The 271,527-nt window shown below is 46.2% G+C and overlaps 3 protein-coding genes across 4 annotated transcripts; 2 read left to right on the top strand and 1 right to left on the bottom strand.

Moving 5' to 3' along the window:
• Positions 1-96,210: 96,210 nt before the first annotated feature.
• Positions 96,211-107,153, top strand: ALDOC (aldolase, fructose-bisphosphate C). 2 transcript variants are annotated; one of them, XM_044286683.1, is made up of 9 exons: positions 96,211-96,351; positions 99,610-99,731; positions 100,171-100,382; positions 102,066-102,120; positions 103,117-103,277; positions 103,394-103,477; positions 104,202-104,376; positions 104,850-105,049; positions 106,347-107,153. In XM_044286683.1, exons 2-9 carry the CDS (start codon positions 99,620-99,622, stop codon positions 106,440-106,442), a joined length of 1,095 nt encoding a protein of 364 aa, XP_044142618.1. In that variant the 5' UTR covers positions 96,211-96,351; positions 99,610-99,619; the 3' UTR covers positions 106,443-107,153. The 2 variants fall into 2 exon arrangements, with proteins under 2 accessions (XP_044142618.1, XP_044142617.1); XM_044286682.1 differs by having other exon boundaries at positions 96,333-96,468.
• Positions 107,154-109,677: 2,524 nt separating this feature from the next.
• On the bottom strand, positions 109,678-158,640 carry LOC122931674. Its single transcript, XM_044285742.1, has 8 exons — positions 158,636-158,640; positions 157,274-157,327; positions 157,126-157,194; positions 155,903-155,972; positions 155,598-155,814; positions 155,356-155,515; positions 153,584-154,165; positions 109,678-109,729 (listed from the first exon to the last, which is right to left on the bottom strand). The coding sequence occupies exons 1-8, from the start codon at positions 158,638-158,640 to the stop codon at positions 109,678-109,680; spliced, it is 1,209 nt and encodes a 402-aa protein (XP_044141677.1).
• A 23,879-nt stretch (positions 158,641-182,519) lies between these two features.
• PIGS (phosphatidylinositol glycan anchor biosynthesis class S) lies at positions 182,520-235,822 on the top strand. Its single transcript, XM_044283638.1, has 12 exons — positions 182,520-182,590; positions 182,670-182,809; positions 188,268-188,379; positions 190,346-190,435; positions 199,574-199,665; positions 213,467-213,701; positions 213,794-213,936; positions 215,530-215,644; positions 216,284-216,429; positions 226,787-226,887; positions 227,598-227,808; positions 234,536-235,822. Exons 1-12 carry the CDS (start codon positions 182,560-182,562, stop codon positions 234,809-234,811), a joined length of 1,692 nt encoding a protein of 563 aa, XP_044139573.1. The 5' UTR covers positions 182,520-182,559; the 3' UTR covers positions 234,812-235,822.
• The last annotated feature ends 35,705 nt before the right edge of the window (positions 235,823-271,527 follow it).

Below are 271,527 nucleotides of genomic sequence, written 5' to 3'. Positions count from 1 at the left end.
GGTGCGTCCCTTGACTGACCCCTACCACCCCTGCGAAAGGGCCTGTCATTTTTTAAATGACACTGTGACAAAAGTCTCTATAGAAGCGCAGTGTTTGTGGAAGAAGGTATATAACACCCCGCTTCAATCTGTCGTTTTGAGGGGCGACTGGTATATCACACCAGTTATAATAATTTTTTCCAGTACCGTTTGTCACTGTGTGTAGCAAAGGGAACGCAGCAAAACAGCAAACAAATGCTGCACTACCCAAATGCACTATAATGAAAGTATATTGGTATATAACACCCCTCTTCAATCTGTCGTTTTGGGGGCGACTGGTATATCACACCAGTTATAATAATTTTTTCTAATTGCGTTTGTCACTCTTTGAAGTTGTAATATCGCTGCACAATACAAATCCACTATAATATGCTTTCTATGTTAGAAAGTATATTATAAGTGTATTACACCCCTCTGTACTGCACACCTATCAATAGTACACCTATACCAGTCCTTAAAAGGACTTTTGTGGTTATTAGCTAGCGATTTGTGTCCCTAACAGTCTGTCCCTGCTCCACACAGCAACCTCTCCCTACACTGGCAAAAGACTGAATGTAAAATGGCAGCCAGATCAGGTCTATTTATAAGGTAGGGGGTATGTCCATGTGCTGAAACTTTTCAATTGGCTGTCCTGTACCATCTGATAGATGTGTCATGGGTCAAAGTTCTTCACAATGTAAAAGAATTGGCGGGCGCGAATATCGTTATATGTTCGCGAGTTCTGCGAATCGCGAACCAACCGCCAGGCGAACCGCAAGGCCATCTCTACAAACCAGGACCTGGATCTGAATACTTTTTTTTTTTTTTACTCGCTTTATTGGAGAATAGCAAGCAAGAAATAAAAGTTCAGTCAAAGAACAGTACAGTATACAATGTCTCACATTACATAATAAAAGAAACATATTTCCCGCAACATCATGAAGAGTAATAATCAAAACACTTCATGGGTACATCATGACAATAAACATCAATTTTAGTACCAATAGTGCAATACAATTTGTTTCCACTAATTAAGTCACATCCTGGAATCCTGAGATCACGTAGTGACTGAGGTAGGGTGATCAAGCCATAGAGTGCAGATGGGCCGCTGTGGTAGTCAGAGAAGCGCACCACGGGCCCCATATCTTTTGGAATTTCTCGGGGCATCCCCTGCGGGAGTATATAATTCTCTCAAAAGGAATGATGTTGTTGACAAGGGCTTTCCACTGGCTAACTGTAGGGGTCTATCCGCCATCCACCTAAGGGCAATGGCTTTCCTGGCTATAAATAGGGCCTCCCTGATGAAAGTGAGTGTATAACGTGAGCGTGACTCATCTTCTACAACTCCCAGAAGGCAAGATTTGGTGAGGAAACTACTGCCACCACCTCTTTCCAGTACGACTGTATGAACCTGCAGTCCCACATTAGGTGCCTTCACCTGTGAGCATCTATGGCATTCCGTGTGGGGCCGCCTACCCACTTTAAAAAGCCTGGTTGGGGTGAGGTAACACCTGTGCAATATGAAGAGTTGTATCAATTATTATATTACTATTAGTGAGAGATGGAGATACAGCTATTGGGGCTTCTAGGGCCTCCCCCATTCCTCATCCGTTAAAGTGAGTATATTTCCTCTCCATTTACGTTCCGCACCCAATGGCAAAGCTGAGATTTTGAGATTGAGCAGATGTGTGTAAATAGCAGATATCATTCCCCTTGGTCCTTGGGTCCTGAAAACCCCAATTAGTGGATACGCGGACACAGGTCCTTTGAGGGCCCGTATCTGGGCTTGGAGGGCATGTTAAATTGCAGGTATCTGAAGAAGTGTGGCCTCAAAACTCCCACTTTAGTCTGCAGCTGGGAGAAGGAGAACAGAATGCCATTTTCATACAAATCTCTCAAATAACATATACCATATCCTTTCCATACCGACTCCCCTTCACAGTGCAATAAATGTGGAAACAATGGATTATACCACAGCAGAATATTATCCGGCAAATCCTTAAACTGCTGCAACTTTGCAGCCCTCCACACCTGATGCGCCAGTTTATGAATCGGTAGGAGCGAGCCTGATATGGATGACAGGCCCTCCAGAACAGGCCATAGGGTGGAAAGCTGCAAGTATTCCCGTAGGTAATATTCAGGATCTGAATACTTTTGTAATTGCATGTAATCAAAGATTTTCCATAGCCACCAAATTATTCAATAAAATCTATCTGCATAGCACCACCTGCTGTTTACTTTTCTCTTATTTCTTTGACCTGCTCACTGAGAAGGCCGCACATGCTCAGTTTCATCCTCCAACTGCCTCCTGAGCTCTGATAGGGAGATCATGGACACGCCCCCTGAGCTGCAGCAGAAGAGACACTCCCCTAGAGCTGTCAGATTGATATAAGTCTAGCAGAGCAATGAATGGGAATCTCTGGATCCATGTGAGGTACAGGGCTGGTTATGGCTTTCTTAGAAAGAGTGTCATTTTCTATATGATGTCTAATTTAAATTTTTTACATTAGTTATGGGATAACCCCTTTAAACAATAGGTAATTTTGCTGATGACACTTATTTTAAGGTAGTTGTCTCAAACTTTTTATGTCCTACTAGGGGATATAGACATTGTGGAGAAGGGTACACCATTTGGAATCCCTTCTATCAAAAACTAAAAGTTAAGTCATTGTAGTGTATTCAGCCACCTACAGAATGGTCAGTAGTAGTAACTTACAATATCAGCTGCAGGATTGTAACAAGTAACTATGGGGCCCCATAGCAAAACTTGGAATGGGACCAAGTTTAGACCAGCCACATATTTACAAATGGCCCATAATGATGTCTTAGTACGGAGACAATGTACACAATGATGGAATAATGTACAAACCGGATTCCAAAAAAGTTGGGACACTATACAAATCGTGAATAAAAACTGAATGCAATGATGTGGAGGTGCCAACTTCTAATATTTTATTCAGAATAGAACATAATTCACGGAACAAAAGTTTAAATTGAGAAAATGTACCATTTTAATGGAAAAATGTTGAATCAGAATTTCATGGTGTCAACAAATCCCCAAAAAGTTGGGATAAGGCCATTTTCACCACTGTGTGGCATCTCCCCTTCTTCTTACAACACTCAACAGACGTCTGGGGACCGAGGAGACCAGTTTCTCAAGTTTAGAAATAGGAATGCTCTCCCATTCTTGTCTAATACAGGCCTCTAACTGTTCAATCGTCTTGGGCCTCCTTTGTTGCACCTTCCTCTTTATGATGTGCCAAATGTTCTCTATAGGTGAAAGATCTGGACTGCAGACTGGCCACTTCAGTACCCGGATCCTTCTCTTACGCAGCCATGATGTTGTGATTGATGCAGAATGTGGTCTGGCATTATCTTGTTGAAAAATGCAGGGTCTTCCCTGAAAGAGATGACGTCTGGGTGGGCGCATATGTTGTTCTAGAACCTGAATATATTTTTCTGCATTGATGGTGCCTTTTCAGACATGCAAGCTGCCCATGCCACACGCACTCATGCAACCCCATACCATCAGAGATGCAGGCTTCTGAACTGAGCGTTGATAACAACTTGGGTTGTCCTTGTCCTCTTTGGTCCGGATGACTTGGCGTCCCAGATTTCCAAAAAGAACTTTGAATCGTGACAACAGAACAGTCTTCCATTTTGCCACACTCCATTTTAAATGATCCCTTGCCCAATGAAAATGCCTGAGCTTGTGGATCTTGCTTACAAATGGCTTCTTCTTTGCACTGTAGAGTTTCAGCTGGCAATGGCGGATGGCACGGTGGATTGTGTTCACTGACAATGGTTTCTGGAAGTATTCCTGAGCCCATTCTGTGATTTCCTTTACAGTAGCATTCCTGTTTGTGGTGCAGTGTCGTTTAAGGGCCCGGAGATCACAGGCATCCAGTATGGTTTTACCGCCTTGACCCTTACGCACAGAGATTGTTCCAGATTCTCAGAATCTTCGGATGATGTTATGCACAGTTGATGATGATAGATGCAAAGTCTTTGCAATTTTTCACTGGGTAACACCTTTCTGATATTGCTCCACTATCATTCTGCGCAATATTGTGGGAATTGGTGATCCTCTACCCATCTTGGCTTCTGAGAGACACTGCCACTCTGAGAAGCTCTTTTTATGCCCAATCATGTTGCGAATTGACCTAATTAGTGTTAATTGTTCTTCCAGCTCTTCGTTATGCTCAAATTTACTTTTTCCAGCCTCTTATTGCTACTTGTCCCAACTTTTTGGGGATTTGTGGACACTGTGAAAATTTGAATCAACGTATTTTTCCTTTAAAATGATACATTTACTCGGATTAAACGTTTGATCTGTCATCTACGTTCTATTACAAATAAAATATTGACATTTGCCATCTCCACATCATTGCATTCAGTTTTTATTCACAATTTGTTTAGTGTCCCAACTTTTTGGGAATCCGGTTTGTACATGATGTCACAGTATTTGCATATACACACATTGATGTCACAGTACAGAGATAATTAGTGACACAAATTATATGAACTGTGATGTCACACGCAAGAATAAAGCACATATGCTGGCACAGAGCAAAAATATGCAAAAAGTAAAGCTGAACAGAAGGGATATTGCAAACAGCAGAAGTAACCATGATGCTCCATTGAAACACTGAAAGAGCATTCACACGACCGTATTTTCGGTCCACATTGGATCAGCATTTTTTGCAGATCAGATGGGGACCCATTCATTACAGTGGGGCCTGCAAAATAAATAAAAAATAGAGCATGTCCTAATCTTATCCGTTTAGCAGACAGGAATAAGCATTTCTAACAAAGGGCAAGACGTGCTGATTCACAAATGCAGAATGCACAAGGCTGGTATTCATGACCGTATCCGTTTTTAAGGTCTTCAAAACGGATACAGTCGTGTGAATGCTCCCTCAGAATAGGTCATATTAAATTATCCATGTATATGTTTTTACTAGAGATGAGTGAAGTTTTAAAAAATTAGATTCGGACTCTTCGCCGAATTTTACCAACAAATTCGATTCAAGTTAATTAGTGATGAAGATCGTTAAAAATCTGACATTTGCCAGCTGCAGGGTGCATGTACATTGGTGTAGTACATTGCATAAATATTCATGGCTAGTCCGCTGTGGTAGTGAAACAATTATTGTGCATTCGTATGACAGGCAGTTGACAGGCGTCACTCTTTGGCTCCATTCACACGTCCGCAGAATGGGTCCGCATTCATTACGCAATTTTGCGGAACGGGTGCGGACCCATTCATTCTCTATGGGGATGGAATGGATGCGGACAGCACACAGTGTGCTGTCTGCATCCGCAATTGCTCCACAGAAGATAGAACATGTCCTATTCTTGTCCGCAGCTTGCGGGGGTGCTGGGCTGGTGTGTTGCGGACCCGCAATTTGAGGGTCCGCAACACATCACGGACGTGTGAATGGAGCTTTAGAATCAGTTCACACTTAGAATCAGCCTTACATGTCAAGGACTTAACCTACAGTGGCCCAAGATTCTATTATAGGGTGAAAGAGCCCTATCTTTTTACACCGTCTGCTGATTCCATATAGATTGCTAGAGAACCAGTTCTGTTACACGCTGATACAAGTATGGCCCCCATGAGTGGAGAGGGTGTCACCAGTAAGTTTGTCTTGACGTCACAGTTTATTTTTACAGCATTTGGTCAGTAATTGATCAGTATATTGCTAAGGCCAAAAGAAAACAGGAGTGGGTCCAAAACAGAGATGAATTGTGATTGAAATATTTGCATGACTTCTGTGTTTTGTACCCACTTCTGCTTTTAGCTTTCAAATCATGAGCAAATCCTGATGCAAAATACTGACCATGTGATAGAGGCCTTATGGATGCTCCAAAGACAGAATCTGTTGTGTTTTTCATTTTTCAGTTCTTCTGACAGATCAGATCACCACCAAGAAGTTTCCCATCCTCTATTATCTAATATTAGTTATAATAAGTTGCCTACAATGAATGATAAAGAGACACGGACACATTGTTTGCTACCTCATCTGATGACTTTTATTTATTAAAAGGGCAGTAATTTTGAAATAGCCCTGTTGATGGAAAACCCCTAACTCACAAAGAGTCGTCCTTCAACACTCAGGAGAGGAAAAACCCCCAGTGGAGGAAACCTCTAGGGAGCCATGGCTGAAGGACTGCCCCTCCCCTGGGCAAAGGGGTAAAAAGTCAACATTTTATGTGAAGTAGCTCTGGACAATCAGGTAAATGGCATGTCCAGAATTGAGAACAGAGACCGAGCCCGGAATCTGTCTCTTGATGCAGCAGATTAAATATACATCTGACTGCGGAAAGTCCGGTAAGTGTCATATCCAGTAGCGAGAACAGAGACCAAGCCTGGAATCTGTCTCTTGATGCAGCAGATAAAATATATATCTAACTGCGGAAAGTCTGGTAAATGCCATGTTCGGTATTAAATCCAGCAATGTCCAGATGGTTTTAGTTGTCTTCCTGGCACTCCGCCCCTGGTTCTTAACCTTAGATTTTATTGGGGGTTTTCAGGGTCCTGGGTCTTTTTCCTCAGAACGATGGAGATGCCTTCTCGGGACAACTCTAATGACAAACACTGAGAATAAAAGAAAAGGGACATTTATCATGAAATGGCTTTCTTCAAAATATTATCATTAAAAAGCTTACTGGGTGCACGAGAGCTTCATGTATAATCTACTCACCTGGAAATCTGTATAATTCATGACAGGGTAAACTGTCAAGCCAAAGAATCCCGTCCACTCACCCACCAGGCCTGTTATAGAGAAGATCTGCAGAAGAGAGAGGGATGGAATAGAAGATATTAGTGCCCAGCAGTACTCACCAATGGTTCTGGTATGGAGTTGGGTGGGAGGATCACATATCCACCAAGAGTTTCTATATCAATATTACATAGGACACATGTGGTTACTTAAGATGGCGAATAAAGACATAAACTCACCTCTTTACAGCTATCAGTGGTACATAGAAGGAAGAAGCTGCCCAAACCTACAGCAACTGGAAGGAGATGTTTAGGAGAAGTAACAGAAGTCTACTAATATTGTGTTTTCTATACTGTCATGTCTCATCTATGATGCAATGAAGTCACTGGAAGCAGATAATCACCAGTGTATCCAGCACACAACATTAAGACATATATTGTTATCCACTTGGAGGGTCTTAGGGAAATTAATATAAATATACTAAGGCCAAAACGCCAAAAAACTCACACTTAGGACCAACCAAAATGCTATTAAAATGTAACTTGCATTTCTTAACTTAAAATGCAAATATAGCTACACAAATAATTGTACCAGCCGGCTATAAAAGGATACAGATTAGCAGTGCCACAATGGTCACCAAGGTTGATGCCAGTCTAATGTGGCACATGCAACGACTGCTGAGGGATCTCTTGTACAGGCATATAGATTGACACAGGTTGTAAATGGCAAAAGTGAAAAATGCCACTCCTGCGCTGATCCTGTGGACGAGGGGATTGGTCTTCAACTAGAATGTAGAGAGAGATATAAATTTCACAATGAGCTCGTTATGGAGATCTTAGAATGCAGAAGAGCAGAGTCCGCAGGTGGAGTGCAATTACACAGGGGCAGTAATACCTAAGGATAGTTACCAGGGGGTATCATGGTAATGTATGCTTCATTCGGCACTATGCCACTGAGCATCAGACACTATGGGGGAGATTTACTAATAGTGTCACAATTTACACTAAGAATACGAATTACAGTCGTGTTATTAGACAAATTTACTATTCTGGTGTATGGACCGAGATTCAGGACAGAAATGTGTCATACTTTACAGTTTAAAGGAAAAAAAAATTCAAAATTTTGGTGCGTTTTGTGGCACATGAAAATGCATTTCGGCCACACCCCTTTCCTTTAGGCGACACTCCTCCTTATGGGATAAGGCATAAAAAGCTTAGCAAAGTGTGTAAAACACTTGGCAAATGTGATGCTACACATGGACACCAGTTTTTTGGTGCAGAATGCACATTTTCAAATAGAAATTCCGCCCCTATGTTTTCTATGGAACAAACACTAAATGGGGCCCCAGCCCAGTATATATGTAACACCGGGCCCAAGCATTGACCCCTCTACATGTAATTGTTCTGATTCCTCTGTGTATTTATACTTTATATAAAATCTGACTAACCGAAAATGCGCCGGTCAAGGCTGTCCCAATACATGCCAGCCATCCCATGGCATAGAGGATTCTGTGGCCGATGATATGTCGCTTCTCTGATGGCTCAGAATGAATGATCATGAACCTGTATTTGACGGAAGCGATGCCAGCTCCTGAAATAGACAATAAATGTTACCAGCCAGAGATTTCCATAGGTCCTTTCTATAAACACTTGCAATAACCTTCAGGATCCAATGGTGATTACAATCTCTAGTGATGGTCACCGCTCAGTGCTGGATAGTGATCATAGATCTGGAGTCACTGAGATCTTCATCATGTAGTCTCCCTATAGGAAGCTGCATCCACTTACCTACAATGGATATAACCATGAAGACGACTGTGAAGACCACCGATTCGGGGAACTCTTCTCCCGTGTTACTGTGAAATAAAGCAAAATATTGGAAGTTACTAGAACATGAGTCGAAAAATGTCTCATCAAGAGCAGAGGAGAATTTATGCACTTTTACCTTCCCTGCTATATATCTATTACTTCCCCAGTACACCCAGTGATATGGTCCCTGCGGAGTAGCAGAGGAACTGGGTAAAATTCGTTAAGAAATGATTAATTATTACTATCATCACCACCATTATTATTATTATTATGACATTTATAGTGGACACATTGATGTTCTATAGACTTATAGTCATTGTGATATTTCCAACATGAACAATAAGATGGAGCTTATTAATAATCCAAATCACTGCAAAAAATGCACCAAAATGAACACGCAACTGACAATACTAGCCAATTCCTCAAGCCGATGTTAAAAGCTGAGACCTTTGCCAATATCTTCCAGTCAGGAACATATCGGAGCCCCTCATGCACTAATAATAATAGTACTTCTAATGTAATAATACCCTCCCAGGAATTATACCGCAGTAATACTAATAATTATACTTTACAGTCAGGAATCTGGCCCCCCTCCCCTCTTACCTGATGTATGGATATTTTGAATGGCCTAAGATGACAGTAATGGTGGTCGTGGAACAGAGACCTAATAGCATCCATATGGACAAGAGGATAGGCAAGAATGCCAAACCCTGGATCTCCATGATGCAAAGAAAAGACTTTCTCAGCAAAAGCAAAAGCCAATCTGTCTCTCTGTGTATTCACAGTTAATTTGGCCAAGGTAAAGTCAGACAGTGTTTTTTCTAGCCTCAGAACTTGGTGATGTCACAAGCTTCTGTGATGTCATCACATATGCCTGAATCTGATTGGTCCTCAGGCTCACTAGTTTCTGTGATGTCATACATGCCTGAATATGATTGGTCCTCAGTATTATATACTTTATAAATGGCAGAATCTCTTAGTTATACAATGACAGATCACACACTACCATATCACTAGGTGACCAACCCTGCTTCCATACCTGCCCCTCTGCCTCTTCCATTTAGTAAATTATGGCACCATGAAGGTATCTGGGTTCTGGAGATGGCACTGGGGGTGAACCTGTTACCTGTCTCATCTCAGCTCTCCAGAGGCAGACTGGGAACTTAAAGTGGCCCTGGAAAAAAAAAAATGAAATTTGGCCCCGTTTTGTAACTGGGTCCAAATTGATGGAAGGCAGGGCCAGCAATACTGTATTGTGGCACATTATACCATCCCAACAGAGCCAAATGCCTCAGTCCATCACAAAATACTGCCAGAAGCATAAAATACATCCCCAAAAACTTCCACTGGCTGGCCCTCTGGGCATCGGTCCACCAGGAAATTTCCCTGTAAAGTCTATGGTCAATCCATCCCTGACGCTCTCCTATCCAAATTACTCCTTATATAAAGCCAGAGATTGAGGTTGTAGGCATTTATTTTTACACTATATCTTGGGGGAGGGGGACAAGGGCTGGTGGGTTTTTAATTTGTGCCAGAGTTGATTTTTTAATGCAAATCCAGCCCTGCCCTTCAAATTACTCCATATCCTCACTGGTTCAGTATGCTCCTCAGTCTTCCACTAAGTTTTGAACTCATTTGAGTGGAGCAGAATCATTGACCACCCGCCTGTTTTACATGATATTTTTTCACACTTGAAAGTATATCAAAGGAGAGTGCGGGACATAAGATGTTCAGTAGAAGAATGGTTTCCTGATCAGGATGGAGCCGACAAATGCCATTTCATTTGGCGGTAGGAACAGATTAAGGGTTCCAGAAGTACGAAGTACTCCATTTATTTGGGGCCCACTAAAGCAAAGCTTTCCTCCACCACACACTGGGTGACATATGGACTCATACACTGCTTTAAAATAATTCAGGAGGATTTGTTGCACCATACACTAGCATATCTGCCAGTATTAATAAGTTGTTGCACCCTGAAATTTTAGAAAATTTTGGACACACTCCTTTTCCTAAGACTCCGCCACCTTCCATGTATGCTCCCACCCCTTTCATGATGTGTCTTTTATGCCCTGTGTGGGGATTTACAAAGCCCTCTGGGAATTCAGGAGGTCTTCCCTTTTTGGGAGCCTCCTGTATGTTTCAGGAGAGTTGCCAACTCTTCTATATACATACCTACTCACAAACACTCACTAAACGTATAACTTAATTCCAGACCTATATGTGCAATAAATGAATGGACAGGGTGTTAACTAAGCACTGAGAGAAGGGTAAAAGATATACAGAGGGCACAGCACTATTATTTCATCTTCTAAACATAGGCTATACTGTTAGGTTGGGTTCACAAGAGCGTTATCACACTCTGGTCTTCTGCTTTCACCGGAGCAGAAGAACAAATGTAATGGAAGTGCTAAATTGAGCACTGTAAAGGGAGAATATTAATCACCAATATTATGCGAATATCGATAATTAATATTCATAAATAGGAGGAGCCATCTAGTGATGACTCCGCCTATTTATACCTTTATATAATAATTACACAATACTTTCGCAATACTTTACACTAATCACTACGCTAGCTGCATGCACCTTACTAACTCGCTACCGCTAACAAGTACACGCTACACAAAGGGTACAAATATAACAGCATTTATTAAAACCTAATACACTAAGCACGCAATACACTAACAATACAGCACTAAATATACAGTAAATACACAGCCTAAACTACACTACATGTTCCCAAATTCCACCCATAAACTAACTATACAGTTCACACTACAAGTATATAACAACCCACCCGTCTGACTACTTCCTGTCCCTATGGGGTACAATAAGGGTTAACAGTGGCGCTGCAGGGGCGAGTGAAGGCCACAGACACTATAGAATCAGCGCTGCAAGGGTTACTTGCAAGTGAGTGCTGATGTTAAACCAGGGGGGCTAACTGCAAGGGTTAACCAGGGAACAGGAGGGGATCAGGAGTAAACCAGGGGTTATGGGGTAGGCAAGGGTACCAGGGGGATGCAGGGGTTAACCAGGGGGATGCAGGGGTTAACCAGGGCGATGCAGGGGTTAACCAAGGCAGGGACCGGGGTAACTCAAGGGTATCAGGGCAGGGAAATCAGGTAAAGGGTAAAACGTTGGTGGGATAGTGGTAGGGAATAAGGGGGTGATACTTAGGGTTTTGTTGCTCGTTCGTCCAGGGGTTAACTCCGCTCCTCCTGAGCGCCGATCGCGCTCTCCTTCAGAGAGGCCGGACAGGGTCCTTCAGGAGGGGGGGGGACCGGTCACGGCCTGAGTGCAGGATGCGCTCTCTTCTCCAGGTCCGTGAGGGTCCCGACCCTCTCTCTCCTTCTGGGGGGCAGCTTTGGGGGGTCCGGTCGGGCACTTCAGCCGTAGGGGGGGGCGCGCTGTCCTCCAGTTGGGGGGGCCCAGACCCTAACTAACGAGTGCCGGGGCCGTCGGATATTTATCCCCGGCGGCCCGCACTCCCTTGTCCGGTCATTCTGATGCAATTATCCAGATTGCATCGGTGTGAATGCTTGGGGCACATTCACACTGATGCACCTGGTTTCAGGTGTAGGGGGGGGGGGAATATTGTATAATATACATGCGTATGGATGCTTGGGGCACATCCATACACGTGTATACATTAATATTAGGGACATCTAAAGGGGACACAGATGATAAGGGGGTACAAGCCCCTACATTATAAGGGGGCACAAGCCCCTACATATATTAAAAGGGGTCACATGTATCCCACAGGGGCCTCCATGAGCCCCTGTGGGCCACTAAGGGCAGATGTGCGCAGATGCTGGGAACATCTGCGCACATCCTCCTATAACCTGATTAATGCATGCATATATATCATACATGCATGCACGTGTTTGCATGCATATATGCATGTGTCTCAACCCTTCCTCAACAATCCCCCTGTTGTCGGACTATATAATACGACAATATATTGGGGGAATGGGTTGAGATATATTTGCCCCCCCCCCTCAACCCCCTCCTAGGTGGAAGTTCAGGAAGAACTGTAGTGTACACTGTTCTTTAGGTACTTAGACATCCCTCATCCAGTTTCCTCCGACCTGCCCTTCGCCGTAACCTACTCCTCCGTCCACAGGAGACACAGTCTCTCGCAGGAACTTCTTCCAGTGTCGGCGACTCCCCACGTTTGGAGTGACCACACACCCACAGTCTGATCTTCAGATGTTGTGGTCCCCCCCCAATCTGGAGCGGGTTCACCCTCGCAGTCTTTCCTTTCTTTCACAGTCTTTTAGTGTCGGCCACCCCCACTTTGGAGTGGCCCCACCCCCACAGTCTCTCGGTAGTTCTGCCGATCTTCAGGTATGGTCCGCCTCCAAGGATCTGGAGCGGGTTCACCCTCGCAGTCTTTAACTGGCCTTTCTTTAACAGTCCTTTAGTGTCGGCCACCCCCACTTTGGAGTGACCACACCCCCACAGTCTCTCGGTAGTTCTGCCGATCTTCAGGTATGGCCCGCCTCCAAGGATCTGGAGCGGGTTCACCCTCGCAGTCTTTAACTGCCCTTTCTTTAACAGTCTTTTAGTGTCGGTCACCCCCACTTTGGAGTGACCACACCCCCACAGTCTCGGTAGCTCTGCCGATCTTCAGGTATGGCCCGCCTCCAAGGAATCTGGAGCGGGTTCACCCTCACAACCTCAGTCCCAACTTTCTTTCACAACTTTCGTCCAACATCTGTCTCCATCTTGACTGGTGCGGTTCTCCCGTGGACAGATTAATAGGTCTTTACAAGGCAGGTCAGACTCTTAAGTGGTGATGTCATAGTACCTAAACTCTACTGCGGAGAACACCTTCGCCACACTACACATCCAGCCTTTCCCTTAAGAACTTCACCGTTCCAGGGTTCAAGGTGGCAAATGGCAACAAAGGATGCCTGTCCCTATCGTGACCTAATCTTATCCCCATTCACACAAAATACATGTCACATCCCTCCCAACACCACCAAATTCCATTAAATGTGTGTACCCATAGAGACTCAGGCAACCTGGCATATCTCTACACCTCCAAAGACACCGGTAGGCCGCAGACCCCCGTATCAATAAGAAACGACTATAGGATGCAAATGTGTACAGCCAAATCATAACTCACCGCAGTGTGTTGGGCGAGTTTTCCTGGTGTGGGCTGTCACACATTTGTACCTAGAGTGTCTATGGGTACACCATCGACCGACAAACAAAATCAATAATTGCAATGTGCTATGGGGTTTCAGGGTAGTACAAGTTATACGTCCCGAACCCTCATAGAAAACAAAGTGTGTCCATACAATATTTGGCTACAGGAACAATGTTTGAGTTATGTCCTGATCCTCCTCCTCCGGATAGTTCTGTAAAGTTCTGTCTGGTTCTGGTGTATTTGGTCAATAAGTCCCTTGACCCTCCGAATGTAGATGACGATGACCCGAACGTCTCCAAGTCTTCCTCCAGAGTCTGAGATAATGCTCCCGCTGGATTGTGGCACAGTCCTCCATCTCTAGAACACCTCTAGACAGAGGTCGCTTGGTTGCCAAAATCCAGTGGGATCCCCTGGAGCTTCACAAGAGTGTCAGGGGCAGTGGCGTAGCGTAGGTTACCAGCACCCGGGGCAAGCCAAGTATTGCGCCCCCAACCTGTGACCATGCCCCTTTTTACAAATAATGCAGTAGATGTCATCTGCAGTCCTATGTAACACCACAGATAACACAGGGATAACTCTGAGTACAGATAATGTAGTAGATGGGTGTGAGACCCCAGCATTCAGAACACACGCAGTGTGACCTGAAGTCTGGGGCCGGGCTGAGGCAGTGTGGCCCAAATTCTATATCCACCCCCCACCCCCCCCAAACAGATATTTGTATGGACATAACATACATTGCTATGAAAAATACAGGAGAAGACCGCACCATACCTCTTACATCCAGTGACCTCTCCTGTGATGTAGACTTTCCTCAGCATCTTCATTCGGAGATAGGACCGTCATGATAGCTTCTTTCAGCCGCGTCTCGTCTCTGTAGAGTTTTCACAGAAAATGTTTGGGATTTCTCACTTTACTATCATCCTCAGATAACAGACCCCCCCCCCCCCCCCCGTAGTGCCCATAACTATAATGCCCTCTGTATAATTATAATATATATATGGCCCCTCTATATTATTATTATTTAGGCTACTTTCACCCTTGCGTTCGGGGCTCCGCTTGTGAGTTCCGTTTGAAGGCCCGCAGATCCGCTCAGAATGCCTCAGTCTGGCACCGTCTGTCCTCCGTTCAGCAGGCGGACAACCCGAACGCAGCTTGCAGCGTTCGGGTGTCCGCCTGGCCGTGCGGAGGCAAACGGATCCGTCCAGACTTACAATGTAAGTCAACAGGGACAGATCCGTTTGAAGTTGACACAATATGGTTCAATTTTCAAACGGATCCGCCCCCCATTGACTTTCAATGTAAAGTCTGGACGGATCCGTCTGAGCAACTTTCACACTTAGAATTTATTCTAAACTATAATGCAGACGGATCCGCTCTGAACGGATCCATCGTCTGCATTATATGAGTGGATCCGTCTGGGCGGACCCCAGACGGATCCGCTCTGAACGCAAGTGTGAAAGTAGCCTAAAATGCATCACTCCCCCTGCCTTCAGCCCCTCCAGCATACAGTCCTATGTAAAATACATCACTCCCCCTGCCTTCAGCCCCTCCAGCATACAGTCCCATGTAAGATACAACCCCCCCTCTGCCTTCAGCCCCTCCAGCATACAGTCCCATGTAAGAGACATCACTTCCCTGCCTTAGCCCCTCCAGCATACAGTCCCATGTAAATAATATCACCCCCCCACCTTCTCTTCAGACCCCACTAACATACAGTCTCCAATACAAAGAGGATCCCTTCTCCCTTCAGCCCCTGCAAAAAGCCCCCCAAGTAAAAATAACAGTCACTATTCTCCTCCACATACTTACCTTCACACTCTGCTCCTGCTCTGTAGAATCTCCAGCACATCGTTAGGCCATGCCCCCTGGATGACGAGACTCCGCCTCTTCCCTTGACATCATACCTTCCAGGATCAACTACATTCTTGACACTACGCTGGCTCTACTGCCTCATAGGCTTCAGGCCACTAGCCTGAAACCTATGAGAAAGAATGGAGGGGACGGGAGCCATAGGCTCCCATGACCCTCATTGAAGTGTTTGCCGCCTGGCGCCCCCAACACAGTCCACACTCTGCTGCCAAACACTCTGCGTCCAATCCCTATCAGAGCTGTGCCACCTGCTCGGACTAGAATTAAGTGCGCAGCACAACATTACACCAATGTTGTCTGTCCGCCCCAGTCCCCAGTGCAACACAGCCCTACCGAAAACCTTGAGCACAACAGTGTTATCTGTATCGATCTGAGACCCTGGTTGCCCAGAATAATATCACATCATCCTTTGTGTGCTGCATGGAGAAGGTCCTTATGCCTTCTCCCGACCAGCAGGATTTCCCGTGTGAAATTATCTGCTTGCGAACCTATACGTTCTCAATCCACAGTATAACACTGTCCCACTCCAAGGGGACACAGAATGAAACAAAAACAGCAGACGGGACTTACAACAAACTACATAAATCAGCATGGTGGAACACATTCGTAAACAAGGACTACCACCATCAACATCAAGAAGAACGTACAAACAGATAACAAAAACACACAACATGGACATACACAGGGAACACGCTGTGTAACAAATAGTACAGGGGTGTCAAATGTTGTAAAGCTCTAATTATAGATAAAGCGGGTAGTCGTAGAATTGTTCAATCGAAATCACTGAGGTACGACTACCTAAAATTTAACCTTTATCATGGTCAATTAAAATTCCCTGGAAGAGGAACAGCTAGTGCAACAAAACGCAAAACAAAAACAGTACAACAAACACACGAACGAGCAGGATCAGACAAGCGGATCAATCTGAGAGGGAGAAAGGGGAGGAACGCATCAGGGCATCCGTGCCAAGACTTTTTCTGTCCCTACGATATCCCTTTAAGACTCCTCCTCAGCCCGGAAATGTGTCTTGATGGTAGGCACACTCCGTCCACGTACCTATGCTGTCTATCCTTATGGTGCCCTTTATATAGCTCCCTACATCACATCTTGCCCCCTGGAGGCCCTGACAACATGTTCACCTAGAACCGCTGACGTGGATATCCTCCCAATGGACCAGCTAAGTATATTCTTTACTGGGTTGAAGTCCGTTTATCTTTACATAACTGCGTGCGGACTTTTGTTATAGTCAGTGATTTGTTTTTGTTTGTGGCCTCCAGTCTCATGATCCATCTTCATTGATATCTTTTGAACACTTTATGTGTTCGATTGACATTGGTTTTTTGTCCCCTGATGAACCCCTTCAATGAGAGGAAGGGGGGAAACGCGTCGGGACACGTGATTATATAACCGATATCTTTTTCTATATTTACTATTACCCAGATATCCATATGGGATAGTATATAAAGGGCACCATAAGGATAGACAGCATAGGTACGTGGACGGAGTGTGCCTACCATCAAGACACATCTCCGGGCTGAGGAGGAGTCTTAAAGGGATATCGTAGGGACAGAAAAAGTCTTGGCACGGATGCCCTGATGCGTTCCTCCCCTTTCTCCCTCTCAGATTGATCCGCTTGTCTGATCCTGCTCGTTCGTGTGTTTGTTGTACTGTTTTTGTTTTGCGTTTTGTTGCACTAGCTGTTCCTCTTCCAGGGAATTTTAATTGACCATAATAAAGGTTAAATTTTAGGTAGTCGTACCTCAGTGATTTCGAGTGTCAAATGTTGCCTGGCCTAGCTTGGCCACTCTGACCCCTCAGCGCCTGATGCATGTGTCGCTGAGAGGTAACGCCTTTATGGCCAAACTGACTAGACCCCGCTGCACGATTTGTTACCTGAATCCCATCACTGGACACATTGCAATTACTTGCACAAGGGCAATTTCTTGCAATGTGTCCTTTGTTCCCACACCTGAAGCACCTGATTTGGTTTTCTGTCTTGTGTGTTTTGCAGTGCTTCGCTATATGACCCAAGCCACCACACGCAAAGCATTTGATGTTTGCCCGGCGTGGCCTAGGTCCGTCCACACTGCAACCGCACTCCCTGAATTGTTCCATCCTCAGGGAGGCACTCTTCACGATGGTTCTTTTTCCCAAAGTCAGGGAAAAATCTCTGTTAGTCTGGACAGGCTTGGTCAGGTGATTTGGCCTGTCACAGACTACTCTCCCCCCTTTTTGCCCTGCATAGGGCAAAGTTTTGGGAGATTCCAACCCTGACTTTACGGGAAAAGAAAGGGCCGGCACCAACTTGGTGATGACCTGTTGCATGCCAGTCATTATCTGGGAGCTTACAGCAACCTGAGCCTTCAATTTGGCTACCAGTCCGCTCCTTGAAGGCCTTGACCTCAGTATAAGACTGAGTCAACTTAGCCTCAATTTCCTCCTTCTGCCTCTGCAGCTCTACTAACTGTGACTCTAACCTAGCCACCTGCGCATCTCGGTCAACAGTAGACTGCACATTCTCCGCCAGCTGTGCCCGTAATGCCAAAACCTGGTCCGAATTACTAGCACAGCACTGGCAGTAAAATGCCGGAGGAATTGTCTCCGTTGACTGAGACACCAGCGCCACTTCCTTTGGCTTACAGATGCTAGCCTCAAACGTATGAACGAGTTTGGCTAGCATTTGAAGCCGTTTGGTGGCCTTGTTCAACACCATCCGTTTGTTCACACAAAGCTTGTCATAACTACAAGCCTGTGCCAACAAATCGGACCACAGCATTTCTGATGACTTGTATGTGGTGGGGAGGATGGGGTTAAATGTGCTGTGTCTGCTCAAGTGTTGCAGTGTGGGGAAGTCCATACTCACCGTTTGATGAGCGTCCATCTTCTCCTTGGGGCCGTACCTCTTCGTCCTAGCAGCTGCTTGGAAGAAGTCCATTTTCCCGGATCGCTTCTTCCCGGCCAGCCAGACTTGTACGCCGCTCCCACGAAGATGGATCTCCTTCAGTGACGTGTCCTCTTCTCCCTCGCAATCACTTGAGCGATGCAGTGACCGTGTAAAGCAAATACAAAAATATTAATTCACAGATAGAACATAGATTCTCTGCTAAAGATTTTGATCTGCGCTTGGTGCTGTGAGGAAGAGTCGCGTTACCTGTCCGAATTATCAGGTCCTAGACGCTCAGACCGCTGACCACGTCTCTCCTAGACGCTCAGACCACTGACCACGTCTCTCTTGCCTGACAATTCACAGGACAACCGCCCTCTAGCCTCAAACACCGAATTATCAGGTCCTAGACGCTCAGACCGCTGACCGCGTCTCTCTTGCCTGATAATTCACAGTATAACCGACCTCTAACCTCAAAACCAAACACAGATTTCAAAATCTAAGCAGTGGGCCTGGCTCGCCAATGTAAAGGGGGAATATTAATCACCAATATTTTGCAAATATCGATAATTAAAGGGGTTGTCCAGGTTCAGAGCTGAACCTGGACATCCCTCCATTTTCACCCCGGCAGCCCCCCTGACATGAGCATCGGAGCAGTTCATGCTCCGATGCTCTCCTTTGCCCTGCGCTAAATCGCGCAGGGCAAAGGCATTTTTCAGAGTTCCGGTGACGTACCGGGGCTCTCTATGGGGCTGACAGGAACCCCGGTGACGTCACCGGCACTGATGGGCGGGATTTGGCTCTGCCCTAGCCAGTAAAACGGCTAGGGCAGAGCTAAAGCCCGCCCCTCAGAGCCGGTGACGTCACCGAACACACTGCTGGGCGGAAGTTACCGCCCGGCAGTGTGTTATTGTAAACACAAGAGCCTGTGCCCTGCGCGATCTAGCGCAGGGCACGGGAGCGCATCGGAGCATGAGATGCTCCGATGCCAGGCTCAGGAGGGCTGCCGGGGTGAAAATAAGGGTATGTCCGGGTTCAGCTCTGAACCTGGACAACCCCTTTAATATTCATATATAGGAGGAGCTGTCTAGTGATGACTCACTATTGATGACCTATTTATGCCTTTATATAATAATTACACAATACTTTCGCTATGCTTTACACTAATCACTATGCTAGCTGCATGCGCCTAACTAACTCACTACCGCTAACAAGTACACGCTACACAAAGGGTACAAATATAACGGTATTTATTAACACCTGACGCACACAATATACTAACAATACAGCACTAAATATACAATCCTAAACTACACTACACGTTCCCAAATTCCACCCATAAACTATCTATACAATTCATACATACAAGTAATATTAACAACCCACCCATCTGGTTCTATACTATCCCTATGGGGTACGCCGAGGGTTAACGGTGGTCTTACAGGGGGGTAAGCAGACCACAAACACAAAGGGTTAACAATGGGGACAATTTCAGAGTTGTACAGCAATGCAGGGGTTTAATACCCTGCAAGTGTACAGTGAGGGGGGGGGGGGGGGTGGCAGGGTTTAAGCAGGGGTTACCACCAGGGGTTAATCAGGGTAGGGAAAGGGTATATCAGGGGTTTCAGGGGCAAGGGTCAGATCATGGGCCAGGGTGCACAGTAGGCAGGGACCAGGGTCCATCAGGGGTTCACAGCACACAGGGACCAGGGTCCATCAGGGGTTACCAGCACACAGGGACCAGGGTAAACCAGAGGTTACCAGCACACAGGGACCAGGGGTTATAGGGTTCAGGGATTTAAAGGATAGTGGGATAGTGGTAGGGATCAGGGGTATTTCAGGGGTATGGAACCAGAGGGGACTCAGGGGTGTAACTTTGGTGGGGTAAGGGTTAAAACGGGGTGATACTTAGTCCAGCCAGGGGGGGGTGCTCCGTCTTGAGCGCCGATCGCACTCTCCTCCTTCTGGGAATGCGGCAGGGGTCCTCTTCCTGAGCGCGATGCGCTCTCCTCTTAGGTGGGGGCAGTAGGGCTCCAGTTGGGGTCCGGTCAGGCTGAGCGCAGGATGCGCTGCCCTTACAGGTGGGGGGGTCCCGATCCTAACTGCCGAGTGCCGGGGCCGCCGGATATTTATCCCCGGCGGCCCGCACTCCCGCGCCGCCCACCAGGGGGCGCGCACGCGCCCATCATCCACGTGGGCCGGCGCAGTGATATGATGTCACTGCGCCGGCCCGCACATCGGGGACGCGCTGCAGGCGGGAGAAGCCTTTGATCTCCCACCTGTGGCACTCTGCATTCCGGCCAGCGAAATGCGCATAATAGAAGGAGGGGAGGCTTCTCCCCATCTTCTATCATGCGTAATTATCTCCAGCGGCGCTGGAGATAATTACAACAAAGGGCTCAGATTCTGTTGAATCTGAGCTCTTTGTATCCATCAGGATGACTGGACCCTTGTCCGGTCATTCTGATGCAATTAGCCAGATTGCATCGGTGTGAATGCTTGGGGCACATTCACACCGATGCACCTGGTTTCAGGTGTAGGGGGGGGAATATTGTATAATATACATGCGTATGGATGCTTGGGGCACATCTATACACATGTATACATTAATATTAGGGACATCAAAAGGGGACACAGATGATAAGAGGGCACAGATTATATAAGGGGGCACAAGCCCCTACATTATAAGGGGGCACAAGCCCCTACATATATTAAAAGGGGTCACATGTATCCCACAGGGGCCTCCATGAGCCCCTGTGGGCCACTAAGGGCAGATGTGCGCAGATGCTAGGAACATCTGCGCACATCCTCCTATAATGTGATTAATGCATGCATATATATCATACATGCATGCACGTGTTTGCATGCATATATGTATATATATGCATGCGTCTCAACCCTTCCTCAACAAGCACAAATCTAAAAGTAAAAGAACGGAGCAGGCGCCATTAACTATAACGGGGTGTGTTCAGGATGCTGCTTCTTTACTAAGAACATATAGCCCCTTCCCTACTTTTGTTAAGGGTAAGATAGCTATTGCTTGCAGCATTCTCAAAGTGCAGCATTTATAAGTGCATTGGAGATATTCAGGAGGTAATCTGGAGGAGGATACAATCTAAGGCTACTTTCACACTAGCGTTCGGGGCTCCGCTTGTGAGTTCCGTTCAAAGGCTCTCACAAGCGGCCCCGAACGCTTCCGCCCAGCCCTAATGCATTCTGAGTGGATGCGGATCCGCTCAGAATGCATCAGTCTGGCAGCGTTTGGCCTCCACTCCACTCAGCAGGCGGACACCTGAACGCTGCTTGCAGCGTTCGGGTGTCCGTCTGCCCGTGTGGAGGCAAACGGATCCGTCCAGACTTACAAACGTCCCCCATTGACTTTCAATGTAAAGTCTGGACGGATCCGTCTGAGGCTACTTTGACACTTAGAAATTTTTTTACAATATAATGCAGACGGATCCGTTCTGAACGGATCCACCGTCTGCATTATATGAGCGGATCCGTCTCAGACGGATACGCTCTGAACGCAAGTGTGAAAGTAGCCTAAAAAAGTATGTTTTGTTGTTCAAAATATTTCCCCTCTTTAAAATGGCAGACCTGCTTCTGTGCAGGAATTGCTGTGCTTTTATTTCAGGCTCCACTCTTCGGAGGTTTGGATGCTGTCTGTTCTGTAGACAGCTCTCCGTAATGCAGCAAGAAATTGCATTTTTGAAATCTGAAATTTGTAAATTAACTGTTAAACAAACTCAGGCTGGGAATGTTGCGATGCCACTGCCACAGAGGCCCCCTAGAAATGGAAGATGGGTTACTGCAGGTTCTGGTAGACTTAGAGTTGTGGATAGAAAACATGTCCCACAGCCTGTGGCTCTCCATAATTCATTTGCAGCACTTTCAGAGCGCAAGAGCAACATGGAGGATGGCTCAGGCACTGTGGGTGAGGAACAATCATCTCCTATGCCTAAAGTATGCAAGACTGCAGCCAAAGACAAAAAGGATAAGGTGAGGACTGATAGTAAGTAGCTGTTGGTGGGCGATTCTATCATAAGATATGTGAAGTTTAAGGAAAATGGTTTTGTGAGATGTCTTCCTGGTGCTACCACTAGCAGGGACAGACAACGTATCTTTAATTTTGTTAGGCAAGCAAAGCTGTAAAGGGAGGTGCATGTTATTGTCCATCTTGGGACGAATCATCTGGCTTGCAATGAGGTTTTAAAGGTGAAGGAAGCTTTTCACAGACTTGCTAATGATATACGGGAGGTTGCATCGACTGTTTCATTCTCTGCAGTTTTGCCTGTGCATAACCTTCAGCATGACAAGCAGATGCGCATTAAGGAATTCAATGTATGGCTTGGTGAATGGTGTCTGAACCAAGGGTTTGGCTTTGTGTCTCATGTTAGCTCTTGTTGGAATGGAAAAGAACTGTACAAGAAAGATGGTTGGCATCTTTCTCTCAAGGGAGCAAATGTCCTCAGTGAACAAATCAAAGTACTTGCTAAGGAGCATTTAAACTAAGAAAGGGGGGCAAAAGAGTGATAATCCAGCAGTCCGACTGCCCCCCGGAACAATGCCAGTAGATGCCAGTAGCACATAGGTTAAGAAATTACAAGCTTAGAGTCTTGTCTACAAATGCTCGCAGTTTAGGGAATAGGATCGATGAACTTGAGTCTATAATGGCATCTGAGAATATAGATTTAGTATCTGTTACTGAGACATGGTTCAATGGGAGTAATGACTGGGATATAACAATACCAGGGTTCTCTCTATATAGGAAAGACACGGAAGGCAAGAAAGGAGGAGGGGTGGCCCTGTATGTGAAAGATAGCATAAAATCTAATTTAATACAAGTTAGCGAGACCAATTTAGAGTCAGTTTGGGTTACGTTGCAGCTTGATAATAATAAGGTAACTCGTGTAGGTGTGATATATAGACCACCTGGCCAAGTCAAAGAATTAGATGATCTATTAGTTGAGGAAATAGCTAAAATGACATTGAAAGGGAAGTTATCATTATGGGAGACTTTAATCTTCCTGATGTTAACTGGAAAACCAAAATAGCTAGTTCTGCCAGGAGTACAGATATTCTAAATTCCCTACTGGGATTATCTCTACAGCAAGTAGTTGAGGAGCCAACCCGGAAGGAGGCCATTTTAGATTTAGTATTCACAAATGGGAATTTGATATCTGATATTACTGTGGGGGAAAGCTTGGGATCTAGTGTTCACCAGTCAGTGTGGTTTACTATAAGTACAGTGACGGAGTCACACCACACAAAAACAAAAGTTTAAAATTTTAGAAAAACGGTTTTTCCTAAAATTAGATTAGAGGAATACGAGTCCCTAGCAGATTGGAACAATTTCAATGGAGTCCAGGAGAAATGGGACTAAAAAGTGGCACTATTGAAGGCAACAGATAATTGCATTAGGCTAGTCAGTAAAAGCAAGAAAAGGAAGAGACCACTGTGGTACTCAGCAGAAGTGGCCAAAATCATTAAAAACAAAAAGATAGCATTTATTTATTATTTTAAAAAAAGAAACGTGGATGACAGGGAAATTTATAAGATTAGGCAGAGAGAGGTCAAGCAAGTTATAAGAGCTTCTAAATCATAGGGCAGAAGAGAAATTAGCTCAGTCAGTGAAAAAAGGTGATAAGACATTCTTCAGATACATAAATGAAAAAAGGAAATAAAAACAAGGAATTACCAAATTAAAAACAAAATAAGGAAGGTATATGGAAGAAGATAAAGAACTAGCTGACTGCCTTAATGAATACTTCTGTTCAGTTTTTACAAAGGAAAATGAAGGAAAAGGACCTCAGTTAGGGAGTAAGACTAATGAATCTTTTGATGCATGTGTCTTTACAGAGAAAGAGTCTTAAAGTCAGCTGTCTAAAATTAATACGAATAAGTCACAGGGGCCTGATGGGATACACCCAAAGCTATTAAAAGAGCTTAGCGGTGTACTAGCAAAACCATTAACAGATGTATTTACCCAATCACTGGTAACAGGAGTCGTCCCAAAAGATTGGAAATCAGCAAATGTTGTGCCCATTCACAAGAAAGGTAGTTGAAGGGTTAAACAGAATTAGCTGTGTGATCTGTTTGAAGGACAAGAGGTTGGGTGACTTCATATTGAAGGGTGACTATGTAAACATTTACCTTCTGTCTTTATAAGGAGAAGTTTCTCGTCAGCATTTATTATAATGAGAGATGCCTCTCTCTCTATAAGGAACTGCTATTATTGTAATGAGAGCTCAGCTATTCTTGTATGTATGTTTGAAAGTATATAAGGCCCTGTACGACGAACAATAAATAGAACTGTTATTGACATCATATTATATCTGTCATTGACACGTTCTCCAGACGTCTGTCTTCGGGACACAGAAAGGAATCACGGTGCATAGGGAGAAGGATAATATTCTTTCAGCTGGGGGCTCGTCTTCGGGATAGAAAACACAGGAATTTGGTAAGTATTGGAACATTCCTGTCTAACGACTGGGGACATTCCGATGCTTTCCGTAAAATTTTCTGTTACTTCTATTTTGAATCCGCTTTAGACACTCTGAAAGAAATAGGCAAGATAGAATATTGATTTCACTGATATAACTGGTATAGAGTATACGTTCCACCTATCAAAATTAAATCACTGTCGTTTGGAACGCTATATTACTGTTAAAACTAAAGTTTTATTAAACAGAACAAAAAGGGGGGAAGGGTAAACTAACCTATATTAAAATTCTAGGGCGCCATCCAACCAGTGTGAGGTCGATGGATAGGACCTATGACACCGCAAGATGCGGTATTTGCAACTGTGGATGACGTCACTAGAAAAGCCGCAAATAGTGTATTACTGCAGGCTAGATCATAAGGCCGTGGTGCCGTGCTAGATCAAACCACCAAAGGTATACACTGTGACGCGGTCTGAGTGCTCTGAACCATTGCCAGCTATAGGAGCCCTAGACTAAAATTACGATAGACTAATCCATTGATAAACATCTGTCTGCATATGCCGACCTCAATTGAAACCATCCGTTCAGTGTGAATCGGATGTCTGAGGGTCGGCTCTGCAGGCACGAATCAATGGACCTAGGCTAAGCTGGATGGAACAGAAGGGCTGAATTGCATCTGTTTCGCCATAATCGGCTCGTCAGGAGCGTGAATCTGTGGGTATTAGGATAAATGATCAGAGCTGCAGAGCCTCCGTGGCAGAGGCTGCAGCTATTAATACGAGGTGGCCGAACGCGGCCGCTCAGGTGCACGAGATATAAGGAGAGTCCTCCTCCCCCTGTGCTGAGCCACGCCTCTAGGGCGGCCAATGGGGATACAGGAGGCGCGGCTGTCGCCGCATCATCCATCCCGCCCCCATTGTGCCGCCCCCTCTCTGAGACAGGCCCAGATGAATGTCACAACATTCACACATGTAAGAATAGAGTTAGATCTTCGGCGACTTACTGGAATGGCAGCCTGGTACACCATCAGTCGGGACGAGGACCGCCGAGCGATCCCTAATATATATTGTATTGTATTTGTGGAGGACACCAATCGATACGGTCAGAGTAGCACCACAGGTTCACAGAAGATCACAACGGACCCTGCAGCATTATTCCCTCGGTGGTAACAAACAGATCAAGCAGATCAAGCAGATATCTAGATCCTTTCTAAGTAGCACAGAGGGGGTGTGAGGAATGACGTGGTATACACAACACAGACTAGTGGTTACGCTTCCCTACCCCTGCTATCTTGTGACCCTACCCAGGGCCCACATGTCAACACTTCTGCCGACCTACTGACATAGAGTCACTGATTGATAAATACTAGTGGGACACAGGGATCCCGGGCATTGAATCATCACCCCTAATCACCCCTCTGTTGCACTCACAAACTGAAGATTTAGAGAAAACACACAAAGGAGTTATACTCGTTCAATCCGTGAGGTTGAAGTGCATACAGGCGGTAAATCCACTGTGTCTCCTTTTGTAGTAGACGCCTATCGAAGTCGCCTCCTCTTGGCGATCTTCTAACCACCTCCACCGCCTGAAATTTAATGACATCCGCATCACCATTATGTGTAGTTGATATATGTCTGGCAATAGGGGTGTCAGCCCCTTTGCGGATGTCATTTAAATGTTCTGCTACTCTTCTGCGGAATTCCCTTGTGGTTTTACCCACATATTGTTTACCGCAAACACAGGTGGCCAGGTATACCAGGCCTCTCGTTTTGCAATTCACAAATGATCTGATGGTGAATCTCTGTTCAGTGACGCTACAAATAAATGCAGCGCCCGTCTGGATTGCAGGGCACGCTACACAGCCGCCGCAGCAAAAGGTCCCTTTAAGGCTAGTGCTCAGCCATGTAGATGTAGTAGGGGCCTGATAGAAACTGTGGACCAGGCGATCGCTAAAACTACGCCCACGTCTGTACGTAATTAGAGGTACGTCGCCTATGATATCACCAATATCTGGGTCTGATTTTAAAATGCCCCAATAGGTCGTCAGCAGGTCTCTCACTGTATTATGCGCTTCATCATACGTGGCTATGATGCGCAACTGTTCCCCTCCCACCGATCTTGGCTTAGGAGTAAGGAGGGCATCCCGATTTTGAGCCAGCGAGTGATGATACGCCTTGGCTAGTACATGTTGTGGGTACCCCCTATTCCTAAACCTCGTCTGTCGATCACTGGACGCCGTTCTAAAGTCCGACATGCTGGAACAGTTGCGCCTTACCCGAAGGTATTGCCCTTTTGGAATTCCCCTCTTCAGGGGCAAGGGGTGGCAACTGTCCCATCTAAGGAGGCTATTGGTTGCAGTCTCCTTGCGGAACAGTCGTGTGCCAATATTACCCATTTTGTCCCTGAAGATGGTCAAATCCAGAAAATTAATTTGAGATTCTTGGATCTCCGATGTGAAAAATAATCCCATGGTGTTTATATTCAGATCTGACACAAACCGACTGAAGTCCTCCACACTCCCCGACCATAAAATCAGCACATCATCGATGAAGCGTAACCACAAATTAATGTGGTCAGCCCATCTCTGGTTTTCCGCGAACACAACTTCACGTTCCCACCAGCCCAGGTAGAGATTGGCAAAGGTCGGGGCACAAGGGCTCCCCATCGCCACTCCCCTGAGCTGGTGGTACATACGATGATCAAAAATAAAACAGTTGTGCTCAAGGTGGTTAGAAGATCGCCAAGAGGAGGCGACTTCGATAGGCGTCTACTACAAAAGGAGACACAGTGGATTTACCGCCTGTATGCACTCCAACCTCACGGATTGAACGAGTATAACTCCTTTGTGTGTTTTCTCTAAATCTTCAGTTTGTGAGTGCAACAGAGGGGTGATTAGGGGTGATGATTCAATGCCCGGGATCCCTGTGTCTCACTAGTATTTATCAATCAGTGACTCTATGTCAGTAGGTCGGCAGAAGTGTTGACATGTGGGCCCTGGGTAGGGTCACAAGATAGCAGGGGTAGGGAAGCGTAACCACTAGTCTGTGTTGTGTATACCACGTCATTCCTCACACCCCCTCTGTGCTACTTAGAAAGGATCTAGATATCTGCTTGATCTGCTTGATCTGTTTGTTACCACAGAGGGAATAATGCTGCAGGGTCCGTTGTGATCTTCTGTGAACCTGTGGTGCTACTCTGACCGTATCGATTGGTGTCCTCCACAAATACAATACAATATATATTAGGGATCGCTCGGCGGTCCTCGTCCCGATTGATGGTGTACCAGGCTGCCATTCCAGTAAGTCGCCGAAGATCTAACTCTATTCTTACATGTGTGAATGTTGTGACATTCATCTGGGCCTGTCTCAGAGAGGGGGCGGCACAATGGGGGCGGGATGGATGATGCGGCGACAGCCGCGCCTCCTGTATCCCCATTGGCCGCCCTAGAGGCGTGGCTCAGCACAGGGGGAGGAGGACTCTCCTTATATCTCGTGCACCTGAGCGGCCGCGTTCGGCCACCTCGTATTAATAGCTGCAGCCTCTGCCACGGAGGCTCTGCAGCTCTGATCATTTATCCTAATACCCACAGATTCACGCTCCTGACGAGCCGATTATGGCGAAATGCGTCGAGTGTGGTGTGGGGATAAATTAATGGTTATACTGTCTGTATTGCGCCCACACTGCAGTTGAGGTCTGTAGGTCTCAGCCCTCTGCAGTCAGTGAGCAGATGCAATTCAGCCCTTCTGTTCCATCCAGCTTAGCCTAGGTCCATTGATTCGTGCCTGCAGAGCCGACCCTCAGACATCCGATTCACACTGAACGGATGGTTTCAATTGAGGTCGGCATATGCAGACAGATGTTTATCAATGGATTAGTCTATCGTAATTTTAGTCTAGGGCTCCTATAGCTGGCAATGGTTCAGAGCACTCAGACCGCGTCACAGTGTATACCTTTGGTGGTTTGATCTAGCACGGCACCACGGCCTTATGATCTAGCCTGCAGTAATACACTATTTGCGGCTTTTCTAGTGACGTCATCCACAGTTGCAAATACCGCATCTTGCGGTGTCATAGGTCCTATCCATCGACCTCACACTGGTTGGATGGCGCCCTAGAATTTTAATATAGGTTAGTTTACCCTTCCCCCCTTTTTGTTCTGTTTAATAAAACTTTAGTTTTAACAGTAATATAGCGTTCCAAACGACAGTGATTTAATTTTGATAGGTGGAACGTATACTCTATACCAGTTATATCAGTGAAATTATTCTTGTAATAGATTATTATATAGAGTGATGGCAGGCTTCTTGGCGGCGGGTATTTGCTGTGATAAATGGGATGAGGAAGCCAAAGTGTTTTTTTCTGAAGCAGATCTACCCCCTACCAACCGCGCTTTAAGTATCACTGGTTCATTTAAACTGCTCACCAAAATCTATAAAGACCAAGTCAGAGGGTGGTGGGAAATTCAAACCCTTGAAACCTATATTCAACATCAAATAGTTCCCAGGGGCATGCGTATCCCCTTCCTCCCATCCAATAGAATTCAGTCATCAGAGTTCCGCAAGAAATGGGAAAAAGAGGCCGTTGAAAGTTCCCTTAGACTTATGGGATTGTTGCTGGATGAGGAAAAGGCCCTGTACACTAAGAACACCGCAGCGTTGCAGGAGCAAATTGCGGAAGTGAGCAAATTCTCCAGCAACTCCGAATTCACACGTAAGGAGGGGTTTTCACAACAGACGGTCGAACGATTCACAGCCCAGCTCAAAGAGCGTAAACATTCCCAGTTTTTGAGGGACAAGGCGGATTTTAAAGAAGGACGCATTCTTGAGTTTGCAACCAAAACCGCAAGGACCCTCGAGGTTGAGACAGAACCCTCATCCTCAGAGGGGGAAACTAAATTGGAAGGCACCTCTTACCAAAATAGTCAATATCCTATTTTCAAGCCATCTAATAAGGGACCCAGAGGGAGAGGAGGTAGAGGTAGAAACTCCCGTTCACGGGGGTTTTTTTTAGGGAACCAAACCACGAGATCCTACAGTCTAAGAAACACGAAAAACCAATAGCACGCCATCGTAGGATGGGTGCAACTGGTTATCAGACTGTGGGCCCCGTAGTGGAAGACAGGTCTAGGGACAAGTTACAAATTATTAACTTGTCTGATAGACCCCTTGCGGATGCAGAATTGGAACTGCTCAGCAAGGGCCTATCATTTGTTCCCACCTGTTCCTTTAACTCTTTCGAATGGGTCAAGGATTTGACCTTATTAGTAAGGAGATTAAAATGGAAAAAGTTCTTTGCAACACATAAGCAACAACAATGCAATGAATTAGGTGTCGACGTAGATGACCTGCCAGATATCCAACTACTGGCTTCCCTTATGGAGGAGGGGGAAAGGGATGTTGGTGAGGGTCCATTTACGGACCTCAAACTGCCATCTACAAAAAACCCACCCCTAAGTGATGGTACACCACCTGACATTTTTCTTAAGGTCGTGACGGATCAACTGAGAATGCTTGACACATCCAAGGGGTTTGGACTCAACCTCCAGAAAAAGGAGATTGATGCCCTAATCTCATTGGAATGCGACAACTCCCTTGTCATTAAACCATCGGACAAGGGAGGGAATATTGTCGTAATGAATTGTGACCAGTATAAGACCATGTGTCTTAATATTCTCAGTGATGGTTCGTGTTACCGTGTGTTGGAAACGAATCCAACTGAGATGTTCAGGAGGCAATTGAAGGACCTCTTGGACACAGCACACGATCATGCCCTTATTAGTAGGTCTGAATTTGATTTTTTGTTCCCCAAACATCCCCAGATCCCTTGCTTTTATGGGTTACCCAAGGTACACAAGGGGCTCTCCCCATTAAAGGGACGTCCCATTGTATCAGGGACTGGGAGTTTGACACATCCAATCAGTACATACGTGGACAGGATTTTACGACCCTTTGCGGTGTCCCTGTCCTCGTATGTACGTGATTCTATGGATGTGATCAAAAAATTGGAGGGAATTCATCTTGGTGAGAACGTTATGCTGGCCAGCTTGGATGTTGAGGCCTTGTACAGCTCCATACCTCACGACAGGGGGTGTGGAGTTGTGGCCTCATTTCTTAGTCAACGTGGCACCCATTGCTGGCAGCATAACGAGTTCATTCTTGAACTAATGAGGTTTATCCTTGAGCACAACTGTTTCATTTTTGATCATCGTATGTACCACCAGCTCAGGGGAGTGGCGATGGGGAGCCCTTGTGCCCCGACCTTTGCCAATCTCTACCTGGGCTGGTGGGAACGTGAAGTTGTGTTCGCGGAAAACCAGAGATGGGCTGACCACATTAATTTGTGGTTACGCTTCATCGATGATGTGCTGATTTTATGGTCGGGGAGTGTGGAGGACTTCAGTCGGTTTGTGTCAGATCTGAAGATAAACACCATGGGATTATTTTTCACATCGGAGATCCAAGAATCTCAAATTAATTTTCTGGATTTGACCATCTTCAGGGACAAAATGGGTAATATTGGCACACGACTGTTCCGCAAGGAGACTGCAACCAATAGCCTCCTTAGATGGGACAGTTGCCACCCCTTGCCCCTGAAGAGGGGAATTCCAAAAGGGCAATACCTTCGGGTAAGGCGCAACTGTTCCAGCATGTCGGACTTTAGAACGGCGTCCAGTGATCGACAGACGAGGTTTAGGAATAGGGGGTACCCACAACATGTACTAGCCAAGGCGTATCATCACTCGCTGGCTCAAAATCGGGATGCCCTCCTTACTCCTAAGCCAAGATCGGTGGGAGGGGAACAGTTGCGCATCATAGCCACGTATGATGAAGCGCATAATACAGTGAGAGACCTGCTGACGACCTATTGGGGCATTTTAAAATCAGACCCAGATATTGGTGATATCATAGGCGACGTACCTCTAATTACGTACAGACGTGGGCGTAGTTTTAGCGATCGCCTGGTCCACAGTTTCTATCAGGCCCCTACTACATCTACATGGCTGAGCACTAGCCTTAAAGGGACCTTTTGCTGCGGCGGCTGTGTAGCGTGCCCTGCAATCCAGACGGGCGCTGCATTTATTTGTAGCGTCACTGAACAGAGATTCACCATCAGATCATTTGTGAATTGCAAAACGAGAGGCCTGGTATACCTGGCCACCTGTGTTTGCGGTAAACAATATGTGGGTAAAACCACAAGGGAATTCCGCAGAAGAGTAGCAGAACATTTAAATGACATCCGCAAAGGGGCTGACACCCCTATTGCCAGACATATATCAACTACACATAATGGTGATGCGGATGTCATTAAATTTCAGGCGGTGGAGGTGGTTAGAAGATCGCCAAGAGGAGGCGACTTCGATAGGCGTCTACTACAAAAGGAGACACAGTGGATTTACCGCCTGTATGCACTTCAACCTCACGGATTGAACGAGTATAACTCCTTTGTGTGTTTTCTCTAAATCTTCAGTTTGTGAGTGCAACAGAGGGGTGATTAGGGGTGATGATTCAATGCCCGGGATCCCTGTGTCCCACTAGTATTTATCAATCAGTGACTCTATGTCAGTAGGTCGGCAGAAGTGTTGACATGTGGGCCCTGGGTAGGGTCACAAGATAGCAGGGGTAGGGAAGCGTAACCACTAGTCTGTGTTGTGTATACCACGTCATTCCTCACACCCCCTCTGTGCTACTTAGAAAGGATCTAGATATCTGCTTGATCTGCTTGATCTGTTTGTTACCACCGAGGGAATAATGCTGCAGGGTCCGTTGTGATCTTCTGTGAACCTGTGGTGCTACTCTGACCGTATCGATTGGTGTCCTCCACAAATACAATACAATATATATTAGGGATCGCTCGGCGGTCCTCGTCCCGACTGATGGTGTACCAGGCTGCCATTCCAGTAAGTCGCCGAAGATCTAACTCTATTCTTACATGTGTGAATGTTGTGACATTCATCTGGGCCTGTCTCAGAGAGGGGGCGGCACAATGGGGGCGGGATGGATGATGCGGCGACAGCCGCGCCTCCTGTATCCCCATTGGCCGCCCTAGAGGTGTGGCTCAGCACAGGGGGAGGAGGACTCTCCTTATATCTCGTGCACCTGAGCGGCCGCGTTCGGCCACCTCGTATTAATAGCTGCAGCCTCTGCCACGGAGGCTCTGCAGCTCTGATCATTTATCCTAATACCCACAGATTCACGCTCCTGACGAGCCGATTATGGCGAAACGCGTCGAGTGTGGTGTGGGGATAAATTAATGGTTATACTGTCTGTATTGCGCCCACACTGCAGTTGAGGTCTGTAGGTCTCAGCCCTCTGCAGTCAGTGAGCAGATGCAATTCAGCCCTTCTGTTCCATCCAGCTTAGCCTAGGTCCATTGATTCGTGCATGCAGAGCCGACCCTCAGACATCCGATTCACACTGAACGGATGGTTTCAATTGAGGTCGGCATATGCAGACAGATGTTTATCAATGGATTAGTCTATCGTAATTTTAGTCTAGGGCTCCTATAGCTGGCAATGGTTCAGAGCACTCAGACCGCGTCACAGTGTATACCTTTGGTGGTTTGATCTAGCACGGCACCACGGCCTTATGATCTAGCCTGCAGTAATACACTATTTGCGGCTTTTCTAGTGACGTCATCCACAGTTGCAAATACCGCATCTTGCGGTGTCATAGGTCCTATCCATCGACCTCACACTGGTTGGATGGCGCCCTAGAATTTTAATATAGGTTAGTTTACCCTTCCCCCCTTTTTGTTCTGTTTAATAAAACTTTAGTTTTAACAGTAATATAGCGTTCCAAACGACAGTGATTTAAGATAGAATATTGGCAGCTACCTTTACGGAAAATAGAATATTGCAAGCTACCTTTAGGGAAGGTAGAATGAATGGAATCTGTCTTTAGGCAAGATAGAATGAAAAAAGATAGTGTCTGTCTTTAGGGAAGATAGACTGTAAATAGACTCCTGGCCAGGTCACACAGATACTTTAGGGAAGTATTTTATAGCTATATCTTTTAGGGAAGGATATACCAGAGGTAGTCTTTTGGGAAGACTTCATATAGTGTCTGCACCTTGATTTCTTTTGTCACACCCTGTCTGTTGCTTCTTTTCTGTCGCTTTCTTATGCTTTCTGTTATGTTCTGATGTTATAAAGCATTAAGTAATTTTTTTATGCTGAAGGTAAGCAGCAATTGATACTGTGACAAATGTACTAACTTTATTGTGTGTGTCCTGGATGACCTTCTAACCCCGCAACTGGTGAACGCAAGTAACTATTTTAAGGGATTATACTACCTGACAATTGTGAAGGACGTTGTGCATAGATTCTGTACGGCCAGCCCTGGGGTCAATTTTGTTCTTCCTCCATCTCAATTAAGTTATATGACATGGGTGCACAGCAAGGAAAGGTCTCTCCACCCCCTCCGAATGTAGGTGAAACGTGTAGGGAATATGTAGCCCGGGTCTGTGGGACTGATTATTGTTTAGTTACTCCCTGGGTTGATAATCTGGCAGTATGGACAGAGTGAATGAGGAGTATGAATTTGTTCCCTCGGGAAGGGGCTGATGACACCTTCCATATGGATATGGTGATAAGGATTATGTTTGGATGACACTGAAGCTTACCCATATTATGGTCCAGACCTCCAGTGGGACATGCAGTGTATGAAGTCAAGTAGGGAAAATTGCCTTACTTAAGCACCATAATGGTATGATAGACCAAATAAAGGTTCACAAGCAGTAGGCAGGGAACCAGGAGGGATATATATATAATGAAACATGAGTTAGATAAAGAATTGACAAGGAGTTCACTCCAGAAGCCCCTCCTCTCTATTTAGGAAATATCCCACAGATATCCGTCCCTTCTAACGGATGACTTAGATTTAAAAGTACTTTGAGGCCCAGGCATTATTAAATTGGCTCAAAAGGGAAGAAGATAGGAGGAGAAGAGCTGACACTCTAGAGTCCTTTTACAGTACACACTTCTTCTTCACAGCATCTGTTGGGAGATAGTTTGGACGATGCCCGCAGCTCCCTGCCCCCCTTCTCCTCATGTCCATTACATACACAAGGCTTCGAGTGACAGCAGTAAAGGGAGGGGGGGAGGGCTCCTGAGCTAAAAATGTAGTTTCTGACAGTTTGGGATAGACCAGTTGTTGTCCTGGAAATATGAGAACATGTAGAATACAATTCACACATTTCTAACACTAGAGATGTCATTTCTCCCATGCGCCTTAGATCACAAAAGATGTTTTCCTAAACCTGAACATATACCTCCTCATGATGAGGACAGTGACCTTGAGGAACAGTTCACTTTTATGACTATAGGGGTCACCTTGTTAAAGGGACCTATTGAAGTAGTTGATATTAATAAGGTTGTTATTATACCCATAGCCCCTGAGGTTCCTGACGTACCATCTCTGCTATCAGCTATTCCTGCCCATGCAGAGTTTTTCTCTGTTATTGATTTGATGAATGCATTTTTTTTCTGTCCCAGTTGACAGGGAGACACGGCCACTTTTTGCTTTCACATTTAGATTTCGCCAGTATACTTGGTGTAGAGTGCCTCAGGGTTATGTAGGCTCCCCAATAGTCTTCTCCATTGTCCTCCAAGTTACACTGCGCCCTGCGCCCTTGGACTGCCCCTCAATGGTGTATGGAAAGAGTTGAGTATTTGGACTTTGTTCTCAGTAAAGGTGAGCGGAGAATCAGCCATGCCAGAATTACCGCCATACTGGGTCTGCCCCGCCCACAAACCAAGAAAGACATGTTGACCTTTCTTGGCATGATTGGTTACTGCCGCCAATGGATTGCTGATTGTTCCTACTATGATAATATTCTGAGACAAGCCACTAATACTGAGATGCCTGACTCCATTAAATGGTCTGATGACATGTTACAAGCTTTTAGTCATTTGAAATGTGCAATGGTTTCAAGTAGGGATGAGCGAACCCGAACTGTATAGTTCGGGTTCGTACCGAATTTTGGGGTGTCCGTGACACGGACCCGAACCCGGACATTTTCGTAAAAGTCCGGGTTCGGGTTCGGTGTTCGTCGCTTTCTTCGCGCTTTTGTGACGCTTTCTTGGCGCTTTTTGAAAGGCTGCAAAGCAGCCAATCAACAAGCGTCATACTACTTGCCCCAAGAGGCCATCACAGCCATGCCTACTATTGGCATGGCTGTGATTGGCCAGAGCACCATGTGACCCAGCCTCTATTTAAGCTGGAGTCACATAGCGCCGCCCGTCACTCTGCTCTGATTAGCGTAGGGAGAGGTTGCGGCTGCGACAGTAGGGCGAGATTAGGCAGATTAACTCCTCCAAAGGACTTGATTAACTGATCGATCTGCAGCTGTGGATCATTGAGCTGCTGATCCTCAATTGCTCACTGTTTTTAGGCTGCACAGACCGTTTGTCAGTCTCATTTTTCTGGGGTGATCGGCGGCCATTTTGTGTCTTGTGGTGCGCCAGCACAAGCTGCGACCAAGTGCATTTAACCCTCAATGGTGTGGTTGTTTTTTGGCTAAAGCCTACATCAGGGTGAAGCTGTCACACCAAGTGCATTTAACCAGCAATAGTCTGTTCATTTTTTGGCCATATCCCAGTCTAATTCTGTCACTAAATCCATACCGGTCACCCAGCGCCTAAATACTAGGCCTCAAATTTATATCCAGCTAAATCTGTCCCTAGTGCTGTAGCTGGGCGAGTTATTTAGTGTCCGTTCAAGCACATTTCTTGTTCTGGGTTGAAATACAATTCCCAATTTAGCAATTTCATAATTTAGTGGTTCCTGCTATATCAGAGCTCTTTGAAATCTATCCCAAAAAGGGTATATAATATTGAAGGTGCACATAGGGTCATTCAGAGTAACTTCACACACACCCGCTACTGTGTATTTCCAAGTCTAATTCTGTCACTAAATCCATACCGGTGACCCAGCGCCTAAATACTAGGCCTCAAATTTAATTCCCTCTAAATCTCTCGTTACCCACCGCTGTACTGTTGTTGCTGGGCAAGATATTTAGTGTCCGTCAAAGCACATTTTTTGTTCTGGGTTGAAGTACAATTCCCAATTTAGCAATTTCATAATTTAGTGGTTTCTGCTATATCAGAGCTATTTGAAATCTATCCCAAAAAGGGTATATAATATTGAAGGTGCACATAGGGTCATTCAGAATAACTTCACACACACCCGCTACTGTGTATTTCCAAGTCTAATTCTGTCACTAAACCCATACCTGTCACCCAGCGCCTAAATACTAGGCCTCAAATTTAAATCCCTCTAAATCTCTCGTTACCGTTGTCCTGTTGTAGCTGGGAAAGTTATTTAGTGCCCGTCAAAGCACATTTTTTGTTCTGGGTTGAAGTACAATTCCCAATTTAGCAATTTCATAATTTAGTGGTTCCTGCTATATCAGAGCTATTTGAAATCTATCCCAAAAAGGGTATATAATATTGAAGGTGCACATAGGGTCATTCAGAATAACTTCACACACACCCGCTACTGTGTATTTCCAAGTCTAATTCTGTCACTAAATCCATACCGGTGACCCAGCGCCTAAATACTAGGCCTCAAATTTAATTCCCTCTAAATCTCTCGTTACCCACCGCTGTACTGTTGTTGCTGGGCAAGATATTTAGTGTCCGTCAAAGCACATTTTTTGTTCTGGGTTGAAGTACAATTCCCAATTTAGCAATTTCATAATTTAGTGGTTTCTGCTATATCAGAGCTATTTGAAATCTATCCCTAAAAGGGTATATAATATTGAAGGTGCACATAGGGTCATTCAGAATAACTTCACACACACCCGCTACTGTGTATTTCCAAGTCTAATTCTGTCACTAAACCCATACCTGTCACCCAGCGCCTAAATACTAGGCCTCAAATTTATATCCAGCTAAATCTGTCCCTAGTGCTGTAGCTGGGCGAGTTATTTAGTGTCCGTTCAAGCACATTTCTTGTTCTGGGTTGAAATACAATTCCCAATTTAGCAATTTCATAATTTAGTGGTTCCTGCTATATCAGAGCTCTTTGAAATCTATCCCAAAAAGGGTATATAATATTGAAGGTGCACATAGGGTCATTCAGAGTAACTTCACACACACCCGCTACTGTGTATTTCCAAGTCTAATTCTGTCACTAAATCCATACCGGTGACCCAGCGCCTAAATACTAGGCCTCAAATTTAATTCCCTCTAAATCTCTCGTTACCCACCGCTGTACTGTTGTTGCTGGGCAAGATATTTAGTGTCCGTCAAAGCACATTTTTTGTTCTGGGTTGAAGTACAATTCCCAATTTAGCAATTTCATAATTTAGTGGTTTCTGCTATATCAGAGCTATTTGAAATCTATCCCAAAAAGGGTATATAATATTGAAGGTGCACATAGGGTCATTCAGAATAACTTCACACACACCCGCTACTGTGTATTTCCAAGTCTAATTCTGTCACTAAACCCATACCTGTCACCCAGCGCCTAAATACTAGGCCTCAAATTTAAATCCCTCTAAATCTCTCGTTACCGTTGTCCTGTTGTAGCTGGGAAAGTTATTTAGTGCCCGTCAAAGCACATTTTTTGTTCTGGGTTGAAGTACAATTCCCAATTTAGCAATTTCATAATTTAGTGGTTCCTGCTATATCAGAGCTATTTGAAATCTATCCCAAAAAGGGTATATAATATTGAAGGTGCACATAGGGTCATTCAGAATAACTTCACACACACCCGCTACTGTGTATTTCCAAGTCTAATTCTGTCACTAAATCCATACCGGTGACCCAGCGCCTAAATACTAGGCCTCAAATTTAATTCCCTCTAAATCTCTCGTTACCCACCGCTGTACTGTTGTTGCTGGGCAAGATATTTAGTGTCCGTCAAAGCACATTTTTTGTTCTGGGTTGAAGTACAATTCCCAATTTAGCAATTTCATAATTTAGTGGTTTCTGCTATATCAGAGCTATTTGAAATCTATCCCTAAAAGGGTATATAATATTGAAGGTGCACATAGGGTCATTCAGAATAACTTCACACACACCCGCTACTGTGTATTTCCAAGTCTAATTCTGTCACTAAACCCATACCTGTCACCCAGCGCCTAAATACTAGGCCTCAAATTTATATCCAGCTAAATCTGTCCCTAGTGCTGTAGCTGGGCGAGTTATTTAGTGTCCGTTCAAGCACATTTCTTGTTCTGGGTTGAAATACAATTCCCAATTTAGCAATTTCATAATTTAGTGGTTCCTGCTATATCAGAGCTCTTTGAAATCTATCCCAAAAAGGGTATATAATATTGAAGGTGCACATAGGGTCATTCAGAGTAACTTCACACACACCCGCTACTGTGTATTTCCAAGTCTAATTCTGTCACTAAATCCATACCGGTGACCCAGCGCCTAAATACTAGGCCTCAAATTTAATTCCCTCTAAATCTCTCGTTACCCACCGCTGTACTGTTGTTGCTGGGCAAGATATTTAGTGTCCGTCAAAGCACATTTTTTGTTCTGGGTTGAAGTACAATTCCCAATTTAGCAATTTCATAATTTAGTGGTTTCTGCTATATCAGAGCTATTTGAAATCTATCCCAAAAAGGGTATATAATATTGAAGGTGCACATAGGGTCATTCAGAATAACTTCACACACACCCGCTACTGTGTATTTCCAAGTCTAATTCTGTCACTAAACCCATACCTGTCACCCAGCGCCTAAATACTAGGCCTCAAATTTAAATCCCTCTAAATCTCTCGTTACCGTTGTCCTGTTGTAGCTGGGAAAGTTATTTAGTGCCCGTCAAAGCACATTTTTTGTTCTGGGTTGAAGTACAATTCCCAATTTAGCAATTTCATAATTTAGTGGTTCCTGCTATATCAGAGCTATTTGAAATCTATCCCAAAAAGGGTATATAATATTGAAGGTGCACATAGGGTCATTCAGAATAACTTCACACACACCCGCTACTGTGTATTTCCAAGTCTAATTCTGTCACTAAATCCATACCGGTGACCCAGCGCCTAAATACTAGGCCTCAAATTTAATTCCCTCTAAATCTCTCGTTACCCACCGGTGTACTGTTGTTGCTGGGCAAGATATTTAGTGTCCGTCAAAGCACATTTTTTGTTCTGGGTTGAAGTACAATTCCCAATTTAGCAATTTCATAATTTAGTGGTTTCTGCTATATCAGAGCTATTTGAAATCTATCCCTAAAAGGGTATATAATATTGAAGGTGCACATAGGGTCATTCAGAATAACTTCACACACACCCGCTACTGTGTATTTCCAAGTCTAATTCTGTCACTAAACCCATACCTGTCACCCAGCGCCTAAATACTAGGCCTCAAATTTAAATCCCTCTAAATCTCTCGTTACCGTTGTCCTGTTGTAGCTGGGAAAGTTATTTAGTGCCCGTCAAAGCACATTTTTTGTTCTGGGTTGAAGTACAATTCCCAATTTAGCAATTTCATAATTTAGTGGTTCCTGCTATATCAGAGCTATTTGAAATCTATCCCAAAAAGGGTATATAATATTGAAGGTGCACATTGGGTCATTCAGAATAACTTCACACACACGCTTCTGTGCATTTCCAAGTCTAATTCTGTCACTAAATCCATACCGGTGACCCAGCGCCTAAATACTAGGCCTCAAATTTAATTCCCTCTAAATCTCTCGTTACCCACCGCTGTACTGTTGTTGCTGGGCAAGATATTTAGTGTCCGTCAAAGCACATTTTTTGTTCTGGGTTGAAGTACAATTCCCAATTTAGCAATTTCATAATTTAGTGGTTTCTGCTATATCAGAGCTATTTGAAATCTATCCCTAAAAGGGTATATAATATTGAAGGTGCACATAGGGTCATTCAGAATAACTTCACACACACCCGCTACTGTGTATTTCCAAGTCTAATTCTGTCACTAAATCCATACCGGTGACCCAGCGCCTAAATACTAGGCCTCAAATTTAATTCCCTCTAAATCTCTCGTTACCCACCGTTGTACTGTTGTTGCTGGGCAAGATATTTAGTGTCCGTCAAAGCACATTTTTTGTTCTGGGTTGAAGTACAATTCCCAATTTAGCAATTTCATAATTTAGTGGTTTCTGCTATATCAGAGCTATTTGAAATCTATCCCTAAAAGGGTATATAATATTCAAGGTGCACATTGGGTCATTCAGAATAACTTCACACACACACGCTTCTGTGCATTTCCAAGTCTAATTCTGTCACTAAATCCATACCGGTCACCCAGCGCCTAAATACTAGGCCTCAAATTTATATCCCGCTGAATTTGAATACAATACATTGGGCCAAATAATATATTTGTTGTTGTGGTGAACCATAACAATGAGAAAAACATCTAGTAAGGGACGCGGACGTGGACATGGTCGTGGTGGTGTTAGTGGACCCTCTGGTGCTGGGAGAGGACGTGGCCGTTCTGCCACATCCACACGTCCTAGTGTACCAACTACCTCAGGTCCCAGTAGCCGCCAGAATTTACAGCGATATATGGTGGGGCCCAATGCCGTTCTAAGGATGGTAAGGCCTGAGCAGGTACAGGCATTAGTCAATTGGGTGGCCGACAGTGGATCCAGCACGTTCACATTATCTCCCACCCAGTCTTCTGCAGAAAGCGCACAGATGGCGCCTGAAAACCAACCCCATCAGTCTGTCACATCACCCCCATGCATACCAGGGAAACTGTCTCAGCCTCAAGTTATGCAGCAGTCTCTTATGCTGTTTGAAGACTCCGCTGGCAGGGTTTCCCAAGGGCATCCACCTAGCCCTTCCCCAGCGGTGAAAGACATAGAATGCACTGACGCACAACCACTTATGTTTCCTGATGATGAGGACATGGGAATACCACCTCAGCATGTCTCTGATGATGACGAAACACAGGTGCCAACTGCTGCGTCTTTCTGCAGTGTGCAGACTGAACAGGAGGTCAGGGATCAAGACTGGGTGGAAGACGATGCAGGGGACGATGAGGTCCTAGACCCCACATGGAATGAAGGTCGTGCCACTGACTTTCACAGTTCGGAGGAAGAGGCAGTGGTGAGACCGAGCCAACAGCGTAGCAAAAGAGGGAGCAGTGGGCAAAAGCAGAACACCCGCCGCCAAGAGACTCCGCCTGCTACTGACCGCCGCCATCTGGGACCGAGCACCCCAAAGGCAGCTTCAAGGAGTTCCCTGGCATGGCACTTCTTCAAACAATGTGCTGACGACAAGACCCGAGTGGTTTGCACGCTGTGCCATCAGAGCCTGAAGCGAGGCATTAACGTTCTGAACCTGAGCACAACCTGCATGACCAGGCACCTGCATGCAAAGCATGAACTGCAGTGGAGTAAACACCTTAAAACCAAGGAAGTCACTCAGGCTCCCCCTGCTACCTCTTCTGCTGCTGCCGCCTCGGCCTATTCTGCTGCTGCCGCCTCGGCCTCTTCCTCCGCCTCTGGAGGAACGTTGGCACCTGCCGCCCAGCAAACAGGGGATGTACCACCAACACCACCACCACCACCTCCGTCACCAAGCGTCTCAACCATGTCACACGCCAGCGTTCAGCTCTCCATCTCACAAACATTTGATAGAAAGCGTAAATTCCCACCTAGCCACCCTCGATCCCTGGCCCTGAATGCCAGCATTTCTAAACTACTGGCCTATGAAATGCTGTCATTTAGGCTGGTGGACACAGACAGCTTCAAACAGCTCATGTCGCTTGCTGTCCCACAGTATGTTGTTCCCAGCCGGCACTACTTCTCCAAGAGAGCCGTGCCTTCCCTGCACAACCAAGTATCCGATAAAATCAAGTGTGCACTGCGCAACGCCATCTGTAGCAAGGTCCACCTAACCACAGATACGTGGACCAGTAAGCACGGCCAGGGACGCTATATCTCCCTAACTGCACACTGGGTAAATGTAGTGGCAGCTGGGCCCCAGGCGGAGAGCTGTTTGGCGCACGTCCTTCCGCCGCCAAATATCGCAGGGCAACATTCTTTGCCTCCTGTTGCCACCTCCTCCTTCTCGGCTTCCTCCTCCTCTTCTTCCACCTGCTCATCCAGTCAGCCACACACCTTCACCACCAACTTCAGCACAGCCCGGGGTAAACGTCAGCAGGCCATTCTGAAACTCATATGTTTGGGGGACAGGCCCCACACCGCACAGGAGTTGTGGCGGGGTATAGAACAACAGACCGACGAGTGGTTGCTGCCGGTGAGCCTCAAGCCCGGCCTGGTGGTGTGTGATAATGGGCGAAATCTCGTTGCAGCTCTGGGACTAGCCAATTTGACGCACATCCCTTGCTTGGCGCATGTGCTGAATTTGGTGGTGCAGAAGTTCATTCACAACTACCCCGACATGTCAGAGCTGCTGCATAAAGTGCGGGCCGTCTGTTCGCGCTTCCGGCGTTCACATCCTGCTGCTGCTCGCCTGTCTGCGCTACAGCGTAACTTCGGCCTTCCCGCTCACCGCCTCATATGCGACGTGCCCACCAGGTGGAACTCCACCTTGCACATGCTGGACAGACTGTGCGAGCAGCAGCAGGCCATAGTGGAGTTTCAGCTGCAGCACGCACGGGTCAGTCGCACTACAGAACAGCACCACTTCACCACCAATGACTGGGCCTCCATGCGAGACCTGTGTGCCCTGTTGCGCTGTTTCGAGTACTCCACCAACATGGCCAGTGGCGATGACACCGTTATCAGCGTTACAATACCACTTCTATGTCTCCTTGAGAAAACACTTAGGGCGATGATGGAAGAGGAGGTGGCCCAGGAGGAGGAGGAGGAGGAGGAGGAAGAGGGGTCATTTTTAGCACTTTCAGGCCAGTCTCTTCGAAGTGACTCAGAGGGAGGTTTTTGGCAACAGCAGAGGCCAGGTACAAATGTGGCCAGCCAGGGCCCACTACTGGAGGACGAGGAGGACGAGGATGAGGAGGAGGTGGAGGAGGATGAGGATGAAGCATGGTCACAGCGGGGTGGCACCCAACGCAGCTCGGGTCCATCACTGGTGCGTGGCTGGGGGGAAAGGCAGGACGATGACGATACGCCTCCCACAGAGGACAGCTTGTCCTTATCCCTGGGCAGCCTGGCACACATGAGCGACTACATGCTGCAGTGCCTGCGCAACGACAGCAGAGTTGCCCACATTTTAACCTGTGCGGACTACTGGGTTGCCACCCTGCTGGATCCACGCTACAAAGACAATGTGCCCACCTTACTTCCTGCACTGGAGCGTGATAGGAAGATGCGCGAGTACAAGCGCACGTTGGTAGACACGCTACTGAGAGCATTCCCAAATGTCACAGGGGAACAAGTGGAAGCCCAAGGCCAAGGCAGAGGAGGAGCAAGAGGTCGCCAAGGCAGCTGTGTCACGGCCAGCTCCTCTGAGGGCAGGGTTAGCATGGCAGAGATGTGGAAAACTTTTGTCAACACGCCACAGCTAACTGCACCACCACCTGATACGCAACGTGTTAGCAGGAGGCAACATTTCACTAACATGGTGGAACAGTACGTGTGCACACCCCTCCACGTACTGACTGATGGTTCGGCCCCATTCAACTTCTGGGTCTCTAAATTGTCCACGTGGCCAGAGCTAGCCTTTTATGCCTTGGAGGTGCTGGCCTGCCCGGCAGCCAGCGTTTTGTCTGAACGTGTATTCAGCACGGCAGGGGGCGTCATTACAGACAAACGCAGCCGCCTGTCTACAGCCAATGTGGACAAGCTGACGTTCATAAAAATGAACCAGGCATGGATCCCACAGGACCTGTCCGTCCCTTGTCCAGATTAGACATTAACTACCTCCCCATAACCATATATTATTGGACTCCAGGGCACTTCCTCATTCAATCCTATTTTTATTTTCATTTTACCATTATATTGCGAGGCTACCCAAAGTTGAATGAACCTCTCCTCTGCCTGTGTGCTAGGCCTAAATATATGCCAATGGACTGTTGCAGTGGTGGGTGACGTGAAGCCTCATTCTCTGCTATGACATGCAGACTGATTCTCTGCTGACATGAAGCCAGATCCTCTGTTACGGGAGCTCTCTCCTCTGCCTGGGTGCTGGGCCTAAATTTATGACAATTGACTGTTGCAGTGGTGGGTGACGTGAAGCCTGATTCTCTGCTATGATATGAAGACTGATTCTCTGCTGACATGAAGCCAGATTCTCTGTTACGGGACCTCTCTCCTCTGCCTGGGTGCTGGGCCTAAATTTATGACAATGGACTGTTGCAGTGGTGGCTGACGTGAAGCCTGATTCTCTGCTATGACATGCAGACTGATTCTCTGCTGTCATGAAGCCAGATTGTCTGTTACGGGACCTCTCTGCTCTGCCTGTGTGCTAGGCCTAAATATATGCCAATGGACTGTTGCAGTGGTGGCTGACGTGAAGCCTCATTCTCTGCTATGACATGCAGACTGATTCTCTGCTGTCATGAAGCCAGATTGTCTGTTACGGGACCTCTCTGCTCTGCCTGTGTGCTAGGCCTAAATATATGCCAATGGACTGTTGCAGTGGTGGGTGACGTGAAGCCTCATTCTCTGCTATGACATGCAGACTGATTCTCTGCTGACATGAAGCCAGATTGTCTGTTACGGGACCTCTCTGCTCTGCCTGTGTGCTAGGCCTAAATATATGCCAATGGACTGTTGCAGTGGTGGGTGACGTGAAGCCTCATTCTCTGCTATGACATGCAGACTGATTCTCTGCTGACATGAAGCCAGATTGTCTGTTACGGGACCTCTCTGCTCTGCCTGTGTGCTAGGCCTAAATATATGCCAATGGACTGTTGCAGTGGTGGGTGACGTGAAGCCTCATTCTCTGCTATGACATGCAGACTGATTCTCTGCTGACATGAAGCCAGATTGTCTGTTACGGGACCTCTCTGCTCTGCCTGTGTGCTAGGCCTAAATATATGCCAATGGACTGTTGCAGTGGTGGGTGACGTGAAGCCTCATTCTCTGCTATGACATGCAGACTGATTCTCTGCTGACATGAAGCCAGATTGTCTGTTACGGGACCTCTCTGCTCTGCCTGTGTGCTAGGCCTAAATATATGCCAATGGACTGTTGCAGTGGTGGGTGACGTGAAGCCTCATTCTCTGCTATGACATGCAGACTGATTCTCTGCTGACATGAAGCCAGATCCTCTGTTACGGGAGCTCTCTCCTCTGCCTGGGTGCTGGGCCTAAATTTATGACAATTGACTGTTGCAGTGGTGGGTGACGTGAAGCCTGATTCTCTGCTATGATATGAAGACTGATTCTCTGCTGACATGAAGCCAGATTGTCTGTTACGGGACCTTTCTCCTCTGCCTGGGTTCTGGGCCTAAATTTATGAAAATTGACTCTTACAGTGGTGGGTGACGTGAAGCCTGATTCTCTGCTATGATATGAAGACTGATTCTCTGCTGACATGAAGCCAGATTCTCTGTTACGGGACCTCTCTCCTCTGCCTGGGTGCTGGGCCTAAATTTATGACAATGGACTGTTGCAGTGGTGGCTGACGTGAAGCCTGATTCTCTGCTATGACATGCAGACTGATTCTCTGCTGTCATGAAGCCAGATTGTCTGTTACGGGACCTCTCTGCTCTGCCTGTGTGCTAGGCCTAAATATATGCCAATGGACTGTTGCAGTGGTGGCTGACGTGAAGCCTCATTCTCTGCTATGACATGCAGACTGATTCTCTGCTGTCATGAAGCCAGATTGTCTGTTACGGGACCTCTCTGCTCTGCCTGTGTGCTAGGCCTAAATATATGCCAATGGACTGTTGCAGTGGTGGGTGACGTGAAGCCTCATTCTCTGCTATGACATGCAGACTGATTCTCTGCTGACATGAAGCCAGATTGTCTGTTACGGGACCTCTCTGCTCTGCCTGTGTGCTAGGCCTAAATATATGCCAATGGACTGTTGCAGTGGTGGGTGACGTGAAGCCTCATTCTCTGCTATGACATGCAGACTGATTCTCTGCTGACATGAAGCCAGATTGTCTGTTACGGGACCTCTCTGCTCTGCCTGTGTGCTAGGCCTAAATATATGCCAATGGACTGTTGCAGTGGTGGGTGACGTGAAGCCTCATTCTCTGCTATGACATGCAGACTGATTCTCTGCTGACATGAAGCCAGATTGTCTGTTACGGGACCTCTCTGCTCTGCCTGTGTGCTAGGCCTAAATATATGCCAATGGACTGTTGCAGTGGTGGGTGACGTGAAGCCTCATTCTCTGCTATGACATGCAGACTGATTCTCTGCTGACATGAAGCCAGATTGTCTGTTACGGGACCTCTCTGCTCTGCCTGTGTGCTAGGCCTAAATATATGCCAATGGACTGTTGCAGTGGTGGGTGACGTGAAGCCTCATTCTCTGCTATGACATGCAGACTGATTCTCTGCTGACATGAAGCCAGATCCTCTGTTACGGGAGCTCTCTCCTCTGCCTGGGTGCTGGGCCTAAATTTATGACAATTGACTGTTGCAGTGGTGGGTGACGTGAAGCCTGATTCTCTGCTATGATATGAAGACTGATTCTCTGCTGACATGAAGCCAGATTGTCTGTTACGGGACCTTTCTCCTCTGCCTGGGTTCTGGGCCTAAATTTATGAAAATTGACTCTTACAGTGGTGGGTGACGTGAAGCCTGATTCTCTGCTATGATATGAAGACTGATTCTCTGCTGACATGAAGCCAGATTCTCTGTTACGGGACCTCTCTCCTCTGCCTGGGTGCTGGGTAGTGTTGAGCGCGAATATTCGAAAAGCAAATTTTTTTCGCGAATATCGCAACTTCGCGATTTCGCGAATATTTCGAATATAGTGCTATATATTCGTAAAAACGAATATTCGTTTTTTGTTTCCCCCCCCCCCCCACAAAATTACAGTACACATATAATTGATTGTTTCCCAAAGGTCCAACAGCTCAGATCTTACTCACATTGCCTAGAAAGTGATTGAGGCGCGAATCTTCGTAAGGCGATTTTATTAGCGCACATGCGAATATCGGCACGTCCCAGAACAGAGGCAAAGGGCTTTGCATTCATACATTAGTGAATTGAGTTGCGAATCTTCGTAAGGCGATTTTATTAGCGCACATGCGAATATCTACACTTGTCCCAGAACAGAGGCAAAGGGCTTTGCATTCATACATTAGTGATTGAATTGAGCTGCGAATCTTCGTAAGGCGATTTTATTAACGCAAATGCAAATATCTACACTTGTCCCCAGAACAGAGAGGCAAAGGCCTGTGCATTCATATAGTATAGCACCATATTCGCGAATACGTAGAACTTCGTAAAAGTCGATTTACGAATATTCGTATTTTTTATTTTACTTTCCACCTTACAGATTACATTGATCTGTACTCTGTCAACTACTGTCATCACCCCCCACTGTATCTCGATTGATTCCCAAAAGTCTCACATTCCCTAGAAAGTGATTGAGGTGCGAATCTTCGTAAGGCGATTTTATTAGCGCACATGCGAATATCTACACTTGTCCCAGAACAGAGGCAAAGGGCATTGCATTCATACATTAGTGATTGAATTGAGTTGCGAATCTTCGTAAGGCGATTTCATTAGCGCACATGTGAATTTTGCATAGCATATGTATTATGCGATAATTCGAATTATCGCATATGCGAAATAATAACGAATTTGAATAATCGCGAATATTTTACGAATATTCTTTCGAATATTCACAAAATTTCGCGAATTCGAATATGGGACATGCCGCTCAACACTAGTGCTGGGCCTAAATTTATGACAATGGACTGTTGCAGTGGTGGGTGACGTGAAGCCTGATTCTCTGCTATGACATGCAGACTGATTCTCTGCTGACATGAAGCCAGATTGTCTGTTACGGGACCTCTCTCCTCTGCCTGGGTGCTGGGCCTAAATATATGCCAATGGACTGTTGCAGTGGTGGCTGACGTGAAGCCTCATTCTCTGCTATGACATGCAGACTAATTCTCTGCTGACATGAAGACAGATTCTCTGTTACGGGACCTCTCTCCTCTGCCTGGGTGCCGGGGCCTAAATATCTGAGAATGGACTGTTCCAGTGGTGGCTGACGTGAAGCCTCATTCTCTGCTATGACATGCAGACTAATTCTCTGCTGACATGAAGACAGATTCTCTGTTACGGGACCTCCCTCCTCTGCCTGGGTGCTGGGCCTAAATATATGCCAATGGACTGTTGCAGTGGTGGCTGACGTGAAGCCTCATTCTCTGCTATGACATGCAGACTAATTCTCTGCTGACATGAAGACAGATTCTCTGTTACGGGACCTCCCTCCTCTGCCTGGGTGCTGGGCCTAAATATATGCCAATGGACTGTTGCAGTGGTGGCTGACGTGAAGCCTCATTCTCTGCTATGACATGCAGACTGATTCTCTGCTGACATGAAGCCAGATTCTCTGTTACGGGACCTCTCTCCTCTGCCTGTGTGTGTGCTGGGCCTAAATATATGCCAATGGACTGTTGCAGTGGTGGCTGACGTGAAGCCTCATTCTCTGCTATGACATGCAGACTGATTCTCTGCTGACATGAAGCCAGATTCTCTGTTACGGGACCTCTCTCCTCTGCCTGTGTGTGTGCTGGGCCTAAATATATGCCAATGGACTGTTGCAGTGGTGGCTGACGTGAAGCCTCATTCTCTGCTATGACATGCAGACTAATTCTCTGCTGACATGAAGACAGATTCTCTGTTACGGGACCTCCCTCCTCTGCCTGGGTGCTGGGCCTAAATATATGCCAATGGACTGTTGCAGTGGTGGCTGACGTGAAGCCTCATTCTCTGCTATGACATGCAGACTGATTCTCTGCTGACATGAAGCCAGATTCTCTGTTACGGGACCTCTCTCCTCTGCCTGTGTGTGTGCTGGGCCTAAATATATGCCAATGGACTGTTGCAGTGGTGGCTGACGTGAAGCCTCATTCTCTGCTATGACATGCAGACTGATTCTCTGCTGACATGAAGCCAGATTCTCTGTTACGGGACCTCTCTCCTCTGCCTGTGTGTGTGCTGGGCCTAAATATATGCCAATGGACTGTTGCAGTGGTGGCTGACGTGAAGCCTCATTCTCTGCTATGACATGCAGACTAATTCTCTGCTGACATGAAGACAGATTCTCTGTTACGGGACCTCCCTCCTCTGCCTGGGTGCTGGGCCTAAATATATGCCAATGGACTGTTGCAGTGGTGGCTGACGTGAAGCCTCATTCTCTGCTATGACATGCAGACTAATTCTCTGCTGACATGAAGACAGATTCTCTGTTACGGGACCTCTCTCCTCTGCCTGGGTGCCGGGGCCTAAATATCTGAGAATGGACTGTTCCAGTGGTGGGTGACGGGAAGCCAGATTCTCTGCTATGGAACCTCTCTCCAATTGATTTTGGTTAATTTTTATTTATTTAATTTTTATTTTAATTCATTTCCCTATCCACATTTGTTTGCAGGGGATTTACCTACATGTTGCTGCCTTTTGCAGCCCTCTAGCTCTTTCCTGGGCTGTTTTACAGCCTTTTTAGTGCCGAAAAGTTCGGGTCCCCATTGACTTCAATGGGGTTCGGGTTCGGGACGAAGTTCGGATCGGGTTCGGATCCCGAACCCGAACATTTCCGGGATGTTCGGCCGAACTTCTCGAACCCGAACATCCAGGTGTTCGCTCAACTCTAGTTTCAAGTCCTGGTTTGGGCCTACCCGACTATGGCGTGATGTTTCACTTATTTGCCAGGGACAATTGTAAAACCATAGCAGGAGTCCTGACGCAAGATCATGGAGGTAAATTCCGCCCTGTTGCTTTTTTTCTCAAAAGTGGTTCCCGTACAGGTTCAGGGCATGCCTGAGTGTCTCAAGAGTTTGGCAGCCTGTGCTATGGTCGCTGAGATGGCCACGCCTATCACCCTAGGTCATCCCACTACTCTGCATGCCACACGATGTTCAGGCCCTATTGAGGAACATACATACGCAACATATGTCAGCACAAAGACTGAGTGGATATGAAGTTTTGTTGCTATCTAATCCTCAACTTCATATCAAATACTCAGCGCCCATGTTCGGTCTAATGGCTATACTGAATGCTCTACTTGGCTACAAGGGAGAGCAGGATGATTTGCCTCCTCCCCATGCATGTGCTGAACTTATACATGGACATACCTCACTTAGGCCTGACTTACAGTCCACACCCATTGATGGAGCACCTGATATATTTATGGATGGATCCTGTTCCCGCCCTAATGTTGAGGGGAACGATGTGGCTGTATACACTGATTCCAAGTATGCCTTTGGGGTTGTCTATGATCATGGGGTAATCTGGCAGAGGAGAGGCTTCATAGCTGCAGCTGGGAGACAAATCTCACATTCCTCCCTGGAACATGATCTCCTGGCCACCATCCACTTACCGAGCGAAGTTGCTCTTATCCATTGTAAGGCACATATTGGACTACAAACACACATAGCTATAGGGAATGCCCTAGCTGATCAGGCAGCAGAGGAGGCTGCTATTAGGACGGCAGCGACAGTTCGAATGCCTTCCCTGGTTCCGGACATTACCCTTACTGATAATCTATTGCTCAGCCTCCCGGATTTGGCTATCAGTAGCTACAAACTGGCATGGCGGTCGGTAGGTGCAGTACAAGACCCTAATACGGGTCTTCTCTGCAAAGAGGGGAAGCCATGTATCCCAGTTGCAAGCGCCCCGATTTTAATTGAACAGTATCATGGTCTTAGCCTCAGGGGAGCACAGGCAACCACTGACCTCATTCAGAGAGATTTTTGTTATACCAGGTCAAAGGTACAATCTTATGTTTAGCGGAGTATTATATGTCTCAGAAATTAGGATGCAGCCTAATAAGAATACTGGTTACTCACCATTTGAGGTCCTAATGGAAAGACCTTCCCCAACCCTTGGGGTCAAAGGCCCCTGTGATAGAAAAAGGGGATCTAGAAGTGGTACAAGCAGAGTATGTGAGGAAACTTATAGAAACTTTAGATCAAATTGAACAAGATATTGCTCGTGCCTCTCCTTTCTCTCCACAGGAACCTACGCATCTTTCCAACCAGGAGACGTGGTGATAAGTCCAGCGCCTGGCAAAAGGACGAAAACAGACTGAGTTCCTGTTTGGACCACCCACCCGAGTGGTAGCAGTCTCCAGAACAGCGATTCTTACAGAAGAGGCTCCAATCTGGATTCACAATAGCAGAGTGAAAAGGGTCCCTGAGGCTTCTTCTCCGATGATGGACAAAGATAAAGAGGGTGAAGCAGGTGTGAAATCTCTGAACAAAGAGGGGAACTCAGAAGAAGTTTCCCTGAAAAGTGCCTTGCCACAGGCTGAAGATGTTGACCCCACAATATTCTGGGAGATTTGTTTGTCTGCTGATAATTATTAGTCTGGCTTATTACTACATGTATTTATCACCCAGAGGAGATGAGTTTCTTCTGCGGTGCATCAAATAATCAGCCAGTATATAAAAGAGCTCAGGAGCAAGATCCCTTGGCTCCCGTCCCCTTTTATTCTGAACAGAATAGTATAGTCAGTATGGCAAATGCCCTAAATGTTAGTTCATTGTGCCTTAAAGACTTACAGAGCCCACGGGATCTTATACAAACATGTGTTATTGCTGAGCCTACACCCGATGAATCCCTCCTTGAAGTCTGGTCGAAGGCTAACAATACACAATCTTTTATTCCCTTGTATGACTTCTGAGGGGAATGTCAGAAAATAGGAAATAGCAGGGATAATATTAGAATAAATACAATTAATGTGACTGCAGCAGAAACTTGTTTTACTTTTTTTCAGGATATAACTTTATATTGTGATAATAGAGACATAAAAAGTGGACTATATAGGAATAGTGTATATGATTATATTGACGACACCTGTAAAAAGAATAGTAGACTTGCTAGCTCCCTGAATAATTCCATGAGTTGTAATAAGACCATTGTGACTCCTAGTTTTATCTATAATATAAATGCTCCCTAAAGGATGGTTTTTGTCTTGTGGTAACAGCACCTACAATTACATTCCTGCTAATGTTATTGGAGGTCCCTGTGTGTTATCCAGGCTGACTTTGGCTCTTCCCAGTCAACCCCCTATCAGGAGAGCTTACAGATCAGTTACCAAGACTTTATCAGAAGACTGTGACTCTACTTTACCCCTTCTCAGCCATACAGAATATATAAGTTTGGGTGCCTCTATATTAGGAGTGCCTGGACTGGCTATATATAATACTCGTACTATAAATTCTATCGCCTTATCAGACATGCTTTTAGATATACAAGGTATAAGAGGAGCAGTGCTAGAAACTAGATTTGCTGTAGATTATCTGTTACTGAAGCATAATATAGGACAGTGATGGCGAACCTTTTAGAGACAGAGTGCCCAAACTGCAACCTAAACCCACTTATTTATCACAAAGTGCCAACACGGCAATTTAACCTCAATACCAATATAGTGTATCTTCCATGTACTTTATCATTTAGCTATAATAACTGCCTACATTCAGTGCTCCGACTGTGCCGTTCATAGCATGCCCTTCGCTGATGAATGGCAGGAAAAGTATGAGGCTTATTGGTACACCATAGACTTTTTCCAGGGTGCGGGTGCCCACAGAGAGGGCTCCGAGTGCCGCCTCTGGCACCCGTGCCATAGGTTCGCCATCAATGATATAGGATGTCAGGATGTTAAAGGAATGTGTTGTTTTAATTTATCTGATCATTCCAGATCAATCCAGTCCCATATTCAAGGGTTACATGAAATTGCTAATGATAGCAGGAAAGATGTTGAGTCATCCTCTTGGTGGGACTGGTTATTGAGCTGGCTGCCGGATTTGAGCTGGTTTAGAACATTATTGATCAGTATTATAATTATAATTGCTTCCTTGATTGGTATATGTTGTTGCATCCAATGTATTCCCTCCCTCATACAGATGTTTTGTGAAATGTGTCCAAAACTCACAGACCCTGGTCAAGCATATGCTACTTACCTCTCTATGAGAGAGAAAAGATAAGTCATATTTTTGACTAAAGAGGGGATTGAAGGGTTAAACAGAATTAGCTGTGTGATCTGTATGAAGGACAAGAGGTTGGGTGACTTCATATTGAAGGGTGACTATGTATACATTTACCTTCTGTCTTTATAAGGAAAAGTTTCTCGTCAGCATTTATTATAATGAGAGATGCCTCTCTCTCTCTCTATAAGGAACTGCTATTATTGTAATGAGAGCTCAGCTATTCTTGTATGTATGTTTGAAAGTATATAAGGCCCTGTACGACGAACAATAAATAGAACTGTTATTGACATCATATTGCATCTGTCATTGACACGTTCTCCAGACCTCTGTCTTCGGGACACAGAAAGGAATCATGGTGCATAGGGAGAAGGATAATATTCTTTCAGTAGCTGGGAGGAATCGGGCAACTATAGGCCAGTAAGCCTGACATCAATAGTGGGGAACTTAATGGAAATCATACTTAAGGAGAGGATTGTGGAACATCTAAAATCCCATGGATTGAAAGATGAAAAACAGCATGGGTTATCTTCAGGGAGATCATGTCAAACTAATCTTATATATTTTTTTTGATTGGGTGACTAAAATAATAAATGGCGGAGGTGCCTACTGTCCCACATAGAAGGCTTATCAATAAATTGCAGTCTTTGAGCTTGGACTCCCATATTGTTGAATGGATTAGGCAGTGGCTGAGGGACAGACAACAGAGGGTTGTAGTCAATGGAGTATATTCAGACCATGGTCTTGTTACCAGTGGGGTACCTCAGGGATCTGTTCTGGGACTCATATTGTTTAATATCTTTATCAGCAAAATTTCAGAAGGCCTCGATAGTAAGGTGTGTCTTTTTGCTGATGACACAAAGATGTGTAACAGGGTTGATGTTCCTAGAGGGATACACCAAATGGAAAAGGATTTAGAAAGACTAGAGCAATGGTCAAAAATCTGGCAACTAAAATTGAATGTTGATAAGTGTAAGATAATGCAGCTGGGGCATAAAAACCCAAGAGCAGAATATAAAATCTGTGATACAGTCCTAACCTCAGTATCTGAGGAAAGGAATTTAGGGGTCATTATTTCAGAAGACTTAAAGGTAGCCAGACAATGTCATAGAGCAGAAGGAAATGCTAGCAGAATGCTTGGGTGTATTAGGGAGAGGCATTACCAATAGAAAGAGGGAGGTGCTCGTGCCGCTCTACAGAGCACTAGTAAGATCTCATTTGGAGTATTGTGCGCAGTACTGGAGACCATATCTCCAGAAGGATATTGATACTTTGGAGAGAGTACAGAGAAGAGCTACTAAACTGGTACATGGATTGCAAGATAAAACTTACCAGTAAAGATTAAAGGACCTTAACATGTATAGCTTGGAAGAAAGACGAGACAGAGGTAATATGACAGAAACTTTTAAATACATAAAGGGAATCAACAAGGTAAAAGAGGAGAAAATATTAAAAAGAAGAAAAACTGCTACAGGGGGACATAGTTTTAAATTAGAGGGGCAAAGTTTTAAAAGTAATATCAGGAAGTATTACTTTACTGAGAGAGTAGTGGATGCATGGAGTAGCCTTCCTGCAGAAGTGGTAGCTGCAAATACAGTGAAGGAGTTTAAGCATGCATGGGATAGGCATGAGGCCATCCTTCATATAAGATAGGGCCAAGGGCTATTCATAGTATTCAGTATATTGGGCAGACTAGATGGGCCAAATGGTTCTTATATGCCGATACTGTCTATGTTTCTAAAAAGGGTGTTTTTTTAATAGCAGAATAGAACAACAGTATATAAAGGGTGTATCTCACAATGACATATGCAGCAAAGGTTGCACTTGCAATATTATGTATTTTGCCAAAAAAGGGTGCTTTTTTACTAACAGAATATTACAGCAGTATACAGTATAACGCTTGAATTTCACACGTGCAGATGCAGCAAGGGCTGTAAAATTGTATATTTTGCTCAAAAAGTGTGTTTTTTAACTCCTTAAGGCCATATTTCACCTTAAGGACCAGGCCATTTTTTCAATTCTGACCAGTGTCACTTTAAAACGCTTTGACTTATCCAGGCCATTCTGAGATAGTTTTTTCGTCACATATTGTACTTCACACTGGTAAAATGAAGTAAAAAAAAATTACATTTTAGTTTATGGGGACGTTACAAGGCTTAGAAGTTTAGAAGCAAATCTTGAAATTTTTAAGAAATTTTCAAAAACTCGCTTTTTAAGGACCAGTTCAGGTTTGAACTCACTTTGTGAGGCTTACATAATATAAACCACTCCATTCTAGAAACTACACCCCTCAAGGTATTCAAAACGGATTTTTAAAAATGTCGTTAACCCTTTAGGTGTTCCACAAGAGTTAATGGCAAATGGAGATAAAATGTCAGAATTTAGATATTTTTTGGCAAATTTTCCATTTAATCAATTTTTTCCAGTAACAAAGAAAGGGTTAACAGCCAAAGAAAATGCTATATTTATTGCCCCGATTCTGTGATTTGCAGAAACACCCCATATGTGGCCATAAACTTCTGTATGGGCAGATAGTAGGGCGTAGAGGTAAAGGTGCGCCGTGTGTTTTTTGGAAGGCAGATTTTGCTGGACTGGTTTATTTACACCATGTCCCATTTGAAGCCCCCCTGATGTACCCCAAGAGTAGAAACTCCATAAAAGTGACTCCATCTAAGAAGCTACACCCCTCAAGGTATTCAAAACTGATTTTACAAACTTTGTTTACCCTTTAGGTGTTGCACAAGAGTTATTGGCAAAAGCAGATGAAATTTGAGAATTTAAATTTTTTGCCAAATTTTCCATTTTAATAAATTTTTCTAGTAACAAAGCAAGGGTTAACAGCCAAACAAAATGCTATATTTATTGCCCCGATTCTGTAGTTTTCAGAAACATCCCATATGAGGCCGTAAACCACTGTACGGGCACATGGTAGGGCGTAGAGGGAAAGGTGCGCCGTTAGATTTTTGGAAGGCAAATTTCGCTGGAGTGTTTTTTTTATACCATGTCCCATTTGAAGCCCCCCTGATGCACCCCTAGAGTAGAAACTCCATAAAAGCTACCTCATCTAAGAAACTACACCCCTCAAGGTATTCAAAACTGATTTTACATATTAGGTATCGCCGCGTCCGTAAGAATCTGCTCTATAAAAATACCCCATGACCTAACCCCTCAAATGAACACGGTCCAAAATGTAAATAAAAACGGTGCAAAAAAAAGTTTTTTTTGTCACCTTACATCACAAAAATTGTAATAGCAAGCGATCAAAAAGTCATATGTCCCTTCAAATAGTGCCAATAAAACCGTCCTCTCATCCCGCAAAAAATGAGCCCCCACCTAAGATAATCGGCTAAAAACAAAAAAAAATGACTCTCAGACTATGGAGATATGTCCACTTTTTTTTATTTATTTTAGTTTTACTAAATAATATTTTTGAAAAAAAATGTTTTTGTTTTAGTGTTTCAAGTCTGAAAACCATAGTTTTTTATCTGATTGTCAGTGGCTAAATTGGGGAAGGGGAATATAAATTTAGTACTCCATGGAAGTGTGGTACTCCCTGAAGCAGCCAATAATGCAGAGGCCCGGATGATCGGGGCACGTGTCACACTGAGTAGTGGTGTCCTTCCATATCCCCCTCCTATGACACACTCTGCATCTTTTTTGGGTCTGTCCCTTCTTTCCAGTATGGGGGACCACACCTGGAAAGTGTTGGCCAGGGACGATCCGGGCGCCTCCAGTTCCCAAGGTACTCCAGCCTGCTTTTTTCTGGTCAGAAAAGATCAGGTCCTTGAGGACTGCCTCATAGAACTGAAGGAATGTCCCTGTGTTGCCAGTGCTCCGGGATAGCACAAAAGAGTTGTACAAGGCAACCTGCACCAAGTAGACCACAACTTCTTTGTACCATGCCTGGGTTTTGCTCATGGCATTATATGGCTTGAGGACTTGATCAGAGAGATCAACTCCTCCCATATACCAATGACGATACAATCGGGCTTGAGGACAGTTGCCGCGGTACCTCGCACAGGGACAGGAGTGATGCCATTACCATGAATTGTGGACAGTACAAGGACATCCCTCTTGTCCTTATATCTGACCAGCAACAGGTTTCCACTGGTAAGGGCATGGGTCTCACCCCTGGGGATAGGTACCTGGAGGGGGTGGGTAGGGAAGCCACGTTGATTTTTCCGTGTGGATCTGGCGGTGAGGGACTAGAACAAGGGAATACTAGTATAAAAGTTATCCACGTACAGGTGGTAACCCTTATCTAGCAGTGGGTGCTTAAGGTCCCACACAAGTTTCCTGCTAGTACCCAGAGTGGGGGGACATTCTGGGGGTTGAATACGGGAATCTCGCCCCTTGTACACACAAAACTTGTAAATGTACCCTGAGGTACTCTCACAAAGTTTGTACAGCTTTAAGCCATACCTCGCCCGCTTAGAGGGAACACACTGGCGGAAAAGGAGTCTCCGCATTAAAGCAATGAGAGACTTATCAACCGCGACCTCCCTTCCATAGTCCTGCACAAATTGGGCCCGAAAGTGATCAATGACCGGCCTGATTTTGTACAGGCGGTCATAGGCAGGATCACCTTGGGGGGGGGGGACATGCTGCATTATCTGCATAATGCAGGCTTTTCCAGATTGCCTCAAACCGGATGCTTGTCATGGCCGTACTGTAAAGTGGGGTCAGGTAGAGGATGTCCCCACTCCAGTAATGCCTGAAACTAGACAGGAGTCCAGCCACCGGGCCTAGGCAAAAAGGAGCCTGGGTGTTGAGCAACAAACTGTTGGGCGTGTGAGCCATGTACCGGGGTGGGCTCCCCAGGATACAACGAAGTCACTGACAAGAAAAGCGACACTGACACCAGTTTTATATGCAAGAACAGAAACTTTACTTTAACAATAGTGAAAACACAACAATATAAGTATACATAGACTAAGTAATACCCCAGGCCCACAGTCCCTGTCCCTGTCCGAGGGACAGGTCTAGCCCGATGGCGCACACAGCAGAGCCTGCAAGTCGTGCTGTGCCGCTAAAGAGGTCACACCTAGCCGGTGGTGGACGCAGAAGAGCCTGCAAGCCAAAACTGTGCCGCAGTCCAGTATAGTAAGGCCTAGTAAAATATCTAACCCTAACTAACTACTATAAGGCCTAGGCTAGTCTCTGTTACTTCAGGCGCCACACAGTAGAATACAATCAGTAACCAGGTGTACTGACCTGTGTCCGTTCTGGGCCCGAGGATGCCACTTACCCGGGATGGCCACCAACCTCTCGGCAACTGTGCGGCCTTGCTTGATGATAAGACTTCTGCTCACACGCTGTACACTGTCTTCCTGGAACAATCTCTCTTTCAAAGAGCCGGATCCAGTAAGGGGACAACAGCTAATCTTCTTCCTCTGCGTGTCCATTTACTCCCAGACATCCACAAGCCAGGATGAAATCGGATTCAGTCTCTCAAAGAACATTGCTTCCACCATGTCAGATCAGCACTTCCTGGTTTTCAGAAGCAGCTAGCATGAGTCATCATCTGCTTTGCATATGCAGATCCCAGAGTGTGCTGACTGTGCTGCAAAACAGTGGCCTCTAGTGCCCGGAATGCCAAATGACAGCTCCAATACAATTTAAACATAGACATTATACAGGCAGAGTTTATCCACAATCTCACATGCCACCCCACTAGAAGTTATCATCCTTGGCGACTCTCCCCATACAAACTCATTCTGGGCATCGCGCGGTGGAGGCACACCAGCATTGGGCCTCGCTGACCTTCTTAGATTGGGGCTTTCAGAAATACTGGTGAGATCAGGCATATTTTGACAATAGAGGAGCTGTTGATTGCTCAGCATTGCAAACCTGCCATGGCCGGAACCTCTGTGGACACTTGGGCAGGGACGACCCACCATTCCTCCTCTTCCTCATCTGAGGGACTTTCCTCCATACCCTGAGCGTGAGGAGGCATCCCCTCCATGCACACCGGCTCATCAAAATTGCAACATCTCAACATATTACAATGTAAGTTCTGTGAGGGTCCCCCTGTCCCTACTGGCTCTACCTCATAGACCGGAATAGCAGGGTCTACCCTTCTCTTCACCGTGTATGGGACTGCCTCCCACCGTCCATCCAACTTCCAAGACGGCCGTTTAGCTTTGACCATCACCCGATCACCCGGGACATACCCATCTTTCTGCACTGGTCTTGGGTTAGGGTGTACCAACTGTCCCAGGCGCTCCCCCACAACCTTGTGGACCGCTCTCATCCGGCGCCGATGCTCCTGCACCCATGCGGTGGTACTTCTCGGTGGGGGCTCCATCGGGTTGGGCATGTGGAGATCTTCAATCTCCCGTCCAGCTCGTCCAAACATAAGCATATGTGGAGGGTATACGGTGGTACTGTGTACTCTGTTGTTATAGGCCCACATCAACTCAGATAGGTACGCGGGCCACTGGGCTTTTTGACTGTCTTCCAGAGTCCGCAGCAGCTGAAGCAAGATGCGATTGAAGTGTTCACACGCCCCGTTTCCTTGTGGGTGATACAGAGTGGTGTGGGAGCGTTCAATCCCATACAGTTGGTACAGTTCATCCATTAGAGTACCCTGAAAGCATGCTCCCTGGTCAGAATGTATCCTCTGTGGAAACCCGAACACCTGTATAAAGTGTTTACAGACAGCTTTGGCGGCCGACTCTGCGGTTTGGTCTCTGGTGGGCACAGCCACCACATACTTGGTAAAGTGATCTGTCATGACTAGACAGTATGAGTGTCCCGAGGTAGAGTACCCAATCTGTACATAATAGATCATCAGAAGTTCTAGGGGCGCTGAGGTGCGGATGGTCTACACAGGAGCCCGCTGTTCAGTACTCTTACTCAACCTATAGGATCGACACTTGAGACATGCCATGGCCACCATGTCGGCCAGATCTGGACAGTATACCAGCCGTTGGAGCCACTTGAACGTTTTGTTGCTCCCAAAATGAGCTCCTTTTTCATGAGCTTCCTTGGCGGCCTCCGGTCCCAACGACATGGGAATGACAATCTGTTGCCGGTACTGCAGCTCTAACTGTAAGTATATTATCTGGCACAGGAGGCCCTGGGTAATTGTCAGCTTGTCCCACTGCCTTAACAACTTCTAACCCTCTGGGGTCAGGTGGGCTCGTTCATCTGGCCGAGGCCAGATGTTGCTCCGAGCCCATTCTTTGACTTTCCACAAATCCCGGCAACTATCCTGGAGTTTCTCCCAATCAGTCAACGTTTTCCCCAGCACTAGCGTCATTCCAGACGCCACCCCACTTGAGCCACAAGCGACCAAGGTCAGGAGTTTCAGTATCCTCTAACTCCTCATCGGCTCTCTGAGTCGACTGTCCTACTGGAACTCGAGAGAGTGCATCGGCGTTGCCGTTCTCCCTACAGGACCGGAACTTGATGCTGTATTGGTACTTAGAGAGGCAGGCCAACCATCTTTGCTCGAGTGCACCCAGCTTGGCATTCTCCAGGTGTGCCAACGGGTTGTTGTCCGTCATCACGGTCACTTCTGCACCAGTCAGGTATTCTGAAAACCTTTCGTTCTTGGCCCACACCAGTGCCAGTAGTTCCAGTTTGAAGGAGCTATAGTTATCAGGGTTGCGTTCTGACTCTCTTAGGGACTGGCTCCCATAGGCGATTACTCTCTCCCGTCCATCCTGGACTTGGGACAATGCAGCCCCCAGACCATGTAGGCTTCCATCAGTATACAGCAGGAATGGGGATCAAACCGCGCGTAAGCCAGGATCGGGGCATAGATCAGCGCCCCTTTCACCGCTTCAAAGGCCTCTTGTTGCCGGGGACCCCAGTCGACGGGGAGTTTATTTGGGCCCCCAGCCATGCCTCTTAGCAACTCGTTTAACGGGCCCACCAGATAAGCGAATTTGGGTATAAACCTCCTGTAGTAACCTGCCTGTAGTAGCCTGCCTGTAGTAGCGTACTACAGGCAGGCTACTACAGAGCTTCAGCTGGAAGTGTCCCAGATGAAGGCAGAACCATCCCGGCATCCAGAAACGGTCCCCGCACCGGCGAGCCCAACAGAGGTGCCCTCTTCTGACAGGCTCCCTCACCGGGGTTGTTCTGGGTGGAGTGGCATGAGGTGCGGGGACCGTTTCTGGATGCCGGGATGGTTCTGCCTTCATCTGGGACACTTCCAGCTGAAGCTCTGTAGTAGCCTGCCTGTAGTACTTGACCGGGGCCACTTATGAACGGCCTCCACCTTGCTGGGGGCCGGTTTTACCCCCTCCTGGGTGACCACATGTCCTAAGTACTCTATCTGCTGTCGGAACAGCTGGCATTTTTTTTGGCTTGATCTTGAGCCCATGGTCTCGTAGCCGTCCCAAGACTTGTCGCAGCTTCTGGAGGTGATCTTCAAAGGAAGCCCCGAACACTACTATGTCATCCAGGTATGTCAATACTGATTCGAAGTTGAGGTCCTCCAGAGAGTGTTCCATCAATCGCTGGAATGTCCCCGGAGCATTGGAGAGGCCGAAGGGCATCCGGTTGAACTCGTAGAGTCCCATAGGTAAAGTTAAGGCCATCTTGGCTTTGTCCTTCTAGGCCACCGGCACCTGCCAGTACCCACTAGCCAGGTCAAGAGTTGAGAAGAACTTTGCTTGGCTTAGGGCTGATAATGACTCCTCAACCCGCGGAAAGGGGTAGGCATCCCGGACAGTCTGAGCATTCAGCTTCTGATAATCCACGCAGAACCGGAGACTCCAGTCTGTCTTCCGTACCAAGACTACCGGAGCAGCCCAAGGACTTTGACTCTCCTGGATCACCCGGTTCTCCAACATGCTGGCCACCATATCTTTCACCTCCTGATACATCTTAGGTGGGATCTGCCGGTAACTTTCCCTGATCGGCGCAGCATCGCTGGTTGGGATTTCATGTTCAATAGCAGTAGCACACCCAAAGTTCTCATCATGTCTTGAGAAGGCCTCCTGAAGGGTCAGGGTTCTGCTGTCTGCCCCCATACGGGCCATGATCACTCGACCGTTCCACTCTGCTGTCGGGGTTTCCCTTGAATAGATCCCCACAGCATAGGTCCAGGCTGATCTCCTATCCGGGTGCAGTGTGAAGCCCCTTTGTCCAGCGTTACCCCCTTCGAACACAAACTTTGGCCAGCAGGGTGTTTGCGGGGACGGTTAACTCGCAGTCCTCAACATTACAGCAGCGTATAGGCACACATCCGTCGAGGGCCCGGGCTACCAGTGGGCGAATCTGCGTTTCTTCTTGATAAGCAGGCTCAATCAGGACCTCCAGTCCATTCAGTCGTCGTCCAGCCCCCACTGGCAGCATCAATATTCGCTCCGGTCGAGGTGGGATCTTCAACGGAGTCCTCCGTAGCACCCTCACGTCTCCAATGGCCCGTCCGTAAAGGTTACTTTATATAGTGAGTTCATAGAACTTTTTATTTTTTGTCACAAGTTAGAGGAAAATTATGATTTTTATTTTTATTTTTTCCTTACAAAGTCTCATATTCCACTAACTTGTGCCAAAAATAAAAACTTCCATGAACTCACTATGCCCATCATGAAATACCTTGGGGTGTCTTCTTTCCAAAATGGAGTCACTTGTGGGGTAGTTATACTGCCCTGGCATTTTAGGGGCCCAAATGTGTGGGAAGTAGTTTGAAATCAAAATCTGTAAAAAATGGCCTATGAAATCCAAAATACCGTGCTGGGTGAGAGAAATACCCATGCTGGGTGAGAGAAATATTTTGGCAAAAGACAACTTTTCCCATTTTTTTATACAAAGTTGGCATTTGACCAAGATATTTGTCTAACCCAGCATGGGTATATGTAAAAAGACACCCCAAAACACATTCCCCAACTTCTTCTGAGTACGGCGATACCACATGTCTGACACTTTTTTGCAGCCTAGGTGGGCAAAGGGGCCCACATTCCAAAGAGCACCTTTCGGATTTCACCGGCCATTTTTTACACATTTTGATTGCAAACTACTTCACACACATTTGGGCCCCTAAAATGCCAGGGCAGTATAACTACTCCACAAGTGACCCCATTTTGGAAAGAAGACACCCCAAGGTATTCCGTGAGGGGCATGGCGAGTTCCTAGAATTTTTTATTTTTTGTCGCAAGTTAGTGGAATATGAGACTTTGCAATAGAAAATAAAAAAAGCATAATTTTCCGCTAACTTGTGACAAAAAATAAAGAATTCTAGGGGGCATGCCCTCACGGAATACCTTGGGGTATCTTCTTTCTAAAATGGGGTCACTTGTGGGGTAGTTATACTGCCCTGGCATTTTAGGGGCCCATATGCGTAAGAAGTAGTTTGAAATCAAAATCTGTAAAAAATGCCCTGTGAAATCCGAAAGGTGCTCTTTGGAATGTGAGCTCCTTTGCCCACCTAGGCGGCAAAAAAGCGTCACACATGTGGTATCGCCGTACTCAGGAGAAGTTGGGGAATGTGTTTTGGGGTGTCATTTTACATATACCCATGCTGGGTGAGATAAATATCTCGGCAAAAGACAACTTTTCCAATTTTTTTATACAAAGTTGGCACTTGACCAAGATATTTCTCTCACCCAGCATGGGTATATGTAAAATGACACCCCAAAACACATTCCCCAACTTCTGCTGAGTACGGCGATACCACATGTGTGACACTTTTTTGCCGCCTAGGTGGGCAAAGGGGCCCACATTCCAAAGAGCACCTTTCGGATTTCACCGGCCATTTTTTACACATTTTGATTGCAAACTACTTCACACACATTTGGGCCCCTAAAATGCCAGGGCAGTATAACTACTCCACAAGTGACCCCATTTTGGAAAGAAGACACCCCAAGGTATTCCGTGAGGGGCATGGCGAGTTCCTAGAATTTTTTATTTTTTGTCGCAAGTTAGTGGAATATGAGACTTTGCAATAGAAAATAAAAAAAGCATAATTTTCCGCTAACTTGTGACAAAAAATAAAGAATTCTAGGGGGCATGCCCTCACGGAATACCTTGGGGTATCTTCTTTCTAAAATGGGGTCACTTGTGGGGTAGTTATACTGCCCTGGCATTTTAGGGGCCCATATGCGTAAGAAGTAGTTTGAAATCAAAATCTGTAAAAAATGCCCTGTGAAATCCGAAAGGTGCTCTTTGGAATGTGAGCTCCTTTGCCCACCTAGGCGGCAAAAAAGCGTCACACATGTGGTATCGCCGTACTCAGGAGAAGTTGGGGAATGTGTTTTGGGGTGTCATTTTACATATACCCATGCTGGGTGAGATAAATATCTCGGCAAAAGACAACTTTTCCCATTTTTTTTTTTATACAAAGTTGGCACTTGACCAAGATATTTCTCTCACCCAGCATGGGTATATGTAAAATGACACCCAAAAACACATTCCCAAACTTCTCCTGAGTACGGCGATACCACATGTGTGACACTCTTTTGCAGCCTAGATGCGCAAAGGTGCCCAAATTCCTTTTAGGAGGGCATTTTTTGATATTTGGATCCCAGACTTCTTCTCACGCTTTAGGGCCCCTAAAAAGCCAGGGCAGTATAAATACCCCACATGTGACCCCACTTTGGAAAGAAGACACCCCAAGGTATTCAATGAGGGGCCTGGCGATTTCATAGAATTTGTTTTTTTTGGCATAAGTTAGCAGAAATAGATTTTTTTTTTCTCACTTTCCGCTAACTTGGGACAAAAATTTCAATCTTTCATGGACTCAATATGCCTCTCAGCGAATACCTTGGGGTGTCTTCTTTCCAAAATGGGGTCATTTGTGGGGTGTTTGTACTGCCCTGGCATTTGAGGGTCTCCGCAATCATTACATGTATGGCCAGCATTAGGAGTTTCTGCTATTCTCCTTATATTGAGCATACAGGTAATGAGATTATTTTTTTCCGTTCAGCCTCTGGGCTGAAAGAAAAAAATGAACGGCACAGATTTCTTCATTCGCATCGATCAATGTGGATGAAAAAATCTCTGCCCAAAAAAAAAGGAGGGGAAAGGCGTCTGCCAGGACATAGGAGCTCCGCCCAACATCCATACCCACTTAGCTCGTATGCCCTGGCAAACCAGATTTCTCCATTCACATCAATCGATGTGGATGAATAAATTATTGCCGGGATTTTTTATTTATTTTTTATATACAAAGTTTTTGCCAAAGCATATGAACACCGCCACCTCCTCAGCTCATATGCCTCGGCAAACGTATCTTTTACTGCACAAGAGAAATCTCGTCTTGCAGCGCCGCATACACTGACTTGTGTGTAATCTGACAGCAGCGCAATGCTTCTGTCAGAATGCACATCAGTGCTGCAGCTAGTCGATCGGTTGGTCCACCTGGAAGGTAAAAAAACAAAACAAAAAAGAAAAAAACAGGCCGCAACGCAATAATTTATTAACTTTATAATAACCTTTGAACAGAACATATAAACTTTATTTAACTTTTGGAACTGAACGTTAACTTTTTTGCTTACTGGTGTTTTTTTTTTTTACCTTTATAGGACAAACCTCTCCTTCCCCATGGGACAATGTGCAAAGCGCAGATCGCCCAAAGATGTGGCGAAGTGCATTATGCACTTTGTCCCAGGTGAAAGGAGAGGTTTGCAGCAGCTCTGTGTGTGAATGGGCCCTAATAGCCCTGTGTGCCTGTCCTGGTGAGATGTGATCCCTATGCTAGGTGTACCTGTGTGTGGTACTTCCGGAAACACTCCCCTAAGCATAGGGCTGGGTGGTCAGGGCAGTCAGGACAGAAATAGCGGGTGTCACTGTCACGGTGTCACGGTTGTTTAAGGGTAACCAGAGCATACACAGTAAGAAGAGCTACTGACCGGACCCAAACTAGGGAAGAGGAAGGGTGACCCCTGTCAGACCCTCAACACTCTCCCTATGCTGCTAAAGCACATGCCCGGATCCAAATGGTGGAACGAGGCATGCCCGCGTACCTTAGACTGATGAGCCCTGTAACCCCTACAATAGTGGAAGGGGCACGGCCGCCGATGCCCTGCTCAGAATATGGAGGGAACCGTGGCCACCTCAGATCCAGTCAGGAAATCACCAGGTACACAACAAAGTCTGCACACTTAGCTGATGGAGCTGTAGCCGCAGAGAAGACGGATCCAAGGGCCGCTGGCAATATCCGGAGTGCTTGCAGCAGCAGAACACAGGTCCAGAGAACTAGTAGCTTAAGAAGTGACGATGCTCAAGGCAGAGCTACAACTGAAAAGAGAAGTATAATCCACGCCCTGCAATAGGAGGAGGGGTGATTTAAAGGCAGGGTAATCAAACGCAGGAGGAACAGCTGAGAGTAAAAGACCTCATCACAGGGGCGGAGAGACAGAACAGTGAGAACACCTCCAAACTCTAAGTGACATCATCACAGGGGTGGAGAGACAGAGCTGTGAGAACATCTCAAAGCTCTGGTAGTGACAGTACCCCCCCCCCCCCTCTACGGGTGGACTCCGGACACCCAGGACCCACCTTCCCAGGATGAGCCCTATGAAATGCCCTGATAAGGCGAGTGGCTTTAATGTCCGAGATCGGAACCCACATCCTCTCCTCAGGACCATAACCCTTCCAATGAACGAGGTACTGAAGAGAACCGCGGACAATGCGAGAGTCCACAATTCTGGAAACCTCAAACTCCAGATTGCCATCAACCAAAATCGGAGGAGGAGGCAAAGAGGAGGGTACCGTGGGCTGGACATATGGTTTTAAGAGAGATCTGTGAAATACATTGTGTATCTTCCAAACCCGTGGAAGATCAAGGCGGAAGGCAACAGGATTGATGACTGACAAAATTTTATAAGGCCCAATAAACTTGGGACCCAATTTCCAGGAGGGAACCTTCAGTTTAATATTTCTTGTAGACAACCACACCAGATCACCCACATTCAGGTCCGGACCAGGCACACGTCTCTTATCAGCCACACGCTTATACTTCTCACTCATCTTTCTGAGATTACTCTGAATCTTTTGCCAAATGGTAGACAAAGACGAGGAAAATCTCTCCTCCTCAGGTAAACCAGAAAGAGCCCCTCCCGAGAATGTCCCAAACTGCGGATGGAACCCATATGCACCAAAAAATGGTGACTTATCAGAAGATTCCTGACGACGGTTGTTCAAAGCAAACTCAGCAAGAGGGAGAAATGAACACCAATCCTCCTGGTTCTCTGCCACAAAACAGCGCAAATATGTCTCCAGATTCTGATTGAGGCGCTCAGTCTGACCATTCGACTGCGGGTGAAAAGCAGAAGAGAAGGACAGCCGAACCCCCAGGCGAGAACAGAAAGCCTTCCAGAACCTGGACACAAACTGCGTGCCTCTATCGGAAACAATCTCAGAGGGAATGCCGTGCAATTTAACAATATGATCGACAAAAGCTTGCGCCAGCGTTTTAGCATTGGGTAAACCAGGGAAAGGGACGAAATGAGCCATCTTGCTAAAACGGTCCACGACCACCAGGATCACCGACTTCCCCGAGGAACGAGGAAGATCCGTGATAAAGTCCATGGACAGGTGTGTCCAAGGACGGGAAGGTATGGGTAACGGGAGAAGGGAACCTGAAGGTCGTGAACGAGGGACCTTAGCGCGAGCGCACGTCTCACAAGCCGCCACAAAACCCTCCACAGACTTACGAAGAGCCGGCCACCAAAATCTCCGAGCAATGAGATCTACCGTGGCTCTACTCCCGGGGTGACCAGCAAGAACCGTATCATGATGTTACTTAAAGAGTTTGTGACGTAGCTCAGGAGGCACGAACAACTTCCCGGAGGGACAACGGGCAGGTGCCTCAGACTGGGCAGCCTGGACCTCGGCCTCCAAATCGGAATATAGAGCAGAAACAACTACCCCCTCCGCCAAAATGGGACCCGGGTCCTCGGAGTTTCCTCCTCCCGGAAAACAGCGAGAGAGAGCATCAGCCTTCACATTCTTGATCCCAGGGCGGAAAGTAACAACAAAATTGAATCTGGAGAAGAACAGAGACCATCTGGCCTGTCTCGGATTCATACGCCTGGCTGACTCCAAGTACGCCAGATTCTTATGGTCGGTAAAAACGGTGATAGGGTGCCTGGCCCCCTCCAACCAATGGCGCCATTCCTCGAAAGCCAACTTGATGGCCAACAGCTCCCTATCTCCCACATCATAGTTTCTCTCTGCCGGGGAGAGTTTTCTAGAGAAAAAGGCACAAGGTCGCCATTTGGCAGGAGAGGGGCCCTGGGACAAAACTGCACCCACACCCACCTCGGAAGCATCCACCTCAACAATAAAAGGTAAGGAAACATCGGGATGCACCAAGATGGGAGCAGACGCAAAACTCTCTTTAATCTTAGAAAAGGCTGCAAGCGCCTCCTCCGACCAAGAGGAAAAATCCGTCCCCTTTTTTGTCATGTCAGTAAGGGGTTTGACAATAGAGGAATAATTCAAAATGAACTTTCTGTAGTAGTTAGCAAAACCCAGAAAGCGCATCAATGCCTTCTGATTTTCAGGAAGCTCCCACTCCAGCACAGCACGGACCTTCTCCGGATCCATGCGAAAACCAGAAGCAGAGAGGAGAAAACCCAGAAATTGAATCTCCGATACCATAAAAAGACATTTCTCCAGCTTGGCATACAGTTTATTTTCCTGCAGTATCTGCAGGACCTGAAAAAGATGATCCTGATGGGTCTGAACATCAGGGGAAAAAATCAAAATATCATCAAGATACACCAATACAAATTTCCCCATTAAATGATAGAAAATACTATTAACAAAATGCTGAAAGACGGCCGGAGCATTCATCAGGCCGAAAGGCATAACGAGATTCTCGAAATGCCCGTTAGGGGTATTAAAGGCCGTTTTCCATTCATCCCCCTCTCTGACCCTGACCAGGTTGTACGCGCCTCTCAGATCCAATTTGGAAAACACCTTGGCCCCAACAATTTGGTTGAAGAGGTCCGGGATCAGAGGAAGGGGATAGGGATCGCGAATCGTGATACGGTTCAGCTCCATAAAATCTAAGCAAGGTCTCAGAGAGCCATCTTTTTTTTTAACAAAAAAAAAACCCGCGGCAACAGGCGACTTTGAGGGACGAATATGCCCCTTCTCGAGACTCTCGGAGATATAGGTTCGCATTGCGAGTCTTTCCGGTTGTGAGAGATTGTAGAGGCGTGCCTTTGGCAGCTTGGCGCCGGGAATGAGGTTAATGGGACAGTCAAACTCCCGGTGAGGAGGTAGCTCCCGGACACCGCTCTCGGAAAACACATCCGAGAAATCAGAGAGAAATGATGGCAGAGTTTTAGTAGACACCTCTGCAAGAGTGGCTGTGAGACAATTCTCTCTACAAAAGTCACTCCACTCATTTATTTGCCTTCCTTGCCAATCAATAGAGGGGTTATGTCTAGTGAGCCAGGGTAGCCCCAAAACTAGAGGAGAAGGCAATCCGTTAAGGACAAAACAAGATATCTCCTCCACATGAGTGTCACCTACAGCTAGCCGGATATTGTGAACAATGCCTTTCAGAGATCTCTGCGAGAGTGGAGCAGAGTCGATAGCAAAAACAGGTATATCCTTTTCTAATGTACAAACCTGAAAACCATGCAAGGCTACAAATTGAGTGTCAATAAGATTGACGGCCGCTCCACTATCGACAAAAATCTCACAAGGAATGACTTTGCTCTCTAGCGCCACCCTGGCAGACAGGAGAAAACGGGAACTGCAGGTCAGAGGAATAGCATCAATTCCCACATCAACTTTGCCCAAAGTAGCAGATGAAGCAGAACTTGATGATCTACCTCTTGAGGTTTTTCTCTTATTATCGCTCTTAGTACAGTTCAGGAATCTCCTAGACAGACAAACATTTGCCAAATGACCTATGCCCCCACAACAAAAACACACCATATGCTGAGGACTAAATCCTCTTTTATCAGGGGCAAGTCGGCCTAGCTGCATGAGCTCCTCCTCAGAGGGGAGCGAGACAGGATGAGACCCCTGCATACTGAATGAGTCCGCACCATTGCCCCTAGACTGACAATGGCTGGACGGAGAGGTCTTGTTTCTTTCCCTTAGACGCCTGTCAAGGCGTACCGCCAATGACATGGCCGACTCTAAGGACGTTGGTCTCTCATGGAAAGCAAAGGCATCTTTCAAACCCTCTGAGAGACCATGACAGAACTGACTTCAGAGTGCAGCATCATTCCAGCCTGAATCAGCTGCCCATCTCCGAAATTCAGAACAATAAAGCTCCGCAGACAGTTTGTTCTGGCATAAAACACGTAAGTTCGATTCTGCCAGAGCAACACGATCCGGGTCATCATATATCTGCCCCAGGGCCACAAAAAATCTTTCCACGGATCGAAGGGAGGGATCCCCTGATGACAGCGAAAAAGCCCAAGTCTGAGCATTACCCCTGAGCAGGGAGATGACTATCCTCACCCTCTGTTCCTCATTACCAGAGGAGTGGGGACACAAACAAAAATGGAGTTTACATGCCTCTCTGAAGCAAACAAAATTCTCACTGCCCCCGGAGAACGTTTCCGGAAGTGAGACCTTTGGCTCGCAACAGACTCCATGAGCAGGAGCAGAGCCCAATGTTTGTAGCTGAGTCACAGATTGACGGAGATCCGCTACTTCCAAAGAAAGACCCTGCATGCGGTCAACCAAGCCAGAAAGCGGATCCATGTCAACAAGGACGGTTTTGGTGGATTATAATGTCACGGCTGTTTAAGGGTAACCAGAGCATACACAGTAAGAAGAGCTGCTGACCGGACCCAAACTAGGGAAGAGGAAGGGTGACCCCTGTCAGACCCTCAACACTCTCCCTATGCTGCTAAAGCACATGCCCGGATCCAAATGGTGGAACGAGGCATGCCCGCGTACCTTAGACTGATGAGCCCTGTAACCCCTACAATAGTGGAAGGGGCACGGCCGCCGATGCCCTGCTCAGAATATGGAGGGAACCGTGGCCACCTCAGATCCAGTCAGGAAATCACCAGGTACACAACAAAGTCTGCACACTTAGCTGATGGAGCTGTAGCCGCAGAGAAGACGGATCCAAGGGCCGCTGGCAATATCCGGAGTGCTTGCAGCAGCAGAACACAGGTCCAGAGAACTAGTAGCTTAAGAAGTGACGATGCTCAAGGCAGAGCTACAACTGAAAAGAGAAGTATAATCCACGCCCTGCAATAGGAGGAGGGGTGATTTAAAGGCAGGGTAATCAAACGCAGGAGGAACAGCTGAGAGTAAAAGACCTCATCACAGGGGCGGAGAGACAGAACAGTGAGAACACCTCCAAACTCTAAGTGACATAATCACAGGGGTGGAGAGACAGAGCTGTGAGAACGTCTCAAAGTTCTGGTAGTGACACACGGCCATGGCTATGACCGTGACTCTCTAACCGCATGCGGTTGCCTGCGGTTTCGTGTGGGTTAAAACCACAGGTGAGGGCCGCTGGCGTGTGGTCTAACTTGTGGTTGCCGGGGGCAACTGTTTGTCTCATGTGTATGTGTCAGCAGCAGCCTGAGCGTGGCTAGGCAGCTTGCTGCAGTTGCATGCGGTTGCACCTAACAACCTTTCTGTTAGGTGCGTGTGTATTTATGCACTGTTGTTTGTCTGTGTGCACTCTGTGTAGTATGTGTGGTGTGCACTGACCCTTCCCCCTCACTGTGGTTGCCCGTGGCAACGTTTGGTGGTATTGTGTACATGTGGTGGCACTGTCCCGGCCTTCGGGCTGACTCCCAGGACAGGGTTGCCACCCATGTCGTTGCCAGCGGCAACAGCCACAGTGTGTGATGTTAGTTGGACACTTCCCCTTTTAGTTTTGGTGTTTTCCCTTCTGTGGTGTTGGAAGGGTTAACTCCCTTCCCAGTGTGTGTGATGTCACTGGGTGTGTCCTTCCGTTGGGTGTGGCCTCTTGGCCTATATAGCCTGGGCCTTTGGCATGGCTCAGTAGGTTGCTTCAGCCTTGCTAGCTGGAGCAGCCTCCTGTGTTGCTATCTGCCAGTGAGAGCCACCACTGTGGTCATAGGTTTAGGTTTAGGTCTAAGTTTATGTTTAAGTTTGCCTGTGTGTTTATGTTGTATGTTATATTCTGTTGGGACTTTCCTTTATATTTGGTGCAGCATACGGTTCTGGATTCCAGTCTTCTTAGGGATCCAGTCAGCAAGCCTGTGGCAGGTTGGTGGAACTTCTTGTTCGCCTGCCATTCCCGTATAGCTGTTTATGAGTTCCCCTTTTCCCAACAGCTTGGCCGTTGAGACTCCTGCTCCTCCGTGCCTTGGAGGAGTAGGTCGTCTTACCCAGCTCCTAGCGCAGGGATCTGCGGAGGGTAAGACAGGGCTCTGAGGTTCCTGCGCATGGGTCCTCCTACCTTTAAGGTCGGCCCATGCAGGTTAGGAGTTAGGGTCAGGGTAGGGATGCTGTAGGAGGTGACCTGCTCCCTATCCTGTTCGCATGGCCGAGTAGCCTTTACAACACCTGGCATCTCACGGCTGAGGGTTTCCCCCATCCTCAGCCGTGACAGTCACACCTTATTCCACTTCTGCTACAGACACGACATCTTTTTCGGGGTGACGGTTGGGTTGAGGTACCAGCAACGACATTGGGGAAATGTCGCTCGTGTAGACGGCTAACTACACTGGTGGATGGGGCCACGGAACCTCCTGGATACAGGAGGTTCTCGATGATCTATTCCTGAAATTTGAGGAAGGATCGTGTTCTCCCAGCCTTACTGTAGAGAACAAAACTATTATACAGAGCCAATTGAATTAAATATACATTCACCTTCCTATACCAGCGTCGGGAAACTAAATACGGAGACAACATCTGGTCATTGAAGTCCACCCCTCCCATGTGAAGGTTATAGTCGTGGACTGAGAGGGGCTTTTCAATGACATGGGTTGCTCGCTCAATTTGGATTGTCGTGTCTGCGTAAATGGAGGAGAGCATGTAAACGTCACGCTTGTCTCTCCATTTCACCGCGAGCAGTTCTTGGTTACACAAGGCAGCCCTCTCCCCCCTTGCAAGACGGGTGGTAACGAGCCGTTGGGGGAAGCCCGCACGACTAGTTCGCGCGGTGCCACAGCAGCCAATCTGTTCTAGAAACAAATGCCTGAAGAGGGCCACACTTGTGTAGAAATTGTCCACATAAAGATGGTACCCCTTGCCAAATAAGGGTGACACCAAGTCCCAGACTGTCTTCCCACTGCTCCCCAGGTAGTCAGGGCAACCGACCGACTCCAGGGTCTTTTCCCTCAAAGAAACGAAATTTGTGGGTATAGCCTGTGGCCCTTTCACAGAGCTTATACAATTTGACCCCATACCGGGCGCGCTTGCTTGGGATGTATTGTTTGAAGCCAAGGCGCCCGGTAAAATGTATTAGGGACTCGTCTACGCAGATGTTTTGCTCAGGGGTATACAAATCTGCAAATTTCTGGTTGAAGTGGTCTATGAGGGGCCGAATTTTGTGGAGCCGGTCAAAAGCTGGGTGGCCTCTGGGACGGGAGGTGGTGTTGTCGCTAAAGTGCAGGAAACGCAGGATGGTCTCAAATCGTGTCCTGGACATAGCAGCAGAGAACATGGGCATGTGATGAATTGGGTTCGTGGACCAATATGACCGCAATTCATGCTTTTTGGTTAGACCCATGTTGAGGAGAAGGCCCAGAAAAATTTTAATTTCGGAAACTTGGACTGGTTTCCACCGGAAAGGCTGGGCATAAAAGCTTCCCGGGTTGGCGGATATAAATTGAGTGGCATACCGATTTGTTTCTGCCACAACTAAGTCCAAGAGCTCCGCAGTCAAGAACAGCTAAAAAAATCCCAGGGCCAAACCGATCTGAGCTGTCTCAACCTGAACTCCAGACTGGGCGGTGAAAGGGGGAACTACAGGTACGGGGACTTGGGGACTGCCAATCAGGGTTTGCCAGCACCTCAGTGATTCTAGGGGCTCTACGGGCCTGTCTGTGCAGTGGCTGCGATGGGGTAACTACTGCACGTGCCACCGTACCAGCTTCAACTGCCCTTCTGGTGCTCGCCACTTCACCATGTTGTACGGCAGTGCTGGTACTAGGTCCAGAATGGGCTGCGCTGCTGGTGTATGCCTCACCACGTAATCCGACAGCGCCAGCCCCACTCTGCTGCCCTTGAAGCGGATCCTGTGCAACCTGTGGTCTAGCGACACGGGGCCGGGTACGCCTGGTGGTATCAGGGACCTCAACCTCCTCGTCTGAACTTTGAGTCAGACTGCCACTGCTTTCTACAGGTTCATATTCTGACCCGCTAGATTCATCAGATGAGGGTTCCCATTCCTAATCCGACTGGGTCAGAAGCCTGTAGGCTTCTTCAGAAGAATACCCCCTGTTTGACATTTGGGCTACTAAATTTAGGGGTATTCCCTGAGACTACCCAAGAAAAAAAGCAAGCCTGTCTTACAAATAGGGAAGCTATCGAAGTACCGGAGGCCGCTGCGGTTGATAAACAATATCAAAACTGATTTTTTTTTATCGCCGCAGCGCTTGTGAAGTGATTGTGCAGTGATAAAAAAAATAATAATTTTTTGTCACTGCGGCGGGGCGGGCGTGGGTCAACGCACGTGTGGGCGACCGATCAGGCCTGATCGGGCAAACACTGCGTTTTGGGTGGAGGGCGAGCTAAGGTGACACTAATACTATTATAGATCTGACTGTGATCAGTTTTGATCACTTCCAGATACTATAAAAGTACAAATGCTGATAGCGAATAAGTGACTGCGGTGCAGTGGGCTGGGCGCTAAACAATCGTTAAGGGTTCTGATTCTTAAGACCCCGGCCATTCCCTTGTAACATGCGTGCTATTCACCACTCTTGCTGCCGCAGGTATGGGCTCTTCCTCTCTGTCTACGGCGGCAAAGTAGACACTGTAGAATGTTATATCGGCCATTGTTCGGGTCATCTCTTTGGGCCCTCTTCTGACCGGCTCCCTCACCGGGGTTGTTCTGGGTGGAGTGGCACGAGGTGCGGGGACCGTTTCCGGACGCCGGGATGGTTCTGCCTTCATCTGGGACACTTCCAGCCGAAGCTCTTTTAATTCCACCCGCAGGGCCTGGACCACATCCTTTAAGGGCTCCGATTCTTAAGACCCCGGCCACTCCCTTGTAACATGCGTGCTATTCACCACTCTTGCTGCCGCAAAGTAGACACTGTAGAATGTAATATCGGCCATTGTTCGGGTCATCTCTTGAAATTTATCTTGTATGAATTTATTGGAGAGCCCCACTATGAACTGATCTCGTAGAAGGCGATCCACCTCCCGGAAGGCGCCCATGGCCTCAAGGTCACTTCATTGTATCTCATTCAGCGTCTCCTGTAGAGCATTGGAATATTTCATCAGGGTCTCACCCTCTCACTGGGGTCAGTTAAAGAAGTGACTTTGTAACTGTACCACTTTGGCCCGCACCCCTTGGGCTCTCTTTAGCAGGGAAAATATCTTCTCTAGGATATCTCTCTCGGATTCAGGCCTTACCATCACTGTCCGCCTGACGTCACCCTCTAGGGCTCCCAACGCAACCTCGGCCCGTAGTTCGGGGGTCAGGTTACATATTTTAACCGCACTTCGCACCCTTTCAGTCCAGTCCTGCAATGTCATGTTTCTACCGTCATACTTTGGCAGATGACGCAGTAGTGCCCCTACAGGGATGTATCCTACTGGGGTAGCCATATTGTTGGGGGAAAGCTGGACTTGCGCCTGTACACCCTGGGCTGGGTCCTGATCCGGCACTAATTGCGCCAGGGGACGATCTCCCGCCGCGTTCCTGTCCATAACGGTCGCTGTATCCTGCCGACTACTGCCAAGTTGTAAGCCATGTACCGTGGTGGGGTCCCCAGGATACAGCCAAGTCACAGACAAGAAAAGCGACACTTACACCAGCTTTATATGCAGAAACTTTACTTTAACAATAGTGAAAACACAACAATATAAGTATACACAGACTAAGTAATACCCCAGGCCCACAGTCACCGTCCCTGTCCGAGGGACAGGCCTAGCCCGATAGCGCACACAGCAGAGCCTGCAAGTCGTGCTGTGCCGCTAAAGAGGTCACACCTAGCCGGTGGCGGACGCAGCAGAGCCTGCAAGTCAAATACTGCGCTGCAGTCCAGTACAGTAAGGCCTAGCAAAACATATAACCCTAACTATCTAACTACTATAAGGCCTAGGCTATTCTCTGTTACTTCTAGGCGACACACAGTAGAATACAATCAGTAACCAGGTGTACTGACCTGCGTCCGTTCTGGGCCCAAGGATGCCACTTACCCGGGATGGCCACCAACCTCTCAGCAACCGTGCAGCTTGATGATAATACTTCCGCAAGCCAGGATGGAATCGGATTCAGTCTCTCAAAGAACATTGCTTCCACCATGTCAGATCAGCACTTCCTGGTTTTCAGAAGCAGTTAGCATGAGTCATCATCTGCTTTGCATATGCAGATCCCAGAGTGTGCTGACTGTGCTGCAAAACAGTGGCCTCTAGTGCCCGGAATGCCAATACAGCTCCAATACAATTTAAACATAGGACATTACACATGCAGAGTTTATCCACAATCTCACAGGCATACAGGTTTGTCTGCTCCACCATTAGATTTACAAAGTGGTCACTGAAAAAAAGACTAAAGTAGTCGTATTCAGGGAAGCCCACTGTGGAAATCTGGATTCCTGGTTGGCCTATAAAATCAGGAATCACAGGCTCAAAACGCTCTGGGGTATACCATGCAAGTTCAACGGCATGGGGGCTCCGGAGGACTTAACTGGTGGGCCGGAAAACTAGTATGAGCCCCAGAGCTGCTCGTACTAGTGTGGGCCACAGGGTCCCTGGCATGGCGGTCCCCTTGCTCCGCCTGGCGGCGTCTCCGCCTCCTTGGGAGCTCATCATCATCGCTAGATGATGAGGGAGGACACGGATGACAAAAGGAAAGTAGGGTCATCCTCGTCCTCACTGGGGCTCTTGGACTCGGAGGCAAGCTGGGCGTATGCCTCCTTGGCCAAGAACATCCGGCAGGCCATAGGGGAGTGTGTGTGTGCGTGCGTGATGAACTTTATTTGGTGTGCGTGTGTGTGGGGGCACGGGTGTTCGCTACCTTACCCTAAACCTAACAGACAAAAAAAAACTAAATAAAAAAAAGGCCAAAAAATGTGAAAAAAATAAAAATAAAATTCAAACTCGCTGATCAACCGTCCGAAGTTGATCAGCAGTTGGGTGTGCAATGCGCTAACAGTGGCCGTACGCAGAAAAAAATAAAATAAATGCTTGCGCCCCAAAAAAGGTTGTGGTGGGGGGGCAGGGGGACAAGCTGCAGCACCCCTGGGGGGTCTAGGGTCACACAGCTGTGCTATGGACCCCAGACACCCGATTTTAGGGTGTTGCAACGAAAACTGCCTTTTTTTTTTCACTAACTTTCCCTGAATATCCCTGCCTAACCTAACCTGTCCCTAACCCTTCCCTAAATACCTGGGTGAAGGTGGTGCTGGGCACAGATGGGGGTGCTGGGGCACAGATGGGGGTGCTGGCTGATGATCCCTGCAGCTCTGGAGATCGACGTGCAGCGCTCCTCTCTCCTCGGCTCCTGGACACAAAAGGAGGAGGAAAGGAGCGCTGCAGTAATTTGAATGGCCCGCCCGCCCAGCCGACCAATGAGAGCCGATCCTGAGAGGTGATGTCACCATCACCTCTCAGGATCGCAGGATGCTGATTGGTGGTGTATTATCACACCACCGATCACCATCCTGTTCTGGGTTATCGGGTCCCCAGAGACCCGGAAACGCAGCAAACCGCAGGTCTGAATTGACCTGCGGTTTGCTGCGATCACCGACACGGGGGGGTCACGGGACCCCCCTGGGCATTGACCCAAGGTGCCTGCTCAATGATTTGAGCAGGCACCCAGTTCCGATCACCGCACGCCGGGCGGCGGTGATCGGAGCTATACATGACGTACCAGTACGTCATGTGTCCTTAAGTCCTGGGACATCATGACGTACCGGTACGTCATGTGTCCGGAAGAGGTTAAAACCCAGAAAATTATAGCTGTATTTCTAGCTTAAATTGCACACTGACTAATGCGGCACAGGCCCAAGATAAAGGTTATTGCCAAAAATGGGTGTTTTTTTCAAAGCCAGAAAATTATTGAAGTATTTCCAGCTTGTTTTTAACAATAACAGATGCAGCAAAGGCTGCAATATTAAGTATTATATTTAGAATATGACAGCAGTATATAACGCTTGAATTTCACACATGCAGATGCAGCAAGGGCTGTAAAATGTAGAATTTTGCCCAAAAAGGGTGTTTTTTAAAGCCCAGAAAATTATATCTGTATTTCTAGCTTAAATTGCACACTGACTAATGCGGCAGGGGACCCAGATGGAGGGTATTGCCAAAAATGAGTGTTTTTTCAAATCCAGAAAATTATTGAAGTATTTCAAGCTTGTTTTTAACAATAATAGATGCAGCAAGGGCTGCAATATTAAGTATTTTGCCCAAAAAGGGTATTTTTTTTTTACTAACAGAATATGACAGTTGTATATAACGCTTGAATTTCACACGTGCAGATGCAGCAAGGGCTGTAAAATTGTGTATTTTGCCCAAAAAGGGTGTTTTTGAAAACCCAGAAAATTGTAGCTTAAACTGCACACTGACTAATGCTGCAAAGGCATCAGATGTAGGATATTGCCAAAAAAGGGTGTTTTTTTAAAACCAGATTATTATTGCAGTATTTCAAGCTTGGATTTGAATGTCACAAAAGCACAGATGCAGTGCTGGTGCACTGAGCTTGCATAAAATGGCCGATGCCGCCCACCTAACTAACAGACGGATAAAAGTTATTTTTCTCTGTCACTGGGCTCAGGGCAGGGTAAAAAGATTGTGCACTGCACCAACACAACTATATCTATGTAGATGGCTGAGTTCAATTGGAGTTCTGATTAAAGATTCTGTCCTATTTTCTCCCTCACAGCAGCAGCATCCTCTCTCTACACTAAGCACAGCAGAGTGACGTACAGCGCTACATGACTCCAGCTTTTATAGAGGCTGGGTCACATGCTGCACTGGCCAATCACAGCCATTCCATTAGTAGGCATGGCTGTGATGGCTTCTAAGGGCACACAGTTACACACTTGTTGATTGGCTGCTCTGCAGCCTTTCAAAAAGCGCTAAGAAATAGCCGAACACCGAACCCGAACTTTTACAGAAATGTTCGGGTTCGGGTCCGGGGTCCAAAAATCCAAAAGTTTGGTACGAACCTGAACTTTACAGTTCGGGTTCGCTCAACCCTAGTCGTGGCTGGGTCTTCCAACATGACAATGACCCGAAGCACACAGCCAGGATAACCCAGGAGTGGCTCCGTAAGAAGCATATCAAGGTTCTGGAGTGGTCTAGCCAGTCTCCAGACCTAAATCCAATAGGACATCTTTGGAGGGAGCTGAAACTCCGTGTTGCTCAGCGACAGCCCTGAAACCTGACAGATCTAGAGGAGATCTGTGTGGAGGAGTGGGCCAAAATCCCTGTTGCAGTGTGTGCAAACCTGGTCAAGAACTACAGGGAACGTTTCACCTCTGTAATTGCAAACAAAGGCTTCTGTATCAAATATTAACACCGATTTTCTCAGGTGTTCAAATACTTATGTTCAGCAGTGCAAGACAAATAAATTCTTTAAAAATCATACAATGTGATTTCCTGAATTTTCTTTTAAAATTCTGTGTCACACACACAGGGGGTGGGGAAGGTGACCACTGAACTCTACCCGCACCCCTGTCCCTGCCTACCTGCCTCGCAAGTCCTAGCGACAAGGGACAACTGGTCGACAAACCCTTAGCTAGGATAGTGCAGGGAATACAAACAATACAAGTAACAGGAAAGTCAAACAAGCCGCGTCAATAACCAAGAGAGCAGAAGGGTACCAGAGGAACAGGCAGAGAATAGTCAGGACAAGCCGAGGTGAAAACCAGGAGGGAACGCCAAGACCAAAGGATGAGATGGACGGGAAATCGGAAGCCAAGCAGGAACAACAAACCAGGTGAGTATCTCGCAGGAAGGACCTCAATAACAGGCAATCTGTGGCCAGCAGATTGCCTGTTTAAATAGGGCGCTGGTGGAGTCATGTGATGTGGCCAGCATCACATGACTCCTGAGTTCTAATGCAGCCGAGCGCCGAGTGAGCCGCTCAGCGCTTAGCCCTATTGTGGTTACCATGGGAGCGGGCGATACCGGCCGCGCTGATGACGCGAGCGCGCCCCGGCCGTCCCTGCTTCCGCACAGAGTGCATCATGACATTCTGTCTCCCAGAGTGGGAATACACCAGGGGCGGACACAGGCAGCAAAGGGCCCCTGTGCAAAGGATGTACCTGCTTCCCCCCACCAAACCACACATACAAATATAAACATATATGTGCAAATAAAAAACATCTTGTGAATATGTTTACAATATGTATATATATTCTTTTCATACTAGGTCACGCCTCTAACTCTGCCCAAAGCATAACTATACACACCCAGTACCCTTAATGCCCCCACATATTAATTATCCTCCCTTTGTGCCAGTACATAGTAGTTATGTCCAGATATTAGCCCCCTCACAGTAGTAATGGTCAGATATTACCCCCCTCACAGTAGTAATAGTCAGATATGTGCCCCCTTCACAGGAAGTTAAAAAAATATACTCACCTAGTTCCTCATGATCACAGTTCAGCCGCTGGCGCTCCACAGCAGTAGCAGGATGAAGTGTCACACATTGCTCTGCTGGTCTGTGTGGGAGGAGGAGAACAGCACATTCCCAGCCGCACCGCTCCTCCTCCTACACAGACCAGCAGTGTGATGTGTGACACTACATCCTGCTACTGCTGTGGAGCCAGGTCCATATTTAGATTTGATACTGCCCTAGACACTTTAGTGCCAGCTTTCTCCCCTCAATGAAGTCCATAGCTAATGGTAAAATGCTCCCTAGGCCTTCAGCTATCCCTCAGGACTCCCTCATACACTTGGACAATTAAAGGACTGACCTGTTACATGTACGCTTGGCAGCTGAAGGCATCTGTGTCGGTCCCATGTTCTTATGTACCTGCATTGCTGAGAAAAATGATGTTTTATTATGTACAAACGGGGGCGTTACCATTACACCTAGAGGCTCCGCGCTATCTGTAACTGCCGCACCCTCTGCACTTTAACATGGCCCGATGGGATGACATTTTCACTGCCAGGCCCTGTCAAAGTAGACAGGGAGCGGCAGTTGCAGAGACATCAGAGCCTCTAGGTGTAATGGTAATGCTCCCGTTGCTCCTAGAGGATCATTTGCATATATTCAAATATTCATTTTTATTTATCAATGATGCAGGCATATATGAACATGGGCCCAACACAGACCGGCACTGATGGGGGGCTTTAACGCTGCCCTAGCCATTTTACAGGCTAAGGCAATGCTAAAGCATGTCCATCAGTGACATCACCGGGCTCACTGCCAGGTGGAAGCCACCCCCAAATAGCATCCCCAGTGGTCATAAGGCTCCCTACAGTGCCCTCAGTACTAATAAGGCCTCACTATAGGGCACCTCTTATAATCTTTAACCTCTTGCGGACATAAGACATACCGGTACAGGCATGATGTCCCGGTACTTAAGGACACATGACATACCGGTACTTCATGTGTATTTCCGATCACCGCCGCCCGGCGGGCGGTGATCGGAACAAGGTGCCTGCTCAAATCATTGAGCCGGCACCTTGGGTAAATGCGCGGGGGGGTCCCATGACCCCCCCCGTGTCGGCGATCGCCGCAAACCGCAGGTCAATTCAGACCTGAGGTTTGCGGCTTTTACATGTTGCGGGCGGTGGTGGGCGGCGGTGCCATCGGGTCCCCATGCGGCTGTAGTGGAGACCCAATGGCATGGAAGGCAGCGCTGATGCCTTCCTTAGGCATCGGCGCTGCCTTCCGGTGACGAGCCTGTGAGATCCTAGATCTCACAGGCCGGAAGTTGTATGAGTAATACACAATGTATTACTCATACAGCCAATGCATTCCAATACAGAAGAATTGGAATGCATTGTAAAAGGGATTAGACCCCCAAAAGTTGAAGTCCCAAAGTGGTACAAAAAATTAAGTGGAAAAAAAGTGGAAAAAATAAAATTTTCACCCCAAAAATTTAAATTTCAAGTAAAAATAAACAAAAACGTCATTTTCCCCAAATAAAGTAAAAAAATAAAAAGGTAAAGAATAGGGGGGGAAAAAAGTAGACATATTAGGTATCGCAGTGTCCAGTATCGACCGGCTCTATAAACATTTCACATGACCTAACCCCTCAGATGAACACCGTAAAAAATTTAAACTGTGCTAAATACACAATTTTTTTGTCATCTTACATCACAAAAAGTATAACAGCAAGTGATCAAAAAGACGTATGCCCACCTAAATGGTACCAATCTAACCGTCACCTCATCCCACAGAAAAATAAGCCCATACCTGAGACAATCGCTCAAAGAAATAAAAAAAACTATGGCTCAGAATATGGAAACACTAAATCATCTTTTTTTTGTTTTTTTGTTATTGTGTAAAACTTACAAAAAAAGAAAAAAGTATACATATTAGGTATCGCCGCGTCCGTATCAACCGGCTCTATAAAAATATCACATGACCTAACCCCTCAGATGAACACTGTAAAAAAAAAAAATGTGCTAAATAAACAATTTTTTTGTCACCTTACATCACAAAAAGTGTAATAGCAAGCGATCAAAAAGTCATACGCACCCCAAAATAGTGCCAATCAAATCGTCATCTCATCCCGCAAAAATCATAACTTACCCAAGATAACTATGGCTCTCAGACTATCAAAACACTAAAACATTATATTTTTTTGTTTCAAAAATGAAATCATTGTGTACAACTTTCATAAATAAAAACAAAGTATGACGCCGCGTCCGTGACAGCCTGGTCTATAAAAATACCACATGATCTAACCTGTCAGATAAATGTTGCAAATAAAAAATAAAAATGCTGCCAAAACAGCTATTTCTTGTTACCTTGCCTCACAAAAAGTGTAGTATAGAGCAAGCAAAAATCATATGTACCCTAAACTAGTACCAACAAAACTGCCTCCTTATTCCGTAGGTTCTAAAATGGGGTCACATTTTTGGAGTTTCTACTCTAGGGGTGCATCAGGGGGGCTTCAAATGGGACATGGTGTCCAAAAAACAGTCCAGCAAAATCTGCCTTCCAAAGACCGTATGGCATTCCTTTCCTTCTGCGCCCTGCCGTGTGCCCGTACAGCGGTTTACGACCACATATGGGTTGTTTCTGTAAACTACAGAATCAGAGCCATAAATATTAAGTTTGATTTGGCTGTTAACCCTTGCCTTGTAACTGGAAAAAAAATATTAAAATGGAAAATCTGTCAAAAAAGTTAAATTTTGAAATTGTATCGCTATTTTCCATTAATTCTTGTGGAACCTAAAGGGTTAACAAAGTCTGTAAAATCAGTTTTGAATACCTTGAGGGGTATAGTTTCTAGAATGAGGTTATTTTTGGGTGGTTTCTATTATGTAATCCTCACAAAGTGACTTCAGACCTGAACTGGTCCTTAAAAAGTGTTTTTTTTTGAAATTTCTGAAAAATGTCAAGATTTGCTTCTAAACTTCTAAGCCTTGTAACATCCCCAAAAAATAAAGTATAATTTGAAAAATGATCCAACCATGAAGTAAACATATGGGGAATGTAAAGTAATACCTATTTTTGTAGGTATTACTATGTATTATAGAAGTAGAGAAATAGAAACTTGGAAATTTGCTAATTTTTCCCAAATTTTGGTAAATTTGGTATTTTTCTATAAATTAAAATGATTTTTTTTTTTACTCCATTTTACCAGGTGTCATGAAGTACAACTGTGACAAAAAAACATTCTCAGAATGGCCTGGATAAGTCAAAGCGTTTTAAAGTTATCACCACATAAAGTGACACTGGTCAGATTTGCAAAACATGGCCTGGTCCTTAAGGTGAAAATTAGCCCGGTCCTTAAGGAGTTAAGGCAATTCTATAGAGCCCTCAGTAGTAGTAATACCCTCCACCACTGTTCACAGTATTTATAATGTTCCCTGCAGTGCCCCTTGTAATTATAATACCTCCTGCCAGTACCCTCCGGAGTTATAATCATCTCTGTAGTGCCCCCATAAATTATAATGCCCGTCCTCTCCCTCCAGTCTTCTATACCATGCAGTCTCATGTTAATAACACCACTAGTCTCCCACCAGTCTTCTATATGATATAGTCCAATGTAAATAACTTATCTTCCTTACAGTCTTCTAAATCATGCAGTCCCATGTAAATAATTTCACTCCTCTCCCTTCAGTCTTCTATACCATGCAGTCCCATGTAAATAACACCAATCCTCTCCCTCAAGTCCCATGTAAATAACTTCTCTTCCTTACAGTTCTCTATAACATACAGTCCCATGTAAATAACTTAAAGGGAACCTGTCACCGGGATTTTGTGTATAGAGCTGGGGACATGGGTTGCTAGATGGCCGCTAGCACATCCGCAATACCCAGTCCCCATAGCTCTGTGTGCTTTTATTGTGTAAAAAAACCTATTTGATACATATGCAAATTAACCTGAGATGAGTCAGAGCTTGAAAATATGACTCTTCTCTGGCCACACAAGTAAGATATGATATCAAATTAGTTTTTTTTACACAATAAAAGCACAAAGAGCTATGGGGACTGGGTATTGCGGATGTGCTAGCGGCCATCTAGCAACCCATGTCCCTAGCTCTATACACAAAATCCCGGTGACAGGTTCCCTTTAAATCCCCTCCTTCACCCCCCTCCAACACATAGTCCTATATAAATAACATCACTCCTTACCCTCCAGTCTTCTTAAATATCCAGTCCCATGTAAATAACACCAGTCATCTCCCTCTAATCTTCTATAACATACAGTCCCATGTAAAACACATATCTTTCTTATAGTCTTCTATAACATACAGTCCTATGTAACTGACACCCCTCCCCTCTCTTCAGCCCCTCTAACATACAGTCCCAGTTAAATAGCATATTTCCCTCCAACTAAGCAGGGAGGAGGTATAATGGGGAGAACCACATCTCCCAGCATTTTTCTGGCACTTACATTCATTCCATGGCATCACAGGTCTCCACTGCTCATCTCATTGCCTTTAAGAATAAAATCAGCCTGAACCAAAGTTCTATTATGTGGCTGAGGAAGCCAAGATGAGTTCATGGCAAGTTCAGTTTATATAAAAATAGTTGTGAACATAAACGGACATTGTATTTAAAAGTTATTGCTAAGGATATGGCTTTATCTAGGGTTAGTATACCAACTTCCTAAGACATGTCTGTCTGGAGGGAACAAGGTTATTTTGTGGATAAGCAATGACTTGATAAGGATTCCTAGCCTTGAGGCACACCTGCTGTATGAGGTTCAATTTATATATTCATAATTATATTATATATATATCTCTGTTTGGTATATTTAGTTTACAACATATGTTAATCAATAATTCATATAATGTGTTATCTATGTGTAACAATGTATCGATTTATATATATGCTATACAATGTATTTATCATTTAGAAGGTATTGTAGAAGGTACAGAAACATTGAAGTAAGTTTATGTTAATTGGATTTCTGAGAAGAGTAAATGTTATTTCAAAACAATAGTTATTCATGGATGTAGATAAGTGAAATGTACAAGTTCCGATGCCAAGCATCAAAGCCGTTATATATAAAAAATTTCATCAAGTCAACCTATATTTTAAAAAATAGGAGAAGACAGCCAACTCCAACAAGTCCAGGATATAGGTAATTAAAAGTGTCAGGAAAAGACCTTCCTAAATGATTTATATTAAGAAGATCAAGCAGGTCATGAGAACGTATTATTAGATATTTAGTTTTCATGCTTAAAAGTTGTAATGTTCATCTGCAGTACCACAGTGCCATCTGGAGGCAGATGGACAATATTATTGTCTATACCATATTAGGAGTTAAATATGACATCATGGTGTTACTAACATGCGAATACACCCACCTTACCTGATTGGGAATCCCTAATCTAAAGAGGATGATTCTTAGATAAGGGGGGGGGGGGAATAATTACTTGTGTGCGGAGTAGCAAGGGGGATTCAGAAAATCCATATAGATCCATATATCCATAGATCCAGATAGATCCATCAATCCATTCAATCAAAAAGAAAAACTTTACCAGAAGAAACTTGGATTATTATTTTTGGATTACTAGGAAAGTCCTTCAGAACTGGTCCCATCTGAACTCTGTCTACCTTTGACCCGGTAACGTATATTTTGTTTACTACTCGTGATATTAATAAGATATTTCTCTCTGTAAATAGCCAAGAGTTCCCATACTGTGGGAATACATAGTGTTAGGTGCCTCCATAATGCTGATTATTCTCTTAGCAAAGATGCATATTGTTAATGGAAGATCTGACATTATTTGAAAAGAGGACTAAACCCTTGGAAAGTTATTTTCCATAGTCTGATTGCCGAGCTGAATATTTTATCATATTAATATCATATATTTTTGATCGGTCATAGGAAAACAGAGTCAAGGGATAACAGTTATTTTCCTGTAAACCCGTGTTTTATTGCTATAGCCTGTTTGATCAACAGAAAATCGTAAGTTTCTCTTGGTATATAAGTCCGTTTGTTAAAAGTATGACACTGGTTGTCATAAATCACTAAATCATACTGTGCAGATCAGATAGGGGTGTGTTAACGCCACCGTGTGGTACATTTTGGGTGTTATTTTGTAACTTCATCATTTGTTTTGCAATTGTATTGGTTTTTATATTCTTAGTTTTTATAATAAACGATTATATATTTTTGCATATACAATTGTTCCCTTTGTTTCACTGCTTGCACAAATCAAATTAAGATACCCGATAAAAAGAACTTAGAGGCGTGTTTATGTCCGCGTGAAGGATAATATCATTTTTATGTTTTTTTTGTATCCTCTCTTTTATATGAAGATTCTTTTTATATAGAAGATATATGACAGTCCGCCCCTGGAATGCACCTACAATGTGAATTTCAGACCCCTCCATGATTTCTAAGTGGGAGAACTTACCAAATGGCAGGGTGTTCAAATACTTCTGTTCCTCACTGTATTTCATGGTAAGGAGCTGGTAAGGCTTCTGTGAGCGATGACTAGAGGCTTGAAAGCAAATCAATATGTATTAGCAGCATATATTATGCATTCAGTTTCTATCTGCTGAAACCAAAAGCCTTGACACTAATGTGAACAAAGCCAAAAATCTAGCTTCTGATGTCGTCGGCTCCAGTTAGGAAGAATCGCTAATCATCGCATCTATATATCTGTGTAAAGCCTCATTCACATGTACGTGAAAAGGTGGTCAGTGATGCCTCCGTGAAGATGTCCGTGATGGATCTGTGTTGGGTCCGTGTGTCATCCGTGTTTCACTGATACTGCACAGCATCTCACACACATCAAGGGCTCATGCACACGGCTGTTGCCTGGCTATGTCCGTATTGCGACCTGCAAACAGCGGGTCCACAATGTACGGGCACCGGCCATGTGCACCCCGCGTCACGGGATGTGGACCCATTCACTTGAACGGGTTTGAAATCTCAGAAGGTCCAGTGCCGAAACGGAGGAACCCCACAGAAGCACTATGGTTTTTATCCGTGCCTCCGGTGCGTACGGACCACGGACCTATTCAAGTTGAATGGGTCCGTATCCATCTGCGGATTCCGCTCTGACTGTTGCTCGTGCGTCGGGGACCACAAATTGCGGTCCCCAATGCACAGAACGGCCAATCAACAGTCGTGTGCATGAGGCCTAAAATGACTGGGGAGTAGAGTTGAGCGAACACCTGGATGTTCGGGTTCGAGAAGTTCGGCCGAACTTCCCGAAAATGTTCGGGTTCGGGATCCGAACCCAATCCGAACTTCGTCCCGAACCCGAACCCCATTGAAGTCAATGGGGACCCAAACTTTTCGGCACTAAAACGGCTGTAAAACAGCCCAGGAAAGGGCTAGAGGGCTGCAAAAGGCAGCAACATGTAGGTAAATCCCCTGCAAACAAATGTGGATAGGGAAATGAATTAAAATAAAAATTAAATAAATAAAAATTAACCAAAATCAATTGGAGAGAGGTCCCATAGCAGAGAATCTGGCTTCCCGTCACCCACCACTGGAACAGTCCCTTCTCAGATATTTAGGCCCCGGCACCCAGGCAGAGGAGAGAGGTCCCGTAACAGAGAATCTGGCTTCATGTCAGCAGAGAATCAGTCTGCATGTCATAGCAGAGAATAGGGCTTCACGTCAGCCACCAGTGCAACAGTCTATTGTCATATATTTAGGCCCAGCACCCAGGCAGAGGAGAGAGGTCCCGTAACAGACAATCTGGCTTCATGTCAGCAGAGAATCAGTCTTCATGTCATAGCAGAGAATCAGGCTTCACGTCACCCACCACTGTAAGAGTCCATTTTCATAAATTTAGGCCCAGCACCCAGGCAGAGGAGAGAGGTCCCGTAACAGACAATCTGGCTTCATGTCAGCAGAGAATTAGTCTGCATGTCATAGCAGAGAATCAGGCTTCACGTCAGCCACCAATGCAACAGTCCATTGTCAGATATTTAGGCCCAGCACCCAGGCAGAGGAGAGAGGTCCCGTAACAGAGGATCTGGCTTCATGTCAGCAGAGAATCAGTCTTCATATCATAGCAGAGAATCAGGCTTCACGTCACCCACCACTGCAACAGTCCATTTTCATAAATTTAGGCCCAGCACCCAGGCAGAGGAGAGAGGTCCAGTAACAGACAATCTGGCTTCATGTCAGCAGAGAATCAGTCTTCATGTCATAGCAGAGAATCAGGCTTCACGTCACCCACCACTGCAACAGTCCATTTTCATAAATTTAGGCCCAGCACCCAGGCAGAGGAGAGAGGTCCCGTAACAGACAATCTGGCTTCATGTCAGCAGAGAATCAGGCTTCACGTCACCCACCACTGCAACAGTCCATTTTCATAAATTTAGGCCGAGCACCCAGGCAGAGGAGAGACGTCCCGTAACAAACAATCTGGCTTCATGTCAGCAGAGAATTAGTCTGCATGTCATAGCAGAGAATCAGGCTTCACGTCAGCCACCAATGCAACAGTCCATTGTCAGATATCTAGGCCCAGCACCCAGGCAGAGGAGAGAGGTCCCGTAACAGAGGATCTGGCTTCATGTCAGCAGAGAATCAGTCTTCATATCATAGCAGAGAATCAGGCTTCACGTCACCCACCACTGCAACAGTCCATTTTCATAAATTTAGGCCCAGCACCCAGGCAGAGGAGAGAGGTCCCGTAACAGACAATCTGGCTTCATATCAGCAGAGAATCAGTCTTCATGTCATAGCAGAGAATCAGGCTTCACGTCACCCACCACTGCAACAGTCCATTTTCATAAATTTAGGCCCAGCACCCAGGCAGAGGAGAGAGATCCCGTAACAGACAATCTGGCTTCATGTCAGCAGAGAATCAGTCTTCATGTCATAGCAGAGAATCAGGCTTCACGTCACCCACCACTGCAACAGTCCATTTTCATAAATTTAGGCCCAGCACCCAGGCAGAGGAGAGAGGTCCCGTAACAGACAATCTGGCTTCATGTCAGCAGAGAATCAGTCTGCATGTCATAGCAGAGAATCAGGCTTCACGTCAGCCACCACTGCAACAGTCCATTGTCAGATATTTAGGCCCAGCACCCAGGCAGAGGAGAGAGGTCCCGTAACAGAGGATCTGGCTTCATGTCAGCAGAGAATTAGTCTGCATGTCATAGCAGAGAATCAGGCTTCACGTCACCCAACACTGGAACAGTCCATTGGCATATATTTAGGCCCTGGCACCCAGACAGAGGAGAGGTTCATTCAACTTTGGGTAGCCTCGCAATATAATGGTAAAATGAAAATAAAAATAGGATTGAATGAGGAAGTGCCCTGGAGTCCAATAATATATGGTTAAGGGGAGGTAGTTTATGTCTAATCTGGACAAGGGACGGACAGGTCCTGTGGGATCCATGCCTGGTTCATTTTTATGAACGTCAGCTTGTCCACATTGACTGTAGACAGGCGGCTGCGTTTGTCTGTAATGACGCCCCCTGCCGTGCTGAATACACGTTCAGACAAAACGCTGGCCGCCGGGCAGGCCAGCACCTCCAAGGCATAAAAGGCTAGCTCTGGCCACGTGGACAATTTAGAGACCCAGAAGTTGAATTGGGCCGAACCCTCAGACAGTACCTGGAGGGGTGTGCACACGTACTGTTCCACCATGTTAGTGAAATGTTGCCTCCTGCTAACACGTTGCGTATCAGGTGGTGGTGCAGTTAGCTGTGGCGTGTTGACAAAAGTTTTCCACATCTCTGCCATGCTAACCCTGCCCTCAGAGGAGCTGGCCGTGACACAGCTGCCTTGGCGACCTCTTGCTCCTCCTCTGCCTTGGCCTTGGGCTTCCACTTGTTCCCCTGTGACATTTGGGAATGCTCTCAGTAGCGCGTCTACCAACGTGCGCTTGTACTTGCGCATCTTCCTATCACGCTCCAGTGCAGGAAGTAAGGTGGGCACATTGTCTTTGTAGCGTGGATCCAGCAGGGTGGCAACCCAGTAGTCCGCACAGGTTAAAATGTGGGCAACTCTGCTGTCGTTGCGCAGGCACTGCAGCATGTAGTCGCTCATGTGTGCCAGGCTGCCCAGGGGTAAGGACAAGCTGTACTCTGTGGGAGGCGTATCGTCATCGTCCTGCCTTTCCCCCCAGCCACGCACCAGTGATGGACCCGAGCTGCGTTGGGTGCCACCCCGCTGTGACCATGCTTCATCCTCATCCTCCTCCACCTCCTCCTCATCCTCGTCCTCCTCGTCCTCCAGTAGTGGGCCCTGGCTGGCCACATTTGTACCTGGCCTCTGCTGTTGCCAAAAACCTCCCTCTGAGTCACTTCGAAGAGACTGGCCTGAAAGTGCTAAAAATGACCCCTCTTCCTCCTCCTCCTCCTGGGCCACCTCCTCTTCCATCATCGCCCTAAGTGTTTTCTCAAGGAGACATAGAAGTGGTATTGTAACGCTGATAACGGCGTCATCGCCACTGGCCATGTTGGTGGAGTACTCGAAACAGCGCAACAGGGCACACAGGTCTCGCATGGAGGCCCAGTCATTGGTGGTGAAGTGGTGCTGTTCTGTAGTGCGACTGACCCGTGCGTGCTGCAGCTGAAACTCCACTATGGCCTGCTGCTGCTCGCACAGTCTGTCCAGCATGTGCAAGGTGGAGTTCCACCTGGTGGGCACGTCGCATATGAGGCGGTGAGCGGGAAGGCCGAAGTTACGCTGTAGCGCAGACAGGCGAGCAGCAGCAGGATGTGAACGCCGGAAAGCGCGAACAGACGGCCCGCACTTTATGCAGCAGCTCTGACATGTCGGGGTAGTTGTGAATGAACTTCTGCACCACCAAATTCAGCACATGCGCCAAGCAAGGGATGTGCGTCAAATTGGCTAGTCCCAGAGCTGCAACGAGATTTCGCTCATTATCACACACCACCAGGCCGGGCTTGAGGCTCACCGGCAGCAACCACTCGTCGGTCTGTTGTTCTATACCCCGCCACAACTCCTGTGCGGTGTGGGGCCTGTCCCCCAAACATATGAGTTTCAGAATGGCCTGCTGACGTTTACCCCAGGCTGTGCTGAAGTTGGTGGTGAAGGTGTGTGGCTGACTGGATGAGCAGGTGGAAGAAGAGGAGGAGGAAGCCGAGAAGGAGGAGGTGGCAACAGGAGGCAAAGAATGTTGCCCTGCGATCCTTGGCGGCGGAAGGACGTGCGCCAAACAGCTCTCCGCCTGGGGCCCAGCTGCCACTACATTTACCCAGTGTGCAGTTAGGGAGATATAGCGTCCCTGGCCGTGCTTACTGGTCCACGTATCTGTGGTTAGGTGGACCTTGCTACAGATGGCGTTGCGCAGTGCACACTTGATTTTATCGGATACTTGGTTGTGCAGGGAAGGCACGGCTCTCTTGGAGAAGTAGTGGCGGCTGGGAACAACATACTGTGGGACAGCAAGCGACATGAGTTGTTTGAAGCTGTCTGTGTCCACCAGCCTAAATGACAGCATTTCATAGGCCAGTAGTTTAGAAATGCTGGCATTCAGGGCCAAGGATCGAGGGTGGCTAGGTGGGAATTTACGCTTTCTCTCAAATGTTTGTGAGATGGAGAGCTGAACGCTGGCGTGTGACATGGTTGAGACGCTTGGTGACGGAGGTGGTGGTGGTGTTGGTGGTACATCCCCTGTTTGCTGGGCGGCAGGTGCCAACGTTCCTCCAGAGGCGGAAGAAGAGGCCGAGTTGGCAGCAGCAGAAGAGGTAGCAGGGGGAGCCTGAGTGACTTCCTTGGTTTTAAGGTGCTTACTCCACTGCAGTTCATGCTTTGCATGCAGGTGCCTGGTCATGCAGGTTGTGCTCAGGTTCAGAACGTTAATGCCTCGCTTCAGGCTCTGATGGCACAGCGTGCAAACCACTCGGGTCTTGTCGTCAGCACATTGTTTGAAGAAGTGCCATGCCAGGGAACTCCTTGAAGCTGCCTTTGGGGTGCTCGGTCCCAGATGGCGGCGGTCAGTAGCAGGCGGAGTCTCTTGGCGACGGGTGTTCTGCTTTTGCCCACTGCTCCCTCTTTTGATACGCTGTTGGCTCGGTCTCACCACTGCCTATTCCTCCGAACTGTGAAAGTCAGTGGCACGACCTTCATTCCATGTGGGGTCTAGGACCTCATCGTCCCCTGCATCGTCTTCCACCCAGTCTTGATCCCTGACCTCCTGTTCAGTCTGCACACTGCAGAAAGACGCAGCAGTTGGCACCTGTGTTTCGTCATCATCAGAGACATGCTGAGGTGGTATTCCCATGTCCTCATCATCAGGAAACATAAGTGGTTGTGCGTCAGTGCATTCTATGTCTTTCACCGCTGGGGAAGGGCTAGGTGGATGCCCTTGGGAAACCCTGCCAGCAGAGTCTTCAAACAGCATAAGAGACTGCTGCATAACTTGAGGCTCAGACAGTTTCCCTGATATGCATGGGGGTGATGTGACAGACTGATGGGGTTGGTTTTCAGGCGCCATCTGTGCGCTTTCTGCAGAAGACTGGGTGGGAGATAATGTGAACGTGCTGGATCCACTGTCGGCCACCCAATTGACTAATGCCTGTACCTGCTCAGGCCTTACCATCCTTAGAACGGCATTGGGCCCCACCATATATCGCTGTAAATTCTGGTGGCTACTGGGACCTGAGGTAGTTGGTACACTAGGACGTGTGAATGTGGCAGAACGGCCACGTCCTCTCCCAGCACCAGAGGGTCCACTAACACCACCACGACCATGTCCACATCCCTTACTAGATGTTTTCCTCATTGTTATGGTTCACCACAACAACAAAAATATTATTTGGCCCAATGTATTGTATTCAAATTCAGCTGAATATAAATTTGAGGCCTAGTATTTAGGCGCTGGGTGACCGGTATGGATTCAGTGACAGAATTAGACTGGGATATGCACAGTAGCGTGTGTGTGAAGTTATTCTGAATGACCCTATGTGCACCTTGAATATTATATACCCTTTTAGGGATAGATTTCAAATAGCTCTGATATAGCAGAAACCACTAAATTATGAAATTGCTAAATTGGGAATTGTATTTCAACCCAGAACAAAAAATGTGCTTTGACGGACACTAAAAAACTTGCCCATCCACAACAGGACAGCGGTAACGACAGATTTAGCGGGATATAAATTTGGCCTAGTATTTAGGCGCTGGGTGACCGGTATGGATTTAGTGACAGAATTAGACTGGGATATGGCCAAAAAATAACCACACTATTGCTGGTTAAATGCACTTGGTGTGACAGCTTGACCAACCACACTACTGAGGGTTAAATGCACTTGGTGACGGGCGCAGCTTGCCCCGATGTAGTATATGGCCAAAAAATGAACAGACTATTGCTAGTTAAATGCACTTGGTGTGACAGCTTGACCAACCACACTACTGAGGGTTAAATGCACTTAGTGACGGGCGCAGCTTGCCCCTGATTTAGTATATGGCCAAAAAATGAACAGACTATTGCTGGTTAAATGCACTTGGTGTGACAGCTTCACCCTGATGTAGGCTTTAGCCAAAAAACAACCACACCATTGAGGGTTAAATGCACTTGGTGACAGGCGCAGCTTGCCCCTGATGTAGTATATGGCCAAAAAATGAACAGACTATTGCTGGTTAAATGCACTTGGTGTGACAGCTTGACCAACCACACTACTGAGGGTTAAATGCACTTGGTGACGGGCGCAGCTTGCCCCTGATTTAGTATATGGCCAAAAAATTAACAGACTATTGCTGGTTAAATGCACTTGGTGACGGGCGCAGCTTGCCCCTGATGTAGTATATGGCCAAAAAATTAACAGACTATTGCTGGTTAAATGCACTTGGTGTGACAGCTTCACCCTGATGTAGGCTTTAGCCAAAAAACAACCACACTATTGAGGGTTAAATGCACTTGGTCGCAGCACCGCACAAGACACAAAATGGCCGCCGATCACCCCAGAAAAAAGTGACTGACAAACGGTCTGGGCAGCCTAAAAACAGTGAGCAATTGAATTTCAGCAGCTCAATGATGCACAGCTGCAGATCGATCGATTAATCAAGTCCTTTGGAGGAGTTAATCTGCCTAATCTCGCCCTACTGTCGCAGCCGCAACCTCTCCCTACGCTAATCTGAGCAGAGTGACGGGCGGCGCTATGTGACTCCAGCTTAAATAGAGGCTGGGTCACATGGTGCTCTGGCCAATCACAGCCATGCCAATAGTAGGCATGGCTGTGACGGCCTCTTGGGGCAAGTAGTATGACGCTTGTTGATTGGCTGCTTTGCAGCCTTTCAAAAAGCGCCAAGAAAGCGACGAACACCGAACCCGAACCCGGACTTTTACGAAAATGTCCGGGTTCGGGTCCGTGTCACGGACACCCCAAAATTCGGTACGAACCCGAACTATACAGTTCGAGTTCGCTCATCCCTACTGGGGAGGTGTGCTGTCTGTGGAGAACTGTGTGAATGTCGGGGCCCCTCAGAGCTTTTGCTGTGGGGACACAAGCTACATTTTTGTGGTTTCAGCTTTAGCTACGCCCCTGGTCACGGTCTATGTCACCCCTACTGTTTTCATATTCCTGCCATTTATAGGGAGGGACTGGAACCCAATTAAGGATAGATAATAGATAAGATAGGATAAATAGATAACATAAGGAAGCCTGTTTTGATAACGTCTTGAAGGAACGTGACAGAAGACCTCAGTGGACGAGGAACTATCCAGCAGTGAGAGGCGTGACGTCAGCTGGCTTCGGGGAGAAGGGATGCAGCGTGACGTCACCCCCCAATCAGCGCGGAGGGGCGGGGCCAGGAGCGGGTATTAGACCTGCGGCGTCACGTAGCTCTGCAGCAGAATCTTGTTATTAGCGGAGATCGCGGAGCTTCCGTCAGCGGCTACAGGTGAGGCCCGGGGTCAGGAGGAGCAGTGTGGGGTGACACAGGAGACATGGCGGGTGCTCCATCTGCAGGCTGCTGCTGCTCCACGAAGTGGGTGTGGTCACCCCATAGACCGCTGAGGTAGAGAAGATCTGGATGTAGTAGAGTGGACTTTGTTATTGGGGGAGGTGGGGGGATCTTTTTCATATTGCAGTCCTCAGGTGCAGTAGGTCTGTCTGCAGATAGCTGTCTGCCACATGACAGACTCAGCACTGCTACATGGCTGTGGTCCTGGGTTAGTGATCCGCACTGTTCCTCCAGGTGCGTCACCTGCAGCTTGGTTTTCTGACGCAGAGATGTTGGGTTGGATCCGTGCCGGCTTCTTCTGGATTAGGACCCACAAAGGTGCCATGATGTGCCCAGGCGTCTGTATTGGGGTGAATTTACATGTGGCAGATTTGTTGCAAACATTTCTGCAACTGGAAATCTGCGCCATTTGTCAGAATGGGGTTGTATTGATGACAAACACATGGATTTCATATAAATGGGAAGAAATCTCTGCAATCTATGTGTGAATTCACCCCAAGTATAAAAGTTGGACTGCTGCCACTACTCCCAGAATTGCATGCCAAGATATGCTGGGAGTTGTAGTTTCACAAGGTCCTATCCTACAAGGTGTGGGAGCCTATGGGGGGCGATTGGGGGATTCTAGAGCAGACTGAAGGATCTGTCCTCTAATGGACCTGAATCTTCTGGCAGGATGCTAAAAATGTAGCTCGTTTTGTAATTCTGTTTCTGGGAAAGTTGGGTAATAAATCCACTGGCTCCCGAATGGCAAGTTTGCCCCCCCCCCTCCCTGGATGGCCTTCCTTGTGGGATCTATGACGGCCATATTGGTTTTCCTCTAGTCCTATTACAGTTGTTTTGGAGGAAACGCTCTCTTGGGGTGTGTGTGGAGGCACTGTTGGGTGACACCTGTTGAGGGATGCCTCCTTGAAATTTAGCTGTGGGCCTCTTGCTTATGTAATCCCATCCTCCATCTTCTCTGCTGTCTCTCGCTCCTCCTTGTCCCCATGACAGGGGCCTCAGTGTGACAGCAGACCTCTGCAGTCTCTGCTTCTTCTCATTGATTGCTGGACATCCTGGGGGGGGGGGGCGCAGTCACCTTGGGATTCTTGCTCTGACATCTGAAATGTTTAACCCTTGTGATGACTTTATATAAAACTGATGACTAGAATAACGCTGGACTGTCCCAGTGCTTGTCGCATGGAGCCTCCCGGTGCCATCCTCTGTCTTCTGTAGGGGAAGGACACCACAAGGTCATTGCAGGATGAAGGTAGAATAGGTGACCTGTCTGATTACACTTGGTCACTGGTTTCTATCTGTATACAAGCGGAAGGACCCGGCTTCGCACGGGTAGATTTCATCTATTTCATTTAATGTTTGTGTAGGTCATTAAGTTATGGCCAGTATCCACTAGAACAGTGACATCTACAGTTCCCCGCCCCTTTAACAGTGATCTCCACAGCATCTGCCCCTTTATTAGTGACCTCCACAGTCACTCTCATGAACAGCCCGCTCTCAGATAGCAGCACTGTGCTGTCCGAGTGTGAGCTGCAGAGAAAGTCGCCGTCCCTCCCACCCCTCCACCCCTGCAGCGGACAGAAGTAGATTTTTGCCTTAATTTTTTTTAAATCCCAGTTGGCTGTGGAGTGGGAAAGGGCATGGCTTAGACTTAAAAACCCTGCACCCGCCTCCCGCTGTCTTTTGAGGGTGGCCTGAATGGTCACCCTACCTGCCCCTTAACTGTGACCTCCGCAGCACTCCGCTCCCTTAACAGTGTCATCCACAGCGCCATGCCCCTTTAAAGCTTCACTACAGCAGTAAAGAAAAATGTCTCGGTTGTTATGGAAACCTGGTGTAAAACTGTATGTGGAGACTAAGGACCTGCGAGCTTCTATTGGCTGGTAAGGGTCTTGTGACCAGGCTTCTATTGGCTAATGCATTTTTTTGACCATCAGGAACGGTGCGTCCTAGAGAGCCGAGACCCGGTCTGAGATTGTAAATGCGGCGGTGCGGCTTCCTTTAGCGGACATACATACACGCGCACACACAGCTTTATATATTAGATCTTCTGATATGTAGGTTATACAATGTCAGACAATCTGCGTCAGAGCTTCTATAAGATAAGAATCGGCCTCATCCCTCTAACGCCCAACATTTTAATTTTCAATTATAGGACTTTTTAACCAGCACTCATCGACACCCTCAAAATGCCTGTTTTATACAAATCATTATAACCTTCTTTTGTATACGGTCATACTTTCATGTATATTATCCTTTTTTTAATATTTTGTTTTACTTTATGACCCTGTTTGACCAGCAGTTAAGTCAAAGCGGCTTGAAACAGTATCTAGCCCTTTAGCGCTCATGCATATGACTGTGCTTGGTCCAGGAAACATTGCCTGTGTGTGTCCTGGACCGACAGTGGCTCCTCTAACATGAACTCGCTGCATCGTAAATTACTATCTGCCATCATGTGTGTATAATACAATAGACCCACAGTTGGATAGGAACTCGCTGCATCGTAAATCAGTGTGATGCAGTTTGTTGGGCCGGGTTTACCAGGCAGTACAGGGTCCTGTGCATGATCCGTCATTCTGATCCATGTACACATAGTGGGGTTCCACGTGATGGGGGTGGCTCGCTTCTGCTCCTCCTGCGGTTGCCTTGGCAGCTGAGCATCTGTCAACATAGCAGCCATATTAATTAGTCAGCGGATGAGTTAGGCTTCAATGCCCCAAGGACACAGTTTTGTCCTATAGGTAACCTGCGCTATGCCGTACACACTGTGTCCTGACCTTCCTTCTTTCATCAAGGGGTTAATGATTTCACCGCCATCGGCCTCATGAATTATTGAGCCCAAGGAGCCTCTGACACCAGGCGGCTGTTCCTAGGAGACTGTGTAAGGCTCCTGGAGACTCCCTGGCATATTGTCAGAGGTTTATAGGACTGTAAGCCGTTTACCGCTCTCCAAGACTGAAATCCTTGGACGGGTAAAGCATATTAAGTTTGCTTAAAGGAAAGCAGTTTCAAGGTGCCTGTGTCTACATGGGGATGCAGGGGTTAAAGCTTCGGCTGGCACCTTCCAGCTATGCGGGCTGGCATCGGACAGTCTTCTCATTCTAAATGGGATTCTCTGTCCTTGAGCAAATTCTTGTGTTATTATTTTTTTTTTCTCTCTCTATCTTAAATCCAATTTTAACCCTCTGTATCCCACAGAACCTACAAGATGACCCACCAATATCCTGCGCTCAGTTCAGAGCAGAAGAAGGAGTTGTCCGACATTGCACAAAAGATTGTAGCGAAGGGAAAGGGTATCCTTGCTGCAGATGAATCTGTGGGTAAGTGGCAAGGAACATCTTGGTGATGAAGAACATGGCAGTGCCATTGTTCTGTATCTGGTGGTTATTAACTTCGACTTTGATGGAACCGCCCTATTTTCTAGATGACATTTTGCCTCCTGACAGTATTTCCCCTTGTTGGGTTCCAAACTAGGGCATACACGTCAAATGTCTAGGGGAGGGGGAGGCAGGGGAGCTTGGCCACCACTACATTGCCTTTAGTGTGGACCTGCAGGGTCCTTCACTACATGCCCAACAATGGTGGCAAAAAGGGCTTGGGACTCCATGGTCTTCTCTTGCCTCCATACATTAGACATTTTTAGACATAAGCTCAATAAATACCCTTAACCCCTAGATGACGATAAGAATAAAAAAATGGCTTGGGTGATACCAGGATCCATTAGCATGACCAATCCACTTTATACACCTTCTCTGTCAGGGAGCATGGCCAAGCGTCTGACTGGTATTGGAGTAGAGAACACGGAGGAGAACAGACGTCTTTACCGTCAGATCCTTTTTAAGGGTGATGAACGTATGGAGAAATGCATCGGCGGGGTCATCTTCTTCCATGAGACCATGTACCAGCAAGGAGACTGTGGTACCAACTTTGTGGAGCTGATTAAGGATAAAGGCATTATTGTAGGAATCAAGGTGAGGAAATGTGATGTTAAAGAGGTCGTCCTGCATACACTCAGCCCGCTCTGACGTTGGGTGTGGACAGATGCAACTCCATGCACTGCCAAGGCAGCATTGAGCATAGTCACTGTCACAATCGCCCTCACTGCAGTTCTTGTTATCTGTGGTTGTGGCCGGGTGACCAATACAAAAACACCTGCTGTATCCAAATGATTTTCCCCAGTAATGCCTCACCCTCACTACTGACACCCCAAAGCTGCCACCTCTAAGGTTTATTTCAAGGCTTCAGTCTTACAGGAAGCCTTCAGATGGGGTAGGTTCACACCTCTGTTTAACTGCTCCAGCAGAGAACAGCCTGCTGGCGTTCACCAGCCAGATATGAGATACGAGATTCTGATTCTTCCGGGACCAGTGCATTCAGTGTTTCTTGTCTAGCCAGGTCCCATTGTAGTCAGTTGGGTCTGGCGGTGAACAGCAGTATCTGGCTAGGGCCGGATCCAGAGAACTCCAGCAAGCTGTTCTCTGCCAGGCCAAATAGATGGAGGGGAACCCACCCTTACTCCCACCTATGTCCACATAATCCTAGTTTGTTGATTTAAATACCACTATTTCCCCTAAACTATCTAAACAGGTAGCTTTGTGCTCCAAGCTTAGCATTTGTAGTCATTCAAGAACAGGACGTGTGCGAACCAGAAACATAACTCGGGTAGATGGGCATAGGATCCAGTGCTGGGGGCAGCAGAGACCAGAAGAAATCTTCACTTCACGTGAGCCTTCAAAGAAATTACCTTAAGCCCTGTTTTTCACACTTTCTCTAATTTTCCTTTCTGTATGGGTTAGGCCAAAGGGAAAGGGTGTGCAGAACATGACCATGTATAGAAATCGTGTTTTACAAACCCTTTCCCTTTGGCCCAACCCCTCCATAAAAGGAATGTGGACACTGATCCAGGATTTGTTCTGTCGATCAATATAGCAGGATTACAGGTTGGACTTCTCTATATTATATTTAAACTCTATCCATCTCCCCTATCCTCTGTCATCGTGGGGTTCTGGTCTAGCTACCTGGATTCAAACTCCTTTTTATGATGCCAACCTTGTCTTCTCTGGTTGGTGAGGTGTGACTGGCCAGAAGGCAAATTCAAGGGCACTAGTTGACAAGACCCAGATCTGCATAATACCTGTCGCCTGCTGTATTTGTTTGGACACCGACTTGGCATAGCTGGCATGCCTCTGATGTCACCTGTCCCCTATTGTGATGGGAGGATGCTGGAATTTGAAGGTCGGGTAAAGGAGAGGTAATCAATCAGTGTAAAGCCTCTATTATTAGAGCCATGGATTGCAGCAAATTGGATAACGTAGAAGCTGTATTGGGTATGTGCCAGACCAATTGGGCAGCTGCCAAGTCCATAAATGAATGATTGATATTTCCACAAACCACATTGTTCTGGGGCTTACAAATCGCTGAGTAATGTTCTTTTTATAGCTATAGGTTATAAGCATCTTAACCTGATGAAGGGGCCTGAGTACCACCAAAACGTGTGGTGGTTTTTTTTTTTTTTTTTTTTTTTTTTTTTTTTTTTTTTTTTTTTTTGTCTGATGCACTGACTTTCTGAATAAAGAAGATTTTGATACAACCACACATCAGTGTTCTTGTGCCATACAGTGATCTGACCACAACTAATGTTCTTTCTATGACAGGTTGATAAAGGGGTCGTCCCTCTTGCTGGTACAGATGGAGAAACTACAACTCAAGGTCAGTGGGGTGCATCTTTTTTGCGGGGCTACAGAACGGGCATATGGCTGCGGATAGCACACGGTGTCATTTTTTGCGGACCCATTGAAATTAATGGGTCTGCATCCTATCCGCAAAAAAACAAAACGGAACGGACACGGAAACAAAATATATTTGTGTGCATGAGGCCTGAGACAGATCATCTTGACTTATTATGGCTTCCTCTCCACGTTATCTACCATTCTCAGAATCCCTTGATTTATGCCTCTTCAGCTATTTATCCAAACGCTCTATAGCAGCCATATGGAACACGTGATGCATGGCCATTTGGGCTAGGTTCTGACATTACCTGCTGCCGAACATATAGCCTAGAAGTATGCAATAGTATCTTACCATGTTATTCAATACAGTAGAGGGGGGGAAGAGGTATGCTGATATCTAAAGCCCTAAAAGGACATGTTTTGTCCCTATAAAGTTTTACGGTCGTAACTGAAGTATAAACTGACAGCATTCCCCTTGGTATGAGTCCAAAAAATAGTGTGAATGGAACCTTGTTCTTGCTGTATGCAGGAAAGCGATGGGCTATGTTTCCTAAAAATCGACTTTAGACTTTGTTATAATTTTTTTAAGGGGTACAGCCACACGGTCAGGTTTCCTGATGCAGTTTCAGAAACCAAAATCGGGAGTAGATCATGAAATGAAAGTATGAAGGACAGGTATGACTTCCCCCTTTATTTCTTGCTTTTTTTCCATTCACTCCTGGTTTTGGCTTCCAGAACTGCATCAGGAAACCTGACTGTGTGGCCGTACAAATATACGAATTTGATCATTTAAGAACATTGCGCATGATCAGCACCAGAACTCAACTCCTTGGTGGCATAGATTTAATTTTTCAGGCCCATGGACCTCACAAACATTTGCCCAAATGCCTGAGGCAGATGCCTCTTTGTAATTTTGGTGCATCTTACACCAGCTTTTTGTATTTCTTGCCTTTTCTAACCTCTTCCTGTCTTACAGGTTTGGATGGGTTGTCTGAACGCTGCGCTCAGTACAAGAAAGATGGTGCTGACTTTGCAAAATGGAGATGTGTACTTAAAATCAGCGAGGACACCCCCTCTTCCTTGGCTATTATGGAAAATGCCAATGTACTTGCTCGCTATGCCAGTATCTGCCAGCAGGTAAATGGGTAATCGTGTAATTCGATCAGTGGCAGGGATGACAAGGAATGCTATTATGTGAGGGTACAGACTGGAACAAACCTGTGTGTGTGCAGCCTATGTTTTCTTTTCTGCAGAATGGCATTGTTCCCATTGTGGAGCCTGAAATACTTCCTGACGGCGACCATGACCTGAAACGCTGCCAGTATGTCACGGAGAAGGTATGTCCTCAGATCCAGCAAGCTGCTTGTGTCCCTGTAAAACCTATGGCTAAGGGCTGATTCATATATTTAAAAAAAAATATATATTTTTATTTTTTGGCCTGTATGCAGATCCATTCACTTCAATGGGTCTGCATAAAAATCTGAATTTACTGTGTGCATTCCATATTCCCCATGGCTGTTCTGCATAAATATAGAACATGTCCTATTGTCCATATTACCTACAAGGATAGGACTGTTTTTATTATGGGCTGTATGAATGCCCATAGCCAGTATCTGTTCTGTGGATCCGTAATTTTCATACCTCAGAACAGGCAACGGTCAGTCGTGTGCATGAGTCCTAAGGGTCATGATATATTGCAGCCTTTTGATTTAAGTGCATTTGTTCAGCATAGCTGAGGTTTTTGTCCCTTGCTATATGCCCCCCACCCCCATGCACATGTCTGCAGAAGGACAGCAATGTAGAAACCCCATATGATCTTTTTCCTGGAAGGCTTTTTTATTTTTTTTCTTCTCTTCAAAACCTGTAACTACATGAGGGTTGTGTGGTTGGGGGGGGGGGAAATGTTATAAAACTGGAAAACGCTTCTGAGGTCAGAAGTGAGAAGCAGAAAGCCTGTTATCACTGGTGTATCATCCAAAACGTCTTGTCTGCCTTTCAGTTGCACTTCTTAACTAGTTTCTGTGGTGTTTTTTTGTTTTTTTTACTCTATGTCCTGTCTAGGTTCTTGCTGCTGTGTACAAGGCTCTTAGTGATCATCATATTTACTTAGAAGGAACACTGCTGAAACCCAACATGGTGACTCCTGGCCATGCTTGTCCAAAGAAATATGCTGCTGAGGAGATTGCCATGGCCACAGTAACTGCCCTCCGCCGCACTGTACCTCCTGCAGTCCCAGGTAAAGGACCACCCCAGTATTGTAGGTCAATTACCCTCTTCTGGATTCTTTCGCCACTCTGCCAAGCTTTCTGGTTTACTTTTGGCTACCACCATCCCAACCATAAAACCTTAGGTCAGGGCAATGCTGTAATCCTGTTAATTGATTGTTACTATTGAGCTTCTCCCGCACTTGATCAGTGGTCTCCTTCACTAAACGAGCAGCCGACTGTTGGGAAGGGACGCTTCCTTCCTGACAATCGGCTGTTACATCATTCTGTCTAAATCCACCTTAAGGGTATTATGGAAAAACTATTTGAATGACAACGTCCTGGGTATGAATCTTCTATGCAATAAGCTTGTTGTTCTGTTGGCTCACTCAGTGAAGGGTTTCACTGCTTTTTTACTAAATGTATTCAACTGGAAGCTACACGAGCTTGAGTTTAGAGGGTGGCATGGATAACTAGGTTATTTTTTTTTCTGTCCCCTTCCTAGGTGTTACTTTCCTGTCTGGTGGACAGAGTGAGGAGGAAGCCACCATTAACCTAAATGCAATCAACAACTGCCCTCTAGCTAGACCTTGGGCTCTCACTTTCTCCTTTGGACGAGCCCTTCAAGCCTCTGCTTTGAATGCTTGGCGTGGAAAGCGCGAGAATGAAAGTGCAGCTACTGAAGAGTTCTTAAAACGGGCAGAGGTAACTTTTATCTGAAACCTACCTACATTATCATAGGGTACATCCAGTTACAAGATTACTTTTATGGAGAGATCTGTGGAAGACGCACTATTGTGGGGGAATCTGCGGAATACGCAAGCACTGTTATGGGGGAGGGGAAGGGGGGGTTGGCAGATGACTTATGGGGGGGGGGGATCTGTGGATGACCCTATTATGGGAGGGGGGGGGGGGGGGAATCTATGGTTAACACACATGTTTTGGGACTATACCTCCCCTCATCCTTAAGAATGCATCCTGGCACTGCAGTGCATGAATAAATTCTGGATGGGGGGGGGGGGGGGGGGGCAGCTATTGATCCTTTCTCTGCCCCCCCCCCCCCCCCCCCCAACATATAGCCCTCAATGAACAACAGTCACTGTAGTTTTGTACAGATGTGTGCCCCCTCACAGTAGTGCCCCTTTCACAGTAATGCCCTCTGCCACCTTCATTGTAGTAACGCCCTCTGGCTCGGTGCCCACTTCACATTAGTAATGCTCTGTGTCCCCTCCATAGTAATAAAGCCCTCTTTACCTCCTCTGTATTTAAACAAAAAAAACTACTCGCCTTGTCCCGTTCCTGAAGCTCACATATCTCTTCCTGCTTCACCCTTCTGTGCGCCGCCAGCCTGAAAGAGGGGAGCTGAGCGGTGAGTGACCAGAACGCAGCTCCAGCAATGAGCGCTTCATCTGTATTGATGGAAGCGCTCTTTGCTTCTGGCACCCCCCCCCCCCCCCCACCTAGTACGCCACTGGCTCTTATCTCCCTTTGGAACGGACCCTGCTGGAGATAAAGGACTTGCGTGCTGGTGGCATTCAGTTGAATGTTTCACTGGCGCCACCCACTCCTGAGTGCTTCATACCCGCTGCCTGCCCCACACTTCTTCCTTATAGGTGGCCAGCTCACTTAAGCTCCTGCAATTAAAGCGCCACCATGATTTTGGCACAGAATTTTCCCTCCCATGTTGGGGGGGGGGGGGGGGAAGGTATGTATGTATCTTATAAAGCAAAAAATACAGTATTAGTCCAGATTGGTTGGGAGTTGGTAGCCAACATGCATATAGTAATGCAATGTAAACATACTACTCGTAGAACAAAAAAATACAATAAGGCGAGAAGAGACCTAAAGAATCATAAATGTTTGTATACCTATACCCATAATGGTGATGGTCCAGTCTACCCTGTATAGAAAAGCCCATGACACGTGCATGCACTTCATTTAAATGGAAACTTGGGTTTAATTTGTGCTGACTTCACATTTCTGCTTCTCTTATTTTCTCAAGGCCAATGGGCTTGCAGCCTGTGGAAAGTATGAACATAGCGAAGATGGCTCTGGGGCAGCTGGCCAGTCCCTGTATGTTGCCAACCATGCCTATTGAGCTTGGTGGTGTGCCGATCACTGACCTTCAGAATAACTCCACTTCTGCTTCCCTGTGCTATAAGTGGCATCCACATGGACAGACACCCCTTGCAACCGAAGCTTGGAACAACCACAGCCATTTCTCATCTAGCTTTTCATAGTTCACTGCCAGTAAGAGCCCTTTGCAGCCTGTGGTGTGATGGGGCTGGATCTTGGGTGCAAGGATAGGAACTTGCTCCTGTCTTGCACAGTAATTCACCTGGTGATAAATATTTTCCTACTAGATCTTTTTATTTTTGAGGCGTAATATATTAAATGTAAAGTTGACACTAGTTATATACTTGAGTGGCAGTTGAAGGAAACGTTCTTCATGTGAACATAACTCCATTCATTGGTTTATTACACCTGCACAATATACAACCTTATCTTCAAAGTCTGTAGTATTGCCTTTGACTGGGATTCAGTGAGCCATAGCTTTCCCACCAGGCACTGTTCTGTGAAAGGTCTTGCACTTTGTGGTACATCTTTAGATCGCTTGATTGTGAGCTACACACTCCACTGAAAACTGACCAATCTCTCAACCCCTAACATGGAAATGGAAGAACAGAGCCCCTAACAATGGAAGGAAGTTATCTAACCCTGTGCATTGTGAAACTAGTGTTGTCTCTATCTGTATGCAACTGATGCACCAAATAGTCAAAGAAATAAACTTTAGTGAATTGAAACTTCAGAATGGCTCGTCATGAATGTGTTGTTCTATTTGTGTGTAGGAGTTTTATTTCTTTAATATGACATTTTTCCATACGCCTCCCCCAACGGCACTAAGCAGGAGGGGTTACCCCCGCCTCCCAGGGACAGGAAACAACGTGGAGAACCAACCTTTAAAAGCCCCGCCCCCCTGTTCCTTCTCCAGTTGTTTCCTGTCCCTCTGGGATGAAGTGGAGAACGGAGCGGGGTTCCCTCCTGCTCTTTACCATATCGCACAGCCTTTTTTTTTTTTTTTTCCCCTCCCCCACGGCAGCACCACTGAGATGGCTCCGCCTCCATGGACAGGAAACCTGTAGCATAAAAAAGCTGGAGCCACTCTCCCACCTCAGTGAGGTTTCCTGTCCCTGGAGCAGGAGACTTGTAGCATTTTTCTCCTAGGGACCCATGGCTTGGAAATCCTAGGAAAGCCTAGAGTCATGAGTCTTACCAGCCTGAGACCGGGTGCCGGGTCTTTTTTCTTTGAGGATGGGGGTTGGTCTGGGCCGACCTTCGTCCGGAGGCTGAGGACACGTCCCTCAAAGGAGTGAGACCGCGTGGGAGCAGGAGAGCGGCTAATGGGAGACACGCCAGAGGGCTGTTGTTCCGGGCACGCACTCCATGTGGGCTGCGGCGCAGGAGCAGTGGAGCGCGCCAGAGCAGAAACCGGAAATCGCGGGGATGACGTCAGGTAAGATGAGCGTTCCACAGACTGGTTCCGGTCAGGTGACCGGAAATAAAAGGAGCAGGCAGAATCGGCGTCCTTGGAGTGCAGACACCATTAAGGTCTGCTGTGGATGTTTTGCTGCTAACTCTGGGCTATCAGTTATTTCTCCTTTCCAAGCGGAAGCGTTCATCAGCGTCGGATCAAGGAGGGTGAGAACCCCAGATGGTTTCAGGCACAGCGCTCCCAGGGAACATGTGGAACTCTCCAAGGAGAGGTACTGTTCCCTGCTGCATCTTGAATCCTAAACTCTATGGGCCAGATTTATCATTAGCTCAAGTCAGAATAATGGAGTGAAAAAGTCGCAAATTTTTGCGCAATCGCTTAAACTGCGCAAAAATTTGCGACTTTTTTTCTGCTCTGCACTATGCTCGCCAGTTTTCTGAAAGTGGGCGTGTTTTCTTATGTAAATGAATCTCTAGACAGATTTACTATTGTGACTATTTAAAAAGTCGCAATAAAGTCGCAATTTAACTCCAGTGAGGACCATGCTTATCTTACGCGACTTTTTAATAGAACATGCGACTTTTTCATAAAAACGTGTGACTTTTTCGTAAAGATGTGCGACTTTTGTAAAGCTGCTTACTGACGGATAAACTGCTACCGTCAAACCACATTTATTACAGTCTTAAAGGGTCATAAATCTGACTTGGCTAAAACTGACTTTAGCCATATGTGAAAGTGGAGTGAGCTGTCAGTCATGATAAATCTGGCCCGATGCCTCTAGGAATATCATGGAAGAGGACAAGAGGCCAGAAGAAGCGGAGTCAGAAAAACAGACACCGGTATAAAGAGCTTCTGAGAGGGTAAGATACAGAAGTTAATAGATAAGAAGAACATATATCAGTATCATTATTTGTTTATTAGGTGACACCTTAAAAAGCTGTGTCAAAAAAGAAAAATAAGGAATGTGCATTGTGTAGATGCCCCTTGTCTTCGTCATATTACAAGAAATTATGTCAGGAATGTATTGAGAGGACCCTGGCAGAGGAATCCCCAAATTTTATGAACGACATTAGAGCATTGATTAAATCGGAAGTGAAGGAATCCCTTAAAACATCACAAAGACCTAAAAGATCAGTAGAAAAGACAGATTCGGAGGTGGAATCTATAGGCGTTATTGAGGAAGATAAGGATGAGAGGTTGGAGGATTCGTCCTTTGCGGAAGAGGAGCAAGAGGAAAAATTCCTGTTCCCAGTAATTGATACTGAAAATTTACTTTAAACTATTAGGGCTACTCTAGAGCTAGAAGATGTCAAGGAAGACAGGTCTATGGCAGACAGTCTTTGAGGGATTACGCGAAAAGAAGATGTTACATAAAAGTATATCAGCTCTAATAGAAAAAGAATGGAAGAAACCAAACAAAGGCTTTTGTAAGTAAGAATTTTAAGAGAAAATACCCCTTTGAGGAGGAAGCCACTACATCATGGGATAAGGCGCCTAGACTGGACGTAGCCATTTCTAAAGTTTCCAGAAGATCTTTCTTACCGTTTGAGGAGATATATAGAGACATATATATATATTTTTTTTTATTTTTTTATGGACCCACTAGATAGAGACTCTCTTGTCTCAAAAATACTTGGGAAGCATCTACAGCTTCCTTCAGACCAAACATAGTAGCGACAGTTAGTCAGGTCCTTAGCTATATGGCTTGAAAGACTAGAAGGACAGTTAAGAGATAAGTGCCCTAGGGATCAGATTTTGACTTCATTGCCAACATTACAAAAAGCGGTGGATGTTTTTTTTTTTTTATCCGACGCTTCGGTTGAGGCAGTTCGATTGTCGGCTAGGTCTGCTTCCACTTCAAACTCTGCCCGTAGAGCTCTATGGTTGAAGAACTGGAGGGGAGGAGACATGGCTTCAAAACAGCGCTTGTGTAGTATTCCCTGTCAGGGACAGTTTCTGTTTGGCCCAGAGCTTGATGCCCTCCTAGAAAAGGCAGCGGATAGAAAAAAGAGAATGCCACAATAATCCTCCTCACAGTTTAGACCCTACAGATGTCCCTTTCAGAATGCATCTAGATTTCAAGGAAAGAGACAGTCGGGGGACAGATCAGGACCCAGGGGGTCAGGCAGTAGGGGCTTCATGTTCGGGAATTCCTCCTCCTCTCAGAAGGACAAGTTGTCGAAAAAATGACGCCAGGCTGCAGGTAGGATGGAGACTAAAGTTGTTTCTTTCTGCCTGGAAGGAAATTGCAGGAAAATGGGTGACAGATATTATGACAGAGGGCTTAAAACTGCAGTTTAGAGGACGTTTTCCTCAAAGATTTGTGGTTACAAAAGAATCCGGAAAATTGTCAAGGGAAGTGGATCAACTGATAGAAAAAAAGGGTGTTAGTATCGGTGCCAAGAGCAGAGTGGGGGAAGGGCTTCTACTCAACTCTGTTCTTGGTGAAAAAACCGGACGACTCCTTTCGGACAATTATAAATTTAAAACTATTGAACAAGTCTCTAGTTATAAAGAAATTCAAGATGGAGACCATAAAGTCTGCAATTCATTTAGTTTTTCAGGGATGTTTCATGGCGGTGTTAGATTTGAAAGACTCATATCTACATATCCCGATGCATCCCCTCTTCCAAAAATTTCTGAGGGTGGCGGTTGTAGAGTACAGGGGAACCAGACACCTACAGTTTCAAGCCATGCCATTCGGCCTGTCAAGTGCACCAAGAACATTTACCAAGGTGATGGCAGAGGTGGCCTCTTTTATTCGCAAGGAAGATATTCTTTTTCTGCCCTATCTAGATGACTTCCTGATTATAGCGAAGTCGCGGGAGAAGTGTCAGAACTCCGTCCAAAGGGTGATTCAAATCCTGGAGCATCTGGGCTGGATAATTAACATAAAGAAGTCCAGGTTAGAACCCAGCACAAGCCAGACATTTCTGGGATTGCAGCTGGACTCCATGCAACAAAGGACTCTTCTTCCATCAGAAAAAAAGAAACAAAATCCAGAACGTCGCCCGGGGAGCTCAGGAAAATCTGAGTATGTCAGTCCGGAAGGCCATGTCCCTACTAGGGTTAATGACTGCCTGTATTCCAGTGGTACGATGGGAACAGTTTCATTCAAGGCAATTGCAAGAGGAAATATTGGACACAACAAGGCGAAAGGGGATCACCTTGGACTCCCAGATGAATCTCTGCCGGAAGACTCTTATCTCCCTCAACTGGTGGTTGGAGGTAAAGAATTTAGACCAGGGTATCCCGTGGAATTACCCCGATCCTGTAGTTATGACAGATGCCAGCCCATGGGGGTGGGGCGCACATTTCCAGGGTCAGTTAAGGCAGGGAAGCTGGTCCCCGTTGCAGAAACAATTCTCTTCCAATTTCCAACAGGAAGGAATTGAGAGCAGTGTTACTAGCTTTAAGAGCAGCCCTTCCAGAGCTACACCACCAGCATGTCAGGATTATGTCAGACAACAGAACGGTGGTGTCATACCTGAACCGTCAAGGAGGTACCAAATCCTGATCTTTAATGAGGGAAACAGAAATGATATTCTCGGAGATAGAAGTTCAATTAACTCGCATATCCGCTCTGCATATAAAAGGGAAGGAGAATGTCCAGGCTGACTTTTTTTAAGCCATCATCGTTTAAGACAGGGGAAGTGATCCCTAGACCCATTAATATTTGCGAAGATCGTGAAATTATGGGGAAACCCAGAAATAGATCTTTTTGCCAGCAGGGAGAACAGGCAGGTGAAAAATTTTTGCTCTGTCCTTACGAATCCCCCGTTTGGGGTGGATGCCTTCCTCCTAGAATGGAAGTTTCATCTAGGATATGGGTTCAGTTTAAAGGCTCTCATAAGCGGCACGATGCGGATCCGCTCAGAATGCATCAGTGTTTGGGCTCCGCCCAGCAAGCGGACACCCGAACGCTGCTTGCAGCGTTCGGGTGTCCGCCTGGCCGTGCGGAGGCAAACGGATCCGTCCAGATTTACAATGACTTACAATGGAAGTCAATGGGGACGGATCCCTTTGAATTTGACACTATATGGCTCAATTTTCTAACGGATATGTCCCCCATTGACTTTCATTGTAAAGTCTGGACGGATCCGTCTGCAGCTACTTTCACAATTCGAATTTTTTTTTTACAATATAATGCAATGTTCTGAACGGATCCATCGTCTGCATTATATGAGCGGATCCGTCTCAGACGGATCCGCTCTGAACGCAAATGTGAAAGTAGCCTAAGATGTAAGAAGGTGCCTGATCCAGTACCTAGGAAAAACTGGACTGGAGAAAATCCTCATCTTTATTGGTCTTGTACGCTGGGGCTAGGAAAGGTAATGCTGCCTCTAAAAGTACCTGTCACTACCAGAGCTTTGAGAAGTTCTCACAGCTCTGTGTCTCCACCCCTGCGATGATGTCACTTAGAGCTTGGAGGTGTTCTCACTGTTCTGTTTCTCCGCCCCTGTGATGAGGTCTTTACTCTCAGCTGTTTCTCCTGCAGTTGATTTTCCTGCCTTTAAATCACCCCTCCTCCTGTTGCAGGGCGTGGATTATATTTCTCATTTCAGTTGTAGCTCTGGCTTGAGTAACTTCACTTGTAAGCTATCAGTTCACTGGACCTGGTTTCTGCTGCAGCAAGCACTCCGGATATTGCCAGCTGTCCTTGGATCCGTCTTCTCTGCGGCTGCATCTCCTTCAGCTAAGTGTGCAGATATTGTTGTTTACCTGATTATTTTCTGACTGGATCTGAGGTGGCCACGGTTCCCTCCATATACTGAGTAGGGCACCGGTGGCCGTGCCCCTTCCACTATTGTAGGGGTTACAGTGGCCATCAGTCTGAGGTACGCGGGCATGCCTCCTTCCACCATTTGGATCCAGGCATGTGCTTTAGCAGCATAGGGAGAGCTTTGAGGGTCTGACAGGGGTCACCCCTTATCTTCCCTAGTTTGGGTCCGGTCAGTAGCTCTTTTCACTGTGTTTGCTCTTGTTACCCTCAAACAGCCGTGACATTATAATCCACCAAAACCGTCCTTTTTTGACATGGATCCGCTTTCTGGCCTGGTTGACCGCATGCAGGGTCTTTCTTTGGAAGTAGCGGATCTCCGTCAATCTATGACTCAGTTACAAGCATTAGGCTCTGCTCCGGCTCATGGAGTCTGTTGCGAGCCAAAGGTCTCACTTCCGGAGACGTTCTCCGGGGGCAGTGAGAATTTTGTTCGCTTCAGAGAGGCATGCAAACTCCATTTTTGCTTGTGTCCCCTTTCCTCTGGTAATGAGGAACAGAGGGTGAGGATTGTCATCTCCCTGCTCAGGGGCAATGCTCAGACTTGGGCTTTTTCGCTGCCATCAGGGGATCCCTCCCTTCGATCCGTGGAAAGATTTTTTGTGGCCCTGGGGCAAATATATGATGACCCGGATCGTGTTGCTCTGGCCGAATCGAACTTACGTGCTTTATGCCAGAACAAACTGTCTGCGGAGCTTTATTGTTCTGAATTTCGGAGATGGGCAGCTGATTCAGGCTGGAATGATGCTGCACTCCGGAGTCAGTTCTGTCATGGTCTCTCAGAGAGATTGAAAGATGCGTTTGCTTTCCATGAGAGACCAACGTCCTTAGTCTGCCATGTCATTGGCGGTACGCCTTGACAGACGTCTAAGAGAAAGAAACAAGACCTCTCTGTCCAGCCATTGTCAGTCTTGGGGCAATGGTGCGGACTCATTCAGTGTGCAGGGGCCTCATCCTGTCTCGCTCCCCTCTGAGGAGGAGCCCATGCAGCTAGGCCGACTTGCCCCTGATAAAAGAGGATTTAGTCCTCAGAATATGGTGTGTTTTTGTTGTGGGGGCATAGGTCATTTGGCAAATGTTTGTCCGTCTAGGAGATTCCTGAACTGTACTAAGAGCGATAATAAGAGAAAAACCTCAAGAGGTAGATCATCAAGTTCTACTTCATCTGCTACTTTGGGCAAACTTGATGTGGGAATTGATGCTTTTCCTCTGACCTGCAGTTCCCGTTTTCTCCTGTCTGCCAGGGTGGCGCTAGAGAGCAAAGTCATTTCTTGTGAGATTTTTGTCGATAGTGGAGCGGCCGTCAATCTTATTGACACTCAATTTGTAGCCATGCATGGTTTTCAGGTTTGCACATTGGAAAAGGATATACCTGTTTTTGCCATTGACTCTGCTCCACTCTCGCAGAGATCTCTGAAAGGCATTGTTCACAATATCCGGCTAGCTGTAGGTGACACTCATGTGGAGGAGATATCTTGTTTTGTCCTTAACGGATTGCCTTCTCCTCTAGTTTTGGGGTTACCCTGGCTCACTAGACATAACCCCACCATTGATTGGCAAGGAAGGCAAATAAATGAGTGGAGTGACTTTTGTAGAGAGAATTGTCTCACAGCGACTTTTGCAGAGGTGTCTACTAAAACTGTGCCATCATTTCTCTCTGATTTCTCGGACGTGTTTTCCGAGAGCGGTGTTCAGGAGCTACCTCCTCACCGGGAGTTTGACTGTCCCATTAACCTCATTCCCGGCGCCAAGCTGCCAAAAGCACGCCTCTACAATCTCTCACAACCGGAAAGAATCGCAATGCGAACCTATATCTCCGAGAGTCTCGAGGGGGCATATTCGTCCCTCAGTCACCTGTTGCCGCGGGTTTTTTTTTTGTTAAAAAAAAAGATGGCTCTCTGAGACCTTGCTTAGATTTTAGGGAGCTGAACCGTATCACGATTCGCGATCCCTATCCCCTTCCTCTGATCCCGGACCTCTTCAACCAAATTGTTGGAGCCAAGGTGTTTTCCAAATTGGATCTGAGAGGCGCGTACAACCTGGTCAGGGTCAGAGAGGGGGATGAATGGAAAACGGCTTTTAATACCCCTAACGGGCATTTCGAGAATCTCGTTATGCCTTTCGGCCTGATGAATGCTCCGGCCGTCTTTCAGCATTTTGTTAATAGTATTTTCTACCACTTAATGGGGAAATTTGTTTTGGTGTATCTTGACGATATTTTGATTTTTTTCCCCTGATGTTCAGACCCATCAGGATCATCTTTTTCAGGTTCTGCAGATACTGCGGGAGAATAAACTGTATGCCAAGCTAGAGAAATGTCTTTTTATGGTATCGGAGATTCAATTTCTTGGTTTTCTCCTCTCTGCTTCTGGTTTTCGCATGGATCCTGAGAAGGTCCGTGCTGTACTTGAGTGGGAGCTTCCTGAGAATCAGAAGGCATTGATGCGCTTTCTGGGTTTTGCTAACTACTACAGAAAGTTCATTTTGAATTATTCCTCTGTTGTCAAACCCCTTACTGACATGACAAAAAAGGGGGCGGATTTTTCCTCTTGGTCGGAGGAGGCGCTTGCAGCCTTTTCTAAGATTAAAGAGAGTTTTGCGTCTGCTCCCATCTTGGTGCATCCTGATGTTTCCTTACCTTTTATTGTTGAGGTGGATGCTTCCGAGGTGGGTGTGGGTGCAGTTTTGTCCCAGGGCCCTTCTCCTGCCAAATGGCGACCCTGTGCCTTTTTCTCTAAAAAACTCTCCCCGGCAGAGAGAAACTATGATGTGGGAGATAGGGAGTTGTTGGCCATCAAGTTGGCTTTCGAGGAATGGCGTCATTGGTTGGAGGGGGCCAGGCACCCTGTCACCGTTTTTACCGACCATAAGAATCTGGCATACTTGGAGTCGGCCAGGCGTATGAATCCGAGACAGGCCAGATGGTCTCTGTTCTTCTCCAGATTCAATTTTGTCGTTACATTCCGCCCTGGGATCAAAAATGTGAAGGCTGATGCTCTCTCTCGCTGTTTTCCGGGAGGAGGAAACTCCGAGGACCCGGGTCCCATTTTGGCGGAGGGGGTAGTTGTTTCTGCTCTTTATTCCGATTTGGAGGCCGAGGTCCAGGCTGCCCAGACTGAGGCACCTGCCCGTTGTCCTTCCGGGAAGTTGTTTGTGCCTCCTGAGCTACGTCACAAACTCTTTAAGGAGCATCATGATACGGTTCTTGCTGGTCACCCCGGGAGTAGAGCCACGGTTGATCTCATTGCTCGGAGATTTTGGTGGCCGGCTCTTCGTAAGTCGGTGGAGGGTTTTGTGGCTGCTTGTGAGACGTGCGCTTGCGCTAAGGTCCCTCGTTCACGACCTTCAGGTTCCCTTCTCCCGTTACCCATACCTTCCCGTCCTTGGACACACCTGTCCATGGACTTTATCACGGATCTTCCTCGTTCCTCGGGGAAGTCGGTGATCCTGGTGGTCGTGGACCGTTTTAGCAAGATGGCTCATTTCGTTCCTTTCCCTGGTTTACCCAATGCTAAAACGTTGGCGCAAGCTTTTATCGACCATATTGTTAAATTGCATGGCATTCCCTCTGATATTGTTTCCGATAGAGGCTCGCAGTTTGTGTCCAGGTTCTGGAAGGCTTTCTGTTCTCGCCTGGGGGTTCGGCTGTCCTTCTCTTCTGCTTTTCACCCGCAGTCGAATGGTCAGACTGAGCGCCTCAATCAGAATCTGGAGACATATTTGCGCTGTTTTGTGGCAGAGAACCAGGAGGATTGGTGTTCTTTTCTCCCTCTTGCTGAGTTTGCTTTGAACAACCGTCGTCAGGAATCTTCTGATAAGTCACCATTCTTTGGTGCATATGGGTTCCATCCGCAGTTTGGGACATTCTCGGGAGGGGCTCTTTCGGGTTTACCTGAGGAGGAGAGATTTTCCTCGTCTTTGTCTACCATTTGGCAAAAGATTCAGAGTAATCTTAGAAAGATGAGTGAGAAGTATAAGCGTGTGGCTGATAAGAGACGTGTGCCTGGTCCGGACCTGAATGTGGGTGATCTGGTGTGGTTGTCTACTAAAAATATTAAACTGAAGGTTCCCTCCTGGAAATTGGGTCCCAAGTTTATTGGGCCTTATAAAATTTTGTCAGTCATCAATCCGGTTGCCTTCCGTCTTGATCTTCCACGGGTTTGGAAGATACATAATGTATTTCACAGATCTCTCTTAAAACCATATGTCCAGCCCCCGGTACCCTCCTCTTTGCCTCCTCCTCCGATTTTGGTTGATGGCAATCTGGAGTTTGAGGTTTCCAGAATTGTGGACTCTCGCATTGTCCGCGGTTCTCTTCAGTACCTCGTTCATTGGAAGGGTTATGGTCCTGAGGAGAGGATGTGGGTTCCGGTGTCGGACATTAAAGCCACTCGCCTCATCAGGGCATTTCATAGGGCTCATCCTGGGAAGGTGAGTCCTGGGTGTCCGGAGTCCACCCGTAGAGGGGGGGGTACTGTCACTACCAGAGCTTTGAGAAGTTCTCACAGCTCTGTGTCTCCACCCCTGCGATGATGTCACTTAGAGCTTGGAGGTGTTCTCACTGTTCTGTTTCTCCGCCCCTGTGATGAGGTCTTTACTCTCAGCTGTTTCTCCTGCAGTTGATTTTCCTGCCTTTAAATCACCCCTCCTCCTGTTGCAGGGCGTGGATTATATTTCTCATTTCAGTTGTAGCTCTGGCTTGAGTAACTTCACTTGTAAGCTATCAGTTCACTGGACCTGGTTTCTGCTGCAGCAAGCACTCCGGATATTGCCAGCTGTCCTTGGATCCGTCTTCTCTGCGGCTGCATCTCCTTCAGCTAAGTGTGCAGATATTGTTGTTTACCTGATTATTTTCTGACTGGATCTGAGGTGGCCACGGTTCCCTCCATATACTGAGTAGGGCACCGGTGGCCGTGCCCCTTCCACTATTGTAGGGGTTACAGTGGCCATCAGTCTGAGGTACGCGGGCATGCCTCCTTCCACCATTTGGATCCAGGCATGTGCTTTAGCAGCATAGGGAGAGCTTTGAGGGTCTGACAGGGGTCACCCCTTATCTTCCCTAGTTTGGGTCCGGTCAGTAGCTCTTTTCACTGTGTTTGCTCTTGTTACCCTCAAACAGCCGTGACAGTACCATCACTAGGTGGATTTGAGAGCTAATTTCTTTAGCTTACTCTTGTTCTGGGTTTTCTCCTCCGCTATCCTTGAAGGCTCACTCTACTATGGCGGTGTCTACCTCCTGGGCAGAAAGGTCCAGCGTTTCAATTGACCAAATCTGCAGGGCTGCCACGTGGGCTTCTCCAGCTACCTTCTATAGGCACTATAGACTTCAGCTTGACTCCATCTCTGACCTCCTTTTTGGTACAAAGGTGTTAGAAGTTGTTACCCACCCTTGAATTCTATGTAATCTCTCTCAGTGGTGCTGTCGTGGGGGAGGGGAAAAATGATGCTTACACTTACTGGTAAACTGATTTTCCTGACCCCACAGCACCCGTCTAATTCCCTCCCTATGGTGGTGGTTGGTGTTAAATTTCACGTGGTGTGATTAAAAAAAAAAAAAAGATATATATTGTATTAAACAAAAGGGGAGTCCCTCTCATACTCTGTAAACCCACTGAGGTGGGAGAGTGGCTCCACCTTTTTTATGCTACAGGTTTCCTGTCCATGGAGGCGTAGCCATCTCTCAGTGGCGCTGTTGTGGGGTCAGGAAAATCCGATTACCGGTAAGTGTAATCCGGCCTGCAGCAGGCTGTCGGATCTCGGGGCAAGATAGGGGCCCTTCCGACATCTAGGTATAAGTCCTGCGGTTTGCAGGCGACGCGGTGTCCATTTCCGGCCTGCGTAGGAGGATGCCGGCTGAATGAGAGCTTCCAGGGCCGAAGTCTCGTGAGATCTGGTCACGTGGGTGCGCACGACGTCGGAGTGCGTGCGGTACCACATGACCACGAAGTATCAGGTTAAATCCGGCTATAGGCAGAGAAGGACGCCTGTCTTGGGGTACAATTTCCAGATCGGACCGGCATGTCTCTCTGCAGATCTGCCCTCAGACCCTCCGAAGGCCCTGAGCCCAGTAAGCCTCCTCCTAATAGGAGTATTTTTGTCTTATATCTCTCTGACACCCTTGCCCTTTTAAAATCATTGGGGCTTTGTTCTGGTTGAAGGCTCCTTTTTACAGAAAAATGTTCCTTTATGAACGCTCCCTAAAGGAATCTTTTTCTTTTACTTCTTAGGGAAAACCCAAGGTCGGGGAATCCTCTATAAAAGAAATGTGGCATATGTAAAAAAAAAAAAAAACTGCTAGCAGGGCACTCCACAAAAGACACTTTGCCAAAAGTGTGCAGATAAAGTAATGTCTGAGGAAACGCCATCCTTAGTGGACAGTTTAAGATCCATTATTAAAGAAGTTTCCTCAGCCTTCTAAACTAGGATAGGCTCCCTCCACTTCAAAATCCATTCCAGAGACTCCTCTAGAATCTGAATTTTTGATTTGGATGAAGGCGAAGTATTCTCAGTTGATACTGATTTATTATTAAAGACTATTAGAGCGGCCATGAATATTGAGCAAATTAAAGAACCTCAATCCGTCCAAGATCACGTGTTTTAGGGGTCTGTCAGATGTAAAAAGATGTTTTTCCAGTACACAAATATAAAAAAAATGTAATTTCTAATGAATGGAAAGACCCGGAAAAAAGATCAGGAGTCTTTAAACGCAAGTACCCTTTCAGCGAATTGGACACCCCACGAGTCGATGCCCCAGTTGCCAGGATTTAAAAAAAATCCTCACTCTCCTTTGAGGACGTGGGACTCTTAAGAGAGCCCATGGACAAGAAATGAGAGTCCATCCTTAAGAAATCCTGGGACACTTGCACCGCTATGTTACAGCCCAGCATTGCAGCTACTTGTACTGCCAGGACCCTTTCAATGTGGCCAATTAGAAGAGCAAACTGGAGGGAACTTTAAGCAATTTTCCTGGCCCTAAAAGCCTTTTCATCAGCCATACACCAGAAAGATGTAAAGGTTTTATCGGACAACAGTATGGCAGTGACCTATGTGAACAAGCAGGGGGGCACAAGAAGCAAAAACCTCATCCACACATCTTACCTTTTTGTTCTCCTGGGCACAGGTCTTGGTAAACTCAACTTTGGCGGTCCATCTCAAAGGAAAAGAGAATCGGCTGGCAGACTTTCTAAGCAGACAACCGCTAAAGTCAGGAGAATGGTCCCTGAACCAGAGGGTCTTCCAACTTCTGTGCGAAAAATGGGGCACTCCAATCCTGGATCTGTTTGCCTCAAAATCTAACTGACAAGTAGATCAATTTTCCCTGCCCTTTCGGGACAACCCAAACGGGCTGGACGCCCTCTCAATCCCTTGGCCAACAGGCCTACTATATGTCTCCTCCCCCCCCAAAATACCTCTAATCCCCAGAACCCTAGCCAAAATAATGGAGGACAGATGCGAAATAATACTGGTAGGTCCATTCTGGCCAAGAAGGACTTGGGTTTCACCCTCTTGTTAAGCCTAGCCAAAGGGGACTTCTGGATGCTTCCTCAGATCCCGGATCTTCTCCAGGGCCCTGTTCATCATCCGGATGTCCGGCATCTGAACCTGACTGCCTGGAGACTGAGTGTTCCCTCCTAAGAGCTAGGGGTCTTTCAGATGTGGTAATCAACACACTCTTGTACAGCTGTAAGCCGATCACCTAAAAAAAATCTACCTTAGAATCTGGAAAACCTTTTCTGCGATTTTCAGTGCATTGTTGGGATCCCTCAAAGAATCCAGAAATTAAAACACTATTTTTTGAATTTCTGCAGAGAGGTCTTGAAAGCGGACTAAGGGTTAGTACTCTGAAAGTGCAGATAGCAGCCCTTAGTGGCTTTTTAGACTCTAGGCTAGCAGAGGTGCCTCTGATCAGGCGTTTCTTTAAGGGTGCCAGTAGACTGAAACCTACAGTCAGAACCTTGGTTCCTCCTTGGGACCTTAACCTGGTCCTTTCTCTTCTAGTAGATCCTCCTTTGAACCCCTCTCAGAGATGTCACTTGGCCTGCTCTCCATGAAAACCGCCTTCTTAATTGCCATCACCTCCGCTAGAAGAATAGGAGAAATCCAAGCCCTGTCCTGTCCTGTCGCCCACTATACTTGTCAGTGCTAGACGACAGGATAATAAAACGTGAACCCTCATTTCTACCTAAAGTGTTCTCCAAGTTTCACTGCGACCAACAGATCTCTTTGCCCTCCTTCTGTCCACAGGCCATGACCGAAAAGGAAGCCAAATTCCTAACTTGGACGTTAGAAGATGTGTCCTGGCCTACCTAGAAGCCACAAAGGACTTTAGGAAGTCTAGCCGCCTATTGATCCAATATGCAGGGAAAAAATAAGGGCCTAGGGACCTCTAAAATAACCATCTCCTGTTTGGATAAAAACAATTATTTCCAAGGCATACAAAGAAAAAGGTTCTTCTCCTCCATCTCTGCTTACGGCCCATTCCACCAGGGCCATCTCTACCTCCTGGGCAGAAAATGCTTCCGCCTCCCTGAATTAAATGTCAGACGGCCACCTGGTCTTGCCCAAACACACTTTTTTTTTTTTTTTTTTAATAGCACTATAGGCTGGACATTGTCTCCAACAGGGACCTCTACTTTGGCCACAAGGTTCTATCTGCGGTGGTCCCACCCTAGGGGGCTTGATGACTTCTCTGTTAATCCTCCTGCTTAGTGCTGTTGGGGAGGCGTATGGAAAAGATAATTGCTTACCAGTAATTTGATTTTCCATTTAGCCTTCACAACGGCACTGGTATTTCCCACCCTTATGATTTCTTATGACGTTTGTTCTGATGTACCTTGACTGGTTTTGCATGGTGCTCTGTTTTCCTTTCTTTAATAAACTCTTATGTTCAGCATCATCTTATAGTTACTCGCATACTTACTGCAGAAGGAACAGGGGAGGAGGCTTTTAAAGGTTGCTTCTTCACGTTGTTTCCTGTCCCTTGGAGGCAGGGTAACCCTCCTGATTAGTGCCGTTGTGGAGGCTAAATGCAAAATCAAACTACCGGTAAGTAATTATCAGCACTCTGCTCTTTTTGCCTGTCCGCCTCTGTTTGCTGGGTCTCTGCCGCTCCCCATTACAGTGAATGGGGCCGGGCGAATATGGTAACATAGTGTATAAGGCTGAAAAAATACATTTGTCCATCCAGTTTGGCCTGTTATCCTGCAAGTTGATCCAGAGAGGCCCAAAAAAATAATAATTTTGAGGTAGAAGTCAACCCCTTGGACCTCTTTCTTTCCCTAATGAAAGCCTGACACATCTGTCCCGATGCTCCGAATCCTCTTCGCCAGCTTCCCTGACAACCTATCCTAGTGTATAGCCTCCCCTGACACTGGACTTAGCATGGGGAAGTCAGATGTCAGTCCCTATGGTCCATGATCTCCACGTGGTGTTGTAAGCAGGGGGGGGGGACAGAACTAATTGGAATTTGTCTCCCATGAGCATCTCCGTGGTAGCCTCAGCTATGACTTTGAACAAAAACCTCCCAATGCAGGGGATAACACAACAAACAAAATTAAAGATAAATTCAGGAATAGGAAGTAAGCCATTTTAGGGCATTTATGACCTGGCCTTTGATTATTGTGAACAGAAGAACTATTCCCCCAACCCAGAAACCCATTTTTATTATCTCAATTAGAATCCATATTCTTTTAGTCAAGATCAGCAGTCACACAAGGGGGAACAAGAAACATCCTTTCAAGTCTCCCGACTCAACACTTTCTTGAAATGACTCGAATTAGGCTTTCCTTCAAGCTTCACTGATGTGCTTGTGGTCAACAACACTCGGAATGGATCATCAAAACAGGGTTTTAAGGAGTTTTCTAAAGTGTCCATTTTCCAGCACCCAATCTCCAGACACAAGTGGGTGGGTTCCTGGTACTTTATCAAGATCTGGAAGTGAAGCAAAAACTCGAATGTATTTTAGTCAAATGCTTGTGCAAACTGATCACATAATCTGTCAGACAACCATGTTGCATCTGGAGCCACTGTGGGAAATACAATCCAGTACTAGGGCCTGACCCACAAAGGACTTTATAGGGACTAAGGCCTGTGTCATGGTTAGGGGTATACCTTACTGAAAAGACTGCTACCAGCAGGCACTCTGTTCATGGCTTACCAGTCTCTGCCATGGCTTTTTTTTTTATTTTTATTTTTTATCTTTACCTTTTAGTGTTCCGGTCCGTGTTTTTTTTTTTTTTTTTTTTTCCCCTCTACTCTACCGCTGCTTTGTGGATGGTACGAAACATGTAAGGCCTGTTCTACACCCAAAACCTTTATTATCTTCTGCATCACTTCACCTGTGAAGTGAACACCTGTGTCACTTTCAATGGTCTAAGGTACCCCATACCTGCATACAACTTAGGCCATAATCTTCTTTGCTGTGGTCTCAGCTACCGGGTATGCTTCTGGCCATCCTGAAAACAAGTCATCACACACCAATACATACTCATACATGTCCACCTTGGGTAGATGAAGGTAGTTTGCAAGCGTTGAAAAAGCTACAAAGGGCAAGATGTGTGTTTCTGTGGTACGTTAACCATCTTGTCTCGCGTTCTGGGCAAAAATCGTACATCCTTGAGTATATCAGGCTGCTACAGTGCTAAATAACCTACAAAAACCTCTGTCCAAACTAAACAGCAAAACATTCCACCTGTATGGCATCTGATCTATTAACAAAAAAGCAAGTGGAGATAATATACCAAAATATCAATTTATTATCAAATATAAAAATGGGGAAAAGACAGGACAGTATACAGAGAAGCAAAGGGCAGTGTACACAACTGCGTTTACCTGTATATCCATGCAATAATGAGCATAGATGGCCTACAGGTAAAGGTGGTTATAGTGACGGACAGACAAATCTGCATGACAAATAGTAATAGTGACCCTAGATAAGGGCTATATACTATATGGCAGAATAAATAAATAACTGGGTGTCCATGAATAACACCTCACATCCAAGACAAATAGACAGTCAGGACCAAAGCATATAATGAAAAGTATCTCAATTAAAGTCGGTCACTAAATATCTGATGTAATAATGACCCAACAGATATCCTGGGCCTAATATGGATGTGATGGAAAACCATGAATGGATATACCGCAGTGCTATACATGGAACGTACCTGAGGACATGATGGACACAGGTGGGTAGTAGCCCTGAGTGCAAGACCTCGATGCGCGTTTCACCTCAGCCTCCTGACGAAGCCGCTGAGGTGAAACGCGCGTCGAGGTCTTGCGCTCAGGGCTACTACCCACCTGTGTCCATGTCCTCAGGTACGTTCCATGTATAGCACTGCGGTATATCTATTCATGGTTTTCCATCACATCCATATTAGGCCCAGGATATCTGTTGGGTCATTATTACATCAGATATTTAGTGACTGACTTTAATTGAGATACTTTTCATTATATGCTTTGGTCCTGACTGTCTATTTGTCTTGGATGTGAGGTGTTATTCATGGACACCCAGTTATTTATTTATTCTGCCATATAGTATATAGCCCTTATCTAGGGTCACTATTTGTCATGCAGATTTGGCTGTCCGTCACTATAACCACCTTTACCTGTAGGCCATCTATGCTCATTATTGCATGGATATACAGTACAGACCAAAAGTTTGGGGACACCATCTCATTCAAAGAGTTTTCTTTATTTTCATGACTATGAAAATTGTAGATTCACACTGAAGGCATCAAAACTATGAATTAACACATGTGGAATTATATACATAACACAAATGTGTGAAACAACTGGAAATATGTCATATTCTAGGTTCTAGAAAGTAGCCACCTTTTGCTTTGAGTACTGCTTTGCACACTCTTGGCATTCTCTTGATGAGCTTCAAGAGGTAGTCACCTGAAATGGTCTTCCAACAGTATTGAAGGAGTTCCCAGAGATGCTTAGCACTTGTTGGCCCTTTTGCCTTCACTCTGCGGTCCAGCTAACGCCAAACCATCTCGATTGGGTTCAGGTCTGGTGACTATGGAGGCCAGGTCATCTGGCGCAGCACCCCATCACTCTCCTTCATGGTCAAATAGCCCTTACACAGCCTGGAGGTGCGATTGGGGTCATTGTCCTGTTGAAAAATAAATGATGGTCCAACTAAATGCAAACCGGATGGAAAAGCATGCCACTGCAAGATGTTGTGGTAGCCATGCTGGTTCAGTATGCCTTCAATTTTGAATAAATCCCCAACAGTGTCACCAGCAAAGCACCATCACACCTCCTCCTCCATGCTTCACGGTGGGAACCAGGCATGTAGAGTCCATCCGTTCACCTTTTCTGCGTCGCACAAAGACACGGTGGTTGGAACCAAAGATTTCAAATTTGGACTCATCAGACCAAAGCACAGATTTCCACAGGTCTAATGTCCATTCCTTGTGTTCTTTAGCCCAAACAAGTCTCTGCTGCTTGTTGCCTGTCCTTAGCAGTGGTTTCCTAGCAGATATTCTACCATGAAGGCCTGATTCACAGTCTCCTCTTAACAGTTGTTCTAGAGATGTGTCTGCTGCTAGAACTCTGTGTGGCATTGACCTGGTCTCTAATCTGAGCTCCTGTTAACCTGCGATTTCTGAGGCTGGTGACTCGGAGGAACTTATCCTCCGCAGCAGAGGTGACTCTTGGTCTTCCTTTTCTGGGGCGGTCCGCATGTGAGCCAGTTTCTTTGTAGCGCTTGATGGTTTTTGTGACTGCACTTGGGGACACTTTCAAAGTTTTCCCAATTTTACAGACTGACTGACCTTCATTTCTTAAAGTTTTTCTTTACTTTGCTGCTTTTTTTTCTCTATTCAGTAGGACTATCAGCTGTGTATCCACCTGACTTCTCCACAACGCAACTGATGGTCCCAACCCCATTTATAAGGCAAGAAATCCCACTTATTAAACCTGACAGGGCACACCTGTGAAGTGAAAACCATTTCAGGTGACTACCTCTTGAAGCTCATCAAGAGAATGCCAAGAGTGTACAAAGCAGTAATCAAAGCAAAAGGTGGCCACTTTGAAGAACCTAGAATATGACATTTTCAGTTGTTTCACACTTTTTTGTTATGTATATAATTCCACATGTGTTAATTCATAGTTTTGATGCCTTCAGTGTGAATCTACAATTTTCATAGTCATGAAAATAAAGAAAACTCTTTGAATGAGGTGTGTCCAAACTTTTGGTCTGTACTGTACATGTAAACGCAGTTGTGTATACTGCCCTTTGCTTCTCTGTCTACCATCCTGTCTTTTCCCTATTTTTATATTTGATAATTGATATTTTGGTATATTATTTCCACTTGTTTTTTTGTTAATGCTACAGTGCTAAACCCTGGGCGTATCATCCGCTGTGTACTAAATCGCACACAGCAGTTTCTGACTGGTGTGTCACTCCATGGGTTGCCTGTGCCATCAGATTAGAGGGACCTAGGAAGGCAGAGTTTCCCTTGGAACTGTGTTAGGCCTTCCTCATTCGCAGTCCCCCATTTTTACATCCACTGGACCCTTTCTTCCTTCCCCGCCTGGTTCTATAAGGTCTTAAGAACTTCCAGTGAGACAAGAGGAGTTATTTCAGGGACCTGAGCTGTGTCCACTAAGGCAGGGATCTGCCTAGGCAATTTGGCAGCCATTGTTGCCGCCTGATATGCCCTGGCTTTTCCCTTTTGCCTCCTTTTGAATCTGTTGTACAGTGACCTTTTGGTTTTATCACCGCCACTCAAGTTGGTGACATGAGAGCTTCTACAAGAGACCTCACTGCTTCCCCATTTTGATGGGCTTATCTGAAGTGGTCAGGAAGTCTCTGGCTTTCCAAATGGACCTATAGTCATGGGCAATACCTGGAATCAGTGTAAATGTTGGCTGCTTTATTCTCTGCATATCTGCAAACCATCTCCAGAGCCCTTAGCTCTGCTTCTTGGGCAGATGCGTGTGGTGGTAAGGGTTAGGGATCGGTCGATCCATCGGAAGTACCGATATTATCGGCTGATATTAAGGATTTTGTACATTATCGGTATCGGGATCTATCCTTGCCGATAATGCGTATAAAGCAAATACTAGTGAGTGCTTATGGAAGAGCTCCCTAGTATGCGGGAACTCCCTGCATACTAGGTCTTTGATGGGGCCCTGCATACTAGGTCTTTGATGGGGCCCGCGCTGCACTGTCCTGACCCCGTACAGCATCAGGACGTAGTGCGCACACTATGACCTCACGCTGGCAGTTGACAGGGGAGTGTGACACCGGACCCGGAGATGAAGAGGAGCTGCGGCGTAGGAGAGGTGAGGAGTTTTTTTATTTTATTAAGCCGAGGTCTGATAGGGGTTAAAATCTGATCTGAGGTCTGATGGGGGTTAATAAAGTCAGTGAGAGGGGGGGGATGGTGTGGAAATTGGCATTTGGCACTAGTATATTATAAATGTAAATTATAAATGGACTACCAACTAAGGGCTTTATTAATTTATAATTTACCGTACATTTATAATATACTAGTGCCAAATGCAAATTTCTACCACCTCAGTGACTACCAACTAATATAATATATATTATAATATATCAAATATTTGGTATAAATTATCGGCCTGAAAGTTCAGATTTTTATCTGTATCGGCTCTAAAAAAAAATAAAAAAATCCATATCGGTCGATCCCTAGTAAAGGCTATGTTTTTTCGTGTCATGTTTAATCACCGCTGCTCAACCTGTGTAGTACCTGCCATCCTGACCATACCTCAGTCCATCCACAAAGATCACATGATCTGGATTATCTAATAGCTGACTTACCAAATCTGTAAACAGTCATGAGCCTCTTCCTCCGGATCTAGAAGTCCGGAAGAAAAGTTTAAGTGTCCTGACTCTTCCCTCTCCCCTTGCTCCAGAGGCAACATGTGTGGCTGGATCCAAAATATTACATCTTTGGACATTTCAGGCATCATATGAATACCCTTTTTCAATGAAAACACATTACATTAATCAAATAAAGTGGATGATCATACATCAACACAATAATATCCCTGATGGGCACAATATTTTGATGAATAGATTGATAGAAAAAGTTACAATAGTAATAGAGAAACAAGTCTGTAAAGATGATATTATCTAGAATGGTCCCATATATTAGTAATTAGGACAAATAATCAACACTATGAATCCAATTTTTTGCAAATCTGACCAGTGTCACTTTATGTGGTGATAACTTTAAAACGCTTTTATTTATCCAGGCCATTCTGAGATTGTTTTTTCGTCACATATTGTACTTCATAACATTGGTAAAATGGAGTAAAAAAATAAAAATAAAAAATATTTTTATTTATAAAAAAAAAATACCAAATATACGGAAAAATTAGCAAATTTCTAAGTTTTAATTTCTCTACTTCTATAATACATAGTAATACCTCCAAAAATAGTTATTAGTTTACATTCCCCATATGTCTACTTCATGTTTTGGATCATTTTGGGAATGCCATTTTATTTTTTGGGGACGTTACAAGGCTTAAAAGTTTAGATGCAAATCGTGAAAATTTTCAGAAATTTTCAAAAATCCACTTTTATAGGGACCAGTTCTAATCTGAAGTCACTTTGTGAGGCTTACATAATAGAAACCACCCAAAAGTGAGCCATTCTAGAAACTACACCCCTCAAGGTATTCAAAACTGATTTTACAAACATCAACCCTTTAGGTGTTCCCCAAGAGTTGATGGCAAATGGAGATTTTTTGCAAAATTTTCCATTTTAATCAATTTTTTTCCACTAACAAAGCAAGGGTTAACAGCCAAACAAAACTCTATTTATTGCCCTGACTCTGCGGTTTACAGAAATACAAAAATACGATATGTGGTCGTACACCACTGTACGGCCACACAGCAGGGCGTAGAGGGAAAGGAGCGCCGTGTGGTTTTTGGAAGGCAGATTTCGCTGGACTTGTTTATTCACACCATGTCCCATTTGAAGCCCCCTGATGCACCCCTAGAGTAGAAACTCCAAAAACGTGACCCCCATTTTGGAAACTACGGGATAAGGTGGCAGTTTTTTTGGTACTATTTTAGGGTACATATGATTTTTGGTTACTCTATATTACACTTTTTGTGAAGCAAAGTAACAAAAAATAGAAATTCTGAAATTTCATCTCCATTTGCCATTGACTCTTGTGGAACACTTAAAGGGTTAACAAAGTTTGTAAAATCTGTTTTGAATACTTTGAGGGGTGTAGTTTCTTAAATGGGGTCACTTTTTGGAGTTTCTACTCTAGGGGTGTATCAGGTGTACTGCACTGTATTTCACTTACACTTTTTCTGAACAGATCTCTGCCTTTAGCACAGATCTGTTCAGCACCATGGACAGCAGGATGCCTGAGAAGGCGTCCTGTTGCTATGGAAACCATCCCCGTCTGCCACAACTGAGCAGACTGGGAAGGGGAGAGAGGGGTGCTCCCTCCCTCTGTGACCCCATCCTGTCCGGGGGCTGCAAAGGCACAGCAGCCCCCCGATGGGAGAGGCAGGGAGCTCCCTCCCCTTCCATACACCGGTCCCTATGGACCGCGGCATGGAAGGGGTTAAAACGGCTGACATCTGCACAAATGTCAGCCGTTTGAATCAAAGTGTCAGTAATGAGCTGACACTCTGATTCAACCGCTCGGTCATCCTGACAATAAATGGTGGGTGGGTGGAAGATCATGCCCCCGCCCCCCACACTGCCTCCCGCACCGCCCGCAACCCCCCCCCCCCCCTGCTGCGCACGCAGGCACAAACGCAGAGGGCTGCAGGGGGAGGGGTTTAACTTCGAAATACAAGCACTTTGAGGTTTCTGATCCCTGCGGTCACGGACTGCAGGGATCAGAAACTTGCATAAGCGATACAAGCCGCAGGTCTGAATTGACCTGCGGTTTGTAGCAATCGGCAATGCGGGGGGGGGGGGGGTGGGTGTCACAGGACCCCCCCTAGGCATTGTCATAGGGTGCCTGCTGAATGATTTTAACAGGCACCCTGTTCTGATCACTGCCGGCCGTGCGGCAGTGATCAAAACTACACAGGACGTACGGGTACGCCCTGTGTCCTTAAGTACTGAGACATCAGGGCGTACCTGATAACCCTTTTTCAAAAAGTCTCGGACGGTTTGCCATATGGCATCTGACTGTGCCATACTCAAGAGATACTGCATCTTCCTGGGAAGTGGTGCACCAGGTTTCATCACCACTTCCACAGGAGGAACTGGGAGCTTGCCAACATCCGTGGGTCCAATAGCCCACAGATGGCCTTTGACATTCCCGCAAGCAGGGCTTTCTTCTCATCTTCCAGGAGTACTGACAAAAAGATGGACCAGGGAGTTATATCACTAACGGCTAATAAACAAAGTTCCTGGACAGTGAGGGCACCTGTAAGCTTCACAGTGCCATCCTCCTGGTATGAGATGCTGGCACATACTTTTGCAAGTAAGTCTGCACCAAGGAGGCAACAGGGCAAGTTGTTATCACTGACCAGCAATCGGGCAAGTACTTCTTGGGTAAGGATAAATCTAACACAGATGGGTTCTGTTAAAAAGGGGAGTGTACTACTTTCCCATCCACTTCTACCCAAGGACTGGTGTTCTTGGAGATTAAGTCAGGGTAGGCCATATTTACTGTGCACAATTTTCTTGGCTGCTCCAGTATCAATAAAAAACGGGACTACTTCTTCATCACCCAGAGAGAGAGATCATTGGGGCCGGACTTTAGTCTTCTAAATGTTTAAAAGCACAGCCTATACTGGAGGTACTGGATTGCCTGTTTCCTAATCTTGGTCTAACTTCCCCCCTCACCTGTGTCATCCTAATGACAAAAACATGGGTGTCTGTGAGGATGGACAGTGATCCAGGCAACACAGAATACAATCCTCTCGTGTTGTGTGGACGAGGAGTACCACACACAGCACAACACTCCCATCTGGGTTCTGGGCCCCGCCGACTCTGCAGGTCCATCTCCCAGGACCATTATAGGGTGGCAGACCTACTGTTTCCTTTCTCTGTTGGGGAAGTGGTTTAACATTATCCTGATTACATTCACAACCCGACTTTCTCTGTCTCTCTACACCCCCTCCTCTATACACTTGCCTCTCGCAGGAAGACTTCTGTCTGTTCTGTGAGCTTGTTATCTTTCAGCCACCCTACATCTCCTTACATGCTTTTTCTCACTACTACTGTTTATCGGCGGGGGCGCATGTCTACACCTTTCATTAGCTTGCTGATGTTTTTCACTGCCTGTCTACATACATTCTTTACTACTTCTGCAGTATCTTCTCTCAAGGTTAGCATTTTCAGCAACATCATATGAAAGACAAAAAAAAACTGAATCTGTCCGGGCTTAAAGGGAACCTGTCATCTGGATTTTGTGTATAGAGCTGAGGACATGGGTTGCTAGATGGCCGCTAGCACATCCGCAATACCCAGTCCCCATAGCTCTGTGTGCTTTTATTGTGTAAAAAAAAAACTATTTGATACATAAGCAAATTAACCTGAGATGATTCAGAGCTTGAAAATATGACTCTTCTCTGGTCACATGAGTAAGATATGACTCTTTTATGTTAATTTGCATAAAAGGCGGGAAGTACAAAAATGCATAATACTTATGGAATGTGTCTGCAAATGGAATTAAAAGTGAAATTTATAAGTTTAGGGTAATACAATGAACATTTAGAAATGCTCAGTGAGGGTAGCATAGTAGGGGTGAAAGGTTCCCTTTAAAGCTACAGTTTACCACGGTTGAGACCATCTCCATCACAATCCCCTCCTTTTGCGGTTCTAGCAAATGTGCAGGAAGGGGGAGCTTCGCTTCACTTCACTTGACTTTACTTGAAAAACAAAAACATAAAAGTTAAAACATTTCATCTGAATAAACAATTAAACAATACTACTGGTCATGACTAATTATAGGTATATGTGTATCCTTCACTTACTGACTCGAGTGAGTACTCCTTGTGGTGTTACTTGGATCTATGTGTATTGTTTCAGCCGTATCCAGAAAAATACCAGTAACTAAGATGGCTGTTGGGCAGGAAGTTACAGGAGTTAAGATGGCAGCCAGGCCAGAAATTGTATTAGTTAAGATGTTCGCTGGTGAGGAAGTTACCTCAGTTAAGATGGCTGCTGGGGGGGGGGGTGGTAGGGTCTCACATCGCCATCTTGGAGGGTAGTGTCCGAGGTGTCCTACATTTCTGTCCAGCCCAATTTCTTAGGGCTGTTTCACACGAGCGGATGCCGTGCGTGACATCCGCTCCGTGAATGACAGCCAAGACCCGATGCAGACTACAGAGGCACAGAGCATTAACATGACTGATAATGCTCCGTTCCTCTCTGTGATCTCTTTACTACGATAATGCTCCGTGCCTCTGCAGTCTGCATCGGGTCTTGGCTGTCATTCACGGAGCGGATGTCACGCACGGCATCCGCTCGTGTGAAACAGCCCTTATACTTTATAATTTTCATGTTGACACTTGCATTGGTTTTTTTATAATCAAGAATCGAATCTGCTAAATTCAAGGCCGAATGTCATGTGTTCACTCCTGTGAGAAACTTTCTAATAATTTCGCTCCTTTTTGGCCCAAAGCCAGAACATACACTCTTCCTGTGTGATGAACCTCTTTCATTTTCAACTTCACTCTTAATTCGGCCTCATCATCACATCATTAGAGCTGATTTTGCTCACAGTAAACTTGGCTGCGTGACCTTCCTCTACTAGTCAGTTTTCTAGTTGGCAACACACAAGGTCAGATTCCCGGTCCACACAGACATAACATTCAATGTCGAACAGACATATAGAACACTTTCTCATACTTTTACACACACAAGTCTTTGAACTTATTAACAAATAACATACATACATGCTCCACACCTCACATACATTGTGTTTTGATTATCTCTTTGCATTGCAGACCGTGTTCTCACTACTCGCTATCACACATTCCAATGTCATGATGTCACTCCCCCCGTACAGCACGGTGCGGGGCACAGAGATACACAATACTTCCTCAGCGCTGCAGCTGCACTGCATCATCACTCATCTTTCCACAATGCTTCACATGCTTACTTCCATGCACTTAATTCTCCAATCAAAATCACATCCTGTAATCTTCAACTTCTTCACATCCATGATCCTTTATAACATACACACAATGTGTCTTTTTGAATCTTTCCCAGACTAGCTTCCTCCCTAAATCAGGGTGCCACCGTACTAGTAATCCTAGGGTTAAGATTCCCATCAATTTACTCACTCACTTCACACACACACACAACCAAGACAGAAGCAGACACCTTCTCCTTCACACTCCCAAGCAGAGCTCACCCCTGGAGTATATACACTCTGGCTCCCACGTCTGGGCCGTCAGCCGGGACTAATCCACCTGCCACCTCCTACGGGGAGATCACTTAAGATGCCCCAGTCCAGGTGCAGTAGATATTTACCGTAGTCCTTCTGGGCTACTTCATCTGCCACCCCCTAAGGGGACATCTGTAAAGATGCCCCAGTCCAGGTCCTGCAGTAATCAACTGTAGCCCCCCCGCCAGGGTAAATATCTTGCTCTGCTTAACCGTTAACTGTGAAGGTGCCTGACACAAACCACACAGAAGCAAAACACAACCACAGAAGAGCAAACACAAAAGGATTCTAGGAACTCAGGATTTTACATCAACCGAAGTTGCTACTACGTACGTAACCTCAGTAGCAGAACAGATTACCACAGCACAGTGGAGCAGAAAGAGGCAGGTGAGATAACCAAAATGTTCTCACCTTGTCTCTGAGGCTGCAGTCCTCTTCCTCAAGTGTGGTCCACCGTGCTCTGGGAACCCCAAACTTCGGCTAGCGATGTTCCTTTTCCTGAGCCCCACGTTGGGCGCCAACTGTAGAAGATGCCCCTAAATCAGGGCCGATCACGTTTGCTCTACTGCTCCAAATTAATAGTAACCCGAGGGTTTTACTTGCACGGAAGAAGATAACTGTGACACACACACTGGGGTCAAAGCAAATTCTCATTTATTACAGGAAGTACAGCAGTTTATAAAGTCATCAGAGGGGCATTCCCCCGAGGCATGTGGCATTGTTACATTGGCTAAAATTATGAAAAGAGATAACACTTGGCATCTGCCCATTGTGCATTGCTTTACTGACTGTGGTATGTGAACTATGTAAATATCTTGTAATGGAGTTTTCACTAACAACAAAAAAAGCATATGACGTAGCAAGGAGGCGTGTTCTCTTCGGTAGGATGGAACCTTTGTGCTCTGGAGAAGATAAGGTGGTGTCTGAGAGTTAAAGTATGTGGGAGCTTTCTTAGCTGAATCAAAGAATGATGACCACATCTCTATCAGGTGACTTGCATTATTCCTTCCCATGTGCATAACCTTACATTTGTCAGTATTAAACCTCATCTGCCACTTATCTGCCTAAGCCTCCAATCTATCCAGATCCCTCTGTAGCAGTATATTGTCCTCTTCCATGTCAATTACTTTACATAGTTTAGTGTCATCTGCAAAAAATTATTTTACTGTGCAAGCCTTCTGCAAGATCATTAATAAATATTTTGAGGTACTCCACTAGCGACAGTGACCCAATGTAAGTGTGTGCCGTTAATAACCACCCTCTGTTTTCTATCACTGAGCCAGATACTTTCCCACATACAGACATTTTCTCCCAGTCCAAGCATTCTCATTTTATATACTAACCTTTTATGTGGTACAGTGTCAAATGCTTTGGAGAAGTCCAGATATACGACATTCATTGATACGCCGCTGTCTAGAACTTACCTCCTCATGGAAACTGATTAAATTAGTTTGACATGACCAATCCCTCATGAAGCTATGCTGATATGGCGTTATTTGCTTATTTTCATTGAGGTACTCCAAGATAGCATCTCTTAAACCTTCAAACAGTTTACCCACGACAGATGTTAAACTTACCGGCCTATAGTTTCCGGGCTCTGTTTTTGGACTCTTTTGAATATTGGCACTACATATGCTATGCGCCAATCCTGTGGAACACTCCATCAGTACAGAGTCCTTTAGATATCAGAATTAAGGGTCTGGCTATGACATTACTTAATTCCCTTAGGATACGGGGGTGTATGCCATCTGGTCCTGGTGATTTGTCTATGTTTATCTTTTTAAGATGCCACTGTACTTCTTCCTGGGTCAGACAGGGCACGTTAAATGGGGAATTAACTTTTTAATTAACTATTCAGTGAATACAGTGGAGAAAAAAATATTTAATAGCTTTGCTTTCTCCTCATCGCTCTCTGCCTCCCCCCTCCTTATTTCTCTGTAGAGAGCCGATACCTTCAGATTTATACTTTTATACTTTTTACCATTTATATAATTGAAAAACATGTTAGGGTTAGTTTTGCTCTCTTTGGCAATTTAATGTCTCGGTCTCTAGTTTGGCTGCTTTTATTAGTTTTTTTACATATTCTATTTTTTTCTTTATAGTTTTTCATTGCTTCCTCGCTACTCTCCTGTTTTAGTGATTTTAAATGCTTTCTATTTGCTTTCTTTACAGTTCTATTTATCCACATCGTTTTTTTCTTGTTCCTTAACCTTTATATACGGTATGTACCTCTCATAATTAGATTTTTGGATGCTTTTAAAAATATTCTATTTTGTGGCAGTATTTTTTATTTTTGAGGACTTTGTCCCAGTTAGTTAGGCCTATGGCCTCTCTTAGTTGGCTAAATTTAGCTTTTTTGAAGATTTGGTATTTTTGTTCCTCCCTGAAGAAACACTCTTTTGAATGATAATTGGAAGGTTATTACTTTATGTCACTATTTTCCAGGTGTCCCCCAAGCTGCACATCCGTTGTTCTGTCAGGTCTATTGCTTAATACTAAGTTCAGTATGGCCGTACCTCTACTCGGGTCCTGAACCAGTTGGGAAAGGTCTTTGGTTATTGCCAAGAACCTGTTTCCTTTATGAGATATACAAGTTTCAGTTTACCAGTCTATATCTGGGTAGTTGAAGTCCCCCATAACCATCTCATTATGATTTGCTACCTCGTCTATCTCAGTCAGTAGTAGATTTTCTGTGGATTCTGGTATATTAGGTGGTTTATAATAAACTCCTATTAGTAATTTATTATTGTTTTTGTCTCCATGTATTTCTACCCACAGTGACTCCACATGTTCATGTCCCTCACTTATATCTTCTCGGACTGTAGGCTTTAGACAGAACTTTACATAAAGGCAGACCCCTCTCCGGTTTTGGCGACCCTTTCTAAACAGACTGTAACCTTGTACAATAACTGTCCAGTCATAGCTATCATCCAGCCATGTCTCAGTTATTCCCACTATGTCATAGTCCTCCTCACACATCACTAATTCCAGTTCCCCAGTTTTTTTAGTCAGGCTTTTGTCATTAGTATACATACATTTTAAGAGGTTTATGCATATTTTTTACCCTACACTTTTCCTTCTGAGCTGTTCTAGTCCCTCCTTCCATTCCTCCCCCAGTCCCATTACCTTGCCCCCGGTCTCTATCTGCACTATATCTTCCCATCCTATAACGTACCGTATTTATCGGCGTATAACACGCACTTTTTCCCCCTGAAAATAGGGGGGCAAATGATGTATGCGTGTTATACGCCGATATAATGTTAAGAAGCCATGTTTTTACATACCGAATGTATAACATTAAGACGGCGCAGCGCCTGCCGCAGCTCCCTCCTCATGCGCCGCCTGTCCCAGCTCCCTCTGTCATGCGGCGCCTGCCCCAGCTCACTCTGTCATGCGCCGCTTGCCTGTTCATTCATAAAGTGAGATAAGCAGGCAGGCGGCGCATGAGGAGGGAGCTGGGGCAGGCGGCGCATGAGGAGGGAGCTGGGGCAGGCGGCGCATGCGGAGGGAGCTGGGGCAGGCGGCGCATGCGGAGGGAGCTGGGGCAGGCGGCGCATGCGGAGGGAGCTGGGGCAGGCGGCGCATGAGGAGGGAGCTGGGGCAGGCGGCGCATGAGGAGGGAGCTGGGGCAGGCGGCGCATGAGGAGGGAGCTGGGGCAGGCGGCGCATGCGGAGGGAGCTGGGGCAGGCAGCGCATCAGGAGGGAGCTGAGACAGGCGGCGGATGACCGAGGGAGATGCCGGTCTGCGCCGTCTTAATGTTATACCTCCGGTACTACAGTAAGTACCGTACAATTAGATATAGAGTCAGATTGAATGTTTAACAGTTGCGGGGCCCGGTGTATTAGAGTAGAGTCACTGCACCGGGCCCCGCCATGAGTGTTCCCGCCTCCTCTCTCCACACTTATCCATCTGATGGGGGATCTGTAGATGACACTTATGGGGATCTGTGGATGACATAAGTGTCATCCACAGAGCCCCATAAGTGTCATCCTTTTACATTATTTACCTTATAAGTGGTATTAATATTAATAAAAAAAAGTTCTGAGCTACCCTTTTTTTCCTGAAATTTCCCTCCTAAAATGAAGGTGCGTGTTATACGCCTGTGCGTGTTATACGCCGATAAATACGGTAATTACCCTCCCCTCCAGTCCCTCGTTTAAACACTCCTCCAACCTTCTAGCCATCTTCTCTCCCAACACAGCTGCCCCTTCCCCATTGAGGTGCAGTCCATCCCTACAATAGAGCCTATAGCCAACAGAGAAGTCGGGCCAGTTCTCCAGGAACCCAAACCCCTCCTTCCTACACCAGTTCTTGAGCCACTTGTTTATCTCCTTAATCTCCCACTGCCTTTCTTGTGTGGCTCGTGGTACTGGTAGTATTTCAGAAAATACTACCTTTTTAGGTCCTTGCCCTAAGCTTTTGACCTGAATCCCTAAAATAATTTTATGGACGCTCCACCTACCTCTAACTTTGTCATTGGTTCCAATATGGACCATGACCGCTGGATCTTCTACAGCCCCTCTCAGTTATCTGTCAACCTGATCCGTAAAGTGTCGAACTCGAGAGCCAGGAAGACAACACACCGTTCAACGATCCCGGTCTATGGACAGATTGCCCTATCTGTACCCCTAATAATTGAGTCTCCCACTACCAGCATCTGTCTGACCTGGCCTGGTCCCCTGCTTACTGGAGCTGACATTCCCCTCATCTGCCAACCGTGCAAACTTGTTGGGGTGTGTCAGATCCAGGCTAGCCTCCCTGGCACTCTTCCCTCTACCCCTCTTTCTAACTGTTACCCAGCTACCTACCTCACTTTCCTAAGCCTCCTCGCTACCACTCTCCCCCACATCTACCCCATAGAGTGCTTACTCAGTGAGCAGCAAACTCTTTTCCAAATTGTCAATGCTTCTCAGTGTTGAAATTTGCCCGTTTAGATACTCGATGTGCGATTCCAAACGGGCAATTTGCTCACATTTTGAACAAAGATATGCACCCTCAAACGGCTATTCCAGGACTGCATACATTAGACAAGATGTGCACTGGACTGCACTGTCAATAATGGAACACATACTAAATGGGGTTTACGCAAAAAAAAAAGAGAAAAATACAATATAGTGCAGTGATAAGTATATAACTTACTGTAGTCCCCTAATAAAATCCCTGAACCTGAAGTCACGTAATCTAAAGTTACACAGTTAATACAAACACACACTTAAAAATCAAACACGCGAACGCTTACAAACTCACTTTATTTGCCTACTTGTATAAATGCAGATCTCAAACCAGACTGATTTTTTTCCCCTCTGGACTCAAATTGGAACTTTAGGCTGCACACGGTATTTACGGATCCGGCAGGCTGTTCTCCTGCCGGACAAGCCTAACGCTAAAGTGAAAGAAGCCTAATAAAATGGTTGCTCCACATTTTTCTGAAAAGTTTTGATAATTTTGTGTGCATGAGTCCTAATAGTTGCATCCTATGCCAGGCAGCCCCCTGGTGTATTTTTTTTAATTATTATTCTTTTTAGACCTAAAGCCTGTGTTAGGCAGATTTTTTGGCAGGTGATTGCTAACGAGCGTTCATTGGGCATTCCAAATCTTTTGACAGGCAGCAGATCATGATGTCTAATCACAATCTGCTGCCAGCAAACAAGGATTCATTATAGGGACGAGTGATTTCATAACGATCACTCCTCACTATACTGAGAAGGAAATCGCTGCATGTAATGCCAGTGGTCTACTCTGCTAGCGAGCAGGTGATTGCTGGGAAGGAACGTTTTCTTTCCTGACAATCGCCGTCAGAATTGGTGCTGTATAATACAGCACAACCTTTAGTCATACAAAGCATTACAGCTGCACCAAACACATAAACTGTGCACCACTTTACAAATTTGGTGCAACCACATAATGCAAAACTAGACTTAAAAGTGACATGAAAACAATCTCACATGATAAAAGGCACCCCCCAAGGTGTACTTTTCGGGTACTTTTTGTGGCTGTTTTTTTTTTTTAATAATATAGCTTTATATTTCTAATTCTCCCCCAGCCCACTCAAAATGGCCACAAAAAAAGCTGTGTGTAACACCACCCTTAAGGTGGCCATACACTAGGGATGTCCAACCTGCAGCCCTCCAGCTGTTTGCAAAACTACAATTCCAAATATGCCTGCACATCCTACAGCTATTTGGGCAGTTATAGTTTTGCAACAGCTGGAGGGCCGCAGGTTGAGCATCCCTGCTATACACATTATATTGGCTGATTTTGATGGGACTGGCCAACCATCTAATGTTTATGGGACTCTTACCTGCCCACAGCAGATGTTGAGGAAAAGAATGAGCAGGCAGTTGGATTTCAACATGTCTGATCCTTTTTGTTCCAAGGGAGATAAGCCACCATCAGGTGTGTCTGAGCAGTCTTAAGGTACCTTTTACACAAGCGTATTATAGTGTAAATTGAGCTAAACTGTGTGTATAAGCAATGAACGACAGAGTGACAATCAGTAGATTTCTTGTTGGTTCGATCTTTTGTGTCGGCACAAAAATCCTTGTTGGACGTTAAAGATTTCATACGTGTAAACACGAATCGTTCACCGCTCGCACTATTACAGACAATTATTTTGTCCATGACACCATGCAACACAATACAACAGTCTGCTTCACAAATGATGGAATATGCCATCAAAATTACCATATTGTGAATGATGATCAGCGCATCTAAAGTGTCATTGTTGAAACGTTCACTACACCAAGAAACTACTCGTTCATCACTCAATCGTACCGACCATCGGATTGTGTAAAGGTACCTTTTAGCCAGTGAGGAGCATAAGACAGACTACTATTGCTAGCTTAGAGCAGTGTAAGGTTGTTAAAGCATCACTAACTTGCTATATCATAGAGACATATCTCTAGTGGAAGTCTGAGTGCTGAGACCCCCCACCAATCTCTAGAACAAGGAGAGAGAAGCACCCATATATTGCGTTCTCTCTCCTTGCTGCAGAGCATGGAATCCAGACAGGCTCATAGACTTCTATGGAGCCCGTCTTGTGCAGCGCGTAGAGAGAGCGCAATATGTGCACGCATTTCTCCCCTTGTTTTAGAGATCGGTGGGGGTCTCAGCACTCAGACCTCCACTGATCAAAACTTTTGATATGTCTCTGGGATAACAAAAGATTAGTTAGTGACCCTTTGAGACCCCTATACAGGGCTTCCAATTGGGGCAATTCTCAGAAAGAAGCATTCAAAGGAATGCCTATTTCTGTGCAAATGTGCCACTCATTCATCGGGTAAAACATTGGTGATGCGGACACTTGAATCATTGTCTCTGAGCAGCAGATTGTGCTGTGTAAATGGCGATCTGCTGCAATTGCTTTAGCAACTAGAGATGGCCTTGTGCTTCACCTGGCGGTCGTTTCGCGACGAACTTTGCTCGTTTGTGATTCACCAAACATATGGCGATATTCGCGCCCGCCATATTCTTTTACATTGTGAAGAACTTCGACCCATGACACATCTATCAGGTGGGACAGGACAGCCAATTGAGAAATTTCAGCACATGGACATACCCCCACCATGATATACCAGTTGCCCCCCCAAAAAATTGATTGAAGCAGGGGTGTTATATACCAATTATACTTTCTATATAGTGCATTTGGGTAGTGCAGCATTTTTTTGCTGTTTTGCTGCTGTAAAATTAATATCCAATGACTGTGTAATCTACCTCCAGCCACATACTTACTTGTTCTATTATGTACGCTGAATGAATAATTGTTGCGGCCTCTGAGGAATTCAACACCAGTGACGACCACGTGTTATCAAATTTCAACTATTATCATTAGGGTTTTTTTCAAGAGGGGGGATTTCGTTAGCCATGTTTTTAATCCAATTTTATAATTTTAGTTCTTTTAAACACATGTATTTGTACTGGCCTGCAGTAAAATTGATATCCATTGATCGTGTAATATACCTTCGGCCACATAATCACTTTATCTTTTCTGTCCTGTTAATGCCTAATGTTTGGGCCCTGTACTCAGTGGCCTACAGTAAAAATTTTATCCATTGACCGCATAATGTACCTCGAGCCACATAATCAGAATTTCTTTTATGTCAGGTAAATGCCTAATTTTTAAGGCCTGTACTCCCGTGGCCTAAAATAAAAATTTTCTAGGCTCCAGCAGGGCACATTTAAGAGAATTTCCCTTTTAAGATGCATAAAAAAAAAATTGTTGGAATTTTTGTAATTGATCCCCCTCTAGTATGTCACTGTCCATGTTGTGGGACTATTTGTACACTTCTACTAAGTATTTGGTGGCTGCAAATATAAGCTGAAAGTTTTTCAGGTTCGCCTGCCATTAAAGTGAGTGGGGCCCGCTGCGAACTTGCAGTTCGCAAACATTTGATCACATTCGCGAACCGTCCCGGCCGATGTTCGTCCATCACTAGTAGCAACTACTCATCCCCATGCAGTGGAGATGATTGCTGCATGTAAATGTAGCTCTCACCTCACTGTCGAGTAGGCAGTTATTGGAATTGAATGGTTAATTTGTTCATTCGCAATAATTGCCTGCTAGGTTGGCTCATGCAAAGGGGTTTTTGCTGTGTGTGTATAATAAAAATGTATATTCATGAAATATTGGTGAATCTCTTCAGGCTTCAGTGGGTTAGACTAACTGCTGCAACAATGTGCAATTGTGCAAATATCTTCCCCTTTAACTAATACAACATTAACTTCTTTGTTAGGAACCTGCCACATAAAATATTTTGGAAGAGCAGCCAAAAATCCATCCTCTGTCCCTGCTTCACAAGTTTCTTAGGATTTGCAGCTTGTTTGCTGTGCAGTTGAAAAAATAAAATAAAATGTGTGTGTATATATATATATATATAATCACATTCTAACATTTTGCTGCAATCTGAGTACACCTATGAATCCCTATACACATGAACTTGGTACTGGTGTTTTTTTGTGCATGCACTACTTTTTTTGCGGTGCAGAGGAAGGAAAGAAAACCCACCAAAGCACTCCGTAGTGCTTCTGTTCCACACTGCACCGTATCTTCCGGATTGTGGACCCATTCAAGTGAGTGACTCTGCATCTGTGATACGGTGCACACGAGGACGGTGCCCGTATATTGCTGCCCTGCTGTAGACTTACCCTGCTCCTAGTCCAGGGCCACCCTGAGGGCTAGCAGGAATATCAGGTTCCGGAGTATGAGCCCTCCTACCATCAGGGTTGTCTCATACGGCTAGGAGACAGGGTCAGAATTAGGGATTGATAGGAGGTGACCTGCTCCCTGATTCCTGTCCTGGCCTTGCATCGACCATCCATCTTCTGGCATCGCACGGCTGAGGGTTTTCCCCATCCTCAGCCGTGGCATTTATGTGGTAATAACTTTAAAACACTTTTACTTATCCAGGCTATTCTGAGATTGTTTTCTCATCACATATTGTACTTCATGACAGTGGAAAAATTGAGTCAAAAAATTTCATTTTTATTTTTAAAAAAATACCAAATTTACACAGAATTTTTGAAAAATTAGCAAATTTCCAAAAGTCAATTTCTCTACTTTTTATAATAGATAGTAATAACTCCAAAATAGTTACTACTTTACATTCCCTATATGTCTACTTCATGTTTGGATAATTTTGTGAATGCCATTTTATTTTTGGGGGACATTAGAAGGCTTAGAAGTTTAGAAGCAAATCTTGAAATTTTTTAGAACATTTCCAAAACCCACTTTTTAAGGACCAGTTCAGGTCTGAAGTCACTATGTGAGGCTTACATAATAGAAACCACCCAAAAATGACCCTATTTTACAAACTACATGCTTCAAGGTATTCAAAACTGATTTTACAAACTTTGTTAACCCTTTAGGTGTTCCACAAAAATTAATGGAAAATGGAGATGAAGTTTCAGAATTTCACTTTTTTGGCAGATTTTCCATTTTAATCAATTTTTTTCCACTAACAAAGCAAGGGTTATTAGCCAAACAAAGCTCAATATTTATTTCCCTGATTCTGTAGTTTATAGAAACACCCAATATGTTGTCGTAAACTGCTGTACAGGCAGATGGCATTGCGCAGAAGTAAAGGAACACCATGTGGTTTTTGGAAAGCAGATTTCAGAGATAATTTTAAGCTGCCATGTCACATTTGAAGACCCCCTGATACACCCCTAGAGTAGAAACTCCCAAAAAATTACCCCATTTTGGAAACTATGGGATAAGATTGCAGTTTTGTTGGTACTATTTTAGGGTACATATAATTTTTGGTTGCTCTATATTACACTTTTTGTGAGGCAAGGTAACAAAAAAATAGCTGTTTTGGCACCGTTTTTATTTTTGGTTATTTACAGTGTTCATCTGACAGGTTAGATCATGTGCTATTTTTATAGAGAAGGTTGTTACGGACACGACCATACCAAATATGACAACATTTTTTGGTTGTTTGTTTCAGTTTTACACAATAAATCATTTTTTAAAAAATATTTTTTTAGTGTCTCCATATTCTGAAAGCCATAGTTTTTTGGGCAAATTTTTTAGGTGATTGTCTTAGGTAGGGTCTCATTTTTTGCGGGATGAGATGATGTTTTGATTGGTACTATTTCTGGGTGTGTATGACTTTTTGATTGCTTGGTATTACACTTTTTGTGATGTAAGGTAACAAAAAACAGCTTTTTTGACACCGTTTTTTTTTTTTTTTTTGCGGTGTTCACCTGAGGGGTTAGGTCGTGTGATATTTTTATAGAGCATGTTTTTATTTATGTAAGTTTTACACAATTATATCTTTTTAAAACAAAAAAAATCATGTTTTAGTGTCTCCATAGTCTGAGAGCCATAATTTTTTCAGTTTGGGGCGATTGTCTTAGGTAGAGTATCTTTTTGCAGGATGAGATGTCGGTTTGATTGGTACTATTTTGGGGGTCATATGACTTTTTGATCGCTTGATTGTCTTCGGTAGGGGCTCATTTTTTGTGGGATGAGGTGATGATTAGATTGGGGGGCATACACCTTTTTGATCGCTTGGTGTTGCACTTTTAGTGATGTAAGATGACCGTAAAATGTTTTTTTAGCACAGTTTTTATTTTTATTTTTTGACGGTGTGCACCTGAGGGGTTAGTTCATGTGATATTTTTATAGAGCCGGTCGATACGGATGCGGCTATACCTAATATGTCTACTTTTCTATTTTTCCCTATTTTTCCCCAATTTTTTTTTTACTTTATTTTGCGAAAATAAAGAAGGTTTCGGCTGTAAGACAGCCGAAACCTTCTCAGGATCCATGGAGAACCCCTCAGCGGAAATGATGTAACCTAAGAAGGTTACTTGGGATCGGTGAAATTCGCATTTCTCAAGCTTACCGAACAGCTTGTTCTCTCGTAACCGTTGCAACACTCGTCTGACATCCAGAATGTGGGCCTCCATGGATTCAGAATATACCAAGATGTCATCCAAATAGACCACCACACACTGCTGCAACAGGTCACGGAAAACATCGTTGATGAATTCCTGGAAGACTGCGGGCGCATTGCACAACCCAAAGGGCATAACCAAGGATTCATAATGACCGGTCCTGGTGTTAAACGCGGTCTTCCACTCATTGCCCGCCTTGATCCTTACCAGGTTATATGCCGCCCTCAGGTCGAGTTTGGTAAAGACCGTGGCCCCTTTGAGGCGATCGAACAGCTCGGAAATCAAGGGTATCGGGTAAGCGTTCTTGATCGTGATGCGATTGAGACCCCTGTAATCGATGCAAGGCCTCAACTCACCGCCCTTCTTTTTCACAAAGAAAAATCCAGCCCCTGCCGGGGACGAGGATTTGCGAATGTGTCCGCGTGAAAGCGCCTCCCTCACGTACTCCTCCATGGCCTCATTCTCCGCTACCGACAGTGGATAGACCTTGCCACGAGGAGGAACGGCACCAGATTGTAACTCTATGGCACAATCGTATGGGCGGTGCGGAGGTAGGGCAACCGCACGCACCTTATTGAATACATCCCGGTACTCCTCGTATTCAGGAGGCAACAGAGAGTCCGAGGAAGTACACAGCAACTTGACAGACCCATGGATGCAACTAGCCCCACACTGCTGTGACCACGAGAGGATCTCGGCCGATCTCCAATCGAAAGTCGGATTATGCTTCTGGAGCCAGGGGTACCCCAAGACCACCGAGTAGTGTGGAGACGAAATAACCTGGAGACAGACCGACTCTCTGTGAACGGCACCAATGGCTATCCCCACTGGAAGGGTCTCATGAGTCACGTGTGGCGGCAGAAGGGGTCTGCCGTCTATCGCCTCAAGAGCCAGTGGGGAACCTCGAGGCTGCAGAGGAATGGAATTGGCGGCAGCGAACACACTATCAATGAACAAACCACCAGCACCAGAGTCCACCAACGCCTGGGTCGTCACCGAGCCCCCGACCCAGGAGAGGACAACAGTAATCAGTGGTTTGTCAACACGGGAAACCGGGGACGAGGAGACTCCACCCAAGATCTGCCCCCGACAGGATCTCAGGTGCGAGCGTTTCCCGGACGGTTCGGGCATGCCAACCGAAAATGCCCACCGAGACCACAGTACATGCATCGGCCCTCGCGTCTCCGGAGTACCCTCTCCCCCTCGGACAGGCGAGCAAACCCCAGCTGCATGGGTTCACCCCCAGACAAGTCATCCCCAGGAGGCGTGGGAGGAGAGGGAGGCACGGGTGGGACAGCAAACGTAGGCGCCAATCTGTTAGAAGACCTACGCAGGCTCTCCTTAAAGAAAGGTCTCTCCCTGAGTCTGGTGTCAATCAAAATCAGGAAAGAAATAAGAGACTCGAGCTCCACTGGTAGGTCCTTAGCTGCAACCTCATCCTTCAAGGCATCCGAGAGACCATGAGAGAAAGCAGCGACCAGAGCCTCATTATTCCAGCCCACCTCTGCTGCCAGGGTACGAAACTCAATGGCGTATTCAGCTACGGATCGTGAACCCTGTCTGATGGACATAAGGAGCTTCGCAGCAGAGGCAGCACGAGCCGGCACATCGAATACCTTCCGAAGAGAAGCAACAAAACCGGAAAACTCGGCAACCACCGGATTGTTGTTCTCCCATAAAGGGCTGGCCCAGGCCAAGGCCCTGTCCGAGAGCAGCGAGATCAAGAAGCCCACCTTTGATCTCTCAGTAGGAAAGGCATGTGGCAGCAACTCGAAATAAATGCCCACCTGGTTAAGGAAACCTCGGCACTGAGATGGCTCTCCCCCCAAAGCGCTGTGGAAGGGGGGCAGAACCGGTCATACCCCGAAACACCGCAGGCGCAGCAACAGGTGTCGGGGTAGACTCTGGCGCAACAACCGGAGCGGCAGTAGGAGCGGGCCCAGGAGCGACAACTGACCCATCGGCAACGGAAGCTAAATGAGCTGTGTGTTCAAGCAGGGTTTGCAACGCCACAGCGAACCGACCCAACAGGTGATCCTGCTGATCAAGTCTGGCAACCAGCGTAGGTAGCGAGGATGGCCCTGTACCGTCAGAATTCATGGCTTGGTCCTAATGTCATGGAACCATGAACCAGACGTACAACAAGAGATAAGTGGAAATAAGAAGGCTTTATTGAAAATCAAGCTGTCAGGCAAAAGTCCAAACGGATGGCTAAACCGAAGCAGGGTCTTGCGAAGCCAGAGGTCAGGAACCAGAAGGGTAGTCAGACGAAGCCTGGATCAGGAACCAGCAGGGTAGTCAGACGAAGCCAGGATCAGGAACCAGAAGCAGCAGCAGTCTTAGAAGCATGTGAACACAGGAGGACCAAGCAAGGAACTGAAGCCACAGACCTCCTATATATATATATATATGAGCTAGGCATCCAGCTCCTCCCAGTGGGAAGGAGAAGCCGCAGGGTGGGAGGCTACAAGAAACCCAGAAACCAAGATGGCCGCCAGCACATGTCAAACGAAGGAGAACAGCAAGAAGGTAAGACCATGACAAAAGGATGCATTTTTTTTAACATTTAAAAAAAAAAATTAACCTTTTTTTACTTTTTTTTCCCACTTTTTTTAAAATTTTGTTCCACTATGGGACTTTAACTTTTGGGGTCTGATCCCATTTACAATGCATTACAATACTTCTGTATTGTAATGCATTGGCTGTAAGTGTATTACCACTGTAATACGCTTATAGCCTGCTTACCTGTGAGATCCAGGGGGCCTGTGAGATCCAGGCAGCCACGATGGCTAAGGAAGGCATAGGGCTGCCTTCCCTGCCATGGGGTCCCCGTCACAGCAGCGCGGGGACCCCATGGACACGTCACCCGTGAGGATACCGCATGTGCCGCGGTCAGCGCTGACCGCGGCCGTGCAAGGGTTAATGCGTGGGCATCGATGTTTTCACCAATGCCGCCGCATACAGCAGGGGTCAGGCTATCAGTGACAGCCGGACCCCTGCCTCTGATCGGGTGGGCGCAGCTCCTGCACCTGCCCGATCAGCACGCTGTACCTGTACTGCTCTGGGATTTCTGTCCCGCATTTATGCGCCGTACATGTTGTCACACTTCAGCAAATAGCATTTATCATGTAGAGCAGGGGTGCACAACCTGCGACCCGGGGGCCACATGCGGCCCTCGATACCATTCTGTGCAGCCCCCAAACATCTGGTAAAAGACATGTATGTCTTATGGCTTCTTACATGTATCTTTCATGTGTTCTCCTATTAGATGGGAGTCCTGGAACTGTGACTAAACATTTATAGAATATACAGTTGTGGCCAAAAGTTTTGAGAATTACATAAATATTGGAAATTGGAAAAGTTGCTGCTTAAAGGGACACTTACAGGCCCAATAAGCATATTTAGCTATATATATGACTGCACAGGTTTTCTAATGTGTAATAAAAACATATAAGTATACCCCCTGTCCAGCTTATAAATACAGTAAACTGATGTTTTATAACCTGATAGAATCGTCTTCTTTCTGCCCACGGGCGGCGTTTCAGTTCACCTGTGCCCAGCCAGCCTCGCCCCAACTGCCGTTTTGAAGCACCGCCCTGCTCATCAATATTCACTTCGCTGGGCTGCTTCAGATGTGTTTGAGAGCAGCACTCTGAAGCGCTGCTCAGAGGAGTGCCCGGCGCAGGCGCAAAACGCAGAGGCTGAAGCGGCCTCAAAGAAGCAGAAGGGACGCAGGCGCGATGCGATCCCGGCCAGTGAGTGTGTCGGGCGCATGCGCTGAAGCTGAAATGGAGTCCGATGCCCATAGCTTTCTATTGGGCATGCGCCGGATCTCCGAAGGTCGGGGACAGCAGAAGCTGCCCAGTGAAGTGAATATTGATGAGCTGGGCGGCGCTTCAAAACGGCAGTTGGGGCAAGGCTGGCTGGGCGCAAGTGGAGCTGAAACGCCGCCCCTTGGGCAGGAAGAAGACGATTCTATCAGGTTATAAAACATCAGTTTACTGTATTTATAAGGTGGACAGGGGGTATACTTATATGTTTTTATTACACATTAGAAGACCTGTGCAGTCATATATATAGCTAAAGTGTCCCTTTAAGTTTTTATAATAGCAATTTGCATATACTCCAGAATGTTATGAAGAGTGATCAGATGAATTGCATAGTCCTTCTTTGCCATGAAAATTAACTTAATCCCAAAAAAACTTTCCACTGCATTTCATTGCTGTCATTAAAGGACCTGCTGAGATCATTTCAGTAATCGTCTTGTTAACTCAGGTGAGAATGTTGACGAGCACAAGGCTGGAGATCATTATGTCAGGCTGATTGGGTTAAAATGGCAGACTTGACCTGTTAAAAGGAGGGTGATGCTTGAAATCATTGTTCTTCCATTGTTAACCATGGTGACCTGCAAAGATACGCGGTTCAATTCTTGTTAAGAAGGCTTCAGGGCGTCCAAGAAAGTCGAGCAAGCGCCAGGATCGTCTCCTAAAAAGGATTCAGCTGCGGGATCGGAGTGCCACCAGTGCAGAGCTTGCTCAGGAATGGCAGCAGGCAGGTGTGACCGCATCTGCACACACAGTGAGGTGAAGACTTTTGGAAGATGGCCTGGTGTCAAGAAGGACAGCAAAGAAGCCACTTCTCTCCAAAAAAAACATCAGGGACAGATTGATCTTCTGCAGAAAGTTTGGTGAATGGACTGCTGAGGACTGGGGCAAAGTCATATTCTCAGATGAAGCCTCTTTCCGATTGTTTGGGGCATCTGGAAAAAGGCTTGTCCGGAGAAGAAAAGGTGAGCACTACCATCAGTCCTGTGTGATGCCAACAGTAAAGCATCCTGAGACCATTCATGTGTGGGGTTGCTTCTCATCCAAGGGAGTGGGCTCACTCACAATTTTGACCAAAAACACAGCCATGAACAAAGATTGGTACCAAAACACCCTCCAACAGCAACTTCTTCCAACAATCCAACAACAGTTTGGTGAAGAAATGGCAAAAAGTGATAACTAAGTGGCTCTGGGACCAAAACGTTGACATTTTGGGTCCATGGCCTGGAAACTCCCCAGATCTTAATCCCATTGAGAACTTGTGGTCAATCCTCAAGAGGCGGGTGGACAAACAAAAACCCACTAATTCTGACAAACTCCAAGAGGTGATTATGAAAGAATGGGTTGCTATCAGTCAGGAATTGGCCCAGAAGTTGATTGAGATTGATGGGATATAGGTAACTCCATTTTGTCTCTTTAAAGCAAACGTGTATTATGATTCACATCTGACCAGTACATTGTCTCAAGATCTCCCTTCCCCCTTACCCCCTTTGGAATGTGAGAAACTTCCTGAGCGGTTTTAAGATACCCATACATTCCTGTTGGTTTGAACAGTTTCACCTTATAGGGTCATCATAGCTCTGATGCATGGTAGCCTATGTGTCCATACCTGATTGGTCAAATGCTGTTACTATGAGTCATCTATTATGTTAATGCAGAGCTCATGTGTATACATACTATAGGTTGAAATAAATGCTAACATATGATTGGATGTAAAGAAAGTTCAACCCCTCCTATATCAACTGTTGCCCCCCTGCAATTAAACTAGAGTGAATTGGAACAAGGCACATGTCTGGTCTTCATTCTTATTCACCCTCCTGGTACCAGTACAAGGCTTAATCCAAGCTTACTACCGAGATCATTGACAGGGACACAATGAGGTAAAGGGGTCCAGAGATTGCCCTACCGAGATCATGCCCAGTCGAATTGCAGAGGTCCTGAAAAAGAAGGGCCAACACTGCAGATACTGACTCTTTGCATAAATGTCATGTAATTGTCGTTAAAAGCCTTTGAAACGTATGAAGTACAGTATTTCAGTTGGTAATACCCCTTTAAGTTTTATTTTCGGCCCTTGGAATTGGTTCAGGCTGACAATGTGGCCCCCAACCAGAAAAGGTTGTGCACCACTGATGTAGAGAAAGTTAATACAAGGCACTTACTAATGTATTGTAATTGTCCATATTGTCTCCTTTGCTGGCTGGATTCATTTTTCCATCACATTATACACTGCTTGTATCCATGGTTACAGACCACCCTCAAATCCAGCAGAGGTGGTTGTGCTTGCACACTATAGGAAAAAGTGTCAGCCTCTCTGGTGGCCTGGTCCAGGAGCGCACATAGGCTACTGCTTTTTCCTGTATGGTGCAAGCATGGCCACCGCTGATGGATTGCATAGTGGTCTGTAACCACTTACTGAAGTGAGACAACCCCTTTAAGACAAATTTCTGCACGTTCCCCCTCCCTTCCCCAGTTTCTCAAAAAAGGGATGGGGCCACCACATTTATCTTCATTTGCTCCTGTGTTCAGGCGCAAATGATGACAGATATATACAGCAGCTACAAGTTACAGAAAAGTATCTATCTCTGCACCAGCTTTATCATCCAGCTGAAGCCACTGTGATGAATGACAGCCAGTCTAAGGCTACTTTCACACTAGCGTCAGGCGGATCCGCCTTAAACGGATCCGTCTGAAGGATTTCACAGACGGTTACAAACGGTGATACTTTGAGCGGATCCGATTGAACGGATCCGCTCGTAAAATGGCTCCGTCTATTGCGTCTGCATCCGTTTAGGCATGCGCTCAGCGGATCCGTTTGCCTAATAAAGGTGCCTCCTAAATGTCCTCCCAATCAAAAAAAACAAACTATTCATGGTCATTTGTAGGTGTGGCTCAGTAGTCCCACTGTAGGTACACCTCTAGTCATTGTAGGTGTGCCTCACAAAGTCCTCCCACTTAGTATTAGAACCTGGTACACCTCAATTCAGACTCATAGCCTATTGGGATCATGTTGCCTGCACACTTGCGTCTCCGGCTGCGTTTTCAAATTCTTAAAGCTAGATGGATGAGACGAGACAGTGAAAGAAGAAGACGTCGTTATTGGATACACCCGATAAGTTCCAGAAGGATGACCAGAGGTGTTTTTTCAGTACTTTATTTGGAATTGCGTGCAAATCCAGAAAAATTTTACAATTATATGCGCATGACGGTTGAGAGTTATGACCAGCTACTGCAGCGCATTTCTTCAACCATCGAAAGGCAAGATACCAGAATGAGAAGGCCCATTTCACCATCAGAGAGGTTAATGGTGACAATAAGGTAAAAAAAATACGAAAAAAAACATTTTATATATTTTTTTATATTTGTATATATATATATGTTTTTAAATATATATAATTTTTTGTTTGTGTTTAGGTATCTTGCTACTGGAGAAACCCTAACGTCATTGCATTACCAATATCGTATTGGAATCTCCACACTCTGTGAAATAGTAAAGGATACTTGCCGTGCATTGTGGGCGACAATGCATGAAGACTATATCCCGCATCCAACAACTGAACGATGGATTCAAATAGCGGACAAGTTCATGCAAACCTGCCAATTTCCAAATTGTGTAGGAGCCGTAGATGGAAAACATATACGTATTGTTAAGCCTTCAAAAAGTGGATCAGAATATTTTAATTATAAAAAATATTTCTCAATAATTTTAATGGCAATTGCAGATGCTGAATATCGATTTGTTGCTGTGGATATTGGAGCATACGGACGGACCAATGACTCCATGGCATTCAAAACCTCCGCTATGGGGCGCCGGCTCTATTCAAAACAATTTGGATTACCGCCTGCAAGACCGTTGCCAGGGACAGATGGACCTCCCATGCCATTTGTTGTGGTAGGGGACGAAGCCTTCCAAATGTGTGAAAATCTTTTAAAGCCATACTCCAGCCGTGATTTAAATTCCACCAAACGGATTTTTAATTATAGACTCACAAGAGCTAGAAGACTGGTGGAGTGCGCCTTTGGGATACTTGTCGCAAAATGGCGTGTTCTAAACAAGGCAATTAACCTAAAAGTAGAAACTATTGATCATGTTGTTAAGGCTTGTGTGGTGTTACATAACTATCTATTATCTGAGGAACCACTGCGTCTGGACCCTCAAGATGTAGATTGTACACTGACCAGGATGCAAAATGTGTCATCTCGATCTACCGTCGCAATTTCTAGAATGAGGGACGGTTTTGCCAATTATTTTGTCTCCGAAGCAGGTAGCGTGCCCTGGCAAAATAATGTTTTGTAAATGTTGTTATGGTTTATCATTGTAAAAATAAAAATAAAAATTATCACTACTATTGTAATGTTTTTTTTTTCTTTCCCTAAAGAGGTCTAGTCATTATGGATAAAGACATAGTGTTTTTATCCAAATGTCCTTTTTTTGGTGTGGTTCCATTTCATGGGTTGAAGTCTTCGACTGGGCTCTGTTCACTAATTGCCTCTGAACCCAGGTCAAAGACTACAACATTATGTTAGTTTCCTGTCCCCTGTGGTAATGACGATAATACCGCATCATCTTTGCTAATTAAAAAAATTAAATAATTTAGGCTCTGTAGTATTCTACAGTTGGTGATGATGATCCAATAGTATCGTTAGTTCCACAAGGGCTCATGTGGAGAACAAGATTGGCTCATGAAAAAACTATGTTCATTTGCCAATCAGCTATAACAGTATTTCACAACCAGCGTGCCTACTGCTGTTGCTACACTACAACTCCCAGCATGACAGCACAGCCTTTGGCTGTGCAGGCATGCTTTGATTTGCAGTTTTGCAATACCTGGAGGCACACTGTTATAAGAGCTAGAATCTGCTAAATAATCAGCTTTTTGAAAGCAAGTTATTTATTACACTCTAGCAGTCATGATCACTACAGGTGTAGACAAAATAATTTTTCTGATAACAAAAATATAAATACCAAAATTGCAAGACTTTACTTTACCCACACCTGTAGTGAACATTTTTTTACTAAAAACAATAACAACAGACAAAGTTTATTCAGAAAAATAATGATTTTATTTAATTTAATTTTTTAAATAATAATTTAATTTATTTTTTTAAGCAAAATATTTTTTTTTAGAACTTGGTAAAACGTTTAGGGGAGGTGTAGCGTTGGGGAGTGGACCGTCCTGGACCAGCGGCAGAAGCCCCCCTGTCTTCAGATGAGGACTGAAAATGATGCGCCGTGGGAAAGGATGCAGGATTTCTGGGGGTGTGGTGAGTGGAAGGGTCGGGAGTTGATTGTTCCCGAGCATGGGACAAAGAATGAGTGGGGAAAGAAGTAGGAGCATGATAGCGAGGAGGAGAGGGAGTTGCAGAAAAAGATGGTAGATTGTACCCATGCTCGGGGGGTTGGGAAAGGGAAGGATGATGTGAATGGGAAGGTAGACTTTGAGCGTGTTGATACACATGGGTTGGGGGGTAGGTAGTGGGTGGGGGGTAGGTAGTGGGTGGGGGGTAGGTAGTGGGTGGGGGGCGGTGCAGGATTTCCCACGACGCATTCTCCATCATAATACGGAACTCATGCACCTGCTCAGGATTCATTTGGTCCATCCGGGGGACCATGGTTTGCAGGAAATGTTCGTGTTGGGAGAGTTGACGTGCCGACTCCGCCCCCTCCCCTCGGCGTGCCAAGTCTTCCACAACTCGACGCATGTCTTCTGCGAAACCTTCCAGAGCATCAGAAACGATCTCTACAAGGTCCCCATAGTCTTCCCGACGGCTCCTACCTGGTCTCCTGCGATTCAACGTAGCTCTCACATTTTCTCGCCATCTTGAGAGCGTACGTTGAAAAGAGGGACCAGGTAGGGGACCAGGATTGACCCGAACAGGTGAATGAGGGACAGGAGGGCTGGTGGTGGCGGCCGGTCCTGGGTCCGCTTCAAGAGAGGGTTCAGGCTCCCGAGTGCTGCTGGTAGTTCTGCAGAGAGAAAAAAAAAAGGCCTTTTATTATAAAATACAGTATCTAATAACATTTTCTACTAGATGGCTGCATGAGAGAAACATACATATACTTAAAGATAGTTATGAAGATCTAATAAAAAAATAGTGCAATAAATTTAAAAAAACAAATAAAATATCAACACGTATAGTTTGAAAATGAAGACGAGACAGAGGGGATATGATGAAATACAGTAATGGAATAATGAATGAAAAAAGTAGATTTATAAATAAAAAAAATACTATAAGAGGACATAGTTTAAAATGAGGAACAAAAATTTAAATTAAATATCTAGAATTTTAGAGTAGTGTCTGCAAGGAATAGCCTTTCTCAAAAAGTGGTAGCTACAAAAACAGTGAAGGAGTGTTTAGCATGCATCGGAAAAGGCAGAAGGCCATCCTTCATATTGTGGCAAGGTTATAGTATACTGAATATTGGGCAGACTAGATTCTTCCCTAAAAAAATTGTATGGCGAAAATACATTGAATGCTACTATAGGTCAGAATCGTATTATGAAGAAGGAATTATTGGAATGGCAAACGTGTCTCTTCCTTTCGGCTAATGCAATACTCCATTTCAACCCATGCCTATACATTCCTTGAAACTACAATCATACAGCAGCACAATATAGAAATTTTTAAACAAAACTTTAGATCCATTTTCCAGACCTGATCTATTGTTCTTTTTTGACCTTTGCTTGACAAATTTTAGATAACTGAATCAGAGAATGATTTGTCTCACACAACCTTGTCAAGAGTTAATTCTGGATCTATTGTAACTGTAGACCAGAATAGGACAAGTGAGAAAAAAGTTGTCATAGAATCCTTTGACTCACAAATCCTATTACAAACAGAAGTCAAGGTCTATTGTTCCTTTCTGTCCTTTATTGAATGAGATAAATAAATACAAATTTCCTTTGTCTCACACAAAGTTCAAGACAGAAGTCTAGATTTCGTGAAACTTTAGACCATAATAGGACAAGTGAGATAAAGTTATGAAAGAATCCTTTGTATCACTAATCCTATTACAGACAGAAGTCTAGGTCTATTGTCCCTTTACTGAACAATGTTGAATGCAAAGATGGGAGAATCCTTTGTCTCTACCAAACCTTTCAGGAAAAAAAAAAACATTAAAGACAATTCATAAATTAAAAAAATGTAAACAATTACCTTCGAAGGCCCAGCGTCGGACGCAGAAACCCCAACGCCTCATTGTGGGCGTAGGGCTTCTGTGGTCTGGCTCCAGAGCCACTCGGGGCGTGAACCTCACGATTGTACTCTCTCTTGAAGCGGTCCCGGATTGACCGCCACCGAGTGATAATCTTGTCCACTGTTGAAAAAAAATAAAAAAACGTTAGTGTAATGTATTATTGTTGGTGTTACCTTTATACATGACTGAAAGTTGTACTTACCATATTCTTTTTGGTCCGCCGCAGAGAGATCCTCCCAGCCAGAGACGAATTCCTCGCCAATATCCCTCCAGAGCCGCTGGGTGAGATGATGGTCGGCGTGTTGGCGGTCGGAGGGGTCCCATAGTGAGGGACGAGCCTCCACCAGTTGGATAAGGAGTTCATTCTCACTGCTGTGAATGACGAACTCCCTGTCTTCCCTGGCGGAGACTGCAGAAACCTTGAATAAAAAAAAAAAAAATTAATAATCTCTCAAAAGGAATTGAAATGTTAAATACCCAAGTATATAATACTTACACATCTCCGACCGCCACGGCCTCTCCCACGGCCTCTGGAGGGGACTGGGGGATTCTGTACGGCGGATCTTGTAGAAGTTTCCTTTAAAAAATAAATATATTAGGTTAAAAAATGAAACCTATAAATTAATAAAAATATATTGAAATTTTCTTACTTCAGTCCGGTCCTGGTCCATACCAGCTACACCTCCCCGTGGTGAACCCTGTGATTCCTCTGAACTTCGCGGCCTTGGTGATGGCCTTGGGCTTGTGGAATCACTTGAAGACGGAGACTATAAAAAAAAATAAAAAATTTATTTATTTTTATATATATATATATATATATATATGTATATATATAGATAGATAGATAGATAGATAGATAGATATATCTGTTAATGAAAATAGAAGTTGATGAGTATACTGTGGAGCTTGTCCAATTTCGATGATAACCATATTTGAAATTTTATCACGGTGGGAATATATTTTGACCCCCCCAAAAAATTTGAAAAAATAATAGGTCAGAAAAAATATTATTGTGCGGTATGGGGTCCACATGGTGCCATAGTGCGGTATGGGGTCCACATGGTGCCATAGTGCGGTATGGGGTCCACATGGTGCCATAGTGCGGTATGGGGTCCACATGGTGCCATAGTGCGGTATGGGGTCCACATGGTGCCATAGTGCGGTATGGGATCCACATGGTGCCATAGTGCGGTATGGGGTCCACATGGTGCCATAGTGCGGTATGGGATCCACATGGTGCCATAGTGCGGTATGGGGTCCACATGGTGCCATAGTGCGGTATGGGATCCACATGGTGCCATAGTGCGGTATGGGGTCCACATGGTGCCATAGTGCGGTATGGGATCCACATGGTGCCATAGTGCGGTATGGGGTCCACATGGTGCCATAGTGCGGTATGGGGTCCACAAGGTGCCATAGTGCGGTATGGGGTCCACATGGTGCCATAGTGCGGTATGGGGTCCACATGGTGCCATAGTGCGGTATGGGGTCCACATGGTGCCATAGTGCGGTATGGGGTCCACATGGTGCCATAGTGCGGTATGGGGTCCACATGGTGCCATAGTGCGGTATGGGGTCCACAAGGTGCCATAGTGCGGTATGGGGTCCACATGGTGCCATAGTGCGGTATGGGATCCACATGGTGCCATATTGCGGTATGGGGTCCACATAGTGACATTAGACTTTAACATTTTAAAATACTGCAGAATGTCACAATAGCATGTACTTACCACTTCTTCAATTCGTCGTCGCCTGGTTGGAGGCCAAGCTTTATTTCTCCTATCTTTATTTTCAGACATCTGTTGAAAAATAATTTAAATATTTGTTTTAATGTGAAATAACATAATTGACCGATATAATATCAATTTTTAAACTTACTTTTTGAGCAAATTTTGTAATTTCTTTAGATTTGAATCGACAATGTAGCAGTTGCTAAAAAAAAAAGAAAAAGAAAAAAAAAGAAAAATTATATACATACTTTTAAACTTTCAATAGTTAAAATCTGTTTGTGATGTGTGCCCACCGCCAATGCCTGCATTACCATCTACATCCACCTATATCTGAATTTTTCCCGTTGCTAGATTTGACACACCACACACGTGCAATAACTGCAAGCTATGCCCTAGGCCAGTGATAGACAAACTGCAGCTCTCCAGCAGTTGCAGAACTACAACTTCCAGCATGAAAAAAATGCCTAGATCTTTCAGCCTACAGCAGAGCATGATGGGAGTTGTAGTTTTGCGACAGCTGGAGAGCCGCAGTTTGCCTATCATTGCCCTAGGCAATGTACTTTGGTCACACCCACATTTCCCATCAAACATAAATCCCATATATCTCTAGCCGACCCGACACACCATAGTCATAAACCATTACAATATTGAAAATCTATCACAGCCATGTGCTCGTCTGCAGCTGTAGTTTGTAGGCCCAATATCACTGCTATATATGCTACATGACACGTTCATTTATAGTGCGCCTATGGAATGACCAAACAAACTTTTCTCAAACAATTTGCCTATTCAATCCCTCATAACAGAATCCACCTCGCCATTTGACATTCTGACACCTATACTGACATCTTTCAGACCCATGCTCAATATGAAACCATCCAACATACCATTGCACCCACAAAACTTAACTGACATCTGCTAAAAAATGCCCATGATAGTGCCTTTATATGCCCCCATGATAGATAGTAAAATTACTAGAAAATTGAAAGAAAAAAAGGAAGAAAAATAGAAAAAACAGAGACAGAAGTTTCATGTACATACCTGTTATTGAACTTGGGGGTCCAAAATGGCCGCTGGGTGTGCAGGGGGAGGAGAAAGGCAGAAGATGGGAGGAGAAATGGAGGGGAGGAGAAATGCAGGGGGAGGTTAAAAATCATTCTGAGCATGCTCAACTAGTAAATTTTAATGTGAACGGATCCGTTTCAGACGGAGCCATGAGAGACCATAACAGACGGATCCGTCCCCATTGACTTCTATTGATCGTTCAGACGGATCCGTTCGCCTCCGCACGGCCAGGCGGACACCCGAACGCTGCAAGCAGCGTTCAGGTGTCCGCCTGCTGAGCGGAGCGGAGGCTGAACGGTGCCAGACTGATGCATTCTGAGCGGATCCGCCTCCATTCAGAATGCATTGGGGCCGTACGGATCCGTTCGTGGCCGCTTGGAAGAGCCTTCAAACGGATCCTTCAAGCGGACAACCGAACGCTAGTGTGAAAGTACCCTAAGCTTACTCCATCTTTAGGATTATTAAATCTGGGCCAGTGCATCTAATCACTAATGTTTTCTTTGTGCCATTTTCCCTTATAGAGAACACAAGGAGCTAAAGAATGCAGCATTTTTTAAAAGAAGCCAGAAAGACAAAAAATTCTACCTAAGCGTGTGTGTCCTGTATTTCATATTCACCATAGATGCTTTTACTGCTAAAAAGCCACTAAAACCATCAAGTGTTCAGAAACACAATAAAATAAAATAAACTATGTGAACCCACCCTAATAGCCTCTTTTATTGCAATCAAAACTGCAAAATCGATAAAGAATTTTCTATGCATATGGTGTAGTGTGGTGTAGAAAAAACATTCCTATTCTAATAACTGAGCATGTTAAAGGGATTCTGTCACCAGGTTTGGGGCTATAGAAATACGGACATGCACGGCTAGATCGCCGCTAGCATGTCCGCAATATATGTGTCCTATAGGGCTGTGTGGTTTTAATTTCTTTAAAAAAATATTTGATAGATATGTAAAAACTGAATGCAATGATGTGGAGGTGCCAACTTCTAATATTTTATTCAGAATAGAACATAAATCACGGAACAAAAGTTTAAACTGAGAAAATGTACCATTTTAAGGGAAAAATATGTTGAATCAGAATTTCATGGTGTCAACAAATCCCCAAAAAGTTAGGACAAGGCCATTTTCACCACTGTGTGGCATCTCCCCTTCTTCTTACAACACTCAACAGACGTCTGGGGACCGAGGAGACCAGTTTCTCAAGTTTAGAAATAGGAATGCTCTCCCATTCTTGTCTAATAAAGGCCTCTAACTGTTCAATCGTCTTGGGCCTTCTTTGTTGCACCTTCCTCTTTATGATGCGCCAAATGTTCTCTATAGGTGAAAGATCTGGACTGCAGACTGGCCATTTCAGTACCCGGATCCTTCTCCTACGCAGCCATGATGTTGTGATTGATGCAGAATGTGGTCTAGCATTATCTTGTTGAAAAATGCAGGGTCTTCCCTGAAAGAGATGACGTCTGGATGGGAGCATATATTGTTCTAGAACCTGAATATATTTTTCTGCATTGATGGTGCCTTTCCAGACATGCAAGCTGCCCATGCCACACGCACTCATGCAACCCCATACCATCAGAGATGCAGGCTTCTGAACTGAGCCTTGATAACAACTTGGGTTGTCCTTGTCCTCTTTGGTCCGGATGACATGGTGTCCCAGATTTCCAAAAAGAACTTCGAATCGTGACTCGTCTGAGCACAGAACAGTCTTCCATTTTGCCACACTCCATTTTAAATGATGCCTGGCCCAGTGAAAACGCCTGAGCTTGTGGATCTTGCTTAGAAATGGCTTCTTCTTTGCACTGTAGAGTTTCAGCTGGCAACGGCGGATGGCACGGTGGATTGTGTTCACTGACAATGGTTTCTGGAAGTATTCCTGAGCTCATTCTGTGATTTCCTTTACAGTAGCATTCCTGTTTGTGGTGCAGTGTTGTTTAAGGGCCCGGAGATCACGGGCATCCAGTATGGTTTTACGGCCTTGACCCTTACGCACAGAGATTGTTCCAGATTCTCTGAATCTTCGGATGATGTTATGCACAGTTGATGATGATAGATACAAAGTCTTTGCAATTTTTCGCTGGGTAACACCTTTCTGATAATGCTCCACTATCTTTCTGCGCAACATTGTGGGAATTGGTGATCCTCTACCCATCTTGGCTTCTGAGAGACACTGCCACTCTGAGAAGCTCTTTTTATACCCAATCATGTTGCCAATTGACCTAATTAGTGTTAATTGGTCTTCCAGCTCTTCGTTATGCTCAAATTTACTTTTTCCAGCCTCTTATTGCTACTTGTCCCAACTTTTTTGGCATTTGTTGACACCGTGAAAATTTGAATCAACGTATTTTTCCTTTAAAATGATACATTTACTCGGATTAAACGTTTGATCTGTCATCTACGTTCTATTACAAATAAAATATTGACATTTGCCATCTCCACATCATTGCATTCAGTTTTTATTCACAATTTGTTTAGTGTCCCAACTTTTGGGGAATCCGGTTTGTACAAGGCAGGAGATGTGCAGCTGTGTAGAGGTAGTAGTAGCAGCAGCAGTATAGTATGGAACATGATGTACAAGGCAGGAGATGTGCAGCTGTGTACGGGTAGAAGTAGTAGTAGTATTTCTTAGACTGCCCACAATAAAAGTCTTGCCTTACTGGGGGGGGTATCTGGTGTGGCCACCATTTGCCTCACGCAGTGCAACACATCTCCGTCGCATAGAGTTGATCAGTTTGTTGATTGTGGCCTGTGGAATGTTGGTCCACTCCTCTTCAATAGCTGTGCGAAGTTGCAGAATATTGACAGGAACTGGAACACGCTGTTGTATATGCCGATCCAGACCATCCCAAATATGCTCAATCGGTGACATGTGCGGTGAATATGCTGGCCATAGAACTGGGATGTTTTCAGCTTCCAGGAATTGTGTACAGATCCTTGCAATATGGGGCCATGCATTATCATGCTGCAACATGAGATGATGGTCGTGGATGAATGGTACAACAATGGGTCTCAGGATCTCGTCAGGGTATCTCTGTGCATTCCAAATGCCATCAATAAAATGCACCTGTGTTCGTTGTCCATAACATACGCCTGCCCATACCATAACCCCACCGCCACCATGGGCCACTCAATCCACAATGTTGACTTCAGCAAACCGCTCATCCACACGACGCCACACACGCTGTCTGCCATCTGCCCTGGACAGTAAAAACCGGGACTCATCCGTGAACAGAACTCCTCTCCAACATGCCAGACGCCATCGAATATGAGCATTTGCCCACTCAAGTTGGTTACGACCACTAACTTCAGTCAGGTCCAGACCCCAATGAGGACGACAAGCATGCAGATGAGCTTCCCTGAGACGGTTTCTGACAGTTTATGCAGAAATTCTTTGGTTATGCAAAGCGGTTGGTGCTGCAGCTGTCCGGGTGGCTGGTCTCAGACGATCATGGAGGTGAACATGCTGGATGTGGAGGTCCTGGGCTGGTGTGGTTACACGTGGTCTGGGGTTGTGAGGCCGGTTGGATGTACTGTCAAATCTCCCGAAACTCTTTTGGAGACAGCTTATGGTAGAGAAATGAACATTCATTGCACGGGCAACAGCTCGACATTCCTGCAGTCAGCATGCCAATTGCACACTCCTTCAAACGTTGCGACATCTGTGGCATTGTGCTGTGTGATCAAACTGCACATTTCAGAGTGGCCTTTTATTGTGGGCAGTCTAAGGCACACCTGTGCAATATTCATGCTGTCTAATCAGCACCTTGATATGCCACACCTGTGATGTGGGAGGGATTATCTCGGCAAAAGAGAAGCGCTCACTAATACAGATTTGTGAACAATATTTGAGAGTAATGGGTCTTTTGTGTATGTAGAAAATGTTTCAGATCTTTAAGTTCAGCTCATTCAAAATGGGAGCAAAACCGAAAGTGTTGCGTTTATATTTTTGTTCAGTGTATGTACAGGTGAAACTCGAAAAATTAGAATATCGTGCAAAAGTCCATTTATTTCAGTAATGCAAATTAAAAGGAATTGCATTTATGCAGCTTAAAATTTGAATTTTGTGAAAATGTTGAATATTCTAGGCTCAAAGTGTCACCCTCAAGTCAGCTAATTAATCTATACCCCCTGAGCAAAGGGTACCTCAAAATTGAGACTTTGGGGTTTCATAAGCTGTAAGCCATAATCATCCAAATTATAACAACTAAAGGCATGTAGTGAGTCTATGTCATATATTAGTTTCACCTTTTAAGTTGCATTACTGAAATAAATGAACGTTGCACGATATTCAAATTTTTCGAGTTTCACCTGTAGTAATAGTGGCATTAGCAGCACAGTATGGTAAATAATGGACAAGGCAGAAGATGTGCATCTGTCTAGGGGGAGCAGTGGCAGCGCATTCTTGTTTCCTGCTCACACATTCTGTTATGGATGACTGACAATGGAGCAGAGGAAGAGTAGCTGATGATGTTGACGGTGATGATGACAACAATGACACAAGTAAGGTTCCCCACTGTTCCTATTTAAAATAGAATTGAGCCCCCACTGTGAACTTATTATAATAGTAATTCCGCTCACAATAAAAATAAAAAATAAACCTAAAATTAATCTGACTGCATTCCCACGATCAGCAGCCACTTCCTCCCACTCGTGAATTGCGCTATCTGGTGTCTTCTGGATGCTCTTGACCTCCTAGGAGCCCAACCTCCGTACATTTGGTAGGTCACAGGCCAATAGCAGACAGTGGCTTACTAGAGTAGATGGGGAAGGAAGCCAAACGCTCTCTGCTCTGCATTAGATTTCAACTGGATCTGCTTTTTGAAGATATGGATGTACAGTAGTTGAAAGCAGCACTAGCCCAGGGATCTGGGAGTGCCCCCTTTCCGCAACAGTCTCCCATCCTTCTTTCACGCCTCCTAAATACAAACGGTTAGTGTTAATTGTACCGATAGCATATCCACTCCAGGTTTAACACATAAATGCAGCATCATAACATGAATGCAGCTTGTACGTACTCCAAAGCATATCAGACTGCAGAATGCCATTCATTGTGAAATCCCTCAATTGGACAGCTTGAAATCCAGTGATTCCGGAGATCTCCCTAACGCTGATCTAAGCTCACTTATGATCGATCAAAGTTAATCAAACAGGGAGTTTTACAGCTCCATTTTAATGGCGTAGAAAAGTCCAAAATTTCTACTAAAACTTGCCTCTTCTCTCTCTTTTCCAAAACTTATGTCACTGGTAAAAAGTGGCGCGGTGTGGGCCAATATGTGTGCCAGAGGAAGAACACATATTGAAATGTTCCTTGCTGGTGTGGATTTCATTTTCTGGTGTACAGACCTCCCAAAGATGTGCCAAAATTAGAGTTGAGCGAACCTACTTGGCAGGTTTAAGTGAATTACGTAATGGATTCCGTTGAATCCATCGCGTAATTCAATGCCGGCATGCCAAACGGAATGCCATTAGAGGCATTCTGCTTTGCATGCCGTCATAACACGAGTGTACGACCAGCAGAACGGAACCCTCGGAGGTGGCCATACGTTTGTATTATGCGGCATGTCGGCACTGAATTACGTGATGGATTCTATTAAAACGGAATACATTACATAATTCACTTAAACCCCGAACCTGCCGAAAGGCAGGTTCACTAAACTTTAGCCAAAATTATTAAGAAAGGCATCAAATGCCAAAAATATTTTTTCTTAAATTAGGACTTAATGTAATCCCCACCATTGTATTTTCATGATGGTGAGAAAAATTCTATCACTATCACACAGATTATATATCCACACAGTATGTAGCCAATTTAAAACTCGGGATGTCTTGGAAGTTATTTTTGCAGCCATTTGGTAAGTTAAGGCGAAACCCAACTATTACAATTAAACCTTACGGTACGGCCACACTCAGGTTTACTGATGCTGTTTTGGAAGCCAGAACCAGGAGTGGATCATAAAAGGATAGAAAAGACAGATACAACTTCTCTTTTTTTAACCACCTCCCGACCGCTGTACGCACCGATGCGTCCGGGAGGTGGTTGATTAGTTCCTCCTGGACGCATCGGCGCGTCCTCTCGCGAGATGCGAGATTACATCACAGCCGGCCCGCGCATGCGCATCGCGGGCCGGCATTTCACTGCAGAGTATTTCGTCAGCAGCCTGCCGGCCACGATCATTGGCTGGCAGGCTGCTGATTTTCAAAAAAACAATCAGCAGCCATTTAACCCCACATATTAGTAAATATGATGGGGTTATATGGCTGCTGTGCTCCTCTGCTCCTTCTTTTGGTCGGTTGGTTCCAGCAGAGGAGCACATCATTACTGTGAGTACCCACCACACCACACTTAGCCCCCAGATCACCCCAATTAACCCTTTGATCACCCCTTTTATCCCCCCCTGTCAATCACTAGTGAAAGGAAAAAAGTGATCAGTGCAAACTGTCACTTTTTTTTTTCACTGGTATTGACCGTTAGGTTTCAGTATAGTTTAGGCCCCTTGGTTAGGTAGTTTAGGGATCGGTTAGCGCCCAGCCCACCGCACCGCAGTCCGTTATTCGCTGATTAGCGTATCGCTAATCAGCATTTGTACTTTTATAGTATCTGGAAGTGATCAAAACTGATCACGGTCAGATCTATAATTGTACTAGTGTCACTTTAGTTCGCCCTCCACCCAAAACGCAGTGTTTGCCCGATCAGGCCTGATCGGTCGCCCACACGTGCGTACACCCACGCCCGCCCCACCGCAGTGACAAAAAAAAATTTTTTTTTTTGATCGCTGCACATTCACTTTACTTTCACATTCACTATTTTTTATCAACCGCAGCAGCCTCCGGTACTTCGCTAGCCTCCCATTTGTAAGACAGGCTTGCTTTTTTTTTCTTGGGTAGTCTCAGGGAATACCCCGAAATTTAGTTGCCCACATGTCTAACAGGGGGTATTCTTCTGAAGAGGCCTACAGGCTTCTGACCCAGTCGGATGAGGAGTGGGAACCCTCATCTGATGAATCCAGCGGGTCAGAATACGAACCTGTAGAAAGCAGTGGCTCTCTGACCCAAATTTTGGACGAGGAAGCTGAGGTCCCTGATAGCACCAGGCGTACCCGGCCCCGTGTCGCTAGACCGCAGGTTGCGCAGGATCCGCTTCAAGAGCAGCAGAGTGGGGCTGGTGCTGTCGGATTACGTGGTGAGGCATACACCAGCAGCCCAGCCCTTCCTGGACCTAGTACCAGCACTGCCGTACAACCTGGTGAAGTAGCGAGCACCAGAAGGGCAGTTGAAGCTGGTACGGTGGCACGTGCAGTAGTGACCCCGTCGCAGCCACCGCAAAGACGTGCCCGTAGAGCCCCTAGAATCCCAGAGGTGCTGGCAAACCCTGATTGGCAGTCCCCAACTTCAGCCGCACCCGTAGTTTTCCCTTTCACCGCCCAGTCTGGAGTTCGGGTTGAGACAGCTCAGATCGATTCGGCCCTGGGATTTTTTGAGCTGTTCTTGACTGCGGAGCTTTTAGACTTAGTCGTGGCAGAGACAAACAGGTATGCCACACAATTTATCACCGCTAACCCGGAAAGCTTTTATGCCCAGCCTTTCCGGTGGAAACCAGTCCAAGTTTCCGAATTTAAAACTTTTCTGGGCCTCCTCCTCAACATGGGCCTGACAAAAAAGCATGAATTGCGGTCATATTGGTCCACGAACCAGATTCATCACATGCCCATGTTCTCTGCTGCTATGTCCAGGACACGATTTGAGGTCATCCTGCGTTTCCTGCACTTTAGCGACAACACCGCCTCCCGTCCCAGGGGCCACCCTGCTTTTGACCGGCTCCACAAAATTCGGCCCCTCATAGACCATTTCAACTAGAAATTTGCAGATTTGTATACCCCTGAGCAAAACATCTGCATAGACGAGTCCCTGATACATTTTACCGGGCGCCTTGGCTTCAAACAATACATCCCAAGCAAGCGCGCCCGGTATGGGGTCAAATTGTATAAGCTCTGTGAAAGGGCCACAGGCTATACCCACAAATTTCGGGTCTATGAGGGAAAAGATCAGACCCTGGAGCCGGTCGGTTGCCCTGACTACCTGGGGAGCAGTGGGAAGACAGTTTGGGACTTGGTGTCACCCTTATTCGGCAAGGGGTACCATCTTTATGTGGACAATTTTACACAAGTGTGGCCCTCTTTAGGCATTTGTTTCTAGAACGGATTGGCGCCTGTGGTACCGCGCGAACTAGTCGCGCGGGCTTCCCCCAACGGCTCGTTACCACCCGTCTTGCAAGGGGGCAGAGGGCCGCACTGTGTAACGAAGAACTGCTCGCGGTGAAATGGAGAGACAAGCGTGACGTTTACATGCTCTCCTCCATTCACGCAGACACGACAATACAAATTGAGCGAGCAACCCGTGTCATTGAAAAGCCCCTCTCAGTCCACGACTATAACCTCCACATGGGAGGGGTCGACTTCAATGACCAGATGTTGGCTCCGTATTTAGTTTCCCGACGCACCAGACGCTGGTATAAGAAGGTGTCTGTATATTTAATTCAATTGGCTCTGTACAATAGTTTTGTTCTCTACAGTAAGGCTGGGAGAACTGGATCCTTCCTCAAATTTCAGGAAGAGATCATCGCGAACCTCCTGTATCCAGGAGGTTCCGTGGCCCCATCCACCAGTGTAGTTAGCCGTCTACACGAGCGACACTTCCCCAGTGTCGTTGCTGGTACCTCAAACCGACCGCCACCCCGAAAAAAATGTCGTGTCTGTAGCAGGAGTGGAATAAGGCGTGACACCCGCTATTTCTGTCCTGACTGTCCCGACCACCCTGCCCTATGCTTAGGGGAGTGTTTCCGAAAGTACCACACACAGGTACACCTAGCATAGGGATCACATCTCACCAGGATAGGCACACAGGGCTATTAGGGCCCATTCACTCACAGCTGCTGCAAACGTCTCCTTTCACATGGGACAAAGTGCATAACGCACTTCGCCACATCTTTGGGCGATTTGCGCTTTGCACATTGACCCATGGGGAAGGAGAGGTTTGTTCTATAAAGGTAAAAAAACAAAAAAAAAAACAAAAAAAAAAAAACAGGTAAGCAAACAGGTTAATGTTTAGTTCCAAAAGTTAAAGTTACATGTTCTGTTCCAAAGTTAATAAAATTATTGCGTTGCGGCCTGGTTTTTTCATTTTTATTTTTTTTTGTCTTTTTACCTTCCAGGTGGACCAACCGATCTACTAGCTGCAGCACCGATGTGCATTCTGACAGAAGCATTGCGCTGCTGTCAGATTACACGCAAGTCGGTGTATGCGGCGCTGCAAGACGGGATTTTCTCCTCTGCAGTGACAGATACGTTTGCCGAGGCATACGAGCTGAGGAGGAGGCGGCGTTCCTATGCTTTGGCAAGCACTTTGTGTATATATATATATATATATATATATATATATATATATATATATTAAAAAAGAATCCCGGCAATGATTTATTCATCCACATCGATTGATGCGAATGGAGAAATCTGGTTTGCCAGGGCATACGAGCTAAGTGGGTATGGATGTAGGGCGGAGCTCCTATGTCCTGGCAGACGCCTTTCCCCTCCATTTTTTTTTTTTGGCAGAGATTTTTTCATCCACATTGATCGATGCGAATGAAGAAATCTGTGCCGTTCATTTTTTTCTTTCAGCCCAGAGGCTGAACGGAAAAAAAAATCTCATTACCTGTATGCTCAATATAAGGAGAATAGCAGAAACTCCTAATGCTGGCCATACATGTAATGATTGCGGAGACCCTCAAATGCCAGGGCAGTACAAACACCCCACAACTGACCCCATTTTGGAAAGAAGACACCCCAAGGTATTTGCTGAGGGGCATATTGAGTCCATGAAAGATTGAAATTTTTGTCCTAAGTTAGCGGAAAGTGAGACTTTGTGAGAAAAAACAAAAAAAAAACAATTTCCGCTAACTTATGCGGAAAAAAAAAAATTCTATGAACTTGCCAGGCCCCTCATTGGATACCTTGGGGTGTCTTCTTTCCAAAGTGGGGTCACATGTGGGGTATTTATACTACCCTGGCTTTTTAGGGGCCCTAAAGCGTGAGAAGAAGTCTGGGATCCAAATGTCTAAAAATGCCCTCCTAAAAGGAATTTGGGCACCTTTGCGCATCTAGGCTGCAAAAAAGTGTGACACATCTGGTATCGCCGTACTCAGAAGAAGTTGGGGAATGTGTTTTGGGGTGTCATTTTACATATACCCATGCTGGGTGAGATAAATATCTTGGTCAAATGCCAACTTTGTATAAAAAAATGGGAAAAGTTGTCTTTTGCCAACATATTTCTCTCACCCAGCATGGGTATATGTAAAATGGCACCCCAAAACACATTCCCCAACTTCTCCTGAGTACGGCGATACCAGATGTGTGACACTTTTTTGATGCCAAGGTGGGCAAAGGGGCATATATTCCAAAGTGCACCTTTCGGATTTTGCAGGCCATTTTTAACACATTTTGATTGCAAAGTACTTCTCACACATATGGGCCCCTAAATTGCCAGGGCAGTATAACTACCCCACAAGTGACCCCATTTTGGAAAGAAGACACCCCAAGGTGTTCTGTGAGGGGCATGGTGAGTTCCTAGAATTTTTTATTTTTTGTCGCAAGTTAGTGGAATATGAGACTTTGTAAGAAAAAAAAAAAAAAAAAAAACATCATCATTTTCCGCAAACTTGTGACAAAAAAAAAAAAATTCTAGGAACTCGCCGTGCCCCTCACGGAATACCTTAGGGTGTCTTCTTTCCAAAATGGGGTCACTTGTGGCGTAGTTATACTGCCCTGGCAATTTAGGGGCCCAAATGTGTGAGAAGTACCTTGCAATCAAAATGTGTAAAAAATGCCCTGCAAAATCCGAAAGGTGCACTTTGGAATATGTGCCCCTTTGCCCACCTTGGCAGCAAAAAAGTGTGACACATCTGGTATCGCCGTACTCAGGAGAAGTTGGGGAATGTGTTTTGGGGTGTCATTTTACATATACCCATGCTGGGTGAGAAAAATATCTTGGTCAAATGCCAACTTTGTATAAAAAAATGGGAAAAGTTGTCGTTTGCCAAGATATTTCTCTCACCCAGCATGGGTATATGTAAAATGACACCCCAAAACACATTCCCCAACTTCTCCTGAGTACGGCGATACCAGATGTGTGACACTTTTTTGATGCCAAGGTGGGCAAAGGGGCGCATATTCCAAAGTGCACCTTTCGGATTTCACCGGTCATTTTTTACAGATTTTGATTGCAAAGTACTTCTCACACATATGGGCCCCTAAATTGCCAGGGCAGTATAACTACGCCACAAGTGACCCCATTTTGGAAAGAAGACACCCCAAGGTATTCCGTGAGGGGCATGGCGAGTTCCTAGAATTTTTTATTTTTTGTCGCAAGTTAGTGGAATATGAGACTTTGTAAGGAAAAAAGAGAAAAAAAAAAAAATCATCATTTTCCGCTAACTTGTGACAAAAAATAAAAAATTCTAGGAACTCGCAGTGCCCCTCACGGAATACCTTGGGATGTCTTCTTTCCAAAATGGGGTCACTTGTGGCGTAGTTATACTTCCCTGGCAATTTAGGGGCCCATATGTGTGAGAAGTACTTTGCAATCAAAATCTGTAAAAAATGACCGGTGAAATCCGAAAGGTGCACTTTGGAATATGCGCCCCTTTGCCCACCTTGGCATCAAAAAAGTGTCACACATGTGGTATCGCCGTACTCAGGAGAAGTTGGGGAATGTGTTTTGGGGTGTCATTTCACATATACCCATGCTGGGTGAGAAAAATATCTTGGTCAAATGCCAACTTTGTATAAAAAAATGGGAAAAGTTGTCTTTTGCCAAGATATTTCTGCACCTATCCAAAGTGCACCTTTCGGATTTCACCGGTCATTTCTTACACATTTTGATTGCAAAGTTCTTCTCACACATTTGGGCCCCTAAATTGCCAGGGCAGTATAACTACCCCACAAGTGACCCCATTTTGGAAAGAAGACACCCCAAGGTATTCTGTGAGGGGCATGGTGAGTTCCTAGAATTTTTTATTTTTTGTCGCAAGTTAGTGCAATATGAGACTTTGTAAGAAAAAAAAAAAAATCATCATCATTTTCCGCTAACTTGTGACAAAAAATAAAAAGTTCTATGAACTCACTATGCCCATCAGCGAATACCTTAGGGTGTCTACTTTCCGAAATGGGGTCATTTGTGGGGTAGTTATACTGTTTGGGCATTGTAGAACCTCAGGAAACATGACAGGTGCTCAGAAAATCAGAGCCGTTTCAAAAAGCGGAAATTCACATTTTTGTACCATAGTTTGTAAATGCTATAACTTTTACCCAAACCATTTTTTTTTTTTTGCCCAAACATTTTTTTTTATCAAAGACATGTAGATCTATAAATTTAGCGAAAAATTTATATATGGATGTCGTTTTTTTTGCAAAATTTCACAGCTGAAAGTGAAAAATGTCATTTTTTTGCAAAAAAATCGTTACATTTTAATTAATAACAAAAAAAGTAAAAATGTCAGCAGCAATAAAATACCACCAAATGAAAGCTCCATTAGTGAGAAGAAAAGGAGGTAAAATTCATTTGGGTGGTAAGTTGCTTGACCGAGCGATAAACGGTGAAAGGAGTGTAGTGCCGAAGTGTAAAAAGTGGCCTGGTCATGAAGGGGGTTTCACCTAGCGGGGCTGAAGTGGTTAATTCACTCCTGATTTGGGCTTCCAAAACTGCATCAGGAAAATCTGACCCTTTGGCTGTACCCTTAGAATTGAAAAGGTTTTCTAGTACTTACAAATTGATGGTCTATCCTCGGAAGAGGTCATCAGTATCAGATTTGTATTGTATCCCCACTGTTTCAGGCAGCCACTAGCTGAGCTACCTTCTGTCTCAATATAGTTTCCATCACTAGTGTCGGACCCCCACAGATCTGATATTGATGACCTATCCTGAGGTTAGGCCTTTAAAGGAGTTATCCCAAGAAAAGTACTGTATTTATAATTTATCTACAATATTGAATTGCTGGGGTCCAACCACTGGTACTATCAGTGATGTAGAGAACAGAAGGTCCCTGAATCCCCTCCCTGAATGGAGTGGTAGTGCCTGTGTTGGTCCTCCACTCCTTTCACTTTTATGGCACTGACAAATTGAATGCTGCCTACTGTACACCAATTCTATGGGGCCTGCGTTGCATGAAAAATGCACAAAATAGAGCTTGCTGCGATTTTCACGCAATGCACAAGTGATGCGTGAAAATCACCGCTCATGTGCACAGCCCCATAGAAATGAATGGGTCCGGATTCTGTGCGGGTGCAATGCGTTCACCTCACGTGACACTCGCCCGTGTGAAAGAGGGCTTAAGGTCCTTTAACTTTTCCTGGTAAGTTTTATCCTGCAATCCATGTACCAGTTTAGTAGCTATTCTGTGAACTCTCTGCAAGTATCAATATCCTTCTGGAGATATGGTCTCCAGTACTGAGCACAATACTCCAAATGAGGTCTCACTAGTGCTCTGTAGAGCAGCATGAGCACCTCCCTCTCTCTACTGGTAATGCCTCTCCCTATACACCCAAGCATTCTGCTAGCATTTCCTGCTGCTCTATGACATTGTCTGCCTACCTTTAAGTCTTCTGAAATAATGACCCCTAAATCCCTGTCCTCAGATACTGAGGTTAGGACTGTATCACTGATTTTATATTCTGCTCTTGGGTTTTTACGTCCCAGGTGCATTATCTTGTGATGTCTTCTATGATTGTAGATGTTCTCTTTCCTCATGACCTTCATTTAGCCCTGGCTGCCGTGACAATATGCCACGTCTCATCCCTGTAGAGTTTGCCACACAGAGATTACTCACTTTTCCATCATCCTCCCCATGTTCTCAACACAAAGTCCCAATTCTGGTGCCCCAAATGTGTCATCACCCAATACTGTCTTACTAGGAAGCTGTTTTACCTTTAGAAGCGGCGGTGGATCCACCAGCACCTCTACATAACTGTGGCGGATCCCCTGCCAGATATAGGGGATATTAAGACCGGCGTCTAAAACGTCAGTCTTACAGGGGTATTCCCATCTTAGACAATGGGGGCATATCACTTGGATATGCCCCCATTGTCTGATAGGTGCGGGTCCACCGCTGGGACCCGCACCTAGAACGAGAACGAATCGGGGAGCGCTGTGGCTGGAGGACCCCGGATTTCCCGGGGTCCATCCACCACCAAGCGCTGCTCCTATAGGAGTGAAAAAGAGCACATCGGGCCTGAGCAGCCCATGCTTCCATTCATTTCTATGGGGCAGACTGCAATATCCGAGCCAGCACTCGGCTATTTTTGGCGGCCCTATAGAAATGAATGGAGGGCGGCTGTGCGTGCGCAGTGCGCCCTCCGTTCATTTCCCCACTCTGTTTTCATTGTAGGTGGGGGCCCCAGCAGTGAGACCCACACCTATCAGACAATGGGGGCATATGCTAGCATTGAGGAATATGGATTAATATTTACTGTCAGCCATGTCCCCACACCAGCCATCAGCTGAAAGGTAGCAGAGGTAGTGAGCTCCACAGGGGGCCCTGCTTCAAAGCCAGCAGATGGCAGAGGACCTCTAGCAGTCCACCAGTGTTTACAACTTTTCACACTTCCATTCAGCCAGCGAGGAACCCAGCTAATTCAACAGGAAAAGCGTCCCTGTAGGGGGTTTAAGCCATTCCCCAGTTCAATCTAGCAGACAGCATGGAACCGGCGATTTATAGTCTCCACAGGGACTAAATAGCGTTACCATGCTTGGACTCTACTTGTAGCCGGAACCCAGGCATGTCTGTTGGTCACAGAACCATCTCCTTGTGACCTTCTGGTCTTGAGCTCTGAACCCTAAAGGGTTTTGTGGGTCATTGAGCTGCCAGGATCAGCAGGGAGCCCCTGCCCAGAGGCGGGAAGAGGAGGGGCCGGATACAGTTTAAAAGGATTGTGCTAGCAAGCGTGCGTGTCTCTTCTCTGAAAGGGGGTCACATCGTGCCATGTGTTTAGAGGGACCTGCAACCGGCTGACATCACTGGGTTGTGATGAGTTCCTAGGTGTATTCACATCAGTGGCAAAGGACTGCTAAACTGACTTATTGTTCTGCTTAACCCTGTTTGTACCATACCACCTGTATTTGTAACCTCAGACCACTGTATATATTCCTTGTGTGTATAGTGTCATTTCTAGTGAGCCCTTAAGGCGATTAAATATATAATTTAATCTCGTGCTGTCTTGTATCTCGATCAGGAATCCCCACGTCCGTGTTTCGGCCTAGTAATACGCTACCACAGGTTGGTTTCTCACCCTATATAATCCCATTAGCAGACCGGGCTTATATCAAACAAGAAACTGGTGGCAGTCTTCCCGGGCCAAGAACGCGCTGTTTCACTGGGGCAGTGAAAAAGCTCTCTCAGCTTGTTGCCTCTCTGTGCCCGTATGGACCGGAGGAATCTGTGAAAACTGTACCAAGACTGACGTTACCCGTTCCTCCAGGAGGGCGTAACGTCACACCTTGGTAACCAGTGAACATATCGTATCTCGTGAGCTCGATGCGTATTTGACGTCTGACGTCAAGCGGGCACGAGGGGTGGTATTAGTCACACTGACCATATGCCCCTATTGCCCGAGATGGTAAAATCCCTTTAATAAATGACCCCCCCCCCCAAAGACCCTAATAATGCCTGGCCCCATGACCAGATCATCCCTGCCTTCTGGATCTGTTGGAAGTTGTGTTTTTCCCCAAAGAGAGCATTCCACAAGTAACCTTCTCATGGGTGAGGTCACACATAGCAGCCATAGCACAAAATGTTGCTAGGTTAAAGGGGTTCTTGGTCTTTGCCAGTTTGGATATATCCCCTGTTAGGTCATATGAGAGTACAAGAAGTGACTCCCCGCTATTAGCCAGAGGGTAAAGCAGCTGTCTCTGAATGATCCAGCTTCAGCCCGTTAAATGGGGCCAAAACATTGCAATCCAGAACTCTGTCTTCAGAAGGTTACACAGTAAGGCTTTGTAACTTTTTGGGTTTATTTGTGCAAAAATATTGCAACATTTTGCATTTTTTACATCACTAGTTTTGAAAAGTGGGTGGGAGAGTGGGCCAGGTTAGGCTAGTTTCACACTAGCGGCAAGGAACTCTGGATTACTGCTCCAGCCCCATTGACTATAATGGGGGCGGGGTGGCGTTTCAGCGGCAGCGCATGCCGATAGGCAACCGGAATAAAAGTACGACATGTCGTACTTTTATTCCGCCCGCCTCTCGGCATGCGCACGGATCCGAAAGGCTGTTCACCCGCCGGAACAGCCTGCCGGAGTTCCTTGCCGCTAGTGTGAAACTAGCCTTAGACTGCTGAGCTGATTTAAAGGGAGTCTGTCACCACATTTTAGCATGTTAGACCGTTAAAATAGGGTTATGTGATCCAGCCAGAACATAAAAACGGTACCTTTGTGGTAGAAAACTGACTTTTCAATTTGCAGAAAACGAACTTATAAGATTATCTTCTGAGCCCTCTCAAGTGCCCAGGGCGGTCTCTCAATCCTCGGAGCCCCAGGCAGGCACCTCCTAAACGGCTGCTAACTCCGCCCTCCGTGCTCCTCTGCCCGCCCGTTTACTCCCCTCCCCTGTCCCTTTCCACTGCCGCTGTGCGGTCCAAATCGTAGCGGGCGCATGCGCAATAGGTATTGCGATGCCCTGCCAGGAGCGGGCATCGCATTGCGCATGCGCCCGCTACGATTTGTACCGCACAGCCGCAGTGGAAAGGGACAGGGGAGGGGAGTAAACGGGCGGGCAGAGGAGCACGGAGGGCGGAGTTAGCATCCGTTTAGGAGGTGCCTGCCTGGGGCTCCGAGGATTGAGAGACCGCCCTGGGCACTTGAGAGGGCTCAGAAGATAATCTTATAAGTTCGTTTTCTGCAAATTGAAAAGTCCGTTTTCTACCACAAAGGTACCGTTTTTATGTTCTGGCTGGATCACATAACCCTATTTTAACGGTCTAACATGCTAAAATGTGGTGACAGACTCCCTTTAAGCCAGATTTATCAACTTTAAAACTTCTTATCCAAATCTTATTCCAGTGAAGGGGTGGTGTAGAAAGTGGAGTTACATCCCAAGACAGAAGTGTTAGCCTTAGGCTACATGCACACGACCGTTGTGTGCTTTGCGGTCTGCAAATCGGGGATCCACAAAACATGGATGGCGTCAGTGCATGTTCTACAATTTGCGGAACGGCACGGACAGCCTTTAATATAACTGCCTATTCTTGTCCGCAAAGCACAGACAGGAATAGGACATGTTATATTTTTTTGGAGAGGCCACGGAACGGAGCAACACGGAGTGCTGTCCGCATCTTTTGCGGCCCATTGAAGCGAATGGGTCCGCATCCGAGCCGCCAAAACTGCGGCTCGGATGCGGACCAAAACAAAGGCCGTCTGCATGAGGCCTTAGGGCTCTTTCACACTTGCGTTGTTCTTTTCCGGCATAGAGTTCCGTCGTCGGGGCTCTATGCCGAAAGAATCCTGATCAGTTTTATCCTAATGCATTCTGAATGGAGAGAAATCCATTCAGGGTGCATCAGGATGTCTTCAGTTCCGGACAGGAATGTTTTTTGGCCGGAGAAAATACTGCAGCATGCTGCGCTTTTTGCTCCGGCCAAAAATCCTGAACACTTGCCGCAAGGCCGGATCCGGAATGAATGCCTATTGAAAGGCATTAATCCAGATCCGGCCTTAAGCTAAACGTCGTTTCGGCGCATTACCGGATCCGATGTTTAGCTTTTTCTGAATGGTTACCATGGCTGCCAGGACGCTAAAGTCCTGTTTGCCATGGTAAAGTGTAGTGGGGAGCTGGGCAGCAGTATACTTGCCGTCCGTGCGGCTCCCGAGGCGCTTCAGAGTGACGTCAGGGCGCCCCACGCGCATGGATGACGTGATCGCATGGATCACGTCATCCATGCGCATGGGGCGCTCTGACGTCATTCTGGAGCACCCCGGGAGCTGCACGGACGGTAAGTATACAACTCCCCCGCTCCCCACTACTACTATGGCAACCAGGACTTTAATAGCGTCCTGGCTGCCATAGTAACAATGAACGCATTTTGAGGACGGATCCGTCTTCAAATGCTTTCAGTTCACTTGCGTTTTTCTGGATCCGGCGTGTAATCCCGGCAAATGGAGTACACAACGGATCCGGAAAACGCAAGTGTGAAAGAGCCCTTAGTCTACTTTCACACTTGCGGTTCCCCTGCCGAAATAGCCTGCCAGACCCATGCTACAGCTAGTCCACCGTGCCCCTGGAAGTTTGGCCACAGCACGGCAAACAAGCCGAGAGACGGCCGGACAAAAACTACAGCATGCTGCGTTTTTTGTCCGAAAAGGCTACCGCAAGTGTGAAAGTAGCCTTAAATGGGTTTATTATTTCATGTGCTAGGCACAGTATAGTGGATAACTAATAAGGACCCTGTACACGCTAGTGTATTGTTGGCCGAACCCGCCGAGAACAGATGATATCAGGGGAGAGAAGGATCTAGAGAAGTGATCTTTTTGTTCTTGTGGGATAGAGCCACTGCCAGACAAGCTCATCTTCCCTCTCCACGTTGAATACACACACGTTTGGTCGAATCAAATGTGTATGTTTATGGGGGAGCTGGGAGAGATAGCTGTCGGCCGAAAGCTACTGAATGTGTATAGCAGCCTTTACATTGGTAAGGTTTCAACCATTGGGACGCCCACTGAGCACAAGAACAGGGGTATCATTACCCAAGGGGCCCCTGAAACGAATGGAGCATTAGGTCGGGCACGCTTTGGTGTTGACTATGGGGGTACTCCATAGCTGCCAACTGTCCCAAATTTGTGGGGACTGTCCCTGATGTTTAGAGACAGTCCTGACAAATTTGCGCTGTCCCGGTTGAAAGTAGGTGGGGCTACTGCAAACCCCATACACAAATGGATGTTTCCAGCGGGTTCTGGGAAGTTCAGGGGCCAGGGCTTATATCTGCGGTATGCCAGACCTTGCAGGGGAATTATGTGTGAGGTCACGGTGTGAGCAATAGGTGGGCCGAGGTAAATACAGTTCTGGTCACTCACGGTTATGTCGTCCCTGGGCAGGCCTGCATAAGTGATGAGGAGAACGGCACAAGGATTCTCTGGGGCATGCTTTGGTGTCAGGGACACTGGCCAGATGTTGGTTTGAGGTGCCCTTGGTGGTCTGTATTAATGTGCCAGTGGCAAGGTCCCTTGTAATCGTGATGCCAGTACCTTTTGTATGGAGCTACAACCATTTACTATAGTGTTAATAGAGGAACTGAATCTGAGGCAAACAGGGTGAAACTCCAAATGGCACTTTACTGATGATGACTCTTGATAACAATACATCCATAGGCATTAAACAGTCTCTTGATACAATCCGGCATTAAGCACAATCTCCCATGCATCTGGGGATAGGGAAATGCAAATCCTCAATGAAGTACAGGCTCTTGTAATACATAAGAAAGCTACTGCTCAGACTAGGCTGGTAATAATGAAAGTCTGACCCTGGGTTCACACCTGAGCGTTCTGAATGGAGCGCTCTGTATGCGCGATTGTACCGGCGTTTGCAATCGCGCATACAGAGACAAGCGAACGCCCATTGTCGTTTTACAGCACGATCGTACGCGCTGTAAAACGCCCAGATGAGAACCAGTCCCATAGGGAATCATTGGTTTCTCCTTGTTGAGCGTTTTACAGCGCGTAGGAACGCGCTGTAAAACGCTCAGGTGTGAACCCAGCCTTACACTGGTCACAACTCCGGCCTGATTCTAATCCTTGAATAAAAAGGTGCTTTTCTGAATCCTGAAACTTCTATTCCAATGCATTTCTGACAGTTGGCCTGACTGTTCTCAGGATTTAAACTGTAGCTGTAGATGCTTCAAGCTGTCTCCTACACCTACTACAAAGGTGCTTAATAAGTCCTCAGGTAATGACTATCTTGCTAATCCTTTGTCTTGCATAAACGTGATAATTCCTTATATACTCGGCTGCATACAGTTTAGACATTGGTCACCCTGGAAGAGCGATCTATTGGAGTGGATTGCTCACCTCTAGGAAGAATACTTGCAGGCCTTAACCCTGGGTTATGGAACCGACAGGGACAGAGCAGAGAGGCTAGGAAGGGGCCTCCCTCCAGATATTTAGCTACATGGCTGTTGCTTTCTTGAAGGCTCATGAGCAGTGGCATAACTACCGGGGAAGCAGGCTGACAAGGGGCCCAGCGCCCGACAGCGTGTCAGTCAAGTTTAATCTTTTTTGTTTATATGCAAATTACCTTCCTAACGTGCCCAAGAGCAGTGGCGTACCGCCCATAGAGGCAGACCACGCCACTGCTATGGGGCCCGCGGCACTGGGGGGCCCGTAGCGCAGATAAGGCCCCGCCCACTCATGACCTGCAGCCGGCTATGCGGCTGCTTTTCTCCCCAGGGCCCCCCCCATGTTTAGCTGAATCGCCTCCCAGAGGCGCGGCTAAGGCCCTAGACACCCGCCCCCCTCCTCAGCGCCGCGCTCTGACTGCAAATACCCGATCTTCCTCTCGTCGGCGTCCCAAATCCCGCGCAGGCGCAGTGCCGGCGATTGCCTGCGCCTGCGCTCTGATAATACGGCTGAGGGCAACAGCTTCAACATCGTCACTGGGCATGCGCCGAGCCCAGTGACGATGTTGAAGCTGTTGCCCTCAGCCGTATTATCAGAGCGCAGGCGCAGGCAATCGCCGGCACTGCACCTGCGCGGGATTTGGGACGCCGACGAGAGGAGGATCGGGTGTTTGCAGAGCGCAGCGCTGAGGAGGGGGGCGGGTGTTGAGGACTTAGCCACGCCTCTGGGAGGCGATTCAGCTAAACATGGAGATGTTAGAGTTTTCATATTTAGGCGGGCACGGCACTTCAGAGGGGCACCGTTCCTGCATTTGCATATCCTAAGAATCGATTTTTAGAAGAAAGGACAAGACTGACATGGAAAAGAAGAACACAGATGGAAAAAAGGTACTTTATTAAACATGGATCCATGAGTACCTTTTTTCCATCTGTCTTGTTCTTTTGATTGTGAGTCTTGTCATTTCTTCAAAAAATCGATTGTTATGATATGTAAATGACGCTGTAAGGAGCCCAGAGGGGCGTTATTCTTTCTCCACGGTGCCCAGGAACGCCCCTCTGAAGTGCCGTGCCCGGCTAAATTTGAAAACTAATAACGCCTCCAAGTTCATCTAAATCGCCTCCCAAATCCGATCCTCCTCTCGCTGGCATCCCAAATCCCGCGCAGGCGCAGTGCCGGCGATTGCCTGCGCTATGATAAGATGACTGACGGCACTGCGCCTGCGTGGGATTTGGGATGCCGGCGAGAGGAGGATCGGATTTGGGAGGCGATTTAGATGAACTTGGAGGCGTTATTAGTTTTCAAATTTAGCCGGGCACGGCACTTCAGAGGGGCGTTCCTGGGCACCGTGGAGAAAGAATAACGCCCCTCTGGGCTCCTTACAGCTTCATTTACATATCATAAGAATCGATTTTTTGAAGAAATGACAAGACTCACAATCAAAAGAACAAGACAGATGGAAAACAGGTTCTCTGTTAAACATGGATTCACGAAAAAAAAATTGGGGGTAAATTGCTAGTGACAGATTCCCTTTAAGGCAACTTTCACACTTGCGTTCAGAACGGATCCGTTTGCATTAACATGAACAAAAAAAACTAACATTTTTTTTTTTTGTTCATGATAGTGCAAACGGATCCGTTTTGACTTTACATTGAAAGTCAATGGGGGACGGATCCGTTTGAAAATTGAGCCTTACTGTGTCAACTTCAAACTGATCCGCCCCCATTGACGTCCATTGTAACTCTGGACGGATCCGTTTGCCTCCGCACGGCCAGGCGGACACCCGAACGCTGCAAGCAGCGTTCAAGTGTCCGCCTGCTGAGCGGAGGACAGACGGAGCCATACTGATGCATTCTGAGCGGATCCGCATCCACTCAGAATGCATTAGGGCTGGACGGATCCGTTCGGTGCCGCTTGTGAGAGCCTTCAAACGGAACTCACAAGCGGAGACCCGAACGCAAGTGTGAAGGTAGCCTAACATGGCACCCCAAATAAGGAGACCTGCAGGCTGCAGCAGATATCCCATGTGACAGGTCACCCCCAGGAAACCCCTAACAGTTTCTGTAGGTCATGTATAAATGTATTTAATGGGGGTGTGGCATGGGAGGAGCAAAGTCAGGAAGTGGGAGGGGCCATGGTGGGTAGTGGGCGGGGTTAAGGGGCCCAATTCAGATTTTTGCTATGGGGCCCAGTGATTCCTATGTACGCCTCTGCCCAAGAGGTTGTCCCACCGGCCGTTTGTGTCCAGCCGCGCCCATTATCGCCAAGCCCACCACCGCCCTGCTGTTAATTATTCACTGCTGTCCTCGTCTTTTTTTTTTTTTCTAAGTGCGCCCTAGTCTCGCGCATGCGCTGATGTTACTCACGTCCGGGCCAATGCGGTGTCCTGGCAGCAGCCTCAAGTAGTGTAATCACGCATGCGCCAGCTTTCTCCGCTTTCTGGCGCATGCGCGATTACATTACTTGAGGCTGCTGCCAGGACACCGCGCAGGCCCGCACGTAACATCGGCGCATGCGCAAGACTACGGCACACTTAGAAAGAAAAAAAAGACGAGGACAACAGTGAATAATTAATAGCGGGATGGCACTGGGCTTGACGATAATGGACGCAGCTGGGCACAAACGGCCGGAGGGACAGCCCTTTGGGCACGTTCGAAAGGTAATTTGCATATAAATAAAAAAGATTTTTATCAAAAATAAAAAGGACAGGTGGGGGTAAAAATTGTATATAAAAAATTGGGCGGGGGGCCCCATACAAAAATTTGCTGTGGGGCCCAGGCACTTCTAGTTACGCCCCTGCTCATGAGAGAACTGCATTCAACTGAACTCTCACTTGGATTCACCTAAACCAGGAACTGAACTGCTCTGCACAGCACACAACTGCACAGCCTAAGGGTACTTTCACACTTGCGGCAGGACGGATCCGACAGGCTGTTCATCATGTTTGATCCGTCCTGCGGCTATTTCGCTGTGCCGCCGCTCCATCCCCATTGACTATAATGGGGATGGGGGAGGAGCTCTGGCGCAGCACGGCGAAAGCCACCGGACTAAAAAGTCCTGCATGTCCGACTTTTTAGTCCGGCGGCTTTCGCCGTGCTGCGCCGGAGCTCCGCCCCTGTCCCCATTATAGTCAATGGGGACGGAGCGGCGGTACGGCGGCACTGCGAAATAGCCGTAGGACGTATCCGACATGGTGAACAGCCTGTCGGATCTGTCCTGCCGCAAGTGTGAAAGTACCCTAACTTAGGTCTGAGCTAAGCTATTTATACACACTGACACTGCTCCATCCTGTGGAGAATCGAGTGTAGTGCACCCCGACTAGGCCTGTGTAAAGGATACTTGCATGTAAAATCACATTGTGACATGGAGAATATGACAGGAGATAAAATACAGGCATATCACATGACATTAGTACATGGTAAAAACACGTTTGCAGGGCCCACGGTTACTTGAGTGGGACACTGCATATGCCCCAATTTTATCAACTGAAATGTTGGTAAGTATGGGCCTCTAAATCTGCACCTGCATAGGGTTGTGCGGGCTGTACCCCCCATATTTTTTTTCTTTGAAGTATGGGCCTCTGATGGTGCAGTTTGTGGAAGCAGATGCCAACATGACTTCCAACTGTGCGGTTTTCATTAGCTGTCACTGATTTCCGTGCGCCAAATCCGCAGTGCTGCACAGTACCAGCAATGTAGAGGAGTTTTTAGCAATTCTCATCCACATCTGGCAGGAAAAAGCTGCACCAGAGACCGACCCGAGTTGCAGATTCTAAATCTGCAGCATATCAATTTGTACCACAGATATTCTTTGCATTTTTCACTTTATCCAATGCAAAGAGTGAAATCTGTGTCCAGTCAGCCTTACCCAATTAAAACATATGTTTGACCCCACACAACATGCCTGTTTATCGGGTATCTAATGTTCAGCAGCTTATACACCCTAATATCCTGTGTATGAGGAAGAATGCACATAGGTATGTTGTCTCAGATATGTATTTTGACCCTTGCGACTGGCCGTCCGTTCATTATTCCTTCCTCAAGTTTCTTGTCCGATAGAGAATGGCGTGATCTTTGCCGTTGTGTCGCCATCATGGAGCCATTTCGCTTTACTAACCTGAAAGGATTGGGCTACACAAAAATGGCCGCCGTCTCGAATCGAATCTGCTCATACTAATGGTGAATTGCGATTGGCTGTTGCCTGACAGTCTGACAAGCAGACGGAAACATGGCGGCTCCCAGGACGGCGGCTGAGCTGGGTGAGTGATTGCTTATGAGATGGTGAAACGCTAACTGAATGGAGTGAAATATCTGAACGATGTCCTCTCTGACCCGCAGAGGCCTCCCGCGGGAAGCGTGCGGCGCTGTCCATTGCTGTGATCGCTGCCGTGGTCGGATTGCCGCTGTGGTGGAAAACAACCGAGACCTACCGAGCCTCCCTGCCCTATTCCGACATCAGCCAGCTGGGCCTTCTGAGGGTGAGCAGCTGCATGGCAGATCGTGCCCGTCATCAGCTTCTGTCTGTGTTCATGTGGCATCTACATACATGCAACACACGCTGGGATATGTGGGCCAAAATGTGCGCCCCCCTTAAAGGGGTATTCCCATCTCCGACAATGTCTGGTAGGTGCAGGTCCCACCTCAGGGACCCTCACCGATCTCTAAAATGAAGCCTGAGGCCAGCAGTGCGGGGTGCGGCCATCACCACGCCTTCTTATTGACCCGCCTAAAATTACCGCTTCCATTCATGTCCGGTGGAAACAGCCAAGCCAGCGCTCAGCTATTTTTGGCGGCCCCATAGAAATCAATGGAAGGCAGCATGAGCGGTGCGCACTCCGGGACTTTGCGGGCTACGTTTACGAGATAGCTCCGGGTCCCACCTCTGGAATCCCTACCTATCAGATAATTGGGGCATGTCCTGGCGATATTCCCCCTTTGTCTTATAGGACACAACCGCTTTAATGGGGGACTTGAATGGAGCTTAGCCCCGCCCAGGCCAGTTGATACTAGTCGCTCCCGGAGCGCTGCTGCCTTCTCAAACAGCAGATCGGAGGGGGTCCCGGGTGTCGGACACCCACTGATCAGATGCTGATGATCTATCCAGAGGATAGATCATCAGTTTAAACAAACTGCAGAACCCCTTTTACAAAACTTGTGTAAGACAACTGGCTTAGTTGCCCATAGCAACCAATCAGATACCAACTTTGATTTTCCAAATGAAAGGTGGAATCTGGTTGCTATGGGCAGCTAGATCAGTTGTCCTTTACGCCAGGTTTTATAAATCACCTCCAATGGGTTCAGCCATTAGAGAGGTGTCCACGGCTAAAAATCTGAGTTTACTTATGGCCTCCCAGACAGCACTGGGCAGTACAAGTCGCAATCACTTCATATCATGGGTTTCCAGCGTCCCTAGCAGAGGCGGAGTGGGACCTTACAGTAGTCCCATGTTGTAGGCGAGTCCAAATTGACAGAAGGCAACACAAGTAGGCGGGGACAACACAAGTAGGCGGAGTCAGCAATACCGTAGTGCAGCACAAAATGCCGCCCAAGCGTTACGCCACCCTTGCCAATGGGAGTGACAGAGGCGGAGCAAGCATTCCCGGCAGATTCATTAACATTTGCAATAGTTTCCTGAGATAAATGAGGATACAACTGTACTTCACCTAAGGGGCGGAGGAGGCTCCTCCAGCAGCGCAGGGGATATCAATGCCCGGTGTAAAATGGCCCCTTTAATAAATGAGCCCACCACTCCACAGCTTCTGTTCCTTGGCTTCATTGACCAGTGTCTTCCTTTAGGCAAACAGGGAGCAGCTGCACAGTGGACTCCTCTCCATGTGCCCGTCTCCATTGTAAAACTATGGAAGTGATTTATCGAACTGGCTTAGTTGCCCATAGCGACCAATCAGAGTCCAGCTTTCATTTTTCACTGCTCCTTTGTAAAATGAAAGGTGGAAGCTGATTGGTTGCTGTGGAGAACTAAGCCAGTTCTACTTGACACCAGTGTGATAAAGGACCCCTTGTGTTTTCTGCAAGCCTGATGACAGGTTCCCTTTCATTAGCATGGATCCCCTGCATAAGACCGCTCGCCCTCTGTATGTCTGCGACAGCAACTGTACCGCCCAGTGTGCTACCTGCATCTCTGCACACACGATGTAAGATTTGTCAGTGACATAAATGTATAGAATTCTTCTGTATATTGATCCAGTCTGATCCCCACTTGGAATGCAGCAATGCACCAACATCCAGGAATGGCAGCAGCCCCAGAGGTCACACCCCCACTGATCATGATTTGATGGTATATCCTAGCAATATGATCACTTTTTAAGAAAGGGATTGTTTGCTCTTCAAGGCTTTATTTTTTTCACCCCCCTTCATCCGCTGTACCTGTGGAGGGAAGCATACTTACCTGCTTCCTGCCGCTCTGTTGCATCTCCTCCAGTCCTTTCTTGTAGACTGCTGGGATGGCCGAGGGCATGTGTGTTCTGCTGCTGGGATGGCCGAGGGCATGTGTGTTCTGCTGCTGGGATGGCCGAGGGCATGTGTGTTCTGCTGCTGGGATGGCCGAGGGCATGTGTGTTCTGCTGCTGGGATGGCCGAGGGCATGTGTCTTCTGCTGCTGGGATGGCCGACCCGAGGGCATGTGTCTTCTGCTGCTGGGATGGCCGACCCGAGGGCATGTGTGTTCTGCTGCTGGGATGGCCGAGGGCATGCGTGTTCTGCTGCTGGGATGGCCGAGGGCATGCGTGTTCTGCTGCTGGGATGGCCGACCCGAGGGCATGCGTGTTCTGCTGCTGGGATGGCCGAGGGCATGCGTGTTCTGCTGCTGGGATGGCCGAGGGCATGCGTGTTCTGCTGCTGGGATGGCCGAGGGCATGCGTGTTCTGCTGCTGGGATGGCCGAGGGCATGCGTGTTCTGCTGCTGGGATGGCCGAGGGCATGCGTGTTCTGCTGCTGGGATGGCCGAGGGCATGTGTGTTCTGCTGCTGGGATGGCCGAGGGCATGCGTGTTCTGCTGCTGGGATGGCCGACCCGAGAGCATGCGTGTTCTGCTGCTGGGATGGCCGACCCGAGGGCATGCGTGTTCTGCTGCTGGGATGGCCGAGGGCATGCGTGTTCTGCTGCTGGGATGGCCGAGGGCATGCGTGTTCTGCTGCTGGGATGGCCGAGGGCATGCGTGTTCTGCTGCTGGGATGGCCGAGGGCATGCGTGTTCTGCTGCTGGGATGGCCGAGGGCATGTGTGTTCTGCTGCTGGGATGGCCGAGGGCATGTGTGTTCTGCTGCTGGGATGGCCGAGGGCATGTGTGTTCTGCTGCTGGGATGGCCGAGGGCATGTGTGTTCTGCTGCTGGGATGGCCGAGGGCATGCGTGTTTTCTGCTGCTGGGATGGCCGAGGGCATGCGTGTTTTCTGCTGCTGGGATGGCCGAGGGCATGCGTGTTTTCTGCTGCTGGGATGGCCGAGGGCATGCGTGTTTTCTGCTGCTGGGATGGCCGAGGGCATGCGTGTTTTCTGCTGCTGGGATGGCCGAGGGCATGCGTGTTTTCTGCTGCTGGGATGGCCGAGGGCATGCGTGTTTTCTGCTGCTGGGATGGCCGAGGGCATGCGTGTTCTGCTGCTGGGATGGCCGAGGGCATGCGTGTTCTGCTGCTGGGATGGCCGACCCGAGGGCATGCGTGTTCTGCTGCTGGGATGGCCGACCCGAGGGCATGCGTGTTCTGCTGCTGGGATGGCCGACCCGAGGGCATGCGTGTTCTGCTCCTGGGATGGCCGACCCGAGGGCATGCGTGTTCTGCTGCTGGGATGGCCGACCCGAGGGCATGCGTGTTCTGCTGCTGGGATGGCCGACCCGAGGGCATGCGTGTTCTGCTGCAGTGCTGGGATGGCCGACCCGAGGGCATGCGTGTTCTGCTGCAGTGCTGGGATGGCCGACCCGAGGGCATGCGTGTTCTGCTGCAGTGGTGATGTGTCCTCCAAGCGGGGTGACATGCTTGGAGAAATGTCTCCTCTGCAGCGGCACACATGACTCCTGTCCATTCCAGCAGTTTACAAGCAGGGACCGGAGAAGCCAGAACCAACTATGCTTCCTTCCACAGATCTAGCATATAGGGGGTAAATAAAAAAGCTGGAGAACCCCTTTAAGCACCATGGATCCTGCAATACAGCATGGAGAAAACTGAAGGTGATGCTGCCCCTTGGTTTAGGTGATCGGCAGTAGTCTGTCCTCCACTTCCCTGCATGTCCCTCAAAACTGACATCCTTGAAGGCCACATAAGAGGGTATCCACATAATAACTGAGACCATCTTCCTAGGATATCCCTTCATTCAGAGGTTGCAATAACTCCTGTACAAGCGTCATAGATGCTTGTTCAGGCCATTTTACTCCCTGGAAAAAGTCTAAGGGGCGCGCTGTGAACGGCACAGGCAGCGTAGCGATGCTGCCTGTGCCTGCAGTAACCAATAGCAAAGCTCCATACAGTAAGGAGCTTTGCTATTGGTTAGTTTGGGCGGGCGCCAGAGCGATACAGCGCCGAGCAGCAGGGGAAGCCGGGAAGGAGGAGGGGCCGACTCCCAGGGTTGGCTAAAGCAAGGAGTGCCGGGCGCGCTGTGCAAGGACCCTGAGAAGCATGGCGGCGGAGGAACTGAAGCCTACAGCTCAGACATCAAGATGAAGCTGCAGAAGGTGACAGCGCAAGGTGTAATGTATGTAGTGCAGTGTGTGATCATTACATACATTACACACATCTATACATCACATACTGCACTACATACATCACACATATGTATGTGACGCAGCATGTGATGTATGTAGTGAATACAGGCAGGCTATTACAGCCAAGTGGTAAAGTACAGGGAAGATCCGCCATATTGGACTGGACTTTATCACTTAGCTATAATTGCCTGATGTTAGACCAGTAATGGTTCCCCCGCATAACTATCCACCTCTTAGGCCCCGTTCACACCAGCGCTATTTATTTCTGTTGTTCTGCTCATCTAATGGAGCAGAACAATAAAAAAAAAAATGGAAGTGGGTTTTTGCCATACATTCAACACACAACAGACGCCATACTGTGGCATCCAGCACCATGGAGATCCATTGTAAAAGCAAACACAAAAAAAAGGATACTTTATTTAGCAGAACTCTGCAGGATGGGAAAGCCTAGTCTAACACTTTTTTCATCCTGCAAAGTTCAGCAAAAAATAAATATATATATTATAATTTTTTTTACAATGGAACTATGGTGACGGATGCCACAGTACGGAGTCTGGTAACATATATATATATATATATATATATATATATATATATATATATATATATATATATATATATATATATACACGTTATATATGTTTTTTGTGTGTACATTAAATGTATGAAAAAAAACATGTGAACCCAGCCTAGCTGACAGGGAAGAATCTGAACAGACTCCGCCGACTATGATGGAGACCGTTCAGTTTCCATTCATGAGCCTGTCTTTTTACCAGATAAAAAAAATCCATCATATAAGGCTTTTTTGTTTGGCCTTTTTGACAAAATCTGCAACAGAGGCTCCAAACCTCGAACGCAGATGTGAGCAAGTGTAGGCCTATGTATTATGTATATGAATTACTGCAAATTTCGTACTCCTTCTCGGGTAAAAATACTCCTCAAAAATGGTCAGAGGAGTATTTTTACTCTTCTGGAAAAAATGTAGTGCGACCTCTGCCTTAATTTCATGGGAATACTTTTTAGAATGGCCTGCATGCTCTTCAGTTGGGACATGCAGGGAGTATATACATATATCCTTCTGAATCTGAGATGTGTCCGTAGGAGTAAGAAAGGGGGCATATTGCGTATTTATGCACAAGGTCTTGTAATGAGGTGTCCATCATATGGCAATGTGGTGTAAAGTGTTTAGGGTCCATCATCATCATCTTCTCGCTTCTCTCCCTCAGCTTCAGCTCACAGTCCCTGTAGAAGTGGTGTTCTCTAAAGGAACATTGACGGCAGAGCAGCAAAGGAGAATCCCGGCTTCAGATGTAAAGGAAAAGGAGACTGTACTGAACAGTGAGTACCTTCCCAGGAGATGGTTTCACTGCACAAGGCTTCTGTCAGGAAATATCATTCATGTATGTTCACTAGTCAAACAAGCCTAAAGAAGTGCCTTCAATTATAAAACTTAGAGGTTGTCTCACTTCTGCAAATAGCATTTAATATGTAGAGAAAGGTAATACACGGCACTTACTAATGTATTGTGATTGTCCACGTTGCCTCCTTTGCTGGCTGGATTAATTTTTCCATCACATTATACACTGCTCGTTTCCATGGTTATGGCCACCATGCAATCCTTCAGCGGTGGTTGTGTTTGCACACTATAGAAAAAAAGCACCAGCGTATGTGCGCTCCCATGGTCCTGGCCACCAAAGAGGCTTGCACTTTTTCCTATAGTGTACAAGCACGACCACCACTGCTGGATTGGAGAGTGAACTGCAATTGAAGTCCGCGGTTGAACTTCATCAGTATGGAACAGTTCGCACACGGCAACACTTCCACAAGACGATTTTATCTCGATTCCAAACAATTCCAGCTCCTCGGTCTCAATATCCACCAGCAATCGCAGCTCTTTTATCCTTAAAGAGGAACACGACCCACGGGTTATTGAAGCACTGTGTATTTTATTTTACTTACAAGATCCACACTTGTTCACATCACATATAAAATCAATTTGCCCGACCCGGGTTTCGCTGTCTGCTTATTCTGGGGCGTTCCTGTTATCATTCATGACCTATACTAATAATAAGTCATCTACGATATGTGTGATCTTTGGGGGTCTGACCCCTAAAATCGGTAAGAGGAGGCTGGGGTCCTCATGTCGCTGTGTGTGTAAGTGCAGATCAGCCCGGTTTTACTGGAATGGGACAGAGCTGCACTACTGAAGCCAGCCACATGGGTGTGTTGGGTATTTAGCCCCTTTTGTCTTTACTGATTGTAGTCATAGGTTGGGCCCCACCGAACACACACTGATGGTCTTTTCGTTGGATACACCATCCGTTTTATTTCACGAAAATCCCCATTAGTATACATCCGTGCTGGGTGTGTACACTGTGGAATTATAGAAGGAAAATCAGCTGCAGCCGCAAAGTCTGTGATTAAACAAATCTCATCTGCACAGACGTTGACCTATGGTGTGGATATTATAGCCACGCCGTGACAAGTTATGCTGCGGATTTCACCCTTTGCAATCCATAGGGTGACGTCTGTAGCAAAATCAGCAATACATCTGCAGGTAAGTCGTGGCGATTTTGATGCAGATTTATTGCGGATTTTGTCTGCATCTACAGCGGATTTTGTCTGCATCTACAGCGGATTTTTCTACTGCAGTTTATGTGGAAATATCCTTAATGGAGCTTTCCGGTACTTAGATATTGACATCTTGTCCTTGAGGATAGCTCCAGCACTCTGCACCAACTCTGATCAGCTATTTCGGGCAGCTGCTGACGCTGGTAAGTGCACCGTGGATGGAAGGCTCCATGAATACTGCAAACGAATTTCACAAGACAAATATCATTGTATTCAGCAGCATCAACCCTACCAGGCAGTGTGTCTTGTTTAATAGAGTTGATCCTACGGACAGGTGCTTTTAAAGTCCTTCAAATTTATTTAGAGACATATAAATTCCTCTGCAGTTTCCTCCCTCAAATAACGGCCAGACCACTGGCAGCCCCCAAGCCGCTTATTGCAGAACACAGTGACAATCGGTCTAAGTAGGAACAGACCACTATTAAAGGGATTGTCCAACCTCCATTAGCAGCTGCTGATACCAGTAGGTATCCTGTAGTAATTTACATGGGAATTAAATATTTTGTAGCCATTCCATGTAACCTAACAAAGGTTGAGACAGATCAAAGATTTACCCAATGCATCAGCATAAATTTGATTTAGTCATATTTGGTTAAATTTGGTTTTTCTTTTCCGCAGTAACAGAATTAATTTTATGAATTACATTGATATATATTTTGTGCTTTCCCTGCAGCTCACACGACTTTTAACTGCCGCTATGAGTTCCGATACAGGAGGACAACCCAAGAGGAGGACGAGCTTTTGTCATTGCCCACCTTGGCCGGTGTGTAACAGTTCCATGTTCCTTTGATGCATTTTATAGTTTCTTCTTTACATATAGAGGTGTACAGCTGTAGCAAAATGGAGGATAAAACTGTACAATATTACAGCAGTCCCCACATTAGAATGTTAAATGGACATTTCGTTGGACACACGGCCTTGTGATCCGAGTAGCGCACATTTCACAGCCAGTTTTCGGAGCCATCAGTAACAGTCGTCTGGCTGTTTTGCTCACATGCAGTGACAACATGGGGGCAGCGAATGTACAGTCCTTAGGCGTGTGTAGGGGTTACGCTTATAAGTTGAAATGTTCTTGAGCAGCCTTATAGCTTATACATGGTAATGTAGTAGGGCTTGGCGATTAATTGGATCGGATTTATTAATCTCCATCTCAATGAACATCGATTCTGATTTTATCAGAATTGTGAAATCAATATTGGCCCAGATGGGGCCACACAAACACCACAGGAGCCTAGCACTGATTGAAGCTGGGCTCCTGCTGTAACAGCCGGGATCAGAAATCACTCCGATCCCAACTGTTTCACCCCCTGGATGCCACAATCAATAGCAACCACATCAACTGGAGAGTTAGACAAAAGGAGAAGGCTTCCTTTGTCTCCATTGGCTCCTTCGTGAACGCAATCACAGGGTGCCAAATCATTGCCACAGCAGCCACAGACCTAATAAAGGCCCCCAGGCCTGCCATAACTGAGTGCCACTGACGCAGCAGTAATAGGCTGTAATGCATTGGTATACAATTGTACAAACCCATAGATCAAATATGTATGGCTATCTGAGTGCAAGAACGCAAAAACAAAAAATTATGTGGCTTTGACTCCTAAATAGTACTTTAGTATAGGGGATAACTGGTTTGGGTTCTGACCACTGAGACCCCCATCAAACCAGAGAACACGGGGTCCCAGTCCCCCATCCTAATGAAGCATCTGGTGTGCGGCCTTTCACTGCATTCATTCTCTACGAGACTGCTGTACAGTAGCAAAACAAGAAAACCTTCTCCATGTGTGAAGTCCCACTGTCTGTTCAGTAAAGTCTGTTCACATCCTGCCTGGAACATGGCCACTGATGGAGGGGCACGTGGCTAGATCCGTCCAACAGTGGCCTCCATTGAATAATACTGTGGTCCGGTGCTGGAATGACAGAAAATAAAGACAACATAAACCTAGCGCCATCACAGTGGTACAGCTGTGTGATAGAATTGGTGTAAAGTCAGACACTTTTCCTTATGCCGTCTCCATCAATATATATGGCATTTGCCATGTTTTAGGACTCCTCCTAGACACACTGATTTTCTAGACACTTTTGAAAATGTTGGTGAAGCGCAAAAAGTGTCTAAAACATACAACAATTCTGGCTCAAGGTATGTACACCAGTTTTTTCTTTTTTTTTTCCTTTTTTGTGCAGTTTGCCCCAGAATTCTGGAACGTTTTCAATTTTCCAGTATTCAAAATATGCAATGCCCGATCGCAGTTAGTCTCCCGTGTGTCCTGGGATCATGCAGGCCTTGCCTCTGCTGACCAGAGGAAAAAGCAGCTGGTCATCCCCAGAAGGGCAGAGATGAGGCCTTTGTTTGGCTTTGCAGCTGGAACCCATTTTTTCGCACTTTTAGAAGCCATTGGGAACCTGCACGTGTCTGTAAAGAAGGTCTCAGATCCCAGCTTCTCTCCATGATGTCCCGATATCACACAGGCTTTCCCTCCATACATCAGCCATTTTATTACAAAATCTGCTCTTCAGACCTTCACATTTTAGAGGCTGCTGGCAACCTGCGAGCTTTTGTGGACCTTATTTGCAGACTATGACATGTTCTATAAAGTATTACAGTATAGCTTTAAAAGGTTACATATGCAGAAGGGTTACAGAAGACCTTCTTCCCCTGTTTGTCCTCACGGATTCTCAGTATCATGTAGACCGCTCCTCTACAGATTGGTCTCTGGAGGTCACAGCACAACTATGGTGAAAGAAAAAGAAAGTCTTGCCCCCTATGTGACTGAATTAGGCAATTTTCAATGTACTTTTTTTTTAGAACCATTACTCTTAGGTTCCATTCACACGTCCGTTGTTTCTTTCCTGATCTGTTCCGTTTTTTGCGGAACAGATCTGGACCAGATCTGTACCCATTCATTTTCAATGGGTCCTGAAAAAAATCGGACAGCACAATGTCAGATTTTTTTTCAGGACCCATTGAAAATGAATGGGTCCAGATCTGTTCCGCAAAAAAACGGAACAGATCAGGAAAGAAACAACGGACGTGTGAATGGACCCTTACCTGTATAATCCTTATGAGGTCAGAAGGCACTGAATGTGTAACTAGAATTTCTACATATCAGTAGAATTGTCACATTACGTTAAGATTATGACCAAATTGTCTGACAACCTTCGTCCCAATCTTCAGCCGTCCGTCTATTGTCCAGATCTTCTCCTTGTTATAAGGACAAAAATCTGACAAAGGTCTAAACCAGGGGTGCACAACCTGCGGCCCTTGATACCGTTCTGTGCGGCCCCCAACCATCTGGTAACAGACTTGTATATCTATGTCTTGTGGCTGCTCACATGTATCTTTCATGTATTCTCCCATTAGATAGGAGCTCTGTTGGTAATACCCCTTTAACTTTTATTTTCGGCTCTTGGAATTGGTTCAGGCTGACAATGTGGCCCCCAACCAGAAAAGGTTGTGCACCACTGGTCTAAACAGAGGACATTACGTGACTTTGCTAAGATCCGTGGCCTGCTGGAGTCAGATGTTTGACATCCGGGCACCACATCTGGAATCTACATCAGCTTGGAGCTCGTGTAGATTTCAGGTAGGAGTCATTCTGGTGTGTACGGTAATTTATGATAAAGCCTCTTTCCACTCACCACCCACCTTTCTGCAAAGTGGAAACAAACCCCACAAAGTCAGCATGAGCCGGTGTAGATTTGCGCTATAATTTATGCCAGTTTCTGCATCTGTTCAGGAGCCCCATCCACTAAAAAAAAAAAAAAAGAGTGGTGCAAAAAAAATATATGTAAAAGTCGCAATTTTTATATGCAAGGAAACTGACTACAACCTTTGATAAGTTCCCTCCATAACCCCATATCCCAAATTTCTAGTTATATAAATGTGTATATCTTCCAATGTTTAAAAAAAATTTGGAACTGGTAGTAAAATGGAGGCAGATTTTCCTCTAAGCCAGTCACAGCCCCAGAGAAGCGCTTTCCTTATATTGGATATTGGATATTTTTCTGCTCGGCTGCTCCATTTTCCCCGCTGTGCCCCTGTTCACTTTTGCCGCCCTGTATGCTAATTAGTAGCATCGGTACAGGGAGGGGGGTGATCGCCGTGTTTCTCAAGGGGCGTCCCCTTCTCCCTGGCTGTGAGTTGTCCAATCGCTTCGGGGAGCGTCACAGCCAGGGAGAAGGGGACGCCCCTTGAGAAACACAGCGATTCCCCCTGCCTGTACCGATGCTATTAATTAGTATACAGGGCGGCAAAAGAGAACAGGAGCACAGCGGGGGAACGGAGCAGCCGAGCTGGAAAAAAAAAAGCGCCCTGATATCTACTAGTAAAGCCCTACACTGCCAGATACTAGTATTGTAACGTAAGGACTAGTGAAAGGTCCTCTTTAAGTTGTAAAATATAGAGATTTAGATTTTAGGCCGTATCGCCCAGACCTACATTGTATAGAGACTTGTTAGGTCAGCTCAAGGTAAAGGTGAGCCTTTACTACCGCTGACCAGTGGGGATGTGGCACCTGACTGGTGGGCAGACTAGGTCCTCTTTAAGCAATTCTTCATAGAGGACTTTCACCAAGATACATGTACTGAAATTAGGGTTGTTGCGGGTATCGAAATTTTGGTACCCAATTGATACTTTTGTCCCGGTATCGATACGATATCGGAATTTCCATTTTTTTTTATATACTGGGCTGCGCGGTCTAGTATCTCTGAACATGAGAGCGCTGCTGTGAGCGCACTCATGTTCCCTCAGCAGCACGGGGGAGAAGGAAACACTCCCCCCCCCCCCCCCCCCCCTGTGCCGCTGCCACCAATGAGGAGAGAGGGGCGGGTGCACTGTGCCACCAATGATAGGAGGACTTTAAATGGGCCTGGACTTTAAGTTGCCAGGCTACATAGAGCGGCGCCCAGGGATGTCCCTGCACTTACTATTATTCCTGGGCGCCGCTCCATTCGCCCTGCTGTGGCCGAGTTACCGTCTCCTGCTCCGTATGCTAATTACTACTATCGGAGCAATGGGAGGAGACATCAGCTTCTCTCCTGGACGTTCTTTCTCCCTGGCTGTAGCGCTGTCCAATCGCAGAGTGTCAGAGCCAGGGAGAAGGAACGCCCAGAAGAGAAGCTGATGTCTCCTCCCTATTGCTCCAATAGTAGTAATTAGCATACAGAGCAGGAGACAGTAATGGGGGCACAGCGGGCGAACAGAGCGTCGCCCAGGAATAATAGTAAGTGCAGGGAGATCCCTGGGCGCCGCTCTATGTAGCCTGCTCATGAAAGGTCGTCTTTAACACATAATACAGGAGGCAGGTGCCGGCAGCAGAATCGCCTAGCCAGCACCTGCCTCTGACAGGAAGCTGCAATCGGCGGCAGCAGTTAACCCGCCTCCTGTATTAAAGGTTAATTATCATTGGTGGTGCAGTGCGCCCCCTCAACCCCCCCAGTATTAAAATCATTGGTGGCAGTGGCCACAGGGTCCCCTCCCCCTTATTGGTGGCAGTGGCAGCTTCTGATCGGAGCCCCAGCAGTTTAATCCTGGGGCTCCGATCGGTTACCATGGCAGACAGGACGCTACTGAAGCCCTTGCTGCCATGGTAACATCCCTGCTGCTGTGTGTACTATGCACAGGGCAGCAGGGAGTGTGTGAAGTCCTATTCACCCTAATAAAGCTCTATCAGGGTGAATAGGACAAGGGATCAAAAGATCCCAGGTTCTACCGCTAAGGGGGGAAATAGTTAATAAACTGAAAAAAACAAAAAAAAAAACACCCCCTTTCCCAATTTTACATATAAAGTATATAATCAATCAATAAATAAACATATCGCCACGTCCGAAAAAGTCCAAACAAAAAAAATCTATGCGGTGAACGCGGGAACAGAAAAAATTAAAATAAAAACTGTGCGATTTGCAATCTTTTTAAAATGCGGAATGCATGTGGCTTTTTTGGTGTTTTATTTTTTTCGCATGGTATCGAGTATCGCAATATCTTTTTATGGTATCAAAATCGAATCCAAAATTTAGTGTCGCAACAACTCTAATTGAAGTAGTTATATTACCTTACAGTGCAGCCCCCAGTGATGTCTTTCCGTTTTTTTTTTGTTCCCCCCTTTGTTTTTGTTCACTGTGTTCCCCGTTTGTTTTGGCACCTCATGCTAAGGAGGTGATTTGGGTCAACTAGACGGGGACTTGAATTTGTCCTGGGCGCGGTTATCTTCTCCCTGGCTGCGAGCGCATCCAATCAGAGTGCCCCGCTCTTAGCCAGGGGGAAGGAGCTCAAGTTCTCGCGAGAGAAGGAGCTGCGATTCTTGTGAGAACTTGAGCTCCTTCTCCCTTTGCTAAGAGCGGGGCCCTCTGATTGGATGCGCTCGCAGCCAGAGAGAAGATAACCGCGCCCAGGTCAAATTCAAGTCTCCGCCTAGTTGAACCAAATCACCTCCTTAGCATGAGGCGCCAAAACAAACGGGGACCGCAGCGGACGAAAGGGGGGGGTCCTTTGAAAAAAAATAAAAAAATAAAGCGGAAATTCATGACTGGGGGCCGCACTGTAAAGTAATATAACTATTTCAATACATGTATCCTGGTGAAAGGTCCTCTTTAATGCCAATGGTAGTCTGCTCTGTTGAGCTGAAAAATTATTGGATGCTCTTTCAAAAATTATTAATTGGCTCTTAGTAATTATCAGAGAATGTAACTGCAGTGGAGGAGACGTTCTCCATGTGCCCTGGTGGGCACGCCCATTTGGTACCCAGTGTTTAAATGCAGAATACCTTTTGACTTTTTCTGTCCCGATATTGAATTACTATTAGTCTCCTCATCTGTGGGAAGTACTTGTCTTTGCTGACTATCACATCCACTTTTCATGTGTGCAGCTCTGTTCTTTCTCCCAAATTTTGACTTGGCAGCATAATATCTATTGTTGTTTTCTGTGGTTGACACTAGAGGGCGCCACGTTTCCATTCTGAAAGCTGTTTTATATGGTCGTCTAGGGTTCACAGCTATCAGATGAACCAATACAGTGAAACGAATCATTGTCTGTGTTCAGCACGAAGGCTATTTCCTGCAGGGTTGGCTTATCGAGCAACCCTAATTAAAAATGTATGGAGCAATCTATATCATTCATAAGGTGCTCCCCTTGTACTCTTGTGCTGTCCTCCTACAGAAAGCTTCAGGTGTCGGCCGAGCATGCCAGATACCTGTGGTGGCAGCTTATCTCCTGGGGGAACAAAAGAATCGGGTGAGCTCTCCTCACACATTAGTCTGTCAGCAGAACCTGCCATTGTCGGTGGGTTTCGATGACAGTACCCTCATGTGTATGGGGGGGCCTCAAAGTTTTTTTCCCCCGAGATTCTGATATTGATGATCTATCCTCAGAATAGGTCATCAATATCAGATCAAAGTCTATTTTATTGTAAATACATACAGAGAACTGAAATGTTGTTACTCTCAGACCCATGGTGTAGCCATAAATATTGAACAGTTAATAAACACTAAGCATAAAATATACTGCTTAAAATGTTGTATACATAACGGTATTAATAGGAGGGATGTCTGGTTCCGACCGGGATGGTCTTTCTCAAGCAACTAACAATGTGAACATAATCAAATAGATATACCCTCTCCAAAGGGTCACATGACCCAATTAAGTATGCTAATTTGCACCTCCTTATAGCCCCAATCCTAGATTCTACCTTTCAACCTATTCAGTTTGCAATCCTTGATAATACACATTGTGATATATTAGAATCCAAATCCGATGTTTGGCGGAATCCTGGGGAGCATTTCTCAGAAGACCCTTTCCTATTCGTATCCATGCCTGTTCGGCGTTCCTCAATCCTTAGAGAGCATGCGCGCCCACGTCTATTCCGCTCGACGCTATCCCCGGAACCTGCGCAGAGCACTCCCGACAGGCATCATGGAAACCAAATGCGTCCACTTGTGGATGGGTGACTAAGATGCCCTATTATTCTAGTAAGGTAGTCTTATCTGATGTTATACTACTTTGAGTGGCTATATAACTAACTGAGGAATGTAATAAAGACTATAGAAATACGCCGCACTTAACACATTAACATGGATGTTGCGTTTGTATATTGTATGAGGGATGTTAAGGTAGATTGTTGATCCAGTGTCCATGGCGCATGCTGGAAATACACTGCGCAGGAGCAGGGAGCCTGATGCCGTACCCGGTCTATTCATTTGTTGGGCGCGCATGCGCAGTATACACGTGGGGACGCGCATTTGGTTTCTATGACACCTGTCGGGAGTGCTCTGCGCAGGCGCCATGGATAGCGTCTAACGAAATAGATGTGGGTGCGCATGCGCTCTAAGGATTGAGGAACGCCGAACAGGCATGGATACGAACAGGAAAGTGTCTTCTGCGAAATGCTCCCCAGGATTCCGCCAAACATTGCAGTAAGCACGATTTTTGATTCTAATATATCACAATGTGTATTATCAAGGACTGTAAACTGAATAGGGTGAAAGGTAGAATCTAGGATTGGGGATATAAAGAGAGGTGGTACATATTTTGCATATGCAAATGTTAATTGGCATACTTAATTGGGTCATGTGACCCTTTGGAGAGGGTATATATATATATATATATATATATATATATTTGATTATGTTTACATTGTTAGTTGCTTGAGAAAGACCATACTGGTCGAAACGTCGCATTGTATTGGTGAATAAACATTTTGGATATTGAAGACAAGAGTGCTGCGGTTTTCCTACAAAGTCAGCTTACCAAGCACAGCGTCATCCATTGAGGATTAGGGTTGTAGCGGGTATCGAATTATCTATACCCAATCGATACTTTTGTACCGGTATCGATTTGATACCGGGATTTGACATTTACCGATACTAGGCTGCGCTACTGCACACCCTAGTATCAGAATACATGGCGCGCGCTCCATGTTTTCTGCAGCAGCACAGGGGAGAAGGAAGCAGGTGAAGAGCTGTGGCCACTGCGCCAACAATGAAGATAAGTAACTCATTAATACAAATACAGGAGGCGGGTGCCGGAGGCAGAATCACATAGCCGGCACCCGACCTCTAGGACAGGGCGCTGCGATCCGCGGCAGTTAACTCCTCAGGTGCGGCTCGCAGCGCCCTGTCATAGAGGTCGGGTGCCGGCTATGTTGTTCTGCCGCCGGCACCCGCCTCCTGTATTTGTATAAAAAGGTTACTTATCTTCATTGGTGGCGCAGTGTGCCTCCCCCCCCCCCCCAGTATTATAATCATTGGTGGCAGTGGCCACAGGGTCCCCTCCCCTCCTCCTCATTGGTGGTGAAGTGGCAGCTTCTGATCGGAGCCCCAGCAGTGAAATCCTGGGGCTCCGATCGGTTACCATGGCAGACAGGACGCTACTGAAGCCCTGGCTGCCATGGTAATCTCCATGCTGCTGTGTGTACAAAGCCCAGGGGAGCAGGGAGAGAGTGAGGGCCTATTCACCATAATAGAGCTCTATTAGGGTCAATAGGACAAGGGATGAAAAGATCCCAGGTTCTAGCCCCTAAAGGGGGAAATGGTTATTAAAAAAATAAGTATAAGTCACCCCCTTTCCCAATTTTACATATAAAATATAAAAATAAAAAATAAACATATTACATATCGCCACACCCAAAAAAGTGTGAACTATTAAAATATATATTAAAAATAAATAAATAAAAACCGCGCAATTCGCCATTTTTTTATTTTTTTTTGTAATTGTGTCCCCCCCCCAAAAAAATAGGATCGGACTGTTTGATTATGGGCCGGACATTCCCATTGGGGGGTTGCTCATGTGTGGGGACCCTGGTTCAGTATTTCTCATTCATTGTATGAGTTTTTTTTAAATGTTTATCAGGATGTTATGTATGAAGCAATAGGAGGTTGTGTTCCTGTTCACACCATCCGTCTTGTTTTACAGAGGCAGATAGAGCTCTACAGCAGCAAAGTAAAGGAATCCAGGGATCTCTGTCCTTGTATGTTATACCAGAGAGCACACAGCTTTTTCCTCAGGTAATGTATACCGTTTCCTTACTTGACAGCTGGCATATGCCATAAATGTCTGATAGGTGTGGGTCTTGCCTCTAGTATCGGCAGCTGTCTCGAGGCTCCTGTGTGTTTTCATCCAGTCTGTGATTGAGGTAACCGGGATGGTGGAGGCATCGTAGCGCAGCGAGCTCGGCTGTTTCCGTAATGCCGGCCACCTCTGCATTTGATTACAGTGAGGGTGCTGTAGCGCTATCTGCCATGGACCCTCTGTTCTCAGACATTTATGGCCTATCATTTGGATATGTTATAAATGTTTAAGATGGGAATGCTCATTTACTTCCTTACTTTCCTACAGTAATGGTTAAAGGGGTTGTCCAGAACCTTGCTGTAGATGGCCTGTCCTCCAACACCCTGTAGTAGATCTGACTTATACAGCTCCTTCTGCTATGTAGTGGACAGAGCTGGTTACTGTAGTGCCGCTTCCATTGAGGGTTCATGCACACGGCTGTTACCTGGCTGTGTCCGTATTGAGGCCCACAAACAACGCTTTTGTGGGTTTTCTGTCTGTGCCTTCGCACCGCAGAAAAGTAGTGCATGCACTACTTTTTTGTGGTGTGGACTGTTAGATGCGGATCCCATTCAACTGGGTTCTGCATCCACATACGGCTGCCCTACTGTTGGTGCAATTTGTGGTGCACGGGCCCGGAAAGCACACGTTCCTGTGCATGAGCCCTAAAGTGAACGTGAACAGCACTGCAGTAATCGGCTCAGTTAACGGACGGTGTTCTGGTGCTGGAGCTCACCTGAAACAGCTGATGGATGGTGGTGCGGGGTGGTAGACCCCTACTGGTAAGATATTGATTGCCCAACAATTATAAAATGTTAGACAACCTTTTTAAGACAATTGGCTGTTGCGTTAAACAAACTCTTGCGCAATTTTATTTCCCCCAATTTATCTGAATCAGTTTACAGAGCTGGTGAATGAAGCTGTGGGGTTACATATTATGATTATTAGTAATAAGTGGCTTAATTGGAGAGCTCAACAGTGATTTACATATGTAGCAGAGCTTACTTTGTTATTAAGGTGGCCATACACATTAGATGAATGTCAGCTGAACCCAGCGGGAAAAGACGATCATCTAATGTGTTGGATTTCAATGTACCCAACCCTTTTGTTCAAGTCAAACAAAGTGGATCTAGATGAGAGGAAATTTATTAATATTTTCTTTATACAGTATTTTAAAATTAATTTTTGCTGCCTTTATCCAAAGCCAGAATAATGTCGGTACAACTGTTATAGGCTTCATTCACATCTGCGTTGTAATGACGCAAAATATTGGAAGCGCTAGATCTGTTGCATGGTGGACACAAACTGCCCCCGACAGACCGCATTGACTAATGATTATTATTCAGGCAGCATTGTCAATCGCAATAAACAATTTTTATCTTTCAAGAGTAACTGGCGGGTAATTTTTTTATAAATATAATTTTTTCTTATCAGAGAAAGGTGCTTCCTTCTCCTCTCCTGCTCCCCTTCCTCTTCACCATCTCCCAGTTCACTGCTCACATTCATCTGCTCTGAGGGACTGTCTGCTCGCTGATGGATCAAATTAAATAGAAACTTATGGAAAGGAGGAGAAGGGAGGGGCTGATGAAGACAGGCAGGGAGTAATGGCTGGATTTACATCTAAACTGCTCAGTCCAGCTGTTTAATGTCCTCCATTACTGCTGCTTCTTTGTAGGCTGTGCTGTAGTTAGGGAGCAGAAGCTCCTGTTTCTCCATGTCCTGTGTATGGGCAGACATGATTCCAGCTACCCACCAGCTCAGAGCAAAAATGAGAATGAGACAGATTGCAGAGGGAAAAGCTGGTGAAAAACACCAGATACAAGTCATATAATGGCCAGAAATATGTACACCCACATGTCAGCTTATTCTGAAAAATTGCTTGATACGACAGTTATACTTTCATTTTTACTGTTTTTGCACTGGCCAGTTCCTGTTACAATTTCTGGATGTGTTTTGCACGCGCGTGATAACAAACCGACTGTGGTACCCAGACCCGAACTTCTTCACAGAAGTTGAGGTTTGGGTTCGGTGTTGTGTAGATGTTATTATTTTCCTTATAACATGGTTATAAGGGAAAATAATAGCATTCTGAATACAGAATGCTTAGTAGGTGATCAATTGAGGGTGATGGACCATGTGATTGGAGCATGTGGTCCTTTAGCCGGTAGTTCATCATTAAAGAAGTAAAGAGATCGGCAACTACGCGATAAAGAGGAGAAGGTGAGTACATTTAATTTATTTTTTTAACCCTCAATTGATCACCTACTAAGCATTCTGTATTCAGAATGCTATTATTTTCCCTTATAACCATGTTATAAGGGAAAATAATACAGTGAATAGACTGTCACCTAGCAACCATGCGTGAAAATCGCACCGCATCCGCACTTGCTTGCTGATGCTTGCGATTTTCACTCAGCCCCATTCACTTCTATGGGGCCTGCGTTGCGTGATAAACGCACAATATAGAGCATGCTGCGATTTTCACGCAACGCCTAAGTGATGCGTGACAATCGCTGCTCATGTGCACAGCCCGTGTGAACTCAGCCTTAGAATAGGCAAGGTTAAGTCTCTGCTGGATGTTAGCCATGTAGAGAATTTAACTCCCAAGTCCACTATACATATTGGTAGAGGATATCAGAATTCACATACACTACTCACAAAAAGTTAGGAATATTTGGCTTTTGGGTGAAACTTATGGAAAACATAAAAAGTTCACGCTACAGTGATACTATATCATGAAAGTAGGACATTTAAGTAGAGGCATCCAATGGTGATTTCCTCATCTCAAACAATTTGTTGAACGAAAAGCCAATAACAATAGTATTGACTAGACACACCTGCCCACACTGTGACACCACCACCACCAAAGGCTTGTCCAGTGACAACAGTGGCTGATGCATAGCGCTCTTCTTGACGTCTCCAACATCATTGGCGTCCTTAATTTCTGCTCAGCCTCAATCGACTTTCATCAGTGAACAGCACTGGGGCCCACTGGTCCCTCGTCCAGCGTAGATGCTCCATGGTCCATGTAAGACGATGACACCTGTATTACCCTTGCAGGTTGTCTAGCATGCTGATGTAAACAGTTTTGAATGGTCTGACATGACACTTAGGTGCCTCTCACCACCCTTAAATGTACCTGGAGTTGTGTGGCATTCATCATCCAGTTCCACAGGACTTTGTTCACAATGAAGTGGTCATCAGTGTGGGATGTGGCCAAAGAACGTCCACTTCTATGCCTTTCAGTGAATCTTCTAGTCTCTCTGTATTTCTGTTGCAATCTGTTGATGACACTCTGACACTAAGCTCAGTGGCCACGTCTAATAACATCCTGCTTGAAGCCTGGCAATGGCGAGGTACTGTTGATCAATTGTTAGGTGTCATCTTGGTCTCATGATGTCAAAGTGTGAACAGCATGATGAGGATGACTGTTTAAATACCAGTTCTAATTGAACAAGGATATGTATTGGTCGATTCATGGATCAAACACCTGTTGTGAATTCTGCCGTTAAGCTCCTTGTTAGAGAACAGCAAGTTGTGCAAAAAGTACTGTAACAGTGAAAGTTTAGAGAAGGGAGGCGTGGCGGACGCATGGTTTGTGAGCTTCGGGAGTGAAGGACCACAGTCCACCTTTTAACCCCGCAATCCCTCTCACCAGCACCAAGGTCTGGCCTGGGGTCCTCTCCTCCACGCTTGGGCACCCTTTTTCACTGCTCCTACCCTGCCTCCTGCGAACAGAGACCCAAGGCCAGCAATCTGAGGCCTGCTCCTACCCACAATCTTTGAGACAGACCCTGCGGCCTCTGCTTCCCAGACGCCTCTGCCATCTTAAAGGGGGAGGTTCTCTCCGGGCCTGATACCCGCAGAACCCTGAGGTGAGCAGCAAGAGAGAGGGGACCCCGCCAGAGCCTGTCCCGACACGCAGTAGCGCCATCTTCTACAAGTGCCTAGCGGCCTACCACCCCCTGATCTACTGCCCAGCTGAGGCCCGCCTCCAGTGCATTCAAACACTGACCCTGTACCTCGGCTGGAAAATAGGTGCTTCCAGCACAGTTGGGGTGCGGGGGTTCCTAGATGTTGCGGAGTGTCATTTAGCACCAGTGCGCATTCAGCTACAAGGGGACTCCAGCATTCCCCCCCCCCCCCCCCTTCCCACTACACCCACCCTATCGATTGCAAAGAAACCCCAACAGGTGGCAAGTGAAAGCCACAACATTTGAGACCCAGCAGGGTGACAGTCCTACTCACCCTTTTAAAGTTTTACCCAGTGGAGCCTCTGGGATCCCAAGCATTGCTTGAGGTCTTCACAAAACACCATCTCCCTCTTGTTATAGATCCACACTGCCACCTAGTGGCCATCTATCTCATTTTACTTCACAAACATTAATGAGCGTTGCCAGAACACCTTTTCTTTCTTTTTTCTTTTTTTTTTTTTTGTGCTTCACAAATCTGATATTTTTGTATTCATGATGGCATAAAAACCCATGTGACCATAGGTTTTTACCCCAAACCAACTAGCTATCAACCACCAACATTAATTGACAAGATGGTCAAGTACAGAAAAGATGTGATTAGAGAGGGTGGTCAACCCCAAAGATCCACCACTGTTAAAGGAGACATCGAGAAGTTCATGAAAAAAAATACAGGAGCGGCGCCTACTTCCGCTCCCAAAATGTTATGCTCCCAGGAAGTACAGCGCCCTCGGGATAACTCTGAGGTGGAACATCACGACACGGATGACACCTTCACAACTGCTTTGCCTATTTCTCGTGCCTTTTTACAGAAATCTCTGGCCAAAGCCTTAGAACCCCTAGCCAAAGATCTCGGTGACATTAAACAAGGTATGAGGCAAATAGGGGAGAGAGTGGACACTTACAAAACACTCAAAAAGCTGTTTGTGAGCACACAGAGGAAATCGCTAACCACTTTAAATCTTGCCAGAAATACCTCAATGTTGCATTTGATCACTTAGAAGACCAAGAAAACGGAGGCCGCAGAAACAACTTAAGAATTCGAGGCCTACCAGAAACAATTCCACCAGAATCAATATTGGATAATGTGAAACGCCTCTTCATGTCTCTAGTAGGGGACGACTATCCAGAATAAATCATTTAGAAAGAGCTCATAGGTCTCTATGCGCAAGACCTAAACCTACTGAACCCCCGCGTGACATCATCTGTAGATTACTGGACTTTAGAATCAAAGAAGCTATTCTCCAATCTGCAAGGGACAGTAGAGCTATCTCTTTTGAAGGCAGTCATATATATCTTTTTCAGGATCTAGCTCCCAGGTCTCACTTTGTCCGTAGATGGTAAAAGATTCACTATCCAGGAACACGCAGAACTACCGCCGCTTCTTGATGCTTTAGAAGTGCCTCATCACAGCATACCGGACTGGGCCATGGGTCAAGACCTCCTCACAATCACTTCAGTTGCTCCTCCCACCCCATGGGAAGTAGTTGATCATTCTACAAGATCAAAGAAGAAAACTGGGAAATTCACTTCAAGACACTTGCTGCTGGATAACACTTGAACTCTCCGGAAGAAACACTTTCTTGATCCTCATATATCTTTTTTTTTTTTTTTTTTTTTTTTTTTTTTAAAAAGGATTAGCTGTAATATGTTTTTACTCCACCTATTGTGGATATGTGTGTGGCGTAGTTTATTCTTTAGGAGTTACTCATCTGTTTTGTAGAGTGTTGGTAACAGATTTCTCTACCTTCTCTAGGTTTACTCTTTAGAACTGCTAGTTGGTCAGGGTTAGCCTTATTTAGTGACCATAGTAATGTTCACTTCATTTCAGTCATTTGTTTATAATGCTTTCTTTTTCATCTGCCATTTTCCAATACGGGCCCTGTTGCATGTTATTGGCCCTCAATTGACCTTGATGCTACTGTTGATATCAATGTCTTGGTGTTACAGCTCTTTCTTACTCTGCTCCCCTCCTTTTCCTCTCGCTCCCCCCTCATATCGACCTACCCATACAATTACTTTGCACTGGTTCTTGCACAATGTTGGGCGTCTTTTACTCTTGTTTCCTACTATGGCTGAATTCAAGGTAATGTCCTTTAGTAAAAGGACTTAATATCCTGCAAACAAGGAAGCCAAATCTTCCACTATCTGCAAACCCATAAAGTTACAGGAAACCCATCTTAAGGCGTCTAAAATCCCTGCTCTTCCCCATAAGCACTTCTCCAAATGGTACCATAGTACATACACTACAGCCTCTAGGGGAGTTGCTATTACTAGTAACGCTAACATTCCTTTACAGCTCCTAACATAAACCGTGAATCCGGATGGTAGATACCTCTTTATTAAGGGGAGAATGGGTAACTCTGTATACACTTAATTGCAAACCTATATGCACCAAGTAAAATGGCTCATGCAAAGTTGGGCAGTTTGCAGACTAAATAAAGATAGTTGGTGGTGACTTTAATCTCTCAGTAAACCCTATCCTAGACTCCACTGGTGCCTCTCGTATCTCCTATGGGTCTCTGAGATGCTTCACCAGTACCCTACAAGACCTATATTTGGTAGATGTCTGGAGATTGCTGTTCTCCACCACAAACGACTATACCGTCTATTCAGATGCCCATGACGCCTATCACAGACTGGACTACATCTTCCTTTCACAAACCTACATGGCCCATATTTGCAAAGCAGATATTGGTGACATTCTACTCTCTGACCATGCCCACATATCAATTACCTTTACTTTTCCTGACCTACCAAAAGGTGCTTTGTGTTGGAGACTGAACGAGCCCTTAATAGAGGAACCAGCAGTATCCAAGTCAGTACTGGATTGCCTCACTAGCTTTTTTGAGATGATATCCCACAGACACCACAACCTATTACACTCACCTAAAGAATTATTAGGAACACCTGTTCTATTTCTCATTAATGCGATTATCTAGTCAACCAATCACATGGCAGTTGCTTCAATGCATGTAGGGTTGTGGTCCTGGTCAAGACAATCTCCTGAACTCCAAACTGAATGTCAGAATGGGAAAGAAAGGTGGGCTACAACAGCAGAAGACCCCACCGGGTACCACTCATCTCCACTACAAATAGGAAAAAGAGGCTACAATTTGCACAAGCTCACCAAAATTGGACTGTTAAAGACTGGAAAAATGTTGCCTGGTCTGATGAGTCTTGATTTCTGTTGAGATATTCAAATGGTAGAGTCCGAATTTGGCGTAAACAGAATGAGAACATGTATCCATCATGCCTTGTTACCACTGTGCAGGCTGGTGATGGTGGTGTAATGGTGTGGAGGATGTTTTCTGGGCACACTTTAGGCCCCTTAGTGCCAATTGGCCATAGTTTAAATGCCACGGGCTACCTGAGCATTGTTTCTGACCATGTCCATCCCTTCATGACCACCATGTACCCATCCTCTGATGGCTACTTCCAGCAGGATAATGCACCATGTCACAAAGCTCGAATCATTTCAAATTGGTTTCTTGAACATGACAATGAGTTCACTATACTAAAATGGCCCCCACAGTCACCAGATCTCAACCCAATAGAGCATCTTTGGGATGTGGTGGAACGGGAGCTTCGTGCCCTGCATGTGCATCCCTCAAATCTCCATCAACTGCAAGATTCTATCATATCAATATGGGCCAACATTTCTAAAGAATGCTATCAGCACCTTGTTGAATCAATGCCACGTAGAATTAAGGCAGTTCTGAAGGGAAAATGGGGTCCAACACCGTATTAGTATGGTGTTCCTAATAATTCTTTAGGGGAGTGTATTTGGGAGGCACATAAGGCCATTATACGGGGAGAGTTGATATCCGTTGGAAGTTGACTAAAAAAAGCAAAGATCTGCTCTTCTTGACTCACTAATGTCCCAAGCCTCTAAACTAGAAAACTCCCATAAAAGGTCTAGAGCCCAAGCTGTTAAACAGGAACTCATGGAAATAAGAACTAAGATTAAAAACATCATTAATCTTCGCTAAGCTATTCCACATGTCCAAGTTCAAATACTATGCCCACGGAGATAAATGCAATAAGATTATGGTAAAAAAAACTAAAAGAAAAATCATATATTACTAAAATCCGCACAACGCAAAGATCCTTATCCACTGATTCAAAATCAATTGCCCAAGCATTTAAAGATTTTTATTCTAAAATCTAAACTCTATGCTCTACATTCTGATCCAGCTTCCCTAGTGTTGACACCCTCCCCGAGAGCTATTGACCAGTTCCTAGACTTACTCAATCTTCCTTCCAATTCAGAGACAGATAAAATCTCCTTGACGCAATCCTTCACACCTTTAGAACTGGGTAAAGTTCTGCAGTCCATCCCATTGGGTAAGGGTACTTTCACACTAGTGTTAAAGTTTTCCGGTATTGAGTTCTGTCCTAGGGGCCCAAAATTCCGGAACACATGCCGGATCAGGCATTAATTTCCATTTAAATGTATTAATGCCAGATCCGGTAACAAGTGTTCCGGAAAAATGAATCCGATTTCCCTGTCTGCGCATGCGCAGACCTCTAAAAGAATGAAAAAAATGAATACCAGATCTGTTTTTCCAGATGACATCGGAGTGACTGATCTGGTATTTCAATGCATTTGTCAGACGGATCCGTAAACAAATGCTATCTGTTTGCAAATGGTTCTCCGGATCCGGCAGGCAGTTCCGTTAACGAAACTGCCTTCCGGAATCCTCTTGACGCAAGTGTGAAAGTAGCCTTAGTCACCAGGCCCGGGTGGCTTCTCCATGAACTACTATAAAGTAGTTTAAATCTTCTCTGCCCTGTTGGGAGGAAATACCTGGCCCCCGCAATCTCTAGAAGCCCATATAACTATATTACCTAAGGAGGGCAAAGATCCTACTCTGTGCAGCAGCTACAAGCCGATATCTCTTCTCAACATGGACCTGAAGTGGTGGGCTAAAGCCTTAGCATATAGACTGAGTCCTATATTGCCCAGGATTATTGGTGCTGAACAAACAGGGACAAGGCAAAGATAATACTGCTAGGGTTATACGTTTCACATGCCAGGTCTACTAAAACACCTCTTCTTTTTTTTTTAAGCACAGACGCTGAGAATGCGTTTAATAGGGTTAGTTGGCCATATATGATTGCAACTCTCCGGCGGTTCCAATTCCCTGATATATTCATTAATGCTATACTTACACTATATGATAAACCCAAGGCGAAAATAAAGTGAACAGAATCTATTCTTCGAACTTTCACATAAAATGGTACTAGACAGGGTTGCCTATTGTCTCCTTCATTGTATGTACTAGACAGGGATATCGGGTGGGATCTTTCACACACACCACTGCGGCTTTTGCCGATGATTTGCTGATATTGACCACAAACCCTTTGCAGTCTCTTCCATGTATCTCTGCTCTGCTGGAACAACATGGAAGTCTGAACTTTAAAGTCAACTTCAGCAAATCGGAAATTCTGAATATAACGCTTCCACTACATCAGACACGCCAACTTCAGCTTCAATCTAAATACACTTGGCCTGTAGATTCCATTAAATATCTGGGTCTTAACCTAACACGGGACCCAGCTGCCTTTTTATATAAAGCCAACTATCTGCCAGCACTTTGACATAACTGAACAGCTTCAAAAACAACATCTACCTTTCATTTCGTGGATGGGCAGGATAGTGTTGTCACGATACCAACATTTTGATTTGATTTCGATACCACACAAAAAAATAAAACACCCAAAAAGCTGCGTGCATTCCTCATTTTATGGAATGTCCGGCCCATCATCGAACAGTCCGATTTTTTTTTTTTTTTTTTTTAATTTTTTTTAATTTTTTTTATATTTTTTTTGTGGGGATAAAGGGACAACAAAATGGCGAATCGCGCAGTTTTTATTGAATTTTTTTCTGTTACAGCGTTCTCCGCATAGGACATATTTTTTTAATATTTTAATAGTTTGGACTTTTCGGACTTGGCGATATGTAATGTTTATTTATTGTTTATAGATTTTATATGTAAAATTGGGAAAGGGGGTGATTTATACTTAATATTTTGGTGTTTTTTTAATACTGTTTATTTAATAACCGTTTCCCCCTTAGGGGCTAGAACCTGGAATATTTTCATCCCTTGTCCTATTCACCCTTATAGAACTCTATAAATAGGACTTCACACTCTCCCTGCTGCCCTGGGCTTTGTGCCCACAGCAGCAGGGAGATTACCATGGCAGCCACGGTAGCGTCCTGGCTGCCATGGTAACCGATCAGAGCCCCAGGCTTACACTGCTGGGGTTCCGATCACAACTGCCACTGCACCACCATAGCCGGCACCCGCCTCCTGTATTTGTATTAATAGATTACTTATCTTCATTGGTGGCGAGGGGCCACAGTTTCTCTCTCTCCTCACTGGTGGGAGCAGCAGCACAGGGGCGCGGGAGAGAGTGACTTCTCCCCTGTGCTGCTGAGGGAACATGGAGTGCGCTGCTCGCAGTAGCGCAGCCTAGTATCGGTAAATGGCAAATCCTGGTATCGAATCGATACCGGTACAAAAGTATCAATAATTCGATACCCAGTGCAACCCTAGGGCAGGAAAATCTTCCTTAAAGCTTATATTGTACCCAAATTACTACCTTTTACAAACGCTCCCTATTTGGCTTCCTGTTTCTTTCTTTTCCAAAATACAATCCATATTCAATTCATTCCTATGGAACAAAGTGCGCCCTAGACTTCCCTTTAGACTTCTGAAACGCAAACAAAAGTTTGGAGGTTTTGGGCTCCCAGACCTTCTCGTCTATTATAAAGCGAACCAGCTTAGTAGATGGATCATAATCACATTGAACCCACCATCTAATCTATATGCCTACATTGAAAACCATCTTTTCACCCTGGCAGACCCCACCAACTATCACCCTCCTATATTGCTTAGGGGTATTAGCGATGTGTGGCAAAAGCTCGATAAACAGCTCTGATCTCCCCCCCATCGCCTGTAATGCCTCCTACCGAAGTATGTAATCCCAGGTATAAGAACCCCCTCAGACTTCTGGAAACAACTTTCTAACATTGCAGCGGCAGATATATTTTACACAGATACTATTCCCACATCAGACATTTTACTCCCAACTTTGTACAGCGACACGACTTCGACTCTGTCTGTAAAACTGCTTCCAAGAGACTGCCAATCACACGTCAGGGTACATGGCTAGAATTGCACTTATTGAAACAGTCGCCTCACTCCAAAGATATTTCTTTTCTATATAATTGGCTTTTAACCAATGATTCTCAGTTTAAACCCCAATATGTGGGAAGAGGATTTGGGTGTGACCTTTTCTGATCCAGAATTACATTTTCTGATCTCCAGATCACATGGATTTTCACGCTGTGTAAAGCTTCAAGAGAACTCTTTTAAATTATTAACACATTGGTACAAAACCCTGTTTTTTCTCCAGACAATTAATCCCGAGATCCCAGATACCTCCTGGAGATGTCGATCTGGCAGAGGCACCTTATCTCACCTTTGGTGGCATTGAGCTCTTATCAAAGATTATTTGGAAGCTATCGAAAATGGCATAAATGAAGTGTTCTAGTAAGCTCACAGTGACTCCTCAGTTGGTTCTTCTGTGGTGCCCAACCTCCTCTTTTACACCACGGAAACACAATCTACCCACATTATTACTATCTGCAGCTAAATTGTTAATTCCAACATTCTGGCGGAACCCAAGGCCTCCAACCCTACAAGACTGGGCCAATAAGGTCAATCCAATACTTCGACTAGAGGAGAAGCTCACTTGGGAAGCTATGACCAGAACATCCTTCCTCAAAATCTGGGATCTCTGGATGCAATCCAAATACTTGGACACATCCCACCTGACTCCTACACAGCCTTGAATTTTATTTTTCTAAGGGTACATTCACACGAATGTGTAACCCTTTCCGTTTTGCGGTCCATAAAAAACGGAACAGTGTGTCTGCATTTTGCGGACGAATGACTTCCGTTAGTGTTCCGTATGTCTTCCATTTTTTTACAGTCTGCAAAAAAGGAAAGGGAAAAAAATTATTATTAATGGATATGTTGCATCAGCTTTTGTAAGCCAAAACCAGGAGTGGAACCTACAGAGAGAAAGTATAATGGAAAGATTTGTACCTCCACCAGGTTTTTCTGCCCCACCCCAAATACTGATGAGGGATTATTCACACGACTATCTGTTTTTGTGGTCTGAAAATTGAAGATCCGCAAAACTCGGACACCGGCCGTGTGCATTCCACATTTTGCGGACCGCATAGTCTTTCTCCTGTGTAGAAATGTCTAGTCTATGCAATTGCGGACAAGAATAGGACACGCTCTGTCTTTTTTGTGGGGCCACGGAACAGAAGTATGGACGCGGACAGCACGCGGTATGCATCTTTTGTGGCCCCGTTGAAATGAACAGATGCGGACAGAAATATACAGTCGTGTGAATGAGCCCTGAAAGATACTGATTAAATACGGACTGTGCTCATTTCCCTCGGTATATGCATAGCAGTTACTGATTAGATCTCTCTATATTCGCATCTGTTTAACTTTTCTCAGAAGTTGCAGGAAGTTTTTTTCATCTTCGTTCCTTTCTATTACGTTTTCCGGCATCAGGAAGTAGTCGGTGTTATTCTTGTCGCTAAAAGAGGAATCCACACGTCTGCTCCCAGCATTGCTTGCATTTTGTATGCAGTTTGGGGATGTTTTTAACTCTGGTCTTAATCGCCTGCGTCCCTTAAATATGCGCCTAATTAATGACAAGGTGCGCACGCTTTGTGATAAATTAAGTGCACCTTCCAGCAGTTTGTGTTCCTACAATGAAATCTATCTCAGCTGGCGTAGGATACTGTTGTAAATGATGGCAGATCTGCTGGAACTCACCAAGCACAGCTCCATATAATGTATAGCGGTTGTGTTTGGTATCGCAGCTCAGCGCCATTCACTTCAATGGGACTAAGCTGTGCCTAGGTCACGTGACCGATGAACGTGATGTCACACTGCCTTGGATAAAGCTACTGCAAACGCTGCTGCCTTCACAAACAGCTGATCGGCAGGAGTCCCAGGTGTCGAACCCCCACCGATCAGATACTGGTGACCTGTCCATCACTGTAAGGCTACATGCACACGATCAGGATTGCGTGCAGAAAATCAGCACCGTAGGTCATGTACATTGTATTCTATGAGAATTTGAAATTCTCAATGCACAAGTTGCAGATTTTTTTTCCGCGCGGATTTTGACCTGCGGTGCGGATTTTTAAATCCGCAGCATGTCAATTTATTTTATTTTTCCTGACCGGATTTTCTTCATTCACTTAGTGAAATCCGCATGCAGAAAATCCGCACCGAATCCGCAGGCAAATCTGCACCAATTAATGCAGATTGACCGCACAGATTTGCCTGCGAACACCTGCGGATTTCAGTGCGGATTCTCCGCACATGAATCCTGAACGTGTGCATGTACCCTTTTAAAAGGTTTGTCTGGTTTTAGTTAAATAGGTGAATAGGCTGCAGTAAAGAAGTGAGCTGTACTTGCCTAGTGGATCCAGCGATAGCGGTGACATCATGTCGACAGCATGTCCCCCAGTGTTGTCTGTGCTCCCTTATATTTTTTAGCTAGGGGGGTTGCAGTCATTGCGCTAGAATTGTTTTGGTCCCTCCTCGACCATAACAATTCTAGCGCAATGACTGCAACCCCCCTACTGAATGTCTTTCTAGGTTTTCCTGTTCCTCCTTTGGATAGTTGTTAGCTTTTTTTGTGTTCTTGTACTTGAATTTAAAATTATAAATTTTTTCTCCAGGGAGTCAGTGTCTACATAGGAAAACATCGAAGATCGCTAGTAAAGCTTACTTTTGACCCATCACTTAGTACTGAAGAAATCCGCCGTGCCTTGTACAGTAAACTGGACCGTGTCATTCAGACCATGTCATTTACAGAAGAAGCTATGACTGCTGCGCTGTCTGACAGAATCTCCACTAATAGGTTTAATAAGGATGACTTTGAGAACAGCAGGAGAGCGTTTAAGTCCAGTCCAGGTACAGACAGACCATAGATCCTATGTTTCACTGCCTTGCACATATCTACTGGATATTTGACCTATACTAAACCTTCCCTTGTTCTCTTCCAGGTTATGAGATCACATTTACCTTACTCAACCCAGATCCGAAATCCCATGACCTGAACTGGAACATAAGCTCTGCCTCAGACCAGTATATCCAGCCATTCCTGGATAAGCTGCAGCCAGTCGCTAACTTCTCTGTTGATTCCCAAGTAAGTATCTTGTGCGTAAGGTTGGTCATAGTCATAAAGGGGTTGTCTCATCAAGGCAACCTCTATCGTATGCCATATGAGGGTGAAAGGATGGAAAAACCAGGACTTACTCATTGGGGGACTTGGCCTGTGCATGTATTACCATTTGACTGCTGCCCTTTACTACTTCATTTCCCCTGCAGGGGCTGGAAATTTGCCGTCCCGCATGTAAAGGTCCTTTATATGGACCGAGGAATGGGGCAATTATTGTGAATCGTACCTGATAATTGTCCCATGTAAAGGTGTCGGAGATCACCTGAAAAAATGCCTGTTCATTAGTTGCATCTTTTATGTGGCACCTACAGTCATCATTTACTATCGAGTGGTAAAGGGGTTGTGTCAGCTAGTTTGAGCCTATAGAGCAGAGGACATGCTCTGCTAGATCGCCACTAGCACGTCCACAATATACATTTTCCATAGCTCTAAGTGCTTTTATAAAAATCGAAAAAAGATTTTATATCTATGCAAATGAGGCTAGTAAGGAGACCAAAGGGCTGTTACCAACATTTCAGGAGCCCAGCCCCGCTCACTGTGAAGGAGCCCAGCACCGCCTACATCCTCCGAATCTCCTCCTTGCTCCCCCGACATCACAGAGTTGCTGTAATCTCACTCATGCGCTAGTATGCCGCATGTGAGTGCCAGCATGGTGTTCCTTCCCTGTGCTGGCATCAGCCTCAGGGAATGAACTGCGCATGCGCTAGCTGGCAAGGGTGAGATTACGGTGCTTCAACTATGTGACATCAGGGGAGCAAGGAGGAGATTCGGAGGATGCGGGCGGTGCTGGGCTCCTTCACAGTGGGCGTGGCTGGGCTCCTGAAACTTTGGTAACAGCCCCTTGGGCTCCTTACTAACCTTACTGTGTGTTTTTTTTTTTTTGGCTGAATAAAAGCACCCAGAGCTATGGGGATTGTATATTGTGGACGTGCCAGTCGCGATCTAGCTGCGCATTTCCTCAGCTTTATAGGCTCAAAAACTAGCTGACATCACACCTCAGGACAAACCCTCTATCCCACCTCTGGTCAGACCCCCCCATCACATGGCAGCACTGCCACTTTACAGGTCCGGGACTCATCTTGGGTCTTCTGGCCCACTCTGCATTGTAACGTGATGTCGCACAGCGTCAGGTAATAGTTTGCGCCTATGTGCACTACATCCTGACACTGTACATAGTCAGGACACAGGTAGAGCCAGCGCAGCGCCTCCCTCACTGCTCCCTGCCCCTCCCACATGCTGATGACCACTTCCATAATGGAAGCAGTGAAGTGTCGACACATCATATGACCGATGCGGGTACTGATTGGCTTAAGCAGTCATGTGTCGACATATGAAGTATTTGCTGGAGCATTGTAAACTAGGACCAGCCGTGTGCCAGGGAAACGTTGACACAAGAACAGCGGGTTTGTCATTTTATACCATTGTGGCTAGACTAACCCTTTAAAATCCTAATCAGCGGTATGGGTCACGTGCAGATATGTGATCTCACAATATATCATTATTAATACTTATTAGATTACAATCTCCGTGATAACGTGCGCTTCTTTACCTATGTTACAGATATTGTATTATGCGATCCTGGGCGTCAATCCTCGCTTTGAAAAGGAAACGTCAAGCTACATCCTGAATGCCCACAACCTGCCTCACGTCATTAACCCTGTAGAGGCAAGGCTTGGTAAGAACTCTTATTCTCAGTTTAGTAAATATTGGTTACATTAGGTAACATTTGATGAACCTGCCCTACTACCGTATATTGTTAACATGCAGTTAGCTTTGGCTTGGTTTACACATTCAGATTTTTTTAATGTGGTTTTTGAAGCCTAAAACAGTGTTTGGATTAAAAAAGTGGAGATTCACTCTTTCCTTTATACGTGTCTTCTGTTTATGATGCGTTCCTGGTTTTGGGTTCAAAAGCTGCATTAAAAAAAACCTGAAGTAGAAACCCAGCCTAAGACCTTGATCACACATCAGTGTTTTGATCAGTGATTTCCATCGGTGATTGTGATCCAAAACTAGAAGTAAAGCCTCCACAGACTTGAGGTAGAAGGGAAAGATCTGCTCCTGTTCTGTGTTTCTGCCCCGCACTTGGTTTTGGCTCACAATCACTGATGGAAATCACTGACCGAACACTGACATGTGAATAAGGCCTAATACATGGTTATGGAAATGACTACCTTTAGCAAAGAACACAGTCAATTAAAAATCTCTTTTTTAAACCAGACAAGGGCCGCAAGCTTTTTAATGGATGTCAATTTGAGTTTGTGTCTCGGATGTCTACTGTTTAATATACTTTTTTTTCCCCCCGAATTCAAAGGTTCCAGTGCCGCCTCTCTATACCCTGTCCTGAATTTTTTGCTGTATGTCCCAGAGTATTTCCATTCTCCCCTGTACATCCACGATAAAGATGGAAAGAGAGTGACCTCTAATGCATTTCACAGCCCCCGCTGGGGTGGTATCATGGTAAGTCCATAGTTAAGGTCTACCCACCCATCTAGGGTTATTACACGCTGTGGCTATTGGTATCTGCGAGCCGGCAGGGTTTCTCCTGCATGTGGAAGCCGGAGGGTGTAAACCAGGCCTGAAAATTAAATGTGAAACTGGCCCGCTGACATCAGCCTCAAGGCTCCAGAAATCTGAGATATTTGACATATCGGAGAGTTGGCGATTACCTTCGACTTGCTTTCCGTGACTGCAGGATTCAAATTTGTGAAATGTTCTTGTTTCAGCCCAGCAGATTTTTTCTCATAGAGAGATTGCTTCTGTTGGCCTACTACCTTATTTTCCCTGGACAATGCCGATTTATTTGTGAGCGGCCTCTGATCGCTGCTTCTGTAAGTGCAGGGAGGCTGAGGTAACGGGGGACAAGTAATGAATGTTATTAAAAGGCTTTACTATTAGAAACTGTTAATACTAATGGTGAGTGGTGGTCACTGCCACTATTAATGGGCATTGCCTGTGACTGGCAGCGTTAGCATCGGCACCCTTAAAGCACAACTAAGGCTGATGTTTTAATAGGCAGTGTTGTTATGGCACTAATGATGAACATCTGTATCTAGAAGTATTAATAGTAATAATAGGCACTGCCATACCTGGTCCTATCAATGCCCGCTACAGTGTGGCACAATTTAAAGAGATTGTGTCATCTGACACTTTGATGGCATATTGCTAGGATGTGTCAGATAGTTGCAGGTCCCACCTCTGAGACCTGTACCTATCTCTAAAACAGGCCCTCAAAAGTGAAGGAGGCACTCTACACCAATGCAGCATGCTCTCCATTGACGTCTATGGAAGTCCCATAGAAATGATTGGAGAGCACATCGCGCAAGCGCTGCCACAGTTCTATTGACTTAATACATTTTCTTGCCTTTTTTAAATGTAAAAATCCATTGAGCTAAACATTAAGGTCTAAAATGCAGCAAGCATCCCGCATTAGGATGTTGGTTTTTAATAGGCCGGGTGCCCAAGTTGTATTTATAAAAAAAATCAGGATTTGCAAATTCACCTCAATCCCACACAGTATCTGCTGATCTCTCCTAAAACCAAGTTTTAAATAAGTGATGGTTTTCTTTCTGTGCCAGACTTCGGTTTAAACTGGGAGAATTTACAGTATAATGTAGGAAACCTCATCAGATTTTTTAAAGTGTAACTATTGTTGAAATCTTTTTTCCCGTAAATCAGTAGTAAAAGCAGTAAAAATCTTATTACAGGAAAGTGCTTCTTTCTCGCCCAGTTTCCTTGGGGGACACAGAAGACCTTGGGTATAGCTCATCTCCCTAGGAGGCGTGACACTAAGTGAAAACTGTTAAGCCCCTCCTCCACAGCTATACCCTCAGCCTGGAGAGAGAGGCTGCCAGTTTTAGCTTAGTGTCCAAGGAGGCAAGACACTCCCTGCTACTGCAGGGCTGTTTTCTCCTTGTTTAAATTTTGATTTTTACTTTTTTCTTTTCTTTTTGTTCCAGATCATCAGGGACAACAGAGACGCACTAGACCTCTCTGTTTCTCCCGGGGTTGAGCTGCGCCAGTGCCGGTCATCCGCACTGCTGCCTCCCCCACAGAAGACAAGGTGGATCAGGGCAGCCCAGCTCCCCTACATCCCGCCAGCGCAAGGGTCGCCCGCACGCCAAGTCCCTCTTCCAGCGTCCTGCCACTACGGTGCCAGTAGCTGAAGGGGCGACCCTGCTGGAATGGACCGAGGGTGAAGACGACTATGGTGAGAGAGTGGCTTCTCCAGCCCTACGTCCCCCACCCCCCACCCTGGTCTCCTGCGTGCCTGACCCCCCATACTGGGCCTCTGGACCCTTCGGTCACTGCTGGACCTAGGCTGGCCCCTGGGGTGCTGCGGGGCGACATTCTACTCCTGCTCCCTCTCCTCCCTTCTGGCCCTCATGGGACGTTTTAGCAGCAGAATGCTGAGAATAGGCATTCACTTATCAGCGTCCCTCCTGGGAACGCTGTGCTCGCATCCTCACGGGCACCCAGTCTCAGGGTCCCCCCATCCCCTCACCGATGCGCTGCTCTGGACCGGGGGCTTTTTCCTGACGGCAGTGCTGCTTGGGTTTTTTACTTCCCGGCCTGCTCGGCCGCACCTCCGGCGCTTCTTCCCGGCCTGCTGGGCCGCACCTCCGAGCTGGGCCGCACTCCGGCACTCCTTCCCGGCCCCCGACTGTTCTGGCCTGCGGGGTAGACTCCCGCGGCCGGCATCTGGCTGAGCACGATGCTCCAACGATTCCGGCCGGCCGTCGGCGACTTCCGGTCGGCCGGGCGCCGCAAATTTTGGCCCAGGCTTCGGGCCTACTGGGCCGCATTCCGGCGCTCCACCCGGGCCCCTGACTTCCGGTCCGTGGGGTGGGCTTCCGCGGCCGGTTTGTCCGGGCAGTCCGCTCCGGTTTCCTGTGCGGCCCCGGTCAGCCGGGTGCCGCAGAAAATTTAGGCCCCGGCTTCACGGCCTGCTAGGCCGCAATCTTCCGGCCTCTGTTGAGGGGGCGGGAACTTCTCCGGGCGCGAATCCTTCCCGCCTGGAGGTTCCCCGCCCCCAGGGGATCACGGCGCCGCCTCCTCCTCCCTTCCAGGTTGGTTGGCTGTTAACCCTTCGGGTACCGGCGGCTCCCGATGGGCCTATATGGCTGGCGCCCCTCCCCCCTCTACTTCTATGCTGGGCACCTGTATGGTGGCACTTCTTTCTGCCTCAGTGAGGCTATTTTTTATTTAGAAATGCATAAAATGGTTAACTAATGGATATCTTGTGCGCTGCGCAGGACGCTGCAGCCTTATCTCGGTAGCGCCGCCTGTATGCGTGCTCCTTCCATGAGCGGCATTGTGTCGCACTCCCCGGCTGGTGCATGTTTCCCTTCTAAGTGGTTCTTGCCCTCTCCGGGATACAGCGCTGGCCAAGTGCATGCGCTCTCTTTTTTTCTGTAGGCAGAGTTCGTCACCCTCCAGCTATGGTGCCTGCCATGTGCAGACAACCCCTTCCTAGGCGGGATACTGCACTCTCTCGGGTTGCAGGCTTGCCTGGTGCATGACCCCCCGCTTAGGTGGAATACTGCACTCTCACCGAATACGGTGTTGGCCATGTGCACGAGAACTCTGCACTCATTGGATTCGCTGCAGGCCATGTGCACAACCCCCTTCCATAGGCGGAATGCTGCACTCATTGGATTCGTTGCCGGTCTTGTGCATGTCCTCCTTCCATAGGTGGAATCTGCACTCTCACCAGATACGGTGTTAGTCTGGTGCACGACCCCCTTCCATAGGGGAACGCTGCACTTTCACTGGATTCACTGCCGGCCATGTGCGTGATTCCTTTCCATAGGCGAAACGCTGCACTCACTGGATTTGATACCGGCCATGTGCATGACCCCCTTTCGTAGGCGGAATGCTGCACTCACTGGATTCGCTGACGGTCTTGTGCATGACCCCCTTCCATAGGCGGAATGCTGCACTCACTGGATTCGCTGCCGGTCTTGTGCATGACCCCCTTCCATAGGCGGAATGCTGCACTCACTGGATTCGCTGCCGGTCTTGTGCATGACCCCCTTCCATAGGCGGAATGCTGCACTCACTGGATTGCTGCCGGTCTTGTGCATGACCCCCTTCCAGGGGGGGAATGCTGCACTCACTGGATTCGCTGCCGGTCTTGTGCATGACCCCCTTCCTTAGGCGGAATACTGCACTTCATTGGTTATGGTGCTGGGCAGCCGGCCATGTGCATAACCCCCTTCCATAGGCGGTATGCTGCATTCTCATTGGATTCGCTGCCGGCCTTGGGCATGCCTTCGTCCCTCAAGCGCCATGCATACGCCCTCACTGACTGGGGTCGTTCTCTCGCTGGTAAGTTGCTGGCCGCGTGCATGACCCCCTTCCATGGTGGGATGCTTGCAACTCACTAAATCCACTGCCGGCCATATACATGTTCCCCCTTCCGTGGGCGGTGTACGGCACTCTTACTGGATTCGCTGCCGGCCATGGGCATGTCTCCTTTCCTCAGGCAACATACACACACTCTCACTGACTGTATTTGTTCTCTCGCCAGTGTGCTGCTGGCCAGGTGCCTGACCCCCATCCATGGCGGGGTGCTCGCATTCTCCCTGGTTGCAATACTGGCCATGGGCATGGCTCCCCCTTCTGGGCAGCATACTGCACTCTCACCAGATACGTTGCTGGCCTCTAAGATGGGTGGAATGCTTGCACTCCCATTGGATACGGTGCTGGCCTTGTGCGTGACCACCCCTCATTCCATGGGTGGACTTTTTGTGCGCTTACAGGACTCACAACTGTCCTTGTATATGCTGTGCTGGACTTGTACTTGTCCCCATTCATTGGCGGAGTAGTTGTACTCTCACAAAATTCGGTGTTTGGTGGATTATTGCACACTCACTTAATGCTAGGATTACCCTGTGCATGTCCACTTTTCACTAGGTGGACGTCCTGCTGGATGCGGTGTGGCCATGTGCATGGCCCTCTTCTGGGCGGAATATGGTATGTCTTACTTCTCTGAAGTAGGTGCTGGTCTTGGGCATCACCCCCTTGTGGGGCGGGCTTTGCACGCTTGCTGCCCGCAATGTTTGCCAAGTACATTGCCCTCTCTTCTGGGCGGACTGCTTGCGTTCCGTCGCATGCCATACTAGTCCTTTGTGTATGTCCCCCCTTCCGGTTGCACTTTGCACTTCCGTGGATTCTGTGGGACTCTGTGGCTGGCCCTCCTTGCTGTTTGACTATTTCGCAGTGGGCGGACGCTCTTGGGCACTCTGTGCGTTGTTGGGCCGTGTATGCCTTCTCCTTCCGTAGGTGGGTTGGCTTTCTCACTGCTTATGGGGCTGCTTGTACGTATGCCTCCATTCTTCCTGCGACTTGACGTTTTTCTCTTGGGATACGGTGATTGCCGCCGGCCTGGCATTCTTCTCTGAAGAGATCTTTCTGTTCACCTGGCCTGGACGGGCTCTATTGCTCTCTACTGCAGCGAGCTGGGTGGTATCCATTCTCTGTTCAGAGGGTATATTTGGTGTTTCCGTTGTGACGGTATCCACCATATTCGTTGGCCCTTCCGCCTGGGGAGTGTTTGTGGTTCCTAGATGTGTACCCATTAGTTAACCTGTGGCATTGCTTCCCAGCGCAAGCGGTCACATGGTCGAGAGTGCTGTCTCCAGCGTCCCTCGCAGTCTACGTTGGCTCTGGCGGGATTACGGTTCCCTCGCCTGTTGCCTTTCCTCCTCTTGGATGCGTTTTGGTTTGAGTCCTTCCTGTTGGCACCCTCCGTGCTTCAGTTTGTTTTGCTACCAGGTTCTAGCCGCTCTTTTCGAGCAGGTCGCCCAACTTCTCTTGGTTGCTCGATTACCCAGGTCTCAGGGACCTCCACTTTCGATTCGTTAGGGTATTCGCCTTCTGCGAATTGGTGAGCCGGACATCTCGGAGTAGCGGAGTTCTGCTTTTGAGCGGTCCTGTGGCTTCCCTGTTGCCCGCTCCTCCTTGCGGTTGGAGGCTGTCATCCGTCTTCTCGGCTATTTTTCTCTCGACGGCTCTGTTTTGGCTTCTCCGGGGTCAGTTTTACTCCGATGTGGCTTCTGCCCCGGCCAGGCTTCAGGGGCTGTTCCTTCACTGCCCTCCCCCCTGGGGAGACCATGGTTGTTCATATGGATGGTCCCGGTGTTCCTTATGACCTCGTACTGTCTCCATGGTTCACACTGGCTGTACTAGCTGTGTGCCTATTACCGGGTTTGCCGCATTCTGTCCTCCCGCTGGGTGCAGATTACTTTTACCATTCTGGGCGATGGTCCTACTTGGACTTTACCTTCTCGGTAACCTGGCGGGCCTACTTTCTTCTGTCAAGATTACCCTTCAGGCCCCCACACCGGGACTGTAGAACACCACCTTCTTGTGGTGGCTACAACGACAAGGACTTTAGCCTGACTTGTCCTGGAGTCTGTTGGATACTGGCCGGGTCCCTTTCGGTTCCTTCCGTTTGTCCATCTGCTCCCCCACTCCGCGTGGATTCGGGACGGCGTTGCTCGGGGGCCGACGGGACCAGTTTTCCCGACCTTTTTGCCCGTGTCACTGATTTGCGCTTACTCGCATTGGGTTTCCTCCCGTCTGCCCAGACGAGTCCAGCGAGCACACTAGTGTTAGCTCCCAGCCGTGCTTCGTCCAGGTTCTGTTGTCTGACTTAGGGTCTTCCCTGGGGTTCTTTAGGAAGCTGGTCATTCACCCAATTCTGCCTTTCTCTTCCCATGATTTGGTCTTCTCCAGTCTGGCCTGGACCTGCGACTGGGACTCTGTTACTTGAAGTGTCTGCGGTTTTTTGTTTGGACGTCTCCGACTCTTGTCGACGCTCGGTCTCTTGTTTCCAGGAGGTCCGCGCCAAGGTTAACGGCTCCTGGGTGCTTTCCTCCGCTTTAACCAAATGGCTATTGCTGTGGTTACTGCTCAAGGGCAGGGTTCTGTTTTTTTGGTGTCACCGTTCATTTCACCAGAGCGGTTGGTGCCTCCGGGGCCGGAGGCCTTGGGCTTCAGCCATGTCATTGTGCAGGGTGGCCACGGTCTTCCTTGCACTCTTTACCAGGTTCTCCTGAGTGCGTACTCTGGCTTCGGCGGCGGCTGCTGCCTTGGGCCGCCTGGTTTTTGCAGGCGGCATTTCCTTGCTGCCTTCGGGTGCTTCGCCTTGGTGCTGTGGTCCCTCCCCTCTTGGACTGCTTTTGAACGTCCCAAGGTCTTCTGTGTCCCCCAAGGAAACTGGGCGAGAAAACGAGATTTTTGTATTACTTACCAGTAAAATCTCTTTCTCGCTCTTTCCTTGGGGGACACAGCACCCACCCATTCTTTGGTTTTCTCTGCACGGTTTCCGAGTTGTTTTACCCGTTGGGTAGTTGGCTTGTTGGTTCCACTTTTGGACTTTGCCTTTTTTCACTACTTGGACACGCAACTGGCAGCCTCTCTCTCCAGGCTGAGGGTATAGCTGTGGAGGAGGGGCTTAACAGTTATTTCTTAGTGTCACGCCTCCTAGGGAGATGAGCTATACCCAAGGTCTTCTGTGTCCCCCAAGGAAAGAGCGAGAAAGAGATTTTACTGGTAAGTAATACAAAAATCTCGTTTTCTCCACATATCAGATGCCTTATCTCTTAGCTTCTCATGGCATTTCGCATTCACAATTTACTGGTAAAATTCCTTGAGAGAGATGAAGATGAATTATCCGTTCTCTGAGAGATTAGGTTACATAATCTAGAAAGTCCATAGAGAGGAGTAGGTAGGAACTGCATAAAGAGAAAGAAGCAGCTACACACACACACACACAGACACACACACAGACACAGACACACACACACACACAGACACACACACACACACACACAGACACACAGACACTGCTAAAGACTGTACTAAGATCTCTGTCTCGCCCGTATGTCCTCCATGCTGCAGCTTTTGAGGGTGTCCTATACAGAGATAGGAGAGCAAGATGTCACCTCCTCTCTGTGCTGTGCATGGGAGTCATCATTGCAGCTAGTCTACACCTACCCGCTCAGGGAAAACTAACATTTGGATATGGAGCCTGCAGAGGGGAAAACGTACACACGACCTGGAACGACATGTACGCTTCAAAGTCTTCTGCTTGATCAAAGTCATCCCTTATCCAAGGTGATAGTCCTATTGTTGGAACCCTATGGATCATGAGAAAGGGACCACATACTCCTCAGAGCCCCCTCAAATGAACAGAGTGGCAGGTCGAGCATGTGCACTGCCGCTCCATTCATCTCTGTGTCCGGAGACAGCTGAATACAGCACTTGGCCATTTCCAGAACTCCCATAGAGATTAATGCATCAGTAATTTACATGCTCGACCTGCCGCTCTGTTATTTTGAGGGGGCTCCGAGGGATACAGAGTAACTATTCTCGCGATCTGATCTAATAGTTATCACCTATCCTGTGGACTTTAAAAAAAAACTCTATAAAGGGAACCTGTCACCTAGAAAATGCTAATTGCCTGTAGCATGATTATAAAGGTGTCTGTGTCTTTTCTGTGCAATGCGGAAAAAGTCTGGAAAAAGACTTTTATTTAACTGGCCGCGCTATGTAAACGATAATCTTGAAGTCAAGGGGGCAGCGGCTTTCTCACCTGAAGTCAAGTGCGCCCCGCCCCCTTTCCCTCCACTTAGTGTTTGGTTAATATGATTTCCTTTACTACTGGATGCTTGAATGTAGTCTTGCGCTGTGTCCCTGCATGCCAGCTCCTGCACACTGTTCTACTCTGCTGGGAGGTAGTTTTCATAAGCTCATTTCTCAAGAGCCTGTGCATGCGCGAGACTACATTCAAGCAACCGACAGTGAAGGAATTGGAAATCCTATTAATCCAGCGCTAAGGGGAGGGAAAGGGGGAGGGGAGTGCTTGACTTCAGGCGAGAAAGCCGCTGCCCCCTTGACTTCAAGACTATCGTTTACATAGTGTGGCCAGTTGAATAAAAGTCTTTTTTCCAGACTTTTTCCGCATTGCACAGAAAAGACACAGACTCCTTTTATAATCATTCTGCTGGCGGTTTAATATGCATTTTCTAGGTGACAGGTTCCCTTTAAGATAACTTTTTGTTTAATTAAATAAAGTGAATTTCTGATGTCCCAATATATTTAATGTTGTGAATGGTTCCAGCCCCCCAACAACTATTGCACACCTCTGAAACCCAGTCAGAGGGTCCATTGCAGTGTGTAACAGTATGTATATGGTGCCCAGTTCCTAGACCGATTGCTTATATAGCACCAGTATATACTGCAGACTCTCTTACACACACTATGGAGCCAGGTAAGCTGTCTGTGTGTTTGGAGTATGGAAGGAAACTGGAGAACCCTGTGTAAATCCACGAGAACGTAGAAACTAGGGATCAACCGATATAGATTTTTTTAGAGCCGATAATCTGTGAACTTTCAGGCCGATAGCCGATAATTTATACCGATCATTTTATATCTCATAATATCTATTATATTAGTTGGTAGTCACTGAGGTGGTGGAAATGTGCATTTGGCACTAGTATATTATAAATGTAAATTATAAATTAATAAAGCCATTAGTTCGTGGTCAATTTATAATTTGCATTTATAATATACTAGTGCCAAATGCCAATTTCCACACCATCCTCCCCCCTCCTCACTGACTTTATTAACCCCCATAAGACTTCAGATCAGACCTTTGTTAACCCCTATCAGACCTCAGATGAATAAAATAAAAAAACTCCTCACCACTCCTGCGCCGCGGCTCCTCTTCATCTCCCCTTCACACTCCCCTGTCTCCTCTGGCCCGCGCTGCACTGTCACCTGACAGCGTGCAGCATCAGGTCAGTGCGTGCACTACGTCCTGACGCTGTACGAGGTCTGGACAGTGCAGCGCGGGCTCCATCAAAGAAGACCAGGAAGGGTGAGTATCGGAAGCGCTTGCTGCGTTTCTTCCCTGCTCCTGACACCCAATGTATACTAGTGCGTGCTTCCATAATGGAAGTGCTTACTAGTATTCGCTTTATTTGCATTATCGGTATATCGGGAAGGTTAGATACCGATAATGTACAAAATCCTGAATATCGGTACTTCCGATAATCGGTCGATCCCTAGATATCAGTACTTACGATAATCAGTCGATCCCAAGATATCGGTACTTACGATAATCGGTCGATCCCTAGTAGAAACTCTACGCAGATGTGACACTGGCAATCACTGAGCCACCATGCTGGGCGTACAATATCTGTACTGTACCTCTGTGTAGGGCCTCATGCACACGACCGTTGTTTTATTCCGTGTCCGTTGTGCCATTTTTTAGTTATTTTCTGAGGACCCATTGACTTTCAATGGGTCCGTTGAAAACTCGGCTAATGCACCGTTTGCCATCCGCGTCCGTGGTTCCAGTCCGTCAAAAAAATATAACCTGTCCTATTATTTTTGCGGAAAACGGTTTGCGGACCCATTCAAGTCAATGGGACAGCTAAAAAACGCGGAGGCACACAAGATTGTCCTCCGCGTCCGTTTTTTTCCTATCATTTGCATAGCAAACTTGACTTATTTTACTTTCCTTTTATGTCTGGTGGTCCTCCAAAAATAAAGGAAGACACACGGAAACAAAAACGGAACAACGGAACCCAATTTTGCAGAACGGAACACAACAACGGTCGTGTGCATGAGGCCCAAGATGCATCTTTTGTCTCCTGGATTTACAAATTTTGGGTTGACTGAGTCTCCACCAGGGGAAAGCTCACAAGGGCGCTGGGTCTGGAACCTTTTGTGCTGACCTGGATGTTTCACTGTATAATTCCTCTTCTTAAATCTCTCAAAATAAAGTGTCATTTCTTTCTAGGTGTATAATGTGGATTATGGAAATCCAGATGATTCGGAATTTCCTGTTCATGTTGATATTGATATGGTGAAAGTGATGGAGGTTTTCCTGACACAGCTGCGGTAAGCTGCACCTTATATGAATATACATTGTATTTATTTTCACTTCTTAACCCTTAGAGGACCCTGAGATTTTCAATTTTTGCGTTTTTCACTCGCCGCCTTCCCATAGTCCTAACTTTTTTATTTTTCCATTCACATAGCCTTATGAGGGCTTATTTTTTGCGGGACAAGTTACTTTCTAATGGCGCCATTTACGGTTGCATACCATATACTGGGAAGCGGAAAGAAAAATCCAAATGGGGTAGAATTGATACATTTTAAATATAATTTTTTTACACCGTACATTATGCGGTAAAATTGATATCTTCATTCTTCAGGTCAGTACAGTTATGATGCCACACTTGTATAATATTTCTTGCGTTTTAATACTGAAAATAAAACTTAAAACCTTTCAGAAAAAAAAAACAAAACATTGTAGCACCATATTCTGACCGCTATAACTTTTTTGTAGTTATGTGTACGGGGCTGTGAATTTTTTGTGGGGCGATCTGTACTTTTCAATGATACCAATTTGTGTGTGTGACTTTTTGATCACTTTTTGTAAAAAATAAAAAATAAAATTATTGGGGAGTTGAAGTGACAAAAAAATGTCTAATTAGCTGTTTTTATTTTTTTCCCGTTATAAAAGTGTACATAGCCTTTAAGAAAAAAATCTGTTAAAAGCATATTTTATCTTTCCATTGTGTGATATATTTTCATGCTTCTCCCAGGTTGCTCCTAGGCATATCAAAGGTTTGTGCGTCTGACAGCTATCAAATAGAAAATCCAGGGAATGAAGGACTGACTGACTGGGAACTGGATAAACTCCTGTGGACGAGAGCCGTGGAAAACATTGCTACAGTCACCACCACATTGACCTCTTTGGCTCAGCTTCTGGACCAGATTGGAAACATAGTGATCAATGATAACGTGGCTTCAGAAGTGAGTCCCTCCATTTTCTTAGGGTCACAGATAGAAGATCAGTTTTGTCTTTGAGGCTTATGATTCCCTATCGAGGGCAGCATAAAGTGAGGACAGAGATCTTCATTATAGTGGTGTGTCACTTATTAGTTTTCTTGCAATAATTCCCCTAAAATCACACTTTATTATTTGCAGTGCTTCCCAAATATGGAGCCTGTGTATTCTTGGCGGCAGGCTTCTCCTTCAGCTGATTGATGGCTTTCTCCCTATTACTGTGCGTAGGAGGAAAGCTGTCAATCAGCATCAGGTAGACGGGGGAAGCAGTCAGCTCATAAATATCAAGAGTTTTACATTGAGTGCATGTTTTTGAGACTACTTCTAAGTTTACTTTTCTTGCCCTTAAAGGGCATGGGTCCCCAGGTTTAGGATTCCCTTTAACTTCAGTTAAAGGGCATCTGTCAGCAGGTTTGTACCTATGAAACTGGCTGACCTGTTACCAGGGCTGTGGAGTCGGAGTCGGAGTCGAGGAGTCGGAGTCGGAGTCCATTTTGGGTACCTGGAGTCGGAGTCGGCAAAAAATGAACCGACTCCGACTCCGACTCCTACTAAATTTAAATTGGAATAAAAAAAAAAAAAAAGCAAGTTTAAATGTCCGAATTCATAAACAGTTATAATTAATGACTTCTCTACTGTAAGAATAAAGGCCAATGCATGCCTCATGTAACCGCAAAACAAACGCGTTCAGTGATGTGAAGAAGCATGCTTTTCATATGCTTCACTATATGGCACGCAATGCACAATTAGGAGTGGCAATACATATACTTTCCATTGTGTTGTGTTCTGATGTTACAGGGAACACAATGCCCATGGTTTACCTAGCCTCTCACTGATAAGGGATTAAGTAAATATGTGTTTTGCAGGACTAGAGACACTTGTATAAGTGAAGGGAATGGAGGGTCAATAGTTCAAGACTGAAGCTGTAAACCATTGGAAAAACTGCTGTCATTCAGCTAAGGCCCCATGCACACGGCCGTGTTTCACGGCCGTGTGCGGGCCGTGGAACCGCGGCCTGGATCCCTCCTGAGAGCAGGAGCGCACGGCGTCACTGGTTGCTATGACGCCGTGCGCTCCCTGCTGCCGGCACAGTACAGTAATACACTGGTATGATCTATACCAGTGTATTACTGTACTGTGCCGGCAGCAGGGAGCGCACGGCGTCATAGCAACCAGTGACGCCGTGCGCTCCTGCTCTCAGGAGGGATCCAGGCCGCGGTTCCACGGCCCGCACACGGCCGTGTGCATGGGGCCTAAGGCTATAAAACGTGTAAACTCAGAATGTTATCTTAAACTTTAAACATGACTATGGGATTCTTCTAGGGAAATCATGTTTTAAAATAAATGTCCCTTCCTGGATCCTCCCACTGCCCTGTCTTCAGCAGAAGATCAGCACACAAAGGAGAAGGTAGCAGCTTCTGCCCAACTACCTCTCTGTGCTAGAAGAGCTTAGAAGAACTTCTTTCTTTCCTTCAAGGAATGTATAAAATACATTTGCATATTAAATACAGAGGAGTCGGGGAGTCGGAGTCGGAGTCGGAAGTACAAAAAACTGAGGAGTCGGAGTCGGAGCATTTATCTACCGACTCCACAGCCCTGCCTGTTACATGTGCGCTTGGCAGCTGAAGACATCTGTGTTGGTCCCATGTTCCGCATTGCTGTTTTAATGTATGCAAATTAGCCTCTAGGAGTAAGGGGGGTGTTGCCATTACACCTAGAGGCTCCGCTCTCTTTGCAACTGCTGCGCCCTCACCACTTTGTCATGGTCAGGTGTGGTTATGTTTTTACTGCCTGGCCCTGTCAGTCAAAGTGGAGAGGGGTGGCAGTTGCAGTGAAACAGAGCCTCTAGGAGTAACGGCAACACCCCCGTTGCTCTTAGAGGTTCATTTGCATATATAGATAAAACATCATTTTTTCTCAGCAGTGGGGACACATATGAACATGGGACCAACACAGATGTCTTCAGCCGCCAAGGGCACATGTAACAGATCAGCCAGTGTCATAGGGACAAACCTGCTGACAGATGCCCTTTAAAGTCTTATAGCCTATTCCCATCCAGAGCTACATTTACAGTTCTGACAGTTCTTACCTGAATTTACACAGATGAGATACTTTAATTCTCTGCAATATACTGTCTGCCATTAATGGATTTTTAATTAATTTAGACTACTATAACGCCCATGTCTATACCTCCAAGAATGCCACTTGGCAGGACGTACTCTCTACAGACACTGAACCAGTGGGTTTGGTTGGGATATACGAGCTCAGTAAATGAACTGTTGATGAGATTGGGCTATTAAGACATATTAGACATTCTGTAATTCAGGAGAAGCTCAATATATGCAATTAAGTAATTTCATAATTATTCATCATTAGGTTAGATCTTGCCTAAGCGTAGAGGGTGTTCAAAGGCAAACCTTTAATAATACTAAATTGTCCTTCCTGACTGTAGTTGGGAAGGTAGGGTAGTTATTAACCTGTTAATTTGGTGTTCTTTTCTTTACAGCTGCTTTCACGTGTCATTTTTAGTGGGGTTTTGTTGTAGAAATGCCAGCTCCCCAGATACCAGCTGCACGTCTATGGGAAATATGAAATGCCAGTATGCCACACACACAAAGACACACAAATGTTTTTATTTTATTTATTTATTTATTTTTTTGCTTCTTAAAGCATGCTGTAGCTTTTGGTGATTTTTCAAGCACTTTGACATCACCTTCTCTATAGGGGAAAACGCCTTAAAGGAAAGATGAGATAGTGGCCCAGGTTTACTAATGTGCCTGCACCAAAAATAAAAAAATTGGTGCAATTTTGGAGCATCTAAGGTTTCTGAACTTTTTACCATCATGCTCAACAAGGGGTGAGGTGAAATGTTTTGTGTGAAAATCTGTCCAAGTGTAAGTTGGTATAGAGTCAGAGAAAAGTGTTTAAACCCTGCACCAGATTTATCATCCAGCCTGAGCCCCTGTGATAAATCTGGTGAAGGTTCAGATATCACATCTAGGCTTGCATCACTTACAGCAGGCATGCTCAACCTGCGTCTCTCCAGCTGTTGCAAACCTACAACTCCCAGCATGCCCGAACAGCCTACAGCAGGGCATTGTGGGAGTTGTAGTTTTACAACAGCTGGAGGTCTGGCCGCAGGTGGAGCATGCCTTCCTTACAGGATTAGTAAATCTGGGCCACTGTGTGCAAAAAGGCAAAAAAAAAAAAGCCACAAAGACCTTATCCTAACTTTTTTTTTTTTTTTTTAACATGGTAATAAATGGCAAAGCAAAGTTAATGTGTCTAATGACTGTAATAGTCCATTCACTACCCAGAACTTCTTTCTTATTAGAAGACAATGAGCAGGATAGACGATCAGTGGGGTCTGACACCCCGCACCCCCGCCAATTATCTGTTTAGCAATAGCTTTGGTTCTGGAAACAGACAGCTCCTTCTACTTTGGACTGAGCTTAGAAATACGAATGAGACTGTGAAAGGTTTCTTGTCCCAGCCTGTACAAGCGTTATTGAGACCTCTGCATAGGAACGGGTGACCAGGTTACTTCCTTTGACATTTTAACATTACAAATTGTGAGAAGGATGCGGGAGAACCATATGTTAGGTCTAACGCACAGGAAAAGCTGCAGCCAATGACCTGTGCAGCAGCCTGCATGTCACAAGCAGTGTATCCGTTCCGGCCACCGCACGGAAGGCAAGAATTGATTGGTTGACAGCAACTTTACATACACTGAAAAATATGCAGAGGTATAAGCCTAGACTTATACACCTAGAGTGGACAGCAGTGGCATCAGAAGCCATGGTTAACAGAGTTTTTTTTTTTTTTGTTTTTTTTTCTTTGTTTTTTTTTCTTCTTTCCCCCCCCTAATTACTAGAGTTGAGCGAACCAGAACTGTAAAGTTCGGGTTCGTACCGAACTTTAGGGTTTTTGGACCCGATCCCGAACATTTCAGTAAAAGTTCAGGTTCGGTGTTCAGCGCTTTCTTGGCGCTTTTTGAAAGGCTGCAGAGCAGCCACTCAACAAGCGGTTAACTGTCTGACCTTAGAAGCTTTCACAGCCATGCCTATTAATGGCATGGCTGTGATTGGCCAGTGTAACATGTGACCCAGCCTCTATATAAGCTGGAGTCACGTAGCGCTGCACGTCACTCTGCTGTGCTTAGTGTAGGGAGAGGATGCTGCTGGTTATTTCAGGGAGAGAATAGGAGAGACTCTTTTCTCAAAATCAGAATCTAACTCGGCGATCTACATACATTGTGTTTTGTGGATGCAGGGCACAATTTTTTTTATCCTGCCCTGAGCCCAGTGACCGAAAAAAATAACTTTTGGGACATTGAAAATCATTTTTTTTTTTTGGCAATATACAACATCTGGATTAGTCAGTGTGCAATTTAAGTTAGAAATACACCCATCATTTTCTGGGGTTTTAAAAACACACTTTTTTTTTTTGCCAAAACCACTATTTTCAGGCCTTGCAGCATCAGCACGTGTGAAATTACAGGCTTATATACTGCTGTCAAATTCAGTTGTTAAACACTCGTTTGGGCAAAAAAAAAAATTAGTTGGCAGCCTTTGATGCAGATGTCATTGTGAGATACACCCATAATACATTTGGATTAGATTCAGAGATTTGAAATACCGCCATTTGGTGCACCAATATTTAATTTAGGCCTACAGAAGTTCAGTCTGTGTGAGATACACCCTTTACATACAGGGGTTTGATTCAGGCATTTGAAATACAGCCATTTTGGGCAAATAAATATTTAATTCAGGCCTACAGTGGGTCAGGCAGTGTTAGATACACCCTGTATATACAGGGCTTATATTTTTTCATTAATAAAACACCCTTTTTGGGGCAAAATGCACAATATTTCAGGCCTTGCAGCATAAGCACGTTTGAAATTCCTGGGGTATATACTGCTGCCATATTGAGTTATTAAACAAACACCCGTTTGGGCAAAAAAAGTTTATTTGGCAGCCTTTGCTGCATATGTCATTGTGAGATACACCCTTAATACATTTGGGTTAGATTGAGAGATTTGAAATACCACCATTTGGTGCTCCAATATTTACTTCAGGCCTACAGCCCTGCCCCAGAAGTGGAAGAGATTGGGTGCACCGATTCCCAACCACTTATCTTTTAAGATGAGTACATGGAAGGACCATCGCAGCACGTCTCGGATGATGACGAAACACAGGTGCCAACTGCTGGGGCTTTCGAAAGTGTGCAGACCGACAAGGAAGGCAGAGGTGAAGACTGGGTGGAAGATGATGTGGAGGACGATGAGGTCCTCAACCCCACATGGAATCAAGGTCACGAGAGTGACCTATGTAGTTGGGAGGAAGAGGCGGTGGTCGCACAGAGCCACCAGCACAGCAGAAGAGGAAGAAGGGTGCAAAAGCGGAGCGGCCGTCCTCTAGACAGTACGCCTGCTACTGCCCACCGCAGCAAGGGACCAAGCACACCAAAGCCAGCTCCAAGGAGTTCCCTGGCGTGGCAGTTCTTCAGACTATGTGCTGACGACAAGACACGAGTGGTTTGCACGCTGTGCAATCAGCCTGAAGCGAGGCATAAACGTTCTTAACCAGGCATTTAAGTGCAAAGCACGAGCTGCAGTGGAGTAGACACCTCAAAAACCAAGAAAGGTCTCTGGCTCCTCCTGCTTCCTCTTCTGCTGCAGTCGCAGCCTCTTCATCCACCTCTGAAGTGACAGTGCCACCTGCCACCCCGCAAACAGGATCTGCCAGCAACACCAACACCTGGGTCACCAAGCATCTCCACAATGTCCCACGGAAGCGTTCAGCTCTCCATCTCCCAAACACTGGAGAAGAAAAGGAAGTACCCCCCTACCCACCCGCGATCCCTAGCCCTGAATGGCAGCATTTCTAAATTACTGGCCTTTGAAATGCTGTCATTCCGTCTGGTGGAGACGGATAGTTTTAAAGGCCTTATGGCAGTGGCTTTCCCACAGTACGTCATGCCCAGCCGCCACTACTTTTCAAGGCGAGCCATCCCTTCCCTTCACAACCAAGTAGGGGACAAAATCAGGTGTGCACTGCGCAACTCCATCTGTGGCAAGGTGCACCTGACTACGGATCCGTGGACCAGTAAGCACGGCCAGGGCCGTTATATCTCCATAACAGCACACTGGGTAAATACAATGTACAGCGCTGTGCTTGGTAAGCTGGGAGAAAGCCTCAGTGAAGGCAGAGAAGTTCACAGCAGCACTAACAGCTGATTGGTGGGGGGTCCCGGTGTCGGATTCACACGATCAGATAGTGAGGATTTATCCAGAGGATAGGTCATCAGTGTAAAAAGAAAAAACTAAAAAAATTCTCGGAAAACCCCTTTAATGATGGGACTTCATGTAGAATCTGTGATTTTTCACCAAATTGACAAAGTATCACAAGGACATGCCATCACTTTATGATCAACTAAGTCTGACCTCTGGGCCCTCCACCGATCCTGAGCATGAAGCGGCCTGCACAGCTGGCACTGGGGCACCATCGTTCTTCGGGTTGATGGGAGTCCCAGAAGTGAGAACTCCACTGATCATAAAGTGATGGCCTATCCTATAAAACAGAAATAACCCGTTAACTGTATCTAATGGTATCCTTGATCCCAAACTAACAAAATCTTCAAGTATATAGTATCAAGTAAATTTAACATGTGATTGCCATGTGTGTCTCTGCAGGTATACAACTCTGTGTCCTCCATTCAGATTGCACTGTCAGAACTGGAAGTTGGCAGGTTGGAGAATGCCTTCAAAGCAAGCAAAGAAGCCATTACATCTTCAGAGAAAGCTTTCTTCGACCCCTCATTGCTTCATCTTCTGTATTTTCCAGACGACCAGAAGTTTGCAGTTTATATCCCCCTTTTCTTGCCCATGGCTGTCCCCATATTGTTGTCTTTACTAAAGATTGCCAAGGATTACAAGCTAAGTAAGAAGGAGCCCAGCAAGACAGACTGAATGTTACAGTTCTTAGATATCATTCATTTGATTCCTCAAGTGAGGAGAGCACTGAGTTCTATTTATTATCTGAATGTATCATGAATATTGTAAATCCAGGGGAGAAAATCCGTCATGTGGGGGCGATGGAAGCTTGTGAACGGCTAATTACTAAGTATTGGGCAGTTTCACCTTTCATATGAAATCTGCCCAAGTGGGACTTGTCTTCATTTGTATCTTGCTTCTTTTGAGTCTGTCTTATTTTTGAAATATGGGAAATCTGCATCCAGTGTTTAAAGGGGTATTCTGGTTGTAACATGTTATCCTGTGGTTAGGGGACAACTATTAGATTGGTGGGTGTCCGACTGCTGGAACTCCGAATGATCATGAGAACGGGAACCCGTAGCCCATGAGGCCCCCGAAATGAAGAGTGGCAGGTCGGACATGTGCACTTACAAGATCCCCATTGTATGTATTAGACCTGTGATCGTCCAGGACTTGCAGCCACAAATTGGACCATGTTAAGGCTGTCTGAATGAGGCCTAGGAGTGCTAACAGCCTGCATGCTTAATCTTGCCGCAGTGTATTAAGGTGCACTTTAAAATTCAGATAAACTTTATTAAAACCTATTTTAAATGTGTTGGAAATAATTTTTGTAATGTACTTGAATTATTATTATATTTTTTTACTTTTCCTTGTGAAGTTCAGATGCCTTTTGTGCTTTACAATCCGTACACTCAGGTGCCTATTTCGCAGGGAAAAGTAAAAAAAAAAACAACAAAAGTTCAAGTACATTACAAAAATGATTTGTCTCATTTAGATTAGGTTTTAATAAAGTCTATCTGAAGTTTAGGTACACTTTAACTATTCCATGCCTTTTACCTGTGCTCATCACAGTGGTTCATAGGTTAGTGATGTAAAAGGAGTCATCTCAGGGAATAACTTGACTTGTGCTTTGGTTGAAATCACAATGTAAAGCAGTACATGTAAATATTAGTTCTGAACTTTAAATTAAATGGATTTTAAAGGGTATTTAAGGTTTTATTTTATTTTAATTTTTAAATGTGAAACACTCCACCTATCCCCAGAAAAGGTAATTGATATTAGATCGGTCCAGGTCCACATATTGGGCCCCCCTGCTGATCAGCTGTTTGTAGGGGCTGTGACACTCATACAGCCACTGTGGCCTCCTGCACCTTGACGTCTTAGTAGCAGAGGTGCACGATGTTGTCCCATTCAAGTGATTGATACGACTAATAGACAGCATGCAGGTAGATTGATAGGAGCACACACCCCGCTGCTGCACCTTCAGCTGATCAGTGGCAGTGGAAAGAGTCAGACCCCTACCGATCTGATACGGATGGCATAGGGCAAGGATCCTCAACCTGCGGCCCTCCAGCTGTTGCAAAACTACAACCTCCATCATGCCGGAAAGCTTACCACTATCAGGGCATGCCAGTAGTTGTAGTTTTGCAACAGCTGGAGAGTGGCAGGTTGGGTATCCCTGGCACAGGCCATCAATATTCTGATCCTTTAGTTGAATTGCAGTTTCTCTGAAGCGTTGCTAAATATCTTTCTTTTCACTACAAATTTTGTACATATCAGGCATATTTACAAAATTGTTATTTTTCAAAAACAGTGGTACATGAAGGTTCATTGTGTTTCTGTCAGAAAAGTTGGAACAGGCGCTTTGTAAAGGCTTTGATCATGCTGAACACCATGGGCCAGTTTCGTCATTATCACTGCGTGTCTGGGACTTTTTCAATGTCATGTGTGCATAATTTTTTGTGCAAGTGAGATTTTTCCACGGGCTCGCCACTTTCCTGAAAAGGAGGCATGGCAGGGCCGGCGGCCCCTCCACATTAATCATCTTCACCGCCAGTTTTCTGCCATAGAATAACACTGAAATATATGCCAGCCAGGAGCTGGCATATATTTTGGTTGAAGGGGTTCTGCAGTTTATTTAAACTGATGATCTATCCTCTGGATAGATCATCAGCATCTGACCGGCGGGGGTCTGACACCAGCAGCGCCGCGGTCTTCTCACAGTTTACCGCTGGCCCAGTGACGTCACTACTAGTATCAACTGGCCTGGGAGCTCCTAAGCTCTGTTCACTTGAATGGAGCTTAGGCCCGCCCAGGCCAGTTGATACTGGTCGTGACGTCACTGGGCCTGCGGTAAACGATGAGAAGGCCGCGGCTCTGCTGGAGCGCCGCTGCCTTCTCAAACTGCTGATCGGCGAGGTCCCGGGTGTCGGACCCCCGCCGATCAGATGCTGCTGATCTATCCAGAGGATAGATCATCAGTTTAAACAAACTGCAGAACCTCTTTAAGGCACATGGACTGCGGCAGTGCACTGGTTATCATCAGTGATGGTCAGTTCGCAGTGTTCGCCAGCGAACACATGCGGGTTGCCATCTTTAGTAAGGTTAGATTCACCCGTCCGTCGATGCACAGGTAAGCCCTTACCTGTTCCTGTGCCGCGAGCCGGTCTGAAATCAAATGCGGTCACCGGGAGCAGGCATTTCTGAGAACAGTAGCCGGGGGCCTTCATCGGGCTGTTCTCGGAACTGCCCCCTCCCGGTGACCGCATTTGATTTCAGACCAGCTCCTGGCACAGGCACAGGTAAGGGCTTACCTGTGCATCGCCGGACGGGTGAGTCTAACCTTACTAAAGATGGCAGCCCGCATGTGTTCGATGGCGAACTGACCATCACTGGTTATCACAGCCTGCCAAGTGCCATATTTCTCAATGATTTACACCAGACAACTGGCATAACTGCACTGATAAATATCCTCCAAAGCTTTCCTTCTGTACATAATAAAAGCCACTGCTCGAAGAGAGCTTGGTGCAAAGGAATTTATTCAGTTGCCATTGAACACAATAGAAGCTGTAAAATCTCTTTTGCACTGAGCTCCATCTAGTGCTGGCTGCAGGAAAATGCTGTAGATTGATGTTGGGCAGCTCCCTCTAACCCCCTCTTCTATAGCAGTCACATAGTCAGTGTCCATGGTAAGTACTAGAGCTGAGCGAATTTCATGTTATGAAATTCGTTCACTCTTTGTTTGGTGGTAAGGCATAACGTTATGCAGTCTGTCATAGAATTGCATTATGGTCCGTGGTAACGGAATCCATAACGCAATTCTGCTTTTACCACCAAACGAAGCGTGAACAAATTTCATAACAGGAAATTCGCTCATCTCTAGTAAGCACACCACAGAATCCAGCACTGGACTGTGATATAATGTGAATTCCAGAAGCAGAAGACTCAGCAGAAAGAACCAACTGTAACATTTCATCCAATGTTCTAGTAATATTACTTTTGTCATTTTGTCACATTTTTGGGGGCCATGAAGGTTCTCTACCCTACTCATCTAGGAGGAGGTGGCATTGACCCCTCTAATATGGTACTTGAGAAACGATAGCCATATAATGAAAGGACAATATGTAAAGCTTGAATATTGGGCTTTGTGTGTGAATCCTATTTGAGAAAACATGCCATATTTGTTCATAAATCACTTTATTAAAGGGGTTATCCCATGACTAATGTAAAAAAATGCAAAATCCGGCATCATATAGTTCAAGGAAGCCTCTTTCTAACAAAGCTAGAACCAGCCCTGTACCTCACATGGATCCTGAGGTCTCCACATTCATTGCTCTGTTGGATTTATATCTAGCTGGCAGCTCAAGGGGAGGGTCTTTTCTGCTGCAGCTCAGGGGGTGTGTCTCAGCTCTCCCTATCACAGTACAGGAGGTGTGTCTTTACTGCAGGAGGTAGTTGAAGGATGAAACTGAGCATGTGCGGCCATCTTAGTGATCCATACAAAAATAAGAAAAAGAACAGACAGTAGATAATATAAATATAAATTTTGTTGAATAACTCAGTGGCTATGCAAAATTTCTAATTAGATGCAATTACATAAGTATTCTTTCCTCCACTGGTCATGTCAAAACTGTTGGATAAAGCAGCGCTCCGAAGACTGAACGAAGCTGATTTTTTTATAAAAATGTATCTGTAGTCATTTATCTGTAGTAACATGGCCACTTATATCCAGTTTTGGAGGAAAAGACTTACAGTAATCCTGGACAGTTCCTTTAAATCCTTCAGTAGTAGATGCTGGAAACAAGAAGCAATTTACTGTTGTAGGGACACCAAGATGGATATTCTTATTGTATGGACACACAAAGGGGGCTATTACTGTTGTAAGGGACTCAAAGAGGGGCACTCCTACTGCATACATGCCAACATTTAGGCCACTTGCACACGTTGCAGATTTTTAGCACGGATTCCTGTGCAGAAAAACTGCAGCGTATTACAGTTCCGGCAAAGTGTATGAAATTACGCTAATCTCATGTACACTACAGATTTTTTCTGTGTTGAAATTGACCTGCCGAGCAGATTTCTCATTAAATTGCATGTCAATTATATTTGCGCTTGTAGCTGCGGATTTCACCCTTTTCAATAGAGCGAGATCTGCGGCAAAACTGTATCACACCAGAAACCACGGTTAGGCATTGCAGATTTAGGAGTGGACATACTGCAAAAACGCACATAAATCTGTATGGATGCAGGGGATCTTAAAGGGCATCTTTCAGCAGATTTGTACCTATGACACTGGCTGACCTGTCACATGAGCGCTTGGCAGCTGAAGACATCTGTGTTGGTCCCATGTTCATATGTGCCCGCATGGCTGAGAAAGATGATGTTTTATATATATGCAAATGAGCCTCTAGGAGCAACGGGGGCGTTACCATTACACCTAGAGGCTCTGTTCTCTTATTCAACTGCCTCATCGTCGGCACTTTGATTGACAGGGCGAGGTGTGGTGATGTTTTTACTGCCTGGTCCTGTCAATAAGTAGACTGGGTCAGCAATACATAGTGCAGCACAAAATACTGCCTTAGGAGAACTAGATACTGCCCCAGAAGCTGACCCTCTGTGGTGGCCGTCAGCAGCTGCACGTTCTGTCCTCCTCTAGTTGTCTCTAAGTAAGTGTTTGAGCCATCGGCAACTACGCCCCTGTTAAGGGAAATATAAATGTTTGATATTTAGGGCGATCTCAATAATTAATATTCATAAATAGATGTGAGTCGTCTAGAGATGACTCTGCCTATATATGCCTAAAATAAGAACTATGTTAGTCAGCTAATTGTCTAACTAACTACCTCTGTTGCCTATACACTCCACTGACGTCCGCTCTACCATGTGTGCCTCTCTTTATGCTCAAATCCCAAGAGTCCTCCCCCCTAGTCCCAAATGCTGAAGTAGGGGGGGATGGAGTTTGACCATGGGGCAGAGATGTGGAAACAGGTTTATGATGTCTCTGGTTAGAAAGCCCCCTGACAAACGGTGCCAGAGAGTCTGCCATCTCTTTGTCCTGAGGTGACCAGCAAACGGCCCATCCTACTGTTTAGGGCCTGAACAAAAGAGGACTAGATACTGATCAGCTGTTATCCTACAGGCTATCAGCACAAGTTTTTATCTAAACATGGGGGATGAACTGTTGATAAGAGTTGATAGGGAATTGAATCTATGGAATATTTAATACACTTCCCTCTACATTATGTATGTGTGTATATATATATATATATATATATATATATATATATAATCCATAGGAAAGGTCAGGCAGCACTCCCTTGACATGGAGTTATAGCTGTAAGGTGCCCGCGGTGGTCCCTCGATTTAGGACGAAAACAGCAAAGAAAGTCCACAGCACTCCTTGAAGTATAAAAAATGTGTAATTTTATTCACGCATGTCGAAATTTGACAACGTTTCGGTTATCTCACAGAACCTTTCTCAAGTCAGGTGAACATAAAGTGCATATGTGCAAGTATAAGTACATCATCACATTGTAACCAATCAATTCATCAACCAATACAAAACCAGTACACTCCCATATTTAAGGCATGTTACAATTCATTCATTAACTCCATGTGTGCACATAAAGACGGATCGCGGTGCTTCCTCATCATTTCAATATCGATCATGATTATTCATCATCATACTGAGTGAATAAAAGTGCATACAATAAAGTGCAAAGTGCAGTGTAAATCCTACATATTAAAATACCTTGCTGTGGATTCATGTGCTGGAACAGAAGGAGATGGCGTCTAAACTTCTATGGAGGCACGCCACTGCTCCGCGTCTATTCCTCCTCAGTACGCATGTGTCAATTCCTTCCCCACTGACGACGCAGTACATAACCATTGTGCGTCATCAGTAGGCGGAGACCCAGCGTCATGTCGTCAGATCCACTCCGTCAGCGCCTAACACGCGCGCACGAGTGTCAGTACGCTGCAGCAGTAATTCGGGACCAGTCACAGGTCTATTCCGCCATTTTTCATTAGGGCACTCATTTGGGCAATACCTTACGCCTCTTTCTCCTTCTATTACCACTTACCAACCAGCAAAGGTAAACGCCTGAACCATACTTTCAAAGTGGTCAAACTTTGAAAGTGTCCCCAAGTGCAGTCACAAAAACCATCAAGCGCTACAAAGAAACTGGCTCACATGCGGACCGCCCCAGGAAAGGAAGACCAAGAGTCACCTCTGCTGCGGAGGATAAGTTCATCCGAGTCACCAGCCTCAGAAATCGCAGGTTAACAGCAGCTCAGATTAGAGACCAGGTCAATGCCACACAGAGTTCTAGCAGCAGACACATCTCTAGAACAACTGTTAAGAGGAGACTGTGTGAATCAGGCCTTCATGGTAGAATATCTGCTAGGAAACCACTGCTAAGGACAGGCAAGAAGCAGAAGAGAACTTGTTTGGGCTAAAGAACACAAGGAATGGACATTAGACCAGTGGAAATCTGTGCTTTGGTCTGATGAGTCCAAATTTGAGATCTTTGGTTCCAACCACGTGTCTTTGTGTGACGCAGAAAAGGTGAACGGATGGACTCTACATGCCTGGTTCCCACCGTGAAGCATAGAGGAGAAGGTGTGATGGTGTGGGGGTGCTTTGCTGGTGACACTGTTGGGGATTTATTCAAAATTGAAGGTATACTGAACCAGCATGGCTACCACAGCATCTTGCAGCGGCATGCTATTCCATCCGGTTTGCGTTTAGTTGGACCATCATTTATTTTTCAACAGGACAATGACCCCAAACACACCTCCAGGCTGTGTAAGGGCTATTTGACCATGAAGGAGAGTGATGGGGTGCTGCGCCAGATGACCTGGCCTCCACAGTCACCGGACCTGAACCCAATCGAGATGGATTGGGGTGAGCTGGACCGCAGAGTGAAGGCAAAAGGGCCAACAAGTGCTAAGCATCTCTGAGAACTCCTTCAAGACTGTTGGAAGACCATTTCAGGTGACTACCTCTTGAAGCTCATCAAGAGAATGCCAAGAGTGTGCAAAGCAGTAATCAAAGCAAAAGGTGGCTACTTTGAAGAACCTAGAATATTACATATTTTCAGTTGTTTCACACTTTTTTGTTATGTATATAATTCCACATGTGTTAATTGCATGATTTTCCTATTTTATGACGTAAAGTCATGATTTTATTAAAGACACGGAGGCGAGTATTGCATCACTCTTTCTTTACTGAAATCCACAGCAGCAAAGAGTTAACATAAAAAATGAAGGACAACCCCAAACAAACCCTCCCACTATACAGTCCATAAATAGGTCCTCCTCCGTCATCTCTTCCTCTTTCTTTGATGTGGACCACTTGAATACTGGACCGAAACACCCTGTAACAGAACTCCAACCGGAAACCATGAACCGAGAAACTGGAACCCGAGCTCAACCGGAACAACGGCCAACAGGTCCCAAGAACTTCCTGGAACGCACACTAGACCCGCATCGGGAATCAACCTACGGAAAAGAAAAAACAGGATAATACAAGGTAACTCCTAGACCCAAAGTCTATTCCAAGCATGTGGGAAAAAACAAGCGTCAATCATAAAGAACGCAATAAATAATATAACACAATCCTCTGGTTATCATACATAAATAACATATAAGCAAGCAAAATAGGGAGGGAAAAGTAAAATAGGGTGGGCAATACTCGCCTCCGTGTCTTTAATAAAATCATGACTTTACGTCATAAAATAGGAAAATCATGCAATTTTATAACAAGACACGGAGGCTTCGTATTGCAAGTTTAAAGCGTCTAAATCACCGCAGAAAAAGCATGTGGAGGTGGCCTGAAATAAAACTCCCGAAACGTAGAAGCTCTAGACCAATCAGCTAAACGAAGAACATCCTCCAGACGCGCCCCTGCAATGGTCATGGAGGTAGCCGAAGCTCCCCTCACCGAGTGAGCCGTGAAAATTGACGTATCAACTCCAGCTAGGGAAAGGATCCACTTAACCCAACGGGATAAAGTGACGCTAGCAACCGGGAGAAAAGGCCTGCGGAACGAAATGAACAATTGCGGATTAGAAGGTCCACGTAAGGAAATCGTGCGGTTCAAGTACTCCTTCAAACATAGCACCGGGCAAAGGGCCTGATTGTCAGGAAAAGCCGGGTAAGACACCGCCCGAATATTAGTCTTCGTGCGGCGTGATATATTAAACAAGACACCGCCTGGAGTAAGGGACAGAGCATCGAAGTCTAAAGCCCGCACATCCGAAACCCTTTTGCAGGAGACTAAACACAGCAGGGTGACCAGCTTCGCCGAGAGTTGGCGTAGAGTTAAAGAAGAAATGAGGGGCCAGCTAGAGAAAAATTGAAGCACCAACGTAACGTCCCAAGAACTCGTGAACCGGGGTCTAGGAGGGCGAGATAAACGTGACCCTTTCAGGAGGCGACACACTAAAGGGTGTTGACCAGCCGGGCAACCAGCAAACCCTTCGTGTCGAGAGGATATGGCCGAACGGAAAAGGTTAATGGACCTATAAGCTTTACCCTCCTCATAAAGAGACGTCAAGAACTCCAGCATGTCAGTCACAGGAGCTGAAAGGGGATCCAGACTCCGCCCCACGCACCAGTCAGACCAACGTTACCAGGCTGACTGATAAGCGCGTCGGGTTCCGGGGGCCCACGCGTTCTCCAGGAGGGTACGAGCCGATCCCGATAAGCTTGCGACGCCCCAATGTTCCCTGAGATTCTGCACACCAGTTGGTGAAGAGAGCCGTCCGCCACCATCGGATGAAGTTGGTCCAGAGGTCCGCGAAGAAGATCTGGAAATGATGGAAGAAGACGGGGGTCCTCCACTAGAAGTTCCAGGAGTTGAGGGAACCAGGATTGGGCTTGCCAAAAGGGAACTATCAGCACTAAGTCTGCGAGTTGGCGATGGACCTGAGAAAGCACTCGCGGGATGAGCGCAAATGGGGGAAAAGCGTAAGCCAGTTGACCCGACCAATCCTGTAGAAGGGCGTCCACAGCCACCGACAGAGGATCCGGTCTCCAACTGTAGAAGTGCGGGAGCTGGGCGTTCCAACGTGAGGCAAAGAGATCCATAGAGAGAGGTCCCCAAATCGACATGATAGAGGAGAAAACCGCTGGATCTAATCTCCAATCGCTGAAGTCCGAAGAATGACGAGAACTCCAGTCCGCGAAAGTATTGTGTAGCCCTGGGATATATTCCGCGATCACCGTAAAGCCTTTGTCTAGGCAAAAGGACCAAAAATCCTTCGCCAGGTGGGTTAGGATTGATGAATGGGTGCCCCCCATGGCATTGACATAACGCACGGCCGACACATTGTCCATCCTGAGTCTGATACAAGCCGACACCCTGTCGCTGGTGAAGCTGCGGATGGCGAAGGAAACTGCTAACAACTCCAGAGCGTTTATGTGGAGATGGGACTCGTTGCCTGACCAGGGCCCTCCGGTGGAAACCCCATTGCAGTATGCACCCCAGCCGAGGAGACTGGCATCCGACTCCACGATCAGATCCGGCTGAGGACCCACGATGGCCTTGCCATTCCACGCGTCGAGGTTGGCGATCCACCACATGAGTTCGTCTCTCGTCTCGTGGTCCAGAGTCACCAAGTCGGCGTAGGACGCACCCGCCTGGAGATGGGCGATCTTCAGTCGTTGCAATGCTCGATAATGAAGAGGCGCTGGAAAAATCGCCTGGATGGAAGAGGACAGAAGACCGATAATGCGTGCCAGGTGACGCAGCGACATCTGAGGAAGCCTCAGGACGTGACGTAGTTCCTTGCGTATAGACCTGATTTTTGGTCCAGGAAGGCATAGGGTCTGCTCGCTTGAGTTCACCACAAAACCCATAAATTCCATCGACCTGGAAGGATGTAGGCAGGACTTCTCGGTGTTGATGACGAATCCAAGACCTGTGATAAGAGACATCGCAGCCTGTAGGTGAGTTAAAAGCTCCGATGGGGATTGAGCCATGAAGAGGATATCGTCCAGGTAAATCACAAGACGAATACCCTGCCTGCGAAGGCAAGCCACCACGGTCTCATCAATTTGGTGAAACACCAGGCGGCTGACGAGAGGCCAAACGGAAGACACGTGAATTGCCAGAGGAGGTCGTGCCAGCAGAATTGAAGGAGTGTTCTGGACTGAGGGGCCACAGGAACCGTCAGATAAGCGTCTTTCAGGTCCAACTTCACCATCCAGTCCCCTGGAAGCAAAAGGTCCCTGAGCAAGTGAATCCCTTCCATTTTGAAATGGCGGTAACACACAAACCTGTTCAGATTTCCGCAAATTGATTACCGGCCGGAATTGGCCCCCTTTCTTCTCCACCAAAAACATATTGCTGACCACCCCGAAGGAGTGAGGAGGCGCTTCCTCTATTGCTCCTTTGTCCAACAGGGAACGGAGCTCTCGGTCCATGCAAGATTGGGCGGTTTCTGACAGTACTAGTGGATGAGGATCTGGGAGCGACAGGTGAGATACCACAAGATCTATACGAAATCCCTGGACCGTGGTTAATATCCACGGATCGGAGGTTACCCGGTTCCAAGCGGGTAAAAAATGTCGGAGTCTGCCCCCGATACAAGGGTTGGAAGAAAGATATAGGTTTTGAGGACTTACCAAGTGGACGTCTTGAGCCAAGGTTGCCTCTGAATCCTCTGGAGCGAAATGGCTGACCCCTGGATGGGAAGAAGGTAGACTGTTGTCTCTGATCCTGGAACGATGGCCTTTGATTATAGGGACCTCGAGCGTTTCCACGCGTCTGGAAGTGGACACGGCCGGACAGTCGGCCCCTGAAACTGACGGCCCTATTAGAGACACGCCCGTGGAATACCTTACGCATGGAGCTCTGAGCTTTATCAAGCGCAGTAAAAGCTCCTACAAATTTACCTAAGTCCTTAATAAAACTATCGCCAAACAGGAGCCCCTGAGCCTCCTTGCCCGTCTCCGTCAGAGCCATGTTGTAGAGTTTGGGCTCAATCTTCATGAGCAATGCTTTCCTTCGTTCAATGGATAATGAGGAATTAACGTTTCCTATTAAACAAATGGCGCGTTGTGCCCAGCCACTGAGTTCTGCTGGGTCTATGGCCGTACCCTCAATTCTGGCAGTTTCAGCCAATTCTAATATTTTTGTCATGGGTCCCAGACTGTCCAAGAGCTTGTCTTGACAAGCCCAAAGAGCAGAGTCTAGGCCCTTGCGGGGGTTAAATCCCGACTTGGAAAGGAACTGGATCATCTTAGGATCCACATTGGGCGTGTCGCACACCTTATTCGGGATTAAGGGGCGGGGGCATTCAGCCTTCAATTTATTCCGGGTTTCTTTGGAAAGAGGTTTCTCACTCTACTCTCCAGATATTGTGCCACGTGTGGGATAGGCAACCATTCGGCCGACCTCGGATGGTGGAGGCTGTCTGGATCAAAAAGGGGGTGCCTTGCGGGTCAATCAGGGAACTAGATCCCGGGAGATTATCATCCGGACCCACACTGGAGGGGGGATGAAGCGGAGGGGAAAACCCTTCCAATTCGTCAGCCACCCGGACCCCTTCAAGGTCTACATCAGAGGCATAAGGACCCTTCACTAAAGACCTCCTCATCAGACTCAATTTCAGAGTCAGAGCTGAGTTCGGGACGAGCCCGAGCGGATTTCCAGGGGCGCGCTTTTTCCGCCTGGCGCGGGCAGGCTCTCTTACGTGACCTATGCACGTTGTCTTTTGATGGAGCTAAGCCATCATTGCAATCAATTCTGGAGGTAACCGGGGCAACAGCAACAGGCTGGGTGGGGGCAGTGTTTTGCGCTCTAAGCGCCTGGGAAATCGATTGAGAAATAATAGAAGAGACATTGCCCATGGCATTAGCTATTGCTGCAGATATAGATTGCTGTAGATCAACAGCATGGGAGTCAGTGTGAAGCGTATTTGAAACTGCAGGGAGCATGGCAGAATCAGTGGAGGGACCCTCTAGAGCGGGGTGCACAGAGGGGTATCGTTGGGCAGGGACATGCTAAAGGAGTTAGTCACTCCTGAGGAGAAAGAGCAAGATGGGACAAAACCTATCTAAGTTAAGGGCAGACAGGAGCAGGCACCGATGTCCAAGCCGTGAGGGAACAACGTGCCGACGGAAGAAGGTGCAGGGGGGGAGGAACCGACACGCCCCCCTACAACCAAACGAAACAAGGAAGTGCTCTGGATGGTTGCCGAGAAGATAAGTCCCGGCGCCGTACTGTATATGCGGGAGTACAAAGATGGCGCCCGAGACACACGTCAGCAAGCGTCCCGCCCCGCCCCCCCGCGACTGCCGCCGAAGTCCCGCGAGACACGAGACTTCGGGCGGCACGAAGCGCGAACGGCTAGCCGGACTGAAAATGGCGTCTGAAGTAAGAAGGGGAAGGGGGGGGATCGGGGGCACAGAGGGCACAATAAGAGGCGCAAGGATGCGAGCGGAACTTGCAGCAAGGGAAGGCAAAAACCTTGGTGGAATCAAACAATGACAAAATGAAAGTAATGATAATAACAGACCAACGGAATATCACAAAAACTCTGGTAACTACACAGGGAGTAGACCAAGTTAACGGATAAGCATTTAAATTAACAAATCCCAAAATGCTACAGGTTAGGAATAAATCTAATAGAAAACCGGAGAGGTACTTATCTGCTGTGGGCAGCAGCAAAGAAAGAGGAAGAGATGACGGAGGAGGACCTATTTATGGACTGTATAGTGGGAGGGTTTGTTTGGGGTTGTCCTTCATTTTTTATGTTAACTCTTTGCTGCTGTGGATTTCAGTAAAGAAAGAGTGATGCAATACAAAGCCTCCGTGTCTTGTTATAAAATTCATAGTTTTGATGCCTTCAATGTGAATCTACAATTTTCATAGTCATAAAAATAAAGAAAACTCTTTGAATGAGAAGGTGTGTCCAAACTTTTGGTCTGTACTGTGTATATATACACATACACATACATACATACACATATATGCACAATTCTACTACTTCCCTCTACAGGCCCACTTCATTATTCAGTGCTGAACCCAGTAGGGCACCTGCGGTCGCCGGGCAGGTACATAGGTAGCAGATGCTCCCAGTGTTAATTACCGCTGAGAGCATCAGATCGTTATCTACTTGAGCAGCAGAAGTTACGAGTGCTTAGGTGGCCCCCTGGGCATCGGCCCACTGGCAAATTTCCATGTAGAGTCTATGGCCAGTCCACTTCTGGGCATAACTGCTGTAAGGGGCTCAAAGGGAACATTACTACTGTATGGGTGCACAAACAGGGACGTAACTACTGAGTCATTTTCAGTGCGGGCCGCAGCGATATACACACACATATACACAGAGGGACCTGGTCTTGTCCTCAACAATGGCGGCTGCCTTCAGCGTGGACCTCTGATTCACTCAGCGTTGAGAATTAGGCTCCTTTGACAGTGGATGGCCTGAACAGCTACCAGCACCGATTGCTTGAGAATTAGGAGAGGAGGCTAGGGGAAAAAAAAGTTGGTATCTGCAGAGCGACGGCTACAGCCTGGTATTGGAGGATGCCGTTGTTGGAGGAAGTAACAGGTCCTTTTCAACCAATGCTTCAAGGGGTATTCCCATCTTGCTACTTCATCCTCAATTGCTGCCAGCTAGCTGGTAACTTCCTGCTTTTCTGCAGATAAGGCTGGGCGGGCTTAGGCAGCTAGAGTGAAGGCGGCCACGCCTCCTTATGACATCACACTGAGTCCTGCGTGCTCGTTCATGTGAAGAGTATGACTCATCAGTCTGCAGTGTCTGAGGGGAATGGTCACTCAGAGAGCCATGTGAAGTGAGCTCAGTGCACAGTAACATGTGGCTGTTCTGCACAGTTTTACACACAAAATCTCTGTCTGATCTTTTACAAACCCATTCTGTGCATCAAAAACTATAATTCCATATTATACATTAGCCCAAAAGCTTGACCAACCCCCACCCACCACTGATGCAGATTTGTTTCCATTACAGCTGTGCTCCAGTTGTGTATAAACCTTACACTATGTATCTTTATAGATGCATATACAGCTCAGCTACATGTGTCTTCTCCATTGTCTGAAAAGCTTCATATACAGCTCTGTTACATCTGTCTGTTTATCTCTTCAACCAGCACTGTGTCAGAACAGCTGCATATTCAGCTCTACTACATCTGTTTCTCTCTTCAACCAGCACTGTGTCAGAACAGCCGCATATTCAGCTCTACTACATCTGTTTCTCTCTTCAAACAGCACTGTATCAGAACAGCCGCATATTCAGCTCTACTACATCTGTTTCTCTCTTCAAACAGCACTGTATCAGAACAGCCGCATATTCAGCTCTACTACATCTGTTTCTCTCTTCAACCAGCACTGTGTCAGAACAGCCGCATATTCAGCTCTACTACATCTGTTTCTCTCTTCAAACAGCACTGTATCAGAACAGCCGCATATTCAGCTCTACTACATCTGTTTCTCTCTTCAAACAGCACTGTATCAGAACAGCCGCATATTCAGCTCTGCTACATCTGTTTCTCTCTTCAAACAGCACTGTATCAGAACAGCCGCATATTCAGCTCTACTACATCTGTTTCTCTCTTCAAACAGCACTGTATCAGAACAGCCGCATATTCAGCTCTGCTACATCTGTTTCTCTCTTCAAACAGCACTGTATCAGAACAGCCGCATATTCAGCTCTGCTACATCTGTTTCTCTCTTCAAACAGCACTGTATCAGAACAGCCGCATATTCAGCTCTGCTACATCTGTTTCTCTCTTCAAACAGCACTGTATCAGAACAGCCGCATATTCAGCTCTGCTACATCTGTTTCTTTCTTCAAACAGCACTGTATCAGAACAGCCGCATATTCAGCTCTACTACATCTGTTTCTCTCTTCAAACAGCACTGTATCAGAACAGCCGCATATTCAGCTCTACTAGATCTGTTTCTCTCTTCAAACTGCACTGTATCAGAACAGCCGTATATTCAGCTCTACTATGCCCCCCATCAGCCTCATATAGCCCCCATCAGCCTCATATAGCCCCCATCAGCCTCATATAGCCCCCATCAGCCTCATACAGCCCCCCATCAGCCTCATATGTCCCCTATCATCCTCATATGGCCCCCATCATCCTCATATGGCCCCCATCAGCCTCATATGGCCCCCATCAGCCTCATATAGCCCTCATCAGCCTCATATGCCCCCCATCAGCCTCATATAGCCCCCCATCAGCCTCATATAGCCCCCCCATCAGCCTCATATAGCCCCCATCAGCCTCATATAGTCCCCATCAGCCTCATATGTCCCCAATCAGCCTCATATGTCCCCCATCATCCTCATATAGCCCCCATCATCCTCATATGGCCCCCATCATCCTCATATGTCCCCCATCAGCCTCATATGTCCCCCATCATCCTCATATAGCCCCCATCATCCTCATATAGCCCCCATCATCCTCATATAGCCCCCATCAGCCTCATATAGCCCCCATCAGCCTCATACAGCCCCCCATCAGCCTCATATGTCCGCCATCAGCCTCATATAGCGCCCCCATCAGCCTCATATAGCCCCCCCATTAGCCTCATATAGCCCCCCCATTAGCCTCATATAGCCCCCCCATTAGCCTCATATAGCCCCCCATTAGCCTCATTTAGCCCTACCCCATTAGCCTCAATAGCCCCCCCATCAGCCTCATATAGCCCCCCATCATCATCCATCCGCCCCAAAAGTCAGTCCGTCTGCCCCCTCAAGTGCCTCCATCAGCCCCCAATCTCATATATAACATATACTCACCCCGCTGTCTCTCCCACGCCGTCCGCTCTCTGAGTCCTCTCTCCCTTCCACAAAGTAATCGGCCGCGCATGCGCAGATCTATTTTCATCTTTGCTGTGCTACAACGCGGCTCAAAGGAAAATAGATCTGCGCATGCGCGGACCGCCCGGCGACGTGCGCGTTCTTGATAATGAGTACAGCCGCCGCTAGATCACCAGGGAAGGAGTGCGCAAGCGCGGCCAATGGATGCGGCCGGCGAGCGGCAGCCGTATCCATGGGCAGCGCTTATAAACTAGTGATTTCTGATTTTGAATTTATAAAAGAATAGTAGTTTTTTTTTAATTAGTTGTATTTAGTAAAAAGTTTATTGGGGGTGTTAAAGGGGATATTAATTATTGATATTTATGCAAATCTCAATAATTAATATTCATAAGTAGGCGTAATCGTCTTGTGATGACTCCGCCTATTTATGCCTTAATGAACAACAATTTACTGCTGATTACCTTAGTCTAATCACCAACTACACTTACTGCATGCGCCTTACTGACTACCGCTAGTAATCACACGTTACACAATAGGTACAAATGACACAGTATTTATTAATCCTTACAGAATACACAAGTAATACAGTGCCAACAATATACTACCTCTACGGCAGCGATTCCTTGCAATTATAAAGGAATTATAGGTTTATAACTATATATATCTATAAACAGATGGATAGATATATATTGTTATAACAATGCACAATAATATAGATACACACACTAATACAATACACTAACACGGCACTGACTACACTAACACAGTCCCAAATCCACCCCAAGATCTAACTAGTATTAATGACCATACACATTCATACACGGTCGCCCACCCAAGCCTGACTATATACTATCCCTAAGGGGTAAAATCAGGGGTTATTACATAAACTGTGCGGCTGGGGTAAGCAGGACAGCCGCGGGGGTAGAGACACCGGGGAACAGGGGATGTTAATGCCGGGGGGGGGGGGGGGTATCAGGACCTGGGTCAGGGGAAGATGAGGGTCACCAGGGGTACAGGAGATGAGGGTATATTATAGGGGGCAGTAAGGTATGGGGGGAAATAAGGGATATAGGGCAGGGTAGATAGGATTCTATAGGGTTAGGAGGGTGTATAGGGGGGTAGATAGGGTATAGTAGGGTGGATTAGCGTTGGTGGTATAGGGGGGGTAGGTAGATAGTGTATAAGAGGGTGGATTAGCGTTGGTGGTATAGGGTGATACTTATGTTATCCTCTGCTCGTTGTCCAGGGGGGCTCGTTTCGTCCAGGGATGATCCTCTCTAATGCGGGTGTTGGACCGCTCTTCCTCAGCGTAGCGCTGCCGGACTATTTAAGTCCAGCAGCGCTCGCTCCCGAGGCCGCCCGTCCCGCGGCGCGCATGCGCGCCGCCGGCCCGAACACGTGGGCCGGCGCGGTGATATGACATCACCGCGCCGGCCCGCGCCTCCCAGAGCGCGCTTCTAGGCGGAGGATTCCTTTGATCCTCCGCCTGTAGTCCTCTGCATACCTTGCGGTGCGATAATTATCGCGCCGGAGGTATGCAGATAACAGAGGGAGGGATGTTTGTTTCCCTCTCTCTGTTATGTTAACTATCCCCAGCAGCTGGGGATAGTTAAATACCAAAAGGCATCGGATCTCTATTGATCCTATGCCTTTTGATGTCACCAGAGGCTGGACATGATTGTCCAGCCATCTGGTGACCTTCCTCATCCCCTGCAGGGATGCAGGAGGAGGGGGGGGGGGGTCACATTTTGTCTGATACTATATGTGTATGGATGCTTGGGGCACATCCATACACATATATATCTATATCCATATATATATATATATATATATATATACATATACCTAGTGAGGGGGGGGGGGGATCATATGTATATTCATTGATGTTTGGGGCACATCCATGAATATACACCTACACACAGGGCACAAACATTAAGTCCACCAATACATATATCTATACATATACACGGAGATGTAGGTCAAAAAGGGGCCTATATACATCTCCGTGCATATCTATAGATCCCACCTGGACGAGCCTATGGACAAGGGCTAATATATATGTATATATGTCAAGGCATATATACATATATATTTAAATATGACACTTCCCTCAACAATCCCCCTGTTGTCGGGAATACGACAATAAACATTTTGGGGGAAGGGTTGGGAGGCATTTGCCTCCTCAATCGTACCCTTGGTGACAGTTCAGGGAGGACTAAAGTAATCTGACTCTTAGGTACCTAGACATCACTCATCGTGTATAACATCTCCATCCTGCCTCTCATCAAAAGGTCTCCATCCACCGAATACACCATCTTCTTCTCCTTGGATAACTTTCTTGGTATCTTATGATCTTCAGGTGACAGCCACTCCCAACGTAGTTTATGCCTGACTCCGGAACGGCTTCACCCTTGCAGTCTTTTGATCACTCCACTCAGCGACCGTGTATGGTCTTTTCTTTCTCTTTGCCAGTGTTGCTTTCCCGGCGTCAGTCCCCCGCAATGTCAGTGCCAGTCCTTCGGTGTCAGTCACTCCCAATGATTCTGGAATGACTTTACCCTTATGTAGCACCTCCTTCTGGGGTACTGACGGCCGTAGGTTGGCCTTTTAACACAATTACGAATTATCTTGATTGAAGACTTAGTTGTTCGAGAGGTTCTCCCATGGACAGATACGTAGATATTTATAAGGCAGGACAGAATTTCTGGTGAGAGGTGATGTCATAGTACCTAAATTCTAACTGCGGGAAGGAACCCCGCACTACCACCATTCAGTCCAACCCTTACAAAAAGTCACCATTGTCGATGTTAAAGTGGCAAATGCTTTGGTAATGAGGGGCCTGACCCTAGGGAATCTACTCTTCCCCACTCACACAAACAGGTCCCATCCCTCCCAATACAGCCTAATTCAATTTAGTGTGTACCCATAGAGGCTCCAGCAACCTGGCCTATCTCTCTACACCTCCAAAGATGCCGGTAGTTAACAGACTTCCGTGTCATTGGGAAATGACTATAGGATGCAAGTGTGCGTTCAACCATAATGTAGTATGGCTGTCGCACAATTGCACCCAGAGCCTCCACGGGCACACAAGGAACTCACATGCTTATCATCAATATGAATCTATACACAGTATAACGGTTACAGGGTGGCCTAGGATACATCCCAAACCCTTATACGAAACTCTACTATATTACAACACATTATATATATATATATATATATATATATATAATGCTATGAGGTTACAGAATGTCCTTTGGATTTTCATCCCGATCCTCATAGGAAACAGTATGTCCATACAGTCTCTGGCTTCAGGACTTTGTTGGAGCTAAGTCCTGAGCCTCCTACGATTGAATTCATGAAGCTCTGTCTGGTTCTGGTTTAGTTGGTCCGCAAGTCTCTTGACCCTCCTGTAGATTAGACACAGTCCCGTGTACATGATGATTACCAGAACCAGAAGAACTATCACCGGGTGTATCAATAGATTAAAGAAGGATGTTGCCTTGGGACTGTAGCCGAACAGACTTTCCCACCAGGAAACTTTGGAGTCCTTGTCCAAGGCGGTAGTGATTGCCGTTATTTTGTTCTTGTCGTGGGTCAGTTGGATGGTGGCCCGTTTCTCAGTTTCTCGAAGATTCTGAAGTATTTCGTCTTCTTGGCTGAAGTCTAGTAGGAGGTGTTTGAGCTCTATCCCAAAACCAAGAGGAATCCTCTGGAGTCTCACCGGAACGTCAGGGCGGATGTCGAGTCTCTTCTCCGGGGTGATTGGTGTCCTTCCTTGTAGCTCTGCGACATCTAAACCTAGGACGGGACTAAGGGTGCAATACGCTCCAGGGAGGAGTTCTCCTCTCTCGGTGCAATTAGTTCCATAAATGGTGTAAGACATATTTTGCCTCTGGTACCAGCACCAATACCCTTGCCCCAAGTATTTAGGGGAGGAGGGCATTGGGCTGGCCTTCATCTCACAGGACCCCTCGGTGCTCCAGCACTGGTGTCTTAACACCCGATCCTGACCACCTTGACAGAGGATGGCATCCTCTTTCTTCCAGCATCCCTCTGTGTCTAACAGATAAGGATGGCCTCCCTCATAGGTTAGAACGCCCGAGGGGAGCTGTGGATGAAGCACCGTCTGGTTATTTATGACAATCCCTAGGTTAACTGCACTGTAACCCTGTCTAAGATGACCAGATACCGGAGCCAATGATGACGCAGTGCAAGTGAGATTCCTACAGCCGTGCCACTGTACTATCCACCAGTTGGTGTGATTGGCTGCAAAAGGAGATATAAGAGGACTTACCCGTTGGCGGAGGTTAAATGGAAAGTGGCCGCCGTACAATGATGATACAATATGTTTAAGGTTGCCTGAGAGTTCACTCTGGACTTGCGTACACGCCAGAGCGAGCTGAGCTCTATCCTGTTCTTCCAAGAGACCCACAACTAACCTTCTAAACTTCTCTCGTAAAGCAGAAGATAGAGAGGTAGTGGCATCTATGTGCGAATGCTGCAAACCCTCTAAGACGTGGTTTACATCAAGCTGGGTCTCGAATCCTTCTCCGGCGTGTCGCGCAACATCCCCAAGTTTACCTCTCAGGACTTCCATGTCCATAGTGTTCAGGGCGCCCACTCCCAATGCACCTCCGCCTAGTCCCATGGCTATCAGATCTCTTCTTCCCCTTTGATTCCTGTGTATGAGATCATCCTTTCTTACCTCTTGCCCCGCCTCTATCCAACCTCTTATCATGTCAATTTGGTTCCTCACAAACTCCCCACATCTGTGATCCCATTGGTCGACTCGGAAGTCATCTACGGAAATTCTCCAAGTAAATAGGACGAATTTTGTCCCCGTGATGATCTTCCATGGGGATGACAGTTGAGGAGCTATAGGATCTGCCAATTGATGGATAGGGGCGTTGCAAGAGTCTAAATGCATTTTTACAGGTTGGAGACCTGTTGCTTCATAGGGGATCCTCACCACGGTTACACAAACTTGCCCTCTACCTTTGAACGGATACCATTGGTCACTTTCTCCAACCTGTAGCACTAGTTTTCCTACGGGTTTGGATTTAGACAGATAGACCCATTGTGTAAAGGTCCAGCACCCTTCATCTACTGCCTCGCAAAAAGGCCATCTAAACGAACCATCTATATTGATGTCAAAGTTAATATCCCTGCCACTGGGGTCTTTCCAATCGGAAGACACATACCTCCCCCGGTATTCCTCATTCATAGGGGTACCGTCCATCCATACATCCACTGTAGGGGTATCCACTCCATTGCACACCAAATCCCATCTCCAGGGATTAGTGTCCAAGGTTACCATCTGGGTATCTTGTTCCCAGTGGGCATAGGTGATGAAATAATATCCAGTCACCTCCTGAACACACTTGTCTCTCATGATGGTGATCATAAAAGACCGTATGGATGGAGATCCCTTTAACTGAGCATACCTGAGATCCTTGGCATCTGTCCGTACTTTTAAAATGGTGGCTCGGTAAAAGCCTTCCAGTTTTACCGGACCACTCTGGTCATTCCATAGGACCTGGCCAGAGTTACTGCAGTTTAACTTTAGCATCATTATACTGGTTCGTATGTAATCTGTGGACACATGTCCCTGAACATAACTGGATTCCCTAGTGATAATCATCTGGGAATCTCTTAACATACAATAAGCTTTTAGGGTGCCCTTTATCGGAATGGGTCTGTCAAAATATGTCCTTACCCTCAGCCCATCTTGGCTATCCCTCCTTATGAAGGTAGCTTTAAGGATATACCAGCCACTATATTCTGCACCCGTGACATCCTCGGGGCTCAGAACCCCCTCCTTGGTACACAACACTGTGGTAGTGTTGGCTTCCACTTGTTTGTAAGGATGTAAGTGAGGGTCCCTAGACACCCATCTTAAGGAACTCATAGGAGTAGGGTCAGAGTCCCGAAAATGTCTGAATTCTTTGAGGCAGAGGGCATGTAAATCATGTTGTATGGCAGACACATTCTCCACAGGGGTATAATGTTGAATTACACCTTGGGCGAAACTCTCCCTCTGGAAACCATACAGATACCACTGTCCTGGTGTAAAGGAAAAGTTCTCGTATGGTTTCAGGATTTTGCCCTCCAAACATTCCACCATTAAAAGGCCGGGTTTATTCATAGATATGTCAGCCATATCATTATTAACTCCCAGGCCCTCCCCCGAAGAGGTTGAGCCTGCCATCATCATGCTTACCACCAGTGCCACAAGTTGGGGATATGCCATGTTCAGAGGATTTCTATATCTTTTCAGGCTAGTCGTAACCTTGGTGAGTCTCCCTCCCGTGATCTGTTAATTCAATGTGTATGTAATTAGTTTCATGGATCCACCCTCGACCCACCAAACCCCCCCTCCCCCGGTTACCCAACTGTGTGAGGGTTATGTTATTGTATTGGGGAGGCTCGGGTGGCCTTGGCCTGGTCGATATGGATCCATAAAACTCCCTGCCGCCTACGTGACTTTTTCTTGGTCGTCATCGGCCTTTGCACCTTTAGCATGGTGTCACCCATTACTTCAAGGACCTGATAGGGTCCTTCCCAGTTTGCATCCCAGGGGCCGGCCCGACGGAAGATTTTCACCATCACCAGCTCTCCTACAGAGGGCATTGGTGTTTCCCCCTGTAGATACGGTCTGTGTAGCCGTATTGCTGCATGAGGCAATAACTCCTTCAGGTTTAGTTGTACCTGTTGGAGAAATAGGTCTCTGGCGATGGCGTTCTTCACCGGTTCTGACACCAGGGGTTCATTGGGCAGGCATAGGGGCATTTTGCGTCCGGTCATTAGTTCGAACGGGGTGATACCGGTACTGGTAGCCTCGGTAGCTCGGATTCCCATTAGCACGGCTGGTAGAGAGGTTACCCATGAGGAACCTTTCTCCAGTAGTGCTTTAGAAAGTCGTGTTTTTATGGTCCGGTTCATCCGCTCCACGATGCCCGCAGACTGAGGGTGGTAAGGCACATGAAACCTTTGCTTTATGTCTAACAGACCACAAAGCGCTTTCATTACCTTACCCGTGAAATGGGTCCCTCTGTCTGACTCTATCAATCTGGGAATACCCCATCGTGACAGAACCTGTTCCCAGAGAACACGGGCAGTGGTTGTAGCCGAATCGTTAACCGTGGGGATGGCTTCTACCCACTTAGAGAAGACATCCACTACCACCAGTGCATAACGATAGTTACGACTTCCTGTTGGTAAAGGTCCTATAAAATCTATTTGTAGTGCGGACCACGGACCATCTGCAGGAGGAACTCGCTGCAACACCGGCTTCAGGGCTGACGCCCTTGGGTTAACCTGAGCACATACCAGGCACTGTTGTGTTACTTCCTCTACTGTGTTGGACATTCCCGGCCAGTATAATTTGTCTCTCAGGAGAGACAAGAGTTTATCCCGGCCCAGGTGTCCAAACAGTTGGTGGTTCAATCTGGTTAGCTCTGCTTGCAGATGCTGTGGAACCACGGGAAGAGGAAGTTGCTGTGTACCGGTATCGTAACACAGGATCCCTTGTTGTATTGACCAGGGATGCTGTGGAGATATGAGGTGTGTCATTAAAAAAGGATCTTTTGCTTGTTCCTCCTCAAATGACACCGGGCCTTTACTCAGGTGGGTACGAACTGCAATCTGGTAGGCCGGTAGCGGCTCAGTGTCTGTTTCCTGAGGGATCCCAGACACTGCCGCTAGTTTGGCCAATTCATCCGCCTTGTTGTTACCTAGCGTCAAAGGCTCATCCCCTTTCTGATGCGCAGGGATTTTTATGATGGCTGCTTCCGCCACGTGTGCCATGCCCCATTCCCAAAGTTCTTTCAGGACCGACAAATGCACCAGAGGTTTGTTTTGGCTATCCACAAATCCTCGTCTTTTCCATGTGTCCAGGTGCAGGGTGAGAGAACGAACTACATATGAACTGTCGCTATATATAGTTCGTTTCCCTGGGGGTTGAAGAAGCAAGGCTTCCTTGACCGCCTCCAGTTCCGCCCGTTGTGCCGACATGTGACCCGGTAACTTGACAAGATTCTGGGTACCTGTGGTCTCATCCAGCACAGCAAAACCTGTGACATAGGTCCCATCCATGAAAAATCGAGAGCCATCAACGAAGATGACTCTGTCTTCTGGATGTTTATCGGTCCTGAAAATTTGTGGCGCGTTGATATGCGCTGGTTGGCCACAGTCATGTTCGGTGCCAGTTAGGTTCAGTAACTGGGACAGAACATACTTGGCTTTGTGGTTCACCTGCAGACTCCGGCCACTGAGATCCATAATCCATCTCCCGAATCTCTGTTGGGAGACTCCAGAGAGTGTATCACGGAGCAGGAGGGCCAATGGAGAGTGTGGAGTCTGCAAAGTGAGGGGCCTGAAGCCTACAATATGCTCAGTGGTTTTGACGGCATAGTGTATGGCTGCCAGTTGTTTGGCACACTCATCGAACCCTCGTTCAAAAGGCGAAAGTAACCTGGAGAAGTATCCCAGCGGTCTAGTGTCATACCCTATCTGCTGTAGGAGGACCGCTGAGATAGACTCCGTCCCTACATGCGCCTGTATGGCTATTTCCCCTTCAGGATGGGGGGTAGCCAATACAGGGGCAGAGGAGAGGTCCCTTTTCAAAGTAGAAAAGGCCTCTTCCTGTGTATCAGACCAGCCTTTGATTGAAGGGTCTTCTCCTCTGAGGAGTTCATAGAGGGGTTTTGCTTTGGCAGCAAAATCCTCTATGAACTCCCTCATGAAATTAGCGACTCCCAGGAATTTTCTTAAATCCTGTAGAGTGCCCGGCCTAGGTAACTTTACCATGGCTTCCACTCTGGCTGCCATGATTCCTTTGGCTCCAAAAGAAATTTGGACTCCAAGAAAAGTCACCTCCGTTCTGGCCAAATTTGCCTTGTGGGGACTCAGCTTGAGTCCTGACTTGGCCAGGAGTCCCAATAGCTCTTTTAACAGAACCAAGTGTTCTTCTATGGTTTCTGTTTGTAAGAGCAGGTCATCTATGTATTGCAGAAGGCATTCTGGCCGTGAAAATACACTCAGAACGGCCGCCAATGCCTGGTGAAAATACGTGGGACTACTGTGAAATCCCTGGGGGAGTACACCGAACATGTACTGTTTGTCCCCTACTGTAAAGGCAAATTTGTACCTACAGTTTTCAGTGAGTTCAATTGAGAAGAACCCATTGGCAACATCTATGGTTGAGAATATGCGACTTTTGCCGCTTATTCTGGCCATGATGTCGGGAGTCTGTGCCACCACTGGAGCGGACATTGGGGTGTATTTGTTGAGGACCCGGAGATCTATGGTGAGCCTCCATGCATTGGTGTCCTTTTTCTTTACTGGCCAGAGGGCACCCCCCCCCCCCCCCCCTTGTTGGTGATCAAATCCGATCACCACACACTGAGGGCTGTTAGGATGCAAATCATGTTTTACATTGGTAATGGAAATTTCCGCACCAGTGTCAAGCATGATTTCGGCGTCCTGATTTTTGATTTTGGCTTTTATGTGGGGTCTCCCTGAAGAATCCAGTATGATAGGACATACTGGCGCCAGTTCTTTAGGGATCCCTGATCTTCAATCAATTTCTACCAGACTCCCAGTAGGTACCTGTGAGGTACATACTGCCACTTGTGGGTTCTTGTTATGGACCCTTAGTGTGGATTCCAGGGATTCCACACTCCTTACCGAACGCGCTGGGTCATTCACAACAGCCACACGTTTTGGTGTCTGGACCTGTGAATGTCCCAGATATTCCCCCACTGGTTTGGCATAATTAGGTTTCATCTTGAAACCGTTATTATTGCCCGTTCTCTCAGGATTTGTCCGGTTATTACGTGACCATTGTGGACAATTCCTCTTTATGTGCCCGTATTGTAAACATAGGAAGCATCGAATGCTTCCCATCCTTTCCAGTGGCGGGCGCCGTGGGGCGAATAGTTGAATTACCCTTTGTGTGCTGTACCCGATCATCTTGAGATATATCAGGTACAGGCGCACGCTCCGTCACTTTGACGAATTTCTTATTGAGCAGTGTATCCTGTCTGCACTGCTCAATAATCATAGCAGCATCCGTGAGGGATGGTTCCCTGGCTGCGCTCAACCGGATTGCAGTATCAAGGTATGGGAATTTCTCCACAAACATACGTATCATACCCTGTGGAATTCCGACGCCGTGATCCTTTGTAACCCTTCTATACATGGCTTCAAACCGACTACACATAGACAAAGGTTCGTCATGTATAGTGGGTTTGAACTTGGACAGGATATCTGGAGTGACGTCCCAATGGCCCGTTGCCAGTCTCATGAGTATGGAGAGACGTTCCTCCTTGTCATAAAACTGTCCATTCATGGGTTGTGTCCTCCCCGTTACCTCATACCTTTGGTTTAGGTGTGTAGGTAACCATAACTTGAATAACTCCATGCGATATTCGTGAGCCACTGAATACTTGTTACAGTGACCCTCGAAAATATCACATGAAGTAAACGGATCTACAATGGGATCATATTTTGGGATCTCCTTGCAAATCCGTAACAGGAAGTTTATCCTTTCCATACTGGAATGGTTAGGGTAAAAATCTTCCTGTTTTTCCTGGACGCGTTGGCGGATTGGAAGTGGTAAATGGCCAACCACTTTCCTCTCTCCAAACGTTGTCCTGTTCCTGGAATCGGTTGCTACCCCTATTCTCCCTGGGTGTTTGGGTAAAAGGTAGCGTCCGTTCCACATGTCCCCTGGTGTCTACTGCCTCGGGTGTTTGATCCGTGGAAGATATTGGCGCTGTCGCCGCTGTCTCCCCATGTGCCGTTCCCGAAACACAAACCTGTTTCGTGGGCACCATGCTGTTAGCACCAAGCCGTGACAGATTCGAGATGACCTGCTGCAAATCCGCAATGGTTTGCGTTTTTGCAGCCAGGTCCTCTCGAAGTTGAACAATCATGCTATCCATAGATACCGTATTGTTCCTGAACTGATTTATCTCAGTGTACAGTCTGAGCAGTTCCTTGTCCATGTCAGAGTAGAAACTCTCCTTGTCCGAGAGTCTAGACTCTAACACACAAATCTCCCTGCCCCTCTCGGCCGTACACTGGGACTTCTCTTGTAGTTGTGTTTGTAATGTGTGCAACTGTTTAATGTTCTCAACACAACAATTGCAGTGAAAGTTTGCCATGTTGGAAACTTCCTCTGCCTTTGTTGTGCTGTTAAGTGTTTCTAGATGTTCTGGCTTCCAAATGATATCCTCAAAGGTATGAACCAATTTGGCTAACATTTGGAGTCGTTTTTTTGAACACACTACGATTAATGCACAGTTTATCGTGAGCGTATGCCTGGTCCAATAAAGTGGACCATAGCAGCTCAGTGGATTTGTAAGTGGTGGGGATGATGGGGTTGTATGTGCTATGTTTGCTGAGGTGTTGCAGTGTGGTGAAGTTCATACTCACTTTTTGACGAGAGGCCATCTTCATTGGTGTCGTTGATACTGTGTTGCTGCGTGGAGGAGGTCCTTCAATATTCGGAACGCCTTCTCCCGACCAGCCAGACGACTTCTGTTTCAATGATGATGGTTCTCTCTTCAGTGGTGTATGTGATGACTTCTCTCCAGTTGGCGTGTAAGGGAATCAGAAAATATTAGTACACAAAGATCAGGAAAGATTTTAGATTCTCTGCTGTAGAGTTTGCTCTGTGCCTGGTTATGATCGAGAAAACCCGCTCTACCTGTTCGAACCTTCAGGCTATGGACGCTCAGAATCCACTGACCGCGTCCTTCCCACCTGATTAGTTCCCAGCGTAAGCGATTTTTCCTTTCCAAGACCAACCACAGATACAAATTCCCAGCAGTGGGCCTGGCTCGCCAATGTTAAAGGGGATATTAATTATTGATATTTATGCAAATCTCAATAATTAATATTCATAAGTAGGCGTAATCGTCTTGTGATGACTCCGCCTATTTATGCCTTTAATGAACAACAATTTACTGCTGATTACCTTAGTCTAATCACCAACTACACTTACTGCATGCGCCTTACTGACTACCGCTAGTAATCACACGTTACACAATAGATACAAATGACACAGTATTTATTAATCCTTACAGAATACACAAGTAATACAGTGCCAACAATATACTACCTCTACGGCAGCGATTCCTTGCAATTATAAAGGAATTATAGGTTTATTACTATATATATCTATAAACAGATGGATAGATATATATTGTTATAACAATGCACAATAATATAGATACACACACTAATACAATACACTAACACGGCACTGACTACACTAACGCAGTCCCAAATCCACCCCAAGATCTAACTAGTATTAATGACCATACACATTCATACACTTTAACGGTCGCCCACCCAAGCCTGACTATATACTATCCCTAAGGGGTAAAATCAGGGGTTATTACATAAACTGTGCGGCTGGGGTAAGCAGGACAGCCGCGGGGGTAGAGACACCGGGGAACAGGGGATGTTAATGCCGGGGGGGGGGGGGTATCAGGACCTGGGTCAGGGGAAGATGAGGGTCACCAGGGGTACAGGAGATGAGGGTATATTATAGGGGGCAGTAAGGTATGGGGGGAAATAAGGGATATAGGGCAGGGTAGATAGGATTCTATAGGGTTAGGAGGGTGTATAGGGGGTAGATAGGGTATAGTAGGGTGGATTAGCGTTGGTGGTATAGGGGGGGTAGGTAGATAGTGTATAAGAGGGTGGATTAGCGTTGGTGGTATAGGGTGATACTTATGTTATCCTCTGCTCGTTGTCCAGGGGGGCTCGTTTCGTCCAGGGATGATCCTCTCTAATGCGGGTGGTGGACCGGTCTTCCTCAGCGTAGCGCTGCCGGACTATTTAAGTCCAGCAGCGCTCGCTCCCGAGGCCGCCCGTCCCGCGGCACGCATGCGCGCCGCCAGCCCGAACACGTGGGCCGGCGCGGTGATATGACGTCACCGCGCCGGCCCGCGCCTCCCAGAGCGCGCTTCTAGGTGGAGGATTCCTTTGATCCTCCGCCTGTAGTCCTCTGCATACCTTGCGGTGCGATAGTTATCGCGCCGGAGGTATGCAGATAACAGAGGGAGGGATGTTTGTTTCCCTCTCTCTGTTATGTTAACTATCCCCAGCAGCTGTGGATAGTTAAATACCAAAAGGCATCGGATCTCTATTGATCCTATGCCTTTTGATGTCACCAGAGGCTGGACATGATTGTCCAGCCATCTGGTGACCTTCCTCATCCCCTGCAGGGATGCAGGAGGAGGGGGGGGGGGTCACATTTTGTCTGATACTATATGTGTATGGATGCTTGGGGCACATCCATACACATATATATATATCTATATCCATATATATATATATATATATATATATATACATATACCTAGTGAGGGGGGGGATCATATGTATATTCATTGATGTTTGGGGCACATCCATGAATATACACCTACACACAGGGCACAAACATTAAGTCCATCAATACATATATCTATACATATACACGGAGATGTAGGCCAAAAAGGGGCCTATATACATCTCCGTGCATATCTATAGATCCCACCTGGACGAGCCTATGGACAAGGGCTAATATATATGTATATATGTCAAGGCATATATACATATATATTTAAATATGACACTTCCCTCAACAGGGGGGGTGTAATTGAATGAGACATGATTATATAGATGGGAATACCCCTTTCATTTGTCCTGAAAAACTCTTTAGGCCTCTTTCACACGGGCGTCATGTTTTTGGCCCTGATAAGATGTGGGTGCGTCGTAGGAAAATGTGCGATTTTTCCGCGCGAGTGCGAAAAATCGGCATGTTTGGGTTAGGTGTTGTGTAGATTGTATTATTTTCCCTTATAACATGGTTATAAGGGAAAATAATAGCATTCTTAATACAGAATGCATAGTACAATAGGGCTGGAGGCGTTAATAAAATAAATAAAAATTTTTTTAACTCACCTTAATCCACTTGTTCGCGCAGCCAGACTTCTCGTCTGTCTTCAGGACCTGGGTAAAGGACCTGTGGTGATGTCACTGCACTCATCACATGATCCAGCACCATGGTGATGGATCATGTGATGGACCATGTGATGAGTGCAGTGACGTCACCACAGGTCCCTTTTCTCACAAATGAAGGCAGAAGAGAAGCCGGGCTGCGCGAACAAGTGGATTAAGGTGAGTTGAAATTTTTAACCCCTCCAACCCTATTGTACTATGCATTCTGTATTAAGAATGCTGTTATTTTCCCTTATAAACATGTTATAAGGGAAAATAATAATAATGATCGTGTCCCCATCCTGATTGTCTCCTAGCAACCATGCGTGAAAATCGCACAGCATCCGCGATTTTCACGCAGCCCCATTCACTTCTATGGGGCCTGCGTTGCGTGAAAAATGCACAATATAGAACATGCTGCAATTTTCACGCAACGCACAAGTGATGCGTGAAAATCACTGCTCATGTGCACAGCCCCATAGAAATGAATGGGTCCCGATTCAGTGCGGGTGCAATGCGTTGCCCGTGTGAAAGGGGCCTTTAGGGTGCCTACACACAAGTACGGATTTCAAATCTGAAAATCCTCAGTTTTTTATGTGGATTTTTGTCCATTACGTGTGTTACTTGCGTTTCTTGGCGCAGATTTGATACAGTTTTTCCACAGATCTCACTTTCATTGTGGAGGGTGAAATCTGCTCCAAAAATTGCACAAACAAGTGACATGCTGTGGATTTTTAAATCCGCACATCAGGTTAACTTCTGCATACACATTGCTGGAATTATATTAGGGCTCATCCACACGACCATATGTATTTTGTGGTCCGCAAAAAATATGGATTACGTCCTTGTGCATTCCGTATTTTGCGGAAAGGAACAGCTGGCCCTTCATAGAACAGTACTATTCTTGTCCGTAATGCGGACAATAATAGGACATGTTCTATTTTTTACGGAATGGACATACGGAAACGGAATGCACATGGAATAACTTCTGTTTTTTTTGCGGACCCATTGAAATAAATCCGCTAAAAAAACAAAAACGTACAGACACAGAAAGAAAATACGTTCATGGGCATGAGCCCTTGTGCTGCGGTTTTTCAGCAGGAAATTGTGCAGAAAGCCTTAGGCTACCTGCAAGACTCAGGAACGGACCATCAGATCAACTAAAGAAAAAAAATGGGGGTCATTTACAAAGGTGCACCTTGAGTAGTCATTGCACCAGGAGTAGAATCTACTTCAGCCTTTGACTGGAGTAGTTTTTACTCCTCTTTTATGGCTGTTTACATGTGGAAAGGACGGCACACAAACTCCCATGCAACAAAATATTGTCGCACTGGTTTAAAAAAAAAAAAGTCTCAAAAGGGCGTAGCGCTTGTCATAAATGACCCTCAGTATTTTAATTAAGTGAATCACAGCTATGTGGAGGTGTATTCTCCTCACAGCTTACCAAGCACAGCGCCGCCCATTGGATAGTGGCTGTGCTTGGTATTGCAACCCAGTCCGTTCACCGAGCTGCTCCTAGGCCATGTGATCAATGAATGTGATGTCTCTTGCCTAGGTTAAAGGGAACCTGTCACATGGATTTTGTGTATAGAGCTGAGGACATGGGTTGCTAGATGGCCGCTAGCACATCCGCAATACCCAGTGACTCATCTCAGGGACAGGACTCCTCTCAGGTTAATTTGCATATGTATCAAATCTTTTTTTAAACACAATGAGGCTCCATTCACACATTCCATACATTTCTATGTGGCCGCACGACGTGCGGCCCCAATCCGGAGTGCACATTGCCACTGTCCATGTTTTGCGGATCCGTGGATCCGCAAAACACCCACGGATGTGTGAATGGACCCTAAAAGCACACAGAGCTATGGGGACTGGGTATTGCGGATGTGCTAGCGGCCATCTTGCAACCCATGTCCTCAGCTCTATACACAAAATTCCGGTGACAGGTTCCCTTTAAGGCCACAGTGCTCACTGGAGTGCCATGGCCTCTTCAAACAGCTGATCGGCTCAAGTGTTGGGAGTGGGACAGATACTGATGACCTATCCTGAGGACAGACTATGGGGGAGATTTATAAAACTGGTGTAAAGTAGAACTGGCTCAGTTGCCCATAGCAACCAATCAGATTCCATCTTTCGGGAGGTGGAATCTGATTGGTTGCTAAGGGCAACTGAGCCAGTTCTAATTTCCACCAGTTTGATAAATCTCCCCCTATCAGTATTAACTCAGACAAGCTCTTTAATTAGGTGGTATATTTTTCTTTCTCACTTCTGAAAAACGCGGCATGCTGTAGCTGTTGGCATTTTTCTAGCTTTTTTCCAACACCTTCTTTGTCGGATGAAAAGAAAGAAAACGCTAGCGGTAAGACTCACAGGATGAGATTTATCAAGACCGGCGCTTTCTGTACGGTCAAGGTGCACAGGCCTCGTCGTATATATGGAGTATTCTCCTGCAGTCTGTGCGCCTAAAAAGGAATATACGATAGATTTCTGTCATTTGCACCAGAAAATTGGGTAAATGAAGATAAATTTGTTGTGGCTGCTGGCCACACCCCTCCTCTTAAGAAAAAGTGGAGAAGAAGGCGTAAAAATTACGATATTTTGACACAGGGAGATGTTAAATGTCCCCCACAGTGCCCAGATTTGCCAGCCCTAAAGATGGGGTAAGCTTAGACCGGCTGGCAGATTTTTATGCCAGAATTGTGGTGCAAAATTGCGCATTGTAAACTCTGCCCCTTTGTTGAGCATACAAAAAAAGCTATGGCAGCACAATATTTCACATACAAACAATAAAGAAACTGAGAAATAAGGATCATTCTAACTTAAAATGGTATTATACCCACTATAAATGAAAAAAATAGAAGCTCCTTGCGCACATTTTTAATCAAACGTGTGTCAGGCCCATCTACCAGGCGTCAAGGTGGCTGAGCATGTCAGAAAAAAAGGTTAAAACCTAGATAAGCCAAACTGCGCAACTTTGTAGAGAGATTTTTGGGGCAGACATCAGTAAATCTGGGCCACGGTGTGCAAAAGATGCCACAAAAGCTGCAGCATTTAGGCCCCTTTCACACGAGCAAGTATTCAGCGCGGGTGCAATGCATGATGCGATTCATTTCAATGGGTCTGTGTACATGAGAAAATCGCAGCATGTTCTATATTCTGCGTTTTTCATGGCCCCATAGAAATGAATGGGGATGCGTGAAAATCGCATCCACAAGCAAGTGCGGATGCGATGCGTTTTTCACTGATGGTTGCTAAGAGATGTTTGTAAACCTTCAGTCTTTTATAATGCGCGTGAAAAACGCATTAATGCGCATTGCACCCGCGCGATAAAAACTGAATGCAACCACAGGCAAAACTGAATGAACTTGCTTGCGAAATTGCGCATTTTTCACTGAACGCATCCACAATGCATACGGACCTAATCCGCTCACGCTCATCTGTAAGGGGCCTTATTTGTGTTTTTAAAAGTAAAAAAAAAAGCCTAATTTGTGTGTGAGAGAACCGCAGGGCTCGGGTACGTGGCCGTATGTTTGGTCCACATCCAAACAGCATTTTTAGTGGGTCGGATGCCGACCCATTCACTTCAATGGGGACATAAAAGATGCTGACAGCATTCTGTGTGCTGTCCACATCCGCATGTCCGTTCCGCCGCCCCGCAAAAAAGATAGAACATGTCCTATTCTTGTCCGTTTTGCGGACAAGGATGGGACGTTTTTACAGGTGTTAAATACTAAATGGTGGAATACACTAGGCTGAGATCCGTGTTCTGCGAATCTTTGTACCTGTGGTTCTGCTTGCACACTATAGGATAAAGCACCGGCCTCTCTCTGTCACGGAAGGTGTGCAGGAAACTAGAACACACAAAATGAATATACGACTGACTGGATCCAAAACTAAGGAACAAAAAGGGAGAGCCCTGCATCAGACCTGGCTCTCTCCCTGACTGCTCAGCCTATGCGAAAATCCCAATGGTAGATGATTGCATATCCTCGTACCTCGACTGTATAACACCTGAACACTCTATAATAGTGAGGGGACACGACCACCGGCTCCCTACACTGGATACGAAGGGAGTCAGGGTCACCTGGGATCCAGCAAACAGAAAAACACAAATGAATGAACAAAACTTATCTTGTAGAAGACTCAGAAGTAGGAACAGCATGCACACACTCCAGGAAGGAATATAAAGGAAGGAATATAAACCGCAAAGTGATGCACTATGGGAAAGGATTTAAAGGGATGCAATCAGTGCAACTACATGACAGCTGAGAGAGGCTAACGAGATGAGAAAATGAAAGCAAAACAAAGGAACCTCAACGAGGAGGTTCTAGACGTCTGTCAGAGCTTCTCAGATGTCTGGTGGTGACAGTACCCCTCCTTCTACGAGTGGACTCCGGACACTCAGAGCCCACCTTCTCAGGATGGGACCTATGGAAAGCCCTGATGAGACGAGTGGCCTTAATGTCCGTCACTGGGACCCACACCCTCTCCTCAGGACCATAACCCTCCCAATGAACGAGGTACTGGAGAGAACCGCGGACAACACGAGAATCCACAATCCTAGAGACCTGAAATTCAAGATTACCATCAACCACAATCGGAGGAGGAGGCAAAGACGAGGGTACAATGGGTTGGACATAAGGTTTTAATAAGGACTTATGAAAAACATTATGGATCTTCCAAGTCTGAGGAAGATCAAGACGGTAGGCAACAGGATTGATGACAAGATTTTGTAAGGCCCAATAAACTTAGGACCCAACTTCCAGGAGGGAACCTTCAATTTGATATTCTTAGTAGACAACCACACCAGATCACCAACATTCAGGTCCGGACCAGGCACACGTCTCTTATCCGCCACACGCTTATATCTCTCACTCATGCTCTTTAGATTATCCTGAATCTCTTGCCAAATAGATGACAAAGACGAGGAGAATCTGTCCTCATCAGGTAAACCAGAAGACCCCTCTCCAGAGAATGTCCCAAACTGCGGATAAAACCCATATGCACCAAAAAATGGTGACTTATCAGAGGACTCCTGACGACGGTTATTTAAAGCAAACTCAGCAAGGGACAAAAAGAACACCAATCCTCCTGATTCTCCACCACAAAACAGCGCAGATATGTCTCCAGATTCTGATTGACTCGCTCTGTCTGGCCATTCGACTGCGGGTGGAAAGCAGAAGAGAATGACAACCGAACCCCCAAGCGAGAACAGAAAGCCTTCCAGAATCTGGAAACAAACTGCGTGCCCCTATCAGAGACTATGTCTGAAGGAATACCATGCAATTTGACAATGTGATCAATAAATGCCTGCGCCAGCGTCTTAGCATTGGGCAAGCCAGGAAAAGGGATGAAATGCACCATTTTGCTAAAACGGTCCACCACCACCAGAATCACAGTCTTCCCCGAGGAACGAGGCAGGTCCGTAATGAAGTCCATGGACAGATGTGTCCAAGGACGGGAAGGAATGGGTAAGGGAAGGAGAGGACCTGATGGCCGTGAATGAGGGACTTTGGCACGAGCGCAGGTCTCGCAGGCTGCCACAAAACCCTCAACCGACTTACGAAGCGCCGGCCACCAGAATCTCCGAGCGATGAGATCCACTGTGGCTCTTGCCCCCGGGTGCCCAGCAAGGACAGTATCGTGGTGTACCTTAAAAATCTTGTGTCTTAAAGCGAGAGGCACAAACAACCTCCCAGGAGGACAAAGATCAGGAGCCTCTGACTGGGCTACCTGAACCTCTGCCTCCAATTCAGGATAAAGAGCAGAGACCACCACACCTTCAGCCAAAATGGGACCCGGGTCTTCAAAATTCCCACCTCCTGGAAAACAACGTGACAGGGCATCCGCCTTCACATTCTTAACCCCAGGGCGGAACGTGACAACAAAATTAAACCTTGAAAAGAACAAAGACCATCTGGCCTGTCTCGGGTTCAGACGCTTGGCTGACTCCAAGTAGGCCAGATTCTTATGGTCAGTAAACACGGTAATAGGGTGTCTGGCTCCCTCTAGCCAATGGCGCCATTCCTCAAAAGCCAACTTGATGGCCAACAACTCCCTATCTCCCACATCATAATTTCTCTCTGCGGAGGAGAGTTTCTTCGAGAAAAAGGCACACGGTCGCCATTTGGCAGGAGATGGACCCTGAGACAAGACCGCACCCACACCCACCTCAGAAGAATCAACCTCAACTATGAAGGGTAGAGAAATATCAGGTTGTACCAAGATGGGAGCGGAAGCAAAACTCTCCTTGATATTAGAAAAGGCCTTACGCGCCTCTACCGACCAGGAGGAAAAATCTACCCCCTTTCTAGTCATATCAGTGAGTGGTTTAACAACAGAGGAATAATTAAAAAAAAACTTCCTGTAATAATTGGCAAAGCCCAAAAAAACGCATCAGCGCCTTCTGATTCTCAGGAAGCTCCCACTCAAGCACAGCGCGGACCTTCTCGGGGTCCATGCGAAAACCAGACGCGGAGAGAAGAAATCCCAGAAATTGAATTTCTGGAACCGCAAACACACATTTCTCCAGTTTAGCGTACAATTTATTCTCCCGCAGGATGAGCAAGACCTGACGTAAGTGTTCCTTATGAGTTTTGAAATCAGGAG

Source organism: Bufo gargarizans, chromosome 3 (assembly GCF_014858855.1).
Source record: "Bufo gargarizans isolate SCDJY-AF-19 chromosome 3, ASM1485885v1, whole genome shotgun sequence".
Lineage (NCBI taxonomy): Eukaryota > Metazoa > Chordata > Amphibia > Anura > Bufonidae > Bufo > Bufo gargarizans.
Note: the sequence above shows the minus strand (reverse complement) of the source record. Positions and strands in the feature narration are given on the sequence as shown.

Coding starts and splice junctions, on each gene's coding strand:
- PIGS (XM_044283638.1), top strand. CDS start 182,560: ATGGCGGCTCCCAGGACGGCGGCTGAGCTGG. Junction 226,888..227,597: donor GTTTTCCTGACACAGCTGCG/GTAAGCTGCACC, acceptor TGCTTCTCCCAG/GTTGCTCCTAGGCATATCAA. Junction 227,809..234,535: donor ATGATAACGTGGCTTCAGAA/GTGAGTCCCTCC, acceptor GTGTCTCTGCAG/GTATACAACTCTGTGTCCTC.
- LOC122931674 (XM_044285742.1), bottom strand. Junction 155,815..155,902: donor CCGTGGGAGAGGCCGTGGCG/GTCGGAGATGTG, acceptor TTTTTATTCAAG/GTTTCTGCAGTCTCCGCCAG. Junction 155,516..155,597: donor GGCGGACCAAAAAGAATATG/GTAAGTACAACT, acceptor TTTTTTCAACAG/TGGACAAGATTATCACTCGG.
- ALDOC (XM_044286682.1), top strand. CDS start 96,398: ATGGCGGGTGCTCCATCTGCAGGCTGCTGCTGCTCCACGAAGTGGGTG. Junction 103,478..104,201: donor GCCAGTATGTCACGGAGAAG/GTATGTCCTCAG, acceptor TGTCCTGTCTAG/GTTCTTGCTGCTGTGTACAA. Junction 104,377..104,849: donor TGTACCTCCTGCAGTCCCAG/GTAAAGGACCAC, acceptor TCCCCTTCCTAG/GTGTTACTTTCCTGTCTGGT.